This window comes from Cornus florida, unplaced genomic scaffold (genome assembly GCF_030987335.1).
Source record: "Cornus florida cultivar Cherokee Brave unplaced genomic scaffold, ASM3098733v1 CherokeeBrave_3.0.0_Hap2_Chr02, whole genome shotgun sequence".
NCBI classification, from domain to species: Eukaryota; Viridiplantae; Streptophyta; class Magnoliopsida; order Cornales; family Cornaceae; genus Cornus; species Cornus florida.
The window spans coordinates 19,976,057-20,264,414 of NW_026775572.1; the positions used below are offsets into that span (position 1 = coordinate 19,976,057).

Genomic DNA, 288,358 nt, shown 5'->3' on the forward strand with positions numbered 1-288,358 from the left:
ATAGAAGTAGAATCCATACAGCAAACCATACTGGCCCCTTTGTAATATCATATAGCTTCTAATTCAATGAGCTGCGATCTAGCACTGGAACTTGCCACGTACTTCCTTCTTATCGGTAAACTCCAGCAATTCCATATTATGCTTCCTCTTTTAGATTTTTAAAAGAATTGATCCAATGTGGCAAGCTCATTAGAACTCGCCACATGTCGCCTTTCCATTGGGCCAAAATAATGGAGTAAAACACAATGCAGCAGCATCCTCACTGTGTAGATGATTTATAGAAGCATCCAATATTATGGTTGAGGTAACTATGTCATTGATCAAGATCATTAAAATTACAGACGAAAATACAATAACAGCAAGCGCATGGAGGCATGCCTTTAACATGAAGGATGTTTCCATTACTTGTACATTTTCGAGTGTTGTTTTTGTTCACACCGAGAGAGAAAATTACATATAGTGAACAAGAAAGCAAGAATGTATCTTAGAAATTACAGGATTTACTAACACCAACCAAAAATATCGAGCGCGATCAGTTCTTAGAGGCAGATTGAAAGATAAAAATCGCTGTCAGAACGCCCACCAACGCTGTAACTGCCAAGGCAACCGTTGGCAAGGGGGATACAAGCCCAAAATTCTGCAATCAAAATAAACATGGTTTAAAAAGATGGATGCCTCAAGTGTGCTGTTCTAGATCTTTGTGTCGTGAGAGAGAATAATTTCAGCAAAGAATTTCTTGAGACCACCCCCACACCCCCCCCCCCCCCCCCCCCCCCCCCCCCAACAAAAAAAAAGTCTAAAAAAACTGAATGAAGTTTTACATTGCAATATATATAATGACACATTCCAACTTCCAACTCACAATCAACAAATAATTCATTAAGACTTGGTCGGAGTCTTACAACTAAAGAACTAGTCAAACCACGCACTGATTGCTTTAACTTCAAAGTCCAAAAGTATCTGATCAACCGGTCTACTATTAAAGGGGAAAACCCAATTAAAATGGCAAGGGTGTACGGCCACTGTTAACTTGAAACATCCAGGCAGCAAATGATGTATTATGCCTCAGGTTCGAATGAGAGCAACAAATTGGGTTTAAAAAACCCGTCCAACATGGAAACATGCCAAAATTGTGTACCAATGAATTAAGAACCATTTAACTCATCTAAAATGGCATCCCAGCCATAGACAATGACCATTCAAGATGCCGGGGGAGTTCCAATCTCCATAATAAAGCCTCCTAAGCTTGAGGCCTTCCAACAATGGAGAGCAAACCAACTTTTTGTTGAAAGTTAGTATGAAAGCTGAAATAACGGGGAATACAGCTCATAAATTGTCTAAAACTTTTATCGAACATGATTTTTTTTTATTATCCTTAGCTATTCAACCTTTACTTTCATATACAAAAACCTTTTCATATCCTTTCAGATCACCACACATTGTGGTTTCTAAATGCAACCTTTACTCTCTCTCTCTCTCTCTCCCTCTTCCTGTTATGGGTTAGGGATTTTTTCACTGAAGAAGTTACCTATTAAAAAGAGAATGAGCGTACCAATTAATTTACAAATGTATCAAGTTAGCCTTATTTAAATCTAGTTCATATGCAACCCCAAAATCTGCAAGATAAGAGGGGAGAGCAAATAAAAACTCATCCTCATATTCATGTTTACCCTTCACGAATAAAAAACACGAGGACTTGAATATAATAATCTCTGTTGAGAAGACAAAAGTTTAATGTTTATAAATGTGCAAACTGCATGTCATAAAAATTGTTCTGCATGAGATGGGAAGAAGAGAAAATGTATTGAGTATCATATCAGTATTTGAAGTCTAAATAATTGTACTTGGAATAGTACAACAGGTTCATATGTACTTTATGTGCCATACCTCCAAGAGTCCTTTGCCTGTTGTTATTTCAACAGTAATAGCCACTGCAAAGCCAACCATTGCCGATCGACCTAGCCAGACATCCAAACTATTGCTATCTTTGGTACTTTGCTCACATTTTATGGAAACTGAAGTTGCTTTGGATACAAGCTTCTTTTGGTGAGACGTTCTCCATATCACTGGAAAAGATAGGAAGCATCAGCTCTCACTGTGCAAACTTATAGTTTCAATTAATGCTCCTTCAATTATAGAGATATGGAGGAAAATTTTCAATTATTAACAGTTTGGAACTATAACTAGAAATATTGAATTTCTAAAAGTAAATTTCTTCTCCTACGTGTTCCTAGCAATCAAACAGCTTGTAAGGAAACATAGAAAAGAAAACATAAACAGGTAGTGAAAGACATGTTCAATCATTTAAACTTAGATCAGAATTATGAGAAACTGATGCAAATTTTAATGGTGTCTGTAGAGGGTCATTAACGTTAAATCTTTTCAACATTTTGGACTTCATCTGATACCTGGGATAAAAAAACTAGAAGGAATAGAAGGTAGGACGGAAAAAGGTCTTGCTAGGGAAAGGATAGGGTTTTCTTTCGTTTTGTATTGTCAAATAGGAAAGGAGGAAGGAACGAAGATGGCATTGCATTCTTTTACCATTATACTCTTGTATAGTAAAGGAAGAGTCTTTTCAAGGATAAAAACATTAGACAGAAGCAGATCCATTTCCTCCCTCCTTCCCTCTTACTTTTGAGAGGAAAGAATATGGTGGAACCAGAAGGAAAGACCCCCCCTCCTCTCTTTTCCATTTTCTTCCCCTTTCCCTCTTAGCAAACCATAGAAATATCCTTCCTCCTGTTTTTATCTACTTCACATTCCCTCTCCCAATCTTCCCTCAGAACAGGCAATCCAACTCAAAACCTTATATACGAGAATACAAAGGTCATTGCCATATTGCTGAGCTTGTAAAAATGAATGACAGTTCTAAAGCTTGGTTTGGAAGAAGTGGTAGGCAATTAACCCACCCGGGCACCATATATATGAAACAAATAAATGAAAATGAAAGAACGTGAAGATAAAGAAGTAAAATAAACCAAATCTGATTGTCTTGAACCTGATAAGAAAAAGAATATTTATAAGGAAAAAATCACACATATATTGTCATGAAAACATTAATTTATCTAAAACCATATTGAATTGCTAAGAAGTTAGACGAAGACCATTGATTAAAAATAATGAGCATACTTGTGACAAGATGGATGTGAAGACTCGATAAATGAATCAAATATCAGTCAATTAGAGCAGGCCTCTGCATCATGCCAAATCACCAATTAATATTAGAAAATAAATAATGCTACATATATGGCATTAGAGGCAGCCGTATAAATACTTTTTGTCTTCTAAATCATTATAAAACAAGACACGATTTGCACAAATATAAGCTCAGACAACTCCAATTTATCTTTTGGTTCTGGTGAATGGAATTATCTCCTATTACTGTAGTCCTCATACCTTATATTAGTTAAGAATGTTTTTGATATTATAATGTTGTGGCAACATGTTTTGTTATGATAAAAAGCAAAAATAATGAATCTTCAATTACATAAAATTAATCTATTCACAAAACAATATGACTTGACACTACAGAAATGTAACCAGCTTTATCATTGCTGCAACAGTTCATATGCTTGAACGTTATGTATCTATTGATATACATGTATATATGCGTAATCCATATTGTGTGCGTATGTGTGATGGGGGGTACTTCTACCATAAGTAGGAAAAGGATTACACATGTATAATTTCATGAAAACACAATTCCCATGTATTTTCTAGACAGAAGTTCTACGGTAATTTAGTTCCTAATTCTATACAACTTAAACTAATGACATGGTGTGAGTAGTGTGCAAGTGAGTGCACATTAAATCTAATAGTTACTTTCAAATATTGCATGATTCGGAATGGGCATGTCATAATCCACAGTGTAGGGAATTTTTCCTGACGTAAGAAAGCATAGATCACTATATTAATCTTAGTGAAAAAAAAAATCATTGAGCTTGTACACCTTTAACTATGTTTTTTCCTATTATATGTGAATCCCATATTAGCAATGCTTAATGGGTTGTAGTATCTTCGTTGTATCATTAATCATTATAAATATGGGGATCGATTCTACTCAATCTCAACCGAGTTCAATTTTTTCAATTGGACTTAGCAGAATTTTTGCAGATTCTGAATATCAAGTGATAATATTAAAGACTGGTATGGTAGAAATATTATGTTTGTAGTCATAATAAGATGTATATAATTTGGCTCAAGATAAAGTCTTCATCTCAGATATTCCTATACACACAGGCAAGGTTTCTCTATCTACGCAACAACAACAACAATAATCAAGCCTTTTTTCCCAACTACTCGGGATCGGCTACATGAATCATATGTTTCTATTCCCCTCTATTTAAGTTCTCTATCTACACAAACTAATACTACTAACAAAGATGGGAAATGGATGCTCAAATTACATGGCCTATCCAAAGCTCTATCAATCAATGAATCTTGTGATAACTAAAATTGCAACATTACATTTCAATAAATAGATAAAGAATTAACTGAGTATTAGAGTTAGGAAACGCTTACACAGAGGAGAACCACTGGCAAAGGTTGTCCCAATTTGAGGGAAATTCAAAAGGGGAAGCCGAGGGATGAACTGGGTTCTTGCTGAATCCAAGAAACAAACATCTGCAACATATAAAATTAGTATATTTATACATTGTGAGAGTATTTATGCGATAGGGATTTCAAGAAATGTACAATTTAGAGTAAGAAACTTAGAGAGAGAGAGAGAGAGAGAGAGAGAGGGGATACCGCGGACGGAAGAGTAGAGAGAGGATGAAATTTGAAGAGCCATGGCTTCGAGTGACGACACACCTCCCAATTCCTATCTCTTCTATAGCGACCAGTCGTTTTGATACCAGAAACCACTTGTTCAACTTCTATCCGTTGCTGCATTTTATCAGCTTAATAGCGTCATTAAGATGGAAGCTGGATCTTTGCGCGTCTTTTTTCTTTGTGTGTACACTGTACTTACACAAACACAACAATTAACATCCACAACCTTGTGTTAAAAAAACAAAAAAACTATCCACAACCTTACCCAAAAATATATGTATAAAAAATAGAATAAAGAGTAAATTACAGGAACCTCCTTAAAATCACAAAACACCCTTTACTTTAAAATTTGGGTATAAAATTCTCAAGATAATTAAAAAAAAAAACTCTTGAAATAATAAAACTTATCAAAGTACCTCCAAATCAGTGATCAACTGGTTAAATAAGTTGTGAAATGTTAAATTTGACTTTACTATTTAATATTAAATTAAAATTTGACTTTACTATTTAATATTAAATTAAAATTTATAGTTATTATTTTAAAATTATAAAAATAATACTGGACGGGAAATGGGTCATCGATCACTAGAAAGATAACAATCCATCTAAATAATATTTTTATAAAGAGATATTTTATAATTTTAAAATAATAATTATAGGCTTTAATTTAATATGAAATAGCAATACCAAAGTTGACATTTAATAACTCATTTAAGGGTCGGTCACGAAATTGGGGATAATTTGATAAGTTTTGTTAGAGTTTTTTAATTTTTATTGAAGTTTTATATACAAATTTGAAAATAAATAAGAGTTTTATTATTTAAACCCTATATATAATGCTTGAATAACGTGATCTCTTCTTTAATTTTAAAAATAATACAGAGTGAACTAATATCTCTTGTCATAAAATCTATTAGAGTTGTTGGCTAATGTCATACCCAAAAAAAAAAAAAAAAAAAAAAAAAGGGCAGTATATCTTTGATAGCACTTTTACTCCTTATTTAAAAATGTATGCAAAAAAAACATCCTTATTATTTTCAATTTGTGCAAAAAATACCCCTCAATTAATATAATGTCCATTTTACCCTTTCACTCTTCCAAAAATACCCCTATCATACCGATCTTGTTTACGACAAGGTCTCAGAGGGAAAGGTGGAGGTTGTGGACAGTTAGGAAAAGGCTGCTTGAGAGGTATATGTTCACAAGGTTCGGTTGCGCAAAATCAAACCCAACCCATCACCGCCATTAACCCAAAAACCCGGTCCGAAGATTTGCAAATCAACCACCACCGGACTTGCGATTTTTTTATAAGTCTCTGTTCGTCGCTTTGACCATTGCCATAGGAAATCGCATCCCTCACCAGACCCATCAAGCTCACAGTCAATTTAGTTCTTCCTTGCCTGCCATTTCTCTCACCGCCGAGCCCCCCCTTACTTGCCGGTCGCCGTTCTGCGCTCTCTGCCGCGAACCATCCTTGTCACCACCGCTCGCCAGATCCATCAGTGCCGAGCACCTCCTTACGTCGGCTATACAAACCCGCTTGGGTCAAAACCGGTAAAGCCAGCAGGCCGATTCATGCTCACGCCGAAAAATCTGACCCACATATCTCCGACCGTAAGCTACGCGCTGCCGTAATCGGCGGCCCCGCCGGCTCCTTTGCGGCTGAGACCCTCACCGCCAGCGAGATCGAGACCTTCCTCTTCGAGACTTGAGTGCAACTCCACCGACGCCATACCTCTCTCCATGCTCAACGAGTTCTCCATCTCACAGGAGCTCATTGATCGGAAAGTGACCCACCATGTACCTCTCTCCATGCTTGACGAGTTCTCCATCCCACCGGCTCAACCGAGACCTGCTAGCGATCCCAATCGACATGTACCTCTCCCTCCCTCCCAGGCGACGTATATATATATGTCTGTGTGTATATATATATATATAATTTTTAAATTTACAATAAATTGAGGGATATTTTAGTCATTTCACAAAATATTTTATATATATATATATATAGTCTAATTTTTATAACTAGGATCTATTTGCATAATTTAGGAGTTTTTTTTTGCATGGGAGGGGTGTAATATGCACTGTTTTGCACTTGAACCCCCCCAAATTGAAAACCTAAATTTATCCTTAAATGTTTGAAAATATAATTTTTTGACACATTAAGTTAACGAATTGATGGATCACACACGTCGGTAACATTCTATATGAGAGAATCTTTCACCAAACAGACTCTTATTTTTAGAAAATCAAAACAAATGTTGGTCAAATTGCATGGAGTGACTGTCAGAGAACACATAATGAAAAGGATCTCGATTTAACCAGATAATTTAAAATGACATCCTATACATCTGGATTATAGTTATTTTGTACATCTTGATTATACTTGCGATGTCTGTTGTCCAATAAGTTAAATTTGGAGCTAGACTCAAATTGATTATATATATACTTGTGATGTCTGGCCAAACTTTCTCAGTAACCTGACAGTCTACAATGAATAATTTTTTTTTTTGTTTAAGTAATATATAAATCACTGTGCATACCATATATTATGTTCCATCAAAATCCAAAATACGAATGTGTCAAATTTGAGTGAATGTATCCAAACATTCAACACGAATTGTCATATTGAAGTTCCAAAAAAAATTGAAATGAAAATAAAAAATAGATAAGGAAGAACACTATGACCATTGTTAAAAGAGCAAATTGCATAAAACCCCCTCTAATTTTAATTTTTAGCAAAAAAACCTCTACAAAAAAAGTTGTCATAAAACCCCAAAGTATTTGGTTGTTGCAACACTGCCCCCTCAGTCTTTATGGGATGAAATTACCCCTCCCAACCATTTGAAGGTATTTTTTTTTTTCTTCCCCCTTTGTAGGTGCAGAATTTCGCTCAACCAATAATGATTGAGAAACATAAAACAACTCACTCAACAAACAATGAAAATAAACAAGAACAATACATAGAGAAGCGTAGAATTGCTTGATCGCTTTATTGGAGGTCTTAGCCTCTATTTATATACAAAAGATTGCAAAATTATGGTAGGACTCGCGTTGCTTGCCCTCCAATTCTTTCTATATAAACATTCTTTACTAATAGAGTTCTTTCCATTGTCGAATTTTCCATACATAGAACTTGCCTTGTACAGAATTTCCTATCTCAGAGTTTTCCTTCTACAGTAAATCCTTCAACTGGTAGGACTTGTGCATTCATGAATAACTGGGCTGAACATATTTTGATTCGACTGGGCTTGAGTAACAGGCCGGATGTTAAATATTAACAAGCTGGGCTGATGACTTCTTGATTCGGCCTTGATGGAGGTTGGAGGACAAATAACAATGGTCTTGGGCTGTAAATACCCTCAATTTGGGCTTGAGCATGATGGGCCTTATATGTCCTTGGAATGTAGATATGGGTAGTGGTGACGTGTGCGCTTTTTATTGGAGGGAGTTTTTTTCCCTCCACACTTTGCCCCAAATTTCATTTTTAATTGAGCGACGGCTCCTATTAAAGAGGGAATTGAAACCGGTTTTTTACTTTGCTTCAGAAACGGTTCGAGGTCTTTCATTATTACTCCGTCATACAAGATTTTGCAAGAGTTACATTTGCCCTTGCTGCACTTTTGCGTTCTTCATTCCACCTCCGGCGAGGGAATTGAGGAGGATGAGTTGCTTCTTTCGGTAGGGCATCTTAACGCCCTCCGATTCCCTCTTCATCCCTTCTATCATTTAGTTTTCAATAAGCTGGGTCTTGCCCCCCTTCAAGTAAATCCTAATTTCTTTCGCATCCTTTCGGCACTGTTGGTGCGCCGGAAATTAGAGGCTCTGGATTTGACCCTTGCCGACCTTCTGCTTACTTACAATATATCTAAGCATGGGACCGAGCCTGGTCGCTTCTTTTTTACCTCTCCCCTTCATCAGAGGATATGCACGAACCTTCCTTCATCCGAAAAGAAGTGGAAAGAAATGATGGTTATAGTTAAAGGAAAATGGTTCGTGCCCCAATCAATTACGCTCCCCATCCCGTGCAAGTTCGGGAAATTAGGTATAGAATACTTAACCTCCCTTCACACCAAGTGTTCTGGCTGTTTTCCTTGCCAAGTCTTAATGTTTCGCCGTACTTATGAGTTTCTTAGTGTTTTTTCAGCTACATTCCCATCCTCCGCAGCAAGGAACAGACTTTCTTTTCTTGAGGAACGAGTCTGGAGTGACCCCTCGCCTATCGAGGACCTGCTAACTTCTTCAAACCTCAAGGATATTGCCTCCAGTGCTGTTGCTGCAGACCTAATGGATCTGTCTCTACCATCCTTTGACAGTTTCCTCATGACTGAGGAGGAGATACGGAGGGCTGAGGCTTTAAAAAAGAAAGCTGAGGATGTCCAACCCTTGGTTGTTATTAGATCAACTGAGGATGAGGTGGAGGTTGAGGAACCACCAATGAAGAAATCTCGCCTCAACCCCTCATCCTCTGGCAAGGGCAAAGTCCCTTCTAAGAGCAGAGGGAAAAAGGCTGGAGAGGCCGAACCTGAAGATGAAGTCAGGGCCTTTGTTCTGGCTGAGACTGGAGCTCCTTGGACTCCTTCCTTCACCAGGGCTGACAGATCAGTCTTGTACTCAGGGGATTCTGTGATTACAGACCCTTCAGCTGCACTGGCGGTGGCTCGAGGAATGTGGCTCCCAAAGGACGAGGAAGCTATCAGCCAAATGGGGTTGGAACAACTACTCCCCTCTGCCCCGGTCCGGGCCATAGAGGTTCGCATTGTTCCTTCAGAATTATGTTACTCTTGCTTGCTTATGTTTCTACTTATGCTTATATTTGCTCCCCTGTTAAACAGAGTCTATACCACACCATGGCCCTCTGCGCCACTGCTGAAACTCAATCCCTCTCCATCAAGAAGCTGGAAAAGGATCTTGACAATGCAGAGAAGAGAGCCACTACTGCCTCTACCAATCTGAATATAGCTTCTGAAGCCAAGGATGCGTATAAGAGGCAGTTGTCAGCCTCTGAGGCTAAGGTGGATTCTCTTCAGGCCGAAGTTCAACGCCTGACCGAGGCTCTTACTACTTGCTTCAAGGCGGGGAAGCAAATGCAGGGGCGCTACTCCTGTCTGGCACACCTGGCTAGTGCTAAAGCGTTCCGGTCTAGCTATAATCAGGGCCCAGGCCTTAAGACGATGGATCCGGACGCTTTTGACAAGCAAGTGGGGGTACACTTCCCATACGATGAAGGGCCAGAGGCTTTGGAAGCTGAAATCCGCTTTGCCGAGATGGTGAAGGCGCACCTGAAGGGTACTCCTAGCTCTTCTGCTCCTGCGGCTTCGATTCCTCCTACCCCAAGTCCTACTGTAGTGGATGCTTTTGAATCTACTCCCTTCGATCCGAAGAGGAAGTAGAATTATGTATTTTGTTTTTATGGACAGCCTGTTTAGGATAATGAATATAATTTTTTGTTTTAGGCTTACCTGACTTGTTTTTGCTGTATTTTTTTGATACTGTTCATATTTCTCTGACTGGTAATGTGTTTAAACAATAAACATTGTCTTTATGCTTCGGATTTATGCTATCCGCGAAAAAGCAAGGATGGTGGGAAGAAGGAGATCCTTTTAACAGTTCAGGATGATTCATATGGACAATGATTTAACTGTTAAATGAACCCTCCTTGCCTTTTACTTGCCTGCAGTAGACGTATACATACTCTTTCCTTTCTCGTGTGTTCCTGATGTAGGGTGGATCATGATGAACTTATGATATATCCACATCCACAGGGTATTAAACACTTAGAGTCCGGAGGAAAGAGTTCTGATCCGGGCACTAGAGGTCTAAAGCGAATTATTCCTCGGCACTGAGTGTGGAAGAATATTGCTGAATAGGACACTTAGGGTCCAAATCTGTCTCGGACACTTAAGATTCGAGGCGAATTGTCCCTCGGCACTGAGTCGTGGAGGACTAATGCTGAATAGGGCACTTAAGGTCCGAAGCTGTCCCGGACACTTAGGATTCGAGGCGAATTGTCCCTCGGCACTGAGTCATGGAGGACTAGTGCTGAATAGGGCACTTAGGGTCCGAAGCTGTCCCGGACACTTAGGATCCGAGGCGAATTATACACTCCCTGGTGTGGAGTCGGAGGGGAGGTTTTGCCGAGCCAGACACTTAGGGTCCGAGGCGAGATTTTCGCCGAGCCGAACACTTAGGGTCCGAGGCGAGATTTTTGCCGAGCCAGACACTTAGGGTCCGAGGCGAGATTTTTGCCGAGCCAGACGCCTAGGGTCTGAGGCGAGATTTTTGCCGAGCCAGACACCTAGGGTCTGAGGCGAATGACCTACTCCCCGGCGCTGAACCTGAGGGGAGGTTAAATGAATTACTCCCCGGTGCTGAGCCTGAGGGGAGGTTTTGCCGAACCGGACACTCAAGGTTCGAGGCGAATGAACTACTCCCCGGCGCTGAGCCTGAGGGGAAGTTTGTTTTATATTTTTCCTCAAACCACTTATCATGAGGCTGAGGATTCAAAAATGATAAGAGGCCAAGAAAGCGAGTAATAGTGGCTGTGAAGTTTTCCATTTGTTGACTTTGGAGACCTGCCTCCTCCACTGATACTCCCTTCTTGGCGACCAAATGTTGTGGACCACGCATATATGAACCGCATTTCTTTTCTATTTCTATCCGATGTGGGACATAGACTAAATTTTGTCAAAAAGGTCGGTATAAGGAATGCCTCTGGTATTGAGCTTGACAGCCTTAAATACCAGTGGGCCCTCCTTACCCCGTAATTAACTATTTGAATATTTTCATATATAACAGAATGTAGCACATACTTTTTTGTCGATGTGGGATAGAAAGTTTTAAGTACAGGCCATAACTCATGTTTTGTTTTGTTTTTTTTTTTTTTTGAAAAAATCATCGTGACGAATGCCGTGCATGCATAAAAATCGCATAATCATAGAGTAGTATGGCCCCCCATTTTTATAAAAAGAAACAAAAACAGAGGAAAGTTGTACTGAATATAGAAGCAAAATAAAGAAAAGTTTGGCTGACTGTGGACATACGCAGCTTTATTTGTGAAGAAGTTGTAGCAAAATTGACAAACTTAACTAATGGAAATACCTTTTCAGGTGTATTGCGTTCCAAGGACGCGCAATGGGACGTCCGCCAGCTTCGGCCAAACAATATGCTCCTTTCCCCACTACTTCAGTAACCCTGTAGGGTCTGGTCCAATTAGGTTCCAGTTTCTTTACATGAGCTGTCTCCTGCTTCAAAACCCAATCGTCTACCACAAAGCTCCTGAATCTGACGCGTTTGTTATAACTGTTACACACCTGCTATTGGTATGCCGCGAGACGAATTGCTGCTGCATCTTTCCTTTCTTCCACAAGATCAAGGCTATGTTCGAGTTGTTGCTCATTGTTCCCCTCCAGTACCAAGGATGTCCGAAGGGTTGGGATTATGGACTCGGTAGGAATGACAGCTTCGGATCCATATGCCATAGCAAATGGGCTTTCTCCCGTGGGTCGTCTTGGAGTGGTTCAATAGGCCCAGAGCACTTGAGGGAGATTCTCGTACCACTTTGTCTTCAATTTCTCCAATTTTTTCTTTAAGCACCCGAATATCGTGCGATTAGTTATTTCAGCTTGCCCATTGCCTTGTAGATGACTAACTGCAGCCAATTTTTGCAGGATTCCATGTTCGCTAAAGAACTTCCTTGTACTTCGGTTATTGAGGTTCTTACCATTGTCCATTACGATGACTTTTGGTACCCCAAATCGGCAAATAATGTTGCTCCAAATGAAATGCTTTACTTCTTCATGGGTGACGCTAGAGAAGGCTTCAGCTTCCACCCACTTGGTGAAGTAATCCGTAGCCAGAAGCACATGCTCATTTTTTTCCCTGGTTTTGGGTAATGGTCCTACTATATCAATCCCCATTGGGTGAACGGCCATGGATTAGCCATGGCGTGCAAACCTTCGGCAGGTTGGTGGATTATTGGACCATGGCGCTGACACTTGTCACATTTTCTTGAGTACTCCTCGGCATTCCGAGCCAAGTATGGCCAAAAATAACCTTGGGTTAGAATTTTGTGTGCAAGGGATCTTCCTCCGGAGTGGTTTCCACAATCTCCTTCATGAACTTGTTTTAGAATTGTGAGAGCCTTAGTAGGGGTTAAACACTTGAGATAGGGACCGGAGAATGACCTTCGGTACAACTGATTATTGATGATTGCGTACTTAGCCGTGGTAAGCCTAAGCTTCCTTGCCTCAGCTTTCTGATTTGGGAGAACTCCTTCCTTGAGGTAGGCCTCAATTGGATCAATCCAGCAGGGCTTGCGTGGTACTTCCGGGATCACCATCACCTCTTGCCGGGGATTAATGCTGGGTTCTTCGAGAACATCGATTGGAACAAGCCGAATCAACTCTTCATCTGAAGATGATGCGGTTGCGGCTAATCGATCTGCTTCGGCATTTTCATCTCGTGGTACCTGATGGAATTCGATTTGATTGAACTCCCGGATAGCACTCTCTACAGCATCTTTGTATGACTTCATACGTTCCTCCTTGGGAGAATATTGCCCTGTCACTTGATTGATCACAAGCTGTGAGTCACTAAAAACTTTTAAACACCGTACCTGTAGCTGTTTAACTAGCCGAAGTCCGGCGAGTAACGCCTCATACTCGGCCTCGTTATTAGTAGATAGAAAATCTAGCAAAATTGACTGTTGCAGCTTGGTACCCTCGGGTGTTGTGATGTCAATCCCGGCCCCTGCCCTTTTCTGGTTGGAAGAGCCATCAACCCGTAACTCCCAGTATGGCTCTTGAAGTGTCGGCTCCTCAGGTTGATCTTCGTACTCTAGTAGGAAATCCGCTACTGACTGCCCCTTGTGAGATACCTTCGGTGCATAAGTGATGTCAAAAGAGCTAAGTTCAATAGCCCATTTTGTAATTCGCCCAGACAGGTCTGGTTTAGCTAGGATAGCTCGTATAGGGTGATTTGTAAGTACCACTATGCTGTGAGACTCGAAGTAATGTCGAAGTTTCCTTTTGGCATAAATTAACGCCAGGATTACCTTTTCCGTCTTGCTGTACCGTGTCTCGGCATCCGTCATCGTTTTGCTCGTGTAAAAGATTGGGTGCTGAAACTTGCCTCCTTCTTTGATCAACACTGTGCTCGTTGCTACAACTGATACTGCTAAGTACAGGATGAGTGTGTCTCCGGGCGTTGGAGCAGAAAGGATTGGGGGTTTCGTCATGTAGCTTTTCAATTGATTGAGAGCTTCCTGCTGCTGAGGTCCCCACATATCTTTGCTTTTAGATCGAATAGCATCAAAGAAATGTTTATACTTATCAGATAATCGGGATATGAACTGGCTGAGAGCCGCAATTCGGCCGGTTAGAACTTGCACTTCCTTGCGGGTTTTTGGCTCCTGGTTCTGTATGAGTGCCTTTGCCTGAGCTGGGCTTACTTCTATTCCTCTTTTATTTACGACGTGCCCGAGGAACTGTCCTGATGAGACAGCGAAGGAGCACTTGGTGGGGTTCAGCTTCATATTGTACCTCTTGAGAGTATCAAAGACCTCCTGGAGGTGCTTCGGGTGGTCCTCTTTCCGTATACTCTTGACCACCATATCATCGATATAAGCTTCAACTGTGTTCCCCAGCAGATTATTGAAAATTTTATTGACAAGTCGCTAGTAGGTGGCTCCGGCATTCTTTAGGCCGAAGGGCATCACTCTGTAGCAGTAAGTGCTCGTCTCTGTAATGAAAGCGGTTTTCTCCTCATCTTCAGGATTCATGGGAATCTGATTGTAGCCGGAGTATGCATCGAGGAATGTGAGCCTCTCATAACCCGTCGTAGCATCCACCATTTGATCAATTTTGGGCAGAGGGAAGCTATCTTTTGGGCAAGCTTTGTTAAGGTTGGTATAATCTACGCATACCCTCCATTTCCCATTCTTCTTTTGAACGACTACTACATTTGAGAGCCATTGTGGGTACTGCACCTCTTGAATGAATCCTGCTTGTAATAGTTTATTTACTTCCTCGGCTATTATGCGATTCCGTTCAGGTGCGAACCGTCGGTGCCTCTACTTGATCGGCCTGAATTCTGGGTTAACCCTCAAACTATGGCATGAGACCGTAGGATCGATCCCCACTATGTCCGAGTGATCCCAGGCAAAGACATCTGAATTGCACCGAATGACCCTGATCACTGCTTCCTTCTCTTCGGCTGTGCAAGATGAGCCAATGTAGGTGACCTTCTGAGGGTCTCCGAGGACTACCTCTATAGCTTCGAGGGACTCCTCGGTAGGTGCTTCAGCCTCGGCTTCTTCCTCTGCCTTGAGATACTTGGGCAGAGGATATTGTAACTGCTATTTGATTGTGCCTTTGGGATTCGCCTCTAACTGAGGTGATTTCGACGCCTTTTTTGCTTCATGTAGCGTTAGTATGTAGCATTCTTTTGCAGCCACCTGGTCTCCCCAGAGATCGATGACTTCCCTGCCATCTGGGGATAAACACCTCATTACTTGATGAAGGGTAGAGGGGACTCCGTTCATACGATGGATCCAACCTCTCCCCATAATGAGGTTATAAGATGGATGAATCTCCGTCACGACAAAGTTCTCCTTCAGAGTCCTCTTTGCTGCAGTAACGGATAGATCGATCACCCCAAGCGGATTTACCTTAGTACCATCAAATCCCATTAGGGGGCTGGAAGTTGGCCTGATGGACGATGGTGAAACCCCCAACTGATTAAAAGCTGTTTTTGTAATGATGTTGGCGCTACTTCCCGGATCTATCAGCACTTTCCTGATCATATAATTCGCTACCAGGAGGCTGATGACCAAGGGGTCCTCATGCGGGCGCTGGACTCTAGAAAGATCATTGTTACCGAATCCAATGTTGATGCTGCCTGGTGCAACCGTGTTTACCGAAGACAATCTTCGTAACTTATGAGCCTCTCTCAGCCTGGATTTGTACAACTCTTTAGACTCTTCATCATCCTCTAACCTTCCGTGTATAGTATGGATAACCTTTACCTGACCGCCCTCTACCCGTCGAGGGTTAACCTCCCGAGGTTTTACGTGCTCCTTCGTGGCGAGATACTCCACCAACTCTCCTCTCGCTATCATGCTTTCTACCTGTCGCTGAAGGGACCTGCAGTCATTGGTGGTATGCCCATAGTCTCTATGGTAGGCACAATGTTTGCTTTTGTCCCTCTGCTCTAAGGGTTGTTTCATGGGCTGAGGAGTTGCGAACCTCGTCTTATTCTCTTGGAATAGGCGCGCCAAGGTAGTACGGAGAGGGGTAAGCCTGTCCTCTGTCCTTCGCCTCTTCTCAGACGCTTGGGTGACTTGTGTGGCGGTATGAGGAACCTTTTGCATCCTTGTGCTCGCAGCTTTCTCTCGAGACTTGTTTTCCACTGTGACGAGGGTAGCGTGCTGTGCACGGTGGGTTACGTTTTCTTCCAACCGAATGTAGATTTGTGCCCTAGCGTTCAAAGTCTGCATATCCGGGGGGGAATATTTGACCAAGGATGTGTGAAACTTGGTTCCCTGAATCATTGCCAACTTAAATGTTTCGATTGCCGTGGCAGGGTGGCAATCTGCTATCTCCGAGGCCTCCATGTTAAACCTGGATAAAAAATCTTGCAGAGTTTCTCCCTTCCTTTGCCTTATGGTGAAAAGGCTAGCGATACTTTTCTTCTGCTTCTTATTTCCGCAATACTGGGCTAAGAACATAGTGCACAAGGTCTCATAATCAGGGATAGACTTGTGTGGCCTATTCCTGAACCATTCTAACGCTGCTCCGGTTAAACTGGTAGGAAAAACCTTACACATCCACGGATCGTTATGATCGTCCATTGCCATCTTTTGCGCATAATGATCGAGATGCCGAGAGGGGTCTCCTGCCCCATCGAACTGGGTGAAGGATGGCATAGTGAACTTCTTTGGTCTCTACACAAGGTACACCTTGTCAGTAAAGGGGGTCTTGATCAAGGAGTTTTTGTACTCTCTAGCCATCTCGGCTGGTGTCTGAACTCTTAAGAGCTTCTTTTCGTCGAAGACATCTTGTACGCGTGCGCCATCTGGAATGCCATTGGACCATACCGTAAGCCTATAGCTGGACTCGGCCTGTTCGTCCTGTGTGCGACGCGGGAGATCATCCGAAGCAACCGCCTCGGACCTCGTCCCTTGCTTTTGCTAAACCTCATTAGGTCGAGCCCCGTTGGGTGGTGTCTCGTTGGCTGGAGGCTCGTGAACTGGAGGTAAATTCTGGGTGGGGGGTGGTGCTGCAGCATCGCCTGGTGGTGGTTGTGGCGTTAGCCTGGCCATGGCCGTGTGCAGCGTATGAGTCTGCTGCTGAAGCGCAGCTATCTGGGCGACACTCGTATCGTTTGCTTGCCGGAGTGTCTCAAATTGGTACAAGAACTCTTCTCGCATCTTTTGCATCAATTCTATCTGTTGATTCATTGCTGACTCTCCGTTTGACATTCCAGACACGACTAAGGATTTGATTTGAAGAACAAGTGGGAGTATATTTTTATACGTTTCCCACAGATGGCGCCAAAGTGTAGGTGCAGAATTTCGCTTAACCAATAATGATTGAGAAAAATAAAACAACTCACTCAACAAACAATGAAAATAAACAAGAACAGTATATAGAGAAGCGTAGAATTGCTTGATCGATTTATTGGAGGTCTTAGCCTCTATTTATATACAAAAGATTGCAAAATTATGGTAGGACTCGCGTTGCTTGCTCTCCAATTCTTTCTATATAAACATTCTTTACTAATAGAGTTCTTTCCATTGTCGAATTTTCCATACATAGAACTTGCCTTGTACAGAACTTCCTATCTCAGAGTTTTCCTTCTACAGTAAATCCTTCAACTGGTAGGACTTGTGCATTCATGAATGACTGGGCTGAACATATTTTGATCCGACTGGGCTTAAGTAACAGGCCGGATGTTAAATATTAACAAGCTGGGCTGATGACTTCTTGATTCGGCCTTGATGGAGGTTGGAGGACAAATAACAATGGTCTTGGGTTGTAAATACCCTCAATTTGGGCTTAAGCATGATGGGCCTTATATGTCGTTGGAATGTAGATATGGGTAGTGGTGACGTATGTGCTTTTTATTGGAGGGAGTTTTTTTTCCCTCCACACCCTTTTTTCTTAATAATTGAAACAAGGTCACTTTAAACTATATATATATATATATATACCTTAAAATGCCATTAGCTAACATAAATACATAAGAAGGTGTTTTTTTTTCCTTTTTTCTTAATAATTGAAATAAGGTCACTATACAGTTTTTGTAAATAAAAAAAGAATTCCCAAGGGCTTCTTCTTAGGAATTAATGGTTCTTCGAAACTTTCACATAATCACATAAAAGTTTCTAAGAACCTTTACTTCCAAAGAAAAACCCCTTAGGAATTTAAAATATATATGTATGCACGTAGTTTAAACTGATCTTATTTCAATTATTAGCTAATTGCATTTGAAGGTTTTTTTTTTTCTATAAAAAAAACTATATATGCATATAGTTTTAAAGTGACCTTGTTTCAATTATTAAGGAAGAAGAAAAAAAAAAAAAAAAAAAAAAAAAAAAAAAAACCCTTCAAATGCATTTATGTACTAGCTAATTGCATTTGAAGGTATTTTTTTATTTAATAAAAAAGATAAATAGTAAAGTGACCTTGTTTCAACTACTCAAAAAAAAAGGAAAAAAAAGAATATTCGAATGCATTTATGTCTAGTTAATTGCATTTGAAGGGTTTTTTCTATTAAAAAAAAAATTATATACATATAATTTAAAGTGACTTTGTTTCAATTATTAAGAAAAAAGAAAAACCTTCAAATGGTTGGAGGGGTAATTTCGCCCCATAAAGGGATTTTTCTAATTGAAGAGCAGTTTTGCAACAACTATAATACTTTAAAGGGGTTTTTTGGCAACTTTTTTGTGCATATTAGAATGATGTTTTATGAAACTAGGAGGTTTTATGCAATTTTTTCTTGTTAAAAATCTATTTTAACATTGTGTTTAGTTACTTAAGTCCCGTTGACATGCGTTTTGTTTCTGCTGTTTATGTTTTTGGACTGCTACAGTGTCGATTTTGGCAACAAAAAGCATGTTTAATGCGGCCTTGTTTTATTTTACACAATATTAAAACACTTCTTGAGCAGTGGCCCAAAACCAAAACACCAAAAAGTTATTTTTTCTTATTTTGATAACGTTCATGGCTCAAAACCATAATAGTAGCACAATACGGGCCAAAAATAAAACGCCTAAAATATCGTTCCCAAACGTACTTCCGATTTTTTTTCAAAACACTCCTATAGCAAAAACACTGTTTATGTTTTAGCAAAAAACAAAATATCTAAAACAAAGCACATGCCAAACGAGTCCTTAATATTAGATGATTATAACGGCCCTATGAAATTACCAACATAACCTCAATTAAGTTCAGATTTTTTTCCAATTTATTAATTGTAACATTTAGATAGATTAAAATGGCTATTTGGCATGAAGTTTTAGTTTAAATGTTGTTTGCAAAAGTCTAAGGATGGGAAGAACTTTATCAATTTACCCTTTTTTATATTGTCCTTTTTTTATGGTAAGTTTTTTAAATGGATATATATCAAATTGGTGTATAGATATTAGTAGACCTGGAATCAAATTCAGGGCGGATCAAGCTTGATCCGGTTCAAATCCGATAAGGAATTTTTATGATTCGATCCAGTAATTCGACGAATCACTCCTTATCAAATCTAAATTCCATATTCAATTTTATCGTACATCTAACCCGATAATCCATCTGATTACAAATTACATTCCATTGCACAAAGGAAGCAATTGAATAAAAGAGGATAATATATATATATATATATATATATATATATATATATATTAGGGCAAAGTAGCTGTAAAGAAATCAAAAATAAAGAAAAGGGGGAGAGATTGGAAGAATTCAAGTGAGAGGAAAGAAGAAGAATAGGAGGGGGAAAAGATTAAAAAAAAAAAAAATTGAGATAATTTTGGTGTTAAAGGGAAAAGAGGAATTTAGGGCTTTTAATAGAGCAAGGAGAAAGGAATTTAGGGCTTGTAATAAAGAAAAAGAAAAGGAAAAAGAGCAAAGAAAGAGAGAGAAATAGAAAAAATTTAGGCCCTGCTTGTATTGATTCTCCCAAAACAGAGGAGTTATAAAAAACAGTTTTTCAATTTTTTAGTCTACTTGAAACTTGTTTCATGAAAACTGTTTTCATAAAACTGAGATAAATGAGTATCAGTTTTCTGAAAACAACAAAATGTTGTTTTAGGAGTTTTTAAAACAAAGTGAAAACACGAAGGAGCAATGCGGAGAACACTGTGCACTTAAAAAAAAACGGAAGGGCCTATCTCGGACATAACCTACCTTTTACGCCTCCTCCGAAACAGGCTCTGCAACGCCTCTCCTCTCTCTCTCTCTCTACGGCTTCTCAGCTTCTCTCTCCTCTCTACGGCTTCTCTCTCCTCTCTACCGCTTCTTTCTGCAAGATCGCTACACTTCTGTCCTCTAGATCCAACTTTTACTCAGATTTTGTTGAGGTAAACACAAATCACACTCCTTTTTCTGTAGCAAGTTTTTGTGGTTATGGATTTTGTTTTCTTTATGAATTTGGTTATAGATTTGGTTGGTTGCAGATTTGATTGTGTATTTTGTTGGTTGTGTGAGTTTTGCTGTGGATTTGATTTTCAGTTTAGAGATTTGGGGTTTTTAGTTTAGGGATTTGATTTTCAATTTAGGGATTTGATTTTCAATATATATATATGTGTATGTATATATTCGTCTATATATATATATATATATATATATATATGGTCACTCTTGGGTTTGGTTCACCCACCCAGTGATAGATTTAGGTTAATACCTCCAAACTAAATCAAATGGGGGATGGCTCGATCTTGAGTTCCAGGCTCCAGCCTTAGTGTAATCATTTTTCTGTTTGTCATTATTAGTTTAATTTTCTATTTTGTTCACAGAAGATTGTTGATTTTCTTTTTCATCCTCTTTTCGTTTTTGTTGTTTCTCACTTCCAGTAAAAAGGTGAGATAATTTTTACTTCTCTGTTAGGTGGTATGATTAACATATATATGGCAAACACAAGCACAAAAAAGGCACAATTTAGCTAGATTTGAGTCCTAGAATTCCCATATCTCGTTCTTCCCTAATATGTTTAGTATGTTCAGCTATTGTTTGGAATAACGAATTGGTATATATAATATATGTGTTTATATAGAAGGTCGACATTTAAACATTAGACTATATATTATAAAAATAGGATGGCTATTGTGATGGTGTGATGTCAACAGATTTTGAGCGATGCAGGTCTCAATCATAGGATGTTGGCTTAAATTCCTCTTAGTTATATGCACCCATTGAAGAACTTCACAATTGCTTGTATTTTCTGCTAATTGTTTATTATGGTTGGTGCATTATACTATTGTTCTTATTATTGTTTTTATTGTATGTTTATGTTTTATATTAGTCTATCAACTAATTTATGCATGCCAGTACTGGTATTATTATACATTGAATTTGCTGATCCAAATCACACGGGACTACTTGTACCATTGGACCACTACATGATTAGTTCAAACTCTTTTTCTTTCTTTTTTTTCTCCTTGGGAGCTCATCATTTACAATTTATTGTGCTTTTCATAAGCACAATCATTATTTTATACATAGAACAGAGAAGATTGTTGATTGGGTTGGGTGATTTGTTCGAAATTGTGCTTTTCATAAGCACAATCATTATTTTATACATAGAACAAAGAAGATTGTTGATTGGGTTGGGTGATTGTCTTATCTTAGACATGGGTTCACTTTTTTGTCTTAGTGGTATGTTGTTTTTCAAGCTCTGTAGCTTGACTTTCCTCGTCATGATTAGATTTACCAAGGAAGGAAAAAAAGAAACAACTTTTTGTAGTGGTATGGTAAATGATGTGTATATATATATATATAGTTCTCTTCCATTATGTAGTGGCCAAAACAATGAAATTGTGCTCCTAACAGATTCCTAGTTGCTAAAAAAATAATGGTTTTCCAAAGATGCAAGTACTATCATATTAGAACTTGTTTGATTCTTACTAATTTTTTTTTTATTTTTTTTATTTTTTATTGGGTTTGAATTGAACTATATATATATGTAAGATATGCAAGTACTATCATATTAAAATTGAACTATATATATATATATATATATATAGAGAGAGAGAGAGAGAGAGAGAGAGAGAGAGAGAGAGAGGTCTTTGTTTTTGTTTGTTCCTGCACCATTTAAAATGAAACACAAGAAGTTAACTAGACCCAAAATATAGAACCACCGCCCCTACCATCCAATAACAGAACAATAAAACTCTAGAAATTACAGAGTAATAACCCGCCTCCTGTAATCGTTGTATAATGAACCCTGCAATAATTAAAAAAGGAATAGAAAAGAAAAGAAAAGAAATATTGAGGAAAGGAATATATAAACAAAAGTATATAACAATAATTTAGCAAAACAAAGAGGACAAAAAATGGTAGTGAACAACATCTAGAGTGTGAACTTGTATCTCTTTGAAGTCATCTTTTAATGCAAGAGGAACCAAATAAGTGGCCACAAGGAAGACAACTGCAATACTCAAATCAAATATGTAGAAAAACCCATGTCAAAAAGACTCGGAGAAACATCAAATTTTGAGAAATTAGTTATAGAACTGTATAAATTAAAGAATGAGAATCCACACACTGATGAAATTGTGCACATATCTACTGTGTGCCACACAAATATCTACACATATACATGAGAATATACACACACACAAAACTGCAGACACTGATTTAACTGTATAATTAAATTATACACATGTATAATATTATACATGATTCAAAAATATCTTACAGAAATATGGAAAGACTTTAGCAATCAATTTTACTTACATTTTCTTCCAACGTTGATATTGTACCTTTAAATATCCATTAGCCATTTCCAAGAAGTTTAACAATGCAATTTATTGCAACTGAACTAGAAACCCATGAAGGAAAAAAAAAAAAAAAAAAGTTGTTCTTTTGACTTCTTTTATTGCTGAAAAAGGGTTTACAAAAAACAGTTTTATATTTTTGGAGTTAAAAAAAACTGTTCTTCAAATTTTTAGTTTAATTATAGCACATCAACTTTGTTTTGTCTAGGTTCTTGGAAAATCAAGATGGACATAGATTGGAGTGACACATCGTCTAATGATTCAGATGAAGATTTTGATGACCTTGTAGATTGCATGTATTTGAAATTGATGCAGGAGAATGAAGATTCTTTTAAATCCAAGGTACCAAAGAGAATTTCAGGGTTAACAGGTCATGAGTATGTTCAGGAATTGTTGAATGACCATGTCGGTCGATGTTTTGATTTATTACGAATGGATAGAGAAGTCTTTCTGAAATTATGTCGAATATTGAGAGAACATAAATTGTTGGAAGACACACATAAAATTTCAATCGAGGAGTCAGTGGTAATGTTTCTGTTCATTATAGGACATAATATTTGTCATGCAGTGGTAGCTGAACGATTTCAACATTTTAGAGAAACAGTTTCTAGACATTTTAAGCAAGTATTGAGAGCAATATTATGATACCCCTTGGATCCGAGACACGGGTTGATCAGGCCCAGGCCCAAACCCAAGGGAATATCAAACAATTAAAGTATTTTAAAGCGAACACAGATGACAAAATGAAATAATAAAGATGGAATAAAACTGAAAAAAACATTAATTATAAAACCCTCCATGCATAACTGAAATAATAAAACTCCAATCCTCCCAAAACTTCAAGGTTACAACTTGGGAATCCACTGGTGGACCCCTAACCAAAAGTTCAACTGAAACTGAAAATTTAAAATATAAAATGCTAGAAACATCGAGAAAATCCTACGTAATCAGATGAATGTGAGACTGTCCTTGACAAGCACGATCAAGCTCTAAGGCTGGAACCATCCTGTACCTGAAAAGAATAATAAAGGAGTGGGTCAGATCCACGAGCAAGTTCTAATCTAACTGCAATCCATACAATGACCCGATACGCAGATACACCGTAGACACCTCACAATATCTATCTAGTCCATAAGTATAAATATATCCACACTATGGGACATTCACTAGTCTATAATAGGGGTCTCAACCTGAATAGAATGTAACATGCGAATACGCACCCAAAGGTGGGCATGAGTACCTAGACCTAACAGGGTACACCTCAACCTATTATAACCAGCTACGCATCCACCGCATATACGCACCCTAACCAACGAGTCTGAGACTCAAGCTCAGCTCGTGGTACCATAAACATATATATAACATCCATCCAAATCCAGGGTATGTAGTTCAAATATTTAATAAACTGACATACAACAAACCAACTGGTTAGTCACCCAACTTATTCAGTTGATGTGACTTAACCTCCGTCCATTAATCCAAGAAGCCACTCAACTTAGTTGCAGTTGACATGTCTTAACCAAAATTAGGATTCAACATTTATAAATCCATTCCTTAAATCCGTTAGGTTAGGTTTAGGTGTTTGGAGCTAAACCGTCACCAGTATGTCATCGTCCCATACCGGTGCATACTATCCTCCATATCCAGGTAAATTACAATGTATACATAATGAACAAGTAATTTACAGTCCAAAACCACCATCCAAATAACTGCAGAAAAGTATTTAAGATTTCAGCAATTTAAATCCCATAATTAAACCATGTAGTTGCAGGAAACAGTTTAATAGTTTACACAACTAGCATCCAAAGCATGCATAGACCCAATCCAATATATCAATGACTCTATCATGCATTTAGAACAAATTCTATAATCCCATTATAGTCCAACAAATTGCTAAATTAACCTAAACAATTTATTTCGTCCCATCCGATAACAGTGTACTAAGTCATACGCTTTTATACTGTTTTATCCTTTCTCTTAGAGACTTAAACCATGCATCAACTAGTTTAATTACACTTAGAATCAAGTAATTAAATCCTCTGAAAAGTCCCCACAATCCATTAGAAGCATCCCAAGGCTCAAACAGTGTCCAGAATACCAAACAGTGCCTTAAAAACTAAAAATAAAATAAAAATTAATCGTATATTGCAAAGGGAGCCTGCTCCAAATTTTGGGAGCAAGCTCTTTCAGCCTAGAGCCGGCTCTAGGAGTCCTTAGAGCCAGCTCTACTTGTTGTGGGAGCCGGCTCCCACATCCATGGAGCCGGCTCTCACCTCCTTTGAGAGCCTCTGTCCCCGTTGCTTCGTTTCAGTCCATCTGCTCATTCTCTGATCAATTCCTACCACTCTATTGGTTTCTAAAATAGATTTTAAGCATCTTATTAACACCCATAAGCATCCCAAAGGTTTGATAACAACCATTAGAATCAATTACAGAGGTTAAATTGGCTACCGAACTAACACGCGTTAGGAACAAATCTCTACAACTATTTTGCATTAACAGTTCTAGTCCAACCCCTCTATTCCTCTTCACTACTGATCTTTAGAGTCCTATAACACCCCATAATCATCCCCATGATTTATTTACAGAGGTTAAAAACAATTACAAAAACTAAAATTGCTAACAACAAAACATGCTTAAACAGAGAACTGAAACAAGACTTGCAAACATTTAACAGAATTTATTTTAACACGCAGAGATCATCAATATTTTATATGGTAAGCATTTAAGTTCTGGTTTTAATAATTAATTAAACCCTAGAGATTATCTAGGTGCACAGAACACAAGCCAGATGGAAGGAGGAAGAGAAGAACTTGCCTGCAGTTTTGGACTCAAAATTTGTCGCCGTCGTCCTAACTTCTGGCAACCACTGCAACACTGTCTAGCCTCCTATTACTTCTGTTCTTCCCTTTTTCCTAAGCTAAATCTTGAAGCCTCGGTTGGAAATCTCACAAACTTGCTCTGCTCTCTCAAAGCCTCACTTTGTAACTCTCTGTCTCTATGTTACATGAGTAGGGGTTTTCCATCCCTTAATACAGATACAACTATGTATAAATAGGCGTAAAAATCCTAAACCCTAAGCTTTGTTTAATTCAGCCAGAGCCCTAATGTAAAACTCTAGTCAGTCGGCCCATATAGCAATCTAGGTTATAAGATACTCGGCTACATACGCGTAACCTCTTAGGGAACCCTACTATTTAAAATTAGACCAGTTAGTAATTTATTTTAATACAGTAACTGATACTAATTTAAACTATAATTTAATCTAATTAAAATATTTAAATAAACCAATTTACACATTAGAATGACCAACTAATCCAATTACAGAAAATACACATATAACTAAATACACAACCCAATTAAAGAAAATAAGAAACAATTAACGAAAATAAAATTCATAATTAAACAATTAAAACACTTAAACAATAAATGCTAACTAAATACATGTCACATAAAATTAATAAATAAAAATAATTAAACCAAAAAAAATCATGTAAAAATACAATAAAAATAATAAATAAATACCGAGACTATCCTTTTAAAATTAGGGGTATTACAAATATGTCGCCTTGGGAAATTCCTCATACGTCCACCACAAAGCAATGATGTGCCTTCTCATATACTTCATAATCCTAAATACTATCCTTGGTTTAAGAATTGCATTGGCGCAATTGATAGAACACATATAAGTGCTTTTGCACCTGCCAGCAAACAAACTCCTTATAGAGGAAGAAAGTCTATAGTGACACAAAATATTATGTGTGCTTGCTCATTTGATATGCTATTTACTTTCGTTTAAGCGGGTTAGGAGGGAACGACAAATGACTCGAGAGTTTTTATTGATGCAATTACTAGAGCTGTTGCATGATTCCCTATACCAGCTGATAGTATTACTATTACTTTTGTCTTTTTAATATTAATAATAACATGCTATTAACCCTAATAAAATTTAAATAATTTTTTGCAGGAAAATACTATGTAGTTGATTTTGGTTACCCATGCACAAAAGGATTTCTGCCTCCATATCATGGTCAAAAATATCATCTACAAGATTATAGGGGTAACAATTGGCAATCGCGTGGTGCAAAGGAATTGTTTAACTACTGGCATTCATCACTTCACAATGTCATTGAACGTTATTTTGGAGTACTAAAGGCTCGTTTTCCCATTTTAAAGCTTATGTCTTGCTATAAATTGGTTAGACAACGACTGATAATAACTGCTTGTTGCACGATTCACAATTTCACTCGTCAAAATATATTAGATGATCGTTTTTTTGTGGAGTATGGGGAAGAAGATGTTAATGTCATTGATGGGGAGAATGGTAACAGTAGTAATGCTGGTGTACTGAATGCACTTAATTAATCTGATGATGGTGCAGCACAAATGGGAGCCCTTAGAACTCATCTGACAAATCAAATGTGGGCATTATTCAGAGGCAATGATAGATGAAGTTATTTTTATAATTTTCTACTGTTTTGTTTTGATTACCTATTTGTGTAATTATTTAATATTTTGTTTTGGTTATGTATGACTAAAATTAATGTTTGTACAATTAAAAGTGCATATGACACTTGAAGTAATTAATGTAACTCTTTTATTGTATTTAAATTTAATCAAATTTTAATTAAACTTAATATATTGTATTTGTGCAACTTTTATTAACTATACTTGCTAAAATGAATTCATCTCCAACACCTATATATATATATATATATATATATATATATATATATATATATAGTTAATATCATAAATTAAATAAATAAAAGAGTGATGTACAATAATTTTTTTATTTATTTTCTTAGTTTAGAAAACTCTTGTCAAAAACTCATCCAATCAAGTCGTTTGATGAGTTTTTGTTTTTCAGAAACTATTTTGTAAATTCTTCTAACCAAGCAAACTTGAAATCTGAAAAAACTAAAAACTGTTATTGGAAAATTGTTTTTGAGAACTGTTCTAGAGAACAAGTTTCATAAATCCATTCCAAGCATGGCGTTAGTGTTCAGGAAAAGTCTTCCACGTCATCGCTTCCTCTATTGCGTACCTTTTCTCTCAAACTGTGTGATTCTGTAGTTATGCTAATGGGAGTGAATTATTTATATATATATATATATATAAATAATTTATATTATATATAAATTATAAATTAAATAAAGAGAGTAGCATATTATATATACATATATATATATATATATATATATATTTATATCATATATAAATTATAAATTAAATAAAGAGAGTAGCATATTATATATACATATATATATATATATATATATATATATATATATATATATATATAAAATAGGCAGGCTCTCATGCGATCCAAAAGAACGGATTTTTTAGCGGATCAATAGTCAAATAGTCAATCATAATACTTTATCAGACCTAACCATATTTAATATTTGTTACCTTAATAGTCAATTTATCATATTTAGTCAATACCTTTTATTCAATGTCTCTCCTCCTTAATCTCTTCCATTTTCCTTGCAATCTCCAACAGTCAATTTGTTTATAAATTTGTAATAATTGCTTATGATAAAATCCCCCTAAATTGAAAAGAAAAAAAATTAAAAGGGCAAAAAAATTAAAAAAGCTTATTCACGAATCCTAAAAAATTGGTATCCTTTGAACACATGAAAAAAGTTTATTCAGTAATTATTCCACACTTCGTTCTCAATTTGTTTTTTTAACCTAGTAATGCGATCTTACTTATTTTCGATTAGGAATTGAGCATCATTTGGAAACTAATTTAAGAATTGTCCCACATGTATCTAGAGTACAGGGAACCAATTGGCATATTGGAAGCATATGATAGATTAATGGCATGAGAAGGAGTTTCCAATTTACATTGCAAATTGATAAATAAGGTTTAGTTTGATGTACCTGTACAAGTAGTACCATGAATTGCTAGACATGTAGTATTAAAGTTCTTGTTAACGACGATCTAAATTGGAGAAACTGTGAAGTGGTAAATAGGGGGTGTGTGTGTTATGTGCACTTGACGTGGCATCGTCAAAATGTTTCTGCATGATTATTTTCGACGACCGAAAAAAGTAAAAAAAAAAAGTTGAATAATAGAAATAATTTTTGAGATACTTTTAAATTTTGAACGTGGATTTTCCGATACCATAAAATATTTTCAAAATTGGGATGATGAGATTGGATATTTAATTGTATTTGTGCATAAAATTTAAACGAAATTATAATGCATGAAAATTATGGTAAATTGACTATTAAGGTAACTATGGTAAATTCACCTGCCATTACTCTTCGATTTTATGTTGAGGTTTATCCTCTAGAAAGACTCAAATCAATTTTTAGATCATAGCTCATGAATCAAGTATCAATTATCACTATATCTACTGAGGGGTTGACGAGCTCTGACGGTGACCTGCAACCGGGCAAGTGCGTGCATGCATTGCGAGGCTATTCGTGCTTGTTTTCTCACGTAGGCTCCGCGAATCACAGCTTGCACCTTAACAAGACTCTTGAGCACGAAATACTTTCCTTGCCTGTCAACATTCACATGCCAAACGATAAATAAAGAGAGCTCACGAGTCATATATGTAAAATCATTATATTAGTCACTAGGAACTTAGGAATCTCTCCTATACACAACATGCATGGGTTGTGCACATTGAAAAGTGCAGATCATTCCACATGGAATAGGGCCCACTTTATCTATGACTACCAAACTACATGTGAAGTGACCTCCACTCTTCTTGTGCCGTGCATGGATTAGGTTCCTAATTCCTGAAATAGATACATGAAAAGAAATGTTGATGGGTGAAGGGTGAAATACAAGATGAGCTCTAAAAAAGGCTTGGATCTTCATGGCTGCAATGTCATCTTCGGATAGGAGCTTTTTCTTCGAGGGAGAAGATAAAGCAGCTTCTGGTTTTGTGATTTCGCTATTGACTGCTGCTTCTGTGGCGGTTGCTTCGTCCGTGAAGCTGGTGCTTGTGGCGTTGGTGTGGAGAACAATGACAGTTTCATGATGAGGAAGAGGTGGAGATCGGAAAAGCTTTCTCCGAATAACTTGAATAAGGCCAAACCAATTCTGTGACTTTCCATTTCTTCCTATTGTTGCTTCAGACCTTGCTTTAGATTCAATGTATACTACTACTTCATTCATAAGAGCTTGGAGAAGTTCCCTTAAAGGTTGGAGTTGTGGGCACCATGTTAGCACATATATATATATATATATATATTGAGAGAGAGAACGTGACAGAATGAATTTCTTTGAAGCATTCCAGCAACTGAATCCTGTGGGACCAAAAGTGTAAAATGACCACCATTAGACTACGTAATTATTGGCCACAGGCAACAATAGAATGGTGAATCATGAATATGTAATTATAAACATCTTTTAGACTATAGAATCAAATTATCTGTTATGTTGATGCCAAACAACAATCGTTGGGTTGTTGGGTGGTTATATTTGGTAGTATTGAATGTTTTATAATTATAATCGGAAAAATTTTTGTTTAAATTTTAAATTAAATTTGTTTTAATTTTAAATTCATCTCTTATAATTATATTATATTATAATCGGAAAAAATTTTGTTTAAATTTTAAATTAAATTTGTTATAATTTTTATTTAATTAAATTTTAATTAAATAGGTTTATGCTTGAATTAAAGTTTAGAAATTAAAATTATAGGGCTTTACCCAAGAAGGGAGCCCTTTCAAAAATTCTCAATGGCCGAGTGGAACCCAAGCCAAAGAGATCAATAAAAAGGGAAATAGTTTTCAACCAGCAATTGACGCGCCTCGGTTAAAACCTCACAAGCTGCGTCATTGCCCCAAGCGCAATGATGTGATTGTTTTATGCTGTGTATGTAGTGTTTTATAATTACACTCAGTCTCATCAATTTCTTACCTTTTTCGATGTGGGACTTATGTCACATAACTTTACAAATAGACTTTTATGCGGTTCAAAATCATATACAATTACATTAACATGTGAAAATTGCCTCAGTCAATCAAATTAGAATCCCAATCAAACATTGATCTGTTTTAAATATATTGGTCCTAGGAGGAAACTTTTCCTGCTCCGAAGGCTACTTTTAATTTGTAATTCATCCAAATGGGCCGAGCTGACCCGAAAGGGCAAACGCACCTTATGTTTTAAGAGTACTTTTAAAGTGAAATTACATATTTGCAATTATAAATAGAAAAATTAAATATTAGAAATATGTTTTTTTTTTAGTTGGTACTCACACACATGTTCCTAACTTCCTTTTGAAATAAGAGACTGATACCGCTAGATCACTCGCCCATTAAAAAATATTATAAATATGTTTGTCATTTATGTTAAGAAAAAAAAAAGTGTGTATTTGGTTAAAAATGTATTTAATTAACAACTCTTAATTTTTTATAATTTCAATTTTACGATCCTAATTTAGATTAATTAAGAGGCTGTGGTATCACCTTTCAATTCAATGACTAAGAATTCAAGTTATTGGTACTTTATAGATTGATAAAAGATATATCTATATATATATATATATACATATACACAGGACACTAGTGAATTGATATTCATGCATCCAACTCATAAATAAAAGAATCAAATATTACAATGTAATTCTTTTTCTCTCTTTCTTTTTTCCCAATCTAGCGGATAAATTTTCTTTTGTCTCAACATTCTCCTTAGCTTCGTTTGACAAGTAGACTCAGCATGATCAAACCAAATCTCAATCAAATGATCCGTTAACTAATAATTCAAGTCAAACGGTCCCCAATATTACTTCATGGTCTTAAGCCTTAATGTATTTGCCGGCAATAACAACAAATCAAATATAAGAAAGAAAATAACAAAAATATTTTGCGAGATTTACATGAATATATAAATTGATTATGGAGTCTTCTGTGATATTTGTTCAATTTAGTTTTTGAGTTAAGTAGCATTACTCGTTTTGTTATCAACCACGATGATCGTACTAGCATTGGGTCTCAAGTGTAATTTCCTTCTGACTTTTAATACTTTGTAAATATATTCTAAAATAATTTTTTTCTCCCCAAATAAATATATTCTAAAATCATCAAGACGTGTGTAGACTAGTTTATTTAAACAAGGTAATTAAAATACCCAAATGTGCTATATATATATTATAAAACCCAAATCATCAAGTTTTAAACTTAAATAATATCTCTTTTTATTATTATTATTATTATTATTATTGAGAGTATTCAAGGGTGGTTTATTGAGTTGAACTTTGTCGTTAGGAAACAAAGGAATAAATCCAAATATATCTTAGAGAAATAAAAAAATAATAATAAAAAAAAAAAACCATACAACACAGCCAGAGAAGGCGACTTAGAGGTATGACTCGTGCTCAATTTGATATATGAAATGTTAAACTCTCAATGATTTATTATTTTGTTTTTTTGGCGTTTTGAAATTATTAATCGATACAATTTGTAATGAAAATGACGTTGTTAGGAAATAAACTGACCTCCAACCCTAATTACTCTACCCAAACCCAATCTATTTATTTTTGAATTTTTAAACTCGAGTTTGACACTAAAATTTTTGGGTTAAAAAGTTGAGTTAATTGGAATTGCTTATATCACCAAATCTCCAGAAGAAAAATTTAACGTGATTTTGAGTTAGTTTCAAGTTACATTACTTGTAAGCATACTAAAAAAATAAAAAGTCAAAGCAAAATTTTAAAAAATTACAAACAAATTGTTAACGGACAATAAATAAAGATTTAAACAAATAAAGTTAAAAAGTAATCATAATTTGAATATATATAAAATATTAAAAATGCAAAGAATAAAATTAATTAGAAATTGGAAACAGGTTGTTGGTATCTCTGCCAAACTTCAACTCTAATTAAGTTGTCCTATAAAGAATCCTACTCCCATCTTTTCTTTGATTATGAGTTCTCTAAATCAATTTGGAGATTCATTCGATCAGCTAAAATGCCGGTTTTGCCCTTTAGCTGAAACGACCTAATTGTTTGGTCTCTCTCGCCACTGGAAGGCTTATGACTTGTCATGAAAGAACTCTGTGGCTAGTATTACTTGTGAATCAATTATCACTACATCTGCTGAGGAGTTGGCGTGCTCTGACGGTGACCTGCAATTGGGCAAGCGCATGCATGCAATGTAAGGCCATTCGAGCTTGTTTTCTCACGTAGGCTCCGCGAACCACCGCTTGCACCTTCACAAGACTCTTCAGCGCTCGAAATGCTTTCCTTGCCTGTCAAACATTCACACCAAACACAGAATGTATAAATTAAGAGAGTTCATGAGTTATGTAAACCATTAACTGCAATCAAACAAAATTTCATAGTGGTCTGATTTTGAAAACAAAAAATTATTACTCCGTATTAAAAAGCTGAACCCTTTTAGCATGAAAGAAATATGTGAAGATATATATATATGTTGATGGGTGAATGGTGAAATACAAGATGAGCCCTAAAAGAGGCTTGGATCTTCATGGCTGCAATGTCTTCATCAGATAGTAACTCTTTCTTCGGGGTCGGGCTACTGGAGGGAGAAGAAAAAGCAGCTTCTGATTTTGTTATCTCGCGATTGACTGCATCTTCTGTGGCAGTTGCATCCTCTGTGAAGCTCGTGGTGGTGGTGGTGTTATTGGCGTGGAGAACAATGACAGTTTCATGATGAGAATACCTGAAAAGCTTTCTTCGAATGACGCCGAACCAATTCTGAGACTTTCCCATTTCTTCCTATTGTTGCTTCAGAGCTAGCTTTAGATTCAATGTATACTACTACTTCATTCATAAGAGCTTGGAAAACTTCCCTTCAAAGTTGGAGTTGTGGGCACCATGTTAGCACATATATATACATATATATATATATATAGAGAGAGAGAGAGAGAGATAGAGAGAACGTGGCAGGATGAATATCTTTCAAGCATTGCAACCACTAGACCCCGGGACCAAAAGTGTAAAATGACCACCACTCAGACTACCTAAGTATTGGTCCCAGTCAACAATAGAATGGTTGATATATGCATGATTGGTTCTTGGTAAGGATACGAATACATTACTTTCAGAAATATCTTAAATTATCATATAATGTTTTTTTAATAATTATAAAATCATTAGGTCATAATAGGGGCGGCAAATTACGTAATTTAAACATAAATCTTGTTTGTGCCTTGTGATACAAATACGAATTGCCACTGTTAGGTCATAATAATCATATCACTAATGTACTTGAATAAATTCAAAATCCTATTTTGTCCACAGAAGTTCCTAGGCTGTGAGTGTAAAACTAAAGTTTGGAACTCAGAATTGTAGGGTTTTACCCAAGAAGGGAACCCTTCCAAAAATTCTCAATGGCCGGGCGAAACCCAAGCCCAAGAGATTAATAAAAAGGGAAATAGTTTTCAACCAGCAATTGACGCGCCTCGGTTAAAACCTCACAGGCTGCGTCATTGCCCCAAGCGCAATGATGTATTTTTAATGTTGTGTATGTATTGTTTTTATAGTTAAAATTTTCGCATCCGCTTCATACACTTTTTCGATGTGGGAATTATGTCACATAATATCAAACAAGTATAATACAATTCTCTCCCTGTTTAGATTACCGGTCAATCAAATTAGAATCCTAGCATAAATAAAATTGCTTCATCTAATCAATCCCCAATTTCATCTACACTATTGATTTGTTCCAAAACTTTTCCTGTCCGGACTCCCGAGGGCGACTTTTGTAGGCGTAATACATCCAAATGGGCCAAGTTGACCCAAAAGGCTACTTATTTTTACTACTCTGCATAACAATGTGGGTTGGGCTAGTACCACCTAATTAAAGAACCAACCCACCACCATGTGACCTCCATTTATATCGAATGTCCATTGTCAATACATGGCCCAGGTCCATTATTCTCCAAATAATTAAGCGTTTTGTTTTAATCGAAATAAAATAAATGTTTTGTTATAATATATTTTGAATAATAATTGAAAGGTACTTTCATATTCCAAAAGATAAGGTTGTTTCTCTGATCTTTGGAAGCTCGGCTGTGAACCTTCACACTTCTCCCCACTAACCACCACTAATCGCTAATCACTAACTCTTAACACGTTTGTCATGAAAAAAAATAATAAAAAAAATTGATCAAGTATTAGGAGTATGTTTGTCATTAAAAATAAAAAATAAAAAAATAAAAACAGAAAAAAAAACCCACCTAGTGTGTTTGATTTAAAATGTCATACATTTACCATCTCTCAATTTTTTATAATTTTAATTTTAAGACGCTAATTCAGCATTCTCAATATGGGTTTAATGTAAATTTATAATGTCATTTGTTTAATTAAGAGGTTGTGATGGGTCATTGAATCCAATACTAATGGTACATGCTAGATTGATAAATATATTCGAACCTGTGATATTTATTCAACCTAGTATTTTTGAGATAGGTAGTATTACTCATTTTTGTCATGATCGTACTAATATTGAGTCTGAAATATGATTTTCTTACAACTTTTAATACTTTGTAAATATATTCTGAAATCATCAAGATATATCTAAAGTTGAGACTTGAGAGTGAAACCACCATGAATGGACACGTGTGCTAATTGAATGACATATCTAAGAACTATAATTAAATTGATGAAAACATTAAACACATTCTTTAAATTTTGAATATGATGTTTTTGTAAGGAAAAAACAATACTGTGAGGGTTATTTTCTAAGCAATAATATTTTATAATTACCAAGGTCTTGTGCCAAGTGATTTTTTTGGGGTTATTTTCAAGGAAGAAGTGTGTGTGGTGTATGTAAATTTTTTTTCAGGAAAAAAATTATTCCTCTTTAAAATTAGTGTCATCTTTAATAATCGTGACTCACATTCTTATAAGTTACTGTTACAAAGACCACATTAAATCCGTTTCAAAATTAGTGTTATTTTTAGTAATCGACACTCCTATATATATATATATATATATATATATATATATATATATATATATATATATATTGTTTTAGTAATGATTTTCTGAAATGATTTGATGGGTTGGTATAATAACAATCCAAAAAATAAAAGAAAAAAAACATGGGAGTTCAGTTGTTCGATGCTCAAAGAAAATGAGAAATTGAGTGTTTCAAGCTTTTTCTATGATTCCCAATACCATTCTGAAACGGGTTTTTGAAAGTTTGGAGTGAGAGACGAAGATGATCCACAGATCTTATTCTCAATGTTTGCGACTGTAAATGGTATAGAGGAGATGAACATGAAGACTAGACCATGAATCAAAGACAGTACTCGAAAGGTAAACATAGGCACTGCTTTTTTTATCTTTTATTTCCTGCATTCCAATTATTCAATCGATATAAAGCTGCAGAAAAAAAAAAAAAAAAAAAAAAAATGTGTGGTCTTTGATACTGTGATTTACTTATTGATGTTCTTAATTTTGTAGTTGTTGTGTCAAGTGTTTTGCCTGAAAAACTTCAATTAATGCAGAGTCATAAAATATGGTGGTGGACCACATCTTTAACTATTGAGAAGTGAGAACTTGTCTCCTTTCACAACAAATTAAAATCCTTTCTTTTTTATTTTTGGTTTTGTGTTTGTTTTTAGATCTTGTTAAATAACTCTGCCCATCAACTGTTTGATTAAATGCCTCAGCTAAACTGTTGTTTCTAAGTGTGTCAGCCAAACACCCATAAATGGGAGGGGCATTTTTATGTTGAATTAAACGTAAGCCTTAACAAAAAGGGTGTAATTGAATTATGGGTGTCACAAACTTGATATGAAATGATAAGTTTTAAATTCTCATACTTTTTTTATATCTGATAACTAGTTCATGAATTACACACCTAGAATCATTCACGTGATGCTCTTATTTCCTTGTACACAATCCGTGACAGCTGTAATTTATCAAAGGGATGGCCAAAATCTCTACATACATTAATATCTTTGTGTATGAGAAAATTCTTTTGGTACATTTTGATTCTTTTGATAAAGATGGTACCATTTGAGATCATTTCTTTTTTTCTCCTTTAGGTGTTAATGTGTGTGGTGGAACTCTGGTTGTCAATCCATCCTATTGTGGGCTACTGCAATGTGTAAATATTGTTCTCTTTTTCGATTTTTTGTGATACTAATAATACTGACCACCCCTCCTTCTATCTTCAATATATAATTTTGCTGCTGTGTTATATTTTTTCCACTATTAATGTCATTAGTCCTTGTGCCCATTAGAGAAGTTGGGAATCAAAAAATGGGACATAAAAGCAAAGATTCAGAGAAGGGGGAGCTGACTAGGGTAAAATTTGTTTATTTTCCAATTAAACTCCTTATGCCATTCTTATTTGCCTCAAATATATATATATATATATATATATATATATATATATATATATATATATATTTGAGGCAAATAAGAATGGCATAAGGAGTTTAATTGGAAAATAAACAAATTTTAATATCTAGCTGCACAGAACCTAACTCCCCTCCCTGCAAAATTCAGACCCTTAGCAGGGCTCGGAACTTCCCTATTGCTTATCGGGTGGGATAGACCGGAGATACATGTTGAAATCTTAATGTATGTTGTTGTGGTTTCAGTTCACCATATATTGAATAGTTCAGCATCATGAAGTAAATTGGATTTGTTTTATAGCTTAGTTAGTGAATATCCCAATGTTCCTAACAAGCAAAGCTGTTTTACACATATGTATGGTTAAGAATGAGAGTGGGCATTGATGCAAGGTTGCTCATTACGACCTAGAGGTCTTGGACGTGGAGATATGATTGCTTCAAACCCATAGCAAGGGAGCCTTGTCCATGGGGTTAGCCCTATACGCATAATTAAGAATAGACATGCACAGACCTATTCAAGGTCCAGTGGGGGCAATTGTTCCCACTTATTTTTTTTTGGTTGCTATTTATATACCTACAATTTTTTTTGCTTTGAATTATGTACCTATAAAATTTTAAAATTGTCCCCACTAAAATTATAAATAAACCTTACTATTGCCCCCACCTCAAGGTTTGAATTTTTTTTTTATCTTGTTATTGTTAAAGGCCGCCTCCTCGCACATAATTATTTAGGTCCATCCCTGAGAATAAATATATATTTTTAAGAAGGATACTTCTGAACATGTAGAAAATAATAATAATAATAATAAAAACTAAAACTAATCAAATATAAGAAAGAAAATAACAATAACATTATGGGAGATTTACATGAATGTATCAATTATTTAATCATTTTAGTTGATGTTAGCATTTGGAATATGAAAGTATTTCAGGTTCAGTTAAGAATACTAGGCTTCTCTCCATCATGGCATGGAAGGGGGAAGTTGGTGTGGAAGCTTTGTTTTGTTCAATGGTGTTTGTTATGGAGAATCTTGTCGTAGTAACAAGAAAAAGTACTACTTTTAAATCTGAAAAAGAATATAATCATTCGATATAAGTTTTAGACTCTCTTTGGTTAAAGCACCAAATACAGATTTCCTTTCATGTCATTATAAATACATAATTATAATTCCTAACTTTCTTTGTGTCTTATTTACTGGTTTACACGTAATATTTTACAAGCTGTGTTTTGGTATGGGCTGGTTGTCCATTTTAAAATCTATCCTATAATCTATGCACTTCCTATCAGCTTAGTTCTTGATCCTTGCCACTATCAATCTATTCAGAAGCCTGTCCTTATGGATTGGAATTCTAGTAAAGTTAAGTCAGCCCAGAGTCTAAGTGGCATGGGAATTACTGTCCATGCCATTTATTGTTGCTTTGAAAAACATGTTTTCAAGAGAGAATTATGTCGGGACTGATCTCTGTGGCTGTCTTCTTCTTTTGTACTGGGATTTTCTTCTATCTATATAATTTGGAATTCTTGCATGAGGCTCTGCTATACCATCTTACCCGTACAGATCCAAGACACAATTTTTCCATATATTTTTATCACATCTATCTACACTACGACCGTGAGTTTTTAATCTTAGAGAAACTCATCTGTTTTCTGCCTCAACTTATTGTTCAGCTAGTTCTTATTCTCCGCTTCACTCAGGATTTGCCATTCTGTTTCTTTGTGCAGACGGTAGCATTTCTAGCATTTAACAAGGTTTGTGAATTCAACCTAGTGCCTTGTACTGTCACTGAAATTGAGATCTCTTTTTGCCTTCTTATTTTAGTTCTAATTAAAAATGCAAATCGGACTATCGAGTCTTGTTACGTGAAAAATCACTCTATCTGCCTCCAGAAGTAATTTTATTTCTGAAATTATGGGCTCATACTTTGGATAGGGAATTTCTGATAGGGTTCTTCTTTTGATATTCTTATGTTTTATTGGTTATTATTTTTTGGCAGATCATGACAGCCAGTACTTTGAATGGTTCTTCTGCCTGTTGCCTTTAATACTACCATGGTGCAATATGAAGCTTAAATGGGAAGGCTTGTCCTACATTTTACTATGGATGGGAGCTCAAATTCACTGGTTGAATTCAAAGGCAAGCAAGTTTAATTTTCTTAACTACTACAGTAATACATTTGTTCTCATCGGTATTGTCCGTCATCACACTTCTCGTTATTCGAACCACATGCAAGTTCGAAGAAAACTTTGAAACATGAATTATGAATTATATATATATAGATATCTTTCTCCTTAGGTAGCTACGGAGTGTGTGGAAAAGGGTATTATCGCCCAGAAGATACCATGATGAAATCTTAATGTATGTTCTTGTGAATTGAATTTGACAAAATATATAATGGGTGTGTGATTTTTGGTTTTTTTGCTTGAATAAAAGTTTGGAACTCGGAATTGTAGGGCTTTACCCAAGAAGGGAGCCCTTCCAAAAATTCTCGATAGCCTAGGCGGAACCCAAGCCAAAGAGAGCGATAAAAAAAGGAAATAGTTTTCAACCAGCAATTGACGCGCCTCGGTTAAAACCTCACTGGCTGCGTCATTGCCCCTAGCGCAATGATGCTTTTTCTAAATCTCCCATGTGGTGTTTTTATAGTTATAATTTTTTTCAAGTTCTTGTACTTTTTCGATATGGGACTTGTGTTATAGTTCAAACCTTAACATGTGATAAATTGTGTCGGTCAATCAAATTAGAGTCCCAACAGGAATAGGATTGAATCATCTAAGAATAATCTCCGATTAGTGAAAAGTCTTAACCCATGCAAATGGGCCGAGCTAGCCCAAAAGGCTACTTTGCATCATGCATCTAATAAAAGGACCAACCAGGCCCACCACCATGTGACTGTCATTTGTTTCGAATGTCAGTGTTAATAGATGGCCCAGGTCCATTATTCTCACTGAACCCAGTGATTGACTTCTGCAAGTAATCACCTCTGTAGTTGCGCTGGTACGTATTTTGTTTTAACGGAAACAAAATAAATGTTTTGTTATAGAAATGCCGATCAGATTTTTGCTTCAACATTCTAAATATAAATTTATATTGTCATTTGTTTAATTGAGAGAATGTATATCACGTTTCAATCCAATAACTTTTTTTTTTTGGTCACCAATACAATAACTAAGAATTCAAGTTAATTTTTTTGTTTTAGATTGATGAAAAAATAAATATACTACACTTTTAAAGTGAATTGACAATTTGACATTGATAAAAAAATTAAGCACATTCTTCAAAGTCTGAATACTTTTCCCAAAAAAACACACAGTACTGTGATTATATTTTACAATCGGCCAATCAAGAAAATTTGTCATTAAAGAATGTAATAATTATATATACTGCACTTTTTTGTAATTTAAAATATATATATATATATTCTTAATTTAATATTAAATAATAAAATCAATTTCGACATTTTATAACCCAATTAAGGGTGGGATACATGATAAATTTGATGCACGTCTTTGAGACCCAAAAAATGGACAAATTCCTTTTCTTAGGAACACATACAAGATTCGTCACTACAAAAAGGATAATGGTGTAATGAGAATTTTATGATTTTAACCTATTTTTTTTAGTAATTGTTTTATGAAATGATTCGACGAATATTGTTATATTAATATTCTAAAAAAGAAAAGAAAAAAACATAAGAGTTCAGTTGTTTGTTGCTCAAGAAATTGAGCGTTTCAATCTTTTTCTTTGATGCCCAAAACCATCTCTGAAATGGACTTTTGGAGTGAGACACAAAGATCTACAAATCTTATTCTCAATGTTTGCGGACTGTAAATGATATAGAGGAGATGAGCATGAAGACGAGGCTATGAATCAAAGACAGTACTGAGAGATTTCGCAAAGGCTAATGGTCACTGGTTTTTATTTATTTATTTCCTGAATTTTTATTATTCAATCGAATTTAAAGCTACAAAAAAAAAAAAAAGGTTTATCGTCTTTAATACTGTGATTTTCTTATTGATGTTCTTAATTTTGTAATTAGAACTTGTTTGAATTGTTGCTTTTAGTGCATTGCATGTAAAACTTCAATTAATGCCGTCATAAAATGTGGTGTTGGACCAAATCTATATCCATTGAGAAGTTGTCTCCTTCCACAACACATAAATTTATCCCCTTTTACTCTTTTTTTTTCTTTTTTATTTGTTTGTTTTGTGAGGGCGTTGAGGTTGCTCTATTGTGTGGGTTTAAAATAAAAAATATCTTAAGACAGTTTACATCTTACCTTGAAATTGTAGGAGCTCATTGCTGAAGCCCCGCTGGGCTAGCTTCTTTTTTTTCTTTTTTCTTTTTTTAATTATTATTATTTTTTATAGGTTTTGTTAAATAAGTGTATCCATCCACTGTTTGATTAAATGCCCCAGCTAAATTGTTGTTTCCAAGTATGTGCACCATATAACGATGGCAATTCATGTTCGTGAGTCATAATCGTGTCTACTAAATAAGTAAATTCAAACTCGACACATTTAATAAATCCTTTTAATGATATATTTGTCAAAACGAGGCATTTAATATTCAATCAAATAATAAAGAAAAATGCAAAGCGACAACGGTCCTTTCACAGTCGCTCTTCTAATTGGCTACTTTAACTCTCATTAATTACTCTTTCTTGATATTCTCAAGGAACGTGAAAAATATTACATATTTTAAAACAAAACTCACATTTTAAAGACAAAACTACCCTTTAAATCATTTTTCATTACCTCTTGTATCTCCTCCCTCAATCCATATACGGGTAGTATATATATATTTTTTATTGCCTTTATTTTTTTTTCTTTTTTTCTTTATTCCCCCACTTTCTTTCTTTTTTTTTTTTTTTTTTCTAAATTGTTGCCATTAACCTTTTTTCCCGTTATTCCTTTCATTTTATTTTTTTCTAAATTGTTATGGCTTAATAACAAATTTGGTAAACATTCCCCTGTTTCTAAATTTTTTTCTAGATTCCGTATTCTTATTTGTTCTTGTTTAAAATTTAATAACAATTTGGTTTAATAAAATTTTTTCTAATTTGATGAATATTCCTGTCTTATTTGTTCTGGTTTAAAAAAAAAAATGAAAGGAATGACCGAAAAAAGGCTAATGGCAACAATTTAGAAAAAAAAAAGGAAAAAAATGAAAAAAATGAATGAAAGAAATAAAGACAATAAAATATATATATATATACTACATGTATATGGATTGAGGGAGGAGATACGAAAAAGTAATGAGAAAGGATTTAAATGATAGTTTTATTTTAAAATGAGAACAACGATTCGAAAAAAATTTGTCACAATTAGTCCAAATATTTATGTTAAACAAAAAAGGTGTAATTGAATTATGGGTGTCACAAACTTGATATGAAATGATAAGTTTTAAATTCTCAAACTTTTTTTATATCTGATAACTAGTTCATGAATTGCACACCTAGAATCATTTACGTGATGCTCTTATTTCCTTGTACGCAATCCGTGACAGCTGTAATTTATCAAAGGGATGGCCAAAATCTCTACATACATTAATATCTTTGTGTATGAGAAAATGCTTTTGGTACATTTTGATTCTTTTGATAAAGATGGTACCATTTGAGATCATTTCTTTTTTTCTCCTTTAGGCGTTAATGTGTTTGGTGGAACTCTGGTTGTCAATCCATGGCCTACTGCAATGTGTAAATATTGTTCTCTTTTTCGATTTTTTGTGATACTAATAAGACTGACCACACCTCCTCCTATCTTCAATATATAATTTTGCTGCTGTGTTATATTTTTTCCACTATTAATGTCATTAGTCTTTGTGCCCATTAGAGAAGTTGGGAATCAAAAAATGTGACATAAAAAGCAAAGATTCAGAGAGGGGGGAGCTGACTAGGGTTAAATTTGTTTATTTGCCAATTAAACTCCTTATGCCATTCTTATTTGCCTCAAATATATATATATTTTAATATCTAGCTTCACAGAACCTAACTCCCCTCCCTGCAAAATTCAGACCCTTAGCAGGGCTCGGAACTTCCCTATTGCTTATTCGGTGGGATAGACCGGAGATACCATGTTGAAATCTTAATGTATGTTGTTGTGGTTTCAGTTCACCATATATTGAATAGTTCAACATCATGAAGTAAATTGGATTTGTTTTATAGCTTAGTTAGTGAATATCCCAATGTTCCTAACAAGCAAAGCTGTTTTACACATATGTATGGTTAAGAATGAGAGCGGGCATTGGTGCAAGGTTGCTAATTACAACCTAGAGGTCTTGGACGTGGAGATATGATTGCTTCAAACCCGTAGCAAGGGAGCCTTGTCCACATGCACAGACCTATTCAAGGTCCAGTGGGGGCAATTGTTCCCACTTATTTTTTTAGGTTGCTATTATATACCTACAATTTTTTTTGCTTTGAATTATGTACCAATAAAATTTTAAAATTGTCCCCACTAAAATTATAAATAAACCTTACTATTGCCCCCACCTCAAGGTTTGGATTTTTTTATTTAATCTTGTTATTGTTAAAGGCCGCCCCCTCGCACATAATTATTTAGGTCCATCCCAGAGAATAAATATATATTTTTAAGAAGGATACTTCTCAACATGTGGGAAAATAAATAATAATAATAAAAACTAAAACTAATCAAATATAAGAAAGAAAATAACAATAACATAATGGGAGATTTACATCAATGTATCAATTATTTAATCATTTTAGTTGATGTTGGCATTTGGAATATGAAAGTATTTAAGGTTCAGTTAAGAATACTAGGTTTCTCTCCATCATGGCATGGAAGGGGGAAGTTGGTGTGGAAGCTTTGTTTTGTTCAATGGTGTTTGTTATGGAGAATCTTGTCGAAGTAACAAGAAAAAGTACTACTTTTAAATCTGAAAAAAAATATAATCATTCGATATAAGTTTTAGACTATCTTTGGTTAAAGCACCAAATACAGATTTCCTTTCATGTCATTATAAATACATAATTATAATTCCTAACTTTCTTTGTGTCATATTTACTGGTTTACACGTAATATTTTACAAGCTGTGTTTTGGTATGGGCTGCTTGTCCATTTCAGAATCTATCCTATAATCTATGCACTTCCTATCAGCTTAGTTCTTGATCCTTTCCACTTTCAATCTATTCAGAAGCCTGTCCTTATGGATTGGAATTCTAGTAAAGTTAAGTCAGCCCAGAGTCTAAGTGGCATGGGAGTTACTGTCCATGCCATTTATTGTTGCTTTGAAAAACATGTTTTCAAGAGAGAATTATGTTGGGACTGATCTCTGTGGCTGTCTTCTTCTTTTGTACTGGGTTTTTCTTCTATCTATATAATTTGGAATTCTTGCATGAGGCTCTCTGCCATACCATTTTACCCGTACAGATCCAAGACACAATTTTTCCATATATTTTTATCACATCTATCTAAACTACGACCATGAGTTTTTAATCTTAGAGAAACTCATCTGTTTTCTGCCTCAACTTGTTGTTCGGCTAGTTCTTACTCTCCACTTCACTCAGGATTTGCCATTCTGTTTCTTTGTGCAGACAGTAGCATTTGTAGCATTTAACTAGGTTTGTGAATTCAACCTAGTGCCTTTTACTGTCACTGAAATTGAAATCTCTTTTTGCCTTCTTATTTTAGTTCTAATTAAAAATGCAAATCGGACTATTGAGTCTTCTTACGTGAAAAATTACTCTATCTGCCTCCAGAAGTAATTTTATTTCTGTAATTATGGGCTCATACTTTGGATAGGGAATTTCTGATAGGGTTCTTCTTTTGATATTCTTATGTTTTATTGGTTATTATTTTTTGGCAGGTCATGACAGTGCAGTACTTTTGTATGGTTCTTCTGCCTGTTGCCTTTAATACTACCATGGTGCAATATGAAGCATAAATGGGAAGGCTTCTTGTACATTTTACTACGGATGGGAGCTCAAATTCACTGGTTGAATTCAAAGGCAAGCAAGTTTAATTTTCTTAACTACTACAGTAATACATTTGTTTTCATCGGTATTATCCATCACCACACTTCCCGTTATTCGAACGACATGCAAGTTCGAAGAAAACTTTGAAACATGAATTATATATGCAAGTTCAAAGAAAACTTTGAAACATGAATTATAAATATATAGATATCTAGCTCGGTCCCTATCGGTTATGTTCTTGTGGTTTCAGTTCACCATATATTGAATAGTTCTACATCATGAAGTGAATTGAATTTAAATAGGAATCTGATTGACTTTATTGGCGGCTCCTCTGGTAAGATCACATATAGTGGGTGTGTGATTTTTCGTTTTTGCTTCAATTAAAGTTTGGAATTCGGAATTGTAAATCTTTACTCAAGAAGGGAGCCCTTATTTTTCGTTTTTGTTTGAATAAAAGTTTGGAACTCGGAATTGTAGGACTTTACCCAAGAAGGGAGCCCTTCCAAAAATTCTCGATAGCCCGGGCAGAACCCAAGCCAAAGAGAGCGATAAAAAAAGGAAATAGTTTTCAACCAGCAATTGACGCGCCTCGGTTAGAACCTCACGAGCTGCGTCATTGCCCCAAGCGCAATGATGTATTTTCTAAATCTTCCATGTGGTGTTTTTATAGTTATAATTTTTTTCAAGTTCTTGTACTTTTTCGATATGGGACTTGTGATATAGTTCAAAATCATCAACAATTACATTAACATGTGATAAATTGTGTCGGTCAATCATATTAGAGTCCCAACAGGAATAAGATTGAATCATCTAATAATAATATCCAATTAGTGAAAAGTCCTAACCTATGCAAATGGGCCGAGCTAGCCCAATAGGCTTCTTTGCATGATGCATCTAATAAAAGGACCAACCAGGCCACTTCCATGCGACTTCCATTTGTATCGAATGTCAGTGTTAATAGATGGCCCAGCTCCATTATTCTCACTGAACCCAGTATTTGATTTCCGCAAGTAATCAACCTCTGTAGTTGGGCTGGCACGCATTTTGTAACGGAAACAAAATAAATGTTTTGTTAGAAATTCCGATTATATTTTTGCATCAACATTTTAATTTATATTGTCATTTGCTTAATTAAGAGAATGTATATCACGTTTCAATCCAATAACTTTGTGTTTTTTTTTTTTTTGGTCACCAATCCAATAACTAAGAATTCAAGTTAATTTTTTGTTTTAGATTGATGAAAAAATAAATATACTACACTTTTAAAGTGAATTGACAATTTGATATTGATAAAAAAAAAAAAATTAAGCACATTCTTCAAAGTATGAATACTTTTCCTAAAAAAAAACGCACAGTACTGTGATTATATTTTACAATCGGCCAATCCTGGAAATTTGTCATTAAAGAATGTAATAATTATATATACTACACTTTTTTGTAATTTAAAAAATATATGTATTTTAAATTTAATATTGAATAATAAAATCAATTTCGACATTTTATAACCCAATTAAGGGTGGGATACAAGAGACGTGATAAATTTGATGCACATCTGTGTAATAATATATAGGAGAATTTTATGATTTTAACCTATTTTTTTTAGTAATTATTTTATGAAATGATTCAACAAATATTGCTATATTAACACTCCAAAAAAGAATAGAATAAAACATAAGAGTACAAATATTATACCATTGGACCCTTTGGTTGCAGAACTACTATTTATGTCACCTGTTTTTCTAATTTCTTTTGTTCTGTTCTGCCGTACTTGACATTGTTTGTCACCCTTGTCAATGTTCAAAAACTGTGCAGTTTTGTTTACCAACTTAATCGTCACTAATTTTACATATAGGTGGTCATTTTGCTGTATATTACAAGTGGATTACAAGGCAACTTGAAATTGAATCAGTCAACTTCAACTAGTTTCAAATTTTACCTACCTACAATAATGTGATCAAAGTGCGCGACCGAATAAGAAAAATATACGGAGTACTATTCTCACTGATGGTCCATTTTGTTGAAGTGATCGGTGTCCAGGAGAGAGATTCTGTAGATTATGTAGTATATAAAGTGGATCAAAATTGTCTTCTGGGCAACAATGAATATATCCCAGCTTGTGAATAATATGTGAACACCATTTTGCCACGTCAGTTAGTCAAAGAAGAGAAAAGAAAGTAAATCAATTTTTACCAAAGACGTATTAGCGTATACATACAAAGTTCGTCACGTCACTTAGTCAAAAAAAACAAAAGAGAGCAAGTCAGTTTTTAGTGATATATACAAAATCTATATATCCCAACTTTTTCCTTAACAGCATCTCAATATTTTTCGAATGTACATACTAATATTTTCGTGGAATATGATCTACTATTAATCTATTTCTCTTGTTAGAAAAATGTTTGGATGTTGGTCTTGCTTCACAATATTTTCCTAACGTACATCCCAACTTTCTCCATACTAGCATCCCAACATTTTTCTAACGTGTATCCCAAACAAAGATAAAGTAATGAATAGTGTGATATTGGTAAGAAGAAAGTTGGGATGTTAGTAAGAGGAAAGTTGAGATGTAGGTAAGTCAGTTTTTAGTGCAAACATAGAAAGTTTATACATTCTAACTTTCTCCTTAACAAATTGCAATATTTTCCAACTTTCTCCTTACTAGCATCCTAACATTTTTCTAACGTACATTCCAAACAAGATAAAATAATGAATCGTGTGATGTTAGTTAGGAAAATGTTGTGATATACAATTTATACTAAGATATGTTTATTTATGTATTTGTACAATAAGTGAGATGTTAGTAAGAAAAAAGTTAGGATGTAGGTTAGAGAAATGTTGTGATATACAAGAAGTTGTAGATTAGGGAAATATTTGTGTAAAAAAAAAAAAAAAAAAAAAAAAAAAAAAAAAAAAAAAAAAAGAGTAAAAAGTTGGTATAGTTTTGATTTGGTCTCGTATGTATGTGTGTATGTATATATAAAAGTTTTGCTTTTTTAATTTTTAACTTTTACGATTTTAACTCAGTGGCTGTGACCGGTCCTATTGTTGCACAGGAGACGATTTTGATCCTATATAAAGTAGGGTAAATAAAATTACACTCACTTGAAGTTTCGATAAATCTCACTTAGTTGGAGCTTTTGAGGTTTATTATTCTATTCTCCTTGGTTTTGTGTGTGTGTGTGTGTGTGTTGTTAAACAAAATTCATTAAAAGGCCAAACTACCTTTGTTTTTTTGTTAAAAATATGAGGGCATTATTGGTATTTCACATTCATGAATTTTATATTTTTATAATAAATTATTAACTAAGGGTAAATTAGTAATTGTATCGCTTTTCCTGTCGAAAATTTGTTTCCGATGGCCTTAAAGGGCCATTTTGCTTGCTTTTAATAATTGAGGGGGCCAAGTTGCTTTTAAAAATAGTTTAGAAACATTATGCAACAATGGTATAATTTTAGGACGATTTTTTTGCTCTTCTGCAATCAAACCGCTCCAACTATGGCGACCACCATACTTACACTTGCAAGGAAAGAAAAAGGAAGACCACGGTCATCAAACCAATCAGCCTGACTATGATGAGAGTACAAGGTCGAGCCACTAAGTGTTTGTGGGCTCCACTGTATTCAGATTTGGTTTTTGTTGCTAATGCTGTTTTGATAATTTCTTTTTGGTATTTTAAAGATACCGTTTATATGTAGTAGTAAATCTGTTTCTGATGACTGTTTTCCAAAAATTTTGTTAAGAAAATGCTTGCTTTCATAGAATTGTTGAAAAATATATAATTTGACTACATCGACTTGGACCATATATATACTAGTGTTATATGAAGCAAAGAAAACATAAATTATTGAAGCATGCACCATGACTATTCGAGAATCTCACGAGCATCTTAATCAAAGGCTGGACAAGTTTGGGAGAGAGAGAGATAAACAAATAGACATAATAATAAAGGTGTTACTTTTTAAAAGATTTAACCAAATATAAATGAATTCTTCTAATTCACCTGCCATTACTCTTCGATTTTATGTTGAGGTTTATCCTCTAGAAAGACTCAAATCAATTTTTAGATCATAGCTCATGAATCAAGTATCAATTATCACTATATCTACTGAGGGGTTGACGAGCTCTGACGGGTGACCTGCAACCGGGCAAGTGCGTGCATGCATTGCGAGGCTATTCGTGCTTGTTTTCTCACGTAGGCTCCGCGAATCACAGCTTGCACCTTAACAAGACTCTTGAGCTCGAAATGCTTTCCTTGCCTGTCAACATTCACATACCAAACGATAAATAAAGAGAGCTCACGAGTCATATATGTAAAATCATTATATTAGTCACTAGGAACTTAGGAATCTCTCCTATACACAACATGCATGGGTTGTGCACATTGAAAAGTGCAGATCATTCCACATGGAATAGGGCCCACTTTATCTATGACTACCAAACTACATGTGAAGTGACCTCCACTCTTCTTGTGCCGTGCATGGATTAGGTTCCTAATTCCTGAAATAGATACATGAAAAGAAATGTTGATGGGTGAAGGGTGAAATACAAGATGAGCTCTAAAAAAGGCTTGGATCTTCATGGCTGCAATGTCATCTTCGGATAGGAGCTTTTTCTTCGAGGGAGAAGATAAAGCAGCTTCTGGTTTTGTGATTTCGCTATTGACTGCTGCTTCTGTGGCGGTTGCTTCGTCCGTGAAGCTGGTGCTTGTGGCGTTGGTGTGGAGAACAATGACAGTTTCATGATGAGGAGGAGGTGGAGATCGGAAAAGCTTTCTCCGAATAACTTGAATAAGGCCAAACCAATTCTGTGACTTTCCATTTCTTCCTATTGTTGCTTCAGACCTTGCTTTAGATTCAATGTATACTTCTACTTCATTCATAAGAGCTTGGAGAAGTTCCCTTAAAGGTTGGAGTTGTGGGCACCATGTTAGCACATATATATATGGTGCTAACATGGTGCTAACATATATATATGTTAACACATATATATATGTGCTAACATGGTGCCCACAACTCCAACCTTTAAGGGAACTTCTCCAAGCTCTTATGAATGAAGTAGAAGTATACATTGAATCTAAAGCAAGGTCTGAAGCAACAATAGGAAGAAATGGAAAGTCACAGAATTGGTTTGGCCTTATTCAAGTTATTCGGAGAAAGCTTTTCCGATCTCCACCATGTTAGCACACACACATATATATATATATATATTGAGAGAGAGAACGTGACAGAATGAATGTCTTTGAAGCATTCCAGCAACTGAATCCTGTGGGACCAAAAGTGTAAAATGACCACCATTAGACTACGTAATTATTGGCCACAGGCAACAATAGAATGGTGAATCATGAATATGTAATTATAAACATCTTTTAGACTATAGAATCAAATTATCTGTTATGTTGATGCCAAACAACAATCGTTGGGTTGTTGGGTGGTTATATTTGGTAGTATTGAATGTTTTATAATTATAATCGGAAAAATTTTTGTTTAAATTTTAAATTAAATTTGTTTTAATTTTAAATTCATCTCTTATAATTATATTATATTATAATCGGAAAAAATTTAGTTTAAATTTTAAATTAAATTTGTTATAATTTTTATTTAATTAAATTTTTAATTAAATAGGTTTATGCTTGAATTAAAGTTTAGAAATTAAAATTGTAGGGCTTTACCCAAGAAGGGAGCCCTTTCAAAAATTCTCAATGGCCGAGTGGAATCCAAGCCAAAGAGATCAATAAAAAGGGAAATAGTTTTCAACCAGCAATTAACGCGCCTCGGTTAAAACCTCACAAGCTGCGTCATTGCCCCAAGCGCAATGATGTGATTGTTTTATGCTGTGTATGTAGTGTTTTATAATTACACTCAGTCTTATCAATTTCTTACCTTTTTCGATGTGGGACTTATGTCACATAACTTTACAAATAGACTTTTATGCGGTTCAAAATCATATACAATTACATTAACATGTGAAAATTGCCTCGGTCAATCAAATTAGAATCCCAATCAAACATTGATCTGTTTTAAATATATTGGTCCTAGGAGGAAACTTTTCCTGCTCCGAAGGCTACTTTTAATTTGTAATTCATCCAAATGGGCTGAGCTGACCCGAAAGGGCAAACGCACCTTATGTTTTAAGAGTACTTTTAAAGTGAAATTACATATTTGCAATTATAAATAGAAAAATTAAATATTAGAAATATGTTTTTTTTTTAGTTGGTACTCGCACACATGTTCCTAACTTCCTTTTGAAATAAGAGACTGATACCGCTAGATCACTCGTCCATTAAAAAATATTATAAATATGTTTGTCATTTATGTTAAGAAAAAAAAAAGTGTGTATTTGGTTAAAAATGTATTTAGTTAACAACTCTTAATTTTTTATAATTTCAATTTTACGATCCTAATTTAGATTAATTAAGAGGCTGTGGTATCACCTTTCAATTCAATGACTAAAAATTCAAGTTATTGGTACTTTATAGATTGATAAAATATATATCTATATATATATATATATATATATATATATAGATACATATACACAGGACACTAGTGAATTGATATTCATGCATCCAACTCATAAATAAAAGAATCAAATATTACAATGTAATTCTTTTTCTCTCTTTCTTTTTTCCCAATCTAGCGGATAAATTTTCTTTTGTCTCAACATTCTCCTTAGCTTCGTTTGACAAGTAGACTCAGCATGATCAAACCAAATCTCAATCAAATGATCCGTTAACTAATAATTCAAGTCAAACGGTCCCCAATATTACTTCATGGTCTTAAGCCTTAATGTATTTGCCGGCAATAACAACAAATCAAATATAAGAAAGAAAATAACAAAAATATTTTGCGAGATTTACATGAATATATCAATTGATTATGGAGTCTTCTGTGATATTTGTTCAATTTAGTTTTTGAGTTAAGTAGCATTACTCGTTTTGTTATCAACCACGATGATCGTACTAGCATTGGGTCTCAAGTGTAATTTCCTTCTGACTTTTAATACTTTGTAAATATATTCTAAAATAATTTTTTTCTCCCCAAATAAATATATTCTAAAATCATCAAGACGTGTTTAGACTAGTTTATTTAAACAAGGTAATTAAAATACCCAAATGTGCTATATATATATTATAAAACCCAAATCATCAAGTTTTAAACTTAAATAATATCTCTTTTTATTATTATTATTATTATTATTGAGAGTATTCAAGGGTGGTTTATTGAGTTGAACTTTGTCGTTAGGAAACAAAGGAATAAATCCAAATATATCTTAGAGAAATAAAAAAATAATAAAAAAAAAAAAAAAACCATACAACACAGCCAGAGAAGGCGACTTAGAGGTATGACTCGTGCTCAATTTGATATATGAAATGTTAAACTCTCAATGATTTATTATTTTGTTTTTTTGGCGTTTTGAAATTATTAATCGATACAATTTGTAATGAAAATTACGTTGTTAGGAAATAAACTGACCTCCAACCCTAATTACTCTACCCAAACCCAATCTATTTATTTTTGAATTTTTAAACTCGAGTTTGACACTAAAATTTTTGGGTTAAAAAGTTGAGTTAATTGGAATTGCTTATATCACCAAATCTCCACAAGAAAAATTTAACGTGATTTTGAGTTAGTTTCAAGTTACATTACTTGTAAGCATACTAAAAAAATAAAAAGTCAAAGCAAAATTTTAAAAAATTACAAACAAATTGTTAACGGACAATAAATAAAGATTTAAACAAATAAAGTTAAAAAGTAATCATAATTTGAATATATATAAAATATTAAAAATGCAAAGAATAAAATTAATTAGAAATTGGAAACAGGTTGTTGGTATCTCTGCCAAACTTCAACTCTAATTAAGTTGTCCTATAAAGAATCCTACTCCCATCTTTTCTTTGATTATGAGTTCTCTAAATCAATTTGGAGATTCATTCGATCAGCTAAAATGCCGGTTTTGCCCTTTAGCTGAAACGACCTAATTGTTTGGTCTCTCTCGCCACTGGAAGGCTTATGACTTGTCATGAAAGAACTCTGTGGCTAGTATTACTTGTGAATCAATTATCACTACATCTGCTGAGGAGTTGGCGTGCTCTGACGGTGACCTGCAATTGGGCAAGCGCATGCATGCAATGTAAGGCCATTCGAGCTTGTTTTCTCGCGTAGGCTCCGCGAACCACCGCTTGCACCTTCACAAGACTCTTCAGCGCTCGAAATGCTTTCCTTGCCTGTCAAACATTCACACCAAACACAGAATGTATAAATTAAGAGAGTTCATGAGTTATGTAAACCATTAACTGCAATCAAACAAAATTTCATAGTGGTCTGATTTTGAAAACAAAAAATTATTACTCCGTATTAAAAAGCTGAACCCTTTTAGCATGAAAGAAATATGTGAAGATATATATATATGTTGATGGGTGAATGGTGAAATACAAGATGAGCCCTAAAAGAGGCTTGGATCTTCATGGCTGCAATGTCTTCATCAGATAGTAACTCTTTCTTCGGGGTCGGGCTACTGGAGGGAGAAGAAAAAGCAGCTTCTGATTTTGTTATCTCGCGATTGACTGCATCTTCTGTGGCAGTTGCATCCTCTGTGAAGCTCGTGGTGGTGGTGGTGTTATTGGCGTGGAGAACAATGACAGTTTCATGATGAGAATACCTGAAAAGCTTTCTTCGAATGACGCCGAACCAATTCTGAGACTTTCCCATTTCTTCCTATTGTTGCTTCAGAGCTAGCTTTAGATTCAATGTATACTACTACTTCATTCATAAGAGCTTGGAAAACTTCCCTTCAAAGTTGGAGTTGTGGGCACCATGTTAGCACATATATATACATATATATATATATATATAGAGAGAGAGAGAGAGAGAGATAGAGAGAACGTGGCAGGATGAATATCTTTCAAGCATTGCAACCACTAGACCCCGGGACCAAAAGTGTAAAATGACCACCACTCAGACTACCTAAGTATTGGTCCCAGTCAACAATAGAATGGTTGATATATGCATGATTGGTTCTTGGTAAGGATACGAATACATTACTTTCAGAAATATCTTAAATTATCATATAATGTTTTTTTAATAATTATAAAATCATTAGGTCATAATAGGGGCGGCAAATAACGTAATTTAAACATAAATCTTGTTTGTGCCTTTGTGATTTATTTTACCCGTTTAATAAACGTGACTTACAAATACGAATTGCCACTCTTAGGTCATAATAATCATATCACTAATGTACTTGAATAAATTCAAAATCCTATTTTGTCCACAGAAGTTCCTAGGCTGTGAGTGTAAAACTAAAGTTTGGAACTCAGAATTGTAGGGTTTTACCCAAGAAGGGAACCCTTCCAAAAATTCTCAATGGCCGGGCGGAACCCAAGCCCAAGAGATTAATAAAAAGGGAAATAGTTTTCAACCAGCAATTGACGCGCCTCGGTTAAAACCTCACAGGCTGCGTCATTGCCCCAAGCGCAATGATGTATTTTTTAATGTTATGTATGTATTGTTTTTATAGTTAAAATTTTCGCATCCGCTTCATACACTTTTTCGATGTGGGAATTATGTCACATAATATCAAACAAGTATAATACAATTCTCTCCCTGTTTAGATTACCGGTCAATCAAATTAGAATCCTAGCATAAATAAAATTGCTTCATCTAATCAATCCCCAATTTCATCTACACTATTGATTCGTTCCAAAACTTTTCCTGTCCGGACTCCGGAGTGCTACTTTTGTAGGCGTAATACATCCAAATGGGCCAAGTTGACCCAAAAGGCTACTTATTTTTACTACTCTGCATAACAATGTGGGTTGGGCTAGTACCACCTAATTAAAGAACCAACCCACCACCATGTGACCTCCATTTATATCGAATGTCCATTGTCAATACATGGCCCAGGTCCATTATTCTCCAAATAATTAAGCGTTTTGTTTTAATCGAAATAAAATATATGTTTTGTTATAATATATTTTGAATAATAATTGAAAGGTACTTTCATATTCCAAAAGATAAGGTTGTTTTTCTGATCTTTGGAAGCTCGGCTGTGAACCTTCACACTTCTCCCCACTAACCACCACTAATCGCTAATCACTAACTCTTAACACGTTTGTCATGAAAAAAAATAATAATAAAAATTGATCAAGTATTAAGAGTATGTTTGTCATTAAAAATAAAAAATAAAAAAATAAAAAAAATAAAAACAGAAAAAAAAAACCCACCTAGTGTGTTTGATTTAAAATGTCATACATTTACCATCTCTCAATTTTTTATAATTTTAATTTTAAGACGCTAATTCAGCATTCTCAATATGGGTTTAATGTAAATTTATAATGTCATTTGTTTAATTAAGAGGTTGTGATGGGTCGTTGAATCCAATACTAATGGTACATGCTAGATTGATAAATATATTCGAACCTGTGATATTTATTCAACCTAGTATTTTTGAGATAGGTAGTATTACTCATTTTTGTCATGATCGTACTAATATTGAGTCTGAAATATGATTTTCTTACAACTTTTAATACTTTGTAAATATATTCTGAAATCATCAAGATATGTTTGAACTAGTTAATTTAGACCAAGTTAATTATAATACCCAAATGAGCTAATATGTGTGTGTGTATATATAATACCCAAATCATCAAGTTTTTAACTTAAACAATATATATTTTATTATTATTATTTATTATTTATATGTATTTTTTTAAGTTGAGACTTGAGAGTGAAACCACCATGAATGGACACGTGTGCTAATTGAATGACATATCTAAGAACTATAATTAAATTGATGAAAACATTAAACACATTCTTTAAATTCTGAATATGATGTTTTTGTAAGGAAAAAGCAATACTGTGAGGGTTATTTTCTAAGCAATAATATTTTATAATTACCAAGGTCTTGTGCCAAGTGATTTTTTTGGGGTTATTTTCAAGGAAGAAGTGTGTGTGGTGTATGTAAATTTTTTTTCAGGAAAAAAATTATTCCTCTTTAAAATTAGTGTCATCTTTAATAATCGTGACTCACATTCTTATAAGTTACTGTTACAAAGACCACATTAAATCCGTTTCAAAATTAGTGTTATCTTTAGTAATCGACACTCCTCTATATATATATATATATATATATATTGTTTTAGTAATGATTTTCTGAAATGATTTGATGAGTTGGTATAATAACAATCCAAAAAATAAAAGAAAAAAAACATGGGAGTTCAGTTGTTCGATGCTCAAAGAAAATGAGAAATTGAGTGTTTCAAGCTTTTTCTATGATTCCCAATACCATTCTGAAACGGGTTTTTGAAATTTTGGAGTGAGAGACGAAGATGATCCACAGATCTTATTCTCAATGTTTGCGACTGTAAATGGTATAGAGGAGATGAACATGAAGACTAGACCATGAATCAAAGACAGTACTCGAAAGGTAAACATAGCCACTGCTTTTTTTATCTTTTATTTCCTGCATTCCAATTATTCAATCGATATAAAGCTGCAGAAAAAAAAAAAAAAAAAAAAAATGCGTGGTCTTTGATACTGTGATTTACTTATTGATGTTCTTAATTTTGTAGTTGTTGTGTTAAGTGTTTTGCCTGAAAAACTTCAATTAATGCAGAGTCATAAAATATGGTGGTGGACCACATCTATAACTATTGAGAAGTGAGAACTTGTCTCCTCTCACAACAAATTAAAATCCCTTCTTTTTTATTTTTGGTTTTGTGTTTGTTTTTAGATCTTGTTAAATAACTCTGCCCATCAACTGTTTGATTAAATGCCTCAGCTAAACTGTTGTTTCTAAGTATGTCAGCCAAACACCCATAAATGGGAGGGGCATTTTTATGTTGAATTAAACGTAAGCCTTAACAAAAAGGGTGTAATTGAATTATGGGTGTCACAAACTTCATATGAAATGATAAGTTTTAAATTCTCATACTTTTTTTATATCTGATAACTAGTTCATGAATTACACACCTAGAATCATTTACGTGATGCTCTTATTTCCTTGTACGCAATCCGTGACAGCTGTAATTTATCAAAGGGATGGCCAAAATCTCTACATACATTAATATCTTTGTGTATGAGAAAATGCTTTTGGTACATTTTGATTCTTTTGATAAAGATGGTACCATTTGAGATCATTTCTTTTTTTCTCCTTTAGGTGTTAATGTGTGTGGTGGAACTCTGGTTGTCAATCCATCCTATTGTGGCCTACTGCAATGTGTAAATATTGTTCTCTTTTTCAATTTTTTGTGATACTAATAATACTGACCACCCCTCCTTCTATCTTCAATATATAATTTTGCTGCTGTGTTATATTTTTCCACTATTAATGTCATTAGTCCTTGTGCCCATTAGAGAAGTTGGGAATCAAAAAATGGGACATAAAAGCAAAGATTCAGAGAAGGGGGAGCTGACTAGGGTAAAATTTGTTTATTTTCCAATTAAACTCCTTATGCCATTCTTATTTGCCTCAAATATATATATATATATATATATATATATATATATATATATATATATTTTTGAGGCAAATAAGAATGGCATAAGGAGTTTAATTGGAAAATAAACAAATTTTAATATCTAGCTGCACAGAACCTAACTCCCCTCCCTGCAAAATTCAGACCCTTAGCAGGGCTCGGAACTTCCCTATTGCTTATCGGGTGGGATAGACCGGAGATACATGTTGAAATCTTAATGTATGTTGTTGTGGTTTCAGTTCACCATATATTGAATAGTTCAGCATCATGAAGTAAATTGGATTTGTTTTATAGCTTAGTTAGTGAATATCCCAATGTTCCTAACAAGCAAAGCTGTTTTACACATATGTATGGTTAAGAATGAGAGTGGGCATTGGTGCAAGGTTGCTCATTACGACCTAGAGGTCTTGGACGTGGAGATATGATTGCTTCAAACCCGTAGCAAGGGAGCCTTGTCCATGGGGTTAGCCCTATACGCATAATTAAGAATAGACATGCACAGACCTATTCAAGGTCCAGTGGGGGCAATTGTTCCCACTTATTTTTTTTTGGTTGCTATTATATACATACAATTTTTTTTGCTTTGAATTATGTACCTATAAAATTTTAAAATTGTCGCCACTAAAATTATAAATAAACCTTACTATTGCCCCCACCTCAAGGTTTGAATTTTTTTTTTTATCTTGTTATTGTTAAAGGCCGCCTCCTCGCACATAATTATTTAGGTCCATCCCTGAGAATAAATATATATTTTTAAGAAGGATACTTCTGAACATGTAGAAAATAATAATAATAATAATAAAAACTAAAACTAATCAAATATAAGAAAGAAAATAACAATAACATTATGGGAGATTTACATGAATGTATCAATTATTTAATCATTTTAGTTGATGTTAGCATTTGGAATATGAAAGTATTTAAGGTTCAGTTAAGAATACTAGGCTTCTCTCCATCATGGCATGGAAGGGGGAAGTTGGTGTGGAAGCTTTGTTTTGTTCAATGGTGTTTGTTATGGAGAATCTTGTCGTAGTAACAAGAAAAAGTACTACTTTTAAATCTGAAAAAGAATATAATCATTCGATATAAGTTTTAGACTCTCTTTGGTTAAAGCACCAAATACAGATTTCCTTTCATGTCATTATAAATACATAATTATAATTCCTAACTTTCTTTGTGTCTTATTTACTGGTTTACACGTAATATTTTACAAGCTGTGTTTTGGTATGGGCTGGTTTACACGTAATATTTTCGTGTTCTTATTTGTTCTTGTTTAAAATTTAATAACAATTTGGTTTAATAAAAATTTTTCTAATTTGATGAACATTCCCCTGTCTTATTTGTTCTTGTTTAAAAAAAAAAAAAAATGAATGGAATGACCCAAAAAAGGCTAATGGCAACAATTTAGAAAAAAAAAAAGGAAATAAATGAATGAAAGAAATAAAGACAGTAAAATATATATATACTACATGTATATGGATTGAGGGAGGAGATACGAAAAGGTAATGAGAAATGATTTAAATGATAGTTTTATTTAAAAATGAGAACAGTGACTAGAAAAAAAATTGTCACAATTAGTCCAAATATTTATGTTAAAATGACTTAGCTGTTTATAATAATTGGGTTTAAACAAGAGACATATTACATATGTCATATTCATTATTCTGACATGTAAAGTTAAACGGGTCACACATGTCAAACCCTTCAATTGTAACTCGGCACGATTAAATAAACAAGTTAATTTCAACTCGTTTATGACCCGAATTCGTTTAAAATCAATCCAAACTCATTTATACAACGTCGTGTTGAAATAAACGTAATTATTTGAAAAGTTTTAATATAAAAAACAAAAGAAAAGACATTTACATTAGGGTTAATTACAACCACACCCCCTGAGGTTTGTCATATTGACAGCCATATACAATTTAGTCATTTTTTTGACAAAAACACCCCCTAGGTTTACAAACTTGAACAATGACACCCCAAATATGATGAAAATACATGTTTACCCTTTGACCATGTAAAATGACCAAATTACCCTCATCAAAATATCCTTTCTTCTTATAATTTTTAGATCTTCCCATTCATTCTGTGAGCCTTTCTTCCCCGCCGTCCATCAAGCCGCCACGAGCCCATCACCGTCTCGTCGTCGCCCTCATCCAAGCCATCCACAGCCGCAGTCCATCAAGCCACCACAGGCCCACAATCGAGTCCATCACCGTCCCGCCATTGCCCTCATCCGAGCCATCCATAACCGCAATCCATTCCTCCATCGTTTACTCACAGCCATCGCTACCACCGCCGAGCTGAACCAACCTCGCTCACCACATCCGAGCTCTGCCACCACCAAGTCCAACTCGGACGAGTCAACGCCCGTCACCGCCGCTGTCAGTCAACCGCGCCCTTCATCGCCGTTTCGAAGTCAATCCCGCCGATTTTATCCAGCCAAGCTATTCACCGGTGTTCAGTGTTTACAGCCCGTCGCCCACAACCGAGGCTGTTTTCCCGTCGCCCACAGCCAAGGCCATCTTAAACACGGCCGAGCCCTCACCAGCCAAGCCTTCACCGGATGCTGCGAGTCCTCCACGACCAATTTATCCACAGTCAAGCTCTCCACTGGATGAGCACTCCATTTTGCTCGCCGGCCGTCGTCCTAAAAGTGCTTTTCGAATCGAGATAGTCACCCATCACACGAATCTAAAACCCAACTCCCCGACACTTGATGACGGCGGGCGGCTCAGCCGGTGGAGGGCTCGGCCATGAGAGGAACTGCGACATGGAATCGGCGAGCAAGAATCGAGATTAGGGGTTTGAGATGGGGGTTTGAGAGATACTGTGTGTGTGTGTGTGTGAGATAGAGAGAATTTTGGGTTTGATTTACAGATTGGGAGGGTGTGGAAGAAGAGGAGGAACTAGGTTGAGAGAGAGAGAGAGATGAGATGAGATGAGATAATGAGATGTTGAAAGAGAGAAATGAGTTGCGAGGGTAGTTTGGTCATTTTAGGTGAGGATTAAAATATATCTTAGGGCATATTAGACATTTCATGTCACTTAAGGCTGTGTTTGGCTTTGTTTTTTTAAAATGGGGTGTCATTGTTCAAGTTTGTAAACCTAAGGGGTGTATTTGTTCAAAAAATAGCTAAATTGTATATGGCTGTCAATATAGCAAACCTCAGGGGTGTCGTTGTAATTAACCCTTTACATTATTAACCTGCTAAACCCTAAACCCAAAGGCTGAATTCGAACTTCGACGACTCACTTCTGTCTCCTACCTTCAAAACCCTAGATCGACATTTCCATACCCGATGAAGAACGGCGACGACGATTCATTGATGCCAATGGCAATGGCAATTGCAACAGTCGAAAAAACCGTCTATCTTCGCGCGCGTCGCACTGGACGCTCCAAAGACGACATAAATTGGTACGAAATAAAATTTTCAAACAAGGACGACAACGACGACTATCACACTTGCACTTGGAAGGAAAGAAGAAGGAAGACCACGTAGATCAATCCGATCGGCCTGACTAGGTATGAGAGTACACGGTCGAGCCACTACGTGGTTATGGGCTCCACTGTATACAGATTCGGTCATTGTTGCTCCGTTAGGTCTACGGACGCAAACAATTTATGTGGCAACATCTCCTCGCTCAGCAAGTGGAAGATTCTTACTTGTTCGGCCATGGACGTTCCACGGTCGTACATTGAGGCCGTAACTGTTGATGGTAAGATTTACATCCTTACCGTATTGAATAAAGAAGGAGACGGCGTTGGATATCCCATCTGGGAGGTTTTCAACCCAAGCAATAATACAATGAAATTCATGGCTCAACCTTCGCCGCTGTGTCTTCCGAAACGCGGGTGGTTTGCAGTTTGTGACGATGATTCTAAAAGGATTACATTGGGCTCGATCTATTCTAGTTTCCTTGTTGCCTGTGATGTGAGATTAGATTCTTGGGAAACACTATATTCAGAGGTTGAGATTTTAGAAGATGATCTCTGTAGAAGCCGAGCTATATTGTTTGAAAATACTTTGTACTGGATTTGGGTTAGTGTTTGGGGAGGTGGAGGCTTACTTGCATATGATTTGGATCACAAAATGTATGCCCGAGGATATATTGAAGGTTTGAGTCCTGCGTTTTATGATATCAGCAATGGTCAACCGCTATTTCTTCATTTTCGTGGTGATTTGTTCTACTTGATTTGGCATGAATTGGGTACCGCCGGAGATGGCAATGGAAATGGTATTGAAATAAGTTCAATTTTTAATGTGGTGAAAATGCGAGTTTCTAAACGAGTTGACCAGGAGGAACAGAGAATCAACCTGAAAGGTTATGCTCTCTCCACCGAAGCTTATCTAGCTGACAGCTTACTATCTCCTGATATGGATTATGTCGTGGGGTAACTAATTCTCTGACTTTTTACTTTTCCACCTTTTTTTATAGCCCTTGCTAATGCTGTTTTGATAATTTCTTTTTGGTGTTTTAAAGATGATCTTTTATATGTAGTAGTAAATCTGTTTCAGATAGCTGTTTTCTAAAAACTTTGTTAAGAAAAGGCTTGTTTTCATAGAATTGTTGAAAATAGTTTTCTATTTGATGAGTTATTGAGAATTCCCTTTTTGATTGACAAATCAAGCAAACCTAAAATTTTGATAATTGTAAATGTTTCTGGTACTCCTTTATTTTTTCGATTATGTTCTCAAACAATGGAAATATGCTTATATTTAATTTTATGATGTTCTCAGTGGTCCCTAACTTTTGTATTCATTGATATTTAGAAGTAATAAAGTATTTTTTCAGTCATTGGGTAAAAAATGTATGTTAGTTGTTAAAATTAAATTTAATGCCATGTATGTTCATTATGTCTTTTGGATTTATACATGTATTAAGTGTATGCATGTTTCAACTTACCAAAAAAACAAAAAAAGTGTATGCATGTTTCAAGTGTGTACATGTATCGTCTAAGAGGTTTGTAGTAGAACTCAATTCAATACAATACAGAAAAATATTTGTTTCTTCATTCCTTCTTCTTCTCTTCACATAGAAAACATATTGTTGGTTGAAACTACGGCCAACATAAGTGGTGTCAGAGCTTGATTCCAATCAAGAACAAACTCGGCGTGAAGCTTATTGACGGGAAAGCAAACCCCGAAGAAGATCGACGGTGATGGCGACTACAAACAAACAAAATCAAGGAGCCCAACAATCTGCACTTCCCATTTTTTATGGGGAAAATTATGATTTTTTGTATGTGAAGATGAAGACTATTTTTCTCTCATATGATCTAATGGGATTATGTTGAAGATGAGTATGATGATACGATAACTTTGACGAATGCCCAAAGACAACAATTGAAGGATCATAACCCCAGAAATGGGAGGAGCATTTTTGTGTTGAAATAAATGTAAGCCTTAACAAAAGGGTGTAATTCAATTACGGTTGTCGCAAACTTGATATGAAACGTTAAGCATTAAATTTTAACTTTTTTTTTTTTTTTTTTGGTATTTGATAACTAGTTCATGAATTACAGAACTATAAGCATTTACGCGATGCTCCTATTTCCTTCTACACAATCCGTGAATCGTGATGCCATAATTTTTCCAAGGGATGGCCAAAATCTCTACATACATTAATATCTTTTTGTTTGCTTCTAGTATATGAGAAATGCTTTTGGTATGATGGAACTTGGGTTGTCAATCCATTCCTATTGTGGCCCACTGGGATTGGTCATATTGTTTTCCGTGTTTTCAGTTCTGACCAAAGCAAAAACAATAGTTTCATTTCTCCTTTTAATTTTTTTTGTGATACTAAATAAGACCGACCACCCCTCCTACCTGCAATCTATGTTTGTGCTGCTGCGTCTTAACTTTTTCACTATTAATGTCATTGGTCCCTGTGTCCATTAGAGAAGTTGAGTATGAAATAATGTGGCATAGAAAGCACAGATTCTGAGACTGGGAGCTGACTTGGGTCAAATTAGTTTAACTGCCAATTAATTCCTTATTCCATGAAATATGGATTGAAGTTTGTAACTTAAGATTTAATCCAATAATTATTTAAAAAGTTTAATGGGCATTGGCTGTATTTTCTTGGTGCTGGTTTTGAGGAAGGAAAACAAGCTATCATATACTTTGGATTTATAGTTATTTTTTCATTTATTGACGTTAGTTGTTTATAAAGTGCTAGTAAATTTCTCTCTTTGTTTCATTTTATTCTTCAAGTTGTCTTAAAGCGATTTTGGGTCAAAACTACTACACAAAGATGTACGTATTCACACACAACTAATGTTCTCAGAATCTCACGTAAGGTTAGGGGAGTCAAGTACTGTAATGTATGGCTCCTGGTCCACTGTCATGTAAGTCCTTGCTAGTGCACAACTTATGTCAGTTGATACTATATCAAAATATAATGTGATGTGCTTTTCATGGTTTATGTTTGAAGGGAATATATCCATATCATTGTTTTCCTATGATATGATATCATGTATCTGACTTGATATCACTCCCTAGTGGTCCGGAATCGAAGATTGAACTGTTATAATGGATGGGTCAAGGATAAATCTGTTAAATGCTTGGGTAGTCATTTTAGCATTTTGATATGTATGAAGTTAATCTGGAACTTATTGTCATTTCCTCTGAACCAGCATGATATTCAAGATTCAAATTGAACTAACTGTATGGGTCTTTATTTTCTTGCAGCAATGCCATCATTGAATTTTCATTCCCTACTTCTTTTCGACTATTTTTAATTATTTATGGTGAATGGCAAGACACTCATATACAGATGTTGATTGCCTTGTGTTTTCTGACGGTGCTTCTTTGATGGCCTCTGGAAAGTCCCCAAGTACTTCACACGCACAGTCCATTGTTCACAAAGAAGTCACCTATTCCATCTTGCAGAAAGGTCAACCTGAAAACATGTCGGAACGTTCTACTTATCGGTACTCATCTTTGATTGCATTTCTTCTTATGCCAAATTCAATAACCCATCGCTCATGGGGAAAATTTCTCTTTTCTGCTTCAGATATAGTATTTCATGGTATGGATAGATTGTGTCTTTTAAAGAAACGCAAAAAAAAATGTATTCTTTGCATGATTTTTAACTTTGTTTGATAGGTTGGTTGTTGAAGTGTTCCTGATTGATATGCACAGTAGGATCTGTTTACTGTTCTCATGCCATGTACACCTTTGTCTGGAGATTTCCCTTTTATTTTATTATCTTCAAACGTGAATGGAAAATTTGTTCTCGCTTCAGATTTTCTTTTGGGGTTGTTTATCCACACCATTCTGAAGCCACGAGGGGTGCCTAGAATCTATGCACCTTTTCTGTGATGGTATGGCTCTCAATCCATTTACATCCACCATTGAGTGTTCCAAGCTTTTTCTTTGATTCCCAATAATAAGACTGTACATAAACTGTTTGATTAAATGCCTCAGCTAATCTCTACATGCATTAATATCTTGTGTTTGATTCTAATGTCTGAGAAACTTCTTTTAGCTTTACTTTGCAGAGTAATCAAATTGGTACCGTTTGATTCTTTTGATAAACATGATATCATTTGAAATCATTTTTTCTTTTCTTTTTTTGGTTAGGTAAGTACTTACACACATTTTACAAATTACGCACTACGGAGTCAAAATCCTCGCCTCCCCTTTGAGGGAAGAGAGGTTATACCATTGGGCTTATGGCCCATTGGTTCATTTTTTTCCTCCCTTAGATGTTAATGTGCATGGTGGAACTTTGGTTGTCAATGCATCCTATTGTGGCCTACTGGAATGGGTCTTTTTGTTTTCCTTGTTTTCAGTTCTGACCAAGGCAATAACAATAGATCTTTTTCTCTTTTCTTGATTTTTTTGCGATACTTAATAAGACCGACCACCCCTCCTCCTATCTGCAATCTATGATTGTGCTGCTGTGTCATAACTTTTCTACTATTAAAGTCTCTAGTCCCTGTGCCCATTAGAGAATTTTAGTATCTGATATTGCGACATAGAAAGCAAAGATTCAGAAAGGGGATGGTGATTAGAGTCAAATTAGTATAATTGCCAATTAATTCCTTATAAGGTTATACCTTGAAATATGGATGAAAGTTTGTAACTTATGATTTAGTCCAATAATTATTTAAAAAGTTTAATGGGCATCGGCTGTATTTTCTTGGTGCTGTGAGGAAGGAAAACAAGCTATCACTGTATCATATACTTTGATTTATAGTCTTCTTTTTTAATTTTTTTTCTTTTTTTATTATTACTATTTTTTTCACGTTAGTTGTTTATACAGCTCTAGTAAATTTCATCTTCTTTGTTATATTTTTCTTTTCAAGTTGTATTAATGCCATTTTGAGTCGACTCTAATAGCCAAAGATGCACATATTCATGCACAACTAATGTACCTCAGGCTAAGAGGCAGGGACACGGATACGACACGACACACACAACGACACGACAAATCCTAAAAAATTAGGACACGGATATGGCCAATAATATATATATATATGATTTTTTACTTTAAGAAATTAAGAGTAATATTATTTTTTATCAACCTAATAATGAAAAAAAAATTGTGCCTTGCCGGGAATAAGAGAGAATGATAGAAAGAGTAAGAAAGAGAAGTAAACAAAGAAACAAAAAGGATTAGGGTTTTGTTAGAAAAAGAAATAGGGCTTAGTTACAAAAAACTCATAGAAGAGAAAAAGTTCATGGAAACAAAAGGGAAAAGGTATAAGGGAGAAAAAAAGAATTTTGTTGTGAAAGGAAAAAAGAAGAAGAAGAAGAAGTATCTAGGGTTTGTGAAGAAGAAGAAAGAAAAAAGGAGGATAAAGAATTAGAGAGAGAGAGAGAGGGAGAGAGAGAGAGCATCCACCGGAAGCTAAGCTTGGTTGGTGGGAGAATGAGAATGGTCGTGCAAGAGTTTGAACATTTGAACTAAAATATAAGCATAAATATCTAATTGTTTAATATTAAATTGTTTTGGAAAACAACTACTTTTAACTAATTATGCAATGACCCTCCTCATATTTACACTTCAACGTAGCTTTGTTTCTAAAACTTTCTTAAAATCCCCAAGTGCCTTACTTCTCAAAAAAAAAAAAAAAAGTTCAGACACGTTTTTTGGCGTGTCCGACACGTGTCAGGGCGTGTCTGTGTCTGACACGGATTCTTTGCCCTTTTAGGTGTGTCCGCGCTTCCTAGACTTTAAGTAAGGTTATGGGAGTCCAACCCTAACCTCTGGCTCCTGAGCCTCGGTTATGTAAGTCCTTGCTAGTGCACAATTTATTTCAGTTGATACATTATCAAATTTTATTGTGATGTGCTTTTCATGGTCTATGTTTGAAGGGTATATATCCATATCGTCGTTTTCCTATGATATGATATCTATCCCTTATGGTCTGGAATCAAAGATTGAGCTATCATAATGGATGGGTGAAGGCTAATTTTGTTGAATGATTGAGTAGTCATTTTAGCATTTTGATCTATATGAAGTTAATATGGAACTTTTCTCATTCCCTCTGAACCAGCATGATATTCAAGATGGAAATAGAACCAACCATATGGGTTCTTCTTTCTTTCTTTTTTTTTTCTTTTGTTTTTTTTTTTTTTTTGTTTTTTTGTTTTTTTTTTTTTGCAGCAATGGCATCAATGAATTTTCATTCCCTACTTTTCTCAGCAGTTCTTCGACTCTTTTTAATTCTTTATGGTGAATGGCAAGACACTCACATGGAGGTCAGATATACAGATGTTGATTACCTTGTGTTTTCTGATGCTGCTTCTTTGATGGCCTCTGGAAAGTTCCCGTACAAATGTTATACATATCGGTACTCACCTTTGATTGCATTTCTTCTTATGCCAAATTCAATAACCCATCAATCATGGGGGAAATTTCTCTTTTCAGGTTCAGGTATAGTATTTCATGGTATGGATAGATTGTGTTTTTCGAAGAAACATGAAAAACGTATTGTTTGCATGATTTTTAACTTTGTTTGATAGGTTGGTTTTTTGAAGTGTTGGGCTTTGCTCAAATGTTCCTCATTGATATGTACAGTAGGATCTGTTTAATGTTCTTGTGTCACGTGCACCTTTTCTGGAGATTTCCCTTGGATTTTATATATATATTTATTTCAAAAATCTGACTCTCTTCAAACCTGAATGGAAATTGAATAAGATTTCTTATTTCCTCTGAACCAGCATGATATTCAAGATTCAAATTGAACTAATTGTATGGGTCTTTATTTTCTTGCAGCAATGCCATCATTGAATTTTTGTTCCCACTTCTTTTCTCTGCAGTTCTTTCACTCTTTTCTTTATGGTGAAATGGCAGGACACTCATATACAGATGTTGATTACCTTGTCTTTTCTGATGCTGCTTCTTTGATGGCCTCTGGAAAGTCCCCATACAAATGTTCTACATATCGGTACTCACCTTTGATTGCACTTCTTATTGCATATTCAATAATCCATCGTTCGTGGGAAAATTTCTCTTCTCGGCTTCAGGTAGAGTATTTTTGAAGACAGAAAAATAGATTCTTTACATGATTTGTTAAAGATGTAGTTATCACAACACAGAAATTATATTTGCTAAACTTTAAATTATGAAGGAATCCTGAATTTCCCATTGTTTGATAAGCATGATGTATCAGCCTGTCCAACTCCTAATTTTGAGATACTATTGTCTAGTAATGGTTGCTGTCAGGGAATAACTGTGTAATGATCTGTTCTTTTATTGTTCGAACTTCAAATCATGCCAAAATACGTGGGGGATATAAATATGCATGAGCTGCTAAGTTTTGTACCCTTTCGATTTCTGCATACAAAATTGCTTCTTCTCCCCACCCCTCTTAGGGGGAGGGGGATTTCTTTCCCTAAATTAGTGATGGGCATGAGTAACAGAGAGGCTTGATGCCCATAAATAATTCTAAAATCTGACTTTACCTTCTAACATGAATGGAAAACATTGATGTTTTTTTTTTTTTTTTTTTTTTTTTTTTTTTTTCTGTTAATCCAGAAAATTAGTGGGAAGTTTGTGTTATGTTCTCGCTGCAGATTTTACTTGTGGGGTGGTTTACCAACACCACTCTGAAGCTAAGAGGGGTGCCTGAGAAACTATGCACCTTTTCCGTGATGGTATGGCTCCTCAATCCATTTACCTTCACCATTGGAACCTGAGGAAACTGTGAGCCCATTGTTTGTGCCATGGTTTTCTGGATCATTATCTGTCTCGTGAAGGGTATAACTTCTACTTTTTTATACCAACTTTTGAAGTATTGTTGCAGTGGTTTCTTGAGATACCTGTTTGTTAAATGTGATATAAATACTTGTTATACATGAGTTGGCCTATGCCAACATGTGAATCATGTTTGGAAAGTAAACCAAGAGGCCTCACACAGCTAAGGGAGAAGTTTTTTCTTGTCAAATCCAAATAATCTCTCTCATAAAGTTTTCTTTATCAAACAATAGGAAAATTCCCTAGCATTGATTTGCAGCTCGCTATCTTTTAGCAAACTAGCCACCAAAATTAGATCCAAAAGAAATGACGCAGACGGGAAGATATATTTGGAGAGGATCCTCTCAAAGAATCCAAGGAGGAAAAACGATCCTTAAATATTCCATCTTTTTCAAATGCTTAAGAATCCTTAAGGAGGCTGTTCTTTTGCTCTATAAATATTTGTATGTAAAACTCCCATTGTTTGAAATGAAGAAATGTAGCCTTGTAAAGTACACATGGTCTCAGACTATGAAGCACTGACATGGCAAACCATGGTGCCATATCAGTGTCGGACACGTGTCCGACATGCTGTAAACGTGTTCAACCCTTTTATCTCTTTTCTTCCGATCGGACACGCCGTTGGAAACTGCAAAACGCCGGAGGATACGTCAGTGGACACGGCTATGGTATTCTGACTTAGGAGGTATTTTTGGACAGAGGATGTAGACACGATATACATACATATATGTTTGTGATATATATGGCTGTGTATATCTCTGCGTGTATCGATTTAAACAGGCGTGTGTATGACTGTGTATTGATTTAAATAGGCGTCTAAAGTTGAAATAAGAGAGATGATAGCAATGAGAGAGCAACGGCAGAGAGAGAAAAGATTATAATCTTTTCTCTTGTACGCTTTGTTTGGCTATAAGAAAAGGGCTCAGTGACTTTGGTCTCTTTTACATTTGTTTGGCTACAAGAATAAAGTTGGTTGGCTTTTGGATATTAAGTTACTGCTTTGTATTTCAATGAAATCCTTAATTTGTTTGGAAAGAAACATGAAATGTGGTGGGTTGAATTTAAATGTATTATATTTATGACAAAAAATTAATTTTACATATATAATAATAAATTATATTATTATTTTATTGTTGTATCCTTGCCGTGTCCATGTCCTATGTTTTTTGAGATTTGCCGTATCGCCATGTCCGTGCTTCATACGTCTCGAAGCTCTTGGAATATGAAAGTATTTAAGGTTCAGTTAAGAATACTAGGCTTCTCTCCATCGTGGCATGGAAGGGGGAAGTTGGTGTGGAAGCTTTATATTGTTCAATGGTGTTTGTTATGGATAATCTTGTTAAAAATGATATAATCATTAGATATAAGTTTTAGACACTCTCTTTGGTTAAAGCACCAAATACAGATTTCCTTTCATGTCATTATAAATGCATAATTATAATTCCTAACTTTCTTTGTATCATGTTTATTGGTTTACACATACTATTTTACAAGCTGCGTTTTGGTATGGGCGTCTTGTCCATTTTAGAATCTATCCTATAATCTATGCTCTTCCTATCAGCTTAGTTCTTGATCCTTGCCACTCTCAATCTATTCAGAAGCCTGTCCTTATGGATTGGAATTCTTGTAAAGTTAAGTCAGCCCAGAGTCTTAAGTGGCATGGGAGTTACTGTCCATGCCATTTATTGTTGCTTTGAAAAACATGTTTTCAAGAGAGAGAATTATGTCGGCTGTGGCTGTCTTTTGTACTGGGTTTTTCTTCTATCTATATAATTTGGAATTCTTGCATGAGGCTCTGCTATTCCACCTTACCCGTTCAGATCCAAGACAAATTTTCCATATATTTTTATCACATCTATCTACGCTACAACCATGAGTTTCCAATATCAGAGAAACTCATGTTTTCTGCCTTAACTTATTGTTCAGCTAGTTCTTATTCTCTGCTTCACTCAGGATTTGCCATTCTGTTTCTTTGTGCAGACGGTAGCATTTCTAGCATTTAACAAGGTATGTGAATTCAACACTCTGCCTTGTACTGTCACTGAAATTGAAATCTCTTTTTGCCTTCTTATTTTAGTTCTAATTAAAAATGAAAATCGGACTATCGAGTCTTGTTACGTGAAAAATCACTCTTATCTGCTTCCGGAAGTAATTTTGTTTCTGAAATTATGGGCTCATACTTTGGATGGGAATTTCTGATATCTTCTTTTGATATTCACGGTGCAGTACTTTGAATGGTTCTTCTGCCTGTTGCCTTTAATACTACCATGGTGCAATATGAAGCTTAAATGGGAAGGCTTGTCCTACATTTTACTATGGATGGGAGATCAAATTCACTGGTTGAATTCAAAGGCAAGCAAGTTTAATTTTCTTAACTACTACAGTAATACATTTGTTTTCATCGGTATTGTCCGTATCACACTTCTCGTTATTCGAACCACATGCAAGTTCGAAGAAAACTTTGAAACATGAATTATATATATATATATATATATATATATATATATATATATATCTTTCTCCATAGGTAGCTACGGAGTGTGTAGAAAAGGGTATTATCGCCCAGAAGATACCATGATGAAATCTTAATGTATGTTCTTGTGAATTGAATTTGACAAAATATATGATGGGTGTGTGATTTTTGGTTTTTGCTTGAATAAAAGTTTGGAACTCGGAATTGTAGGGCTTTACCCGAGAAGGGAGCCCTTCCAAAAATTCTCGATAGCCCGGGCAGAACCCAAGCCAAAGAGAGCGATAAAAAAAGGAAATAGTTTTCAACCAGCAATTGACGCGCCTCGGTTAAAACCTCACGGGCTGCGTCATTGCCCCAAGCGCAAAGATGTTTTTTATAAATCTTCCAATGTGGTGTTTTTATAGTTATAATTTTTTTTTAAGTTCTTATACTTTTTCGATATGGGACTTGTGTTATAGTTCAAGATCATCTAACAATTATAATAAAAACAAAACTACATTAACATGTATAAATTTGTGTCGGTCAATCAAATTAGAGTCCCAACAGGAATAAGATTGAATCATCTATAATATCCAATTTCATCTAGACTTCTCAGCAGAAAAGTCCTGAAATATGCAAATGGGCCGACCTGACCCAAAAGGCTACTTTGCATAACAATGTTGGTCGGGCTAGTACCAATGCATCATGCACCTAATAAAAGGACCTACCAGGCCCACAACCACGTTACTTCCATTTGTATCGAACGTGTCAATAGATGGCCCAGGTCCATTATTCGTGTTCCTTTTATTTAAGTCGATTGTACTTTATGATCCGTGTGGTTGGTGTAATGAAAAAATGATAGATAGGGTGACATTTTTTTTTTTTTTTTTTGTAAAGGAGAAGAATTTTTATATCTTTTTACCCTCTTATATAAAATTTTAAATAAAAAAAACAATTTTTTTTCAGGAATTTTGTGATTTTTAGGTGAAAATTTAGTTGGTGTGTGTTTTTCCTTGAATTAAAGTTTAAAACTCAAAATTGTAGAGCTTTACCCAAAAAGGGAGCCCTTTCAAAAATTCTCAATGGCCAAGCGGAACCAAGCCAAAGAGATCAATAAAAAGGGAAATAGTTTTTAACCAGCAATTGACACGCCTCGGTTAAGACCTCACAAGTTGCGTCATTGCCCCCAGTGCAGTGATATTTTTTTTATGTTGTGCATGTAGTATTTTTATAGACACTTCTTACACTTTTTCGACGTGGGACCTATGTTACATAACTGGTGCCACTAGACTTTTATGCAGTTATAAATCACCAAACAAGTACAATTACAGTAACATGTGGTAATTACAGTAACATGTGGTTGCCTCGGTCAATCAAATTAGAATCCCAAACATGATATAATAAAATTGAATCATCCAATTTCATCAGCGGAAATTAATTAGATGCTATTGATCTGTTTCAAATATATTGGTCCTAGGAGGAAACTTTTACTGTTCGGAGGGCTACTTTTGTAATTCATCCAAATGGGCCGAGCTGACCCAAAAGGCTACTTATTTTTACTACTTTGCATAAAAACAGTGTTGGTTGGGTTAGAATTTAGAACACATTAAAATCAAACTCACCCTACGTTTAAAAGTACTTTCAAAGAGAAATTGTATAAAGTGTTTTCAATTTATAAATAAAAAAAAAAATCAAATGTTAGGAATATATTTATCATTTATGTTAAGAAAAAAAAAAAAAAAAGTGTTTGCTTAAAAATGTATTTTACTAACATCTCTTAATTTTCTTCAATTTCAATTTTAAGAGCCTAAATTAATGTTAATGTAAATTTATATTGTCATTTATTTGATTAAGAGGATGTGATAGTACGTTTTAATTCAATAATTAAGAATTCAAGTTATCGGTACTTTTTAGATTGATAAAAAAAATATGTATACTACACTATTAAAATGAATTGATATTAATGTAATTCTTTTTTTCTCTTTCTTTTTTCCAAATATATTGAGAATATCTCCTCCACCTGGTGTATAAATTTTCTTTTGTCTCAAGAGTCTCCTTAGCTTCGCTTGACAAGTAGACTCTCAAACCAAATCTGAATCAAATGATCTGTTAACTAATAATTCAAGCCAAACAGTCCCCAATATTACTTCGTGGTCTTAAACCTTAATGTATTTGACAGGGGGGATTCTTTCCCCAAATCAGGGATGTGCATGAGTAACAGAAATAGATGTGATGCCCATGAATAATTCTAAAAATTGACTTTATCTTCAAACATAAAAAAAATTGATGTTTTTTTTTTTTGTTTTTTTGTTTTAAAGTTAGTGATATTTAATATTGATGCTTTTTTCCTTTAAGTTAGTGATATTTAATTTTGTTCTCTCTTTTTTCTGTTAATCCAGAAAAATAGTGGGAAATTTATATTATGTTCTCGCTGCAGATTTACTCATGGGGTTGTTTATCCACACCATTCTGAAGCTAAGAGGGTGTCTGAGAATATATGCACCTTTTTTGTGATGGTATATCCTCAATCCATTTACCTTCACCTTTGGTACACGAGAGAACTGCGAGCCATTGTCTGTGCCATGGTTTTGTGGATCATTATCTGTCTTGTGAATGGTATAACTTTGTGGGTGTCACTTATCAAGTGTTGATGTAGGACGTTGACAAGTCAATACAATCCTAATTAAGGTTGAAAAGTCAAAAGTTTTGAAGGACCAACCCTTAAGCACCCCAAGACCTGATAGCACACCAGGCCCACCAAGCCTTGAGGGACCATTCATTGAGCATCCCAAGACCTGGTAGCACACCAGGCTTACCAAGCCTTGAGGGACCATCCTTTGAGCACCCCAACTCCTGGTATCACACCAGGCCCACCAAGCCTTGAGCACCCCAAGCCTTGGTAGCACACTAGGCCCACCAAGCCTCGAGGACCAATCCTCAAGCACCCCAAGCCCTGGTATCACACCAAACCCCCCAAGTCTCGAGCGCCAAGCCTCGAGCACCTCAAGCCCTGGTATCACACCAGGCTCACTAAGCCTCGAGAGCCAACCCTCGAGCACCCCAAGTCCTGGTATCACACCAGGCCCCCAAGCCTTGAGGCCAACCCTCGAGCACCTCAAGCCTTAGTATCACACCAGGCCTACCAAGCCTCGAGGGACCAAGCCTCAAGCACCCCAAGCTCTGGTATCACACCAGGCCCACCAAGCTTCGAGGGATCAGCCCTCGAGCACCTCAAGTCCTAGTATCACACCACGCCTACCAAGCTTCAAGGGATCAACCCTCAAGCACCTCAAGTCCTCATATCGCATCAGGCTTACTAAGCCTCGAGGGATCAACCCTCGAGCACCCCAAGTTCAGGTACCACACCCCGCCCGTAACACATTGAAAGATTAGAGCCCCAGAGAGCTCGCCATCAAAATGCCACAGGTCTATGCATAGCATGAAACGAAGGTAAGGCCTTCGCAGCTGTAAGGGATCTAAATTTGGGAAACTTAGGAGGATTTTGAATTGGTGGATGAACCCAATTAACAAGGTGATGGAATTATACACATTATGACAACAAACCTTAAAATCACATTTAATGTTGTGTCAGGTTCGACCAACCGGTGGTCAAACAACATTTAATGCCCTAATTGGGGGAGAAGCAACATAGTGCAAGGCTCGATGAGGGGATTGGACCCTTCAGGCTCCTATAGACCCTCAGGACTACCTATGTGATCCTAACTGGGAGCCGTGCATGCAAGAAACCATGCACAAATGAGACCACTGGTTAATGATCAATGGAATCTGGCCTATAAATAACACTATCCTATGAAAGAATAAACAACTAGAAATAGGGAGTTGTCATAAGAAATTGTATACTTGCCCTACCACCATCTCAATCTTGAGGATTGGTCTTCTTCTCCTCCTCCTACACCAAGCATCTCTCTCTTTTCCCTCATAGTTGTACCTTTGATATCACCATTACTCATTTGTTTATTACATTGATCAAAAAGAACCCCTACAAACTTCTACTTCTTTGTACCAACTTTTGAAATATTGCTGGAGTGGTTTCTTGAGATGCCAGTTTATTATTAATCAGAATTGACTCCCTAGCATTGATTTACCACTCTCGATCTTTAACAAATTAGCCGCCAAAGTTAGATCCAAAAGAAATGACATAGATTGGAGTTATATTAAGAGAGAACCCTCGATCTCAAAGAGTCCAAGGAGGAAAAATTATCCTTGAATGGATTAATTTGTTCAAATGCTTAAACATCCTTAATATGGAGGAAAAATTATCCTTGAATGGATTATTTTGTTCAAATGCTTAAACATCCTTAAACATCTCAAAGAGGCTAGTACTAACAAGAATATTGTCGAAGTAACAAGAATATTGCAAAAGAATTCTCATTGAGCGACTTCTCCTTTGTGATACTGAGACGTGAAGCTTTAGATACAAGTTTTAGACTCTCTCTTTGGTTAAAGCACAAATACAGATTTCTTTTCGTGTCATTATAAATATATTATTTTAATTCCTTTCTTTATGTTGTATTTTGTGGTTTACAGGTAATAATTTACAAGCTGTATTTTGGTATGAGCTTCTTGTCCATTTATGTTGTATCTTAGTTCTTGATCCGCGCCACTTCCAATCTATCAGAAGCCTGTCCTTGTGAATTGGAGTTCTATATGGTGTTTTTATCTTCCAACACTTTTTCGATGTGGGACTTATGTTACATAGCTGTTACCAAGTACAATTACATTAACAAGTCAGTCAACCAACTTAGAATCGAGGCATAATAAATTTGAATCATCCATAATCTCCCATTTCATCTAGACTTCTCAGCAGAAAAGTCCTAGACAATTATTGATCAGGTTCAAATATTTTGGTCCTAGGAGGAAACTTTTCATGTCCGGAGTGCTGCTTTTGTAGCGTAATACATTCAAATGGGCCGAGCTGACCCAAATTGCATCATGCATTAAATGTCATTGTCAATAGATGGCCCAGGGTCCATTACTCTCACTTTCAATTTTAAAGTGCCAATTTCGTACTTTCAATTTGTAATCTGTGACAATTTTTGATCCAATGACTGAAAATTAAAGGTAATGGTCCTAGTTCCCAAGGGGTAAATTGCAAAGTATAAATTTTGAAGGCGTGACTCCAGGAAAATTATTTGCAACAACGTGAGTTCAGTTGCTCGAGAAATTGAAGAGGAGACTGTGAATCAAAGACACACTCGCCTCTACTTATAGCCCTACCTATCTAGCGTACAGCCCAACCTCTCCAGCTTACAGCCCAACATCGCCGGCTTGTAGCCCCGGCCACCTTTCCCGGTTACAGTCCCACTTCACCAAGCTACCGTCCTGCATCTCCAAGTTACATTCCCTTGGCTGTCACTTTTTGATTAATATGCTGAACTTATCGAAGGTCTGACAAAGTAGTAGTAGTGGTGGTGGTGGTGGTTATTATTATTTAATGTGATGGATGTGAACTACAAACTTATTGAAGTTGATTGTATCAGTTGGTCCTTGTTAAGATATATATATATATATATATTTTTTTTTTTTTTCTCCTCTTTAAGCATTTGATGTAACAAGGATTAGAAGAGCAACTCAAATTCATTTTCATAATAAGAGGCCTCGAATTGAATAGAGGCCTCTTCATGTTTGAGGAGCTCAAATCTGAGTCGCAAGGCACGTGCCTGTGCAACAAAATGATGTCACGTGACCCTCTCTAAACAGTAAGCCAGAGGGGAGATTTACTTCCAAACTGATCATAGAAATTGATTTTGGGCGTGAAAAGTCAATACTCACCGATGTTAGAATAGTAACAACATTGCATTCTATAAAATTTGGTGAAAAGATGTGCCGAGAAAAATATAATAAACAGTTTATATAATTTAGTTTATTATTTAAGAAAAAAACAAAAATAATATTTCACTTGGGTAGTTATGGAATCCCGGTAAGTGATACACATGGGGTAAATTACAAAAAAAAAAAAAAAAATCTTGAATTATGTCTTAATTTACAAATAACCCATTGAAGTATATTTTGTGTATATTATCTCCTACACTATTCAATTCTTAAGTTATTTTTCATTAAATGACAAAGATAACATTTTTTTATTAAATTACACTTAATCTATTATTATTTTTATTAGGGTAAAGTACATAACTCTTGAGGATTGGGGTAAGGCTAAGAATAAAAAAGGTTGTCTATTTTTAGACAATCACACACCCTTGTGAAATTTATTATCCAAACAGAGCCTTAAAACATGTGAAAAGTCTATTCTAGCCTTCACTATTTTGTTAATTTTAATTATAAAATATTAAAATATTTAAATGACTAAATTACCTTTTTCATCTTTCGCTCTCTATATATGTACACACACATATATATATATATACACGCACAACCACACAACAGATCTCAGCCACATCTTCATCACTACTACTTTCTTCATCATTGCGGTTAGTTTGAACCATTGACCGGTAAACAAAGTTTCAAAATATATAATAGGATTAACCATTGGTATTGGACAGGGAAAAATACCTTCATGGAAAGGATTTCATATAATGAAAATGGGCTCTCAAATTTGTCCTCGAACCTCAAAATGAAATGTCTAAATGATTAAATCCAAGTCAGTCCATCTCAAATTCAATGGTAGAATTGTTATAAATTTTCTAAATAGGGCCACAGGTGAACCGCACAAATGTAAATGGCTATGCTGAACTGAAGACCCCCTTCCAAAGCTCTGGATTCTAAAGCAGAGCAGTCAAAAGACAGGTATATATCTGCGTGTGCGTCTACACAGACAATATACATAAATATATATGTGTGTGTATTAGTATTTAGTAGTTTGGGTTAGGGTATGAGAGATGGGAAAGAGAAGAAGAGGGTAGGATCTAAGTCACATAAAGCGAGAGTGGGAGCGTGAGAACAGCAAAATTAAGTCATAATAGTGAGAATTTGAGCCAGAACACACGCGGAGCGTGAGAGCAGCAGAGAGGGAGCGCGCTCGGAATGTGAAAGCGATACCCGCTGAGAAGGATTGTGTGACTTATGTAAGGATAGAGAAAATTTGGGTTTATTAGATAGGTTTTACCCAACAACCCATTTAAACTTATTTAATTCAAGGCTTTTTAAGTCAATTGTATTTGTTAATTTTATATCAAATGGTAAAAAAGTCAATTCACCATTATCAGGTGTCTTTGTCTATTTTATCAAATTTGAGGGGTATAATTGTCCAAAAATAGGACAACTTTTATCTACCTGTCCTTGTGCCAAACCTTGTTGTTGGTGTACTTTACCCTTCTTATTAAAATAAATCAAGAAAAAAATTTATACTAATTGATGGCATATTCTCTATTAAATTTGCATAATTTTATCTTTATTTTTAAAATTAATTGTTCAAATAAAAATTTTAAATAGAAAATTTCAAAACAATTTATGCAATTTCTTAATTTTGCATGCATATATTTCATGGCAAAGAATGTATTTTTTATTTAATTAATTTATTATATTTTTGAGTATATTGTATAAAAAATATACTTTTTATGGTAAAAAAAGTTTTAAAGGAGCATAATAAGTTTTTATTCTAAATGATAAAGTTTTGATAATAAGTTAATCATTTAAGAAAATGGTAATTACAAATCAAATTTTTTCTAGTTTTATGATAAATTGATACTAATTATAAAATTGTAGTAAATAGTATATTGATATTTAAATAACTAAAAAAATAATAAAAATAATTTAATGAAAAGTGTAAAATAGTCCTTCATTGCACCATACCTATATATAAAGAGGGTTGCAAATGAATCTAACTGTTCATGAACAGTTCGAGCTCGTTCATTTAGTAAATGAGCCGAGTTCGAGTTCAATTTTCAAACTTGTTTAATAAACGAGCCGAGCTTGAGAATTCGGCTCGTTAGACTCGTGAACAAGCTCATTAAGTAAAGACCCATTTATAGTACTATTCTACAATTAAAATGTTTAGCTCATATTATACAATTCTGTATTTAAAAAGTTTAGAGCCCAAAAATGTTTGGCCCAACTAACACCTTTTCATTGATAAGGCCCACAGATATATATATAATTAGCCCATAATTCAAATAACATTGAATCTCATCCATTAATAATGAACACATCTTAGCCCTTCATCTGTTAAAGTTAAGGAGACATAAGAATAACCTAGAAGTAGTTATTTACCGTTAGGACTGCAAATGAATTGAGCTCTTTATAAATAACTCGGGCTCGGCTCGTTAAGAAAACGAGTCGAACTCGAGCCTAATTTCTAAGCTCGTTTAGTAAACGAGCCGAACCCGAATAACATTAAAGTATACTCGTATAGATTCGTGAACGTGAACTCATTTAAGCTCGATAATGTTCAAAACAAAGCCCGTTTAAAGCTCCTTTTATATATGTATATATAATCACGTGGAGGGGACCTTATTTGTTTTATTAAACTTAGTACCCTAAATAAAAAATAATAAATTACAAACATGTGCATAACCTTATTTATTTGCATTCTTTTGTTTTCTTTTTGGGTTAATTTCACTGACACCCCTCTCAGGTTTGATCAAATATCACTCCGAAACAACTTTTGAAAATTACTATCACTTATTTTTAAAATTCATTTTAAGCTAAAATATTAACAAATTAAAAAAGACAAGCTAAAATATTAAGCTGCACAATCTATTGGTGAGCCCGCCACGCAGATGACTCTAAATACGTTCCACTATGCTGGTGTTAGTGCCAAGAATGTCACACTAGGTGTTCCACGGTTGAGGGAGATTATTAATGTAGCTAAGAAAGTTAAGACACCCTATCTCTCTGTGTATCTGAAGCCTGAGGTTAAATCAAACAAAGGAAAAGGCCAAGAATGTTCAGTGTGCTTTGGAATACACCACTCTTAGGAGTGTTACTCAAGCTACAGAAGTATGGTATGATCCAGACCCTATGAGCACCGTAATGGAGGAAGATGCTGAGCCGTGTCATTATTGAATTCATATAAAGAATATTTGATATCTCGTTCTAACAATTTGGATTTGAGAAATATTTCTCTGCGTTTTAAGATTGCTGATGTGAAGATGAACAGGAGAGCTTATGCATTGTGTCAGACTGTTACAGGTGTTCTCTTTAGTGATTGCAGTGTTATTAAAAGCCCAACGCACTAGAGGTCCTTTGAAGCCTAGGCGAGAGGCTTACAGACCCCAAAACCTGTTTCCAAGTGTGGATACCATGAGCAATGAGGATGTCAAGAGCCAACATGGATGGTGAAAGCAGTCATTAGAAGCCTATACAGGAGACAGTGATTAAGCGAGGTCATAATTTGATGGTGGAACTTTAGGTTTTACAATTTTGCTTTATAATTAAATTCCATGGTAGTTGATTCTGATCTGATATCGGACTTTGATTTTATGGTTAATATGGTCTGAAGTAATAGTAGTAGTGATTAGTATTACGATTTAATGTGAGGAATGCATTTAAAGTATCGAAATCAACAATTGGATTGGATTTAGGGGAATGTGAACTTCAAACCTGTTGAAGTTGATTGTACCAGTTGGTTCTTGCTAAGACTTCATTTAGCTTTTTGCTTTTAACTTCAAATTTTAAAACTAGAAGGAATATACTAGAAAGATTGTTGAAATTGGAAGTTATATGAGATTGATTCAAAGCTGTCATGAATGTCATTCCATACGTTGTATTAGTAATTCGGTAGTGATGAGTTAGGATGTACAGAATATGCGGAAATAGTGGTTTATACTAAGACTTTCTGTTCCAATTTGTTGCAAATGTATTTCGTCTAATACAGTTCTTGGTAGTCTCGACTATGTAGTCTCGACTATGTAATCACGAAGAAAATGTGATTTGATTAGCTTTCAAATTGGAAGGGGTTTCTGCTTTATGGTGCGTGTTAGTGATCTAGGTTTGATTTGTACCGGCTGAGACTAAAATTCGAGCTTGTTTTACTTCATACATCGCATTAAAAAAGGTCGTCTTTGTCGTCGTCCTGATATTTCTAACAGCTTTCTTCTTGCTTCTTACTAATATTATTATTGTCAAAGGGCTGTCTTTATGACCAAAGTTATAGGAAAAATGAATGCTAACATTTTTCTGTAAAGAGTAGTACTAGGAAGGAGACCAAATGCCTAGTTATTAACAACAGGAGTGAAAAGGAAAAGAGGTATTTTTTTTTGGCCTCTTTAGTCGATGAGAAACACACATACTATATATTTATATTCCAATCATTGACATAGTAAGGATTAGAAAAGCATTATCATTTTAGGCTTTATTTGTTACGACATAAATATTATTTCCAAAAAATATTTTATTTTTTCTGGTAAAATATATATTTTTTATTTTTATTTTTTGTTGTTTGACAAAGATTTAGGTCGAGATTGAGGTCGAGCCTATCTGGCGTGTAAATAGCTTGTCGAAAATTGATATATATTTTTTTTTCCCTAAGAGTACATTTATTGGCTCCACAACACATGGACCATTTAAGTCAGGAGTGTGGTTCGAAAGCGAGACCTTAAAGATTTTACCTTCCGAATTCCTGTCAACGCTGCTATGCCCCCTCGACGTGTCAAAAATAGATAAGTAAATTATTTTTTTTAGATTTAATTTTTTTCTTTATTAATATTTTACGACAATCGAACACCAAAAAAATACAAAAAATATTTGAAGCAAATCAATAGTGTCTTTAATTAATTATTTTCAGACTTTTTTGCTAAGAAGTCTGGATGGAATTGGAGATTATTAGATGATTCAATCTTATTACGCTTGGGATTCTAATTTGACTGATAGAGACAATTAATTATGTATATTGAAATTTAACTCCCTTGACTGTTAATTGTTTTCAATGTTTCTGAGTAATCGATTTGGAAAAAAACTACGTATAGGAGTATTTGAAAGGATCTACTCCTTGTTGTATGTTTTATTGTGAGCATTAGATTGTGATGGAAATTCCTCCTCCCTTCTTGTTGAATTGGAGTAGGAGAAAAAATTTCTTGAGCATGCAACGGTCCGTACCGTCTGTCATGGTAATGACCGGTTGGATGTAACGGAGGCAAGAAAATTTTTCGTTAGAACTTTTTTTTCATTCGAGTAGGGGTGCGCAAGAAGTTTTTCACATTGGAGTGGCGGTGCACAAAAAACAATAGTCCACACAAAAATTTGTTTCCATAGAATGGTTCTTCCTACATTGTTTCTACTCCTTTAGATTCACCCACATCATGAAATTTTAGTTATGTATGGGAAAAGCTGAACAGGTTTTTGGAGTTTTTGAAAATCTATAAAATTATTGCGTTTAATTAATTAATTTAATATTATTGAGCTTGAGAATATTTATAATATTGTAATTAATAGAATGACAGTACTATATTGTATAGAGGTGGTACTATAATTTAAAATTCGTGAAATTTAAAATAGTATTTAATTTAAACTTTTATAATAGTTAAATTTTCTTCTCTCATCTCGTCGCTCCCGTCCATCTTCATTTTTTGAGGGATGAAAATTTGTAAAGAATGAAGGAAAGGATGCACTAAAGTGTCCACCACCATAATTTATGCAAGAAAGAAAAGTACGTGAATCATACTAAATTTTGGGAATTTTATTTCTACTGATTAATTTATTTCTTGTTATTTTACAATTATTCATGATTCATAAATATGTTATGTATTGATCATCAATATACACACACACACACACACACACACACACACGTGTATGTATATATGGGTACTATTTCCGACTACAGTTTTTGTTTGATCTGAGTTGCTCCGTTTTGTCCCTCATAGCCGGAAAAAATGGAGTTTAGGAATTTGGTGGACGTTGAGTATTTTGGACAAGATAATGGCATTTTGGATCATTGTAGAGTCTAAGTAGTGTTTTTGTATACTATTATAATTAGTTTAATAAAATTAGTAGTCAAACCTAAAGTTTGAAAAAGTTGGCATATTTGAAAATATGCATAATTAAGTAAATTTTTTAAAATTTTCCCTAATAGAAAGGCAGGAAATAAAAAAAAAATCAGTGCCTATGTTTTTACTATTTACAATAGCAAACACCCTGAGCTGGTGTGTCGAGTTCTCCCTCCGCCGAAATAAAAGGAGAAAAAAGAAAAACACTGAAACCCATTATTTTGGCAATTTTTCATGGATGTATTATTGTTTTTCCCTGGGAAAATATCATGTTCAGAACTTGAAAATTGTGTTTAATATTTTTTTTTTATTAATTTAATATATATATATATTTTTAATCATGTTATATCACTCCCAACCAAAACAAAGCTCTTTGTTTTCTTTGATAAAAGCGGGACCATGACATTGAAGTCCATTCACCATTGTAGTAGTATTTTTACAAATGGACTACTCAGTAACATTGAAAACAATTAAAAATCAAGAGTTAAATTTCAATATAAAGAATTTAGGACAAGCTTCTTTCTCATTAAATTTAAAAACTTTAACAAATGGCATGTTTGTTTAATCACAACACTTCTCTTATATAATACTGAAAGAAACATTTTTGCAAGGGGAATGAATGAGCCAATTAACCAACCTAAGCATCATTCTTAATTCCCATCCTTCTCCCTCCACTCACTTGTGCTCGGCAGTCCTTCTCGCTCCACTCTCACTTGTGCCCAGTACCATCCCACGCAATGATTCGGTGTAGTCCATTGTGTCGAGAAGACTCGATAACTTCTGTCTAGTAGGTGCATAAGTGGTCGTAGTCCGTTGAGTCAAGAAGACTCGATAACAACTGTCTAAAAGTAGCAACCGCCGTTAAATTCTTCTTTAAATTCGCCCTTTCTCTCTTGAGACCTTGTTTCACTCGGTGGAGTCTCCTATGGAAACTTTCTTGCTTCTCAGGCTTAGGAATTGCAATTCCGTCCGGGTATTTTTCTATCTTGAGACCTTGTTTCACTCGGTGGAGTCTCCTATGGAAACTTTCTTGCTTCTCAGGTTTAGGAATTGCAATTCCCTCCGGGTATTCTTGCTTGAGACTATCTCCACCAATAATATTACAACCCCTCTCAAAGTCAATTACAAATCCCTCCGGCAACTCTTGCTTCTCAGGCTTAAGAATTGCAATTCCCTCCGGGTATTCTTGCTTGAGACTATCTCCACCAATAATATTACAACCCCTTTCAAAGTCCATTGCAAATCCCTCCGGCAAATCTTGCTTCTCAGGCTTAGGAATTGCAATTCCCTCCAGGTATTCTTGCTTCTCAGGCTTAGGAATTGCTGGCCACATCTTTATCTTTTTTCTTCAATAATTAAAGAAACACATACACATATCAAATCCTTTCATCCCATCATTAACAAGTCAATTCAATTCTTAAATTTAAGAAAAATAAAATAAAACCAACAATCCTTATGGACCAGAAACTTATTTACACTCTGTTGGCACCAAAACTTGGCAGCCACTTCAGCAGCGACGTGGACCAATGGGAAGCCGATAAGTGTTAAGCATGTCCAAGAATGGTCGGCCAATGGAGAAATAGTAGGAGAAGATTTAGGAAGATATCTATATATTCAGCCACCTCACCAAAAGGGTTGTTACTAAACAACCGAGACTTGTGTTAATTTCAAAAGGAAATTTCATTAGAAATAGAACATTGGGAGAAGTTGGCTAAGGTGACATAATTAAGTTCCTATAAAATAGGGATTTAGTTATGAGAAAGGAAATTGAATCCTTATGGAAATGAAATTCAAAAGGAAGGGGCAGCCACGTGAGTGTATGGGTCAAGGCTATAAATGGTCTTCCAGCCATTTAAGGGAAATATTTTAGTCAAGCTTGAAGAAAGAAGTTGTTAAAAATCAGCAACTTACTAGCAATCTTCCAGCAGCTTTCTACCGACTTCTTAGCAATCAATATTTTCTTCAACAAAGGTATTCTATTTGAAGCAAGACGAAACAAGAGGAGAAGAGACGTGAAAAACTACTGGAGTACGACCTATTTTCAGCAACAAAGTGTTGGCACCAAAACTTGGCAGCCATCTCAGCGATGATGTGGACCAATGAAAAGCTGATAAGTATTTTTAACATGGCGTCAAGGGAATCAGCCAGTTAAGAAATATCAGGAGCAAGTATTGGAGAAAGTTATTCAGCCACTTCATTAACAAGGCAGTTGCTAAAATATAGCAACAAATATTTGACTTTATTCAAGTTGGGTTATCATCAGGAAAGGAAAGACTAAAGTTTTAAGGAAATCAGACAACTGAATTCCTATTTTATAGGAATTCTAGTTGGATGGAACAAGGAAAAATACAAAAGGCAGCCGCGTCATGAATATAAAAGCGATAAATGGCTTTTGGGCAATTTAAGGGAAGAAACGGTGACCAAGTATAAGGAAAGAAGTTGCTAAAAATTAGCAACTTTCCAGCAACTTCTTTAGCAACTTTTCAGCAACAATTCGATAACTTGCATTTGACTGGATCAAGGAAAGATTTCAGCAAGGACTTTCCTATTGAAACAAGAAGAGAAGAGACGCAAAAGACTACTGGAACGTGGTTTAGTTTGAGTAATAAAGTGAAGAAAACCAAGGAGCAAAGAGATTTTCTAGCAATTAATTAGGAAAATAAGTTGAGATAGAACTTCTATAAATAGAAGTATTGTATTCCATTTCCAATTCGTCCAGCACCACCACAAAACATGCATTTCATCTAAAATGTTTTCAATTGACTCTACGTCATTTTCCTATCAATTTCTTTATTTCAATTTAATGGCAATTGATTAGATCCTCGTCAACTATTTCGATTCAGCCATTTACTTTCTTTCAATTTCAATTATGCCAATTTTAATTACGCAATTTTAGTTAGGCTTTCAATTCAATGGCAATTGATTAAATTCTTGCCATTGAATCGTAGTGACAATTGATTAAATTCTTGTCATTACTTGGCTGATAGCAATTGATTAAATTCTTGCTATCACGTTTCAGTGGCGATCGATTAAATTCTTGCCATTGTGTTTGGCTGATGACGATTGATTAAGTTCTCGCCATCACGTTCGGCCGGCGATCGATTAAGTTCTTGCCGCCTGTCTTCACTCGGCCATTCCATCCATTCAAACATTCATCAGCCGTTGCATTTCTTTAGACACTCTAAAAAGTCATTGCTACAAACAAGGCATAAAAGAACCTTGTTGGGAGTTCTTACTAGTTTCTCTCCCACACAATCGCCTGAGAGTCAGCCATCAGAAAAAGGGAAAGGCTGGTGTTCAATTACATATTTGGGTATTTTGTACAAATACTCTGGCACGCCCGCGAAGAGTCCATCGACCGGCGTAGGGAACAAAAACCGCGCGAACACGTTTTCGCACGCCCGGTGGGACCACTACTAGAGTGTTATAAAAGAGGCAAATATGCCGCGGCCCACAAAAAATTCTAAGGCCGTGGCTATTGATGAAGATTTGGAGGAAGGCGATCAGCTAATACAGGCTGAGAACTCTGCAGCAGGTTCTACTGATGAGTTAGCCGTACTTCAGGCACAGGTTAGCTCCTTGGTAGATGCAATGGGAAGGATGGGAGCACGCTACAACGACTTGCATGAAAATATGTCCCAACTCTCAGCCTTTATTTTGAACAAGCCGACTCAAGCTAGCAGCTCCAACAATCAGGATAATAAATATTAAGATATTTAATTGTATTTATGCATAAAATTTAAAAGAAATTGTAATGCGTGAAAATTATGGTAAATTGACTATTAAGGTAACTATGATAAATTGACTATTAAGGTAATAAATATTAATTATGGTTAGGTCTGATAAAGTAATAACGTGTAATTGACTATCTGACTATTGATTTACTGAAAAATTCGTTCTTTTGGACCGTACGAGAACCTTACTGATATACATAATATGCTACTCTCTTTCTTTAATCTATATATGTGCACACACACATCATATATATATATATATAATATGCTACTCTCTCTATTTTAAAATAGATGTATATCTTACATCATTTATATATTATAAATGAAAATTTATAGATTATAATATTATATTTTAATCGGATGGAATTAACCTTAATAATTCATAATAAGTTATCGAATTCGGATCAGATTATTGAATTACATACTCAATCAAGATCTGACTTATGGAATCGAAATGCGATCCTATACCTTAGTAGTAAGAAAAAAGAAAAGCTCCCCCAACCAACAAAAGTATCACATAAAAAGTAGCGGACTGATTGATTAATTAGTCAAACATACAATACATTCACATTACCTATCAACAACATTCCATCCCTTCTTTAACGCAATATTCTTAAGTCAAAAAGGACCAAAGAAAATCCTTAAAATCTGGTGGTCCCTTTTATATGGGGCCCATCATCCATCATTGCCGTGAAGAACATGGAATCTTTTCAAGAACCTGAAGTGCTTCCTTCATTGAAGGTCTCTTTTGTGGGACCAATGAAGCACAGCTAAACCCTAATTTAAAGCATGCCAACATGGCATCACTCCTGCCCTCCACATCACCTCTAATTGCCACGTCAGCCATTCTCAGAACCCGGTTCCTGTCATCCACAGCCGAACCGGCGGTCCACTGGCCCAATTCCCGGTCCGAGAACACTCTCCCGGTTAGAAGCTCAAGCAGGACAATCCCAAATGAGTACACATCCCACTTGGGGTTGGGCTTGAGGTTTTTGAGTGACTCCGGTGCGTGGTAAGGAGAAGTGCAACCCACATAACCCGCGGTCACGGTGTACGGGCTGGTGTACGGGCTGGTGGCGCTGCCGGTCCGGAGGTGGTCTTGTGAGGGTGGTGTGGAGTCTATGGACCGTTTGCTACCAAAATGCCGGGTTGAACCGTCACCTAATTTGTTGTTCTTTTTGTCACCCAAAACCAGCCGGTCGAGCCCGAGGTCACTAATTATGGGCTCCATATCGGGAGTTAGGAGGATGTTGCTAGGTTTGACGTTGCCATGCGCATGTTTCTTCTCGTGGATGTAGGTTAGCCCTCGAGCAACTCCTCTTGCTATCTTGAGCCGGACCTCTAAGGGTAGATGACATGGAGATGAGCCCATCTTTTCTGAAATTAGAGAGGAGTAAATATATAATGTGATTATGTGAGGGAAAAGCATAGAAAATGCTAATATACGCACGATTTGAAAGAAAATATACATATATGATATATAAACATGCAATAAAACAACAAAAGTCATGCAATAGGGTCATAGTTGGTCTATAATTTTAAAGAGATTAAGAGGAACATAAAAATTAATAATATTTTCAAATTACATCTTTCATTTAATCACGTTTTCGGATGATTTATATACTCCATATTTTTTTAAGAGAACAAACTGAAAGGAGCAAGCCCGAATAACAAAATCCCAGCCTGACTAAAAAACAACATAATTAGAGACAAACCTAACCAGATTAATCATAATCTCATCAACTAGAACAATGAATGGAAGGTGAGAGTAGTTAATTGTTGGCCATTCAATGAAAGTTACCATCAGGTACAATGTTTTTTAGTCCGCAAGAATCATATTTTCACAAGATCTGCAAGTGTCCTTACAGGACCTGCCAATTTTGGCAAAAGCATCAACCAGCTGTATGCCTATAATAGGAGTGGAGCCGAGCTGAGCAGTCAGTTGTTCAAGCTCGACCTAATTAATCATGTAAAACCTCTATAAGAGTTTTTGAATTCGGCTTGATTCGGTTCATTTCGCTCGCAAGCTAATTTTAAACTCGACCTTTGAGTCATTTGCGTAAGTAAATCCAACCATCCCGTAAAGTTCATCACCATAAATAATAAATTACTTTCCTTGTTGTGATGGTGTGAAATGGATGAAATTTTGTTATTAGAGGGAATTTTGATCAGACCAAAACACAAAAAGTTTCATCGAAGTAGAAAATTAGTTATAAATCTATATAATCTCTGTTAAGAGTAATGTTCGTGACCTTAAGGACCAATGACTTATTTGAGTTGGATTTGTTTATTAATCAAATTTTTATAAATAAGTTCAAAAACAAATTTTATCAAACTGAGGCTTAACCGTTCAAAAATAATCCGGTTCATTTATAATAGGGAAAAGAAAACCTAAATTGCAAAAGAATGGGCGTATTTTAATGGGGAAAAAAATTGCAGAAATACGCTAACGTGCGCAGATAGAGTGGGAGAGAGCTTACTGTAACCAGCACTGGCGAGGCTGCCATTGGAGACGTAGTCATAGATGACAAGCTTCTCGTCTTCTCCCCAGTAAAACCCTCGAATGCGCACCAGATTTGGGTGGCGCAACTTAGCAATGCCCCTCACTCTGTTCTCGAACTCCCTCAGCCTCTCGCCGCCACTCTTTCCGATCCTCCGAACCGCAAACGCCGTCGTCCCGTTCTCCAGCACTGCCTTGTACACTATGCTCGGCCCATTCGATCCCAGAATGTACGCCGAAGCCTTCAATAGAGTCTCGAGTTCAAGCTCAGTCTCTCCATCGACCATCACAAGAGATTTGTCTCTTTTACCCTTCTCTTCCTCTCTCTCACAATCAATAACCACAAAGTCATTACAGTTATTGCCCTTATTATCATCACTATCAGACCCAGTATTTGCCTCCGACGTCTCTTCACCGTTTGTGATTCTCAGACACGGCCAGGTCACGAGAGCTTTGGAATCCTTCGTCATTGAAGGGTCTTCTCTGCTACCCTTTTCTTCTTTCTTCGCTGTATTGACTGTACTGACTGATTTTTCTGTTTCATTTCTCTTTTTCTTCTTCTTCAATTGATACACATAAAGGAATATCATAGCGAGAATGCCAATTCCTGCTAAATCCCCAACTGCAATCCCAGCAATTGTCCCTGGATTTAGCCCCCTCTGTTGTTGATTCGGAGAATTCGGAGACCCATTTGGTGAATTTGTTACCGGAGTGGAGTCAACTGTTCTGGGTATGACCGCAATTGCCGGAGAAGTGTTGTTTGTTGTGACATTAGGCGGAGTTGAGAGCGTTGAAGGGATTATACAAAGCTTCTTGAGTGGTTTGCCGCAGAGATCTGTGTTTCCGGCGAAGAACTCTGCTTTCTGATTACCTAAGGCCATGGATTGTGGGATTTCACCAGTGAGATTGTTGAACGAGAGATCAACTGTAGCGTTCGCCGGAATATTCTTCACCGATTGCGGTGAGATTGAACCGGAAAGCTTGTTGTAAGATAAATTCAAATATCTCAAACTCTGCCCACCGAAATCAACAGCCAATGACCCATTAAACATATTGGAAGACAGATCTAACACTTCAGCGAAATCAAATCCTCTGGGAATGTAACCGGAAAAATAGTTACTTCTCAAAGAAACAACAGTGAGATTCTTCAAAGAGGTCAGATTTTTCGGGACCTTCCCGGCCAGAGCATTACTAGAAAGATTGATGAACTGCAGACCTAGGCCTCCGGTGAGCTCCGGAAGCTCGCCGTAGATCATGTTGTTAGAGAGAGAAAGTACTTGAAGGTCTGAGGCGTTGAAGAGCGAAGCGGGTAGAGTACCGTTCAAGAAATTATTGGAGAGATCGAGAGTTCGGAGGTGTTGGATCATACCCAAGTCCTCTGGGATCGAACCCAGAAGCTGAGAGTTGGGGAGGACTAAGCTGATGACTCTGAACATGTCTGGTGTGCCAAATAAATTCCCGATTTCGGCACATGTCACGCCGGTCCATGAACATGGTGTGTCGTCGTAGTAGTCCCAGTTACCCAGAACTGACACTGGGTCACTGAGAAGAGAGTACTTGAAGGAAAGCAAGAGTGTTCCATCAGTGTTTAAAGCAGAAGAACCAGACAGAAAGAGAACAAATAGAGTCAAAAATGGCCACAAAAAATGGAGAGAGTCAGTTCTAGTGAAGCTCATGATTTCTTGAACTTATTGCACCTCTCTAGCTAGTGTCTGTACTACATTTTAAGAACATGTTCTTCTTTACAGAGAAAATGTAGAGAGAGAAAAAGATGAAGAGAGGGTAAACAACTACAGCTATGGTAGTTTTGGTGACCAAAAACGATGAGGGTTTGGATAGAGAGTAGAAATGGAGGAGATTTGGTGGGAGTTCCTGATTTTTTTTTTTTACTCTGCTCCTCTAATTGATATAAAAATGATTCTTAAATAGAATATTTCACTCGTACCTATTTTGTCAGGTCTAACATTTCCATTCTTTGATATTTATTTACTATATCACCAATAGAATCCTTGAATCAAACTATTAGGTAAAGAATAATCGACCTAAATAACATTGTTGAGTGAGTAAAACGAAATTTTTTTTTTTTTTTTTTTTGGTTTTCTAGTTAACCAGTGTGTTCAAAAAGGCACAAGCTTTTCAATAACCCTTTTAATTCCGAAGGTTTAAGAAGACCGCCTTTTCACTTAGATCAAGTAATTCACTGTAAGAGCAACGAAAACTAATCACAGACAGAGAATACTCTAATCCCAAACCTTAAATTTGCTATATATCAAATTTCAGCAAATAAACATGATAAAACCAAGTAAAACTTGAACAGCTAAGATTGTACAAAATTTAATAATATAAAATGAATAAAAAAGACTATACTAAGTCTGTCAATAGACTCAATACTCTGTTAAACGACATACTGTTTTTCTACATTAAATTAGAATCTAATGTTTTGCACAGGAGAGTAGGAATCTAATGTTTTGCTACAGGACATATTGAATGAGTTGGAACCCAGACGATACGCAGAGGAGCCAATTCCACCTTTTTTTTATTTTTATTTTATTTTATTTTTCGATTGACTACTTGACTTTTGTTAGTGTTACCTCACGGAAACAGATCCTTCAACAGTGGGGCCTCGTCGGTGCAGATTCTTCAACAGTGGTCCTCCTCAGCAGGTCGGAACTCCCTGTAGACTAACCTGAGGTATAGCCCAGGTTAAAAAATTAATAATAATAATAGTACAGATTTTTCACAATGGGCTAAAATTAGTGAAATTAGGGTTTGCGGTATTAAACTTTACAAATTTTATTTTTACTCATCTTTTAACATTTTCTTGTTACTCTTACCACTGACATGTATGCCAACCATGTAAAACCTTCAATTTAAAATCATGAAGGATGTGTCCCAAATCATGCCAACCTTGTTAAAAGTTTTTCAGTGTATGATCAAATTATGGCTACAAATGAATTAAACAGTTTCGAATTGAATACGATAATTTAAATTTGAAATATATCTTTTCGGCTTAGTTTGAGTACACTAGTTACTCATTTCAATCTTATGAAAAAAAATATAAAAAAATAAAAAAGTACACGATTCGGGATCATGAAGTCCCTCTCAATCAGCAACTGACACGTAATCAAAATATTCAAAGATTTTTAGTTGGTTTACTTGCAACATATATTGTCCTAACTTTTTTCTTTTTAATGTCTACTGTTATATATATATATATATATATATTGGTTTGTGTGGGGTCCACCTGTTGAAATATGGTACAAAGAATGGAAGCAATTGAGTGGCATTGCTTATTTTTCCTTGCTGCCCACGACTTGGCTACGGGTATTTATACATATAGATATGTATACAATAATGAGATGAAGTAAATAAAAAGCAGTTCACTCTCCCTCTCATCTTTACGTATTCTCTCTCTTTTCACTTTAATCAATTTATATTTTAATATCATATTTATAATATCTACTACTTTTTATATTTTATTGTATTTTATTACTTTTATCAATAAATAAAAATAAAACTTTTCAAATAAAATAAAATGTGTCACATATGCGAGAAGTCAATTCCGTTACACTTGCCATGTTTAAAGCAATCTCAAACTCAATCAATTTGTTTTTTCAACAAATAAATATGATCAAATTTTCAACAGGTCAAACTTATATTCATGAATGACTTGACTCATTCACAACCCTATTAAAAAAAGTAGATTTAAGTCTTTCTCATCCAGAAAATTTAAAGACCAATAGAATGATCCCCTGGACGTAAGAAAAACAAAAATGTACACTATACACAAAAAAAAAAATTAAAAATAGAATAAAATAAAATAATAATAATAAATTTAGAATACAGTTCTGCTATATTTGGTGGTACGAAATTAATGCTTTGGATTTATTATTGGAGAAAATTTAGTACAAATTTTAAACTAAACTTTCTCCAATTCTAAATCTAAGATAGGAATTTGATGTTTCCAAATATAACATAATTGTGTTTTCTGTAGATGTCTATTAAGGTTTCCTAGCTTCCTGTTTCAATCGTCCTGTGCAGAAGAAAGTTTGGGCCTTTCATGCCTTTTCTAAGATGAGAAGAGAAGGTGCCTACTGCCTTCAATGACATAATTTGAGCAAAACAGGGATCAAAGTGCAAGTAATAACTTCCTTTTTACCATTCCTAACTGAAATCACTTCAAGTTCCAACAAACACTGTTAAAAAGGGTAAGAAGTCAGGGTAGGTATGGGCAATATCTTAAGTCAGAGGACCAATATGCAAAATGAGGCAAAATTAATACCAAAAAGTGAAAAACGACACCCATCTTCACAAGAAAGTATGTCTAAGATTGAAAACTGAAAAGAGCTACTAGCCGACAATTCTTAACTATTTGGAATGGGCCATTGTTAAATTAAAATTGTGAGACCCATATTGGTTTTGGTCGCTCTCTGCTCTACCATCAAACCCAAAACACCTAATCCTATAAGGCTATAAACAATAATGGGGTCACATGCAAGCTAATTCACTCTTCTTTATATTCGTATTGTTTTGGTCATGTCAAATCAACATTGTTCATTTTACAATAAATAATTATACTGTACTTTTTATATTATAATATACATTACCTACTTAAAACTACGTACTATTTGAAACATTTACTTAATCCTACTACATAGTATATGCTATTTTAAAACATTCTTATTTTTATCAATGAGGTATCTTAATTGTTTTATCATTTTATTATGTCAATGAGCAAGTATGGATAATTTGAGCCGTATTGTAGGTGCATTTAACATAATTAAATTTATTTTTAACACATTAAATATGTTGTCTTAAAAACTTACATCGCGTTACAGTAAATAAACTTGTAGGACAGAGGAATTTTTTTTTTCCCCTGTAGGACAGAAGATTCAGGACGCATAATTTCGTACAAAAATCATAAAGTTATCAATTTAGGCATGGACTGCTTTATTGGTGGGCCATCAGCTTTACTTTTACTGTTTTACATGATTTGGATTAGAAAAAATTGTCTTTATTCCTCCCCAAGTGCTACCCCAAAAAAAAAAAAAAAAACCTTCATCTTATAGATATACCAAAAAGAGAGGATTAAATAAAGATTAAAGAACAATGAGATAGAAAATAATAAAATAAAAAGTTTTTATTTTTATTTTTATTTTTATTAACTTGTTAAGTACATCACTCATACACAAGCTCACATGATATATATATATATATATATATATATATATATATATATAGCTTTAAAAATGGATTTTTTTTGTAAACTAAATAAGGAACTTCTCTTATAAATTAAGTAATGAGCTATTTTTATAAACTAAGTAATGAGTTTCTTCTATAAATTAAGTAATGAGCTTTTCTTGTAAATAAATATATAGGATAAATATGAATGAACTAAAGTTATATTTTTCAAAAAATATGTGGCTTAGTGGCTAGTAGATACTTTTGGACATTTCCTATATATATATATATATATATTCACACACACACTACAATATACTTTTGGACATGGACATAGTTCGACATCATGATTTATTCTATATACCTGTCTGTTTATTCATTTGATCATCACAATCCAAATAAGTACCAAGAACAAAGTAATATATGAATTGCCAACATATATAATGACTCAACATGATTTTATAGCTATATCAATTTATTAGTGAATGAAAATTGAAACTCTTGTAACAAAAAAAAAAGCATTAAAGGAAATGAATGTTAAAGGCTTATTCAGTGCAAACATTGATATATTTATAATTTACTAAATTAGGGATAATTATTTGAATTTAATCAATCACTGAATTTATATATTTATGATTATTTATAGCTATTAAAACCTACCACGTTATAAGAATTAGTCCTTGTTGAAAGGATATTATATTTTTTAATTTTCATATATTTCTTAACATGAAGAGTTTGATTGTTAACCTATTTAAATTTTAAATTTTTTTTTTTTTTTTCCTTTTCTTTTTCCTTCGGCAAAGAATTTTCTTAATATTTTTGGGAAAATTGAACGTTCTATATTTGGTCTAAGGAGATATTATTATTAGTCATTAGACCTCATTTGTTACGCGAAATTGAAATGAAACAATAATGTTACGTTTGGTGCGTAGGAATATAATTGAATAGAATGCTCATTCAAACCATTCCTTTGTTTGGTATGCAACTTAAAGTGGGAATGGCCATTCTATTGGAATAAAAATTCATTCCTAGGAATGAAAATTCATTCCACAACTAAACCTATGGAATGACCATTCCATTCTCAAGTAATTTATTTTGAAAAATCAACTTCCCAAAACACCCTCATATACCAAGTCCAAAAACCACTATTACCTTCCATCACAATCATCTCCGCCTTTCACCACCACCACTACCACCACTGCCTTCCACTACCACCGACTTTCACCATCGCCCATCACTTTTCACCACCACCACCACCGCCACTGCCTTTCACCACCGTTACCACCACTGTTTGCAGCAACCACCACCGCCGCCTTTCACCACCGCTACTGCCACCACCTTCCACCACCACTACTGCCATTACCTTTCACCACCACCGCCGCCATTGCCTTTCACCAGTGTCACTACTTTCCACCACCACCACTGCTACCGCCTTTCACTACCACCACCGCCGCCATAGCCCTACACTACCGCCGCCGCCATTGCCTTTCACCGGTGTCACTACTTTCCACCACCACCACTGCTACCGCCTTTCACTACCACCACAGCCGCCACAGCCCTACACCACTATCGCCGCCATAGCCCTACACCACCACCGCCATCTTCCACCACCGCCAATACCACCACCACCACTGCCACCGCCACCGCATTCCACAACCATCAACGCCGCCGCCATCGCCTTCTATTACCTTCATCATCACCTTCCACCACCGCCACCGCCACCACTACCACCATCGCCACCGCCTTCCACCACCACCATCATCGTCACCACCTTCCACCACCACCATCACCGCCATTTCCACTGCCTTCCACCATAGCCACCGCCACCACTACCACCGCTGCCTTCCACCACAGCCATTTCCACTGCCTTTCACCATAGCCACCGCCGCTGCCTTCCACCACCACCATCGTCACCACTTTCCACCACTACCGCCACTTCCACTGCCTTCCACCGCCACCATAGTCACACCACTTTCTCCTTCCACCACAACCACCACACTACTGCCACCGCCTTCCACCAACACTACTGCCACCTTCCACCACCACTATTGCCACCAATTTCCACCATTGTCACTACTACGACCTTCCAACACCACCACCTGCATTACTACCGCTTTCCACCATCCACCACCGCCAATGCCACCATTTATTTTTTAAAAATTATTAGAGAATATCATTTTGTTAATTTAATTTATTTGTAACTGAAAGGAATATTTTGGAGAATTTTATTAGAAATTTATTCCATTCTAAATTTTAAATTGGTCCAACCAAACACTAGAATGGTTATTATTATTCTATTCCTACACATTTCATATTTACAACCAAACAATAGAATGAGAATGACCATTCCATTCCATTCATATTCTCATTCCATTCACACTTGTATTCCATTCCATTTCTGCACACCAAACGTAGCATAATAGAATGAAGTTGAGAATAAAAATGATCATTATCATTTTATTGTTTGATTACAAATATTAAATGATATATTAATAAAATGATATTCACAATTCTAAGTGGTAGTGGTGGAAAAAGGTGGTAACTGTGATGTGATGAAAAGCGGTGGTGGCGGTAGTGACTGAAGGAATGCAGTGGCGGTGGCTAATAATTTTATTCCTTGAAATAAAATTTTATTCCATCGTGTAAATGGTCATTTTGACTTTAAATGTCATACATGCCAAACAAATTTAAATGTCATACATGCCCAAACAAATAAATTATTAAAATAGGGCAAATTATTCCATTCAATTCCTCCGTACCAAGGTAGGCCTTAAAGTAACAACTTGCGTAAAGTCTTACTAAGAAAATAAAATTAGAAAAATAAATAAAAACTTAAGGAAAAAAAAGAAAAAAGAAAAAAAGAGAGGAAGAAATGAAAAGGAAGTCGTCTTCATCCCGGACCTCCCCTATAAAAGGTTGATGTCTCAAGTTGTAACGCGTGGGGTGTTTGTCATGAAACCCAACTCGCGTGGGCTTTTTGCCGAATCGGCCCAAATATAAAAGAAATCAAACAAACCATTCAGAAAAAAACCCAAATGACAAAATAGCAGTTTCATATTTCTTTAATTTAATATACCTTGATAGATAACAAGTCAGTATCAGTAGCAAAAACATCGAGCAGCAGCCCAAAACCTCAGTTATGCAAACTTTACTCTCGCCGGTGCCTCGCTCCGCCGGCGCATCTCCGTGGCTGCCGCTTCCGGCGAAACCCTCACGGCCGTACATCCACCGCCCCCCTCCACAGACTCTCCTCTTGAACCACACTCCCAATCTCCCTTCTTCTCTCTCCTCATTTTCTCTCTCTTCTCGAACAGGTCATCAATTTCTCTCCCCTTCAACGTCGCCTCATACTGTTGCCCCCAGTAACCGAACACCACCTCTAGCCGCTGCACCGACTTCGACAGCTTATGCTTCCCCGAATGACGACTCCGAAAAGGCCAAACTCGCTCAGGTTTTCTCTCTTTCGCTCTCTCTCTCTCTCTCTCTCACACACACACACTACGCCTCTAATTCTCCAATATTTCATAAATCGAACGAATTAACTATTACCTATTGTGGATTTTGAAGAACATTTGAGTTGTTTCAGCTTTTAGGTACAAATTTGATGTAATATTTGAATTTTTGATCGATTTGGAAATTGTGAGAACTTTTGCTAAATGGTACTCCTACTAGAATGGATTGTATAGATAATGTGCATTTGAAATGAGGATGTTTATTTAAACCGTTGTGAATGAGCTAATTCATAGACAAACGTAGAATTTGACTAACAATACTATATTCTCCATTAATTAGGGCTTGTTGTTCTGTTGTATAGATGGATCTAGAATGAAATGCTTTTGAGTTATGTAATGTCTATTAAAAAAACACGGAGGTAGATTTCTTTTCAGTATTTTCTAATGTAATTAAAATGCAATGTGTAAATAGTGTGGGTTTGAAGTTGAAAATTGTTTTTGAATGGTGATATAGGTTGCAAAGAGATTAGAGAATACTTCAAGGTATTTCAAGAGGTTGGGAAGTCTAGGATTTTGGGGACAGCTGGTGTGTACTATCGTGGCTGCTGTGATCCTTTCGTTTTCTATTGTTATTACTGGGAAGATCACATCTCCTGTGACATTTTATGCTACTACTGGTGCAATTGCAGCCGCGTTCATTTCAGTGTTTTGGTCATTTGGGTATATTCGTTTGTCTGACAGGCTTCGAAGAACTGCCAGTGATCCTTCAAAGGTAAATTCATCATTTTCTTCTTATCTATATATTTTGTGGAGACTTAAGATTCCCTTAAAGGAGTTTTAGATAAAATTTGCATATTCTATGTTTCCAATATTTAAGTTCAATTTCAATATAAATGTAGAATAATAAGACTTTATAATTGAGTTAAAGTTCCTTTTAAATTATTTGAATTTTCTTTTTTATAGTATTACTTTCAATGAGTCTCACTCGACATGAATCATTGACAAATTCTTTGTATACCAAATCGCAATTCATTATTCATGCGATTCTCTTTTAATTTACACATTCGTTATAATATCTTATGGTATGGGATCTGGTCTAGCATTTTGTATTTCAAACATATTGTTTAAATGATGAGTCATAGGATTTAACAGCTATGATGTATAGTGCAGAAATACCATGAGCGATGCTCACACCTGGAAGCACGTATGAGAAAGAACAAAAAAGCACTCCTGTAGGAGGTTTAAGGTTTTAGGGTATTATGCATAGTGCTTTTAGAAAAAAGTTTCTCATAACTCTGAACAGTAACTCTGAAAAGCGTCCATCTTGGAAACTTGGCTCGTGGTCTTGTCACTTGTGTGTTTCCTTGTGAGTTGTTTGGAGAATCTCTAGTGTTTACTGTTTAGGGGACTTATATCATTTGTGGAAGGATTCCTCATTATCTCCTTGTACTTTTGCTTGATAATTTTGTATAGTTAGTAATTCAAATGCATACCTTGTATGGAAATCAGTAAATTTTTGTGGAATTAAGAGTGATTTTCAGTCCCTGTATTTTCTATAGTAAATTTGATGTTAAAATGAATATATATCTTTACTTAAGAGCACAAATTTTTATGAAGCCAAATCACAAATCTACGATCTTATATTTGATAGCAATTCTTGTAAGTTCCAAAATTGTAGTCTCGAACCAAACCTTAAGAATCAGATTGTCACCTAGAATAGGGCATTCTTGTGATGAAGAGTGGCATGAAGAATTCGACTGTCTATGCCATCTTTGCAGACTAAATACTTTGTTGTGGTGCATTGCTTGGAGAATACCCTACCACTAACTTGAAACAATTTGACAAACCTTTTGCGACGCTTGTTTTTTTGCATTTTTGATTTTGTAAGTGCAACCTCACAATATGGAGGTTGGTTGGCATTGTGATAGACATCAATATAGTAAAATCTCTCAGATATTTGAAATTTAGGTGGCCTTTGTTTTAAAAAGCGAAAACAGGTTTGCACTAATAAAAAATAAGACTAAAGCAAATAAATACTTAAGAGGATGTAGTTACATTCCACACACACCACACCCCCCACAACACCCCCCCCCCCCCCCCCCCCCCCCCCCCCGGGGGGTGCGCGGCGGGTAAAGAAAAGTTATTTGACAATTGTAGGACCAACTGTGCTTTGGGGATTGAATGTTGAATGTTGCACTTTCAAGAGATAACATATCCTTAATTATTGAAATGGGTGTATGGTAATACTAGAAAACTTAAGAAATGAACATATTCATAAAAAGTTAGAAATGGCACCAGTAGCCGTCAAAGTGTGGGAAAAATGGTTAAAATGGTTTCAGCACATGCTTCAATGAAGACCAGATGATTTCATCAATCAGGAATCTACATTAAGGTGCAGGTATGTTGAGGGAAATACTAAAATTAGTGTGGGTTGAGATATTAAAGGAAAACGTGGTAGCATTTGGCTCATGTAAACTATGGTTTAGATAGTGGCAAACTATATCGATGTAGTTCATCCGAGATAACTGAGGTGACGCTTTGCTGAGTTTAAGTCGTGTTTGCTTCGAGGTTTCATTCCTTTCTATGGTCCTTTTCGATTTTCAGATATTAATTTGTGGACATCGTAAGTCCTTGTAAGTGTTTCTTTTTCTTTTTTTTTTAGACACACACAAACACACTCATGTATATATGCAGCAGATTGTTAACCACGGCTGTCCAGTGACTGGCAGATTTGGAGACATGAGAATATTTCGTATTTTCCTGGTCAATCAAATGGGATATTCTTTAAATACAGCTAAAATATTTCACGATTTGAAGATCTAAATATATTCTTAAAGCTTGAACTTGGAAAGTTACTAAAAATTTGCTTTGATTTACAATCAACACTTTTTCTTTTCATCCCCATGTAGTGAAAATGAGTTATGTCCTTAATTGTTTCATTGTATAAGACACCTTGATGTTCAATCTTACTATGTTGGTTGCTTGTATTTTCAGGCTCCTCCTCGTGCTGAAGTGGTGAAAAGCTTGAAAAACGGCATAGTAGTGAACCTTTTGGGAATGGGTGCTGCTATTCTCGGCATGCAAGCCACGGTAGGCTTGTTGGTGGCAAAGGCTCTTACTTCTTCAGCCAATCCTTATTACCAGGGAGTATCACCTGGGTACAGCCCTGTTCTTGCATTGGATGTATTCTTAGTGCAGGTATTTATCTAAACTTAATTCAAACTTTCCATCTAAATGTCTGCATATTATGGATTTAAGAAGTAGAAATCATTGAGTTGATTCGGATTAGAGTGTTTCTACTCTCATTTAACCAAAAGAAGAAAAGGATTATTTCCTGAACTATTACTTGGTTTAAGTTCAAGGTTCCAAATTACGGGGAGATTTACCTCTGATCTCCTGACTTTCCTATCTAAATATATATATATATAGTTTCTAGCATCAGGTCAGCTCTTGAAAGCAGCTGATTTTCTGCACTGCGTGGTGTCAATTAAAAGCACGTTTTTTTTTTCTTTTCCCGAAATTCAAGCAAACACACACACACACACACTATATGTGTGTGTGTGTGTGTGTTTTTGCTCCCATCGGGGCTCAAACACTCAACCTCTATAGGGGGGAGGAGAGCTTTATACCATATAGGCTAGAGCCTATTGGTAAAAGCATGATTGCTGCATTTCAGGTTCGTCACAAAAAAGAGCAGGAATAGAGGGAAATACAAAAGAGAATGTACAGATCAACCAATTTTTTTCATGTCTTCATGTCTGAAACCCAGAAGTCCATGCGGAGAGGGGAAAAAAAAATCCAAGTTTGCTTGGCATTTCAGTCTAGCATACTAGTCTCAGTATTTAGAGAGACCATCTGTAATGTGCCCCAAGTGTTGTGTATTTTAAAAGCAATGCAGGAAACAACTTCTAATCAGCAGATAGTTCTCAGGCCCTAAAATGGTCAATCAAAATCACACCATATGAATGTAACCATTTCCTTGGCTTAGAAAAGTTAGACTCGCTTCTTGGAGGTTAGCCTAATTCTGTTTTAGCAAGAATTTAAAGACTAGGTAAGTGGGGAAAACTGGTCTTAACATGGCCTAATTTTTTTTTTTTATTGCTTTATGTTCTCATCCATCCACTCCTTTTACAGGCATCGGCAAACACCATCCTTTCTCATTTCCTGGGGCTTGTTTTCTCACTGGAGCTCTTACGGTCAGTGACATTACCACCTTCAGAAAGCATTCCAGTTCCAAGGGTTGCGTGAGCTCCTCCACCTTACTGGGTGGTTGAAATTGTGTAGTCTGAGAACTGCAGATGAAAACCATGTTACAATCATAGTTGTGAATGAAACAGGTGCACACATTTCTACATCATAGTGTTGTAAACTTCAAGCTTCGAATTGCTATTCCAAGATTCTACAACCCAAATTGTTAGTGTAATTTGATATGTTTTTAGTAGCGTGTTTGAGAGTTCAATTGAACTAAAGCTTCCCAACAGAAACAGGTATGGTCTTGACCAGATTATGCTTTCCATTTCCCGGGAATATGGGTAATAAAAATTCTTGTTTTTTGATTTTCAGTTCTAAACAGAAAACTGAACCACAGGAAGTTTTTTTTTTTAAAAAGTGTAAAACACTTCACTGGCTAAACAATGCAAAACACAAATAACCAATGGATAATGATAAGATGACATTTGTGGGATTCAAATGAATTAATTTATTGGTTACATGTGTTTGGAATTGTTTAATCAATTTGTTTAGTGGGCAGGAATAATGATATTGCTCTATGTTTTTTGTTGCCCAGACAGCTTTAGACGTGAAGCCTCTCTCTCTATATCTGTGGTTTGCAGGTAGGCGATTGTGAATATTTGAAAAGAATAATTCCCACTCTCGAAAGGGGCTGGAACCTCGGTCTCACTAAAAATTTAAATAAAAACAAGAATCCTCTTCTTAATTCTCCGTAATAATTATAGGCCTCAAATCTTGTAATAGGCTTTTTAAGTTTTCATTCTGTTGTAAAATCTATTTCAAATTAAAATGTACTATTTGCCAAGTTGGAATAATAAATTCTGAAATGACCAATCCTTTACCAATTCAAAAGATTTCTTTAGTTGAATTGGAAGGGCAAATTCACTTTGTGTAGCTTGAAAGAGAAGCGAGTTGAAGCCCTACCAACTAGTTGTACGGGTAATTCATTCACAAGTATTTTTCACACGGAAAGAGTGCTTTAAGAAAATGATAACTAATAGAATTAAATCTTCTATCATTATTTTATTTTGTACAAAATGATTGCTTAAAAATTCAAACTGCAATCCTACCACCTTCATTCTCATCCTCCTATTATTAGTGGTTTTTTTTTTTATATTATTTATTTTTTTTTTTGTTGTGCAATCCTACCTCATTCTCATACCTTTGGCATTGATATCTAGTGACGATTACAAGAAACCTTCACTATAAATTGGAGTTTACATCACCACTCTAAGATGAATACTTTCATTTTCCTAGATCGACAGATGCATATAGAAGCTGCCAAATCCCGATAGGTGTGGCTTATCTTGCCCTAGTTTAACATGTCCATACTCGGAACGAAAAATGCACAATGTACTATATACATAAATGGTAAAGAACTATAAATAAATAGGTTTTACTCTTGAAGAACAAGAAAAAACAATAAACAAAAGTTCAGAAGTACCATCGCCTTAGTTTAACAAGGTGTTGTATATTTATGGTTAAATTTCCAGCAAACAAATCCATAATTCCATCTGCAGAAAAATTATGAAGTGCATCAAACAAACAAATGAAACTTTTTCGCTAACTAACTCTTTTGAGTTACAAGACTAAAAGCAAGCTCACCAGGGAAGAAACTTTTCCAATGGATAATAAACCAATTTATCCATCAGGTATGAGTAGCAAAGACGAGAAAAAATACAACGGAATATGCAATACTCTTCAAAAATGTATAAGCAAACAGTGGCCAGTCCAGCTCCTCCTGATGATTTCCCATGATGACTTGGTTGCTATCGATTATGAGTGTCCAGCAAAAAGAAACCTGAAAATACCAACATATATAGGAAACTATCATTGATGCCGTGATCTTAATTATGCGGGGCTACATGTAGCCATGGATGAGATATATCACGCGCTTCAGAAATTACCAAGAAATATAAAAGCAAAACCAATATGAATGATTTTTACTGAATAAAAAAACAAAGTACTTGTTTGTACCAAACTACGAAGTAGAACGGGGCGGGGCGGGGGTTGGGAAGAGAGATAATGATACAACAAAATAGAAATATCATTCTGATAAAACATGCTACATAGATACAACATGTTTTTCAGTTATTCGTCACTCATGATATCATTGGTTCTGAGTAAAATTCAGAATTAGCAATAGTCGTGGCTTGTAATAAGTGATCAAGAATTCAATACATGTATTACTACATTGATCTATTGTAAAAAGGGCTAGTCTAGGCAGCCATTGCGGGGTCTGGGAAGGGTTAGATATATGCAGCCTTACCTCCACATGGACAGGAAAATTACTCAAGGGAAAGAGACATATGTTATCCTTATATGCTATTGACCTATTATACTACTTAAAAAGTAATGTAGCATCAAACAATAAATGTTATCCCTTATGTCCTGGAGGTATTGTACATTTTACTCAAGAAAAAGAAACATACTTTCAGTTCAACACTTGGGATCATCCTCCATATTTCTTCCTATACTTAACTCAGGCACTTAATAACAAATCGCCTAAGACATGAGATCTAATCAAAGACAAACACCAGAGACAACTCTGTCATAGCAAAACATAAATCCACCAAGCCAAGAATCCTCCTACAACTTGAAATCCAGTTCTAGCAAATTATGTCTAATATTCCTTTCCAATTCTCTTCTACTTTTCAAGAATAATATATAGTAGTATCTTAGCATAATTTGGTTTTCTTCTTTTTCTTTCCTTATATATAATTTGCTACATAGAAATATGATATTACTATCTTGTTCCATCATGCTCCTTTCAGTTGTATATCAGGAAATAATCTGCATTGGACTAAGATTATTTGCAATAACCATGAATTAAATGATTAATGTTCCACTGCTGGATCAACCCTCCAGCAATCAACTGGTTGACTCACAACTAGATGACTATATATCATTAGATTTAATAAAAAAAAATTATGCATCTATGAAGCATATTCCGGTATAAACTCGTCATCCTATTTTAAACCACAAACATCTCATAAGAAAATCTTTTAATAATCTAGCCTGGATTTTCAACTTTTAATATTCTTTAAATATGCAAGCAACTAATGAAACTGTAGATTGATGATTCTCCCATCATTCCAAGATACTATGCAGTATCCACAGAAGGCAAATGCTTATTGAAAATTGAAGTTAATAGAATAAAGATGGAGATAAAAAGAAGCAGCAATTAAGGCAAAGAATATGCAATAACATCAAATTTCCCAAAATAAAAAAATGTGCTCCTCCTACGCTGAGACTTGTGTGTGAAATTAAAATAGAAAGTGAACACATATGAGCCCGCACTAGAAGTAACCACAACTCCATGGAAAGCAAATAAAAATTGGTTCGAACATGACAAATTGACAATAATTCAGTATTAGGTAACTGCAAGCTTGCTCATTGTTGATGAGGTGAATAACTTACTGGTTCACTACAACTTCCACATGAAATGCAAATTCCTCTTAAAAGACAACAAAAGTTCAATATTTATTTATTGTTATTATTTTTGTTAATGTTAAACACGTAAAGGCCAGCCACGAGGCAAATAAAGTAGAAGGATCTCTATGGGTTTAGCATGTAAAAAACCTCTTACAATATCTATAATCCGTACTTACGTTTGACAAAATGACTTGACACCATGCAGGAAAAACAAACAAAAATAAAGACCCTAAATTTGACCTTCTTGCCATTTTTTGCAACTTTTTGAATATCGAATATCGATAATGTTTAAATATGACACTACCATTCATCTTATTCATATTATTTAAAAAGAAATAATAATTACCATTCAAAAATCTAAACAAGAGAACTAGAACATTGTAAAAACCAAATTGAAGGTGCACATCCACTTTAGCCTGTTTTGTTTTATCAAATATATTAGTGCATGCAGAAATGTAAAGAATAACAAAAAGTGCAATGTAACTCATTTAATTTCATTTAGGCTCCTTTTGATTTAAATGGAAATAGCAAGAAAGGAAATGGAAATTTTTTCAACATTTTAAGAGTTTGGACATAGCCGACCCCAAGTAGTTGGGAAAAAGGCTTGGTTGTTGTTTTTGTATTATAAGAGTTTGGATAGTAGGAAAAGAAAATTTTTAGGGAAAGCAAATTTCCATAATCACCTAACTTTCCATAAATTTTTCCAACAAAAAAACGAAGGAAATTTTTTATTTCTTTAGAAACTTTCTTTTCTTGTAAGTTCCAAGCATTCATTCCAATATACGAAAATGGTAATTTCTCACAACTTAAAAAAATTTCATGCTAATCAAATGCAAGTTGAAAATTTTATTTTCCTTTCAGTCACTCCTTTCTTTTATAGTCACTCTTCATTATTAGTTTCCATCTACTAAACAGAACCTTATGAGTACTTGCCTTGCACTCAAATTGGATGCTTAAGTTTGTGTTTGTGTCCTACTTATAAATAAAAAAAAGGTTTGTCTTTGTGTCCTAATATCCCATAAGACATCCAAAATGATAGACAACAAAGCTAAGAAAGAAACACCAAAAACAAGTAAAAAAGAATTTCAATTTCAAGTTTTGTCTGAGCCCGAGCCCGGGTTAAAGTTTCAGGTTGTATCTGTTTAAGTGACTGCATCTGTTCTTGTCTCCAATTGATAACTCCCCTTAGGCTTTCACACCCCATCCTCCGCCCACCCCGCGTCTCGATCCCCCTGAAAAAGGCCCACCTGTTGCCAAGTGACAACTCTAGTTTACCTAAATTATCAAACTCATCCACAGAACATTGCTTCAGTTTTCAGAATCATCGAGGTTAAATATGATACGGCCAGGACACACAAATCTCATAATGAAAGATATGCACCAAACATGAAATGTGCATGACTTGATACTCACTGCCTATTAAATATAATAAACTTCAATGTAAACAAAGAGCACTTTTGAGCACTTCCTCTTATCAGCACCCTATAATCAGTTGTCAGTAAGGGCACTGTCACTTGAATCAGCAAGTAGTTTTAAACAAGTGTGAGTCCACATTGTGCAAGAAATCTAAGCATCAATACTATTCCATGTAATATTCAAACGTCAACCCATAAATTCTTTAGAATTTTAAAACAGATTCTTTGACAAAAAAACGACCATGACCATCACTATTTCCTCCTTTCTCCAACTTGATTGCGTGACGGAGTATATGAATGGATAAACAGAAGGTGACCCATAATGTACAAATCCAATCAGATGCATCATTGTAATATATAATAGGAAAAGCTCAACATGCAACCCACACTATTCACCCCTATTTAAGTTTAAAGCCTCCTCTACTGAAATGCGCCATGTGTATCATCACAAACAGAACATCATAAGGACCTTCTATACTTAGAATGATGTACTACGCTGATTTCTAAATATTCTTTGACAATTACAATCCAATTACATTAAAAACATCTATTAGAGGCACAATGTTACACATAGCACCTAACTGTAATTGCTACTGATACTGATTGCACTTAACTGTAATTTGTTTAACGACACAATGACAAAAAAAAGTAAGCATTTGAAAATAATTGGTTCAAGCACAGTGGTCTGTACAAACATGATTTATTATCTTTTGTGTGTGTGTGTGAGAGAGAGAGAGAGTCATACTTGGACTACTGAGCTTTCTTTTCCTTGTTACGGACCATTGGAATCTTTTGTAAGATATTGTTATCGATTTTCCTGTACTGTGTGTGAATGGTTTTATGAGCTACCATCAACTTTTCATCAACTTGATCCTGGTATTTGTGATACAACACAGGAACTGACATACTAAGAAGAACCCCTGAAGAAAAATTGTAGCGATAACCAAATTAATGCATAGAATTATAAAAAGAAATTTGCCCACTGAGTTAGTGAAGGCTTAAAAAAAACTCACCAATGTAGAGCAGTGTAAGGAAGTTGAAGAAACTACCAATGTAAGATATAAACCACAACCCAAAAACAACCTGAAATCCAAATGTAAATAACACAGACTCATTCCATCATTTCTATGTAAAAGACGAGTATACACTAGTCTGACCTTATTTAAGAAAAAGAAGAAATTATAGCACTTAATCACACCTTCAAAAAAAGTTTCAAATTTCCACCAACTGAAATGTCACGTGCAACCGACAATGCTTGATTGGTCCACACCTGGAGAATGTCAGCAGCCTTCAAAATGGATTCCTCAGAAATTTCCAGATCAGGAATGGGAGGCAGAGGTCTGAAATATCACATTATTGAACATTTGATATAAAAACTTCTAACCCCACATAAGAAAAGAAGTCAATTGTTTCAAAGCGTTAGGAAATCCCAAGTATACACTTATTGAGAGAAAATTGGAGAGGTATTGAAAATACAATTGATCACTACATTTTAGTGTGTAAAGAAAAACAAACAGAAAACATTTTTGTCATCATCATCATCATCCTTACCTTAATTCCGTATGACCAAGGTTGACCGCATAAATTATCTTTTTCTAGTTTCTATTGCAAACCACCTCAACCCTAATATTTAATTTTTAAAAATCATTTCTAATAACTTCATCCACGATAATTTTGGTCAACCTCTCTTCTCTTACCTTCTACATACACTAATCTACCTCTTATTACTGGTGCATCTATGGGTATTCTTTGTATGTGTCCATACCAGTTTCTCACCAATGGACGTCACCCCAGATTTTTCTCTGGCTCTCATTAACCCTATCTCTCCTAGTCACTACATAAACTAAAAGTAAAGGCAATAATACAAACATATGGTTGTTACGAAGGATTAAAGAGGTAAAACACAAGTACACACAAATGTATACCTACCTATTGAGAAGTGAAGCTGATTTAGCCCAGAAGAAGAGGATTGCAACAAGAAGCAATATGACATTTGCGGTGAACGATAGGATGTTGTAGCCGGCTTTCTCAAATAGGAACCACAGGGAGGTGGCAGAGACTAGCAGAACAACCGCTCCACACCGTCTCTTCCACAACAACACATCGGCAACTGCACCAGAATATATATACACATACATATACACACATAATTTTTAAAAAATAAAAATAACATAATCTCCCAATTCATTTTGAAAACCTCTCCAATCAATCCAAAAACAGAGAATTTTTCCAGACAAAATGAATAAACACAATAACTCTGGAAATTAAAAAATTCGATGGCAAAGAAGAATTTTGCTACCATCCGTATCGTAGGAACAGATCTATAACAAACGTGTATGTGTTATACATATGCAATAAAGTTTTGTATGCATATATATATATATATATATATATATATATATACATTTGTATGTATAGAGAGAGAGTACCTGCACCACCGCCAAGAGATTTATGGACGTAAATCCGACGATCTTCTCCCATGCCGGTTAGGGTTTCTGGATTCTGGTTAGGGAGAGAGAGAGAGAGAGAGTTTGAAGGGGGCTAAGATGGTAATTTGCGCTACAACGGATTTGAAAAGGCAGAAGTCATTAACATAAAAAAACACATAAAAATGGAGAAAATTTTCTTTTCAACACTAGTGGTTTTGGCACAGAACACAATCAAAATCTGAACGAATTGTAACTCGGCTTACCAGGGACGAAAAAGGAAAACTGGCTCACTGGGCTGATAAGAAGCCCAATGTTTTAGACCATCCAACAAAATTTCCCAAACGCCATTCCTATTACCGGTTTTTTATTTTTATTATTATTTTTTTTATGTATGTAATTTTATTTTTAATATTGGAGGAAGTTCCACTCCCTTTAGAACTTGTTTAGGGTTTTTGTCCTACATAGGAAGAATATTGTGCTTATGAAAGTACCACCACCAACGTTTAAATTTAAATAAATTTTATTTACTTTATTTACCATTTTTTTTTTTTGAGGTTTATTAATTTTTTTCTTTTTAAGGTTTATCAATATTTCATATCGACCCCTTACCTTTTGTAATTTTACTTATCTCTTTATCTGACCGTCCGACTTGGTAATAGTTACGTATTATTTTATCATTTTGCCCATGAATTATATATATTTTCATTTTTGTATTAGAAGAGCAAAATTGACATTCTTTCAATTTTCTCTAAGTGACATCAACCGAATTCATCAAATACCTAGTGATAGAGAATCTATTATACAAATCTGAACTTTAGGAGAGTAAGTGAATTTATGAAACGTAGATGATATTTATGTGGGGTACTTACAAATGACAGTGGGTGGAATTTATCAATTTAAATTTTTGAGTCAAATGACAAGTACCGAGCCAATTATAAGAAGTATGAGAGTATGTTCAGTCCTTGATCGGATGTTATGACTACTGTCCATTCCAATAATATATGAGTCTCATTATGGTAGTGCCCGAATTTTGTTATTTAATTAAACGGTTAAAATATGTTTAATAAGAAAACAACATAATTATTGTAGATGAAAACATGAAGAAAGTATGATGAATTTGTCCACGTTGAGCCCCATCATGATGTGGAAAATTCGTCCTCTAAAAACAGATTCAATCGTTTTTACTTTTGATTGTGTGGATCAACCACCACCACCAACAGCCTATATAATATATACAATGGTTGAAGTAGCTTCACCAGCCCTGAGTATTATTCTTCTTTTGACATCATTTTATAGTTAAATTTCTCAACTTAATGCATCACACATCTCAGAATGTATAAGAACAATAAATAGTGTAAGAGCGCATTTAGTAGTAAGAATAATTTTTGTTTCCGGTTAAAAATAAGAAGCACAATTCTAAAGTAATGATAGAGAATATGATAGTTGGATAAATTTGACTAATTTTATATAAATATAAATTAATTAATTTTATGTGGGTATGACTGCTGTTGTCAGCCAAATCATCGTTTTTGTTTATGACTGTTCAGAAAACATTTTTTGTGGTATACAAATGTTACATGAAGTTTTACAATAAAAACCTAGAAAGCACATTTTATGTTTGGCAAATGCAAGGAAATACACACTAGTTCATTTATCAATTCATTGCCCCCTCTCTCTCTCTCTCTCTCTCTCAACTTTAAAAAAAGTTTATTTTTATATGTATAATTTTTTAAAATTGTAAAATTACTTTATCTCGATTTTATTTGTTACATTGAACCCCCTGTCTGGCTCAGTTCATGTTATAATTCATCAAGTGAAAGAGTAGATCGATAGAATTGATTGATATGTATAACCAATTTTGGTTGAAAAAATTGATCTCGTGACACTAATGAATTCTCAGCAGATTTTGATGGTTCAAAAGCTAGCTTGTTCACGATGCAAGAAACCACACACACACACACACACACACACACATATATATATATATATATATATATATATAAGTTTCAGCAATAATTTGGACACATCATTGTCATAATTAAGAACAAAAAGTTACTACATATACGTGTTTAATTAAGTTTCACGTAACATTAGCTTCTACAAAAGAAAAGTACATGTCTAAGCCCTTTGATGGAATGTTTATTTTTGAATTCCTCCATTGATTTGGTAATGACAATGATTTTTTACGAAAATTAGGTAATGAAAATGATGTGAAGGGATTTGTCATTGCTAATGAAAAATGACAACTTTAACTTTAAGCTCAAGTTTTAGGTACCTATATGTTAGTTTCCCTAATTTTGCCCACCTTTCTCATTCATCATCGTATATATAACTAATAAATGTGATTGTCAAATATTTGAGCATTATTTTTCTTCTCCATATGTTTTTGAAGTTTCGTTTTAAATTGTATCTTAATGATGTATGTGTTGTGGGATCGATATACGTACCTTAAAAAAAAAAAAAAAAAAAAAAAAAAATTATATATATATATAGAGAGAGAAAGAGTTGTAGCAAAAATTACAATAATAATTAGTCGAAACTAATGTCCTCATCACTTACTGATAATGACAGACGCATAATTGAGGAATTAATGGGAGTTTCCAAGTTCAGTTGATCGGCCGCCGGGGAAGCCGCCAGATCGGCGAGTATGAGGAGCCCTTCTCCATCTTCGTCACTGTTATGCGTGGTCCCTTGGATGGGATGTTTGTAATATTGGGCCTGGGCTTCAGTATTCATGGACTCATGTTGTGATGGTTTTTTAGCTTCGGCTAACAAGCCTAACAGTAGGCTGTATATTTGTTAATATTTATATCTATAAAATTGAAATTTAACTTTTAAAAAAAAAAATTACAATAATAATTAATACTTTTTCTACTGGACATACAATTTTTAAAAACAAAGCGGATAAGGTTAGCTAAGTGACAAGTAATTTATTTTACAACCTTGGGAAAAAAAAGAAAAGAAAAATTCTTTTACAAACTATCTTTAATAACTATAAATGGACAAATTTTTTAAAACTACTTGGAGGGTCAACTTCAGTTTTCCGAGACTATCAATAACCATAGGTATAAATACTGAGAGCTCCACTTTTTCATAAATACTTTCTATTGTATAAGTAAGTATATATATATATATATAGTCATCAGATTGCATCCAATATATATATATATATATATCCACATTCTTGAATATCAATCCTCAGATCTCTCTGTCTTCTCACTGATCACTCTTTGGTGAAATGGGTAGTTCAGAAGTGGAGAAAACAACAACAGGATGGGCAGCAAGAGACCCATCGGGGGTTCTCTCACCCTATACCTACACTCTCAGGTAATCTCATATATATATATATATCACCCTAGCTAGCTCTTTTTAATTAATTGATTCATTTCAGGTTTTAATTAATTAATTTCATCTCTCCCAAGTGATCTATAGCTCTCTAAAATCAGTACGTACATATTCTATATCTCAGGAATACAGGCTCAGAAGATGTCTTCATCAAGATACTCTGCTGTGGAATTTGCCATACTGACATTCATCAAGTCAAAAACGATCTTGCCATGTCCAATTACCCCATGGTTCCTGGGTATGTGTGTGTGTGTGTGTGTATATATACGGAGTATTTTTTTTTCTCTCTCCCTTCATATCCATATATTTATATATAGGCAGCTTGTTCCCAGATCTGATATACACACTGACACACACACATGCAGAAAAGATCATATATTCGTGTGTACGTACCATCTATAACATTGATTCTTGATACTAGCTCTTTTACTAAATTACTAGTAACATGGATATATCCCTTATGTTAATGAAGGCATGAAGTCGTAGGTGAGGTGGTGGAGGTAGGATCAGATGTGACAAAGTTCAGAGTAGGAGACTGCGTCGGAGTTGGTACCATCGTTGGATGTTGCAGGAACTGCCACCCATGCAAATCGGACGTTGAGCAATACTGCAGCAAGAGGATCTGGACCTATAGCGATGTCTATACTGATGGCAGACCCACCCAAGGTGGATTTGCTGGTGCTATGGTCGTTGATCATAAGTAATCAAACATTCCCACAATACCCTCCATACTTCATCATTTATGTGCATAATATGGATATATAAATAAAATTACAGTGACAGCATTAAGTTACAGACTTTGATATTATTATTTAATTCTCAAATAATATGACAACTTTTTAATAAAAATATTGTTCCGTAAACTAAGAACACCACTGAAATTTAAATACTTTTTCATGGTTCTAATCATTTTTGTCTCTTTTACATTTGGTAAATGAAGATATTAAGTCTAGTCGTGATTATACAATATCAACCCTTAGATTTTAAGTATTTTAAATTTATATATTACTGATTTTTATGTTTTTTTAATTATGTATCTATAAAATTTTAAAGTTGTCTCTCTGAAATTACAAAAAAAATAATAATAAATAAAGAAATGAAAAACCCACCCTCATATAAATTTTTGAGTCCGTCCTGCAAATGTTGCATGTGCAGTCGCGACTCTCGCGACTGCACATAGTAGAGCTCTTTTTGAGAAAAATCATATATATATATATATATATATATATATATATATATATATATATATTCAAATTTAAGTGATTAGTGAAATGTAGTCTAAATTTTATTATTATATGGGTAGGTTTGTGGTGAAAATACCAGATGGGATGGCGGTAGAACAGGCGGCGCCACTACTATGCGCGGGGGTGACAGTGTACAGCCCACTGAGCCACTTTGGTCTGAAACAGAGTGGACTGAGAGGAGGCATATTGGGGCTTGGAGGGGTTGGACACATGGGGGTGAAGATAGCAAAGGCCATGGGTCATCATGTGACTGTCATAAGCTCTTCTGAGAAGAAGAGAGAGGAGGCTATGGACCACCTGGGAGCGGACGATTACCTGGTCAGCTCAGACACGACTCGGATGCAAGAAGCTGCTGACTCGCTCGACTACATCATTGACACAGTGCCTGCGTTTCACCCTCTTGAGCCTTACCTTTCTCTGTTGAAATTTGATGGGAAGTTGATTTTGTTGGGTGTTAGCAATACCCCTCTTCAGTTTGTCACCCCAATGGTTATTCTTGGTAATTAACGACACTCTTTATTTCTCTATATAATATAATATATTTATATATAGTATATATGCGTTTAGAAATTGTCTATTGCTCAATACTAAATTCATGTATTCACTTATGTATGATATAATAATTATTCTTTTTTATAATTACCTTTATTCAAATTTAAATCATATATAAAAATTACTATGCTCGATACAGAGAGAGTCTCTTACTCACCAATAAGCAAGAGATCATTATTCTAGCTATATACATACATGTCTACATGTATATCCCGTGTATATATTACATTTTATACATGTGTACGTACATGCATATCCTCAGTATATATTTCATTTTACATGTATACATGGTAAGTCCAGATCATCTGCTGTATATAACCCCCTTGTTGTAGAATTAATATTTTCAATGCAATTAAATCTATTTTCAACACGGTAAATCTGTCATCAACCTAAATATTTATTATCTTGAAAAGTAGAAGCAATGTGCTTTGTTTTATATATGTGATGGTGGTTGCTCTGTTTGATTGGGTATATATATGTTTTATATATATGTGAAGGGAGGAAGACAATCGCAGGGAGCTTCATAGGGAGCATGAAGGAGACCGAGGAAATGCTTGAGTTCTGCAAAGAGAAGGGAGTGAGTTCCATGATCGAAGTGGTAAATATGGATTACATAAACACTGCTTTCCAGAGGTTGGAGAAGAACGATGTCAGGTACAGATTCGTCGTCCATGTCGCCGGCGGCAACAAACTTGATCAGTGAACTTAAATATTGTAATAATGTGAACAAGGTCCAATTCTATAGTGACAGAGATGGATATAATAAATTTAAAGGAAATTCTAAATTATTTGAGTGCTCTATTTATTTGGTACTATTGTGCTAGAGGGGCGAGATTGATGTATTATTTTGTTTAAGTGGAGGTTGTGTTACCGATATTTAGTAACTTAATACTGTTAATGCTTTCTATTTGTTCTGACCTTTTTTGCTTTCTATTCTAAATTATTTGAGTGCTCTTAGAAGCATTACTCCGTTGCGAATGCTCCATCAAAATGTGGTCATTTTGAAGCCTCATCAATTACTTGGAATGAGTAAAAAAAAAAAATTACTGGGAATGGACTCCACCAAGGTTACCATTGTAATTTGTAAAATAACAATTATTATGTATTTAAATTTCACATTATACAATAGGGCTAAATTTGTCAATTCATACCTACTTATTAGATTCAAACAGAAAAGGGGGCAGGGGTTGTTTAATTTTAGTGAGGGATTTTTTGCACCAATTTAATAAAGATGAGACTGGTGCCCCTACAGTATTTATGTATATACTCCGTACAAGGGAAGAAAAGCCTTCAATGTAGTTCAAAATCACCAACATTCTACCAACTGTTTACTACAAATTTTCTGACTTGGGGAAGTTGGAACAACCCACTTAACACATCATTTCTTCCATTACTAATATAAAATGAATGAAAAACAAAATGAACCATTATTAGAACATTTCACATATTCTCAAATTAAAACGATCCCCATCACACCAATGTTTTAGAGTTCCCCTACAACGCAATTCGTCTAGGGTTTCAGCACAATCACTAAAAGCAGCATATTTCCATGTCCACGTTACTTCATGTATCAAATAACTAGTCATCTTAATATATATGACTATTCTACAGTTTTACTAGCATACATACAGAAAGTTAAAAGGACTTTTTGGCTTCCACAGCTACAGATTCGAGGAGGATAAACTTGCAATAGAATTCCTATTCCTCCACATAAACTACCCTCCTGTAACAAAACTGATTCAGAGCCAACCTAAGCACGACATGGGAAAAGTTCATGCGCACACGTACGCAGAAATTAGGCAGTTGCATGTAATTCCGAGATATACAGACACATAAGTGCAGTATTTTCGATTGGGGCAATCAGTTTTTTATTTTTAAGAAATGAACAAGGACACACAAGGAAAATTCAAAATTGCAAATAGGGGGCAAAAATCATTACATTCAGATTCGTTGACTGATTTGCTTGGCCACCGAAAGAGAACTTTTAGCCCCGACTTGATTACAATTTTCATTTGCATTGGTACGAGTCCTATGAAGAAGAACAACAGAAGTCAGTCAGAAGCTTTTTCCATGTGGCGATCTACCTTCCTATCGTATAAGATAATCAATCATGCATCCTCTAGCCCCTTCTTATGTTAACAAATCATCTGAACTATTCCACCTCATTTCACTATATGTATCGTCCAAGTGTGGCCACGGTGAATCATAACCGTTGGCTGAAGTATATGTTCATGAAGTATCTTGAAGGATTGAAGCCACTTAGAATCACTGCAAGGCAAAACAAGAAAATCATCTCCTGTAGCAACAAGCTGGTGAAAGGGGAGGGGGGGAAAGAAAAACAAACAGGACTGTTGACACTTACATATAGGTGAAAGGATGATGACCATGCCAATTGGATACAGGAAAAAAGTGGTTCTTTCTAAAAAGGGCAGTACTGCAGCATGAAACACACCATCAGAACATTCATCTATCAAGGTAGTCTGAAGGAGCTGTACTGGAAATGGAAGCTTCACCAACAAATTCTAGTTCAGAACTGTACCAGAGCAAACAACTAAATAGAAATGTTCTGGCAAACCATGTATTACGTACTTTTTTAACACAAAATGCATGATATATGTTAACCAGGCCCACCCACAGTTTGACAAAAAACATTATGAACAAGAGTTTGTCAGCTTTTAGTAGTTGATCCAAGTGAGAAACAAGACCGGTTTCTGTAGCCATTGATGTGTACTTCAGTCCAGAAAGACCTTATATGTTAAAAAACTAGGACAATATCATTGGTAATTTCAGAGTATGTAATTCTAGTTCCAGATGTATCTATACCCATCTCATGAAGTTTCTAAGATAAAGATGCTATGTACAACACAGGAATAAATGCTCCCATCCAACCAATTGAACCAGAGCATTTTCAATTACTTGTATAGGAAAAAGCAATATAGCGAGAAATAAGATCAACTTACCATCATAACCTAAAAAGTTCAGGTAATGATAGTATGAAGCGGTTGCCATAAAAAGCAAATTTGACAGCAAAACTGGAATGAAACCATGAGCTACCAAAAGAGGTGATAGGAAATAATGTATCACTGCCACAAAAGAAAAAACTTAAGTAACATTCTGGTGCATAAATTGGAATAGATAATTTCCAAGAGTGTAATACATATCAACTTCACAATTACCGTAAAGCATAACAAACACTGGGAAGAAAGAGTTGCAGTGCACATCAAAAGCATATAACCTTCACAAGAGAAGAAGAAAAGGGGTGAAAAGATTATTAGTGGAACACTTAATTCAAATGAGCTCATCTTTATTAACTTGAACAAAAATAATAATAGAGATAAATATAGGCTGCATTAATCATATATACACTATTAAAAGCACACAGAACACACCCATACAAAATATACACATAAAAAAGAATAGTATGATTGTGACAAATTGGTTAAAAACCAAAAAAAGCGGAAAAGTGGAGAATTTCTGAACTTGCCATTCAACCCTTTGCTCCACAACATGACTGTTTGGTGCTTCCTCTCGAAGATGAGTATTTGTCAAGAACCTGCATGCAAATTGGTGGACAGAAACTCAAATCACACTACTGTTTCACTGTATAAATTGTGCAACGTCTACTCATAAATATCAGGTCATCTTAGTACAAAGGAAAAATGAATGTTAGAACAAACTGAAACCTCTAAAGCCCCAACCATGTTGTTCATATAAATGAGAATATCCAGAAATAGATATTAGAAAGCTTAAATTTTGTTTGCCCCCCCTAAATGAAAGCTTAATTTTTCAAAAAAGAATGTTTTGGTAGGTGTTATGACCTAGTAGTATGAATATATGAAGTAAAAGAAGTAGTATTGTCTGGATAAATTAGTAAAGGTAACATCAAGAGATAACAGAAAGAAGTAATGAGAGTATTTTATATTAGTAATGGGTCTTACCAACAACATGTAGCTAGAATTGCTCCAGTTATTAAAAAATGAAAGAGCAATACTGAAATGAGTACGAAGACAGCATGTGCTGCACTATGATCATACCTGGAATAAGTAAAAAATTGGCAAGATTGGGTTAGAATCAGCATGAAAGTACATATAATACTTACTTGAAAGAGGTTGAATGTTGAACGGCCTAAAAGTATAATAAAGATAAAATAATCAAACACCATACAAACTATTGATCCATGAAGTTATTGAAATCAAAAAGTTTAACTACATTGAAGATGAAGAATCAGCCTTATATATTTACATATCAATCGTAAAAAAATTCTCATTCCCACATCTCTCTGATGGGGGCATTCTGACAAGACTTCCTTTCCAAAAAGTGTTTTGGTAGCTCAAGAATACTTAAAACAAAGTTTCATTTGGTGAGATAATTAAACATCAAACTTTGGATAACCAGCAACAACCAGTGAGTATATGCTAAACTTACGCAGCACAATAAGCCATAGTAGAAATGGCTAACAGAAGACTGCAGATTACAACAAAGGCTGGATCATCACGTGCCCATTGATTCTTAGTTTCTGAGACCAAAAAGAAAGATGAACAACCATCCAATTCCAACTATCACAAAGAAGCAAAAAATATTTTAAAATAATTACAAACAGCAAATCTAGAGAATAATGTTTAACAAATCAGTTATTTTTTTATTTTTTTATTTTTAATTTAAAAGATAAAGCAAATAACCAGAGGAGGAGATGTAAAGAAAGACACTACCCGCCTACAGCCCAACTTACTTGATGGAAAACAAAGTCATAAACTAACAAGGTTTCACTTTCATCAGAAAGTCCGAAAGGACTAGTTTAAAAGTTTAATAGTACTTTCTAAATGCAATAATCTCAATTAGAACTGGATACCACACAAATGGGTTGTGAAGCTGTTAGCTCTTACATTATTCAATCAAATTTTATAGAAAGTTTGAGGATCTCGTATTCAATTAAATAAATGAAAATATTTTTTTTTTACCACTTTCAGTAAATTTACAGGAAATTACATTCTTACCTGCTAAATGTCTGATCGAAAGCAAGTCAAGTCATTAGACAAGCTCAATACAGTAGTAAAGCACTTTCCACACTTGCCAACTATGATATTGGGTCGCTGGTAAAAATTCAAGGCTTTCCAAACAGGAGGCTCATATTTTTCTCTTATTTGGATTTCATATATGTGTTACTTGTTTATTGATAAGAAAATTGTGCTGCATGAAGAAAAAGATATGTACAGAGAAGGGGGGGCATAACCCACCTATTTTATATGCAATGCAAAATAGGGGCATACCCCTCCACCATATCTGTATTTGAGATTCAAAATAATTTTGTATGTCAATACATCAATTGTGTCAGGAATTGAAGCACAAAAAACTTCCCATAGTTATTATATATCAATGCATCTCTCATACGTGAGTTTTTAACGTGTATATATTTTAACAATTCTAGAAGCCTCACTAAAAATTTCAATTTTTTTCCAATAATTCAAGGAAACAGAATTTCTAATTTGTGGTCAATATAAAAAAAAAAAAAAAATAAATACATTGAAATTTCCATCAAAATGCCCACATTTAAAACATAGACTCGCATTAATTATCTCTGAAAAATATATATCCTTGAATTTGTAAAGAACCCATGATGCAGGACAGATGTGAGGAAACACTCTCCTACAAGCTGCAACACTAAAGTTGAATAAGGCAGCATGGAGAAGGGGCTAATACCTGATTGAGATTAGTTTCTATTTTATCCCAAGAGAGGGGGGAGGGGAGGAAAAAGGAATAAAAAAAATTTATTGTGGCCAAAGGGTTGGTGTTAAGTCAAGGCTATATATTTAGGCAAGAAGGGGGAGAGTTTAGGGCCTTTTCTGGATACGGTGAACAGTATATTTCTGAATTTAGGACTTCTTCTGTGACAAGGATGACTAATTGAGGAAGGGGCTTGGCCAACTGACACCAGATTTTTAAGGGTACAAAATATATATATATATATATATATATATATATATATATATATATATATATATATATATATATATTGTTTTTATAAGTAAGAGGAGGAGAAGAAGAAAAGTAGGACAGGCTAGACACTACCACATTTTGATTTTCATCGATATCAAATTTTAGGTTTGAATTGTAGCAAATGATCCACATAGAGCATATTTGATGGAATATTCTTAAAATCGTGATCTCCAATTACATAACTACTTTGCATTCAGAAACCTAAAGACTTTGACTAGTCAAACCCTTATAGACTTGCTAAAAATTGAGATCCGAGATAACAACTTGATCCAAAAATTAGATAAATTTTAAATAAAGTTAAACCAACAACAAACTTCACTAAAGAACGCGTTGGAACCCAACACGAATTAAAAGATAACTCTAAGGGGTCCCAACTGGCCCTACTTTGATATCCAAATAAAAGACAGTTCTCTGAAAACATGTCTTTTTATAACTGAGTTTTCAGCAACACGAATTAAAAGATAACTCTAAGGGGTCCCAACTGGCCCTACTTTGATATCCAAATAAAAGACAGTTCTCTGAAAACATGTCTTTTTATAACTGAGTTTTCAGAAAACTGAACCAAGCAGAGTTTTTTGTACAGTTTTCTATTTTCAGTTTTCTGAAAACAGAAAACTGTTCTCAGAGTTACAAACCAAGGAATCCTATTTTTCAAATTTGCTCTTTCTTGAACATCCTATGGACTTAATCAACCCATACTATAGGTGTTACTCTAACATATAATTGACAAAATTTCACATGTCATTAAACATAGAAGCATCTTAGGTTATGCATTTAAAAATAAATAAATAAAAATAAAAAAAATAACAGGTTTTACTGGAAGCATTGGCATGCAAATGTGAATACATAATATATGCAGTGTAAAAAGATGATATACAATAAAGTACACTTATTTGAAATTATGAAACGTAAGCATTGGCATGCAAATGTGAATATATAGCATATGCAGTGTAAAGAGATAATATACAACAAAATACAAGTATGTGAAATTAAGAAATGCTATATTAAACCATATGTAACGCTTTACGCAAAAGCTTTAATATCATATATTCCCAGACGCAATAAAATTGCAAGCATCACAACTTAGGCATACATACAACATTTGCACTCTGCTATGTGCTTTTGGAGATTTAAATAAACACGAAACATTTCCATCTAGTGTCATGTTTACTAAATAAATAAAATTTCAAAAATAAATAAATAAATCTGTCCACACTAGACTCAATATATGTATACAGGAAAAAGCACTCCTTGCTTTCTTACCACAACTAGGCCAATTGTTGAATGTTGGCCATCATTTGATCATAAGTTTCAAAAGTTACAAGATACTAATAATACTTATGGACGAATGTAGTTCTTTTAGATTGAAATAGCCATAAAAATCACATAACATGGCCATATAAAAAGGTTGAATGGTAATAATTGCAACACATCAAAGTGGGCCTTACAGAAAATTCATCAGCACCAACCAGATGACAGCTATAAAATGGATGACAGAAGGTGGACTTACGCTTGTGGTATTTTGTGTGCTGATAGCTTTATCCATTGCACAGTTCCACATGCAAAATGCAATAAAAAATAATAATTAGAAAATTCCATCAAAACCTTCTTTTTGGTAATGTTAAAACAAACTTCAATGATCTTCATAAACACCTAATTCTTTAATTGGATTTTGATTCAACATTGAGCACGATAAACTGACAATATTTTCCAATACACCTTGCTAAGACTACTATGAGTTCATTCAATAGATAACACAATTTTAACAGTTACTTCTGTTGTAGTGAGTTTAGTAACCGTTAGGAGAAGGGGAAACCATTTGAAGAAGGTGACTCATAAGCAAAGTTTAGCATAGTAAACAATTCAAATTCTGTACAATATTAAGTAATGATTTTCACTATTTCCTTTGTACTAATGGAAGTCAATTAAGAATGCAACAGTTATGTCAGTTAAACCAATATCTAAGCAAGCAAGAGTAGAAAGATGTTAGGTGGGGAAGGAAATGATGCATGAAAATGTATATATTCATACAAAGAGGGCACAAACTAAGGGAAGGTATAATAATAATAATAATATATATATATATATAAAAGGAAGCCCCGATATAGGAGAGTGAGAAAACTCAGACAAATAAACACACAATAGGAAAAGAGAACGATAGCTACAACAATATCTCCATCACACGTAATCTCTTAATTTGTCATCAAGTGATACATAATATATGAGAAATTAGTATAACAACAGTATTTTTTAAGCAAAATGACAATCTTTCACTGAGATACTGGTCAAGCTGACCTCGATTCAGAACTTTTTTAGTGAGCAATAGAGTCTGCATTCTACTTTAGCAAGACTCGTGTTCAAAATCTTCAGGAAGAAGAACAGTTAAAGACATACTTGGATAGTCGGATTGGATCAAAACTCAACTTAAGAGAGGTCCATGCATCAAATTAGGTAGACAAATGGAAGACAGAGAAAAGTATATGACTTTTCTTTTTATTTTTTCTTTTTAAATAACGACAAATACATTGGAAACAACTAGAAATATTTGTGCTCATAGAAAAAGGGTTAATTGCAAAAACCCCTTGTACTAAGTTCTGGCATGTTGGCCCCTTGAATTGAAAATATAGCATATCACCACCTTCAACTATCAAAAATTATGGCAAGAACCCCCTTGTACTAAATTCCTGCAATATTTCCAGTAGTTGAAGGAGGTAATTCATTCCAAGGGAACAACCTGCAAAACTCGCATACTTCAGGGGTTTTTGCAATTCTTCATCATCCATACCTTTATTCCAAACAGGGGCTCTCTTTTGCAATTACCCCTAAAAAAAATATAGATGATATTGTGTTGTGTCACAAAAAAAAAAAGGGCTTATCAGTACGTGTGAATTTAACGTTGCCATCTCTAGATTGAAATTTGATACTGATGAAATATGCATTTATCAACCCAGTGGTCGTTGCTCGGTGCAATGGTAGCTCAGTCCATTGTGTATAAAAAAAAATTTTGATAAGTAGTCCATTGTGTATAAACTTGGATTCATGTTCAAAGGTTTCACTTTGTGCAAGTAAAACCAGGGCTAGTCTGTATCCAAATTATATTTCCTAGTAACCCACATTAGTGGGAATAACACTGGATAAATTTTACTTGTAACAATTCAAGGACGAAAGCCACTTGCAAACTGTCATCAATCTTAATCTACAACACACAATTTTCAGCTTTTTCAACATGTGCAGGGTATATACTACAAAAATTGACCATGAGAACCATTTCAACTGCTGAGATCTCGACGGGGCGCTTGTCTTTGTACGCAAGTATGGCGACACTTGGGGCCGGCAGCTATGATATTATAAGTTTCTTCCTCTTGTCCAAATCTGTACCCTTCCTTAGCAAATTCGTTTTCTGTGGTTTCCCTGATCAAACTAGAAGTTACCAAGGCATATTTTTTTATTTTTTTATTTTTTTTATAAGCATGAGAACAGTTATAACTCTAACCCAAAAGATAAATAGATAAGAGCAATAGAACTATTATACAACCACCTTAAATGCAACAACAATAACAAGAATAATGTTAATAATACAAAAGGGCAGATACGTACACAACTTTAGGTGAGGTGCATAGATGGAGCATTTGCCAGAAAGTATATTCAATATCCATGTGTTGCCACTACAATCAACCAGCCAAGAAAAATGCAGTTTTAAAAAGAGATAAGGTGAAAGATGAAAGAAAACAAATACAACAGAAATATGAGAGAACAATAATAATTAACAGTGAATTCACTTAAGCTTGCAATCTTATGACATTCATTAGATAATATACACAAGCAAGAAAAATAGCATTCCTTCTTAGAAGACATGGGATATTTCCATGCAATGATGAAGTCTCTCACACTCTAAATCTTTATTCTTCTAAAAAACCAGGGTTAACCCCATTATAATTGTAAAGCTCTTTTGTTTGATGGCACAAATATGTATATATATATATATATATATATATATCTGAAGTTCTCTCTCTCTCTCTCTCTCTCTCTCTCTCACACACACACACACACACAGAGCTTGATCTCATGAGAAAAATTAAATACCATCATCAGTCACCTAAATCATTGTTCACCAAAAACTACTTCTTGTAAAGCACTCCATTAAGTGTCACTAAAGTCATCTGGTTGAGGTGCAAGTTTTTAAATATTTGTTTTCTCATAAAGAATAATACATGGTGAAAAAGTAGTATGAAGGCTAGAACATGTAAAGCATATTGCCAAAAGCCAAAACAAAGTAATCAAAACTACACAGGGTGGCAAAAAAATATGGGCAGTATATAGAGGTCATTAGCTTGCAATACGGCTGCATTCAGCGGGTGCAGGCAAAGAACTGGCAAGAGCAATTCGATCAATGAGGCTGAAAATCTCTAAAGCTTAGACCTACAAGCACCACATGCCTAAATCAATGGGCTTAGCAAACCAGAAGGGTCATATTAGTGTGACCTGTGCCATGGATGAGACGTGTCCTTGACCAAAAAGGCACCGTTCTAACCTAGTGATCTATGATACATCATATCATGTGCGGGCGTGTGTCTCCCTATGGACTGAAACTTGGCTTGAAATGTGTATAAAAGTTGGATACAAGTATGTAGACCATAGACCAATTAAACCTAAAATTTAAATTGTTAAGGAATTAACCCAACAATAGATCAAACTCTAGCACCGTTCCTCACGAGTGCCCCTAACTTGCATGTTGAGAGAAACAAACAAAAAATGCAAAACAAACAGACTAGAAGAAACTCCAACACCAAACGAGAAATCAAAAGCAAATGCAGATACTAATTCCAAACCTCCCAAAATCAAGTTTCTGAAGCTCTTTTCTTTTATTCACACTTTTTCTTATACCTTACAATCAAAATAAAATTTATTAATCATCACCAAATAATGCAAACCTTGAAACGGCATTGCATTCAACACCAAAAGTCCGATAGAAACAAACCCAGTTCTGCTAAAACATTGATCTTGAACATTGAGCTCCAAACCTTAGTTTCAAAATTCATCCACTGACAACTTTCAAATACATAACATCACATCACATCCTCTACATGCTAAATCAATGGACCGTGAAAATGACTGAAATTCGCCAAAGCTAATGAAAATGCACTAATCATCCACATCGACAACAAACCCATATCACAACAAATGTCTTGTATATACCTCTGTCAGTTCATGTTCACTAGAAACCCTAAAACCTTGAACACGCTCCAAAGAATAAATTTAAGGATTCAACAGTAAATTGCATATTCAAATTTCGATTTATATTTCTTCTTTTTTCACAAGTCAAATTTTGAATGATATTTCCTAATAGAATCCATAAATCAGATGCCTGTTCTTTCCTATAGAATAAGATGTGAATTGACATTAGCAGCGTAAAAGAACACAAGCGTATATACTGATAATAAATATAGAAAGAACGTGACTAGGGTGCAGATCAGATCTGGTAAGGTGCATAGAATTTGAGAATAGCAAATACACGCACAGACAAATATATGTTAAAAGAGCTGTATATACATAAATAGATAGATAGAGGTGGAGAGAGAGAGAGAGAGAGAGAGAGAGAGAGGAACCTTGACCATTCTTCTGAGGTACTGAGGAAAGACGGGACTGGGTCGAACGTGAGAGTGCGTACGACCTCTCGATACGGTGGGCAGCATTTTCTCTTCTTCTTCGATCAAAGATCTGTCGAATTTTCCAGCTGTGTGTGTGTTCAGCTTTAATGGCGAAAGCTGGACGCAACAATATTGGTAACCGGGACGTGTTTTTCTTTTCTGGTAGGACTCTAGTAGATCGGGCATGTCGGGTCAGGTTTAACACCAACCCGGTAACCCAATAATTGATCCGCATTCGGCCGAGGCCAAAGTAAATGCCCACAATAAGACACGAGCGACCTGGTTCGACTGACACCATCTACATATTCTATTATGAGAGCTTTAAATCTTTGCCTCTAAAGGTGCACTTTAACATGGAAGTCTATCGGTCAGCCTTGCGAAATAAGTATGTTTAATAGTATAACTGTTTTTGAGTTAAAAGGATGCAAACAATGGCAATTCACCCTTTATAAAATGTAGAGATTTTTATTTTTATTTTTATTTATCCTATATGCTAATTATAACCATGTATGGCCCTTGTGAGGCCATCTGCATCAGTCTCTCCGGATTTTGACTCTCTAAAAATGCCACATCAGCTTTCCAAGAGTCACATCAGCAATTCCAAGAGGGGTTAATTCCATCTACACCCCTTGACATTTGTCTATATTCTACATACACCCCCTCTACGTTTCATAATTCCACCTACACCCCCTGTCAGTAACCACCGTCTAGTTTACCAACAAAAATATGTGATTTTACTATTTTGCCCTTGAATTATATATTAAAATTTATAACTTAAAGGAAAAGTCTTTTAACACCCTCACACATATATACATACACACACAATATATATATATATATATATATTTCTTTTTTCTGTTTTTTTTCCTCTTTCTTCTTCTTCATTGTTGCCGTCCACGAAGAAACTATGCCACCGATAAAATACACAAACAACAACCAAAGAAAAAGATGGTTCTTATCACAACCGAGTCGTTCTCCTTACTGCCCGCCGTTCAATTACAAGGACACACCGTCGTTCAAGCTTCAGTCATTCCTGCCCGTTGTTCAATTGCAAGGACACACCGCTGTTCAAGCTTTAATCCTTACTGTCTGCCGTTCAATTACAAGGACAGTTATGAGTGAAGGGACCTATAAATCAAGCTATTTGTTTTCCCCTCTGAAACCTCGCATATTTGATATATTTTCTAGCAAACAGCCCAGAACCTGGGTATCAAGTGATGAACCCATCTTCTCCGGCGACGGCGTCTTCAACACTGACGGCAAGAGTTGGAACTTCCCCGGCGTTTTCCAACGGTTCATCTGTGCTATTACAAACTGATTGAATCTTTGAATTCTTACTGTTGAAGTCATTTTCGAAGGGATTTCATCACCAAAGTCCTTGATATCACTGAAAGATTGCTGGTTGCCGACGGTGCACTACGGACTGCTTCATTCCCCGAGATCGGGATTCGCGGCGCCTGAAATTTTCTTGAGCAAACCACTGAGGAAACTTTTTATTTTTATCTGGTCGAGGAAAAAAACATGAAAGAGAGAAAGAAAAAAAAAAGTTGGAAAACCCATCTTCTCTGGCGACGGTATCTTCAACGACGACGGCGAGAGTTGGAAGTTTTATCGCCTGTCAGTTTAATCTCGCCATTTCTTGCCAGATTTAAGCCTTATAAACAGCCGTAATCAATGTCTCTCGGCGGCAGGACGTTGGATTACAGGCTCGACGGCGTCGTAATCGGCAACGAAAATCAACGTCTCGTGCTCCGGCGAAAGGGCCGGACCCAGCCCTTATAACCTCTCCAACATTGCACTATTGATCACCACCGTCGACGTGAGAACCCTCGACCGTGACTTTCTGGTTACATAAGCCTCGACCCTTGGGCAAACTGAAACTCTGGCCGCTCTCAGTAGACAAACCACTTTAAGAACACAGCAATTGAGAGCTTGAAACCAGCGTGTGCAAGGAAGAAGATGATATATGAATGAATATATATATATATATGTTGAAGTGGAAGGAAAGGTATTCTTGTACACTTGAGTTAACAAATTAAGGGTAGTTTTGTAATTGCGTATTGGTGAACGAGGTTAAAGATGTCATTTTAGACATTAGAAGGGCAAAATTGACTTTCTAACAATTTTCTAATGCTGACATCAGCACACACCGTTAGTGGCTTAACGGCAAGGGGTAATTTGCTACACAAACCAAAACCTCAAGGGAGATAGATGGAATTATGAAACGTAGAGGGGGTGTAAGTGGAATATAGGCAAACGTCAGGGGGTGTAGGTGAAATTAACCCTTCAAAGAGCCACGTCAGCAATTTTCGCTCTCCAAAAACATGCACTCCATCAGGCTCTCCGAATTTTCGCTCTCCAAAAATAATAATAATAATTAATTAATATTATTATTATTTTTTAACTTTTCCTAAATGGCTATATTCGTAACGGCTATATTTTTAACGGTTATATTTGCAAGGGCTATATTTTCTCAACGACTTCAAAAATATTGTCGCAAATTATTAAAAAAATTACGATTGATATTAGAACTTGAAACAACACATTATCCATTATGGATTAAAAAAAAAAAAAAAACAAATTAAACAAAATAATTAAAAATAACTTAAATAATACAATATCCTAAATTGGAATAAGAAAATAAATAGACCAAGGATTACAAAATCCTATGGGAACTTTGGGGTGGACCGTGAATTCAAAGATGCCAATATCTCATTTTGTCATGCAATAATCCAAGCTTTCCCTGCTTCTGTTAGTGCCGAATTTGGATCTGTTAACATGAGCTGCTTATCTTCAAATCTCTGTTTCTCTATAATCTCTAGCTACCTTGTCTTTTCTTTCTCCATTTTTCTTACCTCCCGTGCCACTTGGGCATCCTGCATTTTCTCATGACGACTTTCAAAACAGGTGGTGATATTATTAAATTTCGAAACGAATGAAATTTGCAATTCATTCGTTGAATTAATTTTTAATCAACACTGTTTCGCCGCTTTTCTTCCTGCTGGTCTTTTTAGTTGATATTCTTCCACACCGAGTAATCATTTTCCCTTATGTGTGGTGATTCTTCAGTTGAAACTCCATCTATCATGGCTGCATGACTTGACGGAATAGATAGTGGACTCATTAATGTCAAAGTCAAATCCACTCCTCTTCTTCGGCTCTTTTTTTTTTTTTTTTTTTCCTTTTCCTACTTGTTCGGCACAATGTGGATTCCATTTATTGTTATGCTTCAAGATCTCTCAGCAACTTTCTAACTTAAATTCACCACTTGTTTGGCTACGAAACAGGTCTTTAGTTGCTATCATCTACATGAAAAAATTAACAAAAATTTAAAAGCCGACTATTTAAAATATTTACGAGTTATATTTAAACAATAAATAACTCACCATATCATCACTGCTGAAGCCGCTGGGACGATTCATTTCTATGGTAGTCATGCAGCCGAAAAATTTGTTGATTTTTTGTTGAATCACCGACCAACGATTTATCAAACCGCCATTATTTCGCTCAATTGGAACACCAATATGTTGTTTTTATTGTTCCAGAATTCGCTCCCATAACTTCTTCTTACTTTGGTCTGCTCCCATAATCGCATCAAAGGTAATGGACACCCATGCCCAACATAAAGCCTCATCTTCAGCCTTGGTCCAATTAGTATGTCAGATAGCCGGTTGTTTTAGCGGGGGTTTTGAGTTACTTGATTGTAGAACACTAGTACCACAATCATGATGAGAAGTTTGGAATGATTGATAAGAAGGTTGTGATGATTAATGAGAAGAAAATTGAGAATTTCCTCCATAAAAATTAATATTGCCTTCAGGAAATGGCAAGAACTCATCATTTGATAGGTTGAATTGGGTGTTGTAATAAAATAGATGTCGAGGATCCATGGAATCAAAATGACTTTAAAAATAATAACTAAAATTGAAAAAATAGTTTAAGAAATAAGTTGAATGGTAAGCAATAGAGATGTGTTAGATGTGATGAATAATGGTAGGAGTTGGGATATTTATAGAGAGTTTAAGACTTTTAATTAAATTTTTTTTTTTGAATAAAGTTAAAAAATTTTGAATTTTTAAACTTTTTTTTATAAATTATAGCCGTTAAGGCCTTAATGGCGAATACACTATTTGGCCTACATATTTAAAATTTATAGCAAAAAAATTTATTAAAAAAAAAAAAAAAAAAAAAAAAAAAAAAACCAAATTTTAAGGGAAAAAAACAAAAACCAAAAAAAAAAAAGTTTTTAATTTATTTTTGGCCCAAAATTATTTATTTTTGGACAAACAATGCCTAAACAATATATTTTTTAGTTAATGAATTTTATTTTATTTTTTTCCCAAAATAAAGAGCTCTAAATAACCTATTTTTAGGTTTTTTCAAAAAAAAAAAAATTCTGCCCAGGTACTGTTTGGTACTGTACAGAGCCGTTGCAAAATAAAACTAAAACTGCCTAGTGCAAAATGACGCCGTTTTTGCATTAGGAAAAAACAAAAAAAAAATTTCTACGACCGGCTCACTGAATACCACGAGCCAGCCCACGATTGCTAGTGGGCCCCCATTCATTTAGCTAAGCCGTTGCACAGCCTTTAGTCCATTGGTTCGCGAAAATTGAACTTCCGCAAGCCGGCTGCGGATGGTCTGATAGCTATTGCATCAAAAGACACGCCGACCTCTTGATAGTCCAGCACAATATAAGCCATTCACTCTTTCAGTGATCCAGGAAACGGTTTTTTTTTTTTTTTTTTTTTTGTTTTTTGGGCATGGTTTTGATCTATGTTCATTTAGCTGAGCATAAGGATGACATGATTTAATACTATAGTGTTCATTTTGTTAGATCCCAACTGGCTATTGCATCAAGGACACGCCGGCCAACACCATTTTGGATGATCCAGCACAATATAAAGCCATTCTCACTCTTCCAAGTGATATGGGAAACGATTTTTTTTTTTTTTTTTTTTTTTGGGCATTCCATAGTTATTAAGCCGTTGCACAGCCTTTAGTCCATTGGTTCTTTTTTTTTTTTGGGCATTCCATAGTTATTAAGCCGTTGCACAGCCTTTAGTCCATTGGTTCGCGAAAATTGAACTTCCGCAAGCCGGTTGCGGATGGTCTGATAGCTATTGCATCAAAAGACACGCCGACCTCTTGATAGTCCAGCACAATATAAGCCATTCACTCTTTCAGTGATCCAGGAAACGGTTTTTTTTTTTTTTTTTTTTCGGTCATTCTACCCATTCTTAATAACTATGGAATGCCCAAAAAACAAAAAAAAAAAAAACCCGTTTCCTGGATCACTGAAAGAGTGAATGGCTTATATTGTGCTGGACTATCAAGAGGTCGGCGTGTCTTTTGATGCAATAGCTATCAGACCATCCGCAGCCGGCTTGCGGAAGTTCAATTTTCGCGAACCAATGGACTAAAGGCTATGCAACGGCTTAATAACTATGGAATGCCCAAAAAACAAAAAAAAAAAAAAAAAAAAAAAAATCGTTTCCCATATCACTTGGAAGAGTGAGAATGGCTTTATATTGTGCTGGATTATCCAAAATGGTGTTGGCCGGCGTGTCCTTGATGCAATAGCCAGTTGGGATCTAACAAAATGAACACTATAGTATTAAATCATGTCATCCTTATGCTCAGCTAAATGAACATAGATCAAAACCATGCCGCCCTCTCATGATAACAATAAGTTAAAATCTTTAATTGAAGCAACAGCATTCCCACTCATAATCTGGAAACTTGCATTAGATTTACAGGCCTCAATTCTTTGAAGTGTAAGATTATAAAAGCCATTCAATTCAAGATCCATAAAAAAACACTTCAATCGAGGTAAGGGCCGAGATTTGAGGGTTAGGAAGTAATGGAGAAGAGGCTGGAGAGGTCTTCAATGGAGAGACAGGTTGAGAGAGTTTTGTAAAGGAGAGAGGGTGGGAGGAGAGAGAGAGGGTGTTAAAATGGGATCTGAAACTTGGACGCTGTCGTTCTGGACTGGAGTTATAATTGACTAATTGATGTTGTGTGTATCTGCCCATTTGATTGAGCCTCGAGACGGCTTGAACAAGAATGGGGGTCGGAGTGGATCCATTCCCTTATAACAGACATCCGAGGCCCTAAATTTTACCCTTTCAGGCCTACCTTTGGGACTCTCTCTTAAGAACCTGGGCAAAAAAAAAAAAAAACCAACTCTTCCCAATCACATGTGGAGAGGCCATCCTTCCGGTTTCCAAAAGAGCACCATATGTTTTAAACATAACGAGCTGGAATTGACCACTATATCCCAACCAGAAGGTCTCACCTTAGTAAGATATGACAGCAGCACCTACTGCAAATAAAAAAAGATATATCACGAAAACAGAACTGACGGTATTTGCCAGTATTTTATAGCTAATAGATTGATTAATGATTGAAAGGGCTGGGCTACCTCATGCAAAAGAATTTGCGAGAAACCTAATTATAGCTCATGAATGCAACAAGTCCCAACTTTTTTGCATGTGAAAAGGCAGAGGAGCAACCAACTTGAGGCTTTCTAGATCCATAAGGTCACACTCTGAAGATAATCGGGTATGTTGCAGAGCTAGACACACGTCAGGTAAATCCATCTCCTTACAATGAAGATGTAGCTGAGGCTGCTTCTCGGAGATACTTCCATTCTCCAAATCAAGGCCAAAGGGAAATGTGTTTCCCTTGGGAAGCTTCTCATTCAAGTTCTGATTCGAGTAAGGGAAATGCTTCCATTTTCTATGAGCTTGCCATCCGTACTTGTAGTCCCCAACAATTGGCGTCCCCAATACCTCCGCACAGTGGACACGCAGCTATTTTACCACCATATTAGAAGAAAGAATTAGCAGAGTTAACAACAAATCAGGACCTAAAGTAATAAATTGGCATTTAGAAGTCAAGATAGCACAAAGTTGTCATCTGTACCTGGTGCTTTCTACCTGTGAGAGGAGACAACTCTAACCATGTGTAACCTGCAGTTTTTATCACTGCTATGAGAAACATATACAAGCAAGAAGAAGCTAAAGGTGAAGAGTATTCAAGCACCTAATAAGACTTCAATTCAAGAACATGTTATAATTAAGTTCTTACCATACTCAGAGAGAAAAAGAAAAACAACAACAACAACAAGAGTGCGTGCATTGAAGAAGACACAGGAATAACGCATCCGTATTGCTGAAATGAGGATGCTACATTGGATGATAGGACTAAATAAAAAAGATAAGATTAATAATGAGAGTGTGAGGGGGAACACTAGGTATAGCGCCTATGATAAAATTAGAGAAAGTAGACTTAAGTGGTATGGTCACATTCATCACAGATCCGATGATGATCCGGTTAGAAGGGAGAGAGTTGTTTGTCTACAAGGTAGGCGATAAAGAGGCCGACCAAAGCTTACATGGAAGGAAGTAATTAAAAACGATTTTAAAAAATTAAATCTATGAGAAGACCTAGGAAGGAATGGAAAAAGAGAATTCATGTAGCTAACCCCATCCATATAGGATAAAGGCAAGGATGATGATGAAAAGGGTAAAAACATATTTAGTCTGTGAGTTGTAAGATTTTAGATTGATTAAATCACCTAATAAGTCCCACTTCTGAGAGCAGCTGCACCAAAATTAACATGATTGGAACCATTTGTAAGTGTTTTAACAATTTGATCATCATATGCTTTTGGTACATTTTGCAAATTTATTACAGTTTCCTGGAAAGATATTTAGAAGCAGGCTTCACAAAAACCAAATGGCTAACTCAACCAATTTTTTATTTTTGGGTTAATTTCACTGATACCCCCTCAAGTTTGGCCAAATATCACACACAAACATTTTTTGAAAATAGCTATCACTTAGGTCCAATTTGATTTTTCCGTCACTAACACCGTTAAAGACATGCGAAAAGATAATTTTACCCCTAATTTTTTTTTTTTTTTTTTTTTTTTTGATAAGTAAGAATTGTATAAAAAACGCTCAAAAGGGGAGCGTATCCCAAAGGAACAACAAGAAGCGAGAACCACTAAGCCTTCAAAGAGGCCAAAAAATCTACAATGTCCTCAATAGATCTATAATCTCTACCCAAAACCCAACAAAAAAGAGTGGAAACAATGGAGAATTTTAGAACAGAAATAGGTAACTCTTTTCCCTCAAAATATCTCATGTTTCTCTCAAGCCAAATGCACCACCAAATACAAAGAGGCGTAGCCCTCCATGCGTCTCGAATGTGAGCCCCCACAGAACACCCTTTCCAAGCCTTAATCAAACCTCTAGAAGAGCCAGGCATGACCCACAAAAAACCAAACAGGCCAAGCATCAAATCCCAACATTCCTTGGCCAAAGGACAATACAAAAGAAGATGGTCCACTGATTCTTCATCCCGACGGCACATATAACACCGATTAACCACCAACTGATTCCTTCTTCTCAAATTATCTTGAGTCAAAATTTTTCCCAAAACAGAGGTCCAAGCAAAAAAGGCCACCTTAAGAGGAGCCTTACAACGCCAAACTGCCTTCCACGGGAAAGGACCTTCAGGCTCTTAAGAGAGACACCTGAAGAAAGATCGCACTGCAAAGCGACCCTGAACATTGGGAGCCCAAATCCAAACATCAGAATCTCCGACCATAACACCCTGCCGATACAACACCTCCAGATGGCATCTTCATCTTCCCAGTCCTGAAACAGACGCCTGAATCAAACATCCCAAACCAATCTCCCATTATCAAGGTGATAACAGTTGATCACCCTGGCCTGCCTATTCGAAGCAATCCTGAACAGACGAGGGAAAGCAAGAGGGATGTGCCCACACCAGACATCCTCCCAAAAACTAATCCGCCTACCATCCCTGAGACGAAATTGAACATGATTGGAAAAATCAGCCCAGCCCTGTCGAATAAACTTCCAAACCCCCACACCCCTAGGACCACGCACCTCAAGAGAGCACCACCCTCCTCTAGTCTCCCAAAATCTGCTCACCACGACCCTCCTCCAAAGCCAATGCCTCTTCACCCCAAACCTCCATAACCATTTAACACAGAAATTGGGAAAAACTGGAGTATATTTCATGACTTTCTAATATAAAGCAGCCTGACTTTTATAGGCTGAATACAATCAGATCAGAATCCAGTAAATTAAGGAATATACAATCAAATCCCTAAGATCAGAAAATAAAATAAGTCAACCTAAACTTTAATACACCAGCTATATTAGCCTGTAATTAGTACAAAATCAGACAGTTAATACTTTCCAAATTTATCTAACAATTACATAAATCACGTAATTCTCCAACACTCCCCCTCAAGCTGGGGAGTAAATATCTTCCATCCCCAGCTTGCAGACAATTCTTTGAAACGCAGGACTGGCTAACCCTTTGGTTAGTACATCAGCTAGTTGTCCTCTTGTTGAGACATACGGAGTGCAAATTAGTCCATTATCGAGCTTTTCCTTTATGAAGTGGCGATCAACTTCCACATGCTTAGTGCGGTCATGTTGCACTGGATTATGTGCAATATTGATGGCTGACTTGTTATCACAATATAACTTCATCGGCCTCTTAACTGAAACTCCAAGATCCTTCAGGACTATTTTCAACCATAATAATTCACATATTCCTAAAGCCATGGCACGAAATTCAGCTTCTGCACTTGACCTTGCAACTACTGGCTGCTTTTTGCTCCTCCATGTAACAAGATTCCCACCTAGGAAGGCACAATAACCCGAGGTTGATCTTCTATCTGACACTGAACTTGCATAGTCTGAGTCTGTGTAAACTTCTAAGTTCAAGCACAATCCTCTCTTGAACAATATGCCTCGACCTGGACTAGATTTTAGATATTGCAGGATTCTGTATACTGCTTGGAGATGTACTTCCTTTGGGTTGTGCATAAATTGGCTCACTACACTAACTGCATAGGCGATGTCAGGCCTGGTGTGAGACAAGTAGATTAATCTTCCAACAAGTCTTTGATACATTCCTTTGTCAACTGGCTCATCATCAACAACTTCTCCAAGCTTATGATTCGGTTCAATGGGAGTCTTCACGGGCTTACAGCCTATCTTTCCTGTTTCTTTCAGTAAATCAATAACATACTTTTGTTGTGAGACGAAAATTCCTTCTTTGGAGCGAGCAACTTCAATTCCCAGGAAGTATTTCAGCTTGCCTAGGTCTTTTATTTCAAATTCCGTGGCCAGTTTAGCTTTAAGAGTTTCCCTTTCAGCTTGATCATTGCCAGTGACAATAAAATCATCTACGTATACAATGAGGACTGTAACTCCCCCCCCCCCCCCCCCCCTGAAGAAGAGTGTTTTATGAACAAAGTATGATCACCTTGACTTTGTTTGTAACCCATTGCTAACATTGCTCTTGCAAACCTGCCAAACCAAGCCCTGGGGGATTGCTTCAATCCGTACAGTGCCTTCCTTAATCTGCATACCCTATTCTTCTTCGGAAAACTAAATCCTGGAGGAGCGTCCATATATATTTCTTCTTCAAGATCTCCATGCAGAAATGCATTTTTTACATCAAACTGCTGCAAAGTCCAATCAAAGTTAGCAGCCAGAGACAATAAAATTCTTATTGTGTTCATTTTTGCCACTGGGGCAAAAGTTTCTTGATAATCAACACCAAAGGTCTGGGTATATCCTTTTGCTACTAGCCTTGCCTTGTACCTTTCAAGAGATCCATCTGCATTGAATTTTACTGAAAACACCCATTTGCATCCCACAGTTTTTTTTCCCTTCGGTAATTCCACCATCTCCCAAGTCTTGTTCTTTTCCAGTGCGTCCATCTCAACTTTCATGGCCTGCTTCCATTCCCTACTGTTTAATGCCTCAGACAATGTTTTAGGAACGGCTATTAAGTTTAGCTGAGTAAGGAAGGCTCTATGTGAGGGAGATAATTTTTTAAAGGAAACAAAATGAGAGAGTGGATGTTGTGTACACCTTCGGGTACCTTTTCGAACTGCAATGGGTAGTTCTAAATCAGTCTCATCAAACACAAGAGTGGAATTGTTTACCTGAGTAGTGTTTTTCTCCTCAGTGGTTTCTTTCCCAAGCATAGGTTCTGACTTTTGGGCTTGCTTCGGATTAGTCTTGCCTCCCTTCCTTCTCGAAAAAACTTAAAGTGGTTTAGTGACTACTAGATTGATTGATGGAGTTGGATTTTTAGGAGGAGATTGTGGTTGAGATTCAACAGATGTCACACTTGGATTTTGAAGCGGAGGAATATCAGAACAGGGATCGAAAGTAGGTAGTGAAACCTGGGAATGAATGTGATCCGGACTTGGAGAAGCCGCGGTAAGAGGGGAACCAAAGGAAACCGAGGCAGGAGTGGTTGCAGAACTTGGACTCAAAGATGGTGGTGACAATTTGGGCACAAGATCGAAATCGAGGACATCGGCATCATCATCCTTTTCATCACTTGTTACCTCCCCCTAAGGAGAAGGATGATGAAAGAAACTCTCATGTTCAACAAATGTGACATCAATTGAAAGGTAGGTTTTCCGAGTAGGCGGATGGTAACATTTGTAACCTTTTTGAGTTGAAGAGTAACCTATAAAAATACATTTAAGTGCTCGGGGATCAAGTTGCTTCGATTGTAAGCATGAACATGAGTAAAGATAACACAACCAAATACCCGAGGAGACAACCTGTTTGGAGTAAGGAAGTCTGGAAAATGATGTGAAAGTGTTTCCCAAGGACTTCTAAAATCTAAGACTTTGGTAGGTAATTGGTTGATGAGATGAGTGGCTGTAAGAACGACTTCCCCCCAAAAATATTTTGAAACTTGTCTTTGAAAAAGAAGAGCACGAGTAGTTTCAAGAAGATGTCCATTCTTTCTTTCGGCCACCCCATTTTGTTGGGGTGTGTCAATGCATGAGGACTCATGAACTATTCCCTCCTGATTCAAATATGGTGAAAGAATTTGGTTAAAATATTCTCTCCCGTTGTCTGTCCTCACCCTTTTAATTTTCACCTCAAACTGTGTTTTTATCATGTTATGAAATATTGGAAAGATATTGGCTACATCAGATTTTTGCTTCATGAGAAAAGTCCAAGTTACCCGCGTACAATCATCTATAAAAATGACAAACCAACGTGCCCCAGAATAATTGGCAACCCGTGAAGGACCCCAAACATCACTGTGCATCAAATAAAAAGGAACTGATGATTTATTATTGTTCAAAGGAAAGGAAACACGTTTGTGTTTGGCAATTTCACAAATATCACAATGAAGTTGTTTCAAATCAACATTTTTAAACAAAGAAGGAAACATAAGACTAAGAGTTCTGAAGGAAGGATGACCAAGCTGAAAATGATGAAGGAGAATATTGTCTTTATTTGTGGAGGAATCAGACAGAAGCACAGATGAACAACTAATTCCAGTACTCACTTTTCCACTCATGGGCTCGAGACAATAGAGACCATCCTTTTCTTTAGCATGCCCAATCGTCTTCCCCGAAGCTCGGTCCTGAAACACACATGAATTTTTTGAGAAAATAAGATTGCAGTTCATATCCTTAGTGATTTGTTTGACAGATAAAAGATTGGTTGTCAATTTGGGCACATGTAAAACATTTTTAAGACACAAGGAAGGTCCTAAGGATATGTCCCCCTGTCCTGCAACAGTGATAAATTCCCATCAGCTATGGTGATCTTTTTATTACTTGGGCATGGTTTATAAGAAGAAAAAGATTGGGATGAGTTGGTCATATGGTCGGTTATGCCTGAGTCGACAATCAAAGAGTGTGGGTGGATTAAAACATTATCTGAGACACTAAGAGCATGAGAACCAGAATACATACCAGAAAGTGCTAATGAACAAGCACCTGTAGGTTCTTCGAGTGAATTAAGAAGGGATCGGAGGCGATCAATGTCTTCCTTACAGAATTCTCTGCTGCTGGAATCGGTTGATCACTGGTATTATTAGTGCTATTTTGTGCAACGTGGGCTTTTCCCTTTTGCTGCCAGCTTCTTCCTCCGGAATTCCAGTTTGACTGATTCATGTTTTGTGGCCTTCCATGTAGCTTATAGCAGGTGTCCTTCGTATGACCAGTTTTCTTGCAATAGTTACACACCAGATTCTCTTTGAATGTCCTCTTCGGGTCAGATTTCTTATAATCAGTAATAGCTGAAGACTTCTTTTCCAAAGTTCGCTCACTAGCAGCGGTTGTAAGGAGTGCCGATCCTTCCAATGGCTGCGAATCCAACATAACTCCTCTCCTGCTCTCTTCAGCACGAATAGTTGCAATTGCTTCATTTAGGGAGGATAATCCTTTCCCCAAAGTCTGAACTCTTACAGTATCGAATTCCGGATTAAGGCCTGCTAAGAAATCATAGATTCGGTCTTTTTCTATGAAAGCCTTCAACAACGCAGCATCCTCACTGTTCTTCATCTCGAGAACCTGGTAATAGTCCAACTCATACCACAAATTTTTCAGAGTGTTGGCATACTCTGTTACAGTCTTGTTCCCTTGTTTTGTGGCAGCTAGCTTCACCTTGATCTCGTACACCTGGGCTGCATCATTTTTCTTCGAATAAGTTTGTCTGATCGCCTCCCATATCTCTTGAGCGGTTGTCAAAAACATGACAGTATCACTTATCTCGGGTACCATAGCATTCCATAGCCATGACATGACCATTGAGTCTTCTTCGTCCCAAGCAGCAAACTTTGAATCTTCTTTCTTAGGCCCTTTTCCAAGAAGATGGTTGAGCTTGCCCTTCCCTTTCAGAAAGGTTTGAACAAGTTGAGACCACTTTAAATAGTTCGTTCCATTCAGCCTATACGCAGCTTGAATGTTCTGTAGATCTCCAGGAACCTGTTGTTGGATTGTAGGTTCCTCCGATTGAGAGCTGGTTTGTGTAACCTCTGACATCTCTTTTTTCTTCTGTAAAAAACTTAACTCCAAGCTGCTATGAAATCTGTAAATGATGAAATATTTTATCCCAGAAAGAGTACCTAGTGCTTTGATACCATAACACAGAAATTGGGAAAAACTGGAGTATATTTCATGACTTTCTAATACAAAGCAGCCTGACCTTTATAGGCTGAATATAATCAGATCAGAATCCAGTAAATTAAGGAATATACAATCGAATCCCTAAGATCAGAAAATAAAATAAGTCAACCTAAACTTTAATACACCAGCTATATTAGCCTGTAATTAGTACAAAATCAGACAGTTAATACTTTCCAAATTTATCTAACAATTACATAAATCACGTAATTCTCCAACACCATTTCCCAAGGAGAGCTTTATTGAAAGGCACCAATCTTCTAAGCCCCAACCCTCCATTCCGAATCGGACTACAAACTTGCTTCCAACAAACCGGGTGAAACTTGAATTCCTCCCCCCCCCCCCCTTAAAAAAAAAAAAATTGCGCTGCAAACACTCAATCCTCTCCGCCACCGAGGAGGGAATCTGGAACAGAGAAACAAAATAGGTGGGAAGACAAGAAAGGGTACTCTTGATCAGAGTCACCCGCCCCCCTTTGGAAAGATACTGCATCTTCCACCCCGCCAACCGCCTCTCAAACCTATCCACGACTGGATCCCAAACCCCCACACATCTCGAAGGAGCACCCAAGGGCAACCCTAGATAAGAAATAGGAAAAGAGCCTGTACGGCATCCAAGAATGCTCGCAAGCATCCCGATGTCAGGGACCTCACCGACTGGAACCAAAACACTCTTTCCAACATTCACCTTAAGGCCGGACACAACTTGGAACCAAATCAAAACACATTTCAAATATCTGAGCTGGGACACATCTGCATGACACAGAACCAAAGTATCATCTGCAAACATCATGTACGAAATCTCCAACTGACTAGCAACATCCCTGCCCACTCGGAAACCCCTCAGAAAACCCAACTCCACAGCCCTCCTCATCAACCTGCTGAGGGCTTCCATCACAAAAAGGAACAAAAAAGGGGAAAACAGATCTCCCTGCCTCAACCCCCTCGAGCTAGAGAAAAAACCCGACGAAGCTCCATTCACAAGCACAGAGAAACGAGCACTGAAAATACAAAAATGAATCCATTTCCTCCATTGCACTCCAAACCCCATCCTCTTCATCAGATAAAGAAGGAAGCTCCAACTCACATGATCGTATGCCTTCTCGATGTCCAACTTACACAGAACGCCTGGAACCCCACTGTGAAATCTGGCATCAACACACTCACTAGTAATAAGAACTGAGTTCAGAATCTGACGACCTCCCACAAAGGCATTCTGAGAGTCTGAGATGACTCCATCCAACACCTTCCTCAATCTACTAGCAAGAACTTTGGCAATCAACTTATAAATGCACCCCACCAAACTAATAGGAAAATCTCTAACATCCAGCGCCCCCCCTTTTTTTTGGGAATGAGGGCGATGAAAGTGGCATTCAAGCTCTTTTCAAAAGAGCCCCGAGTGTGGAAAGCATGAAACGTGCCCATCACTTCCCCTTTAACCACCTCCCAGCACTCCAAAAGAAATCTCATAGAAAACCCATCAGGACATAGGGCTTTATCCTTGTTACAGCTCTTCAACGCAACCAACACTTCTTCTTCAGAAAAAGACGCCTCCAGACCAGAGCCCTCCTCACTAGAGATAGAATCAAACTGGAGCCGCTCAAGCAAAGGTTTCCACCCAACAGACTCTGTGAAAAGCTTCGCATAGAAGTCAACGATACCCTTGCAAATCTCATCCTCCTTGCACAATAACCTTCCTTCCACCCGAATCCTACCAATATGATTGCCCCTGCAATGGGCGTTGGCCAAGCGATGGAAAAACTTCGTGTTCATGTCACCTTCCTTTAGCCACAAAGCACGAGACTTTTGCCTCCACGAAATCTCCTCCATAATTGCAATCTTAGCAAATTCCGCCTGACATTCCACCCTCCTAGCCTTCAGGGAGTCCGCCAGGACCCCCTGACCTTCCATCCGGTCAATATCAGCAATCTCAGAAAAGACTTGATTCTTCCTCCAGATAAGATTCCCGAAGACCTCCTTGTTCCAAATCTTGATGTCTTCCTTAAGAAAACGCAAGTGAACCGAGAGCAAATGGCGTGGGGTACCGTCCCCCCCAAATCCATCCCACCAAACTCGAACTCTATCCAAAAAACCTTTAGCACGAAGCCACATATTCTCGAATCTAAATGGAGATTGTCTTCTACACAACCCACCACAATCCAACATCAACTGAGCATGGTCAGAAATAGGGCGAGCCAAAGTAGCCTGAACAACATCAACAAACTTCTCCTCCCAGTCTCCCGACATAAGGAATCTATCGAGCCAAGAGAAGGTAGGAAGAGAGCTTCCACTGGACCAGGTAAAAGGCCCTCCCTCCAAAGGCAAGTTAACCAGCCCAGAAACATCAATGAAAGCCGAAAAAGACTCTATGTCAGACGTCCACCTTCCCCCCGTCGATCTCTCAAAAGGGGAGCGAACAACATTAAAATCACCCCCAGTACACCACGGCAGCAACCAATGCCCGCCACAAACCCCCAGCTCCTCCCATAACATCGGCCTTGCTAGATCATCCGTGGGCCCATACACACCCGAAAAGACCCAATGGAAACCATCCTCCACCATAGAGAACACACATGAAACAGAGAAATTCCCAATCCGAGAATCCACCAAAGACACCCATCTGCTATCCCAAACAAGAACACCACCCGCAGAGTCATTGGCATCCAAGGCACACCACTTCACAAATCTCCCACCCCAAATGTTTTGCACAATCAAATCCGTCATCGAAGCAATCTTGGTTTCTTGCAAACACACCACATGACCTCCCCCTTTACGAATAACCGACTTCACCACTTTCCTCCTCACCGGGTCATTTAGACCCCGCACATTCCATGACAAGATTCATAGCTTCATAGGGAAACAGTAGCAAAATCCGTCCCACTCCTCCCATTGTCCCTCTCCCTGGACCCCTATTCCACCTTTCATAAGTATCCCTCTCAGCTGCCCCTTCCTGAACACCACCCCTACCTCCCATTCTTTCAAAAAGCTGTGAATTTAGGATACCATGGAACATACTCAACGCCTCCTCCATTCTCCCTTCAAAAGACACTCCCGAGAGCCCACCTCCCCCCCTTTTTTCTCGAAACCACTCCTCCTCCAAATCCCCCCTTCCAACAACAGCAACAACACCTTCCGAACACTCCTCTTCCGGTCAAATGACAGCCAAAGGAACACACGTCTCCACAGCCTGCTCAGCTCCTTCCCACTGAATCAACCCCAGCTCCCCATCAAGAGAAGAACACAAGACTCCTTCCCAATCCTCAGGAATAGAGGTGGAAGGAGCACAACCATCCATCGGAGTCCCAATTTCCTCATCAGAAAGAAAGCCCCTTGGCTCAGCCTGAAAGTTTTTCAACGCCAAGTGAACCCGTAGGTCCTTCAACAAAGCAGCAGCAGAAACATCATCCAAACATATCTGTACATCCCGTTCCACACAGACAGTGACGACCTCCCGTTTCTTGTCAAGAGACCCCACGGATCCCACCAAACAACCCTGACCATCGCAACTCTGCTCAACCAAACGCTTCTCCGATTCTGCCTCAAAAACCGGAGACAAACTTTTGGAAAAGAGGACAGCCCTTCCTTCCCTAATCTGGCACACCGCTTTGTCACCCCACCAGGAGGAGAAGAAAAGGAAGAGGAAGGATGAAGAAGGGAGCATCTCAGCTGAGAGGTGGACTTACCCGGAGATGAAGCAGACGTGTTATTCACCACCCATTTCTGTTTCTCCTTGCATGACCATCTCCTTCGAATTGCAGGGAGAAGAAGCTTCTTATTTCTCAGCCCATGACCTTGCAAAGGCCGCACCTCACGCCGTCCATCCTTTAAAAAATCAGAGTTCTTAAAACCAGGTCCGTCAGATGAAAGAACGGGTCCATTAGATGAAACGGGTCCATCAGTTGAAGAAAAAGGCCCAAACCTATTGGCCACCTTCAGCCCAGAGTCAACAGAATTGAAACGCGGCCCACCCTTCAGATTGCAGCCCAAAACAAAAGGAGCACACAAGACCTTGTCAACCTGGGTCTTCTTAGCGCAATTCGGGTCACTACGACGAGAGTCTGGGCCTCGACCCACCGTAAGCCCATAAGGAGCCGGACCATTCAAACTAGGCACAATGGCCCCAACCTCCGGCCCAACCAAAAGCCCATCCGAACGTGAGGCCTGTAAAGTCACACGCGGTTCAAATTTAAACTCATTTGACAATGAGGAAACAGCTGTATCCCACCCCGAACGTCCAACTCCAGAGCGCCAACCACATGTCTGGTCCCCGACTCTTCCCCACCTACGCGCTGAAGGCGCGTGAAAAACACCTCGGTTTCTTCTCCAATCACCAACATGGGAAACCGACAGACTATCATGACCTCTGAAACCTCCCCTCTGAGAATCCCGTCGAAAAACAAACCTGCCACGATTGAACGATGAAGAAGAACCTTCCTTCCTTTTCTGAGTGAAGATTCTTTTGAAGCATTCCGTGTTGCGAACCCAAATGTTATCCCTCCACGCCTTCCATTTCTGAAATTCAGCTTTCCCCTTCAGTCCCATAGACTCCCATCTCATCCAATCAACTTCCTTCAACAATTGCGAGCCATCTCCTCCTTCCAAGCTGTCCATCGTTGGAACAAGAACAGGGTGTTTCTCCTCCCAAACAACCACCTTATAACAGAATCGGTCATCATGGACGAAGACAAAAGGAGGGCAAGCACGTCCCACCGAGACCGTGATCCGGACTCTTTCAGCATCCTTGGACTCATCCGCATCATCCCAAATAAAACCACCACAAAGATCGCTAACCGTCACAAACAAAGCATGGCTCCAGAGGTGAAGAGGGAGACCATAAAGCGTAACCTTCTGCAACCCTTGCACCTTCAAAACCTTGGAGCAACCCACTCTGAAATTCCAAGCCTCCACTCGGAGAGAAGCACTACCATATTCCCGATGGCCCTCCTTGAGAACATGAGCTGCCTCCGCCGGAGAGGGGAGACGAAAAAGGATCAACGAGTCCGGCAGAGGCGAAACCACCACTTCAGCTGAAATCTTCCAAGCCCGCGTTGCCCAAGCGGCGATCTAAGCCAAATCACCCACTTCCTTATCAAACTGCCCCACTAAACACGATCGCAAGTCCTCTTTCCTCCTACCAACCGAATCATCTTCCAAGAAAATCGAAAGACCTCTGTATGTGTTTGCAGACCTGGCAAACCCACCATCTGATACGGTGTACCCCAGCATCTTTGATGACATTCATTGACATAAGGTAAAGAAGAAAGGTCCAAAAAAAATATCTACAAAATTTGGCATCATAATGCTTCAAACCTTTGAGAATTAGCCCTAACTTTTTATTATCAGGCAACTAAAATGACCATTTTACCCGCCAAATACACCAACGTTAATTACAATTACAAATTTACAACACATACAATTATGAATCAAACTGATTGATGATGCAGACAACACAAACCCATCAAAACGCTCTTGTTGAAATCTCGAAGAGAAGTTATTTATTGGTTGAATAATTGAATTTCATGGTTCCAGTTACGTACAAAAACCCCCAAAAAACTAATCCTCAATTGTTGAAATCTCCAGCTATTTCTTCATGTTTCTTGTGCCCCCATTTATTACTCTCTTCGATTTTCATCTGAAGAAAATAGCAGAGAAAACCGAACAAACAAGGCAGCGAAAGAGGGTTTCAGCGGCTGAAGAGGAGGCCGTGGTGGTGGTCACACCCAAACCCATCACCACCACCACCACTTGCACAAGAAACCCACCCATTATATTGAATCAACCCATGTAAGATTCGCAGATCAAAAATACCTTCATTAAGTGAATTACTCATCCACTAGAATTATAAGATAAAACTTTGTTTCCTCACAAAATGATGATTCCAACCTACAACCACCAAATTTCATACCCAAGAAACCAAAAACTCCAAAATTAAATCCAAAATTGAAATTCCCAACAAATTTGTAACTACACAGATTGATAAATCAAAATAATGGATCGTGAATTTGGGTCTCACCAAAATTGCTTAATTCTCAATAATAATAATAATAATAAACCATGCACTCCAAAGATGAAGAGTTACCTAATGGGTGGTGAAGGTGTTGGCCTTTTGTGATCTTGACATGTGGATTATGAAGATCTCTATGATAAATGATCTTGTTTGGAAAAAAGAAAGTATGTTGTGGGTATTTTGGTCTTTTAAATAATTTTATAAGGTTAAAGAGGGATTTGACAAAGTCAAATGGTAACAATGTCTTTTTACATGAAAAAAGTGGTCTGACACAACTGTGTCACTAAAAAACGGACAAAACATATGTAATGTGAGTAATAGTAATTTTCTAGAAGTGCTTCAATGTGATATTTGTCCAAACCTGAAGTGGTGTCAGCGAAATTAACCCTTTATTTATTATAATTTTTTTTTGCTCTAGCAGTTGCTCAGTCACAGAGAACCCCATATATAGTCAGAATAGTAGGTCCGCTCGGCAACTGGCTGAAAGTAGTAAGAGCAAGGGTTTTGCATGTAAAAAAAGTCACCTCCATGGATGTATCTAATTAACATTTGTAAAAAATGCATCAAGAGCTAAACAGATTGCATTCTTTATTCTAGGTTAATGCCTCTGAACACACAGCTTTCTCGTACCTACTATAGAAAAGTTCAGGGCTCACCATGGCAAGATGATCCAATTACTCGATACTCTGTTATGGAATGCTGAGATGGCACTGTTTGGACATTATCAATAACTGTTATTCGCTCAGATTTTCCATTGTCCACCACCACCTGAAAAATTAACCATTAAATATATTTTTAAAATAGTAAGTCCTAAAAGAGGATAAGGATACTAATAATATTACATCACAATATATCTGGAAAAATTGCACAAAAAGATAAAATATAAAAAATGTTTTAATGGGAGAAACGTTGCCAAATATACTGTATGAAAGGAGCCAAGTAATTTCACTTCAATATTAAAACCCTCAGTCCAAACCCCAAACCATCATATTTACAAGACGCTGATCCAGTTGTGCCCAATCTTCAACATGCTAGTGAAGTCAATGCATTTACGCCGGGCAAATGGGCTTCACTAGATGTTGCACAGGGTATGTGTGCATACAAAAACATATCTATGCACTATGTGTGCATACAAAAAACTATCCATTGCCTAAACAAAACATAACATACTCAAAATATTTAAGTGATACATACATGTTAGAGATGATGCATGAGGGAGGTAGAATTATAAATATTTTAATTCTCAAATTCTAAATTTCTTGAATTCATGTGCAAATCAGAAACCCACTGGGTAAAAAATAAAAATAAAAATAAATAAAATAAAATAAAATAAAAACATGAAAACGAAAAATTACAGTAGGAAAAACAAGTTAGATGCATGAAGCAATTTTCAAATTTCTACTCACAGGTGCTAAGTTGAAGGTAAAGCAAATATTGAGTGCCTTTATGCTACTTTCAACAACAATGACGGCATAATACAATAATGTGACATCAATATTCCATTATATTCATATAATAAAAATATATATTACAAGTCACCATCATAATCAGAGATAAAGAAACCAATGGCGTAAAAAGGATTAATAAATAATAATTAACCGACTAACAATATATAACAATAGATTAATCAAATTGTTAAACTTGTTGGTTGGCTATTTAATGCACTTTAATATTTAAAGAACCAAAAGATGGAGGACAGAGATAAGAGAGAGAGAGAGAGAGAGAGAGAGAGATAAGAGAAGGAAATTGGATGATCCAAAGATCAGCAAATCACGTTGATGTTTCAGTGATGCAATTTTAATGAGAATGACCATTTTAGTTAGAATCCAGACTACTTTAAGCATGCAGCTTCTCCAATAATTAGTTAGAATCCAGAATATTTTAACCATGCAGCTTCTCCAGTAAGTGCTGAATGACTTCTGGAGCCTAAAAGTATATTTATACAACTGCCTGTGTGGCAAGTGCTTTATTGCCCAGCATCCCTCTAGGTTATGTAGTCCATTCCTAAAAGCCATTGCCAGCCTTGGAGTATGACGAGTCAAAGATAGTCTACATGGCAATAAACGCTAGGCATATTCTATAAAATTAGGAAATTTAATGCAAACCAGTATGCTGATAAGTAATTCTATAGTTTCTTCCTTTTTCATTTTAATTTTCAGTTTCTGGGTGGATGATGCATAAATATGGTTGTAACTTGTAAAAATTGATTAGTCATATCAAACAAGTTTTTTCATATAATCATAAGACCCATTTACCTCTATCTGCTCACTCTCTCACTTTGTCATTTGCACCACCCCCCACCCCCAACAACAACCAAAAAAAACAAAAAAAGAGTTTTTCAAATATTGAAGTTTAGAGATGCAAGAAAAAAGAAGCTCCTAATCCAAGGTCATTAAGAATATAGACTAACTGACCTTTCCCAAAGGCACTGAGATTAATCCTTGTGGACGTCTGGGAGATCCGATGACAAGTGCCCAATACCTCCTTTGCAAAATTCTTTTTTTATTGTCCAGATCCTTAAAAGGAGAAATCTTATCGCATTAAACTTAAAAATAAAATTAATTTTTAACTTACCAAAGAAAATAAATTAAGAAAAGAGAAACAATAATAAAACTAGCAAAAATGTATATCTCATCAAATTGATTGTCTTTTGACTAAAATAAACACATATTGAAGGGTAAAAATTTAAAACAGAAGGGAAATAGATAATTAATGTAGCAATAGTGAATTTATAAGTAAAAGTGATTGCCTGTCAACTAAAAGAAACATATTGAGGAATGAAAATTTACGCACATTAGTCGATGCCCCAAAAGTTTTCTCGTGGAAGATAGAGTGCAGAATGGTGGCACTTAATTGTGTCCTCCCCAACACCAAGATGCCGCTACTATCTCTATCAAGCCTGTGCACCTAATAAACATGAAGCTTTATCACAAAAAGACATAATACTTGATATAAAATCCTAGTGAAAAAACATTTTCAAATGATTAAGTAGAAAGTAAAAGCAAGGTCCACATTGAATAAGTCACTTCCACAGAAAGAACAGCTAAAAGGTGAAAATCTGGTTCAATTTGTTCTGCACAAGAAGCCTCAAAATTTGATGCGTCCTGTAAATCCTGACGTAAAAGTTGTCGCTTGAGTCATTGCACTCATTTATTACAATATTCTGAGATCATGATAATGGCAAAACTCATGAGATGGTGGGAAAGACAACAGTGTACAAATTTTATGGTCTACGTAAATTTAAAAATAAATAAATAAATGTGATGGAAGCATCATACACTTACAGGCTCGATGAAAAAAAAAAAAAAAAAAAAAAAACCTGATCTGATTAAATTCTAGCAAGTCAACCTCCAATAGAAGTGACAAAAGTTCCAACTTTAAAGGATAATTGCTTTTGAGAAGTAGTAAATCATTGGGAAGCCAAGCAGTTCATCAACATAATATCACTAAGCATCCCTCTAGATCCCTCAACAAAAACCAAAAAAGAAAAAGAAAAAGAAAAGAAAGAAGAGGATATTCCAGACAAGCAAGTGAGATGTTCCCCAAAACTATTCCCCTTTTGCCTTGCAACAAAGAAGTTCGATTGCATTGACAATAGCCCCTTACTTCACATTTTGAATTTTCCCACTTCAACAACATTGGTAACTATGGTTTAATATTTTTTTCACGTCAATAAAATGCCAAAATCCACACTCATACTTTCCTCAGATCAGATTACACACGCATGCGTATATTTGTATGAACATGCTTTTGTGATTATAAACAAGCTTCTAAATAAGCTGCACCATAGCAGCTTGGTTCGTTCACTATTTCTATGGTTATGCAAGCTGGTCCCTCTCTCTGTCTTTCCCATGTTTCCTTCACCAGAATTCTATTTTTTATACACAAGAATATAGCTTTTCAATAGATCAACTGAATATGTGGGGTAGTATTCTGCGGTAACCATATATTATCATTCCAAAACTTTAACACACCTAATCAATAGACACAAGTGATTGTAAGGGAAGCAGATATGGAATATATCAAGTAATGATTAAAATAATAGATTTTAAATGATACGTTACAGTCAAAACAAACATAACCTAAAAGAGAGTATGATTTGTTTCTCAACCTTGTTCACTCTCATCTCTAACAAGGTTCCAGACAGTCATACTATGATAATATTATTTATACATTCACAATCATATAATTTTAGAGGAGTTAAGTCATGTTGCGTTACAAGACATTTACAAACAGTTCACAAGAAAACAATCAGACCATGCATGTCTCACTAATAAAATAAAATAACAGTGAATTCGATAAGTCTCATGATATGATCCAATCTGTTCTGGGAGGACTCAAACTTTTATAATTTAAAAATCAAATTAAGATAAGCCTACTGGCAATCCTTCTCCTTGATCACAATAGCCTGTACATTTATATATGTGTGTATATACTTAGATAGACAAAAGTTGCAAAATAATAATATTCTTTTCTTACAAAGCTTTTCAGCTTCTAGTACCAGCAACAAATATTTAAGTCATCTATATTCTCTACTGAATCTACAAGAGAACTCACCAGCCGAGGGGGTTCTGAGCAGTCGTATCTCAAAAAATTCGCAGCCAGTTCATCTAAACTTCTTTTTATGCCAATGCCACCCTGTCCAAAGGTACATCAGTTATAAATTATAATATGAAACTCAATAGCCAAAATCATATTGTATAAAAAATAAATTGAGACCAAATGGCATCTAGCCTAATAGTATAACCTCCCCATCTTCAAAGAGGAGGGAAGGGGTTCAAGCCCTAGTGAGGGCAGAAAGTGTGTAGAAGTGTTCTTGCCAATGAAAAAAAAAAAAAAAGAAGAAGAAGAAGAAATTGAGCATAATAATATGGATAACTTACCTGAACAGGCATTCCAGAGGGTTTATTGACCACGATAATGGCTGCATCCTGTAAATGACGAGAAAAAAGGGTCAAAAGTTGGAAGTAAAATAATGTAATATAATTATATACAACTACTTTTTAAAGTCCGCATATTTTCAGGACCTTATACAACTCAAGACTGTGGAGAAACTTCACTTCCTCTTCAGTGCAAAGGCAATCTGCTTTCTGAGAGCGCAACTCTTTTACAGTTATAGGAAGATATATTCGATCTCCAAAGTTCATTAAGTCCTTAGCTGACACCTTCCAATAATTTAAAAGATCAGATGAAAGAAGACTTGCTCCATTAAAACTGTAAAGAAACAATAGAGGAAAACCTCTTTTTATACACAAAATAGACAACTGAACACGCTTTCAATAAAAATAAAGTATAATGAGAGTGTAAGCTTGCATTACCCTTCTGGGGCGACAGTCTTGTTCTTGAACACCCAGATTAGAACTTACAATGTCGGAGGATTGTCTTCGAACCTGTGACAAAATAAATGGCGATACATAGGCTTAGTACTTCCCCTGTTAAAAACATAAATTCAGCTAGTTATAACTCTTGCTACATTTACATAAAAATGTGACTAAGGGGTATAACAATTAACGACCAGTTTGGACATTCCATAGAAACGGAATTTCCCCACTTGTTCTATCATCCATGCAAGGTTTAATAAGTCCATGACAAGAGATTGGAACCATTTGAGACAATTGGGGGAATATTTCACGATTTAAGTTGTCACTTCTATTCATTCCAAAATTGCAAGGCAGGTTTTGATTTCCAATACATAATCCTACATGTGTAGAATTCGATGTACTTGAGAAAGTCATCCGTTTTGTCCCCAAATAAACTTCATATCACATCTCCAATACACCCAAACTCCCAAAGAATATACTAACTAAGCCTATAACAACAAATGTTTCCCTAGGAAATATAGCCTAGGCTCTAATACCAAATTTGTCATGCCCTGTTCCCGAAGCATGAGTTAGTCACCAATGCCTCAATGGAAATCCTTGATAAATCAATAACCACAATAGAACATTTTACTTAATTATGGCTCCGAATCAAAAGTTCCTTTAACATCAAGCATCTATAAGTCCTTAGCATCTATATGATACAAAAGTCCATCAAGTACATTACGAAAAGAGAAATACACAAACTCCAAGTCATAAAATTCAATTCTTACATAGTCCAAAACTATGTAATACTATAATTTCCGCAATTAAATAATAACTACCACCTAGGTGCCACGTGTTCGAAAATCAATACAACTTAAGCTCTTATTCACTTGTCGTTTGTTCTCCACGTTCTCAACCTGAAAATATTTTAAATAAAAAAATTTAAATAAAGTGAACTACAAGAGCCCAGTAGGTTTCCATTTTGTGCTAAAACCAATCATTTTCTTCAAAGGTAAGGAAACAGACTTTCCTTTTTAACAGTCATGGCAAAGATCAACATTAACGATTTCCGAAATTGAACTGAACAACAGAGATTAGATGGCAGAATATAATCATTAAAACAAGTATAATTTAATTTAACATATTCTCAAAATGCGTTTCATTTCTCAAGTTAAAACATCATTTTCCATAAGGCCAGAATAAGACATAAAACAAGTCGATAATTTCCATGTTTATTTCCAACAAGAATAATCCATAACAGTTCATAATTTCAATCTTTTCATTGTCAACATAATGAATGAAATTATCAACCGATGTTGGTACTCCGAAAGGTATCCAGCAGCCAGCCTTTTGCACCGGAGTGGCCCCAACCCTCAAATACCCAAACAAGGGTCTACCACGCGTGTCACGCCTCCAAATTTAGAATCAGGAAGCCCTCATCCCATAACTAAATCCGGTGCGCGACTTACATATAACCTCCATCATAATACTAAATCAAACCAGCACCCCAACCCATGTTTTCATTAATGCAAAATAGTTCATTAAATTAAGACCATATGTACAACTCTCATAAAAAATATATATCATCCTCAGTTTCAACTATTAAAAACAAAATAATTATATAAAAGAAACAAAATTACTATATAAAAGAAAGGAGAAGTAGATGGTCACCATCTCTCTAACACGTGTCTCCATCAACGAATACCTGAAAATGAATAATTGAGTTAGCTCAGCAAGAGTATTGCTAAACACTATCACTGCTCAGTGCCTTATATTCCCATACTTAAGTGTAACTCGTGTTACAATTGATGTTGTCTTGTTAGAAGTTAATTAATTTCTCATTAATTACATGTTCTAATTCCCAATCTCATATAATAATCAATATCTAATTAATTATTATATCTGGTTCCATTTCACGTTTATTAACTCGGGCCTTCTCTTAGTTAATCATCTTAATTAACTTATTTGTAAATTTCTACTTATCTCACATGAGCCTCAGGCTCCCCTCAAATAGGTGGCCTTCTCTCACAGCCACGATTATAGGATCAAACACTCCCATACTCCAACAAGGTGTGCAACGTATAGTTCCGGACTACCGAAAACACACATGTGGGCTGGGTTTGTACGTCTACTCACCCAAATGGTCCCTGACCACGTCCACATAATAAGGGCACGCTCAGCCCAATGACATAACAAGAAGGATGGTGCACTCCCAAATAGGGAGGTCTCGGACCATGACTAGCAAAGTCATCATAGAGTTAGTCCCTGACTACCTCTCCGGCTATTCAGATAATATCCATTATATTCCAATTATGATGGTTTATTAAATATACTTAACTTTTAATAGATTTAACCAATGGTAATGTGTTCATTATACACTCAGGAGTCACCCATTCAACCCAGAACATAGACCCAACACCTGATTTCAGCTGTGGAGAAATCAAAAGCATATAAAAAACAATGAGGATGTGTTTGATTATCAAGCACAAGCATAAAAAATCAATAAATCTATTAAACAATTGCACAGCTAAATCAAGCATGAGCACAGATGCCCAAAACATATAAGAGAAACAGAAAACAAACTTCTAGCAAGTTAAAACCCATAAGCAATTGAAAAGAATATGAGTTCCAATATTTATCAGCCAAAAACGTAAACAAGGCATAAGCAGATAAGTATATACATTTACATATATATATGTTGATTTAGGTATATGTATAAAAACAAATCTAAATCTCTTTATGAAAGTACCAAAAATTCATATTTTGAGAGCATTGTCCCAATTATTTGGGTCAGTGGAGAACTAACAGCGGATTAACACCAATAAATTCCTAGATGAGTCGAACAAATATGAGACTTACCAATATGAAAACATGCATATACCAATTTAAAGTCCAATATTGAAATTAAGCTTGGTATTAAACATTGACAAACCAAATCAAGCCCTACTTTTGAATACTTTCACCAAGTTACTCACTATTTTACGATAATCTAAAATCTTTAGTTAGGGCTAAATATATATAGACATATACATGCATATACTCCGAAGTACCTATGATCCGGATTAAGTTTCTCACTAAGATCATTCAACTTATGCAGTTATTAACATTTAATGTACTGAAATTTTAATCTTTGACAATAAATACCCATACCTAAATGCATATATACAAGTCTGATGACGTATAGATATATGAACTACCTTATCTATGCATATATGTAAATATATATTATTCAGACATGTAAATGCCACAACTTTGGTAGGCTAATTCTATTACACTAGAATTGTACATACTCCATATTCAAGTATTCATACTTGAAGGTTTCACATGTGCACCATATACATATTAAAATTCAAGGTTTGTTTCATGTTTATTCTAATTCCATTACATGTGTTTTATTACATTTTTTATTTTATTTTACTTTCTTACTTTTACTTTTTACCACTTTCATTTACTATTTTACTCAGTTAAAACCTCTTTTACTAACTTCACTTTATTGAAAAATTAAGGATATTACAAAGTGAGTTTCAGGTCTTTCATCCAAGGGTAACTCGTACCCTACTTGCTGCTTTACAAAACTTTACCCAAGGACCGCAGCCTTATTCATATTGACTATCACAATAAAGTGATACACGGAAATGCCATGAAATTGACTTATTAGTAGATTGATCACTTCAAAATCATTTCCTAATTCATAAAACTATTTTCGTTTAAGAGTAAACAAATATGCTTTATTTCCAATAAGATCAGGTGTTCAATTTCTCAAAATCCAGCCATTCTCGCTAAAATGTACCATTTCAAATTAAAAACTGACCATTACTATATTTCCAATAAAATTTATTTTGTAAAAAAAATTCACAAATTGATTCAATGTTTGGAGAAATGGTAGACGATTTTTTTTTCTTAACAATTTATTTTTTTATTTTTTTATTTTTTTTTATTTCTAATTTCCAAAAATCCAGGTTTACAACCTCAGCCCCAGCCCACTGTTGAGTTCAACACAAGGATTTAGAACCACAATGTACAAGTTATCAATATGAGAAAATAAAATTCAGATTTGCACAACAATACGTTTTCAAGAAAATCCCCAAGATTGCAGCTCATATATATGCTTTGACAAGATCAATCAGCAATTTCAAAACAAAATTCATATGTAAGAACAAGTGTAGAAATATCCTATCTTTAACAGTTTGAAAACATCTACTTTTTTTCCTTTTTCCCACAACTTTACATATATTTCAAATTTTCACTCCCAAATATTTAATGTTTTATCCCAATATTATAGCAAGTGGTACAAAATCATAAACCGCAATTCTAATTTTCTTTAATTTAATTCCACAAAGAGGAGACCACTATAATTTATAATGCATAATGGCATTAATAAAACCTTCTTATCCACCCTATCTTATTAAATTAGCTCAAATCTTCAATTTAAATATGTCATCTCTATATATTTATTCTAATAAACATCAATAGGCTTCAAATAAAAATTCAGGGTATTACATTCTATCCCCCTAAATATAAATTCCACCCTCGAAATTGTGGTGTAGTGTTGAACATAAACCTTATATCTCTGTCAATCTTCACACTCCTTTACGTTTATTCAATATATAGCCCATCAAATATCAATTTCAATACTTAAACAAACATGCCTCCAATGTAAATCAATCCTATCACTCAAGTACTTCATTCCGATCCCTATAATATAGCCTTCATTATATAGAACCTCAAAGTTTCAAAATTTCCAAGTATCACCCATTGATTACCAATTTGGAGATTCATCATTAAAGGAATCCGAAGAAATATCAATTTGATGATTTCTCCATTTGAGATGCCACCAATACGATCCTAATATTGGCATTACCAAACTTCATAGTTTTAAACTGTAAGTACCCCAATTAGTCTGCCCATAATTGAAAAGACCTATTCACCAGATAAACAGGCTATATAATGCGAATCAATTTGACCTCGAACTTTACTCAATCGACACTGTTGGTATTTCCAAAGAGCTCATTATACTCAACAATTCACCCTTGCTAGTCTATCCATCGGTCATCTTCCTCCAATTTTCTCTCTCTAGAATAAATGTGTAGTGCCCTGCCAACCAAGATTCCAAAGTTTTAAACGATTTGAATGCAAACCTATGAATCGAATACTGTTACTCCTTAGATACTTGCATACTTGCAGATAAATGTATCTATAATTTGAATTTAAATCTTTCATTTGAAACACCTATATTCTTAGAAGTTCTGCGACACGTGTTTGACACATCTGGAAAATTAAAAAACAATAATTCTAGTATAATATTAAAATATAATAGTTAGGGAAAATGTAATAAGGATTTCACAAACCTGTCTCAAGCGAAAGAGCTTCTGTACGAGAGACCTCGGTAATTGCGGGCAGCATCGTAGTACCCATTTGAGCGCCGGCATAGTGTTGGCGATTGCGCTGTTCGTTCCCGAACCCCGTCCAAAGAGCTCTTTTCCCAAGGCAGCACCATCGACGGTGGAAGTGAAAGGAGGTAATGTGAACCATTCGCCCTTTTTCTTCTCAATCTTTTCTTCCGTTTCGGCGTCGGTCGCCGCGGCGTTGGTGGCGTAGTGATGTTGCCATTGGTGTACGACTGAAATGAAGTTCCTTCCGCTGCCACATATGGCGGCGAAAGGCGGTGATCGGAGGAGGACTAGACGGACGAGTGAGGCGTTCATCATTTTTAGGTTATCGGAACCAAGCTTTTTTTCGGAAGTTATCGGAACCAAGCTAGCCGTGCTGAAGAGAGTAGGTTTAAGTGACGGTTGGTCGGGTGTTTTCTATTTGTACAAAAGCTTGTTTGGTACTTATATCCACTTATTTATATTGGATTATTTTTTTTTTATTCAGATTTAATGTGGGACAAATTTTTCTTTGTCATATTCTTCCACACCCGAACTTACAATGCTCTCATTGCGGTCGGGGCACCCTGCTTATCTAGGTGACACACTTGGACATTTAGCGTAACACCAAATTAATGACTGGGTCTGATTCTGATACTAAATGTAATGGGTAAGCACTTACTTATTTACCGAAAAACTTATTGCACAACGACATTCTTTTCAACCACGAGTTGCCCCAGCGGGGAGAGAACTTTGTGACCTTAAAGATCATGTGAGCCCTGTGTCACGGACTTGAACCTTTCCAAACTCCCATGCGGCCTTAGACACTTTCAAGCCCCCTTGAAACGCTAAGTCAGCCTACCCGAGTATGCTAGCTTAGTGAAAACTAAGGCTAGACAAGTGTTTTGCTTACTTGGATGTGTAGGAAAAGATTAGGCAAGTGAGCAAGAGAGTTTGGGAATATATAGAACTTGTATTGCTTGAGAGGAGAGATTACAACTTGGATGCTTGGTGAAGAACAAATGAATTCCCACCTCCTATTTATAGGTCTTTGGCCTTACAAGAACATTATAGATGTATACAAATGTGTGGCCTAGATTAAGTGTCTAGAACCTTCCAAAGAAAAATCTATACTATTCTAGAACTATGTACAATGTTCAAGACAAGTCTAGAGAATTCTAGATAATTCTAAACAACTCTAGACAAGTTTAGAAAAGGTTAGACAACTCCACACTAATCTAGAGAATTCCAGAAAGTTCCATACTTGTGTAGAGAAGTCTAGAAAGCTCCGGTCCATGCAGGCTCTATGTCATTGTCTGTTGGGCGTCTGCGTGGCGCCTACGTGGCGTAGCCTCTTGATTGCGGGGCGTGACATTCTCCCCCACTTAAGCTCGCGACACCCTCTTCGTGTCTTCTTGCTTGAACCGCTGGATATGCTCCGCGAACTGCCAAAGTGTATCCTAGTGCTCCCATCTCGCCTCGCTATCTGGCAGGTTCTTCCATTTTACTAAGTACTCTATATACTTGGGCACACCTCTCCTGCTCATCACACGATCTGCAAGGATGCAGTCAACTTCCTTGTCAAAAGATGTGACAACGGTCGTGGGTGCCCTATGCGATATGCCCCGAGTAAAGTCTTCCGTGTCTTCATGATAAGGCTTGAGCATGCTGACATGGAAGACTAGATGTATCTTTAGCTTCGGTGGAAGCTCTACCATGTAGAATACCTTGCCCACCCGCTTGACAATGGGGAACGGGCCCTCGTACCTCCTTACTAGCCCCTTATGCACGCTCCGGAAGGACTTGAACTGCTGGGGTAGTAGCTTAACCATCACCTGGTCTCCCATTATGTATTCCACCCATCTTCGTTTGGTGTCGGCTCACTTTTTCATCTTCTTTGCCGCCTTGTCAAGGTAGGCCCTAGCCAAGTCGGACTATTCGTGCCACCTCTTAGCAAACTTGTAAGCCGCCGAACTTTTACCATCACAAGTCGAAGCAATGGCGTTGGGTGTCATAGGCTGCCGTCCGGTAACAACCTCAAATGGACTGTGATTGGTAGCCTCACTTCGCTGCAAGTTGTAAGAAAATTGTGCCACCCCAAGGAGTTTGGTCCAATCTTGCTAGTTGGCACTCACATAGTGCCTCAAATAAAGCTCCAGGAGAGCGTTGATGCACTCCGTCTGCCCATCTGATTGGGGGTGGAAACTCGTAGAGAAGTTGAGATCCGTCCCCATCTTCTTGAAGAGCCCCGTCCAAAATCTACCCGTAAAGCGCGGGTCTCTGTCACTGACAATGTTTTGCGAAACTCCCCAAAGCTTGACCACATGGTCAACAAACAACTCCTGCCCTCTCTACTGTGCAGTCTGCTGGTGCGGGTATGAAGGTGGCATACTTGCTGAACCGATCTACCACCACTATAATGCTCCCGCAACCCTTTGACTTGGGCAAGCAAGTGATGAAATCCATAGAGACGCTCTCCCATGGTCTCTCTGGAATAGGTAGTGGCTCTAGTAGGCCTGCAGGATGCTGTTGCTCAATCTTATCTTGTTGGCACACAAGATAAGTCCTCACATATGTCTCCACGTCATCACGCATCCGAGGCCAATAGTAATAATCTTCAAAGAGTGCTAATATGCGCCGCATACCTGGGTGACCAGCCCATTTGGTGTCGTGGCACTCCCATATTAGCTCCTTCCGCAAGTTGCCCCACCTGGGCACAAAGAGTCGGTCCCCTGTAGTGAGAAGTAAATCATCCCTTAGCCAAAAGTGCCGAGTCTTCCCTTCCTTCGCTAGCTGAATAAGGCTTTTGGCTAGAGGGTCATGCTGCAACCCCTCTTCAATTCGCTCCACAAGAGAGTGCTAGGGCCGACTGATAGCTGTGGCTCAGCCTTGCGACTAAGCGCATATGCCACAACATTGGCCTTGCCCCACTTGTATTCAAAATGATAAGTGAACTCCGCTAGAAAGTCCTGCCAACGAGCTTGCTTGGAGCTGAGCTTCTTCTGTGTCTGGAAATAGCTGGTGGCAACATTATCCGTCTTGATCACAAATTGTGCCCCGAGCAAGTAGTGCCTCCAAGTACGTAGGCAATGGATGACCGCTGTCATCTCTTTCTCCTGCACCGTATAGCGCCGCTCGGTGTCATTAATCTTGCGGCTCTCATAAGCTATGGGGTGTTCTTCCTGCATCAACACGCCCCCAATAGCAAAGTCTGATGCATTCGTGTGCACCTCATATGGCTTGGAGTGGTCGGGCAAGCTAAGTACCGGCTCTTCTGTAACTGCCCTCTTCAAGTCATCAAATTCCCCCTAGTATGACTCTGACCAACTCCAAGCACGCGCCTTCTTAAGAAGGTCTGTCAATGGGGCTGCTCTTGCCGAGTAACCCTTGATAAAGCAGCGGTAGTAATTGACAAGCCCAAGAAACGAGCGTAGTTCCGTCACCTTAGTGGGCGGCTCCCACTCTTGAATAGCTCTCACCTTTGCCTCATCCATCATCAGCTTGCCATCCCGAATCTTATGCCCTAGGAACAACGCCTCCTCTTGGGCAAGGGAGCATTTCTCCGTCTTCACGTATAGGTTGTTCTCCTATAGGACTTGGAAGACCGCCCTCAAGTGCTGCACGTGCTCCTCTAGAGTGATGCTATGCACAACAATATCATTCAAGTACACCACCACAAAGCGATCCAAGTAGGGATGAAAGAGCTTGTTCATCAAAGTACAGAAAGTAGCAAGTGCATTGGTGAGACCAAATGGCATAACAAGGAACTCATAAGAGCCATACCTCGTCACACATGTAGTTTTAGGCTCATCCCCGTCCGCTATCCGTACCTGGTAGTACCCCGAGCACAAGTCTAGCTTAGTGACGTAGCGTGCTCCACCAAGCTGATAAAAAAGATCGGCAATGAGAGGAATGGGGTACTTGTTTTTGATAGTCACCTTGTTGAGCGCCCGGTAGTCGATGCACATGCGTAAGGACCCGTCCTTCTTCCTCTGGAACAACACTGGTACGCCATATGGGGCCTTCGAGGGTCGAATGTAGCCCGTATCTAACAGCTCATTGAGTTGCTTCCGCAACTCCTCCAACTCTGGGGGTGCTATCCGGTAAGGCACCAAAGCAGGGGGTTTGGAACTCGGTTCCAGCTCGATCTTATGATCCACCTCCCTCCTAGGTGGAAGCTTCTTAGGCAGCTCCTTAGGCATCACGTCCATGTACTCGTCTAGCACGGCTCGTATCTCCTTAGGCACCTCTTCTTGCGGGGAAGGGACTAGCTCATCATCGGGTGTCTCCAATAACGTGGCAAGGTAGCTAGTCTCTCCCTTCTTGAAGCCCTTCTTGAACTGCATAGCTGACAAAGGTTGGGCTTCTAATTTGGCCCGTCTCTTCACCGGCACCATGCATGCTGTGTTTCCTTCCATAATACACATAGTGTTAGCGAAAGGAATGGGGAAGGCTCTCACCTTGTTTAAGAACTCTAACCCAATGACTAGTTTGAAGTCGTCCATGGGTACAACCGATAGGTCTATGTGGCCAACCCACTGGCCAATGCATGCTCTGACGCCATGTGCCATGCCATGTATAGCCTTCGCCGCTGAGTTAATTGCCTTCATGGAGCCCCCTTCTTTGCTATACTTGAGGCCCAACCTCTTGGCCTCGTCAAGGCTCACAAAGTTGTGGGATGCACCCGTGTCCACCAAAGCACGTGTGGGTGTCCCATTGATGCTTGCCTCCACGAACATTAGCCCCTTAACCGCCGCCTTAGTGACTTCAGTTTTAGCCTTGATGGCATTAAGGATTTGCAGTGAACCCATCTGCGCCTCATGTTGCTGTTGTTGCTCCTCATAGTGGTTTGTCATGGCATTGAGGGTTTTCCTCTTAGGGCAATCTTTCACCCAATATGGCCCATCACATATGAAGCAAGAACCCTTAGGCTTGGGTGCTCCTTCCTTGTTCTCCCTTACCTCTTTACCACCATGGCCACCACCTGGCTTACGGGACCAATCCTTGTGGGGTGCAGCGACCTTGTCTCCCCCACCTTTGCCGGCATACCTCCCCTTGTCCTTGTCTTTATCTTTTGGCTTGGACGAGGGTTCCTTCTTGGAGCTGAAATCAATAAAGGACTCCGCCTCTGCAATAGTTGTGGCAAAGTCTTGCACGTTGCGCCGCTTCAACTCCGTCTTAGCCCACAACTGCAAGCCATCCACGAAGAAGAAAAAAGAGTCATTGTCGGATAGATTCGGGATCTCAAGAGTTAAGTTAGTGAATTCTTTCACATAGTCCCAAATCGACCCAACCTGTTTTAGCCTTCGGAGCCTACCCCTGGCTTCATCCTCGGCATTCTCAAGATAGAAATGCTTCTTAATTTCCCTAGTGAAATCAGCCCAAGTATCAATAGAGATCGTACCTTTGCCCATGTCACCATACTTTTTCCTCCACCATAACATGGCATGATCAGTGAGGTAGTGGGTCGCCGTGCGTATCTTGATGGTCTCTTCGGTCATGCCCGCAGCCTTAAAGTATTGTTCCATGCTGAAGAGGAAGTTCTCCAACTCCCTCGCTACCCGGTTTCCACCATAGCACTTAGGCTTGGGAATATCAACCGGGGGTGCTACTACCCCCGTAGTAGCTGTGCAGGACGCCACCGCCCGTTTGCACAATGTCCAGTCCGCTCGCATTTCCTCCATTTGCTCGCGGAAAGTGCCAAGCTCCTGATCAACATAGCCACGTAGGGTGGCAAACTCCCCCAACATAAGTTCTCGAAGTGCTTGGAGCTCCTGCCGAAAGTCACCACTTAGGGCATTAAGTGACCCTTTGACAACATTCTGGACCTCAACGTCCTTCGACTTCAGCCCATCTGTAATACCCCTACTTTAAAAAGGGATAAAATTGGAATTTAAATGTTATTTTATGCGCATTTTTTATTTTATTTATTAATTTTATGATTAAGTGCTTATGTGGCAAATTGTTTATTTGTGTGTATTAATTGATTTATTTGCGTTTATTATTTTGGTTTAATTGCCTTAGTTGAATTATTTAACATTATTTGCATTAATTGACTTAATTGGATAATTTGATTTAATTGATTTATTATTGTTTTATTAAATGGAATTTAATTGTAGGTTTTTGTTATGGGCCAACTCGGATTAAGTTTAGGGCTCTATCTCAATGTGACAAGGATTAGGGTTTTAGTATTTAGTTTATAAATACACCATTATGCGTTAAGCTAGGGTTTTACGATATATCACATAGCATATACACGTAGAGGGTTCTGCAAAACACAGAGAGATACAGAGTAAGGTTTGAGAGAACAGAGCAAATTATGAGTTCTCAACTGAGGTTTCAAGGCCAAACCTAGGAGAAGGAAATGGCAGAGGTAATAGGAGGCTAGACAGTGTTGCAGTGGTCACCGGAAAGTCTAGGAGGAAGACGACGTTGAAAGGTTTCAAATCGGAACCGAAAGGCAAGTTCTATCTTCCTCTTTCCCTTTGGGCCGTGTTCTGTGCACCTAGATAATCTCTAGGGTTTAACTAATCAGTAATTGGAACTTACGTGTTTATATATATATTTCATTGATGATATGTTTGCCTTAAAACAAATCTGTTACAAAGCATGTAACACTGGTTCCAGTTTTCTGCCTTTTAAGCATGTTGTAACTTTAATTTTTGTAGTTAATTTAAACTACTGTAAACAAAGTATAAGAATGCTACTGGGGTATATAAAACTCATAGGGATGCTATTATTCTATTTTAATTGCTTGTTGCAATCCGTTCTGTTTCAATTTGCACATGGTTCCAGTGTTCATACTAACAGCATGTTAAGTTGGGTAGCAAACTTAAGCTTTGTAATTGATTTAAATTACTATAATCAAACCCTGGGGATGCTATTAGGAGGGTGTTAGATCCTTAAGATCAGTTTAAGAAACCAACAGAGGGGTAGGAATTGATCGGAGAAGGAGCAGATTGACGGAAACGGAGCAGAGATGAACTGGAGGCTCTCAAGAGGGAGAGAGCCGGCTCTAGAAAGTCAAGAGCCGGCTCCCCTTCATCAAGAGCCAGCTCCTAGGGAATTGGAGCCGGCTCCAATAGGGGAAGAGCCGGCTCTTCCATTCCAAGAGCTGGCTCCAATTTGTTTTACGTCCAGAAAATGTTTTCTAGGGCTCTGTTTGGTGTTTTGAGCACTGTTTGAGCTTTTGAGTGATGCTAATGAACTGTAGGGACTTAACAGAGGATCTAAGTAGTTAATTTTAAGTGTTATTAAACTTATTGTTGTATGGTTTAAGTCTCTAAGACAAAGGATGAAGCAGTGTAAAAATATACAACGGTGTATGCTACTAACAGAGAAAGGAACTAAATTGCTTGATTAAATTTTAGAAATTTAATGAGACTTCACGGGGGGATTAAATAGTTAATTTTGGGTGTTATTAAGACCCTAAATTGATTTAAGGTTAATTCTAAATTAACGGATCAAACTGTATAACACTTATGTACAATTGTATACGGTTAGTGGATGGATGAAGTTTTAAATGCTTAAGCTTATTTTTAGGCATTCCAGTGGGATTTAATATATTTATAAAATGGGTTTAAATATATTATAGGGTCATTGGTGTATTAGATGTGATCTATGCATGCTCTGGATGTTAGTTGTTGATTTATTAAATCATCTCCTGCAACTATATGGTTAACTGTTTGGATTTAGATTACTGAAATTTTAAATAGTTTCTTACAATGGTTTGGATATTGGTTTGGACTGTAAATTGCTAAACTTTAATTTAGGTGTTGTAATTTACTTGGTTTGGATGCCAATTGTGAAATCTTATATATTATTCTGCAATCAACTGGATTAGGGTTTTGAACTGAAATTACTATAATATTGTATAAACGATGCTGCAATTACTTGGCTTTGGTTTTGGATTTAAATTACTTGCTTATTATATATATGTGGTAGTTTACATGGATATGGAGGATTGTATGTACCGGTATGGGACGGTGATATACTAGGTATGGATTAGTTAAAACACTAATCCTACCTAATTTGGAATGAGTTGGATTAATCATACAAAGGTTAAGTCCTACTTAAATGGATGTACATGAACCGGTATGGGACGGTGTCATATTAGGGATGGCTTAGTTCAAAACACTAAGACCTACCTATATTGGGAATGGATTAGTTCAAAACACTAAGTCCTACCCAAATTGAATTAAGGTATGGATTAACCCTAATAGTTAAGTCCATTATCTATTTGTGTCATATCAATTGAGAACTGAATGACCTATTTGGTTTTAGGATGGATTTGTTATACATATATCAGACCCCTATATATATGGTTGATATTTTGTATTAGGAGGAGTATGGACTTTACATATATAATATACGTGCCATGGTATGAGCTTGAGTCTCAGGACCATGGTTAGGGCGCGTATATCGCCTGGGATGGATAACTGGACATAGGTGTTGTTCCTTGGTAGGTCTAGGTAGTCATGCCCACCTTAGGGTGCGCATTTGCATGTTACCTTCTATTCAGGCTGAGACAGACCTACTGGACTAGCGAGCGTCCTATAGTGTGTACTATATACATATATGGACTACTCTAGCTATTGTTGAGATATCTAGGGTGTATCTGCGTATTGGGTTACTGTGTGGATTGCAGTTAGATTAGAACTTACTCGTGGGCCTGACCCACCCTTCTATTATTTTTTTTACAAGTGTTCGTTAGCTCCAGTCATAGAGCTGGATCATGCTGAGCAGATACAGTAATTCACTCCACCGTTGGCATAGGATTGTATTTCATATGGTATAATTGAGTTTTATTTCCAGTTCTTTTGAATACAGTTGGGATTTGAATAGGGGTCCACTAGATGGATTCCCGAGTAGTATATGGAGGATCAGTTGTATCATAAAGGTTGTTTATTAATGAAATTTTATTTCGGGATTTCATTCAATGGATTATCATTTTAGTTTTCTATTCAGCAAATTTTATTTATTTTTATTTAATTTAAAATTGTACTCTGTGTTCGTTAATTGCTAATTTGTTTGATATCCTTGGGTAATCGGGCGTGGGCCTGGCCAACTCGCATCCGAAAATCCGGGGGTATCACACCATCCATGCGCTGGTGAGCATCCTCAAGTTGCTCCAACACGTTGGCTATGGACCCCTCCATGTTTGCCACACTTGCCTCTAAGCCAGCCATGATGTCCTTTGACCTAGCCCTCGTCCTCACTCCGATTGGAGGGGGATTTGTTTCCCTTCCACGTAGATCCTCCTCTAGGGTGCCAGTCACGTCTGATAGCTCCGTCATAGCTTCCTCCACACAAGGTGTGACGACTCACGACCTTAGCTCTGATACCAACTGTCACGGACTTGAACCTTTCCAAGCTCCCGTGCGGCCTTAGACACTTTCAAGTCCCCTTGAAGCGTTAAGTCAGCCTACCCGAGTGTGCTAACTTAGTGAAGACTAAGGTTAGACAAGTGTTTTGCTTACTTGGGTGTGTAGGAAGAGGTTAGGCAAGTGAGCAAGAGAGTTTGGGAATGTATAGAACTTGTATTGCTTGAGAGGAGAGATTACAACTTGGTTGCTTGGTGAGGAGCAAATGAACTCTCACCTCCTATTTATAGGCCTTTGGCCTTACAGGAACATTCTAGATGTATACAAATGTGTGGCCTAGATTAAGTGTCTAGAACTCTCCAAAGAAATATCTATACTATTCTAGAACTATGTACAATGTTCAAGACAAGTCTAGAGAATTCTATACAACTCTAGACAAGTCTAGAAAAGGCTAGACAACTCCACACTAATCTAGAGAATTCCAGAAAGTTTCATACTTGTGTAGAGAAATTTAGAAAGCTCCGGTCCATGCAGGCTCCATGTCATCGTCTACTGGGCGTCTGCGTGGCGCCTGCGCGGCGTAGCCTCTTGATTGCGGGGCGTGACACCTAGGTCAACTGGCTGGTTCTAGAGCAATCTATTATTGGGCAATTTGCAGGTGTTGAGGGACTGGGGTTTTGCCTGCAACTATATATGTGTGTGTGAATATACATGTGTCTGTATAAAATATAAGAAATGGAATGAGAAAAGTGGTGGTGGCAGTTGTATACTGGTTGGTGGTGGCAAAATTTGTTATTTTATATGTTTATAAATGTTAAAATTGTAGTTTCATACATTAAATTGATCAATTCATAAGTCAAAGGGCAATGATATCAATTTACATGGGGTTGGGTGTCTTGTTAACTTAATAAAATTTGAGAAAATGTCATTGTCTGAAAAAAAACTTAACTTGTGTGTAGTTGTTCTTGTGACAAACCTCAAGGCACGTCATTCTATTTTATCCTTAAAAACATTAACCTTCATAATTAGGAAAGTTACAATAAAGATGAATGTTTTTTGGGAAATCCAACAAAAACTCCTCCCCCAGGATGTTCGATCCATCAATCACTAACACTAATCGACCGATAGCAATATCTATCATTTTTCTTCTCCAAGCATTGTTAACAATGCTCATCAGCTTATTGTCAAAACAATTTACATGTGGGTTGAACAAATTTATGAGTGAAGGGCAAAATTTTGTTAAAACCATTTAGATTGTGTTTATGCAAAGATACTGATGTTGGCAAGAAATTTATATGGTGTATTTCTTTGGACACTTCTGTTAAACTCATTTTGCCTAGTCCATATGAGACTGGTAAGAAATTAATATAGTGACTTAACTTTTTATTAGGTGCACATATCAATTAAGAGGCGGCATGCCTCTCAAACATCTTTCGTCGGTTTAGATCTATTCCCTAGCCTTTACGTTAATAAGGTGACTTGTGGTCATATCAATTAAGATGTGGCATGCCTCCCGAATAGCTCCCGTCCATTTAGATTTATCTTATACTCTTTAAGTCAATATGGTGATTTTTTATTAGGTGGACATATTAATTAAGACGAGGCATCAGGCATGCCTCCCGAATAGCCTCCATCCGGTTAGATCTATCCCATGGCCTTTAAGTTTACTAATCATGTCTTTACGTACCATTTTTGTTTAAATTATCAAAAGGTTTTACAAAAGATTAGGTGGATATATTAATTAAGACGTGGCAGGCCTCCCGAACAGTTTCCGTCCGATTAGATCTATCCTGCAGCCTTTAAGTTTACTAATCCCGTCTTCACATGCCCACTTTGTTAAAAAATTATCAAAGCAAATCATTTGTGACATTGACAAAGAGCTTATGTAAATTGGACAAAGGGAGGGCCCTTGATGGAGGGCCATAAATTTATGAGTTGTGATACTTAAGCCGAAGTCTCAAAGAGATTGCTTGACCGATAATTTTTGATTAGTTATCTCTACCATATATAAGGAAATGGAGGGTCCTACTTTCTTGTATTTTGTATACATGACCTATTAAAAGTTAAGGTATTTGCACTCATAACCCCTTAGGTTTGGATTAAAGACACCCATATATAATTTGACTACTTTTTAGACAATGACACTCATTAGGTTTACAAACTTGAACAATGACACCCCATTTTAAAAAATTGGAGATCAAACACAGCCTTAAGTGATATGAAATGTTTAATATGCCCTAAGATATATTTTAATCATCACCTAAAATGACCAAAATACCCTATCCCTCGTCTCTCTCTCTCTCTCATTCCTCTTACACTCCGTAAATCAAACCCAATTCTTACACACACACAAAAATTCTCAGGTTTTGGCTGCAGATGGAACCGGTTGGTGGGTTTTGCGAGGATGAACTCGGCCTCGGCTATGGAAAGCTCAGTCGGTGGAGAGCTCGACTGTGGATGGCTCGGCCATGGGGACTCGCTACGGTTGGTGAGGGCTTGGCCGTGATGAAGACGACCTCTACTATGGGCGACGGGAAGATCCTTGCTCACCGCGAGATCCCGTTGAACCGCCTTACAAACCCACCATCCACCTTGTCTCTATCGCGAACTGTCCTTGTCACCCCCGCCCGCTAGTGCAGTGCCATAAACCCACTGCGATTCTACCACATCCGAGCATTGCCGACGTTCATCCACAACCCATCTTGCCCATTGTTTTGTCAATCGCCGGTGTGCATAAGCCGTCCCTCATCGGTTCATTCTACTGGTCTATCCAGCCGAGCCCGTAGCAAAGGGCGAGCTCGGCGATGTGGATTTCTGTGATGAGTTTGGCTGTGGAATGTGGTCTGAACTTAGTCGCGATGGGGTAGGCAGAGAGCTTCGAAACGGCTCCCGACGAGCAAGGGGGAAGCTCGGATGAGATGGGCAGCCAGCTGCAAATAGCACAGACGGCGGATCAAATGGTGGATTGAACGGCGGGCAAGGCCAAAGATGGTTCGTGGCAGAGAGGAATAGCCGGTGGAGAAGGGCTGGTTCGACGGTGATTTGACTGGGTTCAATGGCTAATTAGTCCGAGTTGGACTCGGTGGTGGAAGAGGTTCGAGTTGGACTTGGTCGGGTTCAATGGTTGCCTCTGCTTTTGTGTTTATATATATATGTATATATAGATATATGTGTGTAATTTTGAGGTGTTGGGTTTGTGTGATAGTGGTGGTACGGGAAAGAAGATGGTGGTTATGGAGGTTGTAGTGGTGGTGAGTGAGGTTGCGGTGGTGGTGCCAAGTGAGTAGTGGTTGTGTATATTGGCTGAGGCTGCTTTGGTCATTTTACTCAGTCAGAGGGTTGTCGAAGGGTAAATATGTATTTTTATCATTTTGGAGTATCATTGTTCAAGTTTGTAAACTTGGGGTGTCATTGTCCAGAAAGTGGTTAAGTTATATATAGCTATTTTAATCCAAACTTAGAGGTGTCACTACAATTTACTAAAAGTTAACTGCAATTTACTAAAAGTTATCAGGTCGAGCAAATCACTTTAACTCTCATATCTAAAATAATTTTCCTAAATTTATTTTGGTGTACATACAATGATTAGGCTGCTGATAGAGTACTTAAAAGAGGGCTTTTTATTTTTTATTTATTTTTACATGAGACTCTAAATGTGAAGTTGTATAAACCATTCTCCCCCATCTTACATATCAAGTCATTAATTTACGGATGCTCAATCATGAAAATTCACCATATTAAGTTGTTGAAAGCCCTTTTTTTAAGTAAGTGAAATCACTTTTATTATGAAATAAAATTTCTACCAGCTGTGACTTGGTATGCCAACTTGAAAATATCTTCTCCAATGATAGCAGTTTGACGGTGATGAGACAGAGAGAGGTGGCCTAAGCGCACCAGAGCTAGTACTTGTATCGGGTTTAATTATGGTTATACCCTTTTATCTGCCCCACCCGACCCAGTTTTACATATGAAAACAATACAGAGGAATATTATTCATTGTTTTTTCTACAGAATTTCCTAGACAGGACAAAATTCAGAATGGGATGGTTGCATGAGAGTGACAGAGGGAGAGAAAAATTGAAATGGGAGCCAAATGCAACTTATCATCAAGAATGACACTGACACTATAGGCTCTGCTTAAATAGCATGTTAATGCACACACTGACTATATATATACATATGACACTATAGGCTCTGCTTAAATAGCTTGTTAATGCGCACACTGACGATATATATATATATATATATATATATATATATATATATATATACAAATCCAGCGTTCAAAGCCATTCAACCATTAGAAAATCGTCACAAAACGGTGGCCAAACATAACCACAATGAGAATATTCTTGCACTATTGTAGGTTTTTTATTTTAGAAAAAAGTTTAAATGTGAACGCAAAAATAGTGAGAAAGTCATTGTATATATATATATTGAAATTTTTCTTTAATCCTACGTAATAAAGTCATGACGATGTCATTTTTCACTCTCATAAAATAGTAAAAAATATCGAGTTTCAAGCTACTTATTATTATTCATATAATTTTTTATGATTCAAAAATGGAAAAAATTTACATCAGAAAAATTATATGCATTTCATGAAATTTTAATTAATTGTCAAACCGTACTGTTGGAATCAAACTATTGTTATACTTGTAATGTCAACTCAACACATAACTTTTCAATACAAAATAATTTAGTCAAAACTTTTATTTGAATTATAGTTTTAAATTTTTTGGACTCATCTCCATTAATATTAACACAGAATCTTGATTAAAATTTGGTGACCAGTCGTCACTAGTACTTTGTCTTAGTTTATGGATTTGGACAAGCACTTGGAGCTAAGGTTAGGTTTTGGCTTCTGTGGTCCCCCTCTTTGCCAGCCCTTTTCTTGTTCCATTGCGAAGTACTAAAAGCAATGTGCAACTTATATATGACCAAGTATTATATATGGAAAATTTTAACTATTTACTTGCAAGTCAAAATGCGTATGTCTTATTTGAGAAATTATTATATAATTTTGAAATTATTGATTTTAATCAATAGTTAAGATGTAAATAAAATTAAAATAGAATAAAAATAATATTTTTTTTTCTAATTGATACTCACACACACAGGCCTCTACTGAGCCTCGAATTTCTAACCTCTTTTTGAGGAATAGGGACTTAATACCGCTAGGTCACTGACCTGTTAATTAAAAAATAGTATTTGGTTGCCCATCAGCTAGTAATTTGCCTGAGATTAATATTTGGGCGACTGTATAATAATTTTTCATATTATTAATAAAAGAAGAAGATAATAATAAATAAATCTATGATTCAGTCATTGGTGTGGTATAAACCGTGGTTTCGATTATTATTGTGTTATTCCATTTGCCTCAACTCTCTCTCTCACACACCCATGGCTTTGGAGGAAGAAAGAGAAGAGCACCATGTACTACCTCTCATGGAGCCCTTGAAGAAAGAAAAAGAAGAGCATCATGTGCTAATGGTAGCATTTTCAGCTCAAGGTCACATTAATCCCATGCTTAGACTAGCCAAACGCCTTCTCTCCAAAGGCCTCCATGTCACTCTAGCCACCACCGAGATCGCCCGCCAACGCATGCTCAGCTCCTCCGCCACCACCACCACCGCCATGGCCGACAATTCCATAGCCGGAATCAGCCTCGCCTTCTTCTCCGACGGCCTAAGCCTCGACTACGACCGCAAGACCAATCTCGACCACTACATGGACACCCTAGCAAAATTTGGACACATAAACCTATCCACCATAATTCACAACCACACTCAAAGCCATGGCCGAAAGTTCTCATGCATCATCAACAACCCTTTCGTCCCGTGGGTGGCCGACGTCGCCGCCGAGCATGAAATCCCATGTGCCATGCTTTGGATTCAACCATGCACGCTCTACTCTATATACTACCGCTTCTACAACAATCTTAACCAATTCCCAACCTTAACCAACCCTGATATGAGCATAGAATTACCAGGACTGCCCTTGCTTCACACACAAGACCTACCCTCTTTTGTTCTTCCTTCAAATCCTCTGAGCACCTTTCCCAAATTATTCACCGAATTGTTCCAAAACATGAAGAAGCTGAAATGGGTTTTGGCTAATTCGTTCTACGAGCTCGAAAAAGATGTGATTGAATCCATGTCCGAGCTCTGTCCCATCAAACCCATCGGCCCGTTAGTACCATCAACACTGTTGGGTGAAGATGAAGAGACCGATGCCGGTATCGAGATGTGGAAGTCTGAAGACAGTTGCATCGAGTGGCTGAACCAACAAGAGCCCAAATCGGTCATTTATGTCTCCTTTGGAAGTATTGTTGTGTTGTCGGCCAAGCAAATGGAGAGCATCGCAATCGGTCTAATGAACACCAAACGGCCATTTCTTTGGGTGGTGAAGGCATCTGATTACCAAGTCAAAGACGGTGACGGACAATTTCCACTAGGGTTTAATGAAGAGACTAAAGACCGAGGCCTTATCGTGTCGTGGAGTCCTCAGATAAAGGTGCTGTCACACCCGTCCGTCGCGTGTTTCTTGAGTCACTGCGGATGGAATTCTATGCTAGAGACGATCACGGCCGGTGTGCCCGTGATTGCTTATCCACAGTGGACTGACCAGCCGACGAATGCCAAGTTCATTTCCGATGTTTTACGCATAGGTGTGAGGCTGAGGCCGAACCAAGACGAAGGGGTGACCGATGAAGAGGTCACAAAATGCATAGAGAAAATTATGGTAGGGCCGAGCTCGGAGGAGTTCAAAAAAAATATGGCCGAATTGAAGATGGCTGCTCGGGAGGCGGTGGCCAGTGGCGGCTCAACTGACCGGAACATTCAGTGGTTCGTAGATGAGATCATAGGAAGTCAGGGTACATTAATTTCATGATGTTGAAATGGAACCTAAATGTGTGGTCAATTTAGGGTTTGTGTAAGATAAGTTCATGCATGGATGCTTTTTTTTTCTTTTTGTACTTTTGTACATGACACGACAAGAGATGTTGTGGCGTTAGAGACGTCTCTGCAATAATGAATGTGTTGGCTAAATTTAAGACTATGAGGCCAAGAGGTAGTACCCATATCCAATGAAAAAAATTATTTTCTGGTGCCCAGATTACATTTGGTCCGAAATATATAACAAACCGACATAAAACAAACAAGTTGATTTTATTAAAAAATAATAATTCTTTACGTGTCAGTTTTTTATTCGAAACAATCTAATACTGTAATTTCTATGCTCAAAGATGTCATGACCATAATGTAGACTAGGTTGAATTATGTTATGTGATGTCATGCTCGTAACGTAGACTAGACTCCTCTAGTGGCCAACAAAATCACATTGCGAATCGTGTGTGAAGAAAATTTAGGAACAAACTTTTTTTTCTTTGGCTCTATATGAATTAAGGCATGCATTTCTTGGTAATTAAGGCCACACCAAGTCAAACATAAAAACTCATGATATCTTGACTGATCGACACCATATGGTACAGAACTTTTAAGTTACTACTTTTTAAGTTACTATGTATTATTGTTAATCAAAATGTTACTCCGTTTTAAAATAGGTGGGTATTTGACAACTCAATTTTTAAAGTATCTCAAAGTATATGCCTTCGGGACAATTTCAACTACTCCATTAAATATGCATAATTTGTCCAATGCGCATGTAAAATTTTTTCCTGACAACACTCAAACACTCGATCCAATCTTTTTCTTTTTCATGCCTACACATTTCGTTTATACTTGGCTTGGTGACTAATTCGAATGGAAGCAATATTTAGAATGCATTCTGAAAAAATATATTCGACAACATTATATTTGTCTTAAGATTTTTAAAAGTAAAATTATAAAAAAATGTGTTTAATAAAAAATAATGTAAGTTTCAAAAATTAAATGGCTAATTAATAGGTTAATTAGGAATATTTTTAATGCCTTTTATTGTTACATTGCTTTTGCTAATGAAAAGCCGAAACAATTCTTTTGCTAGTGAAAAGCCGAAACAATCAGAAACACCAATTTGATGTTTCCAATTTTAACCTATTTTTAAAAAACTTTTCAATACTATTCAAACGCGCCTCACTATTTTACTTCGCTAGTCTAAAACCAAAAAAACTAAGCAGAAACCGGGCTAAAAAGGGCATTTATTGACTCTCAACCATTTTTGGGTGGACCGCACAGCAATTAGGGGCACAACTAATGATGGAAGATGATAATAGATTATCCAATTACAATTGGAAATTAAAGGAAGTAAGATTTGAACTCACAGTAGGAAAAGAAAATCTACGAGTTCCCCTCTCAAAAAAGGAATGCACATGCTTCTCACCGTGTCAATACATAATTGATGCATCTGTTTGGTTGACAAGAAAACGGAAAACGGAGAGGGGGGAAATATAGTAGCACGAAAAATCTTTTTTCTACCCGTCCTATTCTTCTTGGTAACCAAACAAATACAAAAGGTAAATAAAGTTTTTTTTTTTTTGTTAAAAAAAAACCTTCATTACCAATCTTAATATTCTGCTTTGTTCATTCCCTATACAAAGATAAAATAGAAATAGAATATGAACTTTACAGCATATACATTATACACACAGTAAGATACAGTCGTGGACCATGTCCATCACTTACTGCTTGAAGCAGTCAGTCAAATACTACTAGACCTTCTCCATGACTTGAAAAAAGCGATCATACTGTCGAAAACATCTTCCTTTGCGTTTACACTCAAAAGGAAGTCTATGTGACCATACTTCTCAAGATAAAGCAACTCTGGTTTAGACTGCAGATCCTTCAGGGTGTGCTGCACATCCATAACGTCTGCCAAGGCATCATTTCCCCCATAAGCCATCCATAATGGCAATGACTCCGGTATGCGGCTAAGATCAAATTCTGGGGGTTTTAACTGGCCATATTGCTTCAGGTTTTTCCAGATTCCATAGTCATACTTCGCAAAAGTACCCTTACGGATCACTGCAAAGAGAGAGGGTCAGAAACAAACCAGACAGGAGAGAGAGAGAGAGAGAGAGAGAGAGAGATACTTTCTCAACCGAAACTATATTACACATTTCTCGAAGAGCTTTGAACGATCTCGTGATAGATTTTGCAAATGAAATACTGCATCTCCAAATTCCAATAGACCAATAATCAAATCATATGCAAACAAGCACAAGACTTTCTAATCATCCTTTTGTTTCTCACTTCAGATTCTCAAATGCATAAACCATAATGAGCATAAGGATCTTCTAAAATTTTTAATCATGCATCTAATGCCTCAATAAAACAAAAGGGGGTGGAAAAGTTGGTTAACAACCAAACTTAGAAAGTTGAGGTCTTGAGTTCGCTTACGACAGGCTCACAAGGATTGGGCCTGCCATGTGACTAGGGGGAACTAGTCTCACCCAAGGAGTGAGGACACCCCTCTAGTCTCGCGCGTGCGCGAGCGCGCGTGCACACACACAAAAAGCACCAACTTTCAAGTCATGCTGAGCATGAGCCAATAAGTATCACCAACACAGCTTACTAACTTTTGACTTAAAGCACATGCTGGAACTAATCAAACGAATATTTTTGGCGTAGATGTTCTTTTTCATGCCAACTCTTCCAAGCATCTAAAACAAATATTTGAACTACATTAATAAGAAATAAAATTTGGAGTTAAAAATGGGATCATTAAAATAAAATATTAATTGGCACAATAAAAAAATTCTCTGGTGATTTTTCAGATCTAGAAAAATCTCATAATTACATTTTTAAGACTGTTCTACAACTTTATTGATATTTTATTGCACTTCACCAAATTATACTAGAGTAAGGCATATGCTCTAGGAATTACTTGATGTTAATACTAGAAAATGAATATATATTCTTTGAGACTTCTTGCAGATCTTAAAAAATTTCACTTTATATTTCTGACTTTTATATAACTTCAATTTCTTGCACCTTAAGAAACTATTCTTCGAAATACATAGATGCTTCCTGGTACTGGGAGTATATAGTGGAATCAGGTCTGAACCACACCATTAAATCATAATGAAGCATACAAATCAAACAATAACTTTCTGCAGTCAAAAGCAATGCTGTAAAAGTATAATTGGGATATTTAAGGCATCAACAATTTGCATCAAATGGAAATATATATGTCTTTTGCAAAACGATTGCATGGAATTATAGAGGGAAAATGCAGATGTATTGTGGAGCTAAATGGACCAAATATGATATAACAAGAGCAAAGAACATACTTTGGAAAAGATGATTCAAATTCTTCGATGATGAAGGGTGGGGTTCATATTCAAGGTAGAAATCCACCCGAGAGTTGTTAAAGCAACAGTTTTCTCCTGAAAATTGATCAAATTGCTTAAATAAGAAGTTGCAAGAATGATATTTAAGCAAATAATTTGAACACAACATAAGATAGTTCCACCAACCATTAAGTTAGTACCTCTCAGTCCGTATCTTAACCAGGTTGCCAACTATACATATGCATATTTCATAAGATCCATGTTGCCGACTATATGCTTCCTCAATTAATAAAATTGCCTCAAGGATTAACCAGAAGCATTAAAATTGACAAAATTTATACATTGCATTAACTGTTTTATCAGATCTCGACTGTAACTTCACAATTCTAGACAAATAAAAATTGAATGCCTTATCGAAAAGTAATACATAGATTCCTTCCCACTAGAAGGATGGGTTGTGGAAAATATCAGTCATATAACATCGAAATGAAATAGTTTCTTCCTATCCAAACTTAAATTTAATGCAGTGGCTCTAGGCTACATCCTCCCTCTTGGACGAAATTGATGAAGAACAATCTATCCTTATTGCTTCAGATACACAAAATATCTATCTTGGACATGCATCTTAAAGATCACAATAATACTATTGGAGGAAATATTATTAGAAAAACTGTGTTTAATATAAAATACTAGTTCCTTCATATTTACAGTAATATGATCATATACAAAGTAGGCTGGCCATGCATCTCGAACTTACCTCATAGGAACTGATTTTTATTTAGGTGAATAATGAATTCCAGGAATTTAAGTGACATATGGAACCAATATTATGATCACCAAACTTACAGAAACTAGAGAGATGCAAATTCTATTACATTATTCTGAATTCAATTCATGGAATTAAATTTTAGATAAAAGAGCTATTTAACATTGCTAAGATCTGAATTATTGCCAAAAAGTGGCCTTGATAGAACGATTACACTTTTTATACTATATATAGATGGAGTAAAAACTCTGAAGCATTGGTACTACACATTACAAACCATGGAGTTGCCTAGACCTAATCCAGCCATATATATTTGCCACTTTTTGGCCTAAAACCATTCCTGCCCTAAATCCCTCGTCACAGCAACACCCATCCCTATTTTCCCTATTTTCCCTCACCGTCAACTATTCACTCCTTTGAGCCGGTCGTACCACCAACCCTCACGGCTTCTTCTTTCATTTAGTCTCACAGCAATATTGATCTCTGGAGAACCCCCATGGCTCGGCTCAAGGTTAGATTCATCAAAAAGTTCCGAAATCGGTCATCTTCATAATTTCCAGTGAGCATATCTAGAAGCTTGTTATATTTTTACTTTTACATATTTAAGAACAAGAATAAGAAAAAATGCATGCCAAAGGATTTCTGACCCGCCTGATATTATCCCTTTCCATATTTTTGCTTTCTTTTTTTTTTTTCTTTTTCTTTTTCTTTTTACATATAGCTAAAATACAATTACTAACTGAGTAGCAAATGATGTTGGGAATGCCAATGGAGAGAGACCCACATGCTAATTATTTGAGCAATATGTGAAAACATTTACATATATGCTGGGTCTTATAATTTTTTGCGTATCAGAACCCTGTTTAAAACACTGCATTTGCCACCTTAAAAAAATAATCCTAGTTTCTTGATGATTTTCAGGTTATTATTGGGCTGCTTCTCGAAAAGCGCCATCTGTAAAACTAATCCAGTCTTGCACATTTCAGACTGGTTTGGTTTTGATGTTCACATTGGTTCCATTCCATAGTTGTTAAAGGCGCCGAAGGCGCGCGCCTGAGGCGCCAGGCGCCTCCAGGCGCCACCTTGGCGCCTTGAAAGGCTTAGGGCGAGGGCCTTGTAATAGGCGTGCGCTTTTGGGGATTAGGCGCAGGGCTACAGGCGCGGCACAGGCGCGCCTGTTTGAAAAGTTTTTTTTTTTGATTTTTTTTTTTTTATTATTTTGGTTGCAACTTGCAAGTCTTGTGAATTGTAACAGAGCCACGTGATATATTCAGATTCTCAGATATGTCACAGTCACTTTAAGCTTTTATCAGTTGTCAAAAAAAAAAAAAAAAAAAAAAAAAGCCGGAAGCAAAAAGCGAAGGAAAAGGGAAGAAGAGAGTAAGAGACAGAGAAGAGAGAGAGAAGTACAAGCCGGAAGCTCGTCGGATGATCGGATCTGCTGTCTGCGAAGCCCGGATCTGCAAAGCGCCTGTAAGTTCTTCTCCTTGCTTCTTCTTCTCTCCTTCTTGCTTCTTCTTCTCCTCTGTTTTTTTTTTTTCTTTTTTCTTTTTTTTTTTCTTCTTCTTCTTTTCTTCAGTTCTCTTCTCTCGTCTCTTCTCTCGGCTCTCAGTCTTGCTTTTTTATTTTATTTTTTTTTTTATTTCTTTTCTTTGAGCCGAGTCTCGGCTCTTTTTTCTTTTTTTTCTTTTTTTTTTTTTTTTTTTTCTTCTCGGCTCTTTTTATTTTTATTTTTCCTTTCCTTTTCTTTTTCTTTTTTTTTCTTTTTTCTTTTTTTTTTTCTTCTTCTTCTTTTCTTCAGTTCTCTTCTCTCGTCTCTTCTCTCGGCTCTCAGTCTTGCTTTTTTATTTTATTTTATTTTTTATTTCTTTTCTTTGAGCCGAGTCTCAGCTCTTTTTTTTTTTTTTTTTTCTTCTCGGCTCTTTTTATTTTTATTTTTCCTTTCCTTTTCTTTTTCTTTTTCTTTTTTTTTTTTTTTTTTTTTTGCCCTCTATTCTTCTTCTCTCGGCTCTCACCCTCTCTCTGATTTTTTTTTCTTATTTTTTTTTTAATTTTTTTTTCCTTTCTATTCTTCTTCTCGGCTCTCTCTGACCTTTTTTTTAAATTTTTTTTTTCTTTCTATTCTTCTTCTCGGCTCTCTCTGCTTCTAGCCTTCTGCTCTTCAACCTCTTCCTCCTTTATTTTTGTTTTTTATTTTTTTATAATCTGAGTTGCTGGAATAAATTGTAGTTTACAACTTTACAATTTTGTGCTGGAATAAATTGTAGTTTACAACTTTACAATTCTCTGCTGCTAGAATAAATTGTAGTTCACAACTTTACAATTCTGAGCTGGAATAAATTGTAGTTTACAACTTTACAATTCTGTGCTGCTGGAATAAATTGTAGTATACATATCAGTTGGTATATGCCTATATGGTATCATGCAGTCCATATATGCATATATATTACATCTCATATAGTTGATAAATCTCATATAGAATTTATCATGCAGTGTCCATATATGCCTTTGATTCTTTGAAGCTCTGTAATTTTTTTTTTTTTTTGTCAGAGTTGTTGTAGACACTGATTACATGATGCTAATCATGTTATTATTTTGTTATCTTGAATTTGATTGTAGTTTGTACTTTAAAAGATGCCTAGTGATGGTTCAAGAAAGGATCCGGCATGGAATTACTCACATTTGGAGAATCCGAAAGATACAAATGCCGTCACTTGTAACTTTTGTGCAAAAGTTACAAAAGGAGGTATTTATCGGGCTAAGCAACACATAGCTGGAGGGTATAGAAATGTGAGTGCATGCACAAGATGCCCATCTAGTGTTAGAGAAGAAATCAAAGAGTACATGAGTAAGAAAAAGGAAGAAAAAGAGCAAATGAATTTATTACCTAGTGATGAAATTAATTTCCTTGATGGAGAGGATGAGGATGATGTTATGGAAGCTAACAATCGGCGAAAAAGGGTAGCTAGTGCGGGTAGTGGCAGTGCTAGTGTCAATTCCTCAAAGATGCAAAAGCAAAAAGGACCGATTGATTTATATTTCATTCCCAGACTAGAAATTGTGGTACAAAAAAGAAAGGAGGGGGGAAAACAGACAACCATTAATGATGCATGCAAGAAAGAGTTGAGAGGAAGAGCGTGTGCTGCTTTTGCAAGGTGGATGTATGATGCAGGAATTGCATTCAATGCTGTTAAGTATGATAGCTTTGCCGAGGTTGTTGAAGCTATTGGACAATATGGTCCCGGCATGAAACCACCTAGTTATCACGAGGTGAGAGTTCCTTTGCTTAGGAAGGAATTGGATAATACCAATGCTTTGATGAATGACCACAGAGAGGAGTGGTCAAAATTTGGATGCTCATTAATGGCAGATGGGTGGACAGACAAGAGAGGGAGAACATTGCTTAATTTCCTAGTAAATAGTCCAAGGGGAACCATGTTTATTGAATCGATAGATACTTCTTCTTTTTCAAAGGATGGTGCAAAGATGTTTGACTTACTTAATAAATTTGTGAACCGCATTGGAGTAGCAAATGTCGTTCAAGTCGTCACAGATAGTGAATCAAGCAATAAGTCTGCCGGTAAGAATGTTCAATGTTTATAACTTCAAGAGTATGTAAATTCTTTACATATATAATTTAAATCTTTTTTGATTAATATATAATTTATATCATTTTTTCTTTTTTCCGTTTGGTTTCAAATAGAGAGGATGTTAGAGAAAGAACACCCACATTTGTATTGGACACCATGTGCTGCTCATTGCTTAGACTTGATGTTAGAAGACATTGGGAAAATACCGTCCATCTCCAGAACAATGCAGAGGGCGGTGGAGTTGAATAGTTATATCTATATGCGTCCAAAGTTGTTGAACATTATGAGGAACTTTACTTCTAAAAAGGAGTTGCTTAGGCCCGCTAAGACTCGATTTGCTACATGTTTCATCACATTATCAAGTATTCACAAGCAAAAGAATAACTTGAGGAAGATGTTTACTTCAGAAGAATGGAATCGTAGTAAATGGGCGAAAGAGGAAGCTGGTAAAAGAGTTGCTTCTTATGTTTTGATGCCTTCCTTTTGGAACAACATTGTCTTTAGCCTTAAGGTTTCCGGTCCTCTTATTCCGGTTTTGAGATTAGTTGATGGCGAGAAAAAGCCTCCCATGGGATACATTTATGCGGCTATGGATAGGGCTAAAGAAGCCATTGCAAAATCATTTGGGGAAGTAGAAGACAAATACAAGGATATCTTTGAAATAATTGATAAGAGGTGGAATGTTCAACTTCATCGCCCTTTGCATGCAGCAGGTTATTATTTGAACCCAGAATACTTTTATTCAAATCCGAAAATTGAAGAAGATGAAGAGATTGCAAAGGGTTTGTATGCATGCATTGCAAGGTTAATCCCAGATATCAAAGACCAAGACAAAATTACTGAGGAGCTGTCCTTATATTCTAAAGCTGAGGGCCTCTTTGGTAATCCCTTTGCTATTAGACAGAGAAATACACGAGGACCAGGTAAAGTGGTAAAGTATATTAAGTTAGTATAGCTAAGTGTTAAAATTATTTTGACAATAGAGTCGATAGAAAGATGAAGCTAAAGTTGCTAAACATCATTATTAATTTTTTTTAATAGCTAATTGGTGGGAAGCTTATGGCAAGTCAACAAAACTTCTCCAAAAGTTTGCTATAAAGGTTTTAAGCCTTACTTGCAGTTCTTCTGGTTGTGAACGAAATTGGAGCGTGTTTGAGCATGTAAGTATATACTATCTACTAACTAGGTTTGTAATTTAATTGTTGAAAGTTAAAATTTTAATTTTTTATACTTACTAGTTAAGGTTGAATTTATTGCAGCTTCATAACAAGAAAAGAAATAGGCTCGCTCAAACAACTTTGAATGATTTAGTGTTCATCAAATATAATAGAGCATTGAAGCGTCGATATAATATGCGTGACACTCTTGATCCCATTTTACTCGATGACATTGATGAGAGCAACGAGTGGTTAACGGGGAGGATGGATGATTCTGATGCAGAACATGATCTAGTCTATGAAGATGATTCCTTGACATGGGGTGATGTTGCTAATTTTGCTGGTATTGGAGAGGCTAGCAGGCCGCAACGGTCTACTAGATCAAAATCTAGTTCTAGTTCACGGTTACCAACAAAGGGAGCAGGAAGTTCTTCAGTTCGACTTGTGGATGAGGATGAGGATGAGGATGATTCAGATGAGATAGAAGAGGATCCTGAGAATTATGAATCATTTAGTGACGATCAAAATGATGTTATGCTTATTGATGACGAGGATGATATTTAGATTCATTGGTGTTGTCTTCTTAGGAAGAAATGATGTTTATGTTTGTTTTAGTTTTATTTTATACTTCTCCTTAGTTGACTTTCGCATCTTTATGTTAATATGTTTGATTATTCACTGTTTTGAACTCAAGTACTTGATTTAATTAGTTTTGGCATCTTTATGTTGAATATTTAACTTAAATAATTCATTTAGTTGACTTTTATATCTTTGTATATACTATTGCATCTTTAATACTTATTGGGTGAGTTTTGTTTTTTTTTTTTTTCCAACGTGCGCCTTGCTTCAGTCGGGCGCGCGCCTCGCCTTGCGCCTTGCGCCTCAGGCTCCAGGAGGCATTTGCGCTTTTGTGCGCCTTGAGCCTTTAACAACTATGTTCCATTCCGTTCAATTCATGGAACCATTGGGATTGGATTGGTTCTGGTTCTCTGCCTAAACCGTACCAATCCGATCTGTATGCACCCCTAGGTGAAATCCTGCCATTTAATGAATCAATACCTTGAAGATCATGCTCTAATAATTGTCTTGATACAGTGATCCTACCCACTGTAATCACCACATATCTTTCTATATCATATGATTGAAAATAGTCAGAGTTACTAGGAGATATCGACTGGTCTATCCTAAGGTTCCATTTGGTTCATAATTTGGTGAGGGAACATGAAGAAGAAAATGATTCTCCTGGTATTCTCTCACAATTTTAAATGAGATTAAAAAGTAAAAATTCTCAAAAATGATTGAGAATAAAGAAAAGCAAAATGAAATTCACATGAAAAGGATTTCATTTGTAGTATTTGTGGGCGGGTGTGTGTGGGCGGGTGCAAGGCATTGACAGGCTACCATGATGGCAGGCTACGGGTGCACAATCCCACATGTCCTGGGTGTGGAAAGGGGAAGTGTTTTATGGTAGGTGGTGCTATCTCCAAAGAGTATGAGGCCTTTTGGTGTAAAACCCAAGAACAAATCCATGCAGGCTCGGGTACAAAGCGGATAATATCATACTATGTGGTGGAGCGGATTGTTACATATGGAATTAGAGTCTGACCTAGCCGGAAATGTGGCCAAGAAGGGCGTTGGGCCCCTAAGGGGGGCGATTGTGGCTACCTTGTGGGCGAGTGTGCGTGGGTGAGTGCGAGGCAATGGTAGGCTACCATGCTGGTAGACCATGGGTGCACGATCCCACATCGCCGGGGTGCGGAAAGGGGAAGTGCTATATATATAGCCTATAAGTGGTGCTATCTCCAAATGGTATGAGACCTTTTGGGGTAAAACTCAATAATAAAACCGTGCGGGCTCAGGTCTAAAGTGGACAATATCATACCAGATGGTAGAGTGGGTTGTTACAACATGCCTCTCTTGAGGTAAAATTATGCCCAAACCAAACCCATACTAGATCACTGATGGCTCCAATGGCCGCTGTTTCAAGGAAGAACAGTATTTTACCCTCTAAAGTTATAGCTTCAAAATTTAGACTACCATTAATCAACAAATGAACATGTTAGACCACACCATAAAAGACAGCTGGGCCACTGGAGCCATCAAAGCAGTCCAGTAATAAATATTTCAACAGCTCCAGATTTGGATGCAATTCTAGTTGCATAGAAAATATAAAGTTGCAATAAGATATCAAAATCGATATATATTTATGTAAAGAAAGATACTGAAAGCATGGATTTTTACTTAATTATTTAGCAATTTAATATTCCATACAGTTATCTCATTTTAAAAATTTATGATATTCTTCTAGATCATAGCCTTCTGGAAAAAAGTGGCCTACTTGAAAGAAGGTTTCCAAATACTGTTTGACAGTTCACCAATAAGCTAGCAACTACTATAGTTTGGTGAACAGTATAGGTTTGAGAAATTGGACAATTCTACAAAACCAGATGATCAAACAAGGTAAAGAAAAGCCTCCATAAATAAAAGGGTCATTATCCAATATGGTCCCCGTTAATCAAAGGTCCTGGGAGGGGCAGACTGGATATAGACCTAACTGTTGGCATAATACGTAAAAAGTGACTGCTCAGGATTTGAGTACATATTCTCATGCTTGACAGCCAGAGCATGTTACCACTGAATCAGGCAATGTTGCCTATATAAACAGGTGTCATCAAGTTGTATACTGAACTTTTTAAAGTGTGGAAGTAATTCCACTTTAGATCAAAGTCTACAAACATGATCAGCGTTACATTGGAAATTTTCATGGGAAAAAAATGTAAACAAATTATGACATATATGATATATCCCTGACATTTATTTATAGGTGCAATCCACATGCAAGACACATGAAGTGAAGAAGAACCTGTAATAGAAGTTAGCAAGTCGTTGCAGTCTACATGCCCATCACATATCGAATCCAAGATATAAGCGCCCACATCACTGAATGCATAATAAGCACACCATAAATTAGTGCAAGCAAAACTAATAAACCCTGAAAAAAATGAGCAGAAACGGGGAAATGTGACCTTTTAAAATTAAGTTGATGAATGCCCATTGCAAGAATCACCTGTACAGAGAAGATTATGCCATCAATATTGCCAAAAATCGATTCACATACTAGCACATTCAAATGAAAAATATACCCGGTCAAGATGCATATTGACTATTCTATGAACAAATGGAGCACTAATATGTTCCAAATATGATATAGGGCAAAGAAGGGCAGCAGCTTCAACCATTTTCACTATATCTGGTTGAGTGAAAGCAGCCAGAGACATGATTGTCCCCTGTAAAGTGAAAAATCACCATATTAACAGGAAGGACCAGAACCCAAAGGTAAAAACTGGCTAAACAGTGAGCTACGAAGAGCTGACCTGTGAATGCCCAACAACAAATATTTTTGAGTTTGTAACCAAATTCACAAAGTGGATCATTTCTGCAAGGTCATACAGAGCCAATTCCTCCCAACTCCAGTCCCAAAACTCCTAAAACAAAAAAAAGACTGTCATCATATCACAGGCGAGAATATGTATCGACAAGACAAACTTTTTAGTTTTTTATTAGACAACCATTCAGCATAGGTACACATTCATGATATCAGTTAGTTAGACCCCAAAAAACTTCATGTATAGATAACAATCTGAATACATTTTCTGTTAACTAACTACAAATTTACAAGCGCTAGTTATTTTCTCCATGGAATGGCTAAATTGTTGCCACATAGCAGATTTTTTCATTACAAAATGTGACTGCTATAAATTTAATCCCAAGGCAGTTCATGCATATGTGCTCCCTCTTGAATCCCTTCCCTTGTCTCTCAACACTTTCCAACACAGTGAACTTTCATTTAACTTTGCTATTTGAAAATCACATAAAAATATTTTAAAAATTACTGTTACTGTTATCAGTAATGGAATTTTAGGGCTTGACATTTTACTTTTCGTTATGAGGTTGTCATAGATTGGCTGTCAACTCTATCCAAAAAGAACATGATTGCAGTATTTCCACATGGCCCCAAAATGTATAAATTGTTCTAAAAATTTTCACCGAGTAATAATCAAAGCATATATGGGACATCTGTACTCATTTAAGTTAAGATCTCTTTTAGTATCTGTGGTATGTTCCACTTTTCTTATCTTTTTCTCACCTTTTTTTTTTTTTTTTTTTTTTTTTTTTTTTTTTTTCCAACATTTTTTAAGTGTCGCCACTTGGCCTATCAAATGCTTGTTGCCACTTGAAGAAAAAATGAGAAAAAAATATTTTGATAAGGAAAAATAGCGGAAAGACGATTAGGAATATTGCAAGGTAGGAAAAATACAATAAAATGGGAACACGCACATCGCACATGTCTTTTATTAATAAAACAAATAAACATGTTTATAATTGTGTGTATATATATATATTGGCTGTATGTATATACAAATCAAAAAAAAAAAGGATTGACTCAGGGTTTACTCATGCTTTTGTGGGTTTCTAACCATGTCTATAGCTAACCAAATGTGCTCAAAACAGTATTAAAGAAGTCATTGCCCGGTGTTTTTCCCCTTAATCAAGTGGGCAGAGGGACCAGATTTGGTACTAACCCAACTTTAGTATAATTTGCACAAAGTATCTTAACAGCTCAAGCTTTTACCACTGCACCAGATAAAGATTTCATACTCAAAATAGCATGACAAAACTAAAAAAGAGCACAAGACATGTGAATATAAGTCATGTATACCTTATCTTTCTCTGACAAAGATGTATGCCCATGACTCCAACGCGTCCCACGCACATTTCCAACCCAAACATCAAAACCACGATCAGCAAGGATGAAGCCCAATGATTGATCTATGGAATCCAGAAACCAAGCATCACCTGACTGTTAATTTTTTAAAATTGCGTAAACATCGAAACAAAATATGTCAGCAAATAAGGTACACTTTATTGGAAACGTATAGTTCCATATAAATAAATATCCCTTAAATAATTAAATAAATAAATAGATAATCAAATATTTCTCTATAGTAAGGGTATGTCGAATGCGAAAAATATAAGAGGGGAGTATCTAACATTGATAATAGAAAATAAATGTACTCTCTCTCTCTATATATATATAATATGTGTAAATAAAAATCCACTTTATAAGAGAAATCAAAAGTCAACCATCACAATCTGGGAAACACATCCATTGAAGTTAATTGAGGTTTTCTAAGAATACACACAACACAGATGTGGCCAAAGACCATAAGCTATCAGAGTTTTTACTCACCCAAATTAATTCTACTTCCTAGATCTCTGGAGAGTGGAGACTACTCTTTTAATGACACCAAAGCTCAGAACCCCATATAAACACTCCTTTTATTCTTGGACTACATTCAGTAAAATATTTCAATATTCCTTTCTGGGAGCAAGAGATAGGATATTCGTCTAGAAGAGGAGGTAAGGATTCCTTTTCACTATTACTATTAGTACTGCATGATACCCAAAAAGATATCATCATCATCAAAGGTCATACACCGTCTTTACCATTACATATTCTGATGATGTCCTTGCACGACTAGTCTTGTATTTCTCTCCATTGTTAAATTAGATAAGGAATTTTAAAACATAAATGTCTCGTTTCTCCAACTGTAGTTGGGAAAAAGGTTTGTTGTTGTTGTTGTTGCTGCTGCTGCTGCTGTTGTTCTTCAAACAAAAAAAAAAAAAAACCTTTAATATGTCTATAAATTTAGTTTGAGCTACGGCTTCAAAGAACATGTTCGCACCATGCTTTAGCAATAATCAACTTGCTTATGTACTTACCAAGCCCCCTTTGTTTTTTCTTGTGGTTAAACTAAGCACCTTCAAACAACAAGGGAACATTACTTCTTTTTCGTCACCAACGAATTCTCCTAACATTTTGTCTTTCCCTTGCACTTATATGTTACATATACATTTCAGTATGTGTGGATCACATGTGTTGAACAAATTTTGAATTAGTAAAGGTACGCAATGAGTATCAGCCAAGCTTACCACATGCCAGGTTCAAAGAAGGGTTGGCCCAGTGCACAAGGCTCCCGCCGTTATCGAATCTAGGGAGGGTCAGATGTATGTATCTATACCTCCAGGGTTATTTCCTTGATTTGAACCCGTGGCCTCCAGGTCACAATGGAGTAATCTTACCATTGCGTCAAGGCCCACCCTCATTAAGCGGTCGCCTAAAGCCAACTAAAAATATCCTCAATGTATAGTTTTTATATGGGTCCCACTATAGGTTTCCTATATTTTTTAATATACATTTTCTCTTCATATGGGGGCTATTCTGAGTATCTTTAACGTTAATTTACATTGAATAATGCAAAAGTTTCTTCTAATCCTCTCTCTCTCTCTCTCTCTCTCTATATATATATATATATATATATATTCCTTTTCTTAAGTCTCTTCTATCTCCTATTTTTATTCCCTCATGCCTCTTCTTTCTCTAACCTCTTCTCTCTCATAGTTTTTTTTATCCTCTAATGCCTTTTCTCTATCCTCTTTTTTTTTTTTTTTTTTTTTCTCACACCTTCTTCCTATTTCTTCTGACTTGTTAACTACTTCCTATCTTCTCTCTCTTGTGCCTTTTCATATTCGTCTAAATTTCATCTTTTTTGTTAACTTCGTTTTGAGTGTGCTTGAATGTAATCTTCAATCTAACCACTGTCTTTATAAAAATTACTCAAAAAATTCTTTTAAAAATTTAATGAGCAATTTTGCATCTAAAAGCAAGAAGAAAGATTTTTAAACAAAAAAAAATCCTAATATTATTTTATGCCAACAAGTCGTACAAAAGGTCATATTTTGAGTTTTTGTCTTACGCCTCAATTTGCACTGAGCAGGCACTAACACCAACCACTTCCCGACCAAAACTGCCTGACAAATGAACAAAGGAACAGAAACCTAGTTCACTTGATGTTCATAGGATACAATCCAAAATTTTACTCTTTTAATATATAGACATTTCAGAATGTGCATCGAGTACCCATGTCTGTTCTGCAAGCATACATGCTTTTTCTTAAGTTAACAACATATATAACTTGGCCATATTGTTAATTAGACTGTGTCTCCTTGTATAAAGATTTAGGGATTTCACAAATCTGATACCTAAACAGACATGCACAGTAGACAGCCTATACTAATCTAATGTAATATAGCTTCGAACTTTATAAATTGCTAAGAAGTAGCATTAATAAAAGTTTCACAATCTGAAATTTTACTATCAGCATTGCAATGCTGGAAACAACATAAGTTATGTCGCCCTATCAACTCACAGAATTTTTTTTCTTTCTTCTCCGTTAGTGCTCTACTTGCAAATGTGTCAGTTATAACTTTAATGTACAGACTTATAGAGAGAGAGACTTTAACCTACCTAAAGTCACATAAAGTATAAACACAAAATAAAATTTTTCAGCAGACGAAATACATCAAGATGTGATTATGTGAAGAATTATTTCTAATGCTACTTTGAGAAGCAATTCCCCAGAATTACTTTTTCTACAATTATTGAAATTACCAATCACATGACAGCATATTATTTTGAAGATGTCTATTCATTACAATGAAATATAAGTAAATATTATCAGGCTTTTACTTTATAATATGAGAATTAGAGGCCAAAATAATTTATTATAGGGTAAATTACCCTGACCTCCCCTGAGGTTTTTATTTATTACCCCTCAGATTAAAGTTTTGTAAAATAACTCCGACACCCTTGTCAGAGTTAAGAAGACTTATGTTATACAATTTCCAAATTACCCCAAATTTTAATATAACATTTGCAACCCTTGATGCTTGGTGAATGAAGAGCCTGTACAAAAAAGATCCACAACAACCTTCTTTCGCAAGCCCGGCCACTGGAAGTTAATGCAATAGTTGTTTCATCAAAGATTTCATAGGTGAATTGTGTTGAATATGCTTCATCATGTACATGTGCACAAATATATAATTATCACTTTATATGTATTTAAATAATCAGTATATTTCCGTTTTATACTTAAATATATATATATATATAGGGTAATTTACACAAACCTCCCCTATGGTTTGCCGTAATTACACGGACCTACCCTGTGGTTTGAGAATCTACTCGGACCTCCCCTAAAAATAAAACTAACCTACACAAACCTCCCTTCCTGGTGACGGACCGTCAATTGCCCTAACGGACTTGTCTAATTTACTTAAATGCCCTCAACTTTCAATGATAAATGACTAAAATACCCTAGTGTGTGTGTGTGTATATATATATATATATATTAATGAATTTCCAATTTCAGAGGCAGCAAGAGAGAACACAGTACTGCAGCAACAAAGAATTTCAGTCCGGTGAAAAGCTTCACAAGTTTCAATTTGGGCACGTTTTGATCCGGTGAGAGCAACAATTTTAGAGACCCAATTTTGCATCGTTGCAAACCCAGACTAAGACTATGGCCGCTGTTAACCAATATCTCAACATCATTGCAAACCCAGACCAAGATCTCGCTGCCGTGACCCAACACCGTTGCAAAACCAGACCAAGATTATCACCGCCAGCAGTCGTGAACCAATATCTCAGCATCGTTGCTAACCCAAACCAAGATCATCGCTGGCCACCATGAACTAACATCTCAGCATCGTTGCAAACCCAGACCAAGATCATTACCGCTGGCCGCCGTGAACCGACATTGTTGTAAAATCCAGACCATCGTCATGAACCAACATCTTAACATCGTTGCAAAACCCAGACCCAGATCATCATCGCCGTGAACCAAATCGCCTTAACCCCAAACCTCAGTGCCACCATCACCGTAAATCACGTCGTCGTTGTAATCGCCCAAAGTCAGTACAACGAACTGTTTAGGATCAGGCCAAAGACATTTTGGAAAATTCCTTGACGGCGACCCACCATCGGTCTCTTCATCACCGTCGTAAGATTTTCGCATACACAAACACCAGTCGTAGTCCCACCGATTTCTTTTTTCACCGTTCACCTCACCCACTTTTCCTCCGGTCGATCCCCACCACAGCCGACCACCAACAGCCCCCATTTGGGTATGACTAAATTGAGATAATTGAGACTATATTGATTGTATGTTTATAATTTGATTCAAATTCTTTGCTAGCACGTCTATATATTTCATTTGGGAAGATTGCATTTCTCATATTGTGGTTCAGTCAGGTGTGTAAATGTATATAATATACACAGTTCACACACATATGTATATGTAATGGAGAAGATGAGGGTATTTTGGGAATTTCATTTAATTCTTACATGACATCAGCATATTCCGTCCTTGACTGACGTTGACTCTAACAGAAGGGAGGTTCGTGAAGGATATTTTCATTTTTAGGGGAGGTCCGAGTAAATTCTCAAACCACAGGAGATGTCCGTGTAATTATGGCAAACCATAGGGGAGGTTTGTGTAAATTACCCATATATATATATAATCATTGCATATACATGGCCTTAGTTTGAATTGGGTTACTGAAACATAGACACAGGACAACAAAGAGAGATCATAGAGAGAGAAAAGGAGAAAAAAAGGAGAAAAAGAAAGAAAGAAAGGAAAATGCATATTTTTAAGACATATTAAATATATATTTTAAAATTCAGAAAAAAATATATTTTTCAATAAATATTAACTATATATTTATAATAGAATAAAGGGAGTAAATAATCTTCTAATATGTTTAGTTCCCACTTCCTAGTTATAATTCATAAGAATGAATTAAGCTTAAATTTTATGAAATTTAGCAAATTCTAAAGTTTATAAATTAAATGTAAATTTAACAGTGTATACACACACACACACACACTTTGAAGAAGTATGTTTAATTGTTTTAAAATAATCTTTAATATAATCATTAAGTGTTAATTGGTATTCAGTTTATTTTGGTGTTGCATGTAGGGGTAGTTTGGTCCAACTATTAATAAATTGATAAGGTTATTTTTATAATTTTTTTACACATGAGGGTACTTTTGGCATTTTCATTTTTTTGTTTTAACTAGGGTAAGGTCAACTAACTGCAGGGGTGCTCAGAGTTAAGTCAACCAAGCCTCAGGGGAGGTTGACCAAGGTATTTTAAAAACTTTAAGCTGAGGGTAATAAACAAAAACCTCAAGGGAGGTCAAAATAATTTACCCTTTACTATAATATGAGAATTAGAGGCCGAAATAATTTCATTCATATGATTGGAACAATCTTTTATTTAAGAAAATAAGAGGGAGGGAGCACCACTGCTAGTTTCTCTAAGAAACCATTCATATACCAATTATATAGTATGTCAGGCCTGTAATTACCATGCCTTGACGCCCTTGGATGACAATCTTCTATAATTTGGTCCCAAACACTATAATGCTCAATTCTCCCCAAGTCCATTGGCATATTCTACTCCCATTTTTTTCTCCTGAATTTGGCACATTCTACATAAGATTAGTTCTTACAAGTAATCAGCAACTTTCACTTCTTCCTACTTAAGGATTAAATATGACAATTCAATAAACACATGACCTCTAATTTTTATTATTATTTTTTTTTTCCTACTTGGTACTCACACACACTTGTCTCTTCTGAGACTTGAACCCCTGACCTCCCTTTGGGAAGTAAGAGGCTGATACCGCTAGGCCACTAGCCTGTTGATCATGACCTCTAATTTGTTATCACCATAAACATAACACGATTTGAAAATATTCGAAATTGTATATAGTTGACAGTTAACACAAAAATTTGGGATTGTGGCTGCTTGTGTTATTGTCAATATCATTGGGAATTAATATAATAACCACATGGGAGAATAGGAACCATAATTTACCAAAAAATGAACATATCAAGGCCCAAAAAATTTGGAAACAGCAATGAATATATCTATATTGGACCATGAAATGGCTAAAACCTGAGGTACCTACATAAGAACCCATATTCGAATATAAGTACGGCCACTTTGTGCGTATAATACAAAATAGTTCACTCCTCCAAACAACACCATGGATTAAAATGAATAACATAGAGTAATGACTTTTTCTGGCGATGCATATATCAACATTTTTTTAGAAAACAATAAAAAAATATAAACACACACTAAACTAAAGAAAATAATATTGATGTAATGGATTTCATGATTAACATGAATAGCATAGAGTAATGACTCTTTTTTGGCGATGTATATATCAACATGTTTTTAGAAAACAATAAAAAAAATATAAACACACACTAAACTAAAGAAAATAATATTGATGCAATGGATTTCATCATCATCATTTTTGCCTTAATCCCATATGAATGAGGTCAAGCACATGAATTCTCTCTCCAAGCTTTTCTATTGCATGTCAATTCACCTACTATATTTAACTTTTTAAAAATCATTTTTAATAACCTCATCCATGTTATTTTTGGCCCCCTCTCAGTCTCCAAGCTTTTCTATTACAGGCAATGGATATATTAAAGTACATTATACATCAAGTCTGTAAATTAAAGACTAACCACAACTACTATGAACACTAGATAGAAAAATCACCATAAAGAGTCCATGTTGAAGTAGAACTGGAAAACCCCTCTGACCTTCGAAACTTTCTCCGCTGGATGATACGCGTTGGAGACCCAATAAATAACCATCCTTTGTTTGAATCTGAAATAATAGAGCAAAACCCTCCTTTCAATTAACAGATAAGAAACAAATTAATGAACACTAAAAACGCCTAATGAAGGGAAACTAAATAAAAATATTCAACTCCACATTTCCAATTGAAAATTTACAGAGAAATGCTCAAATTTTATAATGATATACTGATTGAAAAATGGATCATTAAATAATTTATAAGACTTGAAAGATTTATGTATATATACAAACATAGATATATGTATGCATATGTATAGAGAAAGGGGGAAGGATTACGGTGTGTTCTTCGCAAGGATAACCAGAGGGAGCAATGAGCTGTGCACATAAACCGTTGACCGGCGATCGTCGGTGGATGTTTAGTTCTCCGGTGAAGTCGCCATCGGCTTTTGCGACAGAGAATATGAGGAAGATACAGAAAAAATGTGCGACCGCCGTGGTGGCGACCACCAACCTCTCCATCTCCGAGATGGCGAGGGCGGGAAGATTAACCTACCAGTATGGATTGAGAGAACGGTTGGATTGAGAAGTAATGTGGGATTTTTGTTTGTGTTCTCACACCCAATAACAGCGCGTTGATCAGTGTAGTTGTGGAATTTTTTTATTTTTACTATTATTATTTTTATTTGGAATTGAATTAGGTAGTATTTGAAATTTTAAAATAGATGAAAATCATTTGGAATTGAATTAGGTAATATTTGAAATTTTAAAATAGATGAAAATCATTTGGAATTGAATTAGGTAATATTTAAAATTTTAAAATAGATGAAAATCAGTAAAAATTGATGGAATTTGTAAATTAATTAGATTCTAAGGGTGTGATTTAACTAAAATTATAAAAACAAAATGGTAAAAACAAAACATCCCTTTGATGATTATACAAGAGTATTCCATACTATACCACTCTGGAGTTGGTGTCTATGGCTATTGAGATTAGATACAAGACTCTCAATCATTTATGTCTAGGTAGTTGAATTCTATAATAAAGTTTTAGTAGAAGAAAGTCTTACCCTTCTAAAGTTCTCATTTAAATATGTATCTCAGAATTGTTCAAACACTCTTTATATAGACATCTTATTTATTTATTTATTTTTGAAAATTTTCACATAATTTTTTATAAATTTACAGTGTTACAAAACTCTTCAATCTTCTGAAAATTAAACTTTCAGATAAACATCTTATAAATTTATGAGTCTACAAAACCCTTCAATATTCTAAAAATATGTGTACTCTATAAATATCTACATTAATATTTTAAAATTTTCTAAAAAAATGTGAAGTCTATTAATATATACAATTTCTTTAATATTTTAAAATTTTATAATCCTTCTGTAAGCAAAAAATTAATAGTTTAACAATAATTAATTAATATTTAGTTATCCATATATTTGAATGAATAGTCACCTATATATTTAAGAGTTGTGTTGTTTTGTTGAAGAGTCACGTATGAAGAGTTGTTTTACTTAATGGAACCAACACACCTTTTAACGTCTACTGAAACGATTTCAACCCTCATCTATATATATGCATAGAAGTCTGGAGCCCATCATCCTGTATGCAATGAAAGATGAGAGGGTTGAAGGTCGTCTTCTATATGATATAAGTAAGATTTCCGCTGTAATTCCCTTAAATAGATTTTTATATCGGGTATGTCTTCTTTATCAAATTTATGCATTGGAACCATGTTTGTATTTATGTTAGAATTTTCTTACGTGTGGTATTAGAGCTTACATGGACTTTACTTCATAAATTTAATCTATTTCAAACAAAAATATATTGTGATTTACGTACAATATATGTTTAAGATGATGAAGGATACCATATTTGGTTATTAAGAAATTATATATATTCACTTATATAGTTTCTGTGAAAGATTTTTTCTGTATCACGTAAGTAAACCGATTATTTCATTGCCCCTTATATATATGTGTTTATATATATGTGTGTACATAATTGGATAAATTATTGAAACTTTGTATAGAAAAGTGATAATCAAATTATTACTACCAGATTAGAACAAGGTTATGTATATGCATATGTGTTTGTACACAATTCATTGTTTAAGACAATTTGTAGACCATGTAGTGTGTAAACTTACACTACATATATGTAGTGAGTACTTTGTCTCTTACGTGTGTGTATATTTGTTGTAATTGAAACATGCTTGCAATATGACCATATACATCATGTTATACTAGCAATTTGGTTTGGGTGTCAATACATGTAACATTAGACAGTAATGTTACACAATAATATCTGAATGTGACATTTTCTTTAGGTATCCATACATACCATATTAGACAGCAAAATAAATCTCAAATATTCATGTATCGGTTTTATATTTCAGTAGTGAGGGGCTATTTTTCATAATATCCAGAGTCACGACCGTTTATGGCTATTGTAAGTGAAACAGTACCACCCCGTACAAGAATGTCATTTTGTGTCATTTTGGGTATTCATATCTCTATGAGAGTGTCACAATTGTTTTAAAATGTATTGGACAACAACGTGAATGTCATTTTGGGTCTTCATTCTTTATGAGTGACTTTTAAGAATGTATGACATGCTGATTGTGAAGGGTTATATGTTTCAACGTATTATTACATGTTTTAGTTTGGGTCACAAATATTCATTATATATATATATATAGATGTCATGTTTTGAATTTCAATCAATAGTCATGTCTTATGGAATTAATAGGCATGTCTTTTGGGTTTAAACCAATAGGCATGTCTTTTGGATTTTAACCAATAGGCGTGTCTATGCAACTGCTGATCATGCGTGTTACATGCACCTGTATTTGTGGTCTATGCACCAAGAGTTATGCACGTGGTATTCTAGAGATGTTTTGCTATAGACCCATAGCAAACTCAATTAGATCGTGTACGATTCTACTAGAAATAATTATATGACAAATTTTTGTTGTGAAATTCTTTATTTTATAACATGTATAAATTTTAAGGCTTGAGATTTGATTTAGTACTTTAATAAATTTTCATAAATATGCCATTTTTATTAAGTTATCATCACTAGTTGAATGTTTTATATTTTTAATGATATACATGGCATAATTAATGATTAAATATTTGGTCTCATGGCATATATGAATTGTGTAATTATACATGTTATTGAAATTATATACATAATTATGCATGTGCCTCATGTTTTATATTATTGCATAATGTGTATATGGTATGTTGATTCATTCGGGAAAATTGAATCATTTTGCAATTCTAAGCACAATGCCGTTAAGTTTGATTGAGTGTTTAGTCACCAAAGTGGCACATTCATGAAAATTTTAATGGTATTTGTAGTTAGTGGTAAAATTATTATTTTGCTAAAGATGAAGGATTGTGTTGGCGTTTAGTAGAGACAATCAATAATCAAGCCCAAAGGTGGGTCATTGATTTTGTCCAACTAAGCGGATTGGGGTAATTAATGCGGAATACATAAATTGATGACTTATTACACCCAAAGGAGTATAAGTTTTTATTGTGTTTTTTATGATTAATTAACTTCAAAGGTGAAAATTATGTTACCAGTGGGAGACTAACATATGATAATTTTGGCCTAAAGGAAAGATAATTATATGTTATGTTGATCCCATTCAGAGTAAATTGTTTTGAGGCATTATTTAATTAACTCTGGAAAGTTTAGTTGACATTTCCATCAACTAAACTGTAAACGTGTGGCCTTAGTTATTCTCAAAATTAGTGGGAGTAAAATTCATCTTTAGTGTTAAATGTGGATGATAGTGACATTATTATACATGAGATTAAACAATTTAACTTTTCAAACATTTGAGATGAAGGTGTTGGTGAAGCCTTTTTATTGGCATTAAGTTTCACCTAAATAAATCTCGTGAAATTTTGAATTGTCACAATTAAAGAACCTACTTTGATAGAGTTCTGAAAGTATTTGACATATAACACTATAGAGGTAGAATTGTACTTATTATAAAAGTTGAGAAATTTAGTAATCCAAGGACTAAGAAAATATCTAGAGCAGAATTAGGTAAAAAACATTTTCTACGCCTTTGAAAATCTAATGTATGCTCAAGTTTTGTATATGGTTAACTATAAAATAGCATATGATAGGCAGATATCACATTGATCTTGGTTTGGATCCACAGTAAACGGTGTGATACCTCTCGATTCTAGAACCACGATTGATCAAGTCCGAATCCGAAGGATACCAAACAATGAAGTATGTAAATAAACATAGAATACAAAAAAGATTTACAAATAAATAATAAATAAGCTGAAAAGAATTCTAAATTAATAATCCTTAAAATTAAATAATTAAAATTCAATAATTCCAAAACCTCCGATATTTAAAACAACTCGGGAATCCATCTAGTGGACCCCTAATAAAAACCTATACTAAAAAGCGAACAACTGAAATAAAATCTAAAGCTAAACCATGAAGAGAAATCCTATGTCGTCGGAAGAATGAGTGACCGTCTCTACTCAGCACGAACAAGCTCTAAGACTAGAACCGTGTTATACCTGAAAAATGACAGTGGGTCAGGCCTACGAACAAGTTTTATTCGAATTACAATCCAAACAGAGACCCGATAGGCAGATACTGTAACGACCCGGTCATTTGCCTTCCTTTCCTTTTTCCTGAAATTTTACGAATGAATTTTTTTCGTTTAATTTTCTTTTCTGAGCTCTGTTTTGTGTCGCTTAGTGTCATCTCGAGTGCTAGGAATTGGTTTCTGAGACTCTTTCATGTGAATTGACAACTTCCTTTGAGGACCGAGTCATTTTCGCATTTTTACTTTTCGAACACTATGCGTCTTTTGTCCTTTTCCCTATTTCGTCTTTTTCCCTATTCTGTCTTTTTCCCTTTTATCACTTTGTTGGAACAACCTCACTTCCCATGCTCGGAGTTGGTTTTTGACTTCACGTGCCTTCATCTTGAGTGGTTTTCTCGAAATACGTATCTCTACTTTTGTAAGAAAGTACTTTGGTTGCTCCCGGTGTCCATAGGGGCATGGATGCACAATTCTTTGGAATTATTTTCCTTTCTTGGGGTATTTTTCGTAAATATCTTTTGAAGATATTTTATTTTAGGGGTATCTAAGAAAATATCTTTTGGAAGATATTTTCATTCTGGGGCAGTTTCGCAGTTAACTCTTTTTGTAGGGGTCATTGTGCAATTGACGAAAGTTATTGCAAAATGTCTCGTCTGGAGCCTGAATCCTCGTATGGGATTCATTTTTCACATTTCGTCGAGTCGTGGACTCTTAGAATTCCGTTCTGGTCGTAATCTCCAGTTTCAGAGTTTCTGGACCCGGTTGCCGCCAAACTTGTTCGGGGCATAACTTTCTGCTCGGGAGTCAATTTTTGACGTCGTTTCTTCTGTTATTCATATTTTCTCATTTTGAATCTTTTTCGTTCACGGAGTTTTGCCGTTTGAGCACGTTTGCTTAAAATCCACTTTTCCGGACCTAGCGGGGCCCTTTCGGGGCACTTATTGAGATTTCTATAAATAGGTTGCCCTAATTTTTAAAATCAAATTTTCAGACCTTCTTCCTCCTCTAGGCTGGCAGCCATGGGAGCCCAAGGGGCTGCCTTCACTCTTTCTTCTCCTCCACTTGATTTCCTTGGTAGAAATCATTCGGCCCTAGCATTTGTTGTTCGCCTCATCGTGCTCTACCATTACCCCTTATTAGAAACCATTTCTGACCAAATTTCGAGTTCGGGATTGAGGTCAAGTTTGGATTCTCATGGGGCTTCTTGGAGATTCATATAGATCGTGTTGTCCCCGACAAAACCTAGAAGTTTCGTCGGATTCAGAGCCGTTTCAATTCGGTGGGGATTTGAGATTTTCATCCCAAATTGAGGTAGGAGGTGTTATATGTTTAATTCTTGTCATATAACATGTTATTGATGCTTATACAACTTGATTACATGCTTAAATATGAAATCTAGAGATTTTATTATTTAATTTTCTTGTATTGGATTTGATTTTTTCGGTTGCTTATGACTTGTTTTAAACATGTAGTATGGTAATATAATGCTCTATAATATGGTCATTGACATATATTAAATTGATGGAATTTGAACAAGTATTAAAGATTTTATTTAATATTTATCTTGAATAAAATATTAAATCATATGGCCTTAACTAGCTTAAAATTAATACGTGTTAGTATATTAAATTAGGCCTTAGCATGCTCTCCAACATAGTTGAATTTGAAAGTAATTATAGGTGTTTTGAAAATTATTAATTATTAATTAATTTGCCCCGAGTGCACTATTTACTCCATTTGAATTCCGACTTTATATTCTTCATCTACATGCCATATAGCTTCACATATATTTGATTTAGAATATTCGGTGAGGTTTTGAAACCTTTCATTTAATTAATTTCCTTGTTTAAGATTTAATCCTCATGGTGATATACAACTTGGAATTGAATTGTGGCATGCTAGAAAATTAAGTTTTGGTGTGGTTGTTCACATAAATTAAATTGGGATTAATTGCATGAGAATTGCAACCTTTATTTTATATTTAATTTTAGTGAAAGTTTAATTTACATAAGTGTAACTTGCATGAAATAAGCTTGTAATGTGATATTACATTAGTCCTTGGCATGTTTTCTAAGATATGTTAAATTTAGAGCATTTGGTGAAGTTTGAAAATCTAGATATTTTAATTAAAAGAATTAATTAAAATCTATTTTGTGGTCCCATTAGCTTAATTAAGTTTTTAACTTGATATTTGTATTGGCCATGACTTGTTTACTAGTATATATTAATTGTGGACCATTTGAAGTTGCTTTAGAACCTTGGTAATTTAATTAGAATGATTTAATTAGAGTTCTACTTTGTTATTCCAATAACCTAATTGAGTTTTAGAATGGATATAGGTGATGACCATGCTATATTCTTTAATATGTATTAATTTGAGGTTATTTGGAATTGAATTAGAATCTAGGGAATTTAATTATTTTTATTTAATTAAATTCTATCGAATTGAGCCATGGATTTAATTGTGTTTGAAAGTCGTTTCTATATCAAAATCCTGGACATGGACTTGTTGTGTATTCATTTGGTTATGTTTTGAGTATTGGATAACATAGTTGCTATGTTTATACTCATGAGAATATGTTTTCCTTATTGAATATATTGTTACCTTGTGTAATGATTTGCACATTTCGTATTTAACATCATTCATGCATAGCGTGTAACGAATCGCATACTGAAGATTCGACATTCATCACATCATATTAGTTGTGGACTTAGAGCATGTATTGTATAGGTTTCCAAATTTGGTTATGCTTGGTAGATAGTTGATTATCTTGCATATTCCTGTTGATATATGCGTTGTTGCACAACTTGTTGATTTTGAAAACTTGGGGATGTCGTTGTTTGACTATGGCTAGGACGTGTATCTAGTACGGGAGATAGTCCCTCTATATAGTCTAGTGCGCACATAGGGAGGTTACCCATGGGCTAGTAACCCTAAAGTAACTATGTTGTCGGTCTGATCCGGCGTGACGTCCGAGTATCCACTTTGTTTGACTTCGCATTTCATTTTCAAGTTGATAACTAGATGATGTTGTAACTTGTTGTTCCTTATTTGTCGTTCCATATTAAGTTACATGATGTTAACTTTGCGAAATTGTGCTTTATCCGTTGTATTGGAAGTTCCAATGTTGGTTAAATTGCATCGATATTGAAAATTGTGTTTTGACGTTCTAACAAAGTTTAGGATTGATCCTATTGATTCATTTAGAACTTAGACGTTAGGTGGCATGAACCACCATGTTATTTTGTGCTTTAGATTCTAAGTTGATGGCTTTGAGAACTTATACCTTGTTGCATTGTATAACATGCTCTTTTGTTAACTTGTATTCAAATATGCTTTTGTCATGTTATATGGATTACTCTAGACCTAGTTCAATTGTATTGAAAATGCAATTCATGTTAATCTATGCTCAAGCATTCTTCTTGTCATGTTATTTAGATTATCCTAACCATGATTCGTTTCATACACGTATGTATATCATGATTCTTGTTGCTTAGACTCTAAGGTAGCTTAGGATGCTCCCCGAGTCTCACTTGGACTTAGACGTTAGGTGGCATGAACCCCTTTAACATGCTTCACCTTAAGGTGATAAAGTTGTAAAATGCTAGGTCGATGCATGCTCATCTCCTACAAGTAGCTTTATGTTACTCACCCCTACGATACTGGGGCATATTTCAGGTACGAAGACTTGGTTCGTGAAGCCTAGCATTCCTTGGATGTCGTGTAGCTTTCAAGTTTCCATTTCATGCAAATGTTAGCATGAAATGTCATTTTGTAAACTTATATGTCAAAATATGTATATTTGATTCCATGTATGTAATGTGTACATAAGTGCACTCCTTTCAATGTATTTGACATGTATGAGATGAGGCCGGAGGCCAATGACATGTGTATTGTATTCTATACAACTTTTTAACTTCATGAAATATTATGAAAACCTTGAAAAATCGCAAGTCATTGTTTCACCATGGTTGCATCGGGTGTGGGAATTCCATTTTCATTCTTTCATAGGGTCTTATTAATCTTATATGAAGTGTGGCCAAGGGTCAAACGGTCATTTGACTCCATTTTACATTTTTGGATCCCATGTTTTCTATTCCAAGTCCATTTTTGCCTTTTTGCCCGTTGGGGGGTCGGATTTTGCATCGGCTATATTTTTAAGCCATGGACCATTGTAGCGCGTCTAAATAGGTAAGTTACGTTTGCGTGCATAGTCGTTTTAGGGCAAAACCTCATCGTTTGTGTTTTGAGCCTCCTACGAATTCATTTTGCGTTTTTGTTGTATATTCTGATTTAGGGGCATTCTAGACTTTTTAATTCGGTTTTATTTCATTCTTTCAACATAGTTGAATAGAAAACGTGATTTTAGGGGGGGTTTCTTTTTCATGTTTTTCCAGAAAATGTCGTCTTGGTGCCGGAAATCGATCGCAAAATTCAGCTTTCTGTTTTTTTTAACAGCTTTTTGGACCTCCATGACCAGATTTCATGGAGGGGCATTTTGGGCATTCTACATTGCATTTTTTTTTTTTAATTCTTTGAGAGTCACGTAGAAAACTCAATTTTGAGGGGGGTTTCTTCTTTGTGTTTTTCCAGAAAAATTCATCTACTAGCCCGTTTTTACTCTTTGTTCTAGCTGTTTCTGGAAAAAAAATGCTTGTAGCAGCTTTTTGGGTCCATTTTGATCTAGGCTGTTCAAGGGGTATTTTAGGGACTTTATATTTATTTTTTTTGGTTTCTTCTGCATAGTCGGGTAGAAAATGTGATTTTAAGGGGGATTTCTTCTTCGTTTTTTTCCAGAAAAACTCGTTTAAGTGTCCGTTTTTAGCCTCGGTTCTGGAAAAAAAATTTAATTGGTGCTTGCTGTTAAAACACTATTCCTGCCCAGATTTCTTACCCGGAAAATAAGTCTAATTTTTTGAAACTTTGAGGCTTCATATCTTCTTCGTCTCGACACCAAATCAAGTGATTTTTGAGTCTAAGTTTATTAGTTTTTGCTTGTCTATCCAACGGTATTCACGGTTGCATCTAATTCTATCTAAAAAGACTATTTTACCCTTTGTAAAGTACCCTTGCCGCACTGATTTTAAACTCAAAGGTTGATTTTTTTGAAACTTTGACGTTTCATATCTTCTTCATCCGGACTCCGAATCAAGTGATTCTTGAGTCTAGATTCATTAATTTTTCCTAATCTATCTATCGGTATGCTCAGTTGCATCCAATTTTGTCTAAAAAGACCATTTTACCCCTTATCAATTACCCTTGCCGCATTGTTTTGAAACCCGAAAGTTGGTTTTTATGAAACTTTGGAGTTTCATATCTTCTTCATCCGGACTCTGAATCAAGTGATTCTTGAGTCTAGATTTGTTAATTTTTTGCTGTCTTTCCAGCGGTGTACTAAGTGGCACCAGAATCCATATTTTTTGAAAATGACTATTTTACCCCTGGGAGCTTATTTGTCATATTTTTGACTTTTTGCTTCTGCATCAGTTCTTGTTGAGTTCCACAACCTCATGGAAGATCACTTTAACTTTTTAGAGTCTTGTTTTCAGTGTTCGCTTTCGCTTATCGGATCCGTTATCGGGTCAACCTTTGGTTCATCACAGGACACGCTGGCCTAAAAAACAGGGTCGTCACAGATACATCCTAGATAACTCAACAATATCTATCTAGTCCATATATATATATATATATATATATATATATATATATATATATCCACACTAAGTGACTCTTACTGGACTACAAATGGGGTCTCAACCTGAATAGAAGATAACATGCAAAATGCACCGGAGGTGGACATGAGTACCTAGACCTAACAGGGTATACCTCTACCATCATAGCCAGTTATGTATCCCAATGCATATATGCTCCCTAACGATCGATCCTGAGACTCAAGCTTATATCATGGTACCATACTCATATATATAAAAATCATATCATATCCATCCATAAGAGATCCAGTTAGTCATTTAACTTGTTCAACTAATATGACTTAAATATAAGTAGCAAGTAATCCAGTTAGTCATTCAACTTGTTCAGCTGATCTGACTTAAATATAAGTAGGATTTAATTTTATAATCCATTGCCTTATTCCAGAGTAGGTAGGACTTAGTATTTGAACTAATTTGTCCTTAGTATGCCATCGTCCCATACCGGTGCATACAATCCATAACATCCATATAATTGACAGAACATAATTTAATGGTTTATCAATTAAAATCTAGAATAAGCATAATCAAATCTGATAAGTATATGACCCCATTATGCATTCAATACAGATTTAAAAATCATGTTACAGTCCATTAAATTGCTAAAATAAAGTGAAGCAATTAAATCCCTTATATCCATTAACAGCATGCAAACTTGTTTAAACTTTTATACTGTTCAAAACATTAGCATATAAACAAAATTTATGCATCATAGGGTTTTAATACACCATGAAAATAATGTTTAGAACTCTCATTAATATTCCAAAACAATTTAGGAAACCCAAAGTCATCCAAATAGTGCCCAAACCACCTCTAGTATGCATCAAACAAAGAGCCTGCTCTCATAACTTGAGAGCAGGCTCAATCTACCTTTGGAGCCGCCTCCCTAGACCTTAGAGCCGGCTCTACACATAGGGGAGTCGGCTCTTCATCACCTGAAGCCTGCTCTTCAGTTGAGGGAGCCGGCTCTACACATAGGGGAGCTAGTTCCCCATCACCTGAAGCCTGCTCTTCAGTTGAGGGAGCTGGCTCCCACTTCCATGGAGCCGGCTCTCTCCCCCTCTGAGAGCCCTGAACCCGTTTCCTCCTATTCTACTCCTTCGTCCCCGTCTCCGGCATGTATAAACACCTCTGTAACTTTTTAATAGGGTTCTTAGGAGTTCAATTTATGCCCGAATTTATTCTAGAACAATTAAAAGACACAATATGCTTCATAAACAACAATTCAGAGTACATAGAACGAAACAATTTATGTGATAACCAATTTCAATTCATAGAAGACAATACAGTTAAATCTCTGAATTAATAAACATACAAGTTCTGTTTTAAAGTTTAATTTAGTCCTGAAGATTATCTAAGCATGCGCAGAATACAGGTTAAAGGAAAAGAGCAATAAATAGAACTTGTCTCTGATTTCAGTTTTGAAACCTTAACATCATCTTCCTAATTTTTTCGGCAATCCGAGACTGTTCGCAACTCCTCTACTGCTCCTGATTCAACCCACAAGCAAACGTCAAACACTTCTCCTTGGTTCAGCCCTTGCTCTTAGCAAAACCCTAATTCTCTCTCTCTCTGTTTTCTCTCAAGCCTCACTGTTCGTGAATAGGGTTTGTGTTTTTTTTTAAACCCTAAGCAGACATAATACGATAATATATATAGGTAAAATAGTTTTAACCTAATTCTATTCATGTGAGGAGTCGACAAAGAAAACACAGAAATAAATATAAAATACGTATATGTATATAAGTCGGCAATCTTACTGAATATACACAAAACCCTAAAACTTTATATTACATATATAAAATAATAAAACTAATTTAATTATTAACAATTATTAATAATTAAACTTGGTACGACCGAGCGTGTGCACAAAATAATGCACAACACTTTAGGTTTAGAAATAATGTCAAGTGGGCACCATATTTTAAAATTTATAAAACCACTAAACACTTATACTATGGAGTATGAAGTGAGCAGGGATCGTCCCAAGAGATCTAAACAATTATAGGTTTTCCAGAATTGAATTATACTTTAGTGCTTCTGTGATTGCCAAAAGGGTTTTGTTTGTGATTAAAACTAATTTTAAACTAAATAATTGCAATAAAGAAATAGAGTTTAAGAGATTGGAAAGAGACTTAGGGTGTAGGATTCACCACTAAGCACATTCCCTAACTCACTCACTTTCAACTAATTGGGGAAATAATACTATGTAATCTATATGTGGCTAACAAGAGCAATGAAAAGTGTAAACCATCAATTTCAAGCATGAATCAACTACCTAATGACAATTAAACTAAGTGTAGTGCAATTCACCCATTCAAAGCATGATTTATCAATCCAAGTTACAAATTTAACACACATTAATCTAGAAGATAATGCAATTGTGACAAAAAGTATGGAATTCAAACATAAGTATGGATGGTCTACTTACCTAATAATTGAATTGCAATTAAATTAATTAAACTTAAATTAAACTAATTAAACATGAATTTAAAACTAATTAAACAACAAATTAACCTAAACATGTAGTACCATCCATCAAATGTAAGCATTTTTCATCAATTTGAAACACAATTACAACTAAGCAATACCATGCATAGCCATCACAAGAATCAATTAACAAAGAATTCGTGTGTAAAATTTGTTTATCAATCAACCGCACATAAGACAATATGAGATTAATACAGATAATCAATTGGAAGAATTTAATTCATAATATTCAAGACTATACACTAATTACATAAATTAATCCCCAAAAAGTATGAAAAGAGAGAGAGAATAGGTTACATGCTTAGGGTTTATCCAACCCTAAGTAGAAGAATCAGCCACTCATGGTTGATGGAGTCGAAGATAGGACAATCCCCATCATCTGCTTCATCTTCTCTGAACTTTTCTTCCAAACCCTAGCCTGTTCTTCTTTTTCCCTTTCTTCGCGTGTTTTTCCAGAGAGAAAATACGATACTACGATACAGAAAAATAAATAAAATAAAACTCTTTTTTTTTTCTCTAATAATCTTTACTTAAATAAAAACTAAAACTAACCCTAATCTAATGGCTCACTGGGCCTTAAGTAACAATCTCATTAAAGCCCAACAGTTCCCAAAATGAGCCCAAAAATTAAATAAAAACTGTAATGTTGCTAAGTCCTGGGGGATCGATCCCCCACCCTGGGGATCGATCCCCCCAGAGTTGACAAATTCCTTTAAGCCTTATTCAGCTCCATTTTTGTCCCGGGCTATTTGGTTTGCTTCTCCATCTTTGGGAACATCATCAAAGGCCCGAAATTGACCGCTTTGTGCCATTGTCTGAAAATCTTTGCTTAACTCCAAAAAGGCTTAATTGGACCGTTCTTAGCTCATTTTAACTTTATTGGCCTGAAATACACATAAACATAAATTAGGACTAAAACATAAAATTAAGATAGATGCAAAGACTAAAATACCTTAGCTTAGGTGCTGAAATGTGCAACATTTAAGCACTTATCAAAACTAACCCAAATATACATATATACTCAACTATACATGTATATCCATCCATGGGTAAAAACTGTACCCATTTACACTATCCAAATTGTTCATTGATCCTATCCAAGCCCAAAGCTATTTAAAAATCAAAATAATACATCTAATTTACACATAAGCTTATAATTCAATTTAAAACAAATAAATCAAGTTAAACAAATAATTATATTCCACATAATCAATTTAAACAAATAAATCAATTAGACAATTTATCAATTAACAAATAGCCAAGTAAACAAATAAAGAGATTAAAATTGCAATAAAACCATACAAGAAAATACCGAGACTATCCTTTTAAAATTAAGGGTATTACAAGCGGCAAAGAAATTTATATGGTATCTGCAAATAGTTAAGAACCATATCTTTATAGGAATGGTAAAAACTGACTTTGCTGGTTGTAAGGACAGTATACAAATCCACTTCAAGTATTATTTTACTACTATGATAAGTGATAGAAACGAATTTTGTTTGCATGTTATAAGGCCACGTTTCATGCATTATAAAATATCAGTTTTGTACTTCAAGTCAATAATTCCACTACAGTATTGTATTAAAGAAACAACAAAGGTTCAAGGAAGTCTAAAATATGACTGTTAATATCTTGTTGTGAAATAGAGGAATCAGAACCAGCTAGTGTCTGATTGAGCACATTGATACACAACAAAACATTATTGATCCTATGACTAAGGGTTTGCCGCTAATGTTGTACAGTAAGCATGTATATTTCTCTTTGACAACATTAGTTTACTTAGTTAGTGGGAGGTTGTATTTGGCTCAGGTAAAGATAGTTTTATTTTCTGATTACATTTATTATCCTCATTTACTAGATATTTTCCATATTGGTGCACATGTGTATGAAAATTGTGATTTAAGTGTCCTGCTTTGAGACACGGTGTGTCTTTATTGAGATTCAGTAAGACCGATGCATTACATAAATATTGTGTTGAATATATGCATATGCGGTATATATGTGACTTTGGAGTTGAGTTTGTTAGTATCAGTGACCATTGGTGTCTTATATCATTGATGATATAATAACGCCCTTGATCCCATATTAGTAGACTCGAAGGTACTCCAAATTGATGGAAGATGTGTTTCTTATGTATATGGATTAACTTTTGGAGTGCACTCAATGATCATTTTGATCTTGACGTGATCAGAATTAATTATCGTTAGACTAAGTGGAAGAATGTAAACAAAAAATTAATAATCTAACAATAATTAATTAATATTTAGTTATCCATATATTTGAATGAATAGTCACCTATATATTTAAGAGTTATGTTGTTTTGTTGAAGAGTCACATATGAAGAGTTGTGTTGGTTGATGGAACCAACACATCTCTTAACGTCTACCAGAATGGTCCCAACCCTCATCTATGTATATGCGTAGAAGTCTGGAGTCCATCATCCTATATGTAATGAAAGATAAGAGGGTTGAAGGTCGTCTCCTATATGATTTAAGTAAGGTTTCCGCTATAATTCCCTTAAATAGATTTTCATATCGGGTATGTCTTCTTTATCAAATTTATACATTGGAACCATGTTTCTATTTATGTTAGAATTTTCTTACACCTTGTTACCACAACAAATATTTATCTTTTATTTTTGAATGTCACAAAATAATTGTCACAATTCCTTAATCTAATGTACTATTTTTTTAATTTTCCAAATTTATCAGGTTCATCTTGAAGTTACAAAAGTAATAATACTAGCGTTTATTAAGAAATTCACTCCTTATCATTATAGTAATAAATAATAATAAACATTAGTTTATAAGTAATATTTTCAAAAAGGAAAATTTTAAAATTTTTTTTTCTTTTTTTTTGGGGACAAAGAAACATTATCTTCATCTTTTATTGAAGAAATTATTGTATGATTTACTGGCAATCATTAAGGGACACAGGAAAAAAAAAATGATAATTAATATAAAATTAAAATATTTATTTATGTGTGACTTTCTGACCAATTTCCAAAACCATGTAATAATTTTTATAATTCAAAAGTTATGCTGCTTATGCATATAGTGCAGCTTCGTATTATATGATCCGGGGCCGGACGTTTGCCCATTTACCCAAAAGTTCGAATTATTGGGTAGTACTGCATATCCATCCATTTATACACACTTCAATGCCCATCCAAATTCGATGTGGGACAAGTTTTACCTGTAACATTCTCCCCCACCCGAACCCACGCAACGCTTTCGTTGCGGTCGAACCACCCTGCCTACCCGGAGATAAACCCGAACGCCATTCGGGTCGGACGCTTGGCGTGCCACCGGATTAAGGACTGGGTCTGGCCCTGATACCAACTGTAACGGGTAGGCGCTTGCCCATTTACCCAAAAGTTCGAACTATTGGGTAGTACTGCATATCTACCCATTTATACACATTTCAACCCCCATCTAAATTGATGTGGGACAAGTTTCACTTGTAACACCTTTGGAGTGAAGTCTAATCATTAAGCTAGAGTGAAGCCTTCGTAAGATATCATTATCTCAAAAGCGCGATACTCCTTAAAAAGAAAAAATGAGGAAAAATTGTGGCCCAAGCACAAAAGATGCAGTGAAAAGGGCGAAACTCTCGCATAAGACTGTCCTTTGTGGGCAAAAAGATAGTTGTAAGAACAAAAAAAAGCCTTCTTCAGAAGGAAAATGTTAGAATGGGCATTGCCTAAGTCATGGGAAAGGTAAGGAATTTGAATACAAAAAAATGTAAAATTAAATTGTAAATAGTGAAAAAAGAAGCAAAAGCGCGGAATGTGAGAGTTGGAGCGTGTTAAAGTAGCACACCATTGAAAAGGATTGTGTGAATTAGGACATTACCAGTGACTTAATTGATCATTTTTGCAGGTCCTATTCTAAGTCACATAAAACGGGAGCGGGAGCGGGAGCGGGAGCGGGAGCATGAGAGCGGCAAAATTAAGTCATAAATAGTAAGAATTTGAACCAGAATGACACCCGCTGAGAAGAATTGTGTGACTTCTCTTACATCTCTTTTCATTTCATTCCAAAGTGTTTGTGTAGAATGTGATTGAATGTAACTAATAGACTTTTTACAATCCTTTGATTGAAAACCCCCAAATACAAAAATTGCAGAATAAACTACGTTTTACTTGTTGCACACGCCCATCTATCTTGATATTTTCTTTAATAAAATTCTAATAATTCTTTAGATGTAATGGTTTTTTATTATTTGATCCTCTTTTCAGTTACTAACTTAAAAGAATTGGAAGGTACATACTACAGTCTTTTCTTCCTTTCTTTTAAGAATGATATGGTGAATTTGATTGTTTTTTGTGATTGTTTTAAGGTACAATTTTTTTTATAGCTACATGGGAAACTGCAGGACCAGTTTGATGCTAAAGATTAAAGTTCGTTTAACAGTGCTTTAAATAGCAGGAAACCTAATTTTCACTGGATGTCGATTTTTGTTAATTTCTTATATGAGCTTTATGGCAGATTTCAGTAGTATTAATTTACTTGATTTGTATCTCATTAGTGAATTATGGTAATGCTGTGTTGTTGGTGATGCTGTAACTGCTTGGGTTCCTCATAGGGCTGACAGGGATACTAAGAAGATTCTAAAGAGGCTCAGGTGAGGTATGCTGTAACCCCAAAAATGAAAAGGAATACAAAGACCAAATTGATCGGTGCACTTAATAATTTGAGTCATGAGTATAAGCTTGCAATGATCTCTTTTTCTTGTAACAGTAACTTAAAAAATAAACTATTCCTAGGCTTGGACCGAGTATCTTCTGGTCTGAGGTATCCCCACAACCCACCCCAGAACACAGAAATTCTATGAGCATGTGTCGGTGCACTTGGAAGAATTTGTCATGATCATGAGAATTAGCCTGAAATAAATTTTTATTTATTTAATTGAATTTAACAAGTGCTAGAAAATGCTTTTCCTTGACATTGACTTGGATGAGGTATATGATCATAATTGTATTCCAGTCTTTCCAGCTAACACATAATGAGGGTCCTATGCGACCATGGAATTTTAGTATAGTCCGAGTTAGTAGAAAATAGAAATTGATATAGCATGCCCAGATGTTCTCTTCATTTTCAAATCCTGATTCACTTAATTGGATCCTCTGTTTTGATTGATTATCTTTCTTTCAAAACTTAGAAATTACTTGCCCGCTTTCGATAAACTAACCAAACCACTATAATGGAGGGAACCAGCCCTGTTGTTTGAGGGGAAAAGGCATGTAGAGGTACGAGCTACAGGTTGTGGGAGCTATTTCAATATTTCATTCTCTTTTATTTAGATAACGGACTCACTTCATAATGATAGCGAATCACTACGTACTCGTACAACAATTTATAAAGTTTATTTAGCCATAAACAAGCATGCCTAGTTATTGTACTTTATAAAGTTTATTTAGGCATAATTAAACAGGCATGCCTAGTTATTGTACTTCGCCTTGTAGTCGCTCCAGAGCTGATCAACTGTCTTCCCCAGCAGCTCAACAAAGTAGTTGTCACTATAAGCAGTTCTCATTTTCTTGTTAAGTTCGGCCACGAACCCATTTCTCAAACTGTCACACTACTCAAGGAACCGGGCTGTCACATCGTATCCCTGATCCCACCGGTCACCCTGCCCAGGTTGCACCCAATGGCTCGGTGCTAAATCAGCCTTCAACCTCACATAATCTGCTATCCCTTCTATCAATCCTCCACCGGCCTGCCCGTTTCCATTCCACTGCCATATGTGTGTCATTTCGTGATATATTACCCCGTTGAATTCCCTCTTTACATCACCCGAGTAACCTTCTATATAGCCGGTGCTGACATGAATCTCGTTGTTGACAGCATATGCAACTCCATCCAGGGCTTCGATGAACAAGCTCACGCGCTGCACGGCCTTTCTGTCTGCCTCGGTGTTTTGCTGAAAGAGGCCCCAAATGAAACTCGTGGCGGACGTCATTGTTTGCCTGCTGTAATCATCTCCGATTTCATTGCTGTATCGGCTCCCGGGGCCTGCATTGTTGGTGACACTATATTCGACTGCATGGATTCCTTGCAGTGCTGCTACTATTACAAGAGCGTAAAACATCATGCAAGCCATGCTTCTATAATCCCTTACGATTGTTTTTCTTGCAGGTAGGCTTTGTACAAAAAATTGTTGCTGCAGTATCATTTATATATCACTGAGCTAGTAGAGCTACCCATTGCCAGAAAATAGACCGTTATCCATTGGCAGCCAAAATGGACCGTTATCCATTTGCAGCCAAAATGGTAAAGTAATATGTCAATAGTTAGGCATGACCAAAATATTGAGATATATATTTCCTCTCATCTTAATGAGTTGATTGGGCCACTTTGACAGTTACCAACCCTCACAAAATATGATTATTAAATTAGACAGTGATTAATTCATCATTAAGTTACCTATTTAACATTATACACACATACTCGTAATGATCGATCCAAATTTAGATTGGTTCGATTCTAGAAACTTAATAGTCCAAAAATTCAATAAAAATATCATTTTACTTTATATACATAATAAAACATATTATTTTTATTTTTGGACTTGAAAATTATAATTGAATCAATCTAAAATTGATTCTTCAATATGTATGTATGTTTGGGTACAAAATAATAATTTATTTGTATGTGGAATGAAATCAATGTCAATAATTGGGCATGATGAAGGTATCGAGATATTTCCTCAAATTTAATTGGTTGATTTGGTCACAATTGCGGTCATTGCTGAGGGAATAAGTCAATATTTTTTTTATTTTTTATTTTGGCGTTGGCAAAGACAATCAAAGCACAACTAACCAAAAAATAAGTCAATAGTCAGGCATAGCAAGGTACTGAGATATTTCCTCTTTTTTAATTTGTAGACTTGGTCCACATCTGCTCTCACATTACTCGGTGCAATCAATGGCAACTGTGGACCGGTGGTGCACTTGGTTCCCAACCTGTAGATTGTCGCTTATTAATTGGGCCAGTTAATTAGGTTCTCCAACAGGTCCTAGTAACTTGGATGAAGAATTGTCTGGTCAAGCAAGGACGCTTAGTTTTGGGACGTAGTGTAGTAACACATTTTTCCTTCTTAGATATTGACAATTAATCAATACATATATCTGTTTTTAATCATGCTCAACTTTATCTGCAGACGTACAGAAGCTTCATACCAATTTCTGAAATGGATATTAAGATTGATACATATAATCTTAGACTCAAGGGGCCAACCTTTGATGCGTCATCACGGTCCCCTATGTCAAGAAGAATTTAATTAAGAAGCTGCTATCATGTGAGGAAAAAAAAAAAAAAAAAGTTCGAATTTATCTGTTATTAACAAGTGGAGTGATGGACACGCTTTATGATGATTGATTCAGTTTTATAAACCAACTGGCTAATAGAAAATTGACGACAGAGAGATGCAGAAACCATAAATACAAATAGAACAAATTATTACTTAGGCTACCTCATTCGAATCAAAGTTGTTTACTATTTTTCCCCATCATTCTATGCCTTGATATATGTTTTTTTGTTGATCTATTTCATGAGTAAAATCCTTTTGAGTGCTTGTGGTGTATACGGCATCTATAAAATAGTGACAAATTAATGGTTAGATAGCAGAACTTAGCATATCTCTTTAAATATAAACTGCCGCCAATTCCTGAAAAATATTGCTGTATGAGGTAGGCTAGATTTTCTTTTAACAAGCGCATATCTATCTTTGGTTTGACCATTACACTTAGCAGTTGCTACTACAGAGCTTGCACCACTCTGCCCAGCAATTCAACAAAGTAGTCTGCATTGTAGGTTCATTCTTCACATATATATTTTGGTAATGCTGTTGCATTACATTGCTGGTCCACTGGTTACTTGGCCGGGGTTTCAGATTGGGCTGGATCATTCCGGCTTTAAAATCTGGCTGCCTGTTGTCGCGAAACTGCAAACATATATATGTGCAACATCTCAAAATAAAATCTGGCAGTGATCTCTCTACACATCACTCAAATAGCCTTAGGCAGTGGTTTTGATCGAATCTAGTTGTTGAGAGGATCTGCTGTTAGGTTCGGTTATTGAACATTTTTGTTCTTCTTCATTTCTTTTGTGTACGAATTTTGTCACGAGTATGTTTTATGGCAGATTTCAATAGTAACCCACCCTAGAACAGAGAAGTCTATGTCACCCAAGTGTCGGTGCACTTGGAAGTTGTTGTCATTGTTATTTAATTGGATCCTCTTGGTTTTGATTATTTTTATTTTTTTGAAAATTAGGAAAATACTCTCACAATTGCAGTCAAGCTGATGCTTTGGAACAGCCTGATTTTGAGAAACTAAACAAACCATTTGTGATTAATGGAGGGAACCAAGCTCTGTTATTTGGGTGGAAAAAGCATGCAGAGGTAAAATCTCTAGGTTGTGAGAGATATTTCAATAATATTTCATTTTATTTATTTATTTATGTAACTGACTGACTTCATAATGATAGCAAATCACTAGTACAACAATTTATAAAATTTATTTTAGCCATAAACAAGCATGCCTAGTTATTGTACTTGGCCTTATAGTCAATCCAGAGCTGATCAACTGTCTTCCCTAGCAGCTCAACAAAGTAGTTGTCACTATAAGCATTTTTCATCTTCTTGTTAAGGTCTGCCACAAATCCATTTCTCAAACTGTCGCAATAATCAAGGAACCGGGCTGTCACATCGTATCCCTGATCCCACCGGGCACCCTGCCCAGGTTGCACCCAGTGGCTCGGCGCATAATCGGCCTTCAACCTCACATAATCTGCTATCCCTTCTATCAACCCTCCAATATCGGCCTTCCCGTCTCCATTCCACTGCCATATGTGTGTCATTTCATGATATATTACCCCATTGAATTCCCTCTTCAAGTCACCTGAGTAACCTTCTATATAGTTGGCACTCAGATGAATCTCATTGTTCTCAGCATAGGCAACTCCATCCATGTTTTCGATGAAGAAGCTCACAGTTTTCACGTCCTTTCTGTCCCCCTCGGTGCAGTTTTGCTGGAAGAGGCCCCATATGAAACTCGTGGCGGACATCAATGTCTGCTTGCTGTAATCATCTCCAATTTCATTGCTGTATCGACTCCCAGTGGTCGAGTTGTTGGTGACATTATATTCGACTGCATGGATTCCCTGCATTGCGGCTAGTATTATTACAAGAGAAGAGAGGTAGAACATCATGCAAACCATGGTTCCAGAATCCTTTCTTATTATTTTTCTTGCGAGTAGGCTTTGGTACACAAGTTTGTCATTTCACTATCATTTATATATCACTGAGCTACCTATAGGCAGCCAAAATAGACAGGTTGGTCATAAGCAAAAATATAAGGAAGTAGGTTTTAGAACATATAGAATGATGGAAAAGCTCATGATGATTTATTTATTAGTATAGGCCAACAGCTAACCTGCTGTTGATTGAAGATTTAAGTAGCAAATATGATGACAGAGCAATGTGGAAACAAGTATATAATGAAAAGAAATACTTTTCTTATGAAAATACAATTTATTAGAAGTAAAAAACAACCACCACTGGCTAAGCAAGCTTGACAAACAGACAGATCTAAAAACTAGAAACCACCTACAAACAACAAGAAAATAGTCACACATAACGAACTAAACAGAATACATTAGACAAAGCAGTCAACCAACAGCCTAGCAAAGGAGGTAAAAGACAACAGCATCTTCCAAGAAACCAAACCTCATTCAACGACCAAAATGACCTGCAACAAGAGCAAAACTCAAATGAATTAAGGGCAAACGAGGTCCGCTATTGCTGGGTGTGAAAGAGGATCAGATGTACGCAGTCTTACTTCTACGTGCAGAGAGGTTGTTTTCTTGTTCGAACTCATAACCTTCAGGTCACAATAGAACAACTTTACCGTTGCGTCAAGGCTGAAAATGGGAACCTAATCTTGAGGGTTTTTATTGTCCCAAATGCTTATCCCTTTATGGGTGTGAAATCCTTGAGTAGGATTAGACACTTCGGAAATCAATGTACTAGAGAGGTGTTTGTCAATTTTGTCAGTAAGAGAGTCTCTTCCAGTATAAGGATTACATGAGGGAGTGCCCAATACATTTCTGATAATAATCCATAATTGTGGAAGAAACATCTTTAGGAATAATGAACACAAAAACCTTTGGAGTAAATTGATACTTTGGCTGCCTCAATCTAATCGAAGTTATTTACTATTTCTTCATAATTGTTTTCTTTGATTTTCGCTCGATTCTCTTGATTTCTTGATCTATTTTTTGAGTAAATTCTACAAGTTCTAGTTGACATAGCAGAATTCAGTATATCATTTAAGTGTAAACTGCAGTAAATTTTTGAAAAATGACTACTCTGTTATGATGATTTTATTATATTTGCTTGTTTGTATGTTTTGGCCTATTTATTATATTTGGCATTGCAGTTTCTCTTCCCCAGCAATTCAAGTAGTAGTCTGTATTATAAAGTCATTTTATATGATTCTAGTTCAGGGACGGCTCAATGTAATTTGAGACTTTAGGCAAAAATTATAAAAGAGGCCTTTTGATTAACATTTTTTTTTTTTTTATTTCCTTATTTCACTGACCACTTTTATAATTTTAAATTAGTCACACATAACCAACTAAACAGAATACATCAGACAAAGCAGTCAACCACCAGCCTAGCAAAGGCGGTAAAAGACAACAACATCTTCCAAGAAACCAAACCTCATCCAACAATCAAATTGGAGAAGCCAACTTGCAACCAATGGCGTCGCCACATAGGACAAGTGGGGGCAATTGCCTCCACTCAACTTGTAAATTTTTTAAATTTTATATGAAAAGATTTTTATTTTTGTATTATTGTTCCCTCTAAAATGTGATATATACATAATTGTTCTCTTGTTCTCTCGTGTGCAAGAAAATGCATGCACACCTGAAGTATTAACCGTCAGATTCTATTTGGCAGTTAAAAAGGTAGTTTATGTTTTTATATCCAACGGTAATGATTTAATTCGTGTATAAATTTCTTGCACACCATTGAGTAGGTGAACACTCCTCATACTATATATATATATATATATATATAATCAAAAACTCATTCACGGTTTTACACCCAAAAAAAAAAAAAAATAGAGACACAAAACAAAGGAATATAATCATCACATAATTGTAAATATTATATCAATTTATTACTTTCCTTAAAATATAATATTATATTCTTTCCTGATATTCTATCACACTTTTTACTTTATCACAAACAAATGGGTTGTTTACGTTATATCTTCAATTTTCAACATTTTTCACAATCCAAACAAGGTAAGTGGAGCAATCATTTACCAGTAGACAGAATGACTAAGAGTCCTACTGCGATGTGGAGGTAATTTGATTTTATTTTTATTTTTTTATTATATAAATTTACCATTATTATTTCATATTATAATTTTAATTAGAAAATTTATTAGTCATTACTATCAAAATTAGGGCTTGTTTGTTCTTTCAAAATTTAGTTTGTGTAATCGTGTTACTAATTATTATTCTCTAAATAACACTTAGAATTTGTTTTTATTTGCAGCCCAAATCAATGAAATCACGAGTAACTGTTATCATGGATTTTTTTTTTATTTTTTATTTTTACATATGTGATATATTAGAACCGGTAACTATGTTATTTTCTTTTTCTTTTTCATGTTTTATTCTTGATTCATTGAATATGATTTTATTTAGTATATTTAATTAAATGAACTCAATTTCGAAATAGTAATGAATAATCTGAAAAAATCAATGTTTTAATTTTTTCATATATTGTTTTGGTTCAAATTATATATATATATATATATATATATATATATATATTAGCTATTAAAGATTGCCCCCTGAAGAATATTCTTAGCAAAACTCAAATGAAGGGCAAACCCAATGCACGATATCCACTATTGCTTGGTGTAGAGAAGTTACTTCTGCATGCAGAGAGACTGTTTTCTTGTTCGAACCCGTAATCTCCGGATCACAATAGAGCAACTTTACCATGGTGTCAAGGCTAAAAATGGGAACCTAATCTTGAGGGTTTTTGTTGTCCCAAATGCTTCTCCCTTTAAAAGATTTGCCTTAGTTACGACAAACACCAGCAAAACGCAAAACAGTTGAGCAATAACAGAGTGCCAGTACTCTTTTGATTTAGACACATTCATAGAGTGTTGCAACGAGCTATGTGTGTGAAATCCTTGAGCAAAGTAGGATTAGACACTTTGGAAATCAATGTACTAGAGAGGTGTTTGTCAGATATGTCAGTAAGAGAGTCTCTTCCAGTATAAGGATTCCTCGAGGGAGTGCCCAATAAATTTCTGATAATAATCCATAATTGTGGAAGAAACATCTTTAGGAATAATGAAGAAAAAAAAAAACCTGTAGAGCAAATTGATACTTTGGCTGCCTCAATCTAATCGAAATTATTTACTCTTTCTTCATAATTCTTTTTTTTGATTTTACTTGATTTTCGCTCGATTCTCTTGATTTCTTGATCTATTCCCTAAGTAAATTCTACAAGTTCTAGTTGATATAGTAGAATTCAGAATATCATTTAAGTGTAAACTGCAGTGAATTCTTGAAAAATGACTACTCTGGCTGATTTTATTAGATTTGCTTGTGTGTATGTTTTGGCCTATTTATTATATTTGGCATTGCAGTTTCTCTTCCCGAGCAATTCAAGTTGTCTGCATTATAAAGTCATTTTATACTACTGTAGTCGATAACATATAATATTTGTGTGTGTGTGTGTGTTTTTTTTAGTCTCCATGTGAGTTTTAGTGGTGTTTAAGCCCAATCTCCGAAAGAGAGAATAAATGTCTATGACCAACGAGGTTAGTGCTTGCACTTGAAAATTGTTGTCATGGTCATGAGAGTTATCTTGAAATGATTGTTATCTATTGTAACAAAAGCTTAGAAAAAAATAAACATTCTGTCTTTTGACTTGGACTAGGTGCATGCCAGCATGTACTCCAGTGTAAATCTAATCATATATGGACCAAATTTATGTTTATGTACTCAAGGCAAATGAGGTTGCGAGTTCAAGACTCACATCATGATAAATAAGGATATATACGACTGAGTTCTTATTTAATTTATTAATTGTCTAAATGGTGGAAGAATTTCTAACTCTATTGACACCCCTGTGATAGCAACTGCACCACCATTCAAGCTAAATGGTGTTTGATGCACCCATAAAGGTAATCTCATCATATTACTTATATATTTCTTTTAATGTATTAACTATGCTTCGTTTATTGTATTAATTATCAAATATATACAACCCCTCTTCTATCGGTCAATACAAGTTTCTTTTAATTGAAAAGTTTTATCCTACTTCAATTTTTCCCTCAACAATCTCACACGTTTTCAAATTCTTTTAATTTTTAGATTCTTGCGTATCAATACTTGTTCAACACTATGTTTCTTTTGGACTTGTAATTTATTGACTCCCTTACCCATCCATTGCTCGTAAATAGTGTTTTTATATTTCCTTGAACTAATCACATGAAAAGAGTGAATAATATTTCTTAAAATAAAAAATATTAGTATTGTATTAATATAATTAACGTGAGATGCCTGAATTTAGCAATTTCGCTTTAGGCATCAAAGTGCATCAAGCCGGCCCTGGCCAGAAGTTCTATTTTTTTAATTTTTATTTTTATTTTTTAATTCTGAGTCTCTCATTATCTTCTTCATGCCTCTCAACTAGTTGCAGGTAAATTGGGATTCTTGTATGTTTCTTATGCTTGGTGATTTCATTTGATTATATATGCAATACAGGACTTCTCATCAATCAGCAGCTCATATGATGTGAAAAGATGAGTGTAGAAATCGAGAGTTTATGCTTGAGAGGAAGATGGGAAATTGACAAAACCATGTTTTGATGCACTTTTCATTTCCAAAACGCTGATTCACTTACTTCCTATTAATTGCTTTTAATGTGAAAACATCAATTTTGCTTTTCAAAGTTAGGAAAGTAGTAATAATCAAACCATGCTTTTTCAATAATATTTCATTCCCTTTTTATTTGGGCAACTTATTTACTTTATATGATAGTGTCACTAGTACAAGACTGAGTTTATTTAGCCATAACTACACATACATGCCTATTTCTGATACTTGGCCTTGTAGTCACTCCAGAGTTGATCAACTGTCTTTCCCAGCAGCTGAACAAAGTAGTTGGCATTATAACCAGTCCTCATCTTCTTGTTAAGTTCTGCCACAAACCCACCCTTCAAACTGTTACAATAATCAAGAAACCGGGCTGTCACGTCGTACCCTTGATCCCACCGGTCACCCTGCCCGGGCTGCACCCAGTGGCTAGGCGCATACCCTGCCTTCAACCTGACAAAATCGGCGATACCTTCAATCAGTCCTCCGGGTGTCTGCCCATTCCCATTCCACTGCCATACGTGTGTCATCTCATGATATAGGACACCAGTGATTTCCCTCTTCACATTGCCTGAATAACCTTGTATGTAGTTTGCACTGACATGAATCTCATTGTTGGAAGTATATGCAACTCCATCCATGGTTTCGATGAATAAGCTGACGCGGGGCACGTTCTTCCTGGATGCCGCGTTGGTCTGCTGGAAGATCCTCCATATGAAAGTGGTGGCAGACATGAGTGCCTGCTTGCTGTATGCAGCTCCGATTTTGTTCTCGAATCGAATGCCACCAGGAGTTGTGCTGGCCTTGTTGGTGACACTATATTCGACTGCATTGGTTCCTTGCAGGGCTGCTAAGATTAGCAGAGACGAGAGGTAAAACATCATATGAGACATGTTTCTACACTGTTTTCTTTTTCTTTTACAGATGGGCTTTTGTACAAGAATTAATGTGATAGTAACTATCATTTATATAGCTGAGCCACCCATCATCAGCCAGCCAAAGTGGACCAGATGTTCTTTGCACTCAGGAAATTGATATGGTACGTCATGATAATAAAGTATGGCTACCGTCTGAAGATTTACATTCCATTCATTTTTGTTTACTTGGTCACAATTTAGTTTGTATTATTATTATTATTATTATTATTATTACTATTATTTACTTCGGTAAAGGGGTATATTTATTATTTGCCCTTCGAATGAAACTCATCTTCGGAAGCACGCGTCTCCCAAGTGTTTTTTTTCACCATGATTGTAGTATTGACTATTGTCCTCTCTTAGAGTATCCTATAATTCTTGAGCAGATACAGTTCTTTTGCATGTACACTGTTTTAATATAACTCTAGATTATTGGTTTAACCTGTAAATTATTTGTAACAACTCCCATTTTATCCAGACACAATATTATTCATTTTTGACTCTCTGAATCAAAGACTTTTCAGGAGTCACCCATTATGGTGCAAAATTCACGGATATCACGACTTTAGAATAACGTTGTGTTATAGAAAGATATTGAATCTACATTTACCACTTGCCCAATCCACTCCCAGGCGATATGAAATTTTGCACCTGTAACTCGTTCATTATGATAGTTTACTGGTGCCACCTGCACACATCCACTCAAGTGATTGGAACATTATCCATTCTTGATCTATCCATTTAAGTTGTGAAACAGGTCGGTTAACTTGGTTGGAGAATTGCCTGGTCCAAGTCTGGTTCCTCTTAGTTTTGCTTTTGAGGTGGATCTTCCTTATGTTTCCTCTTAGTGTTTGTTTTAATGGCTTCAGAAAATAACAATAATAATTTGCTTGGTCCAAGTCGGGATTTTATGGTGGAAAGTCTTGCAGGCATAACCAATATTTTTCTTAAAAATTGAGACAACATATGTTTTTAATTGTAGTCAACTTTATCCGCAAATGTAGCGAACAACAATAATGCCCTACTTTGAATGGGCTGTGAAGTATGGGTAAAAAATAATCTGTATAATATTTGCCTGTCTCTCTTTCCTAGATCTTGCGGTCAATAATTTCAGCAATAGTGATCATTTTTTATGGCCGTGTGTGGCTATGAAAGACCCGGACTCAGTCCCCTCTTGGCAAGTGGCTTGGATGCATGATGTTGTGAGTTTGAGCTGAACAAGTTACGATGAAAAAAAGGAGGAGAAGGTATTAATGTAAATAATGGTTAAAATAGAAGAGTCGTAATAAGGAATTTTTGGACAACTTGACTGTTTTGATCTACATCATGATGATAAGAAATGACAGTTGTCTTCATTTTTTGTTTACTTGGTCACACAATCTGAGCCATGATAATAAGGTTTGACAAAGGTTCGAAGACATTCCATTCATATTTTGTTTACTTGGTCACAATTTGTGTCATGATAATAAGGTGTGATAGAAGGCATTCCATTCATTTTTTATTTACTTGGTCACATTGTATAATTTTTCTTTTTTTTTCTTTCTTTTTTTTTTTTTTTTTTTTTTTTTTTTTTTTTTTCGTAACAAGAAATATGTTTGTATATTTATTTCATGAGACGTGGTTCTTCATATAACCCTCAATTATATGCAATAATTGTGATTTAATCAATAAATTATTTTTATGTTATGTTTAAATTTAAGGTTGAAATAAATTTAGTTTAAAATTTATATTAAATTTTCTTCAATAAGATTTCGCCAAATATTCATTGAAGTTACTCAAGAATGTTGACTTCTCCTTTTGACGAGCTGTTGGTGCCCAAAACTATGTCCCATCCATTTAAGTTCTAAAACAAATCTGTTTGACTTGGTTGGATAATCGCCTGGCCAAGTCCGGAATTTTATGATGGAAAGTATTGAGCTAAAAAATAACATAAGTTTTTATTTATATTCAACTTTATATGCAAATTTAGCAACTTTGAAACATGCAAATTTGCCTCGCGGGAATGGTACTTGCCCCACCCAATCCTGTCTATAGTAGTTTTGGGGACCGTTCAACTTATTTGGTCGGAGATGATTTTTATGAATGAAAATTCTCGCAGGTTGGACGGAGAGGTCACCCCATCCCGTCCCTCCCGTTTAGGTAATAAATTATTAAATTATTCTTATTTTATTAGTATATATATATAATTAACTTTAGAAACCTTAAATCACATTCACTCACTTTCTCAACCGTTTTAGTGAGCGATAAAGCCTTACGAACTAAGAACGTTTGTACTCTTAAATTTTATGTTAAATTATTGATTGTCCATTTTTTATGATTTTTTTTAATAGTTATATAATTGTATTTAAGGGTAAAAATTAAAAAATGAATAGAAATTTTGAAACTAAACGGAGCAGGTGCATACGGAGATAAAAAAGTTAAACGGGCGAGAATGAGGTGGAAAGGTTCTTATTTAGAAGATTTTGAATGAGAACAAAATAAAAATTCTTAAACAATTATGGAGATGAAAAAGAATACACTAGCCCAAAATTATCCCGTTGCCATCCCAATGGATAACGTTGCTTGTCTCTCTTTCCTGGATATTGCTGTCAATTATTTCAGCAATAGTATCATTTTCCAAGTAGGAACGTCTGACCTTATTTATTCTGCAAAAGAGTCAGTCACCTTGTCCACTTTTTCCCATGTCAACTAATACATTACTCCTTGTAAGTAAATTTTTTGAGTAAATTAACACGTTTCAAAAATTTTATTGACCTTTACATCTTTATAAAATGGTATTATTAGGGTTATCGGGAAAGGATTAATTTGAAAAGACAAATAGTAAATCTAATATTTTATAATTTTTCAGGTGTATGTTTGCCCAGCCGTAGGGCGTGTTTTATTCGGGATCTTAGGTCGTGTTCCAAACCTACCAGTATTATTTTCCCTTCCTCTTTAATTATGTAACTCTCTAATGAATTTATTACAAGGTATTCATTCAACTCAAGAGAGGTTAATGCATGCAACATGCTATAAATTAAAAGAAGTATTTTTACACTAAGGCTTATGGCTCATCTCCTTCCAAAATAATTAAGATTCAAGAATATTGTGGGAGTTATTTATAAAATAAAAATAAAAATTTGTCTTTATGCCTTTTATGCAAGTTATAAGCTTGACAAATTACGCAACACCACCTCATCAAGAATATTGGGCCCAGATTGTATATTTCGCCTATAGGTAGGTCTGCCAACGAATTGAATCGGCCATATCCACATTTGATTTGTGCAGCTAATAAGTTATCGAATTGAAAGTTTAAATTCAACCCATATCTTAATTGGCTCAAATTTGGATCAAATCGGATTCGGATTAAAAGCATGCCTTTATAAGGGTAAATTGTAGGGGTGACAAAGTTTAACACGACACGAGTTAAATGGGTTTGAATTGACTTTAAACAGGTTTGGGTCGTAAACGGGTCGACGCGATTAACCCGTTTAGTTAATCGTGTCATATTTGGTTTGAGGGGTTCAACCAGTGTACCCGTTTAACTATATGTATCATAAGCAAATTTCTATTTAAATTTCAAAATAATTATCTAAACTTGTATCTTATAATTTATTCTTTTATAGATTAGAAATTATTTACTAATTTGGTTAGATTGAAATTTATATATTCTTAGTATTTAATGTTTGATCAAGTATTATTAATAATTTAAATAATAAAATATTTGATTTTATTAAACAGGTCATTAAACGAGTTACACGTGTAACTCGTTTAATAAATAGGTCGGGTTAGTGTTGAGGGTTCCTGACACAATTATTAAACGGGTCGTGTTCGGGTTGAGTTATTTAGTAGAATACCCTTAAGTTGACACAGCACGATTACAACCCGCGAATATGAATTACTACCCTTAGTAGATTGAGAGGAGAATCATTAATATATAAGATGGCGCATACTATAACCATGCAACCAAATAAATCTAATTCTAATGATAGAAAATTAATATATAAATTTAATAGTAAATAACTAATATATATAACAATTGTATATAGTATATTGTAATATATATATGTATAAACATATGTATATATATATATATAATTTTAATCGGATCGTAGCATTATCAGATCAAATTACTTATAATCCATTTCCGATTTATTAAGCTAACGGAGTATCGAATTCAGATTATTATCGAGTTTTTCATTCAATTCATATCCAAATAATCATATCAGATTTGAATCTGAATCTGATCCATTGACAGATTTACCTATAGGCCGCTAGGATTAGGTCGGCATGCATTTTAAAAGAACGTCATTAGATTTGGGGGGAGACTTTTTTACTTTTTTATTTATTTTTTGACAGAAAACTCAAACGCTCATTTTGCTATGAAAAATTAAACATTCAACCTTCCATTTTGGAAGAGGAGAAAATACCACTAAGTTAGTACTCTCAAAGGTAATTGAAAAGAGTGTCTAAAGCATTGGTTTTTCACAAAAATTTCTCTTACACTAGCTTTTAACCTGTACCATGCACGATAAAGGCTGTTACAATGGTACAATATGTAGAGCTTAATTGGTCTAAGCATGATAAAGGCTATCACAATCGTATAATATATAGAGTTTATTTAGTCCAAACAGGGGTGTTTACCAATAATTTAAATGCTCAAATTTAATTTTTTTATTTTTTGGTAGGTTAAAGTAAACTCATACACCCATTGTCTCTACTGAATCTCAAACTCCCTAACTTTCATTTGAAGAGATGAGTTTGCACCCGCTTGACTATTGCCCATTTGGTATTGCTCAAAATTCTTAGGAAAACTACAGCGGTTCACTTCGAAAATAGACAATAATTACAAGAAATGAAACTAGAGTTGGGTTTTTCCTTGTCTTGGGCTGGGATATGTACTGTAGCCTAGGCTAATTTCTCTGCCTTGTTCTTAGGCCTGTCATATTATTATTATTATTATTATTTTTTGGGCCCGTCATAATACACTCTACATATTATGATATTTGCATATTATCATTTATACAATTTGCTTCAATTTTCCAAAAAAAAAAAAAATGTACTAAGAAATACTAATTGTTTTGCAGGAGTATTTTTTTCAGTCATGAACATTGCTGTCCACAGAAAATACTTGTGGTGTGTTTGCGTCCTCACGCAAATAGAGGTTAACTACAATAAATAAAAAAGGCAACGATTGTGTGACTAAATTGGATCATTTGTTAATAAAGTAGGTAGCATGATGGTGGTGTGAGTTGAATTTATTTTGCCTTGATTAATTATAAGACTATTTTAGTATTGATAGTAAATAGAATGAGACTTATTTTGTACTTAATTGAAATACTATTGAGAAATTTGAAATTTAAGATGTTGGAGAAAATTAAAATTAGAATGATTTATCATTAGAGGTATTTTTCTTATATATGCATGTGAAATAGATTTTTTAAATTTCTTGTAGAATAAGATACCCAAAAATAATTATATTCACAGTCAAGTAGTACTAACAAGGTTATTATTTGGTTGCTTTACAAAAACAAACATGTTGATAATTATATTCCCATTGAAGTATTACTGACAATGTTATTATTCTTGTTTTGCAAAAACATAATATGGTTGAACATCAAAACCATGGGAAGTGAGCATATTAATATTTTGGTATTGTATGATACATCATTCCTTGGAGGAGTAACTAATTGCAATTACAAGAGTGAAGTAGATTAGACTTGATTTGCTTATGATGTTTTTCTCTTTGGATGGTACTTTGCTTATTAAGAATTGACTAATAAGGTGGCTAAGAATATCACGAACCACATATGTATTATTAGACTTATGTCTGAAAAATTAAAAATAAATGCTGATTTTTTTTTATTTTTTATTTTTCGCTAGATTTTATTCATTTTTTTTAATTGGTATGCAAGTAATTAAATTCACCATTCAAATTGGGTTTGATTGAATTTTTTTTTTTTTTTTCCAAAGTTTGATTGATTGAACACTCAAATTTAAATGGCAAAATTGGATGAATAGAATTGAAGTACTCTGGCATCCTATTTTCTTAAATCAAATAGAGTTTGACCCAATGGTCCAAGGCATGGAAAATTTTGTGATTGGTATCTTTTAAAAAATAATAATAATTTAAAGAAAAAAATCATTAAATTTAGCACTAGTAAAACCCCATTCATCTAATCTTGAACATTAATAATGATAGCAACACTCATAAATTAATAAATTAGGTAATAAAGAATCAACTTTTTCTTAATCACTTTAAATGTCTATGGTTATACAAACTCGAGATGCACACAATTGCCTCATGCGTTATTTAATTTCATAACTCACTTTTGATTTGGAACGGATATTTAAGGAGAGTATTTCAAAGGCTTAACAGTTGATTAAAGATAATGTAATCATTTGTTATTGGTTCACATCAGGTCAAGATGAAGTAAAATTTCATTGATGATGACTTAATTATTGTCCTCTATTGAATGCTTTGACAATGAAAATGTATAATTAATGTGTTCGGAAAAGAAAATTTTAATTAGGAAAATTAGCCGGTCTAATCATAACTCATTAATTGGGCTTGGGTCTTCAATATTTGGGCCCTTTGGGTAGCAATTGTGTTGTTTTGTTAGCTTGGGCTAACCTTTCCCAAATATGGGCCTGTACAAAATGTATAAACACACAACCAAAATCAATCCGATCTCAACGCTTCCTTCAAAATCAATACAAAATCGATGAGAGCTTTTTAGCTTTCGAACCGAATCAATGCAATTACCATTTTGGACTACGGATTGGACAATTTGGACTTCTCAAAACAGGCCCAATTATTAATTTTTCCCTAACCATAACCCAATAGAAAATACAATTTGCAGTCATAATTCAACTTCAGGAGTCATAAGCAAGCGCAATGGACCAATCATATAAGCCTAATAATTTGTGAACCAAACTGATCTAACCGGTTTCATTAAAATTCAATCTGTAACCGAACTGATTTGTTTTTAGGACCCAACAAATTCACCCGAATGGAATTGATCCAGATCGGATCACAGTTTGAACCGAATTAGTTTGAACCCCTCATTTAGATGTTATCAATTGAGATCTCATTAACGGATGTCTTACATTTTATTAGGAAAAAAGGTGTTTAATTATGAAAATAGACAATAATTACATGCAAGACATGAAACAATGTTATTCAAAGGATAATTTGATTACAACAATTTTTTCTTAAAAAAAAAAGTCTTGGCCTCAACAATGGACTAAAGACATAAGTGTATCAAAAAATGAAACATTGGCATACTACGTAGTAATTAAAAGAAATTTATCAAATATTCATTGAAGTGTTTTACTTGTATCTCTTTAATTGTTGAATGTTGATTGGATGTCTGAAAATCAATGGACAATGTTTTCGTGCGTATGTTTATTATTTATCAATTTTCATGTGCGTGACAACAGAACCATGATTTTTCATGTATTTGAAAAATGGTTTATAGTTAAAGACAAAGGTGCGATTATGAGGTAAACCACCGGGTATTGGTTGTGTGTTATTTCCTCCTTGACTTCTAAACTGGGATTAGATAATTAGTGCGCTCAGTGCATTGGGTTAATTCGTGCACATCACAAATTGTTCCGATTAATTTGATGTACGGTGTATCAAATACTTACTCTGAAAAAGTAGGTTGAAAACTAATTTTCAATTAGAATAGAGAGCATGTGTGAGTGTCTTAATCTATTTGTATTTATTGCATCGTCTTAAGAAATTTTCAATATACTCTCTAAATACATATATTTTGAAGTTGACAAAATTTTCACAACTAAGAATATTTCTAAAAAACGATCCAATACTTTTCAATTGGGAGAAATATCCATCCCATGCTTCAAATGTTCAAATTTAACAATGGCCTATCTTACCCAAACAAAAATAAAATAAAATAAAACTTACCCAAAAACAATGGCATGTGGGCAATTAGATGGGTCAGAGTTCTTTTAGCTGCATATACAAAGTAAAAGATCAAAATCCATTGTATTTTTTTTTTTCTTTCCATAAACTAAAATACATAGCTTTTATACTCTAAAAAAATAATTGAAATATAGTCTTAACATACTTTTATGTAATAAAGTTGTTTCAGATTCATATGGTCAAACAAGATCGATCAGAATCATTCAATTTTAATACACGAAGAAAGACACCACACACACACAGATTTCAAAATGTTACTGCATCCTTTTACAATATTGAAAGAAAGCATGTATTTTGTATACATAAAATTAAGAAACAAAGAAAGAAAATAATTAAAACGACTGTTTTCTTCCAATCTACATGTATATATGTGTGTGTGTGTGTATTCTACACCTCAGAAAACTTCCTCCTGCAACTTTGACGGTGCAAGCAAGCATTAATTGTTGTGGAGTCTGTGACTTGATTTGGCGATGCTGCATGCTTCTCTCTCAAGAGTCTTGCATCGTTGCTCGATCGGTTTCTCGTAGAATTAATGGCTAATCTACTCTGATTATTGTGTATAGATTATTGTGTATGGATTATTCAACCAAAGAACAAAATATATGAAACTAAGTGTGTGTTGTAATGGAATATTCAAGCTATACGGGTAGTTTACACCCATTAATGACCGGCTCCTCGGTGACTTGGCCCGGAGTAAGCTTGATTTCTGAAAAAACCATCTTTCATCGGAGGAGGAGAAGATTGATGTTTCAGAGGTCTCAAGCCCTCTACACAGGAGGAGAGCATGAGAAGGAAAACAAGGATTGAAATTGCATTCATAGCCAACACGAAAGAACAGTACTTCATGGTTGGCTTCTACTTTTTGCTGTTGGTGTCTTAGGCTCAAAGTTTTGGTGATATATATATTGATTTGTAATTAATGTATATGGTTTGTGCTCCCAAGTGTGTGTATATATATAGGTGATAGTGTGACAAGCATGCATGTATTGAGTTGCTCCAGTACAAGTTCAACAAAGGGTATGTTTGTTTGACTTTGGTTATATTACTTATTGTAGGCTAAGTTAGAGGGATAGGAAGGTTGTTTTTGTGAGGTTTGAATTCACCAGTCTGAAAACGTAGAGCACACGCTTTGAAAATCATAAAACTTGGTAAGAGATTCAGCCTAGCCTAGTCAATTCAGTCGGGCAATACATAAACTAAGTTTGGTATATTTCGGTTATCCATTAGTTTTTCACTCTCAGCGGCTTTTATATTACGTCAAGTCATCACTTTTTTTCTTAATTAAAAATTAGATTTTTGTTTCAAGTCATCACTTTTATTAAGATTTGGTTAAATATCTGACCATAAGATAGTGGCTATTTATAAAAATGATGACACAAGCTTTTCGTAATTATTCAATAATGACTTAGAGATAGTGACCGATTAGAAATTTTTGTGAGGGGACTGACTTTTAATTTGTGTGGGCAAACTTATATAGTGGGTCTATTTTTATATTTTCAACTGAAGTTTTTCATAAATTTAAAAAAATGTAAACTGTAAAACCAAAAAAAAAAAAAAAAAAAAAAAACAGTGGAGACAAATTGTAATTTTAGTGGGGTATCTTCATAAATTCTGAAAAAATTAAGGTATAAAATAAAAATATAAAAAATCCAGTGAAGGCATCTTCATAAATTCTAAAAAAAATAAAGTATAAAATAAAAATATAAAAATCATCCCCCACTGGCCCCACATTGGGTCCGTGCCTATTTAGAGACGTCTGAAGAAAGAAATAGTATATGAACAAGTCATAACTTTTATTACGTACAAATTAGTTAAATATTTTTTTTTCAGAAATTAATTTAGTTAAATATTTTGTCACAACACAATTGGCAATTGAAGAAATGACGACATGAGGTATTTGTAATTTGGAAATGCTTGAAAAAATAACCTATTTCCATTATATTATATGAATTATTTCACAAAAACTATGCTAATAATGTCGTGGAGATGCTTAAAGAAAGAATCTATTTCCATTATAGTATAGGGATTATTTCACAAAACCCTCATGTATTTTCATTTGTTCTAAAATGAGGAAAACTCAAATAACTTAATAACTAAAATACCCTTCAGCTACGTTGCCACTTAAAAGAACAAAAATGCCCTTTACACTAGAGGATGCCCATTTTGGTAGTTTCAACTGCGCGCCAACCAACAATTTAGTGATAAAAACTGAAATATAGTGTAAAGAAATAAATAAATAAAAAATGAATGTATAGGAGAATTTTTGTGAAGTTACTTGAACAAAGCTACTTAGAAGTTGGAACACTTCTCTATCTCTCTCAAACTTTAGTCAATCCTTCAACCCACTGACTTCCTTGTCAAGGCCTAACATTAAACGCACAAATAGTTCCCTATAACTCAACCTACTCCCAAATACCCAAATTCCTTTTCCGATTAAGAAGAAACTAATGGGTCATATCAAACAGAGCTTCCCTTTCTCACTGTAGGTGCCGTTAATATACGTACACATCATCCATTTGATTGGATCAACGTTTGGGCCCATCATATACAAATTACAATCAACAGTTAAAACTTTTTAACCCTAACTGTCATTTTATTGTCTCATGAAGTATAAAATCATAATTTCTACTCTTTTTAAATGCAAATAGTTTCTTAAAGTAAAGGTGTGTAAATATCAATTGGGAAAAAAAAAATATATATATATATATATATATATATAGTTATTTTTCCATACTACTTAATTAGGCAATAAATATATATATATATATATTAGATTAACCTAAGGTACTCGGGGCGAATTCCAATAGGTTCATGAACTTTTGTACCACGGCGCACGCACAGTGATGTGATCTCAAAAAAAATTATTTGCAGAGAGTAAGAATTGGACCTTATATAGTCAGATGTGATGCTTTGTGAAGAACCAATCGTACCACTTGAGCCAACACTTGGTTTATGAACACACCTCATTTTGTGTCCGGAGAAAATTTTGTTAGTAAAAAGGAAACCTTTAAAAAAAAAAAACTATTCAGTGTTCAATTAATTAGCAAGTTATTTCCTGCACAAGAACGAACACTGAGGCAAAAGCCAGCAAAGACAGGACATTCAACTTTTAAATCATATAAAATCTACTAATTTATTTAACGACCCTGTTAATGTCAACGAACTTTGTTATCTGAAAAAATCAAAATAGATTAACATGGATCCGCCATTCAACTTAAATCAATAACAAAATCAATACACCACTGGTCAAAATATTCAACTTAAAAGTAGATCTTTCATTTCTCTCTCGTGATTAACATGTATAAATTATTACATAAAGTTTCATGATGATGACGATGGATTATGGGAGGAGGCTTTATTCAAGTCAAAAGCCTCAGCTCGTAAATTAATTCATGAAGTTTCGTAATGACGATGGATTATGGGAGGAGGCTTTATTCAAGTCCAAAGCTTCAGCTCGTAAATTAATTCATTAAGTTTCGTAATGATGACAGATTATGGGAGGGGGCTGCTTCATTCAAGTCAAAAACACGAGGAGCAAAATGTTGGGCAGGTGGGATTAAATGAGTTCATTTCTCTCCCCCAAGTAAGGTGTTCTCACGTGTTGAATGGCTTCGAATCATCGGGCCGCGTACGCATTGAGAAGTCTATTCTACAGTAGAACTCTGAGCTGGTCATCCATGTTGAATGCTTGAAACTCACCGGGCTCCATTCAATGGTGTCTCTCTTGATAGCTTTCAGTAGTTGGTCCACTTGAACCTTGATGAAGCAAATAGTTAACCAGGTCAGCATCTGCAAGAGACTCAACAATAGTGCATACAAAATATCTTTCAAAGAAACAAAAATATATTACTATTTTCCCATCACATAATCAATGCCTCCTAATCCAGATAAATTCAAATTAATAATTAATAATTCTAATAATAAAAGGAACAAGAAGTTCAAGTCCTCCAATTATTTGTCAAATCTGATGACCTCTCTAATCTGGAAGGCTTCAAAGTTCAAAGTCTCAGAATGATATAAGGACAACAATGATATAAGGAAGTTGACCGTAACCAAGTAGTGAGCAAATAGCGGTTATAGCATTTGGAAACTTTTCTTATACCTCCATAATCTCCATTGCTAGTACAGTTAAAAAAAAAAAAAAGAAGGTAATTGTTCATGCAAAGCAGACAATAAATCATGCACTTTTTCATGATATCGGCACAAAAATAGTGTTGAGAAAATTAGATTTCAGCAATCAAGTCTAAACAGAATTATTCTTTAGTGACTAAAATTGAGAAAAGGTAAATATTTACCAAATCTAAAAGTTAAATGCAAATAAATGACCATTTAAGGGTAATTTCGTCATACTACTTGTTTATTTACTCCGTATTTATTTGATATTACTAAAATAATTTAGAAAATAACTAAACTACCCTCTTGTTCCTAATAATTCTAATCCCTAGCTGCCTCCTCTCTCTCCAGTTAGAATGCCTCTCAACAATATTGCAAGAATTCTAAAAGTTCTCAGCACCATTCAAGTTGGAATTGGAGTTGTCCTAGTATTCCATTACTTCTCAAGAAGAAATCACTGTTTTACATAGGAAAAGAAGCAACATTCCTCAATTACAAAATTACTGGATGATAATAATTGTAGTTTACTGCCCACGAAACTAAATGTGGATAATTTTCTTTTCTTTTCCCTTTTATTTTATTTATTTTACTTTATTCAAGGATAGGTTTATGCTGCAATAGTGAAGTCTCAGAATCAGTCAGTTCAAGGCTAATAGCATGAACCTTTGTTGAGCAATGGATTCCATCAAAACAAACATTGGACTTTGAAAATTTTCCTGAAACATAAGATAATTCACATCACAAGGAGTTCTCATCTCCCACAATCTTGACATAATTCAGAGTTTTATTGCTAATGTTTTGGATTAATGTTATAAATCGAGCTTGGCAAAATTATAAAACCGACCAAAATATTTTCCTAAAAGATAAACAATTCAATAAGTTGATTGCTTCATTGGAAGACAAATGAAGTACCTTTGGAGCCTTTTCCAAACTAATCATAGTCAGTATTATATATGAGATCTCCATCTCACAGCACACCCTTGTAGCAAAATCCTCTCTTTTGAATCACTAGGCATTTTCTATCCATCTTCTATTCTCCCACCACAATGCTCAAGCGAATTCTCTACAGCTTGGGTCTCATTCGTATTACCTATGGCTGTCAAAAGTACCTGCTATTACAGTCAACAGGAGGAATGCCATCAACAAAAATTAAAGAAAGAATAGATGAAGGGGAAAAAAAAAACAGTTTCTTGCTCACACCATTTCTCAAAGGAGTTGCCCCGAGAATGTTCACCATCCAAAACCTTGAACCATTCTAAAATGTTTTTTTACTACAAATATAACCAAAAGTCTGGATTATCCCAGACTACTCCTTCCAGCATCATTGATTAATGAGGACAATTAGGAAATGTCCTTCATACAGTCGTCACATATAGTGCACCCACCTGTTTCCAATGGTAGAAGGATTGGTCTCCTCGTCATATTACGATAAAAGAAAATAGTGCACCATAATCATTTTATGTCATTTGCCCTACAAAAAGTTAGGACAAGAAACTAAATTCAAATAAAAGAGTTATTTGCATGAACATAAAGAATAGATGAAACAAAATACAAAAACAGATGACATCACGTCTGAATGTAAGGGTTTTTATGCATAATGCAGAGAACTCTTGGGGTATTCTTGGAAATTCCCCTAAATTCGAATGGCCCCACTGCACTTCCTACAGCATTAGAAGTGAAAATTAAGCACTTAATACTGAAAAACATAGCAAATTTTATTATAATTCTCATCTAATCAGTTTTAGGTTTCTTCAAAGTGAACAAGTACAATTTTTTAGCATCATTTGCTGGATGGCTCCCATATTCCCATCACGCCAATCAAAATGATGTGTTTCTACTTTACAATTTTATGCAAAATACAGATAGGTCATAGTGGCAACCAAATTCAAGAGTCATCCAAAGGTGCCCTAACAAATTATAATCCCAAGTAAAATATTGAGCCTAAAACTGAAGTAGTTCCAAATAAAAAAGAGTAATGCTATCAAGAGAGCTCCCTCATGACAAGAGTCATGAGCTCTCCATATTTAACCACTGAATTGAAATATGTATCAAATGATTTATTTGACTTTTCACAGATGTCAAAATATTGTCTCAATCCAATGATTAAATATGGAAAGCTCATGACTTTTGTCATGAGGGAGTTCTCTTTGTTGAAATATCTGTATTATTTTTATTTTTATTTTTATTAGTTGTTTTCGGCCTTTTATTAGGTGTTTTATGTAAGATCTCTATTATCATGGATCACGTTGATAAGATCCCCGTAATCATGGGATCACGTAGATATGATCCCCATAATTATGAGATCATGTAGATTTTGGCATATTTCCTGTTTATCTTTGATTTGGTTTCCTTTTTTTGTACCCTATTCTTGTATATAAATGTAGTTCTTGGCTCTCGGTTTGAGTAAGCCAAAACCCAAAACTTTTTCTTTTTTGGTATGAGAGCAAAACAAAAACCTTCGCCTCCCCCATCTTCCTCCCCAACGCCGCCACCTTCTCTCTCCCTCTCTCCATTTTCCCTCACCTCTGGCGCACCTCCATCTCCTCCCGCCCTTGTGCCGAACCCCTCAGGTAACCCTCTATTTTTTACTCCTCTTTTTTAGGAGAATTCCCTTAGGTTTTTTATGACCTAAAGGTCCTTCTAGTGGTTTTTTTTTTTCTTTGTGGGCTGCCGGTGTTTGTTCGGTAGCATATTTGGAGGAAAGCGTCGATTTTTCTGGCCTTGTTTTTTCTCTTTCCTCCTGCTTTGACGTGTGGACTAGCCTTAATTTGGTACTATGATTGATTCTAGTAGCCAAAAGGACACTGTATCCTCGGTCCAACATACTTATCTTCGGCACATCATATTTCGGCACAGCGAGTTACTAGTGTGCTCTTGAATGGGCGCAACTTCGTATCTTGGTCCCGTTCTCTTCAACTCTATATTGGAGGGAAAGGGAAAACTGGTTGGCTTTTGGGTCTAGTCAAGGAACCGGAAAAGACGGATACTAAATATATTGCATGAGACATGGACAGGTGCATCATTCTGGGTTGGATCTTCAACTCAATGGAGGAGCGTATATATAATATGTTCATGTTTTACACTTCCGTTTTTCGTCTGTGGCAAGCCCTTAACAAAATGTATGCCCATTCCCGCAATAACGCTCGTATCTTTGAACTCTATCAGGAGATTGCTCATTCATCTCAGGAGGCACTCAAGCTGTCAGTATCAGAGTATTTTTGGGTACCACCAGTCTAGGTGGGAAGAATTAGCACAGTATGAACCTCTCTCCGATTTCTCTGAAGAATCTGTAACTCTTTTGGTCAAGAGACTGGACCGCCAGCATACCTACCAGTTTTTGATAGGGGGATTTATGATCCGAGTATGATGCTCTTAGAACTCAGATCTTAAACACCTCTCATATGCCTGATTTATATGATGTCTTCGCTATTGTTGACCATGAGGAGCATAGACGTCAAATCTAAGTCACACAGAGTGGGAGCGATAGCGAGAGCGCAAAAGCGTAAAAGTTTTAAAAAAAATTAAAGCGGAAGCGTCTTGAGGGCGTCTGTATATTAGGTTTAAATAAAATTATATCAGGTCATGACATATATATTTTTTATTTATTTATTTAGTTAAATCCATACGCAAATATATTCATTATTATTTATTCCACTAATGATATATGTAATAAATAAGCTAACTTTTCTCACTAATAGATACGTGATTTATTTTTAATATTTTCCGATTGGGAAGTTTTAGTGGTATATTTTCAAATATGTATAATTAATATATATATATATATACACACATATATGTGGTAGTATAGCAATGCTATACAGATGGGGCACACATGGAGTTTAAGTAATTAATGTATATATTGAGTAATAGTGTAAGTAATAAATGCATATATATGGTAATATAGGTATTCCATATCACTGGAACTCTAACAAATTTAGCTGTATAAAGTGAATTCGTATGGAAATCGCGAATTAGTAACACATATTCGCGAATTGCAAAAATTGAATTCGCGAATTTTGTGCGAATTCTCTACCAAATCGCAAATTCGCATGCGGAGCTTGAGAGCGGGGCCTCTTTAGACAAATTGTGTGACTAAGCGTCAGATCTCTCAGCCAGTATCTTTACCAGAGACTCCAATTGATTAGATGGCTCTTGTTGCTAATTCTAGACTTTCAGAGGGAAAAGGTTATTTGTCAACATTGTGGAGTCACGAGTCATGTAAAGGATCGTTGCTTTAAGCTTCATCCCGAGCTAGAGCCGAAATTTTCTCACAATCATCCTTTTGGCCGTGGCCGCACTACCGCAGTAGCCGATACTATTGGTGGGTATACTACTCCACAGATTGTTGTCCCTCCTGCTTCAACTCCTCCCAGACCATCTTTCAAGACTTCAATCAGTTACAGTCCCAGATCGGTCAGCTTCAGGAGCAGTTCAGAGCTTTATCTACCAAGGCTAGCTCTTCTATTCCCACGGCTACTATAGCTACAAGGACTCCTGTTTTTCATGTTAAAGTGGGAAAACCTACTTGGGTTCTGGATTCTGGAGCCAATGATCACATGACTGGTGAGTTATCATTATTTTATACTCCCGTTACCCATGTTAATCAAGCTGTTAGTCTAGCCGATGGGTCAACCACCATTTTTCGTAGTAAAGGAGATGTTCATCTATCCCTTAATATTATTTTGCCATCTGTTCTTCATGTTCCTAACTTTGCATTTAATCTTCTATCAGTTAGCAAACTTGCCAAATTACTAAACTGTGCAATGATTTTCTTTCCTCATTACAGTGTTTTACAGGACCTGTGTTTGAAGAGGATTTTTGGCAAGGGATATGAGCACGATGGCCTCTATTACTTTAGGAATCCTCCACCGACAACTCCTCCACTTGCTTCAAGCCTTCAAGCCTCAGTTTTTCCAGTTTCTAAGTCTTATGATTTTTCTTTTTAGACTTTAAATTTATGGCATGCTCGCCTTGGGCATGTAAACTTTCATTATTTATGTCTGTTTTTCCCTTCATTAATAACGGCTTGTAAGGATAATAAGTTTCAATGTGAGATTTATGAGCTTTCTAAACATACTAGAACCAGTTATATTTCTCATATGCATCGTGCACCTAGTATGTTTGATCTCATACACTCTGATGTGTGGGGTCCTTCTCCAGTACTGCTTTTTCGGGGCATCGTTATTATGTCACATTCATTGATGATTATTCCCGCTGCACATTGGTAAATTTACTTAAAAAGAAATATGAAATTTTTCCCTTGTTCACTCAATTCCTCCAAATGATCAAAACTTAATATAAAACTGTTGTTAGGAATATTAGGTCCGACAATGGTCGTGAATATGTTTCCAATGAGTTTTGGTCTCAACTTAACCAACAAGGTATTCTTCGTCAACTTACTTGTCCATATACCTCTGAACAGAATGGTGTGGTAGAACGTAAAAACTGCCAACTAATGTCAGTTGTTCGATGTCTTTTAAGTGGTATGAATGTGCCAAAGTCATACTGGCACATGGCAGTTCTTACAGCTACTTTTCTCATTAATCGTACCCCTAGTAGAGTATTAAATGGTAAGGCCCATTACAAGTGCTTCAGCTTGATATTACTCTTTTTTCCATCATGCCTCGGGTGTTTAGATGTACATGTTTTGTTCAGAATCGTAGCCCTTCTCGTACTAAACTTGATGACAAGGCCATTAAATGTATCTTTTTCGGATACTCTTCAATGTCAAAAGGTTACCGGTGCTATGATCCTGTACACAAACACACGTATCACTCTCTTGACGTCACCTTTCATGAGCATACCCCTTTTTATGGTTCTAACACTATCTTGCAGGAAACTTCTACTCCCGATCAAGTGGCTTCTCCTCTTGCTCGTCCTCTTCCTATTTTTCAAGAAAAGTTTTCTCTTGTGGTTTCCTCACCCCATTTGCAGGTTTATTCTCGCCGCCCTTGTGCTCCACCTCCACTGCCTTCATCCTCCTCAGATACAGGTTCAAGTACATCTCCTCTCTCTCCTTTACATTTCCCTAACCCATTTCCCTGACCCTATTCCTTAGTCTCGGTATCCCACTCGAGACCGCAAACCCCCTGCTCGATTTGGATTCGCTTGTAGTATTGATCATCTTATTTCGCAATATATCTCTTATGATGGTCTTTCAGGGTCTTACCGAGCCTTTCTAAGGCAAACTTGATTCCATTTCCATTCCCATAAATGTCTCTGATGCTCTCCGGAATCCCAATTGGATGCCTATTATAATGGTAAAAATGGATGTTTTGTAGCAAAATGAAATATGGGAGCTTGTATCTCTCCCTCCTGGTGAAAAGACTGTTGGTTGCAAGTGGGTATTCAGTGTTAAATATCTGGCCGATGGCTCTATTGATCAGTATAAGGCCTGTTTGGTGGCCAAAGGGTTTACTCAGATTCCTGGAAAAGACTTTAATGATACCTTCGTTCCAGTGGCTAAATCGACCTCAATTCGTTTGCTTGTCTCCCTGGCTACCTCTCACGATTCGCCTCTTCATTAGCTTGATCTGAAGAATGCTTTCCTTAACGGTGATCTTCTTGAGACTATTTATATGGATCCTCCACCCGGTTTTCGGGCTGAGGGGGAGTATGCTGGAAAGGTCTGTCGATTGCGGAAGTCTTTGTATAGGTTAAAACAATCTCCCAGAGCTTGGTTTAGCCACTTCAGTGATGTAATTCTATCCATGGAGTTTGTTAGATGCCAATACATGTTTTACCCACCATTCCTCCACTGGTCGATGTATCATTCTTCTTGTCTATGTTGATGATATCATCATTATTACTGGCAATGACATCCCCGGGATTGCTCAAGTAAAGCTTCAATTGGCTAAAGCTTTTGATGTGAAAGACCTTGGGCAGCTAAGATATTTCTTGGGAATTGAGGTTGTTAGATCTAAGCAGAGTATCTCTTTATCGCAAAAAAAGTATGTCTTGGATCTTCTTCGAGACACGGGTATGCTTGGGTGTGAACCTGCTTCCACTCCTATGGATCCTAATCTAAAGATCTCGGTTGAGTCTGGAGATCTCCTTTCTGATCCCTCGCAGTATCAGCGCTTGGTAGGAAGATTGATTTATCTTACCAACACTCGTCCTAATTTGGCTTTTGCGGTTAATGTTGTGAGTCAGTTTATGCATGCTCCTCGTACAGCTCATTTGGATGCGATATATCATATTTTTCGATATCTTAAGTCATGTCCTGGACTTGGATTATTCTATTCTTCTAGTAGGCAAGTTGGGCTATCCTGTTTCAGTGATGCAGTCTATGCTGGGTCCATGACTGACAGACGTTCCACATCTGGCTTCTGTACTTTCTATGGAGATCATCTTATATCCTGGAAAAGTAAGAAGCAGCCTGTAGTTTCGAGATCTTCAGCAAAGGCTGAGCATTGTGCCATAGTCCAAGGTACTTGTGAGATTCTCTGGCTTCGATCTTTTTTGGAGGAGCTAAGGCTAAGTGAAAAACAGTCCTCATACTTGTTTTGTGATAATAAATCAGCCATCATGCTTGCTTCAGATTCTGTTCTTCATGAGAGTACTAAACATATAGAGGTGGACATTCATTTTATCAGAGAAAAGGTTCATTTGGGAATTATCAAGCCGTGCTTTGTTCGGTCCTCTAATTAGTCGGCAGATGTGTTCACCAAATCCGTTGGTCCATCTTTGCTTCATTTCTCGATTACCAAGCTGGGCTTGATTGATATCTTCATTCCAGCTTGAGGGGGAGTGTTGAAATATCTGTATTATTATTTTTATTTTTATTAGCTGTTTTCAGCCTTTATGAGGTGTTTTATGTAAGATCCTCATAATCATGGGATCACGTAGATAAGATCCCCATGATCATGGAATCACGTAGATCTTGGCATATTTTCTATTTTTCTTTGATTTGGTTTCCTTTCTTTGTATATAAATATAGCTCTTGGCTCTCGGTTTGAGTAAGCCAAAACCCAAAACATCTTCTTTTCTCTTGATAACATTACTCAATAAAAAATGTGTCAAGATAAGAATGCATGTCAAAATGTTAAAACCATAAAATATATGGTGCAACCCCATGGATTTTGAAAAACAAGAAAGAAGATAATTCTTTGCAGGGAAATAAGGAAAAAGTGAGAAAAAAACATAAAGAAGAAGAAAAGAATAAAACCTCAAAAAAAATATGAGAGAGCCCCTCCAATGATAGAGATACTGATTTGGGCCAAATAAATTAATAATACATCAAAGAAGAAGATATTTTTAAAAGTACAAAATTTCAATAAAGAAACTAAAGGGGATAAAACAACGTAAGAAAAGAAGAGATGAGCTGATGTTCTGATTATGCAAGCCATAAGTGGCAAGGAGGTAAACTGTTTTCTGATTATTCAAGTTAGAGCTTTAACTGTTTTCTTTAAAGGTTTACCCATGGGAGAGGAGGGGGGAGAAAACATACCAACAGGGTAACACCTTGGGTTTGACTATGAGATTGCATATCAGTAGCGAGTGAAAATAGGATTTATCCTCACCAAGACTTGTAGAGTACGTCCCTTCAACAATGAAATAGGTGTACCAATGCATTCTAATTCGCATCTGATATATGCAAGCTCCCTCCATAATTTTCACCAACAGATGTCTAAGATATTGAGTTAAAGACAAAAATTATAAATAAGTAAATAAAACAAAGCAAAAGGCAAAGAAATTAGACAGAGCATTAATCAAAAAAGAATTATTAGGTTAAAGAATAAAATACTGCAGCTTGTAACACAGAATAAAAATAAAGTCTAAGTGCATAATCTTACAGAGATTCCCTTGCCAAGGAGAGGTGAGGCAACAATATGGTTACTTTTCTATCACACATTTTCTGGGCGTAGACATATATATATATATATATATATATGAGTGTATATACCTATACACTGTATATAGGAAAACCAGTATCCCATACTGGCGGGAAATATACCACGTCTACAGGATTACATGTGGGATTTTTTTCCCTGTACTGTTATGAGGGAGTTAATCAACTAACTAATTGGACATTATAGGTTTATGCCATGTTTTCTCTGTATACAAAAACTTGCCCTAGTTCACCTTAAGGCAAGAATGATGATGATATGAACCTCTCTCCCTCTAATCCCTACCAAATTCAGTAATGAAAGAATATCACACTGTAATGTTGGATTGAAATTTTTCCGATAAGTACAGAACCATAACCCTAGGCTCTGATGTAGAGTTAGTGCAAGGCCCAAAATAAATTTTGGGGGGCCGGGGGGGGGGGGGGGGGGGGCGGCGGTGGGGGGGTTTGCGGGTGCGGGGTTGGTGTTTGTTGAATAGATCTTGTTCAATGATCATGAACTGATTTTCATATTATCACAATTATAATTAGAATGGCATCAATATAAATCAGCTAAGTACAGAGAGCAAAGCACACATATGAATACACAATTTTTGCATGAAAATTTGAAATGGAGAAAAATCACAAAACCTAGTCCAGACAAATCAAATTAACTAAGAAAAAGATTTGCATCTATATGAATCAGCTGAGGATAGAGAGCAAAGATCACAAATAAATACACGATTTTTTACGTGAAAAATTAAAATGTTAAAAAATCAGAAAACCTAGCCCAGACAAATCAAATTAACTAAGAAAAAGATTTACACTAGACTAACAATTCCTAAACACAATTTTTATAGATCAAAACAAGCAATTTAAATATCCTAACATGTTTAATAAAATAAATTAATACATATGAACCCTAATGCTCTATTCGGTAGGAAAGAAAAAAATTGGGTGAAAGGGATCAAAGAAGGAATGGATGAGACATCCTTAGGGAAGAGATTGTGTATTTCCTTCTTTTTGTTCGGTTGGATAGAAGAGAAGAGAATAAACTCATAATTTACTATTTTTGTTAGGAGAGAAAGAAAGAGAAAGTTTTAATTGTTTTTACCATTATATCCAATAATATTTATAATATTGTAATCTATAGAGGATAGTACTGTAATTTAGAACTTGTATACTTTATGATAGTATTTAATTTCAAACTTCTAAAATAGTCCACATGTCTTCCCTCATTTCTTCCGCCCATTTTTGGGCGGATGAAAATTTGTAAAGAAGGAAGGATATGTCACCCTTCCTATTCTCCTTTCTTTCCTTGTATCATCTCTAACTGAACAAAGGAAATTCATTTTTTCCGTCCTACTTTCTCTCCACACCTTTTCTTTCCTTCCTACCGAACATAGCATAAATTGGTAAATGCACAATAGAGAGGGTTTAACTTAACTAATTTAGAACATACACAAAAACTAAAAATCAATATTACAGACGTCGTTTTGCACAAAATCTTTGTTTAGTATGAATCGGTGAACTGAAAGAATCCATAGAAATTATTCAACAGGCTTTGCCAACCAAAATCTTAATGACCTCATATACCTAATATTCTCCTTGTTCTTGCTCTAATTTTCCTTTATTTTAGGAATTTTTGCCACTAAAATTCTTTATTTCATCTTCCCCAAACACCAAAAAGCTATTCATTATCAAGATTTTTATGCTTGAGAAAAACATTCCAATTTTTAAACCAAATAGTAACAAAAGATAGGACAGTTTGCCATGTGCTTTTATTGAGGGGAGGCATTAGTTTTCTTGAGCTTTTGTGGCTAATGAGCACATGGAATCCAATATTCCCACATTTATTTAAGGCTCAAGGTGCACAAAAGCGCCAAGGAAAGAAGGGGCTAATAGAAGTTTTACTGTTTTCCAGGTTCTTTTGTGAATTATTGGGTGATTTCAGCCTGCCTTTTCCTGTTTAAGTTTGTGGTAGACATTTTCATTTTCATGCCCATAAATACCACATGTACATGATTTTCAACCATCTGGATGCTATATTGCTATTTTTGTCCATCGAAAGTTCTATTCTTCCACACCAAAAGACAATTCTTCAAGTAAAAATAATAAGACCAAAGTAAATCGAGCATGGATGCTTATCACCTAATCCATATTAAAATGGCAACCAATAACATTTTACACTCTGCAATTTGGTCAAATTCATAAAAATAAACTCTTAATAAACTGATAACCACATTGATGAAGAGAAAAAAAATTCAAGCAGAAAGCAGAGCTGCTAATTATTGAATTAATTATAACCAGACCAGTTTGCAATATTAAATAATGTGCAGCACACAGATATGAGATGTCTGAAGAAGTAGTGACATGTAAGCGTGCACTAATGGAAATAGTGATAATAATGCACTTACCAAAGTACACTATGAACATACAAGGATAGAGACCTCTTTTTTTTTTTCTTTTTTTTTTTTTTCTTTTTCTGGTCAATATCGGGATCATGAAAAAAAATATTACGTTTTGAACATACACATATATATCAGAAACATCAACATGTGAAAGCCTGGCTGATTTTTAATAACAACTCAATTTGAAAAGCTAGCAGCTTTTAGAAGGGCACTCCAAACAAAAGGCTAGAATAAACAATATCACAGAAGCTGCACTAACCTGAAGGTGGGGAAAGATGACATCATAAACTTGTAAGAAAAACTTTGACTTTGAAGTCAACCTGATGCAACATCAAAAGAATGTACACTATTAAAGATAGGGAAATCAATATGTTCAGGAAAAGAAACAAACTTCAAAAACCACATTCATATATCCTGGACAAACAAATCACTGGTACAAAGTTAAGATATTTCATAGCAAAATGACAACAACAAAAAATAAAATAAAATAAAAATCAGAGTCAACTATAAAATTATATGATCATTGATTACAAAGAGTTGGAAAGATATCAAATAGTCATTCAATGTGATATAGTGCCCAATACAGCAGGTGGTAAATCAAATAGAGTCATTCTTCAATCCTTGAGCATAAAATTTTCAATGCAAGACACCGGATTTTCAAAAAGGAATGAGGGAATTTATCAAAATATCCAAAATATTGAAAGAAACACTATTAAAATGTGTATCCTGTTTGATAAAAAAGCCAACTGACAAATACATGGTCAAGGGAATAGAATTTCATTGGGTCCTCTGATTTTACATATAACTATTTGATGAATGTTATTCAGTATATTGAGGGCAGCAACAGTGTCAAAAGAAGCTTTCTAGCAAGGATAAATTCGAGCCACTCCCTTCTACAAAACAATAGAAGTACGTTGAAAAACAAAAAGGAACTTAATCTTAACTCTTATGCAGCAAAAATAGAGCAAATATTTTCTAGAAAAGTCGTGCATGCAAAAAATTCATTTAAGTCAATTTCTTCAAACACGACATTCCAAGTTAGTTTTGCATTCCCCCACCATTTGAAACTAACACACCCTAGTTTTGCATACTTACCTTCTAAGATGACGAAAGCAGACATAGATCTCTTCAATATCTGTTTCAATTTTAAGTTCAATATACTGCTTGAGAAGCTCACATAAGCAACTAACAGCATCATCCCAACCATCAATACTTGCGACCAGAGAAACTCGAGACTCAGAAATGGTGTGTTGCAGAATAGAAGATAAAAACCCAGTTGACCCTGCTCTGTAATACATCTCTGCAAGAATGTTAAATATCCAGAAATTGCTGTCTCTGAAATACCCGACCCACTTAGGTGGATTACCAACCCAAAGATCATTGCTTAACAATGAACTCATTGACCCCATTGGTTTCTCAGCTAACTTTACATATGATGATTCCTGAGGATTAAGCATGGAACTCAAAGCACCATCTGATGAACATTCCGGTCTCCTGTGTGGAGGAAGCAGCTCAAATATGTCAACTCTCAATTCTTCAGGCAATTGTTGTAATACTGAGACATCTACTTGACTTAGAGATGAAGGCATTAGATCAAATTTATCTTGAAGTGAAGTGGAAATATCTTCATTTGAAGATCCTGCCCCACTAACAGGCACTGACTGAATTTTCTCAACTGTATCCTGCTTTCCCAAACAAAAACACCAGAAACTTGTCAAAGTATAGGATAAAAGAAATATGACTTCGATATAACTAGATATAGAAGAGCCAGTTCAATCTGTTCCTCTGCCTCAAGATTCAAGAATTAATGGATTCTAACAAAGATGGTGAATTCGGTAAGAAATTGATAAACTAACTGATTCATCATTTGTCATTTATTCATCTCTTTATTTAAATTTACAAAGAAGAAGAAGAATATGGAGATGGAGAAAAGAAATTGACAGCTTTGTTCACCCAAAGATCCCAAATCATACTACTTGATTCACAGTGCACAAAACAAAGAAGTTTATCTAAGTGCTAACATAATTCAAGAGTTGGCTTCAATTAATTGGAACTACAGAATTGACCCTAAAAAACGTTCCTTATTTTTACGTCCAATTTCTCTACTTCCATCAAGGTTGTCTTAATTTGATAGTACACTTTGAGAAGAACATAAACACGCCAGAAAAGAATCGAGCAAAGGGAAAGTAGAGCTACATCTACAGGTAATGTTGAAAAGAAGCTTGATAACATTATGAATGAATCATGAGGTGGTTTGCATTTTACATGAAGATCTTCAATGAAGTATTACCCAACGATGTTAGAAAACGTAAAAGGGGAATCAAGTTGGAAGCAAAAAAAGCTTACACTTTCCAAGCACAAAATTTGCAGAGTCAGATGTTATAAAGCTCAACTTTGCATCTAAGACAACAAACTTTTTCTTAAGAACAAAAAACATAGGGTATCATCTGAAAAAATGAAAGAACTCATGCAAGTCTTGTTCACAATAAGCAAATCAAACCTTTCCCAGAGGGGAGGGAAAAAAAAAAAACAAAACAAAACAAAAGTCAAAGCCACATCTTTTGAACTAATAAAGGTCCCAAGTCATTTGAAAAATATTATAATATGAGGCCCTTAAAAGCATGATTCAAGCAATGGTGCATAACAGAATTCAAATAAATCAGCCTAAAGAGCTACTTTGAGAGGGTCAATGTTAAATCCACTCGTCACTAATCTGCATAAAAGCATTCACACACCATCACCCAGACAAGTGCATCAAAGGTTATGTTTCACCATTTTTTGGGAAACACAAACGGACAGACATGGGTTGTAAGAGCAAGATTTTCCTGAACTTTTTCACACTAGAATAGAAATTATTTTTACCATTCATTGCAGAATAATAATCATTTGGGCTTTTCCCATGGACACTACGTCTGAGTGTGTAAATGTAGGTAAACATGTCTAGAAAATTGATTTCAGTTTTAAAAGCCGTCTAAGTGACAAGTGACAACTACCCTGACATATATTATTACCCCTGCTTCAGTAATTTAAGAAAACTTGTTCTCACTGATTTCCTGAATTTTGTTTCATATTGTGAAATGTTTTCTTTTTTCCTCCATTTAAAGGGAGGGTGCTTGTGAATGTTCTGTAAGTTTTTGTAAACCATCCTAGATCATGCAGTTTCCCTGTCAAAATAGTATATGTTGAGCAGTGGAGGGAAGGGATCGGGAATATGATAATAACATTTAATACCCTTAAGAGAAAGTAGAATTTGTCAGAAGGCTGGAGAAAATCTGCAGAAGCATAAGCAATACAGTGAGATTCTTTTATCTGACTTAAGTGAGAGCCATTGGAAATTTAAAGAACTGAAGGTAGAGTAAATTCAAGGGAACCTATTGTGAGCGAAAACAAGCTTGAAAAAAAATAAAATAAATAGAAGAAGAGAGAGAAAGACTGATACCTTGTTTTGTACAGGGATGCTGCTTAAAGAGGCTAAATGAGTGGGAAAAGGTCCCTTTCCCTCATTTATTACACCTACATGAAATGACAAAATCAAAAAGTATTAAATAATGGGCCAAAGATTATACAAGCTGCTCTTAAAGAAGAAGGTAGAAAAGATAAACCTTCTAGTCTTTCATATGATGTGGTACCTAGAGAACTTCCGACAGTGGCACTTTTGCCTTTATTTTTAGAAATGAGATTGACTAGCTTCCCACCATACATATCATTTATTTCTGAAAAAAGTTCTGGAGGAAGACTCTCTACAACTCCCAAATCAAGATCACATAGAGACGGCAGAACTGAATCCTGGTTTAAACGAACATCACCATTGGACATATTAGTGCCCATTCGGAATGACGATCCAGTTGGATCACTGTAGAACTGACCAGGGTTTCCATCAATGGTCTGCTTATCAAAATCTGAAACATGACACAGTAAGCAAATCGCCCATTACAACCAAATCAAACATGAAATACATACAAGTGAGAAAAAACTCTACACAATTTGCCTCATTCCTAATCTTTCATTAGTCAGCAGCATTCTCACTGTAGTAAAAATTTTGTGACCATTTTTTTTTAATGGTGGTATAATCGGGAAAAAAAAAAAATTGTAACCAATAGGTGGACATTATCATCAAATCATTTTACTAGAAAGTAGATAAAGGGATTTTACATTGCACTGCTGACTTAACTTTTATAATTATTTTCACATGGTGACAGCACTCAAACTCAAACTTAAGGTATCATGCGCTCGAGCTTTCACCACTGCATCAAGCTATGGCCCGTCTTATAAATTACTGTTAAGAAGTCTGACACTTATGGGTCCACCACATGTTCTGCATATATGTCTATATATATATATATTTATTACTTGATTAAATAAAATCTCGAATAATCCTAGAATTCAATGTATTAAGATTCTATTTAAATATTTTTATCTTAACCCTTTTATTCACAAGGAGCTAGATGAGAAGAAACCCTCACATTTGGTTCAGTAGTAGAGATGGAATAGAGAAGCAACCATCAACCAGAACCCCAAAAGGACCAGATTCCATGAACAACAAAGAGGGTAAATGAAGGGAATATCTTGTAAAGGTAAATCATATTTGTTTTGGTAAAAATGCTAAATCACGTAGAAGCTGGCTACGCCACACCCCCACAACTTATAACAGGTAATTACATTATCACTCCCTCCCAAGTTGAAGCATAGATGTCTATCATGTGTAACTTGTCAACAAGATTTGAAAACCGCATTTGTTGCATTGTTTCAACTATATCTCATACTAAATGACAATCAACTTCAGTATACTTTGTAAAAAAAACACTGCATTGCTGGTGACACACATAGCTGCTTAATTATGACAAAAGCTCTGTACGGTATTTACAATTACAAGCATTAATATCCTCAAACCGATCTGACCCATAACATCTCACATGCTACAAAAACCAGTATTTTATACTATGCCTCAGCATTCAACTGTCACCATAATTTTCTTTAAAATCCTCAAACTGACTAAATGAAAACCTACAAAGGTGCATCATCAGGACCTAAATGCAGATCATTTATGAACAGCATACTGATGTATACATAGCAATATCAAGATTACTATATGATCTAAGCCCTAATCCCTACCAGGTGCTCCCTTTTAGGTACCTCAAGGTGCAACATACAACATCCAAGTGCGATCTTAAGTTTGCCTAAACTGACTCACTATTACATTAAAAATGACATATGGTCGACCTATGCATCAATTTCCCATCAATTCTCCTAAATCTTCCAGTGTCCTATACGCCTCACCCTCAACACTAAACTCAGAATAAGGATAAATTTAAGGTTCTACAACTTTAGCGTCTCGCATCCCAGCAAGATCAGTCATATACTTTCTCTGTGATTCCTTTCCCTGATCTGGCTACTCAATACCCAAGAAATACCTCAATTCTCATAAATTTATGAAAATACCTCCCCAAGTTTGCGTTTAAAACTCTAATGCCACAAGATCACTCCCACTCACAAAGATATTATCCATGTACACTGCAAGAACTATAATCCCACTAAAGTGTGCTTCACAACAACAAGTGATCTAATATTGTTACCAAAATGCTACTGCCACCAAAATGAACGCATCAAACCATGCAAAGGAAGATTGTCTAAGCCATAAATTACCTTCTATGGCTTGCAAAAATAGGGTTGACTTTGACAAAGTTAGCCATTTAGCCAATCAAGCAACACAGGTTACACTATTCAGAAACCAAAGGAACTGCATGACTTACAGGTAAAAGATCACAACAAATATATTACATTAAAATATGAGTCCAGCCATAATCATATCCAAAGCAAACATACCACTCCAATAATTATAAGAGCCATTTAAATTGCTTCTTAGAAAACAATTCCACTCATTCAACTCATAATGAATCATCCAAAGAGCATCAAATCACAAACCAATCAACATGCACCGACTACAAAGAGCAAACCTAGATATTGAAGTACAAGATCACAACCACTGGACTCAACCCAAGCAGCTGAAAGCACTCTATATATCTAAACAACTTGAAGCACTGTAATATAGGGTATAGGGTTTAGGAACATAGGGTGATTTCAAAACCCAAAACTGATTTAACAACAGATACAGTAGAGAATTGAAAACCGAACCGGTTTCATGGGCCTCACGATTGTACAATACAAATGTCTCCAAAACTTAATGTTTGCTTATAGATGCATCCACTATTTATAAATTACGTTTTCGAATTGCTGAATATAAATCGAATTCCATCGTGCCAACCATAGATGCTGCACCCAAAACCGTTATTAAAACCAAGACAGAGATGAAGAGCACTTTTCTAAATAATAAAAGATGTTTAGTTGTTTAAGTCCAGAAACAAGCATAGTTTTACATGACGAAGACAAATATGGACAAATAAAATCCTTCTTGTCTTTAATAGATGCAACTAATGATGGGAATGTATTGCCTTGAATGTCCAACCAAGGAAAAAGAATATCTGCATTTTTGTTCCTAATTTTCAATTTTCTACATTCCAGATCCCAGTTTTATAATAAAAAATCAAATTTTCAACCTTTATAAGCATATAGAGCAAAAAGAACATAGTTTTCATTTCTACTTCCTCTTCACCGTCCCATTTACAAGTTTCAAAAGATAAAGGAAGAAACTGTAACACAATGACAGATACAGTACAACTCAATCTCTAGTGAATCAAAAAAGGAATCAGTACAAATTTTAGCATCACAATTCTTACAATGGGAAAAAGGAGAAAAGAAAAAACCTACGTACAGTGTGCAAGAATTCTAATAGCAGAACCAAACAGAAGCAAAAGAAAAGACAGAACATATAAGTAAACTATATCTTTAATCCATAATGATTTACTTGCAAACAAGAAATCCAGAATACCTCTACAAGTGTTCTCTCTGGTTGAACTAGTGGTTCTAGGTAATTCTTCAGTCCCTGCTGAGGCTGAGGCTGAGGCAAGCCAAGAACGAATAGAGTTTCTTTCATTCCCTTTGGACCCATAAGTCAATGAACATAGTTGGACATCAGAGATATTCATAGAAAGTACAGTATTAGTGAACAATAATTAATAAATAAAGGAAATCCTGAAATAGAATGGTATAAAAAATAATTGCCAGATAAATTCGAATAACAATATAAAGCAGTAATGGACCTGCTGCCAAGAGTAAATTGCTACTCAAAATAACAAAAAAGCAGACCTTGATTAGCAGTATCTGCACTTTCAAGTTTTGAAACTTGCAAGCCCATTCCTCTGATATCCTTGACCTCTACACAAAAGAATAGCAAAAAGTTGATATGAAAAGAATTTATTCTGGCATTGAGCTTTAGTAACATACAGTTATGCAAAACAAAAAATTGAATAAATAACATAACATGGGATTAGACAACATACTGCTGCTGCAAAAAGAAGCCATGTTGAATACATAATGTATTAACATTACACAAACAAAACAAAAATATATGCACTGCATTAATACAATAGCATTCAAGAAGAAAGAACACAAAAGTAAAAGTGGATCCATAAGATCACAATGCCAAGTTACAAAAACAACTAAAAAATAATAGCATAAGTAACAATGCAAATCTATGAATGCATCACATCTCTGGCAATGTTTACAAGAGTTGAGTACAGTGAATTTTTTTGAGTCCAAAAAAGCAACTAAAGTTAAGCAATATATCAATGGCTCTCAGAGCCAAGTAGTATCTTTATTGCATTGAATGAAGGAGATCGAGGGTTTGAGTCCCATCTGAGGCTCTTTCACCAGTAAGGCAGTGACATACTATTATCAGCACTAGAGACTGCATGACTTTGTGCTACATAGCCAGCCTTGAATACCAAAAAAAATGATGAAGTTCTGTTATGCGGTTAATGGCTGTTATTACGTAATATCTTTTTATTGCAGTGGAAAATCATTATCTAGCATTGGTCCCAACATTGCAGGTGATGGACTGGGTACAGCCTGGCTTTTGGCATTATTTGCACAAAATGGAAGCATCTAACTCAAATGCACATATGCACCTTTGGCATTACTGTGGTGGTGGAAATTTTAAATACTGAATACACCGATGCCACACAAGATGTCTTAGGAGCAAAGCGCTCTCCATTTATTGAAGGAACCACCAGTTCCATATTTAGCTTTCAATCCACTAAAGCATAATCCAGCATGATTTAACAATTAAAGCTATCGATACCAGCATAAACAAGAAGTCAAAGCCATTACCTAATGGTTCTAAATCCATGTCAACCATGCAGAAAAATCAGCTAGTTCAAAGAGCTCCAACCATTTTAATTAGACATTGTCTAGAAAATCTGAAAGGAAACAAATAAATGAGATATTCTAAAAGCTGAATTACGGTGGGCATGACTCGCTTGACTCATTAATATGGTGTGGAGATGCATGCATAAGATGAAAACACAAAACGATATTGTACACTATCTCATCATCTTTCTCAAAAATAGGACATTATATGGAATCTCACCTGAATCGCATCTATATCATCTTGAGAAGTTAGGTTTCATAGTTCGAGTAGGATACGCCAATACTCTACCCCCTTCTCAAATTAGAAGCCTCATTTTATCATACTTTATATTGATATAATCCATTAATTTGAGAAGTTTACATACCAAATAGTTTCACAATTAAAATTATTTTACTTCTCCTTACGCATAAATTAAATCATTAAGGGCGAACCTTGGCACAAGAGTAAGGTCGCTCCATTGTGACCTGTAAAGGTCACAGGTTTGAAACAAGGAAACAGCCTCTCCGCATATGGAGGTAAGGCTGTGTACATCAAACCTTCTCAAGACCCCACAGTGGCGGGAGCCTCGTGCATTGGGGTTGCCCTTTTTTTTCATCTTACACAAATCAGCAGTTCCTATGTTGGGGCCTTATATTTGTCATATGTCCTAATTAAAATAAAATAAAATTTCAATCTAAGCCTTTGATGCAATCCAAAAGGTGTCCAGATACGTTGAATAACCGTATCCACCATGACAACCAACACGGACATGAGTCTCCTGAGAATGTGTCTATGCCACCAGTCCGTATGATGCATCCTCTACTCTAGCTAATGAGGTGAGTTGCAATTGTATGGGCCATACTTAATACGATTTTACTGGACTAGAACATCCAGGTTTATAAAGTAAAACAAATATTAAGTGTAAAAGAAATATATTCTAATCTTTATGAAAGCAATAACCTTCGCAGATCACCAGAATAAAGTTTTCTCTCGTCATATCAACCAGGATTCTTTCAGATCTTCCACTTAACACCTTTGCTTCCATCAGATAAACTACATCATCTCTGCATTTATTGGTCTTCATTACACAAAACCAAACTTTCATGTTTACTTTCCCTCGTCTTAACATTAATTGGCGCCACCTCAAGCTACTAAAACAAGCACTCATTTCTCAATCCATCTTTTCTGGAGTCCATTAGCAAAAAGAATTTCTCACAAAAAAACTAAATTATAGTACATAAAGGGTGGAGCATGAATGTACTCCAGCAATAACTAGATTTCTAAAAGCATGGGAGTGGAACTGTATTACATGATTAAGTGGATAGACTTACTTGGATATAATCGAATAAGGTGGGTGTTGGAGAATATTATAGAAGTGATTTTAGCCTATGATAGAATATTGATTGAAGTGATTTATGCGATTGATTTTAGGAGTCCTCCATCTATGTATTTTCCATATTTATCACTGGTATTGTTTCACCTATAATTAGAGGTGCTCAATCTCAAGACAGAATATAAAGTAAAGTGATGTAGCTCTTTGGGCTCTTTGTGCCGCAGATGTAGGCCCTAGTGGTTGATACACATTATATCCTTGTGTTCTTCATTTTCTATTTCTCTCTTCAATTTTAAAAGTAGGAAAAAAAATAATAATAATAATAAATAAATAAACTTGCTTTCGTTTGTAGTGGAAAAGGAAGACCAATAGGCAAAAAGCTGACTTACCAATGCAGAGGGATCCAAACAGCTGTGTGCTTATCTTTCGAAGCACATCCACATCATCAGTAGCCAGTGGAATCTATCATATTACCAATGAGCTTATAACTTGAATTGCCTAAGCCAAAAACTTCTAAGAGAAACTACTGTAAAAAATAAAGTTTCACTCATTCCTACCGTCATAGAGCGGCTCAAGTTCTCGCAGTTTCCACAACCCAGATACTTTATTGGTTCAGAATCATTTTTCCTCTTCTTCATCTACATCAATGTATTGCATTAACCAGACAATTTCCATTTTAGCATAAGATAAAATATAAAAAGCACCATAACAAAAACTTAATCAGCTCTAGGAAACGATGTCAATGAGAAAGCTCAACAGAATAAGCCACTACGTATTATAATGGCAGTTTCAGATGTAATAATCAAACAGAACCTTAAGGGTAAAAGTGCGCCCTAGCACTCCACATCCCTGCAAACGCAATGAGACCTCCTTGCAAAGATTCAAAAGAAAATGTTGAACCTGGAACAATAAAGTGTTAATACTTTGATCCATTCAGATCGGATAAAAACAATAATTGATGCAATGGAAAGACCAACATCTTTTAAATCTTTGAACCTCACGCCCCAGTTTACATCAGCACCAATGGACTTGCTTTCCTGCAGAAGTCATCGAGGTGAATGCCGGCTGAACAAGGTAAATGTTTTACAAATAGCAAACTAAGAGAATATGTAGTTTATTCTGAACAAGTGAACTGCAGTGCTAACAAACTGCTCATGCCACATAGGACAATGGAATAGGTTACTTTCTTTCCATCAACTAACATATAAGATAACACATGTTTACATAATCAACGCCATCATCTAACAATGCTAGCATAAGGCAGACTGAGATGATGTAAATATTCATATGGAACATAAAATATCGTGCCCAAACAGTACATAAAATATCTATATCAAGCTATACTTTGACAAATCAATTTATATAAAAGCTGTTTAAGTAATCTTTCTTCTTTTTTCCTTTTTTGCTTTTGTTTTTTGGGGGTGTGTGGCATTTACCAGGGTCTTCTTCTGGTTTGCCACTTACTCAAACCAGCCCAAATTATGTATATTAGTCACCATATCATACTTAATGCATCCTAGTTAGCTGTAACTCAAAATCCATTACTCCTTACTACTTGAGATCGCTAGATCCATCTTCTCCATTCTGCTCTTTGTAAATGAATTCTTAAGATCCTTTTCCATCAAAATGTGATTATAAGTTTCATGTTTGCCATCTACCTCAAATCCTCCTTTCTTTGAGACTGTGCAATGGTAAGACACTAAGCATGACTCAGATAAAGTACTTTAAATTGAACATTTATTGTCATGAATACAACATCTCAAACTTACATTTAAGTTATTAATTGTTTTGCCTGTCTTCACACAATCTACACATCAAAATAATGCTAAGCATAGCACAATAAGTGAGTATCATATTAGTTTCCAAACTACTCATCTAGAACTTTAACAGATTGCACGCATAAAAAACAAAATATAGAAGAACTAACAAGAAAACCTAATAGATAAATCGATGCTTTGCAGGAATACATTCATGGCATGAAAAAAAAGATATGCAGCAAATTACTTGCAATCTTAGGAATAGACATCAAGAAATTCAGTATTTTTTAATCCTTTAAAGGTGTCTAGATAGTAAAATTAAGCCAAATTGTTTGACGAACCTGGATCGCTCCAACCAGCCGATTATCAACCCCTCTACTATAATTCCACAGCATATCACCAGTTTTAACCCCAAAGTCCTTCTGGAGAGATTCCTGGAAATTCGAAGCAAAGTAAAATTACTTAAAATTCCATTACAACATTATAAACAACAAGAAGAAGCAGCCTTTTCCCAATTACTTGGGTTGGCTACATGAATCCAATGTTTCCATTCTGCTCTTTTTAATGCCATATCCTCGGTCAAAACACATGTTATCGTATCCTTTCTACTAAGTGTACCCATGTTAATTTTGGTCTTCCTCTTCCCTTAGTATTACCGTCAATGTGGACTATCTCACTCTTCCTAACTGACGCACTTAAAGATCTTCTTTGCACATGACCAAACCATCTTAACCGATTTTCTCTCATTTTATCACCAATTTGTGTTACTCCAACCATCTCCGGAATGTGATCATTCTAATTCTATCCTTTCTAGTCTTACCACATTACAAACAGAATTTCTTTCTAAGGGACAGCAAAATGAAATATATATATAAACATCACACAGATTCTCCTACATCAATAACCAGATCAGTCAAGAAGATACTGCAGGGAAGATGGCCAAGGAAGATATATTCAGGCAGATAATTTACTAAAAGAATTTCTTGAGTCGTTATACATAAGGAGCAGAATCCTGGAAGTGTACATATCATTCAAATAAAAGATGAAAAGTTAGGGCAAACGTCTTAATCACACAAAACCTTGATGAATATGCATATCCTTCACAAATACAATAACTTCACCACAGAAAAGTGTAACCATACTTGTACTGTTGCATTCTACTAATTCACATGCAGATCACGCTTTTAACATTCTAGTAAAACAAACAGGAAAAAAAATATTGGTTTCTCATACGGCAGGAAACTTGTGTTTTCTAATTTAACTAGAGCTTGGAAGTAGCAAACAAATGATGAAGCAATTATTATTTAGTTTTTACCCTTTTGATATGATGTCAAACTGTATTCTGCAAAAAGATTAAAACAGCTGACTTGTGCCAAATAGGAAGAAACTGCTAAACAGTCTCACCCAACAAGTGCTTCATGCATAAGTGAGTGCAAAGGACTGTTAAAACCCATTACCTAATCACCTTCATGTGTTAAACATCCTCTTCCATGAGGTGGGGATCAGTTGGCGACCCCATTGATTTCAATATGTTCAGAGAGTAAGAGACCAGGAACAGCTGTATGAGAGTAAAAGAAGCAGAAGAACTTTTGCTGGTACATGAACTTCCATTAAAACCATGTCGGAAGGAATCAAGTCTATTCAGGCTTCTTTTTGTAAGTAGTTTTTCTGATACTCTTAAATGATTTGAAATATAAATATTTGTCTTTCCCAGACATAGATACCAAGGAGCAGGAAAGAAAGTTTTTGCTTAGATTTAATATAAAAAAAAGAAGAGGAAAAAACCTAGGACAACCGTTTACTTCAATAAAAATAAATTTAGTACTATTCCATTGTAACTAGAGATGATGATAGTTTACAGATGTGACAGGAAATCAAACTCATAAGATAAAACAGCGAATCAATTAAAAAATGCAAGATAAAAGCAAACTATAAAACAGGTACCACTTGTCAGATCAAAGCTTAACGAACTTTCATGACAGGTATACTGCAAGTCAATCAAATAAGAGCATTTATTCAGCCATTTTATCACAAACGAAATAAAATTATATCTTAAGTAAAAAGTTAGAAAACCTTGGAAATCATGCGCAGCTGGCCACAAGTCTGAACTTGTCTCTTTTTCAACTTTTCCTCTAAAACATGCCCAATTCCTGGAAGTGCCTTGATTGGAAGTTCACATAAATAATCATCCACCTGAAACACCCAATCTACTAATATTCAGTAGTGTGGTATTAAGATGGCCATTCAATAAGTTTCTTTTGTTTTTTGAAGCAATGGTCGCTGAAAAAAATATAAATAAAATTGAGGTCTCAGCAACTAATATAGGGGTGTCAACTTTGTGATTAAGAAGGTAAGAGACGAGAGGATCAGGTTCAATGGGTGCCTCTCAAAGTTGAAAAGGTTTGTGGTAAAATCACATTATCTGGTACTTCTACGTCTTTTCCCCTTAGAAAAGTACATGGAGCAAAAATCACCATTCAAAGTGGCATGTTATGTGTGGACTGCGACTCAGGAAAAGATTCTCATGATTGAAACTTAGTGAGGAAAAGATAAATTCTCCCTGATTGGTACTGTATGTGTAATGAAGCGAAGGAGTTGGTGGATTCTCTTTTATCATTTAGAATCTTAGAGCAGCAAGGGAGGTTTGGCTGTTGCAGGCTCTGTTTACGTACTTTTGCATATGGGCTGCGTCTATTCTCACTAAACGACCTGCCTAGCCCAACCCAGCCCTGGCTTGTCTGTCTTTGACCGGTTAAGGGGTCAGGTCAGGCCGACAAGAAGTTGCTAAGCCTAAGCCTGGCGTGACAGGCCTAGAGAGTTGGGTGGGCTTGGGCTGGCCTTTATTATTTTTTTTTTTCTTCCTGTTTTTTATATAAAAAAAAATATTTTTTTTTTCAATTTAACAATAATACATATGAGAATATATATTAGTAATAAAATTATAAAGGGAGTATATATTAATAATATATTAGTATAAAGACTATACTGTATTAGTAAATAAAGAACGTATAGTATTATAGCTTACTCAAATTAACGTGAAGTTTATAGATATTGTTAACTACCATCTACGCCAAAAGCTTATGTTGTTAGAGAGGATGTAACTTAAATATATAAATCCTTCAACACGCCCCCTGTGACTGTGAGGTTTGAACATGAGACCTTTGGCTCTCTAATACCATGTTAACTACCATTTACTCCAAAAGCTTAATTTGTTAGAGAGGGTGTAACTTAAATTTATAAATACTTCAACAGATATAACAAGAAAAGCAAATTCCGTAACCTAATCAATATTCTGTCGAAAATTTTACTATGACAAGGTGACTAAAAGCATGAGTTAAATTAAATTCCCCACAAAAACCCTTTACTCAAACCGACAATAAAACATGTTGACTGAATAAGGTAGCGTGCATAGTAAACAAATTCAACTATCAAGTTAAAAATTAAACAGAAACAGACTAACCTCTATGTACGGTACGTTTAAAATTCCTTTATTACTCTGAAAACATACACGGTCTAAGAGAAACAAAAGCATAAAAAGGAAGGTGTAACTATTAATTGGTAGTTCTCCATGGTCAGAGAGTATTTTCCAAGGTGACTATTGTGCATGTGGTGAAAACACACGCACAATCAAAAAACAAAACAAAAAAATTAAATAAATAACTATATATTTAAGGCACAGTGCAGTTCAACAATGCATGTTATGCTCCAAATAAGGAGCAAGCCTCTGCATAAAAAATCGTGATAATATAAAACACAACATAAAATATAACAGTTTCAAGATATTAAAAATACAAGTATCTTCTTCAATCAATGAGCACCATGCTATGAACTATAAATTCAGGAACAAACCCATGATAAAAGCACTGAACAAAGAAGTACAAACCTTAGTATATGTTGCTATTACAAAAGTTCTTAGTCAAGACAAACATTAAATGCTAATTGCAGGTAACCAAGATTAAACCCTAAAAACTGTGACAACACTGCAACTACCCCTCCTTTAACAGTTAGGGGCAAGATCCCCATACTGACAAAAGATCATCCAGGTATCATCTCAAGCTCCACAAACAAAATTTTTACCACTTCCATCAGTAAAACTATCAACTTTTTGCTTCAAAAAGGTGGTACTGATTTACTAACCTGGCTGTCCAGCACCAAACCAAGACTTTCCCTACATAATTTATGAGCTTCCCTTTTCCTCAAGACTTGGTACAAGCATTACTTAACTTATTTTCTGACTATGTACACGGTGATAATCTTTTCCTTTATTACCATGTGCCTAAAAAAAGTCTACTTTTGCTTCATCCTATTACAGAATAGTGAATTTGCAGCAATACATATTGCTGCTTGATTATCACAAAACATCGTCAAAGATCTACAAGTCGTAAACCCAATTTCCTGTAGAAAACACAATTCTATATGAGCTTTGAGTCGCAGCTTGTAGTCGTTTTGGCATTTTATCTAGTCACAACATTCTGCTTAACACTCTTCCATAGATGGCTACTCACAGTCATACCTATAACATTTATCTAGTCACAGCATTCTTCTTCTTACTTTCCATGGATGGCTACTCACAGTCATACCGATAAAATGGAAAAAAGACAGACCACACTTGTTGAAAATATCCAAGGTGGCATTGTGCACCCCACAAGACAAAGATCGTATGAAAAATAAAAATAAAAAAAGGTGGGCCTAACCAGGACAATTTGGACAAACCATGATGAAATGGACACACAACCAATCTTATATAACCTTTTGGCCCAAAGGACACCTATTTTCTTTCTTTCCTACAAAAACACACACCAGTGGTTTCTCATTTTAGAATTTCTATTAAGGTGCTGAAGAGCAGAAGGGACGACTTATAGTTCACTAGCATATACCAACAATATCGACAAGAGAATGACAACCCGAACCAGCAACTTATAACCTTACAAACCCAGCAAACTTTAAATACTGGACGATATCAGGGTCAAGTTGCCTGACCTGTTAGATGACACTGGAACAGCATCTCTTACGCTTATCAGAAAAAACTAAGATCCACAAAATTTTCAATTTACCACAGTTTATGTGGGCTCAGAGCGTGCAAAAGTAAAGCAGGTCATGTAGGTAACTGTTCCTGGCTTTTATGATTTCAGTTGTAGGAAAGGAAGTCCAGGTGCCTTCTCTGTTTGTGAAACATCCTCCCCACAACCTAAAGTTAAGGCTTCCATCAAGCAATACTATGGTCTTACTGTGGTAAAAATCAATTGGCCACTAAAGGAGATAACCTACAGAAACTAGAACCATAACTAATAGTCTTTCTTGCATGTGTCAAAACTCTGCAAAGTTGTAAAGGTCAAAAAAAAAAAAAACCTCTGCAAAGTTGTAAAAAAACATTTAAAAAAGTGAAACGTGTAAGATCATTAGAATAAATATGACTAGAATTATTTACACAAACAAGAACAGCCTCAGAGACTATATATATAAATATATATATATATTCCGCATTAAAAATTATGATTGGCTATGATTACTGTTAACTAGGATTTAGAGTTGAATATTGTTACATTTTCATCTAATCTCTGGGATCTTGGGATGCAAACTCAATCCATTTATTTTTTTATGCCAAAAAAAAAAAAAAAACAAAAAAAAGAATCCTAAGCTTTTGATGTTGCTACATTAGGTACAACTAGGAACACTCTAATGAATGATATGTATTCGGTGCCAAGAAACAAAAATGTACCTTAAAGATGATATTCAACTATAATTTCATGAAAATCGGATGTTGTTACTTGTTACTTCCTGCCCTTGGGATGGACACTCAACTAGATTGCTGGCTTATGTGAAGGGGAAACCTCAAAACAAGAAACTTACTCTATTGCCCACTACATTTTCCTGGTAAATATCAGGATTATAGATACTAATCATGGGATAAAATGGATGGAAAATTGTATCTATCTTCTAAAAACATAAACCAGCAACATTTTTATGCAATGATCATAAATGAATCTATAAAACCACAAATTTGAAGTTTAAACAACAAATTTGAATGGTTTAAACATAGAACTCACGAGAAAATACAACAAATGCAAAGTCAAAAGTACAATAAGATAAAAGAAAATTTCATATTATAAAATCAACTGAACAAGCGGAAGCTGTGATTTACAATTAACAAGATATGTGGCAATCAAAATGATGCAAAATGAGATTTTTTAGCCCAAAACAAAATAATAGATATCCCAATATTAATTAAGATCCAAGTGATGTGGTCTTTCTTTTAAATAAAAAAATTAATTAAGAGCATCAAAAATAAAAATAATAAAAATTCCCCAATATATACCTTCTCAGGTGGGATGTAGCATTGTCCATCTGGTTTAGCAGTCCTTGTGGCAAGTCGGGCCATAAGCAGATTCCCAGCAATTCCAGCACTTGCAGTGCATCCTGTAGTTTCAAAAATCTCTTTTCTAATTACTGAAGCTAAAAACTGAGCGTCTTCCATTTCTGAGTCTGTGACATCTAAAAATGCTTCATCACAGCTTACGGCCTGCATTCAGTAATAGTAATAGATTTTAAAAGTATATGAGCGAAAGAAAAAAATGATGGTTTATAAAAGTGCATTTCCACGAGCAGACCTGCACTTTGTTGCAGTGTTTATGCAAGATGTTATAAAATTGATCAGCCACCTGAAACTCATCCAAGAGATCATATTAACTCCAAGACACCCATGTGACACAACATCATGATATACAAGAAACAGATGGTCAGTAGCATTACTTTTTCCCTTTATAAACAATTTAAATATTAAAATTATTTCAATGTACCAGATACCTCCTCATAAGCTTCAAAGTTGTAAGGGAAAATGACAAGATGAGGACAAAGAGCCTTGGCATCTCTAACAAAGATTCCAGCCCTCACTCCTTTAAAAACAAAAAATAACTTATCATTTACACAAATTAAAAAACCGTTCGACCATAACTGGGAATCTGATTAAAACAGAGACTACTCCATATATACCCACCATAATCTCGAGCAGGATAGTTTGCAGAAGAGATTTCAGCAGTTCCTCGTGGATTATCAGAATGGCATACAGCTACAGGCTTATCCAGTAATTCAGGATGATTTCTAATGACCACAGAGACAAAAAAACAATCCTGGGAACATATATTTCCATCGTCATTACATTCAGTATCAGAGAGAAAAAAAGTGCTTCGGTAACGCCTATCATAAGCCATCTAGGAAAGACTACACTCCTATTATATGGTCAACATGACAATGCTCCAAGTTGCTAACCATAGATAATTTATCCATGAAATATTCAAAAGCACTGAATGTAAAGAATACCATGTCCACGTGGATAATGGATGTCCTCCGAGCAAAAGCACTAAGATCTGTACTTGCATGCTTGAACCCATCAGACAAGCTGGGAAAACGCTTACGATACCGACTTCTCCAAGTACCTATAAAGTGAAGTCGGGAGTTCTGTAAAAAAACAAAGCTCGGTAAGGATATCACAGTAAAAGGTTCTATGAGACTAAATGCCATGTGCTGGTAATAACAAAATAGCGGCCAAATTTGTTAAAAACAAATCAGTAAGGGCTCGTTTGGCAACCGTTGCTGTTTTGCGTTTCCGTTTTCATCCGAAACAAAAACAACATTTTTGTTGTGCTGTCTTTTCATTTGTGATTGGAAGCATGTTTTGTAACGTAAGATTTGTTGCAAGATTTTCAGAAGCAAAAACATGAAAACATGTTTGGTAACATCAAAGTGTTACATGATTGAGTTACAAAATGGTTAGTTAAGGCCTGCTCCATTTTATATTTTTTATTTTGGTATTGTTAACTGCTACAGTGCAAAAAAATTGGTGTTTCCTATTGGGCCTCTTTTCGGCAACAAATTGGGTACTATTCAAATGGCAACAACCAGTTACAAAACGTGCTGTGTTTTGCTTCGCTACAGTACACCCGCAACACGAAACATGCAACAAAAACACTTGGCAAACAGGGCCTAAGCATGGACATTGGAACATTAATTTCAGGAAAATACAGAGAGCAATAGCCTCTGGTTCTGCGAAGCAAGTCCTGTAGAATAGTAATTGAAGACACTGAAAACAATGAGAACATAGACACTAAAATTCAACAGGATAGCAACCAGATAAAATTTACTGGAGATAACTGAGAGGTACTGCAGGAACAAGAAAACTGTGTAAATAAAAATATATATATTAATATATATATATATATATATATATATATATATAAAATTATGGATAAAAATATAGCAGAAAGGGAGGAACTGGGAAAAGTAGCGAGCTAATAACCGCGTATCTTTGTGCCCAAGATTTTAAATTCTGAAACATAATCCACAAGGTTATCCATAGTGAAAATGACTCCAAGCCTAGTTAAGATTATTGAAAAAACTTTTGACCATTTCAAATGAACTATTTTAGGAATAAATTTGGACTAATAACAGCTCAAAATTTTAAGGAAAAAAAAAAAAAATCCTTAAAACCAGGTTCGAGCTTGAAGAAAAATGTTAAAACTTCTTAAAATATTAGATATTTGACAGTAATAATTTCTTAATATTGGACAAAGGTGCTGCCATCTCAGTTCACAATTGTAGAGAAGCCACAGTGAGTCTCTTAATTATCAGTTTTAGTCATGAAGGTGGTCCAGACCCTTTTTTTATCTTCTCTTTAACTCTGAATTTCGTTTCTTGGGCTTTAAAAAACATTTCTAAGCTGAACAGACAAATATTTACAACTTTTAAAAAGCATAAAAATCAATCCTCAAAGCTTGCAAAAAGGTTTGTGATCTTTATATTAAATGCTGTGAATTCTAGCCTAAGTATTACTTAAGGGGTTGAAAACAAGATCTGTGTATGAACTCAAGCTATCCCAACAAAAAATTCCATTTTAGATGTAAATGCCATCTTATTTTTTGTTGCTCCACATTTCTATTTATTGATATAGCGATAGTTAAAAATTTACTTATGCAGATGAGCAATAAGATATTTTCTTAATATAATTGCAAAATGCAGCATGGTAGTAAAAACAATAACTTAGATTTCTACTTCTTTACCTTGAAATAATTTTCCACAAAATCAGGGTCCACAAGAGTTGAATGATTCTGATTAGATGGCACAACAATTGTTGGGCTAGACAATTCTTTCACCTTTTGATTGTCTCGGCAGTAGCTGCTAACTGAAGCAGAAGGTTGACAGGGACTAGATTCAGCTTGAATTCCATCACTGTTCTTATCTACTGTAGTGTCTTTTCTTGGTTCAGCAATTTCACATTCAATATATGTTCCATTGTTGCAAGTTGTCTCCTTGATAATTGCTTCAGTTGCATTCCCATGCGCAACAATCTCAGATTCTCTACTGCATTCCCTTCCGTGTTCTATGGATTCACCCACTTCAGATAAATCAGAATCCTTAATTGTGCCACCCTTCAACAATGTATCCTCGGTTTCAACTTTTAATTGATCAATAAAACACATTGCAGCAACATCAGAGACTGGGTCCCTTTTTAGAGCAAAGAAGGTTGACAACTTCGGTTGCTTGTGAGTTTCACTAGCAAGCTGGTCAAGTTGGTAAGGAACCCCTAGAAAGAACAAAACAAAACATGAGCATCACAAATAATCCATACACATGAAGACAGATGCAGTAAAAATCTTTAGAACAAAGCCACTTATGCTAAAACTGAACATTCTCAACAGAAGCGAATAACAAGTAATATAGCCAGATAACTTCCAACTCTTATCTTCTTAAGATAGATTCCCCTAATGCATTTAGTTTATGGTTTATTCCTTCTTCTTGATTCTCACATACCAAGTTCATGACAACCATTCTACAAACAGAAGGGAGACAATTTCACCATTCAACAGCTCTATCAGTACATTTATGACAAATATAGTTACGGATACGTCCAAAACCTAGAAGAGAACTTACAGCTCAAAAGTTTATTAGAAGCAACAGAATCCAACACCCATGTGGGTTTCACTACTGGGAGCCCACCACTAAATGACCTGAAGAAAAGAGACATATCAACCACAAGAATTATAGAAATGAAAAAATGCAACGGCCAAGTAATCAGTTCCGCTATGAAAGTTTAGTCAAGAATGGCCAACCTCAGGTTCTTAATTTTACTGTCGGGAAGATTACTGCAAATAATATGAGTGACGCGATGTCTAGAGAAATAATTCTCGAAGCGCCCTCCAAACTTTAACATGTACCCTCGCAGCTCCTGTAGAAACATATTATCAATGCCAATCAAAAGCAATAGACATGTGAGACATTTTCTTACTGTTTGGTAGCCTAGATAACAGAGGAAAATAAGAAGAAAAATATATTAAAATTTTCTGTTTCCCACCATTGCCTTTCCAGCAAAGTAAAAGTAATGAAGCACGCACATCCAACACAGCAGAAACAGTTGTGTATGTACATCATGAATAGTTAATTACATTTAGTGCGTAAAATATAATTTTTTTTTTTTTAATTTTCTTTTTATTTTTTCCAGTTTCTTGGCTGCCCAGCATTAAACATCAACAAAAATTTATCGGAATTCACTGAAACCTGACTAGAAGGAACCGTGAATCCATCAACAAAAATCGAAATCCCGTGAAAAATAGGCTTCCCACTATTTGAAGCACTGTTAGAAGAACTTGAAGCTTCAGCATCAAACTGGTCCTGTAGTTTCCGATTCTTCACTACCATGTAGCTATAACCAAATGTTCAAAACAATCAAAAGATAATCAAAATCACCATATCGTTCTTCAAAGAAAGAGGGGAAAAAAAAATGCAGTCTTTACCGCCTAATTCTTTTATGCCACTAACTAGGAAAACAATCAAATAGTCGGCAAGATATCTAATTAATTATTAGAATCCAATTTTAAATAAAATATCAAGATAGATAGGCTGTGCAACAGGTAAACGTACTTTATTCTGTAATTCTTGCATTTGGGGGTTCTGAATTTAAAGCAATCATAAATTCTTGAAAATTAGCGTATGAAATTAAAGGAAGAGAGAGATAGGACCTGCCGAAATCAGAGAATGGCGAATTACGGAAAGAGGATCGAGACGAAGAGCGAGAATTGGGGCCCCAAGCCATGCCTAGGGTTTTCTGGTTAGTTTTTTTCTTCTTGTTGTTGTTACTATTACTGGAAGGGTTTGAATAGGCTGAATTGAGGCTTCTCTTTGATTTCGAGTCCGAGTTGGCAGAGCGAGAAGAATCGAAACTCATTTTGGTTAAGATTTGAATGAACCAAGATTGAGAATTGAGACGTTGAGAGAGGAAACTTTCTGCGTAAGACTGTATGCCTCCCTGTGTACCAACGGATTATTTGCCCTTATTCAAATGAAGCGGCAAATATCCAAGTAAAGAAACCTTGCCTAATTTTACATTTATATATAGATATAACGATCGAGACCCAGATAGATAACCCCCATAAAATATAAATTATTTTTACGCGAACCTTTTTCTCGAATTTTTTTTTCTCTTTCTTTCTCGACAAGTAACCGAAGGCGTGAGATATACACTAAGAGTTCTTTATTGAGGGCCGAAATTTAAGTGATAAATAAAACTCGTTGGTTTGTTTGATTTGTCAATCAAAAAAAGTTATTTTACAATAATTATAAAAAAATTAAATATCTATTTTTAATTGAATTTTTATAAACAGTTCTTAAAAATTGTAGACCAATCAGATTTTTATAAATTGTTTTTTTTTTTCAGTTCTCATAACACAAAAAAATTTATCCAAAACCCTACTTTACTTCAAATTATGTTCTTTTATGGTTTGTCCAAACTCTCCATGGTACACGTTTATAGTTGCATTTTGATTTTAAATATATATATACATATTTATATATATATATATATATTTAAAATCAAAATGCAACTATATATATACATATATATATATATATATATGTATATATATATTTAAAATCAAAATGCAACTATAAAAGAATTCCATTTCGCAAATCATTACTAAATTATTAAGAAATTCGGAGCCCATATATATCATTCACAATAATTTTAAATGAAATAATAAAATTATACTTAAACTATATTTTATGATGTAGGTTGTTTGCCGATGTTGTGATTACTATAGCGTTTTTTAATATATCTAAAGAGAACTTAACGATAAAATTGTAAAATATGGAGAAATACTTTAAAATTAAAATAATAAAAAATTAGTTGAACAAATTAAAACCAGTGTTTGGTGTAAATTTAATAAATATTTGGATATTAATAATATAATAATCTCACTTCAAAACAGCTACTTTTGGTATTTATGATTTACAATACAAAAGATACATAGATATATAATGATGTAACTAGTAGATTAATTGGAGTTGATTGGACAAAATGAAGGCAAGCTAATAGAATATTATACAATAAAAAAATAACACATATGATAAAAATAAAATTTTATAAGACCGTTGTTAGAACCAACTATATATATTGCTCCATATGGAGCAGAGCTTTAGGCCTAAGAAAGAAACAAAATAAATGTCAAAGAAACAAAATCAATATCTTCATGTCCCATAAAAAATGACAATATTAGGGCAAATTATTGAAATGACTAGAAGACTAATAGAAGTGTGAGATGAAAATTAGATATAATTAGAAAATGAGAGAGAGTAGTGATGGGTTAGGGAGAAAGATTCCCTGAGATAGAAGGATAAAAATGGGGGGAAGATATGCCAAAATAGCATTGATGAGGTTTTAAAATTTGCAAGTCATATTCGCATTTTATTTTTTTTCATTTTTCTTTTTCATTTAAATAAAATATTAAAAATATTTTAAAACTCATTAATGCACTATTTCTTATTTTAAAATATCATCATTATCATTTATACTATAAATCTACTTTACTTGTTCTCTTTAGGGTTTTTTTATTTTTTTATTTTTATCATCTCAAAAGAGATAATTTATTATAATAGAGATAACTTATTTTTTCTTTTTTCTTTTTTTGCGGGGAGGGGTACAAAGATAACTCTTTATTTATTTATTATTATTATTTTGTTCATTTCAAAAGTAAAAATTTATTTAATTTTGGGTTTTTTTTTTTTTTTTTTTCGGGGAGGGGGGTTTTCTTTGTTGATTTTGTACCTTTTATTCTCGAATCCTGTCAAATTAGATAATTTATTTATAATTTATATTTTTTTCTTTTAGGTCCGCAGTCAAAAAGATTAAAAATATTAAAACTGGGAGAGAGAGGGAGAGACCAATAGTATATAGTAAGATAGTTGTGTAATTTGAAACTAAATAATTGTTAGCTCATGAAGTTAGGCTTAAAATAATTAATTCATTTCATTTTTAGTTGAACAACGAGGTGAAATCATAGAAAAGTGGAGTGCCTCCTTTTAAAAAATTATTTTAACAAGTTAAATATAATTAATTAAGAATTGACTTGTAATAGCTAGCTAGGAAAGGCAAGAGATGATTCATGCAATAGACGGTACGTAGACTAATTCATATTGGATAGGGCAATGATAATAATAATGAATCATAATCTAAGAAATTATTTCAGTGTACCTCATCCTATGATAAAGTTAAATAATCTAGAAAAAATCTGATGTGCATTCGTTAAAATCTAAAAATTTTTATTGTTTGATCAATAAAAAGATTTTAATCAGGTTACTATTATCCGGAGTAAATGATTTTTTCTTGACAAATAGTAACTACTTGTACATGGCCTGGTAGTTGGTACGTATCATTCGAAAAGATTCTAAAGGAAATTTGAAGAAATGTAAATCTATCTATAATTAATGCAACCAGACTAAAACTTCATATCAAACACACAAGCCACCAAAACCTTGAATCAAACGCACGGCTCACCTACAACCACCAGTTGCATACCTCACACCTCAACCTCTTCCTTGGCTAAAACCACCTCCAAGTTGGCAAACCTTCCATCACTCGTTTTCCTTTAAATCCAAACAACCGCCACAATAGTTATTTCTCCACCAAATTCAAAAAACCCTAAAAGCCAAAACCTCAAGCTAGCTAAGATGGATATGTGGTCATGGATATGTGAGCTCTCCAACTCGGATGAGTGGGCCGAGTCAAACTCACCACTGATCTTCCAACTAGCCAGTTTCAAAGCAACCCAGTCCATTCAACTCAGAGCTGAGAGAACCACCGAGCCCAACTCGGATGATGCTTTAGTGACATTCTCTGTGTGCTCACAAGGCTTTGATTCTTCTGACACAGAGATGACACTCTGGGTTTCTGACACGTGTCCTCTTTCCTCCAGTAAGCCCTTCTTGCCTCTCATCCTTCAGCTCCTCCAAGAGATCATATCACGTTCACCCACAGCGCAAGATAGCACCTGCCCAAGCTCACAGCTCCAGAAGCTCAAACCCGACCCGGTTGCATGGATCCTTGACTCGCACTCGCCGGAGTCGTTCTCCCTCTTTTTCAACCTCATATTCCTCACGCGCCTTTTCTGGCTGTGTGTTTGCGACTCACCGTCTGAAGTTGGTTCGTTATACTTCCATTCCTTGTTAACTCCGAACGTTGAAATCTTCACGTGCAAATACGCGCCTGCTCAGACTGTTCTCCGAACATTTTTTATATCGGTTGGAGTCGACGTGGAGCTGTGCTTCATGCGCACCGTCGGGTACATGTTGGCAAAGTGGTTAATCTTAAGAGAGATTGGCATAGGATTACACTCGTTAACACCACTACCGTCTCACAGTCTAGGGTTTTCTTATGCCATGGAGTCTCATGGGCTATGGGTAATGAAAGGTTATGCCCCGGTGTGGGCAATGAAAAGAACGCTCTTTAACGGTAAAAAATATAGGTTCCCTGTGATTGAAGCCAAAGAGTCTGTGCTAAGATACACCCTGGCGCACCAGCAGCTGGAGGTTGTGATTCAGCTGGAATACACAGTTGGATTCTTTGATGGTTGGATTCATGTGAATGCACGTGTCGATAATCTACGCTTACACGTGGCAAAATTGGGTTTTAAGAAAAATGATGAGGAGGGCGACTATGAAGACGAGAGGCACTTCCCGTCGAGAATCCGGATTTGGGTCGGACCGGAAGTAGGGGCGACTTACGTGACCGGTCTGAGCTTGGGCCGGTCCACTGACAATGTGGAGAGAGAATTGGAAATGCAAAAAGTCGCGAAGGGTAGTTTCGGAAAATCAAAGTTTCCGAAGGTGAAGGCGATGGCAAGGACCGCGATGAGGACGAGGATGAAGACATGGAGGTGGGACCAGGATGCAGACGGCAATGCAGCTATATTCGATGCAATTTTATGTGACAACTCCACCGGTCTTGAAGTGTCCACGTGGAAGCCGTCTAGTGGTGATGGTGAACCGGGGACGGGCTTTCGAAAGAGGTACACGGGAGCAAGGAGGCGGTTCACGAAAACCGGCGGTTTGGTTTTTGCGAGGGATGAATGCGGAGAGGGTGTGGGGTGGAGGTTGAGCAAGGAGATGGAAGGGAGTGTGTTGAAGTGGAGAATAGGAGGTCAAGTTTGGCTGAGTTATTGGCCTAATGACGTAAAGAGTTCATATTTTGAAACAAGGAGTGTGGAGTGGTGTGATGAGGTTGATTTGCCTTTGATTCCAGGACAGTGCTAAGCTGGACAATATATATTCCGGCCTACAAGTAATTATATCTTCTAAGGCTGGTGTTGAAGTTTATAAGATATATATGCTAGCCAATTTAATGATGTTAGATTTGTAGTGAATGTTCATAAATAATGGTTGCTGAAGAATCTGTACTATATACAACTTGAGAATGCAGAGGGTACTTATTTTTTCTTATATTTGAGTTTTTTTATTTTTTTATTTTATTTTATTTATTATTATTATTTTTTTTTTTGTGTGTGGCTGTTTGCTGTAGTTTGGAGTGTGTACGCAGCTCCCTGTAAAGCTTTGCTCTTGCTTTCTTTGTGCTAAGCCCAGTTCTGGTTTTCCGTGGGCTTGGTTTTGATGGTATTGTTGGTCCTCTCTTCTTTGGATTGGGGAAAACCGGCCCATGAAGAGTCTCATCCAAAAAAAGGCGCCCACTCAACTAAAATAATAAAAGGGATATTGGAACAAAATACATTATGCATTTGAAAACAGCCACATGACTTGGGATCGATTTGATTAGACAAAAATTAATAGGAAAGTGTTAAAAAAAAAAAAATTTGAAAAATAAAAAAGGTGTAGTGAGAGAAATAAAATTTAAATTTCTTAAGATAAGTTTTTTTTAACAAAATTGTAAAAAAACTTCATTTCATGGTTTAGATATAATCAAAGTTACAAGAAAATATATACCTTGGCTAATTTATCCTTATTTTTATTAATAGAATAATAAGTCTAAATAAATTACTCTCCAATAATTATTTTTTGCTTTCTAAATGAAAATAACATAAAAATAAATGAATAATTTTTAGGATAATCACAGAAAAATATGGACCGTTTTACCATTTTTATAAAAAGTTGTGCATAAAAACATTTAGATTTAAGAGAAAAAAAAAACAAAAAAAAACAAAACATAATTATTCGTTCCCTAACTTATTCAATGGGGGCAATTTTTTGACAATTGAAATTCTTGAAAGGCATGAATACTTATCATTTGAAATATGATATTCTCACTCTAATTTCTATAGTTCTACTACCCTTGTACTTTTATTAATTAAAATCACAAAATCTGCCATTCTTGTTTCATGATATAATAGTTGGGGAGTGTGAATTTGTTTTTTAATACAATTTTATTAGTATATATTATCATTTCTTCCTTTCAGAGCCTGAAGATATCACTTGTTGTCACTTGTCAAAACCGATGGAGAAAAGGAAGATAATCTGATCCAGGAAAAAAGGTTGTTTACTCTGATACCCTTTAACATCTACCGGGAGGGTTTAAAATCCTTGGAGATATCTTTTTCTGAAAGGGTATTCTCTGGATTAAAATTTAGAACACTTGTGGCATTATAGTAAACAACAAATTAAGAATGACATCAGTCACGTATAATATAATTTTATGGTTGTAATAAAACTATATTAATAATTTAATATAGAATAAAAATACGGTATCTGTCATTATTTACTTCCATATCTCTTTCGATTTGGATGCAGTCCCATTCTTGGACATGGGAATCCTTCACGTGCGAGTGTACTGGACCTACTGGTTTGGTGGGTGAGGCTACGAGAGATTTCAGATTTGGACATGGGCTCCATAACTAATAGTATATAAAATGATTTTAAACCGACGGTATAAGGACCCATTCCACTATAAATTATTAATTTACTCTGTAATTCTTATTTTATTTTTTAATCTTTGAATTAAAACATGTGCTGACTCTTGCATTTAATTTTTTAATCGAGTTTTGCTTGACCACCTACAAAATTTTATAAAAAAAAAATTATTGCACAAATTTTATTAATAGTATTTTGCAAAATGAGGTTTGATATTTCATGCCACTAATATTCAGTTGATCTTTCTCTCAATCTCCTCAACACATTTCATATCAAATGTAAGAAAAATCAAATATAAACGTTCCTCGCACTCAAAGAGACACGTATATAAATAAAGGATGAAGTGTAAAAAAAAAATTATATTTTTATATACGGAATATGCAAAAATTTCGGGTTAAAAAGATTTTACATTTTTCAAATTAATGAGAAAATGATATTTGAAGTATTTATAAAAATAATTATATGCACAAATTTTATTAATAGTATTTTGCACAAAGTTTCACATATTAGAGATTTATATGCACATACTAAATAATGCATTACTATCATTTTTTATATAACAGAGTTTATTTTATTTTATTTGCATTGTGAAATTGAATTTTAGACAACCTCGCCGCTCAAAAAATATCAGGTTTATATTTAAATTTTTAGATAAATAATTTTTTTTAAGAGCATTCACATGAATTATGGTTAATTATAGTCACACTTCATGAAATTTGTCCTATTGACAATCAAATAAAAGTTGAATTGTTTTTTAACAATGACCACCCCCTCAAGTTTCATAAAGTTAACAAAGACATCCTCTAGTCATCTGTATATGATGAATTGACATTATTATCCCCTATTTGGACCATGAAATTACCTTATTAACCTTTACAACTCAATTTATTTAACTAGACTACCCTTTCATGCAAAAATAAATAAATATAATTAATTATATATAATTGTAATATATATATATATATATATATATATATATATATATATTGATGTGGTGGTTCATGGATGGAAGTTAGTACTAGTAATATTAAATTCTATATAATGTAATGTGAAAAGAGGAAAGTGGGATAATACCACTTGCAATGTGATATTTGATTCACACAACACCAAACCAAATTTCTTATATTACAAATAGAGTAATGCTATTTAATCTGATAAATAAAAATTTATTATTTCACTGAGTTTATGTAGTTATTTATATGTCAAATATAATGGGACTTGTATTAAAATATAAGCTAATTAACTATTTAGAAATTGTAGTCTCAGGTTTCATCTTAATATAGTATATTTGCTGGCAATTAAAGTTTTAATCATTATGTATATAAAATTGTGTATCTATTTTATATACATCACATTGCATTTCTGTAAGAATTTTTGAGATAAAACATTGTATCTTTGATCATTAAAATACATCAATTATTTTGATAGGCATTTGTTAATTGGTATAATGATTAAAACTAATAATTTATTTGACTCAAAAAAATAAAAATAAGGAGAGCAATTTAAAAATATATATATATTGCAAAGTATTAAAAAATTGTAAAGAAGCATTATAATTTTTATACAAATAAAATTCTTATATTTGAGTACCATAAAACTTGATGTGAAAAAAAAAAATAAAAAATAAAGAAAAGAAAAGACGTTGATACAACCATAAATAAAAACTAAAAAGATAAGAAAACATGTTATGAAAAATTGAAAAATAAGGGAGGCAAAAGAGACGTAATTTATGAAACAAACAAGAGTAGTGATGATACCTATTTAAGTTGAAATTTTAGAATAATCATATCATATTTTATTTATGTTGGGTTTAAGTTAGGTTATTAAAATAATTGATATTAAAACTTAAGTCACATAAAGCGAGAACGGGAGAGAGAACGAATTCGAGAGCGGGAGCGTGAGAGCGGAATAATTAAGTCATAAATAGTGAGAATTTGAGACAGAGCACGCGCAGAGTTTGAGAGTGAAAACACACTCAAAATGTAAAAACGACACTTATTAAGAAGAATTGCGTGGCTTAAGTTAAGTGGATCCTCATCCTTGTACCAATTTTGTTTTGCGAGTGTAATTAAGCTCATGAATTAAGTCGTAATCACTCCGAACTTGCATTGCGATACGTGCCTAGAGTAAGACGTGGGATACCTGCTCTAAAAAATAAAAAAAAAGGGTCGAATTCTACACAAACACGCATATGCGGTGGAGTGGTTAGGAAAGAGTGAGAGTATGGCGCATGACATAAAAAGGCAAAGACAAGTATGTGGGGCCTATTTGCGGCAGTACCGCGTGAATTGAATGCAACGGGTGGTCACTTATTTGCTGTCATCACTTTGCTACTGGCCTTTCTGGCGCGCTCTATCTGTGTCTTGCTTGTGAATAATAATTCTCTCTTCTGCTTCTTTATAACCCCTTCACGGGCTGACCAAATTATATACACTACTAATTCGATTTAGAGTGAGAAAAGAAAGAGAAAAAGATCAAAAGATTTCATCGAACTAGCACAGAAAGTAAAAGTACTTTACTGTGTTAGCTTTCTCGTCGGCAACGAGTCCAATGGACGATGAAAATTGGGTTCTGGTGAGAAGATCCACAGACAAAGACTACTGGAACCCAAGCTCCTCCGTAGACGCAGAGCCTTCGAAGCCTCTCAAGGTTAGGTTCAGTGAACCAGCCAAGCACTGGACCGATGCTATTCCCATCGGCAATGGCCGTCTCGGTGCTATGATTTGGGGCGGTGTCGCTTTGGAGACTCTTAATCTCAATGGTATGCTACTTCCACACTCTTCCATTTGGTTCCTGAGAAAATGGTGGAAAAGAAAGACAAAAGAGCTTTTTTGAGTTACATTTCGTGTTGTTTTTATTCTCAATAAATAGAGTTAGTGAGTTAGACGTGTTTTCTTTTCCTACATTTTCTTGGTAGCTAAATAAATCACAATCTGAGTATGTATAGTTGATCTATTATATGAATTTTCTGAAATTATTGCAGTAACTAAAAATAGCAAAAGTAGGTTTGGTTTATTGAATTATAGTTGTCAGATTTAATTTTCTATGCTGCATTTTCACCTTTAGTTCAATTGAGTTTGCATTCGTGGTGTTCATTTTTCAGATGACATTGTGCTTGTTTACTGAAGAAACAGAGGAAAAGTAACAATTAAATCTTTAACATGATTTAGTTTGTTGTGTAATCTGAAAATTTTACTTACTGTTGGGAAAACTGACAAACAACCACCACCAGCACTGGGCCACTGCCGAAGATGACCTCTGGTACTCTCCTCCCAAATGGAAGGTGAGGTTCGAGCCCACATAATGAAGCAGAATTCCAACCACATAAGAACTTCAAATTTTAAGTGGAAGGCCCTTTGATAAGTAAAATCCAGAAGATAACTCTGAATAATTTATTCTACTATACATTATGAGTTTACAATCTTGATCATGCTAGAGACACATCACAAGAAAAACAAATATTCTTCACCAAGGTTAATCAACTCTGATGTATGTTGGGAACAACCAACAGCAATTATGCTGTTGGTGATGCCAAACCGAAATCTGACCATTTATATCTGAAACTTCCAATGTCACAAGCAACCTCATGTAATTTGAGCTTGAGCACGCCTTCCAATTGTGACTGGTAAGTGGGCTGCAATTTTTACTTTTCTCAACAAAGGAAAGATTCCTAATTCCGGGAACTTTCTCTGACGATCCTGCTATGAACTCAACCTTAGCAATAGAAGGAACAACACAATTTTGTAATTTGGATTGCCATGACACAGCTATTAGTTTCTGACAATCCTAATGTGGACTGTATTGAATACCCATGTACCTCCCCAATACAACCTTGCCATTTCTAATATCATAGAAAAAATTTAGAAATGTCTTTGAGATACCTAAAACTAACCCAAATAGTTAAATAACTTGCATTAGGTTTAGTGAGTGGAAGTTCTAAAATTTCAGGTTCCAAAGACTGAAAGTTCTTGGGGTTTTTCCCAAATTATTTTCTTTGCCTAAATAATTCCTATTGACTAAATGAGATTCATTAACCAATTAAATTATCATTATTGTGGTACTAAGATGTCTAATGAAATGTATACATAGCAACTAGTTTCACCTCTCTTCTATCTGTCTGCGACAAAAGTAAACTTACAGCATATATGGTTTGAATTATTTCTGCAGAGGACACGCTTTGGACTGGGATTCCTGGGGACTATACAAACCCAGATGCTCCAAAGGCACTATCAGAGGTCAGAAAACTTGTTGACGATGGTCAATATGCCGAAGCCACTGCAGCTGCAGTCAAACTGTCAGATAATCCTTCTGATGTATGCTGCTTCATTGTATTTATATTTTAGTTATATTTCTTTGTTCTGTTAATACTGAATTAATACAATTATATGATGAACATGGAATACAGTAAACTTTCAAGTTTCAATTCTTATTCTATTACTGTACAATGAAATCTATTTTTTCACTTTGGTATTGGGGTCTTTCATTCAATTACTTGCTTAGTATGATATGCCATCACCGAGGCCACTGTTAAAAAAGACCATAGGTTGAAGCCACGAGTAAGGACATAATCTCCCTAGGCTAGGAGTATGACTCTACAAAGAATCGATTGGAGAAGCAAACCCATTTAACTGACATTAAGTAGTTGAAATTAAGATTTGTCGCGCTAGGCTGGGTCCATGTTTCTTTCTCACCTACACAATCTCCTTGTAGGGTTCATCTAGTGGTGCATATACAAATAAGTACTTATCACTTTAATTAAATGTCTATATTGAGGCTCATATGCAAGACAGGTCAGGTGCACTAGAAGCTGAAGAGGACAGTCAAAGTAGGACAATGCCCGTATTAGTGCAACAAACACACACACGCGCGCGCGCACATACATACAGGGGTTGAGAGAAAGTGCTAGATTCATTGAGTTTAGCCTTATATCTAAGTTATAATGTTTTTTACATTAACCAAAATTTTACTTTTGTTGGCACCTTGTGTTCAATCTGTTTGTAATTTCCCCCGCCCCCTTTTTTTCCTGATTTGATCACTATGTGAGTTCTCCTGTTCCTTCACTCTCATTAAGATGACGAAGGATTCATTCCAGAAAAGGAGTTTAAAACAGTTATAGGAATAATATCCTAATGATTTTTCTTGTGATGATGAAGGTTTACCAACTTCTAGGCGATATCAAGCTGGAGTTTGATGAATCCCATGTTGCATTTGCTGAGGAAACCTATAGGAGGGAGCTAGACTTGGACACTGCAACAGTAAAAGTTAAATATTCCGCAAGCGGTGTAGAATTCACAAGAGAACATTTTGCTTCAAATCCAGATCAAGTGATTGTGACAAAAATTTCTGGAAGCAAATCTGGGTCTTTGTCCTTCACAGTATCTCTTGACAGCAAGTTGCACCATACTTCACATGTAAATGGTAAAAATCAAATTATCTTGGAAGGAAGTTGTCCTGGTAAAAGAATCAAACCTAAACTGAATGAAAATGACAATCCAAAAGGAATTCAGTTTTCTGCTGTTCTTGACCTACAAATTAGTGATGGTGTGGGTGTGATACATGTTATGGACGATAGGAAGCTGAAAGTTGAGGGTTCAGATTGGGCTGTCATGCTTCTGGTGGCTTCATCTTCTTTTGATGGGCCATTCACTAAGCCTTCAGATTCTAAAAAGGATCCTACTTCAGAGTCGTTGAGCACATTAAATTCAATAAGAAAGTTGTCATATACTGATCTTTACACACGTCACTTAGATGACTATCAGAAACTTTTTCATCGTGTCTCGCTGCAGCTTTCTAAAAGCTCTAGGAATGTTACTAATCTATATTCAGAAGGAGGTGAAGATGATACAGTTTCAACTGCAGCGAGGGTGAAATCTTTTAAAACTGATGAGGATCCCTCTTTGGTGGAGCTACTATTCCAGTATGGTCGATATCTGCTTATTTCTTGTTCACGGCCTGGAACTCAGGTGGCAAACCTGCAGGGAATATGGAACAACAAAATTGAGCCACCATGGGAGTATGTCTGCACTATCTCTCTCTCCTTTTATCTATTTATTTAATTGTTGTGTTTTTCTTTTCATGTTGTGCACTAGTGCTTCAACCATTAGGCATGATACTCTTCCTCTTCTCCAAATGTCCCTTTCTGAAGTACAGTAATGCTACTTGGATATAAGAAGCATCCTCATTTGTTATAAAACTGGACTTCTTAATTGCATTAAACATTCTTGTCGATTTAATTAGATTTCTGACCTGTGAAATTTTCATGTTGGAGTGCTGTTATTTTTTCAATGTTACTGTACCTAAAGAAGCATAAATCTGCAACAGGAAAAGGTGTACTTTCTCTCTTTATTTTCTTTTTCTTAATCCTAGCAAGGAGTATCCTGTATGTTAAACAAAAACAGGACAGTAGTCTCGAAGGAGTAAATATGTTTGATGGATTATTAAACACTAGAAACATTTGACAAAGTAAACTGTCTAGTATTTTCCAAGCAAAACTGAATAATGGAAATATGGGAGCAACTAACCTGAAAATTGACAAGAGAATATGTTTGTTATATTATTCTTCTATGCAGTATGACAACTGCTTCCTATTGATAACAACATGAGATATTAACAGTCTTCTTCTTCTTCTTCTTCTTCTTCTTTTTTTTTTTTTTCCCCTTCCGGTAAGGTATTAACAAAGTTTCATAGTGCTGCTTAATTTTTTCATCTATTGCATCAAAATATTATCTAGAAGTCTACTTGACCATATATTTTATTTTTTCTTCAGTGGAGCTCCTCACTTGAATATCAATCTTCAAATGAACTATTGGCCTTCCCTTCCTTGCAACCTCAAGGAGTGCCAGGAGCCATTGTTTGATTACACTTCATCTTTGTCTGTGAATGGGAGTAAAACTGCAAAAGTAAGTAACTCTACATTCTAGATTACATTTGTTGCCCTCATAAATTATACTATTTATCTAGTGTTATTGTATTTGTCTGTTCTAGCACCAGAACATAGGCCTTGTAAAGAAGAGGTTTTCCACAAGTGGAACTAAAGAAAGATAAGTTACAAACATTGAAAGTCATTGTTTGGAGTTAAGTGGTAAATTTTCTAACACAGTATTGAGCAAAGAGGATTCAGCAAGTATAAATTATGCATGAGCACATAAAGTTTCTATAACAATAATAAACCCATGTCCCCATGGAAGGTACCTTTACTCATTAAATCCGAACGTGTTGTAATGATTTCAACCATCCTATTAGGAGTGCAATGCATACACAGATACACTGTACACGATAAAGTATCACAAGACTGCAAATTCACATGATATTTAGCAACGGTCAAGGCCCAGAATGTACTCTGCCTTCTTGTTCTCAATGAAAATTTAATTTGTTTACTCTTTCTACATTCTCTATGTGCAACATTGTTTTATTCAGTCACAGAATGTTACAGGTGAACTATGAAGCTAGTGGCTGGGTTGTACATCAAGTGTCTGATATATGGGCCAAAACATCTCCAGATCGAGGTGAAGCTGTATGGGCTTTGTGGCCAATGGGTGGAGCATGGCTTTGCACACATCTCTGGGAGCATTATTCTTATACAATGGATAAAGTAAATGATTCTGATTCTGTTATGCCTTATTTTCTTTCTTTCCTCCTCTTTTTCTAGACTATCTATGCCTGCTATACAGTCTACTCATTATTTCTCAAAACATCTGATTTGACTCTCATGTAAGAAGTTAATATGGAGGGAGAAGGCACTCATTATGAACTCTTTCTTTTCACTTTTGATGTTTGGTTTAGAGTTTCTTTTGGATCTTAAGAGGAAATAATTATCTACACCAAGGGGAATTGTTTATGTTAGATTATATAACTGTTTAAATATTGAACTCCTTAATTTCAAAGTTTTGGTGTAATGCTCTAGATGCCCAAGTTGAATTAATGTTTAGTATATTGGCTTAGGATTCCTTATGAATGCTAGTATATGTGAAAGAAGAAAGGAAGGGAAGAAGGCGGTGAAAAGAGAAGAAGAGGAGCTCCAAGAGACAAAAAGAGAGGGTGAGAGGAGTGAAGGATAGAGGCGGGGGAGGCGAGACAGCTCTCATATCTCCTTCATCCTTTTCTTTTTCCCTTAATATTTTATGCAATAACTCCTGTCTTTGGGCTTTATGTAAGAATAAATAAACATCCTATCAGTAACATTTGAGGCTATAGAATCTACTCAAAAGACCACTAAAACTTCTCAAAAATAGATGAAAACACAAAATATTACAAGAAAATAGACTCCTGAAACTCTAATGATTAGTACACATCAGTAGCTATATCACATTCACTAAAGTCCCGCACCGGAAAAAACTACTCACCGACAGAAAAATTAAAAAGGCAAAAGGGGGGATGAATTCAACATAAAGTTTAAAGTTGGCTTGAGATTACTGCCAATTCTAGTTCCCACATTTATTTTAAGAACACATCCTTTACAAAAAATTTACCACATAATTGCTTTTCCATACAATAAGTTGGTCTTTTATATTAAAAAGATGTCTTATTGATTCTAAACATTGTTCAAAGTTGATGTATAGCCGTATTAATTACTATCTCTCGAGAGACCAAGATAGTAGATTACAGCATATCACTTCAATATGAGGCAATATGTGACAACACACCATATGATGCTAAAAGATTATTATTATTATTATTATTTTTTTTTTGTAAAAGTTAAGAATTAATAATACCATAGTAGTTCATTATTTTTTAAAAATACACCACCTAACTAGCACATAACATTATCAAACAGATTGTTATTGGCATTGTTGAGCTAGTTTATTACAATAGTGCATTGCATTGTCTATAAATCCGAATTTTCTTGCAAATCTAAAGTGGTATAAATCAGTCATTATCACCTTTATCTTCATCAGCATCATCTCCAAACATTTTTATATGCTTAAGGAACACAACTTGTAGATCTTACTGCTCAGATCATCGAATCTTCTAAAGACCTCTCGAAATTTCGACCTTTTATGTCAAATCTTCATAGCAGAGTGGGTAGAAGTGTGTTTTATGTTCTTTGTTGTGTTTGAAATAGAGTAGATGGTTTAGTTGGAGAGAGAAGAGTTGTTTGCCTCGCATGTGCAAATTAGCCAACAGCAAACAATTTACAAGCTGTCTCACCATATAGCAAGACGATTCGGAATCGTTTGGTCATACGTCACCGATATGGCCAAAAGGACCCCTGAGTTATTATGATATAGAATTAGACATTTGATCCGAATTTTAAATGGTCGAGTCAACTCCATATCATTTTATTCTTCAAACTTTGGTTCTCATATACAATGCCTAGAAACAACCCATTGTAGGAAAATTAAGACTCTCTTACTGCCGGGCCTCAAATTAGGCAAGCAAAGAACTTTCGTTGTGATTCTTTTGGTTATGATGATACTGGAAGATTCAGTATCTCTCATAAGAAATTGAAGTATGCCTAAACCTTAGGGAGTTGGGCTTGAAATGATTTCAACTTTTAAATTGGCCGCCTCACTTCAAAACAGTGAGGACCGAATCCAATGGCCTAGTTTGATTGCAAACCATTACACTACTACCATGTCTTGTAAATGTAGTAGAGACAGTGATAACTTGAAACATGGTTCTAATGGTGATGATGACATGAATGTCTATACTCTAATTACACATATGGTGCTAAATGGCTGAAAAAGGTTGATGAACCCAGCGTCAAGCAATATGTTCAAACTTACAGTTAAGTGATTTATAGGAGAGTAGGAGACTGATTCAGTTTGCAATTTCTGCTGCAATGAAAATTAAGATGGAACCCAGCAATAATGTATAATGAAAATTGAAGGTGGTCTACCTCAAAATTTGTTTGTTGTGGATCGTATGGTAATCTATAGCCTTGTGATTCAGGGACTTTTTCATGTAAGTGGGTAACCGTTTGCTAGACTCTTGAATAACATCTTTTGTGTTTTGGAATAATAATTTCATACTCCCCCTTCCTTGGATAGACGTTCATTTTGAAGTGGGATATTATATATACTCCAGTATAGGTTTGCTCATAATACTGAATTCTTTACTGATCAACACACACACAGACACACACATTCTGAACTCAAAACTCTCTGATAGGAGAATGATGCTAATATTTGTTGATGTTATTAGGATTTTCTGGAAAAAATGGCATATCCCTTGCTGGAAGGTTGTGCTTCATTTTTGTTGGACTGGTTAATTGAAGGCCGGGGAGGATATCTGGAAACCAACCCATCAACATCACCTGAACATACTTTTATTGCTCCTGATGGTAAACCTGCTAGTGTGAGCTTCTCATCAACCATGGACATGGCAATCATAAAAGAAGTTTTTTCCGCCATTGTTTCTGCTGCAGAGGTAAAGCTCCTGTTCTAGATCTGCATAAGATTTTCCAAGTGGGTTTGACACATGTTCACTTTTTCCCTTTAGTTTTGAAATTTTCTAATAATGCCCCTTCTCCCACTTTGTCGTTGTTCCAAACAATATACTGCTCTTAATTCTGGACCGACTTGATGTATCTCCAAATCCTTTTTTATCCCATTTATTGGTGGTGCTACTATTCCACTAAACTATTTTTTCCTCCTAACAAGTCCACATGAAGCCACCAAATCATGCTCCACCTCACTAGTAAAATGCAATTGACCATCTCCATATGATTGTGTTGCATAAAGTGGCTACTAGTTTTGATTGGGTCATGGCTAAAAATTCAATTCTACAAGTTTTTTTTTGACTGATTTGTTTCAAAATGGTTTTTATTTCTAAACTTTCCCTTGGACTGATGTGATGACAACATCAGTTTGTTCAATAATATTTATGTAAACACAAGTCATAGCCTTCATATGGAAATCAGTGACTTGAAAGTGCATAGCTACGTGAGGAGAGTAATACTGATCCCTTATAAAATGGCAATTCATCTGTGTTTTTGCATTCATGAAACACAGACATGGAGGCAATGTGAACAACACTTAATATTCACACTAATATCATCAGCGTAGAGTGGTGTAGGATCTGAAAAATAATATATTAGTATCTCTTGAGAGATTTCTTTACCAAACAACTACACTACAAACTGACGATATAGCAAGATATTCAGCCTCATCAAATGACTTGTTGGACTTAAATGAAATGAGGGTCACTAAGGAACACACACCAGGGTATCTGCTGCTAGCCAAAATCACCATGTTTGACAAGAAAGAATCCTAACTTCATATCAACTTGTAAAAATAGAAACACACACAGAACACATGCAAATAAAAACTTCAATGTTGACATGTTATGCTATGGAACCTCAATAAAAATGTAATTCCAACAAATTATTAAGTTGTAAAATTAAATTTTGAATTGTGCCCTGAAATATAATCATATATGCATATTTATTAAAGAACTTCTAAGTTAAGGAAAAGTGGCCAAGAGCTTGAAGATTAGTAATCTTTTTCCCACAAGTTTTGTGGGAAGAAGCATCAACAAACTTCAATGTCAACATGTTATGCTATGGAACCTCAACAAAAATGTAATTCCAACAAATTATTAAGTTGTAAAATTAAAATTTGAATTATGCCCTGAAATATAATCATATATGCATAATTATTAAAGAACTTCTAAGTTAAGGAATAGTGGCCAAGAGCTTGAAGATTAGTTTTCTTTTTCCCACAAGTTTTGTGGGAAGAAGCATCAACAAACTTCCTTTCTGTATATTCTGATTGTTTCTTTTGGTGAGCTTGTGGAAAATAATAATAATAATAATTAAGTTTGCAATATTGAGGAATTTTTGAAACTAAAGGGGAAAGGTAATACAAGTAAACTGAGAAGGCAAATGAGCTCTGCCTCTCCTAGGTTTTTTTTTTTTTTTTAATCTTTATTAGCTATTTATATTTTTTTAATCTATATGCTTTATTTTTTATTTTAATCTTTATTAGCTATTTATTATTTTTTTAATCTAGATGCTTTATATAAAATTATTGCTTGAGAACAGATCTTGGGAAGAAGTAAGGATGTTCTAGTTGAACAAGTTCGTACAGCCCAACCACGGCTTTATCCAACAAAAATTGCTAGAGACGGTTCCATTATGGAATGGGTATGTAAAAAGCTTGAATGTAACTCCAATTCTTTCTGTTTTCCAACAAAGCTTATCATGTACAATTATGGAAACGTAACACAAATCTGCTTTCATTTTGGTTGAGAAGTATGAATCTTATCTGTTTTTTATAATGGCAGGCGAAAGATTTTGAGGACCCAGAGGTGCACCATCGGCATGTATCGCACCTATTTGGCCTGTTTCCTGGGCACACAATAACTGTTGAGAGAACTCCCGACCTCTGTAAAGCTGCAGACAATACCCTTTATAAAAGAGGTTTGTTTTGTTTAAGAACAAGTAGAAAGGTTAATTCACTCTTGCAGGGTCCATTTGGTTGGGTGGGGAGAGATGGTGTAGGATTTCAGCACCAAACTGAGTTTTCATCCACATTATTCATAAATCAGAATTATTATATTTTCAGAATAAAAAAAGTCCTGCATGAAAGAAAAGAAAAGGGTTCTCACCTAAGTCACGCAGAGCAGGAGCGTGAGGGTGGGAACGGGAGTGGGTGTGAGAGCATGAAAGTGTTAAAATTTAGAACTTTTTGAGAGCAGGAGCTTCTTTCATATTGTATATATACATTTCCTTCCACATAGCACATTACTATATTAAATTATGGCATGGAACTGTTGTTTACTTTTTCTGAATTAGCCTATAGTGTTCTATATAATTGAATATCGTGTGGTTAACTAGATTAATTGGTGTACATTTAAACAAAAAGTAGTAGCTCGTTGCTGGATGGCCCGCCCTTCCACCATTAGGTTTTGGGAGCAGCACTTCTGAAATGCACGCACATGTAAAGCCTAACCAATTGGTACATAAAACCAAACCGCTTGGGATCCACGAATTGATATGATAAGTTCGTGGAGCGACAAAAAAAGGCATTTCTGCTTTAAAACCATGGATTCGCGGATGCAATGAGAGAACGTACCCCTGTTGATCAAATCATGTGACTAAAGTTCTTGCCAATTGTGATTGTAAAAGAGAGAGTAATGTCATATCTTGAATGCAAAAGGTGATTTCTGTACATGCAATGGATAAATCAGATAAACAGGGGGTCTGAAAATGCATAGATGCCCCATTTTGGTCCAGAGCCTCCTTCCCACTAAGAACTCAGCTAGGGAAAGTTTACACTTGCAGCTGTCCAGAACTGCAAGGAAGGGCCACCGGGGATATGCAAACTGACACGGCAATTAGGGGATCCTATCTAGAACATAACCTTAGTCAGGAGACCTTGCATTCAGCGTACACTGTAAACTATAGGATTATTACCCATTCGCAGTTGCTGGCCGACCCGTTTGTACGGGATAAAGGCAAGAATGATGATCACCCATTCACAGTTTCTACTTCATTTTGTTAGCTGAGGTCTTTGTGATTCTGAGCCTAAGTTTGTTGAAGTGTGATTTTACTTAATTGTCGAAATAGTTCCGTTTATAATTTTCATCACTTGAAACAGGGGAAGATGGTCCTGGTTGGTCAACGACATGGAAAACTGCCTTATGGGCGCGTCTTCGCAACAGCGAGCATGCATATCGGATGGTCAAGCATTTATTTGACTTAGTGGATCCTGATCATGAAAGTGACTTTGAAGGAGGCCTTTACAGTAACCTGTTCACTGCACACCCTCCTTTCCAGATTGATGCCAACTTTGGGTAAGCAGTTTTACCTTCTATTTGTCAAGAAAATCTTTGTCAACCATTTAAATTCCTTCTGGTGATTCAATTCATGAGTTAACAGTATCTAACCCCAGAAAAGCAGGTGCATTTGCATGCCTCTACCAAGATTTTTATTATATTCAAAATCTGAGGGGTGTTTGAAGTCCTTCCCTATGTCCATCGATAAAATTCTACTGTTAAATGACATGTATAAAATATGGTGTGGAATTTTGCGGATTTCTCATCACACTTTGGCCTTAATTGTAAAGATTTTCATGTTTCTTAACCTCTAGGCTCCATTAGGTTCGTGAATCCAGTGAGGGGAAAGAAAAGACAATTGCAAACAAAATTATTCTTGTTTGTTTAGCTAGAGGAAAATAAATTTTTACTGGGGGGAAAAAAAAATAGGAAAAGTAAATTTGATGCAAAGGGAGAAATGTTAATTATATACATGCCATTGATTCATTTCCTGATTCCTCTCGAGGAAAAAACAATTTCTATGTTATGCAAGTATAATGGAAAAAGATGAGTTTCTTTTCCTTCCTTTTCATTTCATTCACTAAATGTGCGAACCAAATAGAGCCTAACTATTGAAAGAAAAAGCAAGCATATGTGGTATGTGTGTATGTGTGTGAGGCATTTAATGTAAAGGAACTCATGTTCCTTACACAAATGAACTCATACATTAGAAGCATTTTGATTTGTTTGGTGATAACTATGTATTTTGAAAGTATGGAACTGAATTCATTATATCCCATGTTAGTTGGATGTACCCCAATTATTTACTTGTGTCTCAAGATCACGTTTTAAGATGACAATATGGAGCAGTCTCTCTTTGTTGAAAAGTTGAAAAGAGGTTAGTTTTTAGGTTGAACTTGTACATGACCTAGCACTAGCAGTCTATATTTTCAGCTGACTGTTAGTCTAAGCTATAAGAATTTTATGTCTGTCTGAATTTTAAAATTTTGTTAAAAAAGCCGAGGACTTGGACAAGAACAATAATGCTATTACTGATGCTGATGCTAAGTTTGCAATTGTTGGTGCCAGTTTTTCTGCAGCAGTGGCTGAAATGCTTGTCCAGAGCACACTGAAGGATCTGTACCTACTTCCTGCTCTTCCCCGTGATAAATGGGTGAATGGCTGTGTTAAAGGGTTGAAAGCACGTGGTGGTGTGACGGTCAATATCTGCTGGAATGAAGGTGATCTCCATGAAATTGGCCTTTGGTCAAAGAATCAAAATTCTATCAAAAGATTACATTATAGAGGAACGACTATTTCAGCAAAAATATTACCTGGCAGAGTACACACATTTAATAAGCAGTTAAAATGTGTGAAAACGTACTCTCTCTCAGAAGCGGCTTTTCTTTGAACTCTCAGATCAACTTAGTCTTTTTGAAGAGTGTTTACTTTCTTAGTTCCAGTCAAATTTTCAGAGGAAATTAAAATTTTCCTATTTTTTTTAGCTGCTTTTCTTTTCCATTTTTTTTTTAGGAATTTAGGGGTCGGGATAAATGATTTATTTATTCATTTCTTCCTATGGTACATTTCATAACATATTTTTTGGAAAATTATTCATTTCACAGTTTAACAAATTCTTACTTTTTTTTTATCAGTGATTGCAATTTATTGTCCGGGTCGGCGCACTCTTATTTCCAATATCGGCTTTTGCCCTCAGTTTATGTTTTTTAGTGA

The 288,358-nt window shown here is 35.6% G+C and overlaps 18 protein-coding genes, 1 long non-coding RNA gene, 8 other non-coding genes and 4 pseudogenes across 45 annotated transcripts; 10 read left to right on the forward strand and 21 right to left on the reverse strand.

Moving 5' to 3' along the window:
- Positions 1 to 293: 293 nt before the first annotated feature.
- LOC132294112 (stress enhanced protein 1, chloroplastic) lies at positions 294 to 4,909 on the reverse strand. The gene is made up of 4 exons (XM_059791843.1): positions 4,753 to 4,909; positions 4,525 to 4,626; positions 1,888 to 2,066; positions 294 to 637 (listed from the first exon to the last, which is right to left on the reverse strand). The coding sequence occupies exons 1-4, from the start codon at positions 4,793 to 4,795 to the stop codon at positions 533 to 535; spliced, it is 429 nt and encodes a 142-aa protein (XP_059647826.1). The 5' UTR covers positions 4,796 to 4,909; the 3' UTR covers positions 294 to 532.
- Positions 4,910 to 19,643: 14,734 nt separating this feature from the next.
- On the forward strand, positions 19,644 to 27,405 carry LOC132294113 (uncharacterized). The gene is made up of 2 exons (XR_009477976.1): positions 19,644 to 20,353; positions 26,736 to 27,405. It is a non-coding gene; the product is annotated as an uncharacterized LOC132294113 (long non-coding RNA).
- Positions 27,406 to 30,437: 3,032 nt separating this feature from the next.
- LOC132297691 (U4 spliceosomal RNA) lies at positions 30,438 to 30,593 on the reverse strand. Its single transcript, XR_009479361.1, has one exon. It is a non-coding gene; the product is annotated as a U4 spliceosomal RNA (small nuclear RNA).
- A 1,909-nt stretch (positions 30,594 to 32,502) lies between these two features.
- On the reverse strand, positions 32,503 to 33,565 carry LOC132285954 (protein IQ-DOMAIN 20-like). The gene is made up of 2 exons (XM_059788198.1): positions 33,196 to 33,565; positions 32,503 to 32,987 (listed from the first exon to the last, which is right to left on the reverse strand). The coding sequence occupies exons 1-2, from the start codon at positions 33,469 to 33,471 to the stop codon at positions 32,817 to 32,819; spliced, it is 447 nt and encodes a 148-aa protein (XP_059644181.1). The 5' UTR covers positions 33,472 to 33,565; the 3' UTR covers positions 32,503 to 32,816.
- Positions 33,566 to 34,053: 488 nt separating this feature from the next.
- Positions 34,054 to 34,209, reverse strand: LOC132297685 (U4 spliceosomal RNA). The gene has a single exon (XR_009479356.1). It is a non-coding gene; the product is annotated as a U4 spliceosomal RNA (small nuclear RNA).
- A 4,078-nt stretch (positions 34,210 to 38,287) lies between these two features.
- On the forward strand, positions 38,288 to 39,322 carry LOC132295784 (GPI mannosyltransferase 1-like; annotated as a pseudogene).
- A 203-nt stretch (positions 39,323 to 39,525) lies between these two features.
- LOC132297681 (U4 spliceosomal RNA) lies at positions 39,526 to 39,683 on the reverse strand. Its single transcript, XR_009479352.1, has one exon. It is a non-coding gene; the product is annotated as a U4 spliceosomal RNA (small nuclear RNA).
- A 4,433-nt stretch (positions 39,684 to 44,116) lies between these two features.
- On the forward strand, positions 44,117 to 48,768 carry LOC132295785 (GPI mannosyltransferase 1-like; annotated as a pseudogene).
- LOC132297694 (U4 spliceosomal RNA) lies at positions 45,486 to 45,643 on the reverse strand. Its single transcript, XR_009479365.1, has one exon. It is a non-coding gene; the product is annotated as a U4 spliceosomal RNA (small nuclear RNA).
- Positions 48,769 to 50,669: 1,901 nt separating the features above from the next.
- On the reverse strand, positions 50,670 to 50,825 carry LOC132297693 (U4 spliceosomal RNA). The gene has a single exon (XR_009479363.1). It is a non-coding gene; the product is annotated as a U4 spliceosomal RNA (small nuclear RNA).
- Positions 50,826 to 52,748: 1,923 nt separating this feature from the next.
- On the reverse strand, positions 52,749 to 53,811 carry LOC132285965 (protein IQ-DOMAIN 20-like). Its single transcript, XM_059788210.1, has 2 exons — positions 53,442 to 53,811; positions 52,749 to 53,233 (listed from the first exon to the last, which is right to left on the reverse strand). The coding sequence occupies exons 1-2, from the start codon at positions 53,715 to 53,717 to the stop codon at positions 53,063 to 53,065; spliced, it is 447 nt and encodes a 148-aa protein (XP_059644193.1). The 5' UTR covers positions 53,718 to 53,811; the 3' UTR covers positions 52,749 to 53,062.
- A 522-nt stretch (positions 53,812 to 54,333) lies between these two features.
- On the reverse strand, positions 54,334 to 54,489 carry LOC132297686 (U4 spliceosomal RNA). The gene has a single exon (XR_009479357.1). It is a non-coding gene; the product is annotated as a U4 spliceosomal RNA (small nuclear RNA).
- A 12,393-nt stretch (positions 54,490 to 66,882) lies between these two features.
- Positions 66,883 to 73,804, forward strand: LOC132295786 (GPI mannosyltransferase 1-like; annotated as a pseudogene).
- LOC132297683 (U4 spliceosomal RNA) lies at positions 71,385 to 71,542 on the reverse strand. Its single transcript, XR_009479354.1, has one exon. It is a non-coding gene; the product is annotated as a U4 spliceosomal RNA (small nuclear RNA).
- Positions 72,198 to 72,352, reverse strand: LOC132297702 (U4 spliceosomal RNA). The gene has a single exon (XR_009479371.1). It is a non-coding gene; the product is annotated as a U4 spliceosomal RNA (small nuclear RNA).
- Positions 73,805 to 87,303: 13,499 nt separating the features above from the next.
- On the reverse strand, positions 87,304 to 91,558 carry LOC132294114 (probable LRR receptor-like serine/threonine-protein kinase At4g37250). Its single transcript, XM_059791844.1, has 2 exons — positions 89,271 to 91,558; positions 87,304 to 88,167 (listed from the first exon to the last, which is right to left on the reverse strand). The coding sequence occupies exons 1-2, from the start codon at positions 90,964 to 90,966 to the stop codon at positions 87,473 to 87,475; spliced, it is 2,391 nt and encodes a 796-aa protein (XP_059647827.1). The 5' UTR covers positions 90,967 to 91,558; the 3' UTR covers positions 87,304 to 87,472.
- A 5,983-nt stretch (positions 91,559 to 97,541) lies between these two features.
- LOC132294115 (protein TIC 21, chloroplastic) lies at positions 97,542 to 102,479 on the forward strand. The gene is made up of 4 exons (XM_059791845.1): positions 97,542 to 97,922; positions 98,438 to 98,695; positions 100,918 to 101,121; positions 102,058 to 102,479. The coding sequence occupies exons 1-4, from the start codon at positions 97,611 to 97,613 to the stop codon at positions 102,169 to 102,171; spliced, it is 888 nt and encodes a 295-aa protein (XP_059647828.1). The 5' UTR covers positions 97,542 to 97,610; the 3' UTR covers positions 102,172 to 102,479.
- A 1,125-nt stretch (positions 102,480 to 103,604) lies between these two features.
- On the reverse strand, positions 103,605 to 109,714 carry LOC132294116 (reticulon-like protein B11). Of its 2 annotated transcripts, none has more exons than XR_009477978.1 (7): positions 109,433 to 109,687; positions 108,933 to 109,113; positions 108,202 to 108,343; positions 108,017 to 108,086; positions 107,749 to 107,923; positions 103,759 to 103,954; positions 103,605 to 103,667 (listed from the first exon to the last, which is right to left on the reverse strand). XR_009477978.1 is itself a non-coding variant. In XM_059791846.1 (7 exons), the coding sequence occupies exons 2-6, from the start codon at positions 109,482 to 109,484 to the stop codon at positions 107,754 to 107,756; spliced, it is 615 nt and encodes a 204-aa protein (XP_059647829.1). In that variant the 5' UTR covers positions 109,485 to 109,562; positions 109,696 to 109,714; the 3' UTR covers positions 103,605 to 103,954; positions 107,749 to 107,753. The 2 variants fall into 2 exon arrangements, 1 of the variants encoding a protein (XP_059647829.1); XM_059791846.1 differs by adding an exon at positions 109,696 to 109,714 and having other exon boundaries at positions 103,605 to 103,954; positions 109,433 to 109,562.
- Positions 109,715 to 112,655: 2,941 nt separating this feature from the next.
- On the forward strand, positions 112,656 to 115,578 carry LOC132285972 (probable cinnamyl alcohol dehydrogenase 1). The gene is made up of 5 exons (XM_059788218.1): positions 112,656 to 112,759; positions 112,902 to 113,015; positions 113,250 to 113,477; positions 114,081 to 114,520; positions 115,071 to 115,578. Exons 1-5 carry the CDS (start codon positions 112,671 to 112,673, stop codon positions 115,274 to 115,276), a joined length of 1,077 nt encoding a protein of 358 aa, XP_059644201.1. The 5' UTR covers positions 112,656 to 112,670; the 3' UTR covers positions 115,277 to 115,578.
- A 399-nt stretch (positions 115,579 to 115,977) lies between these two features.
- Positions 115,978 to 126,416, reverse strand: LOC132294117 (uncharacterized). 3 transcript variants are annotated; one of them, XR_009477981.1, is made up of 11 exons: positions 126,174 to 126,416; positions 124,165 to 124,232; positions 122,078 to 122,103; positions 118,999 to 119,089; positions 118,512 to 118,607; positions 118,058 to 118,126; positions 117,750 to 117,808; positions 117,534 to 117,656; positions 116,936 to 117,007; positions 116,513 to 116,841; positions 115,978 to 116,296 (listed from the first exon to the last, which is right to left on the reverse strand). XR_009477981.1 is itself a non-coding variant. In XM_059791847.1 (10 exons), the coding sequence occupies exons 1-10, from the start codon at positions 126,399 to 126,401 to the stop codon at positions 116,777 to 116,779; spliced, it is 897 nt and encodes a 298-aa protein (XP_059647830.1). In that variant the 5' UTR covers positions 126,402 to 126,416; the 3' UTR covers positions 115,978 to 116,776. The 3 variants fall into 3 exon arrangements, 1 of the variants encoding a protein (XP_059647830.1); XR_009477980.1 differs by having other exon boundaries at positions 115,978 to 116,307; XM_059791847.1 differs by having other exon boundaries at positions 115,978 to 116,841.
- Positions 126,417 to 132,382: 5,966 nt separating this feature from the next.
- On the reverse strand, positions 132,383 to 157,444 carry LOC132294118 (RNA pseudouridine synthase 4, mitochondrial). Of its 2 annotated transcripts, none has more exons than XM_059791849.1 (11): positions 156,881 to 157,444; positions 151,548 to 151,619; positions 151,257 to 151,394; positions 151,113 to 151,160; positions 150,787 to 150,867; positions 149,023 to 149,136; positions 148,644 to 148,745; positions 146,886 to 146,997; positions 133,143 to 133,189; positions 132,640 to 133,030; positions 132,383 to 132,537 (listed from the first exon to the last, which is right to left on the reverse strand). In XM_059791849.1, the coding sequence occupies exons 1-10, from the start codon at positions 157,238 to 157,240 to the stop codon at positions 132,677 to 132,679; spliced, it is 1,428 nt and encodes a 475-aa protein (XP_059647832.1). In that variant the 5' UTR covers positions 157,241 to 157,444; the 3' UTR covers positions 132,383 to 132,537; positions 132,640 to 132,676. The 2 variants fall into 2 exon arrangements, with proteins under 2 accessions (XP_059647832.1, XP_059647831.1); XM_059791848.1 differs by having other exon boundaries at positions 132,383 to 132,540; positions 156,881 to 157,441.
- A 3,044-nt stretch (positions 157,445 to 160,488) lies between these two features.
- Positions 160,489 to 166,197, reverse strand: LOC132295787 (uncharacterized). Its single transcript, XM_059794068.1, has 2 exons — positions 165,999 to 166,197; positions 160,489 to 162,755 (listed from the first exon to the last, which is right to left on the reverse strand). Exons 1-2 carry the CDS (start codon positions 166,195 to 166,197, stop codon positions 160,489 to 160,491), a joined length of 2,466 nt encoding a protein of 821 aa, XP_059650051.1.
- A 5,360-nt stretch (positions 166,198 to 171,557) lies between these two features.
- LOC132294119 (UDP-glycosyltransferase 84B2-like) lies at positions 171,558 to 173,341 on the forward strand. Its single transcript, XM_059791850.1, has one exon. The coding sequence runs from the start codon at positions 171,628 to 171,630 to the stop codon at positions 173,116 to 173,118; it is 1,491 nt and encodes a 496-aa protein (XP_059647833.1). The 5' UTR covers positions 171,558 to 171,627; the 3' UTR covers positions 173,119 to 173,341.
- Positions 173,342 to 174,630: 1,289 nt separating this feature from the next.
- On the reverse strand, positions 174,631 to 194,144 carry LOC132294121 (triacylglycerol lipase 1). The gene is made up of 9 exons (XM_059791852.1): positions 193,840 to 194,144; positions 193,462 to 193,572; positions 186,692 to 186,832; positions 185,346 to 185,456; positions 185,115 to 185,258; positions 184,998 to 185,038; positions 184,835 to 184,911; positions 176,459 to 176,554; positions 174,631 to 175,190 (listed from the first exon to the last, which is right to left on the reverse strand). Exons 1-9 carry the CDS (start codon positions 194,020 to 194,022, stop codon positions 174,868 to 174,870), a joined length of 1,227 nt encoding a protein of 408 aa, XP_059647835.1. The 5' UTR covers positions 194,023 to 194,144; the 3' UTR covers positions 174,631 to 174,867.
- Positions 180,933 to 182,702, forward strand: LOC132294120 (uncharacterized). Its single transcript, XM_059791851.1, has 3 exons — positions 180,933 to 181,737; positions 181,856 to 181,974; positions 182,074 to 182,702. Exons 1-3 carry the CDS (start codon positions 180,933 to 180,935, stop codon positions 182,533 to 182,535), a joined length of 1,386 nt encoding a protein of 461 aa, XP_059647834.1. The 3' UTR covers positions 182,536 to 182,702.
- Positions 194,145 to 211,574: 17,430 nt separating the features above from the next.
- LOC132294123 (uncharacterized) lies at positions 211,575 to 212,474 on the reverse strand (annotated as a pseudogene).
- Positions 212,475 to 214,768: 2,294 nt separating this feature from the next.
- On the reverse strand, positions 214,769 to 215,543 carry LOC132285980 (uncharacterized). The gene has a single exon (XM_059788228.1). The coding sequence runs from the start codon at positions 215,521 to 215,523 to the stop codon at positions 214,846 to 214,848; it is 678 nt and encodes a 225-aa protein (XP_059644211.1). The 5' UTR covers positions 215,524 to 215,543; the 3' UTR covers positions 214,769 to 214,845.
- Positions 215,544 to 220,324: 4,781 nt separating this feature from the next.
- LOC132285988 (uncharacterized) lies at positions 220,325 to 221,164 on the reverse strand. The gene has a single exon (XM_059788241.1). It carries the CDS (start codon positions 221,109 to 221,111, stop codon positions 220,434 to 220,436), a length of 678 nt encoding a protein of 225 aa, XP_059644224.1. The 5' UTR covers positions 221,112 to 221,164; the 3' UTR covers positions 220,325 to 220,433.
- An 11,085-nt stretch (positions 221,165 to 232,249) lies between these two features.
- On the reverse strand, positions 232,250 to 267,232 carry LOC132294124 (DNA repair protein REV1). Of its 15 annotated transcripts, XM_059791856.1 has the most exons (27): positions 266,758 to 267,231; positions 266,297 to 266,441; positions 265,852 to 265,967; positions 265,673 to 265,749; positions 264,802 to 265,325; positions 263,066 to 263,203; positions 262,743 to 262,875; positions 262,553 to 262,641; positions 262,357 to 262,407; positions 262,065 to 262,268; positions 257,822 to 257,941; positions 256,090 to 256,182; positions 254,969 to 255,028; positions 254,805 to 254,891; positions 254,549 to 254,629; positions 254,381 to 254,453; positions 251,617 to 251,685; positions 251,300 to 251,407; positions 248,016 to 248,312; positions 247,853 to 247,926; positions 245,509 to 246,095; positions 244,673 to 244,733; positions 241,625 to 241,804; positions 234,376 to 234,646; positions 234,088 to 234,284; positions 233,839 to 233,891; positions 232,250 to 232,818 (listed from the first exon to the last, which is right to left on the reverse strand). In XM_059791856.1, the coding sequence occupies exons 1-23, from the start codon at positions 266,961 to 266,963 to the stop codon at positions 241,751 to 241,753; spliced, it is 3,447 nt and encodes a 1,148-aa protein (XP_059647839.1). In that variant the 5' UTR covers positions 266,964 to 267,231; the 3' UTR covers positions 232,250 to 232,818; positions 233,839 to 233,891; positions 234,088 to 234,284; positions 234,376 to 234,646; positions 241,625 to 241,750. The 15 variants fall into 15 exon arrangements, with proteins under 15 accessions (XP_059647839.1, XP_059647847.1, XP_059647844.1 ...); XM_059791864.1 differs by lacking the exon at positions 233,839 to 233,891 and having other exon boundaries at positions 248,043 to 248,312; positions 266,758 to 267,232; XM_059791861.1 differs by lacking the exon at positions 233,839 to 233,891 and having other exon boundaries at positions 234,376 to 234,560; positions 241,698 to 241,804.
- Positions 267,233 to 269,671: 2,439 nt separating this feature from the next.
- On the forward strand, positions 269,672 to 271,507 carry LOC132294126 (uncharacterized). The gene has a single exon (XM_059791868.1). The coding sequence runs from the start codon at positions 269,741 to 269,743 to the stop codon at positions 271,319 to 271,321; it is 1,581 nt and encodes a 526-aa protein (XP_059647851.1). The 5' UTR covers positions 269,672 to 269,740; the 3' UTR covers positions 271,322 to 271,507.
- Positions 271,508 to 275,249: 3,742 nt separating this feature from the next.
- Positions 275,250 to 288,297, forward strand: LOC132294127 (alpha-L-fucosidase 2). The gene is made up of 10 exons (XM_059791870.1): positions 275,250 to 275,687; positions 277,094 to 277,239; positions 278,080 to 278,939; positions 279,693 to 279,825; positions 280,359 to 280,517; positions 283,070 to 283,294; positions 284,910 to 285,011; positions 285,152 to 285,287; positions 286,468 to 286,663; positions 287,714 to 288,297. Exons 1-10 carry the CDS (start codon positions 275,477 to 275,479, stop codon positions 288,033 to 288,035), a joined length of 2,490 nt encoding a protein of 829 aa, XP_059647853.1. The 5' UTR covers positions 275,250 to 275,476; the 3' UTR covers positions 288,036 to 288,297.
- The last annotated feature ends 61 nt before the right edge of the window (positions 288,298 to 288,358 follow it).

Excerpts from the sequence above, each read along its gene's own strand:
- LOC132285965 (XM_059788210.1), bottom strand. The coding sequence starts at position 53,717 with ATGGGAAAGTCTCAGAATTGGTTCGGCGTCATTCGAAGAAAGCTTTTC. Across the intron at positions 53,234-53,441 it reads CCTCTTTTAGGGCTCATCTT|GCAAGGAAAGCATTTCGAGC; the intron begins GTATTTCACCAT and ends AATGTTTGACAG.
- LOC132294121 (XM_059791852.1), bottom strand. The coding sequence starts at position 194,022 with ATGGAGAGGTTGGTGGTCGCCACCACGGCGGTCGCACATTTTTTCTGT. Across the intron at positions 186,833-193,461 it reads TTCAACATGGACTCTTTATG|TCAGGTGATGCTTGGTTTCT; the intron begins GTGATTTTTCTA and ends AAAAATTAACAG. Across the intron at positions 176,555-184,834 it reads CTTGCTAACTTCTATTACAG|GAGAAAACTGTTGCTTTAAC; the intron begins GTTCTTCTTCAC and ends ATCAATTTTCAG.
- LOC132294119 (XM_059791850.1), top strand. The coding sequence starts at position 171,628 with ATGGCTTTGGAGGAAGAAAGAGAAGAGCACCATGTACTACCTCTCATG.
- LOC132294118 (XM_059791849.1), bottom strand. The coding sequence starts at position 157,240 with ATGATGAACGCCTCACTCGTCCGTCTAGTCCTCCTCCGATCACCGCCT. Across the intron at positions 151,395-151,547 it reads AAGACTGTCGCCCCAGAAGG|GTGTCAGCTAAGGACTTAAT; the intron begins GTAATGCAAGCT and ends AATTATTGGAAG. Across the intron at positions 146,998-148,643 it reads TCTCAGTGCCTTTGGGAAAG|GTGGTGGTGGACAATGGAAA; the intron begins GTCAGTTAGTCT and ends TTAATTTTTCAG.
- LOC132294114 (XM_059791844.1), bottom strand. The coding sequence starts at position 90,966 with ATGAGCTTCACTAGAACTGACTCTCTCCATTTTTTGTGGCCATTTTTG. Across the intron at positions 88,168-89,270 it reads CCTCGCCAGTGCTGGTTACA|AAAAGATGGGCTCATCTCCA; the intron begins GTAAGCTCTCTC and ends CTCTAATTTCAG.
- LOC132285980 (XM_059788228.1), bottom strand. The coding sequence starts at position 215,523 with ATGGTTTGCATGATGTTCTACCTCTCTTCTCTTGTAATAATACTAGCC.
- LOC132294124 (XM_059791861.1), bottom strand. The coding sequence starts at position 266,963 with ATGAGTTTCGATTCTTCTCGCTCTGCCAACTCGGACTCGAAATCAAAG. Across the intron at positions 256,183-257,821 it reads AGCTGCGCATGATTTCCAAG|GAATCTCTCCAGAAGGACTT; the intron begins GTTTTCTAACTT and ends TCGAATTTCCAG. Across the intron at positions 254,892-254,968 it reads GGTTCAAAGATTTAAAAGAT|GTTCAACATTTTCTTTTGAA; the intron begins GTTGGTCTTTCC and ends TTATTGTTCCAG.
- LOC132294115 (XM_059791845.1), top strand. The coding sequence starts at position 97,611 with ATGCAAACTTTACTCTCGCCGGTGCCTCGCTCCGCCGGCGCATCTCCG. Across the intron at positions 97,923-98,437 it reads AAAAGGCCAAACTCGCTCAG|GTTGCAAAGAGATTAGAGAA; the intron begins GTTTTCTCTCTT and ends ATGGTGATATAG. Across the intron at positions 98,696-100,917 it reads CTGCCAGTGATCCTTCAAAG|GCTCCTCCTCGTGCTGAAGT; the intron begins GTAAATTCATCA and ends TTGTATTTTCAG.
- LOC132294112 (XM_059791843.1), bottom strand. The coding sequence starts at position 4,795 with ATGGCTCTTCAAATTTCATCCTCTCTCTACTCTTCCGTCCGCG. Across the intron at positions 4,627-4,752 it reads TCTCTACTCTTCCGTCCGCG|ATGTTTGTTTCTTGGATTCA; the intron begins GTATCCCCTCTC and ends TATATGTTGCAG. Across the intron at positions 2,067-4,524 it reads TGCCAGTGGTTCTCCTCTGT|TGATATGGAGAACGTCTCAC; the intron begins GTAAGCGTTTCC and ends TATCTTTTCCAG.
- LOC132294117 (XM_059791847.1), bottom strand. The coding sequence starts at position 126,401 with ATGCCCGATCTACTAGAGTCCTACCAGAAAAGAAAAACACGTCCCGGT. Across the intron at positions 124,233-126,173 it reads ACCTCAGAAGAATGGTCAAG|TGGCAACACATGGATATTGA; the intron begins GTTCCTCTCTCT and ends GGTTGATTGTAG. Across the intron at positions 117,809-118,057 it reads GTGGAGCAAAGGGTTGAATG|GTTATATGCTTTTGATGTGC; the intron begins GCAAGTTCAGAA and ends TCTCTTGTGAAG.
- LOC132294127 (XM_059791870.1), top strand. The coding sequence starts at position 275,477 with ATGGACGATGAAAATTGGGTTCTGGTGAGAAGATCCACAGACAAAGAC. Across the intron at positions 277,240-278,079 it reads TGTCAGATAATCCTTCTGAT|GTTTACCAACTTCTAGGCGA; the intron begins GTATGCTGCTTC and ends GTGATGATGAAG. Across the intron at positions 280,518-283,069 it reads ATTCTTATACAATGGATAAA|GATTTTCTGGAAAAAATGGC; the intron begins GTAAATGATTCT and ends TGATGTTATTAG.
- LOC132295787 (XM_059794068.1), bottom strand. The coding sequence starts at position 166,197 with ATGACGGAGCTATCAGACGTGACTGGCACCCTAGAGGAGGATCTACGT. Across the intron at positions 162,756-165,998 it reads TGCTCACCAGCGCATGGATG|ATGGGCTGAAGTCGAAGGAC; the intron begins GTGTGATACCCC and ends GGGGTATTACAG.
- LOC132285988 (XM_059788241.1), bottom strand. The coding sequence starts at position 221,111 with ATGTCTCATATGATGTTTTACCTCTCGTCTCTGCTAATCTTAGCAGCC.
- LOC132285972 (XM_059788218.1), top strand. The coding sequence starts at position 112,671 with ATGGGTAGTTCAGAAGTGGAGAAAACAACAACAGGATGGGCAGCAAGA. Across the intron at positions 113,016-113,249 it reads AATTACCCCATGGTTCCTGG|GCATGAAGTCGTAGGTGAGG; the intron begins GTATGTGTGTGT and ends ATGTTAATGAAG. Across the intron at positions 114,521-115,070 it reads CACCCCAATGGTTATTCTTG|GGAGGAAGACAATCGCAGGG; the intron begins GTAATTAACGAC and ends ATATATGTGAAG.
- LOC132294116 (XM_059791846.1), bottom strand. The coding sequence starts at position 109,484 with ATGGGAGAAGATCGTCGGATTTACGTCCATAAATCTCTTGGCGGTGGT. Across the intron at positions 109,114-109,432 it reads ATCTCTTGGCGGTGGTGCAG|TTGCCGATGTGTTGTTGTGG; the intron begins GTACTCTCTCTC and ends ATTCTGGTGCAG. Across the intron at positions 108,087-108,201 it reads ATTTGAAACTTTTTTTGAAG|GTTGTTTTTGGGTTGTGGTT; the intron begins GTGTGATTAAGT and ends TTTGGATTTCAG.
- LOC132294120 (XM_059791851.1), top strand. The coding sequence starts at position 180,933 with ATGTTAGAGAAAGAACACCCACATTTGTATTGGACACCATGTGCTGCT. Across the intron at positions 181,738-181,855 it reads GAGAAATACACGAGGACCAG|CTAATTGGTGGGAAGCTTAT; the intron begins GTAAAGTGGTAA and ends TTTTTTTAATAG. Across the intron at positions 181,975-182,073 it reads ATTGGAGCGTGTTTGAGCAT|CTTCATAACAAGAAAAGAAA; the intron begins GTAAGTATATAC and ends AATTTATTGCAG.
- LOC132285954 (XM_059788198.1), bottom strand. The coding sequence starts at position 33,471 with ATGGGAAAGTCTCAGAATTGGTTCGGCGTCATTCGAAGAAAGCTTTTC. Across the intron at positions 32,988-33,195 it reads CCTCTTTTAGGGCTCATCTT|GCAAGGAAAGCATTTCGAGC; the intron begins GTATTTCACCAT and ends AATGTTTGACAG.
- LOC132294126 (XM_059791868.1), top strand. The coding sequence starts at position 269,741 with ATGGATATGTGGTCATGGATATGTGAGCTCTCCAACTCGGATGAGTGG.